General features: G+C 36.0%; 2 protein-coding genes and 1 pseudogene across 9 annotated transcripts; all 3 read right to left on the bottom strand.

Annotated features, from left to right (window-relative positions):
* Window positions 1-16,654: 16,654 nt before the first annotated feature.
* Window positions 16,655-25,643, bottom strand: KCNJ8 (potassium inwardly rectifying channel subfamily J member 8). Of its 2 annotated transcripts, none has more exons than XM_043964913.1 (5): window positions 25,537-25,643; window positions 25,079-25,187; window positions 24,591-24,721; window positions 23,323-23,770; window positions 16,655-17,741 (listed from the first exon to the last, which is right to left on the bottom strand). In XM_043964913.1, the coding sequence occupies exons 4-5, from the start codon at window positions 23,694-23,696 to the stop codon at window positions 16,841-16,843; spliced, it is 1,275 nt and encodes a 424-aa protein (XP_043820848.1). In that variant the 5' UTR covers window positions 23,697-23,770; window positions 24,591-24,721; window positions 25,079-25,187; window positions 25,537-25,643; the 3' UTR covers window positions 16,655-16,840. The 2 variants fall into 2 exon arrangements, with proteins under 2 accessions (XP_043820848.1, XP_043820847.1); XM_043964912.1 differs by having other exon boundaries at window positions 25,138-25,187.
* Window positions 25,644-55,995: 30,352 nt separating this feature from the next.
* ABCC9 (ATP binding cassette subfamily C member 9) lies at window positions 55,996-252,935 on the bottom strand. Of its 7 annotated transcripts, none has more exons than XM_043967998.1 (40): window positions 252,808-252,935; window positions 234,792-234,951; window positions 231,325-231,466; window positions 228,345-228,466; window positions 225,995-226,161; window positions 216,829-217,071; window positions 206,525-206,719; window positions 201,640-201,792; window positions 201,042-201,197; window positions 195,649-195,783; window positions 193,608-193,770; window positions 189,219-189,259; window positions 188,510-188,652; window positions 177,641-177,749; window positions 169,642-169,749; window positions 168,352-168,424; window positions 165,877-165,982; window positions 150,144-150,182; window positions 148,577-148,678; window positions 146,373-146,457; window positions 144,383-144,463; window positions 134,518-134,655; window positions 134,058-134,183; window positions 131,242-131,338; window positions 129,168-129,397; window positions 126,969-127,117; window positions 126,687-126,756; window positions 125,762-125,919; window positions 118,734-118,826; window positions 104,519-104,621; window positions 87,866-87,976; window positions 83,950-84,070; window positions 81,271-81,401; window positions 77,225-77,303; window positions 75,637-75,745; window positions 74,323-74,426; window positions 67,888-68,021; window positions 64,436-64,498; window positions 63,555-63,606; window positions 55,996-59,759 (listed from the first exon to the last, which is right to left on the bottom strand). In XM_043967998.1, exons 2-40 carry the CDS (start codon window positions 234,931-234,933, stop codon window positions 59,497-59,499), a joined length of 4,836 nt encoding a protein of 1,611 aa, XP_043823933.1. In that variant the 5' UTR covers window positions 234,934-234,951; window positions 252,808-252,935; the 3' UTR covers window positions 55,996-59,496. The 7 variants fall into 7 exon arrangements, with proteins under 7 accessions (XP_043823933.1, XP_043823936.1, XP_043823934.1 ...); XM_043968000.1 differs by having other exon boundaries at window positions 59,623-59,759; window positions 63,427-63,606; XM_043968002.1 differs by having other exon boundaries at window positions 59,663-59,759; window positions 63,442-63,606.
* LOC122727946 lies at window positions 222,522-223,957 on the bottom strand (annotated as a pseudogene).
* Window positions 252,936-288,358: the final 35,423 nt, after the last annotated feature.

Here is a 288,358-nt window from a genome sequence, read left to right as displayed (position 1 = left end):
GAACAAACATTTATTTCTTCCACACAAAAGAAATGTTCAACGTAAGGGAATCACAAGAACACATTAACAATGACAAACAAGCAGCAGTAACAACTCATCAATGCTTAACCTCTTCTAGGAACCTGATGCTTAAAACATCAAAACAACAAAACATTTTTTTGCAAGACTACTGAATTGGCATTTTACCTTCATCTTCTGTGTTCTTGAAATAAATTTCTCTAAGCTTATGCTTTCTGGCAAGCCTGGCCAAATCTCAGGCTCATTCTTCTTTCGAGTGATTACTCCTGGAATAATTTTTGGTAGCTCATCCCAAAGAGTAATCAGGACTAAGAACCAGGGGATCCCCATTTTTCCTACTCAAAAAAGACTGTCTTCAAGGTCACACACATTCTTTTCAGGATAGCTACTCAGTCACCTATTCTCTTAAAAAATAAGACACACACACACAAAATAAGACACAATTGGGGCTTTGAAATTCATTCTCAGACTCTTGGTTTAATTTTATCTGTTATGTATTTAAAGCTATCATACTGCTGAGAAAGAACAGTTTCTTCCTAATCTCACATGGGAGAGGTTGGAAGACTCCTAACACACTTGGGAAATGGGGGGGGGGGGGAGAGACAGAAGATGGGGTCACTTACTTTAAATTCTATGGGATAAATGCAAGAAGTGTCTCAGAGGCCAGTTCTTGACATATGAAGATAATTTTGATTCCCCCACCCAATTTAATTAGTATTTACTCATTTCATTGTGATTTAATGGGTATCAGTGATTGTTAGGTAGGATAGAATTTAGTTTGATTTAGTTAACTTTTAGAATGAGTTATATAGGTTAGAATTAATTAACCCACTATTAATTGATAGTTATTTTATTTATATTTGGGTTAAGGGGATAGATTTATATTTTATTAGTTAGACCTTTATTAAATTGTGCTAGAGACCTGTTCTAATAGTGTCACCTCACCCCTGCCCCACTCCTATGAGTGTACTGTGAGAGCTATGCTTGAAAAACCACAACTAATTTGTCATAAATGTGCATTTTACACTTTTACCTTAGAATATTGTTAGCAGGTGGAAAGCCCCTGCTGTGATGTATTGTGGAGGCCCAAGAATGCTGCTTACAAAGTAGTTATGATTTATAGACATCTTCCTTGGCCAAATGTAGGATGAAATTCCTCTGCTTCTCTCCCTTATCCAGTCATGTGATTTCTCCCTGCTTCTGCAACTGACCAGTTGTGCCACCTCATTCTATTTTTAGGGCTCTCTCAGTGTCTATAAAAAAAGGTCAGAGTCCAAGCAGAGGGATCTTTGACTGAGAGGAAGGTTTTGGATATAATTGTTTAGGGACCACCAGTTTCCCTAATAAATTGATTGATCATGCTTAGAGTTCTTCCTCAGTTGTCTTCTGTTACAGATTGGAATTTTGTGGCCCACAGTTGGTACCTTTGTAGCCATTAGAAGATGTCCCTTCAGAACAACAGTACAGTGAAGTGATGCTTAGAAACATGTGTGTTATAGAAGAACTAACTACATATGGTAGTTATGTGTTAAATTAGAAATATTTACTATGAATATTTTTCCCACTTAACAGTTTTCCTTTATCATAACTGCATTGATTTAGTTCATGGATAGAGCACTAGGCTTGGAGTCAGGAAGACCTGAATTCAAATCTGGTTTCAGACAATTACTGGCTATATGACTCTGAGCAAGTCAGTTAAGTCTGTTTGCCTCAGTTTCCTCATCTGTAAAATGAGCTGGAGAAATAAATAGCAAACCATTTCAGTATCATTGCTAAGAAAATTCCAAATGGGGTCATGAAGAGTTGGACACAACTGAAACAAATCAACAAGAACAACAAATTTAAATTCTGTATCAATATTTGACGTTTTAGTGGGTTTCTTATAAATAATAAGTCTTTGGGCTTTTCTTTCTGATATCCTTCTCCATTTTATGGGTTAGTTCATTCCATTCACATCCATTGCCATGATAATTAGGTTTGTTTCCCCCTGCACCAGTTCCAGTTATGTGTGTTCTTTAGTCTATGCCTGCATAGAATCATAAAGAAAGGGAAAGGAGAATAATATATCAACACTAATTCTCTGTTGTTGAAACACTCTAGCTTACTCTTTGCTACCCTAGACCAAAGCTACAATATTAGGATTTACCCCTTTTCTCTAAATTTTTCCCTTTCACAATCCTTCTGTAATTAAACTCTTGTTAATTGAACTTTGTTTTGCTTGTGACTCACCCCTTAAACCTGTCCTCTCTTTTAAACCACTTAATCCTTTCCTTTCCTGTTCTAGCCCAGTCCAATTCCCTGTTTACCTTATTATGTTTATACATTATCCTCTTCCCTAACAACATTTATTTGACAAGATCAGATAAGAGTGAGGTGGTCAGATATGTAGGAGGAAAACTAGGAGAAAGTGGTGTTTCCAAAACCTAAAGAGAATAGAATATCAAGGAGAAGGGGATAATCAACAGTGTCAAAGGCTCCAGAGAGGTCAAGAAGAATGAAGATTGAGGAAAGACCATTGGATTTGGCAATTATGAGATTATGAGTAACTTTAGGGAGAGCAGTTTTGATGGAAAGTTGAAGTCGTAAGGATCTAAGATGTGAGTTTTTAAAAAGTTTAAGAGTGGGGCAGCTAGGTGGCACAGTGGATAGAGCACCGACCCTGGAGTCAAGAGTACCTGAGTTCAAATCTGGCCTCAGACACTTAACACTTACTAGCTGTGTGACCCTGGGCAAGTCACTTAACCCCAGTTGCCTCACTAAAAAAAAAAAAAAGTTTAAGAGTGAGAGGAAAGCGGAAGCATCTATTGTAGATGGTTTTTACAAGGAGTTTTGCTATAAGGCACAGAAGAGATAAAGGGTAATAAAAAGGAAAGAAGGATCAAGTGAGTGGTTGTTTTTTTTTAAATGGGAAGACATGGGCATGTTTGTAGGCAGTAGGAAAGGAACCAGTAGACAGGGAGAGATTAAAAATAAGTGATAAAGTAGGGATGACAGAGGGGGTGATCTGTTGGAAGAGCTAGGATAACATGGGATCACCTAAACAAATAGAGGGGTTAGCCTTGTTAAGGAGTAAGGAGATCATGATGTAGATGAATTAGAGTAAAGTTTGGCAAGAGAAGGTAGAGAGAGAGAGGTAAATTCAATAGATTTTGGTCATATAAGTGGATTTCAGAATTCTTGAACATGAAGTTGGTTCATTCATGGGTGATATCAAGATCAAGGGTATGATCACTTTTGTGTGTGGTTGAGGTGAGGTGGAGGAATAGGTCATAGAAATGAATACATTGAAGAACTGAGTAGTTAAAATGTTTAAAAGAGAGTCACCATATATGTTGAAGTCCACAAGGATGAGAACAGAAGTTGGGGAGAAGAGATAAATTGTGAGTCTGTTACCTTAACTCATTGGAGAAGGAAGAGGCTTGACTGGGAGGGCTGTAGACAATAACTTCCAGGATTTTTACTACTTTGGTAAGGTTTTCTTTTTTCCTAAGTTGTTTATTATCTTTTGAAGTTTTTCCTTAAGAGCTTTAATTGGTTACTTATCTCTTCCTTCACCTTTCCTCTTCATTTCTATTAGTAAGCCTTTCATTTACTCTTAGAATAATTGTGCCCAATCCATTCTCTTTCATGGTATTCTACTTAGAATCCTCTGATTATATGTAATTCTGTTTTTCTGTTGTTTTATTCTGAGGTTCTCTTAGGCCATAGTATTCCTTCCCTGTATTCAGGATTCATTTCCTTCCTTCCTTCCTTCCTTTTTCATTTTTTAAGTTTCTCCAGTAAAAATGACTAGTAGTTTCCTCTTCCCAATCCTTGATGTTTCTTTAGAATTTTTCTTGCATATTTAGTTAGTGGGATTGCACTGGCTTAGAGAAGGCTCAATGTGATGCAGAAGCCCCTTCCTTTCCATTTCGGTCCCAGTATCACTCCTGATATTTCCACTTTGCCTTTGCATACTTACTGGTCATTCTTCCCTCCCTATCCTCCAGCTCCTCTATATGTATTTTTTCCCACATTGGAATGTGAGCTTCTTGAGGGAGAAGACTATTTTTTCCCTTTGTATGTTTTCCTAATGGTTAACACATTTCCTGGTACATCATAAGTGTTTAATAAATGTTTCTCTATCTATCTATCTATCTATCTATCTATCTATCTATCTATCTATCTATCTATCTATCTATCTATCTATCTATCTATCATCTATCTATCTATCTATCATATATCTATCTATCTATCATCTATCTATCTATCTATCTATCTATCTATCTATCTATCTATCTATCTATCTATCTATCTATCTATCTATTTCACCTCTCAACATGGGGTTAGGACCAGATTTGGATGAGAGAGAGGTGACCTATATTTTTTTCTTGATATTGATTCAATTGTTATTTTTCCAAAAGATTACTGTAGATTTCCCATTAATTTCTTTTGTTTATAGAGCTTATATTTTATTCAGAGCAGCCTTTTGTTCTTGATGTAGGCTTCAAGGTAGGTAGGTTTAGGTGGAACTTTTCATATCAGCATCTGTACCAGCAATCTCAATAAATACTTATTAAGTTGAATTGATTCTATTCTATATATTTGGGATATATTAGGATTTATTTGTACCTGGTGTTATTTGCAAGGACTTCATTTTTTAAAAATACTGGGAGAGAGTGGGTAGCTTCTGGAATATAGGACAAATCATCATTACTACCATGTTCCCCTCCAATATGGCTGAGTAAAGTTCCAGGGTAATTTTGATGACCTTGTTAGTGACTAGAGACATAATAAGAGTTGAAAGCAAATTATTCACCTCAAACTAAATATGAAATGGGCCTGGTGCTGAGAATGAAAGTAGCCCGAAAACCAGACTTTTTCTGAAGTTAATGTTGTGCTGATTAGATGTGTTTGTGAAATTGACTCCAAAAAGGAAAAAAAGGGGGGTGAGGGGAACATCTTGGGGCTATGGACTGTTTCACAAAAGAATAGTAGATATTCCCTGAGGGGAAGTAGCCTACCTGAAATTCTTCAGAGGAGCAACAGATGGCAGTAGCAGCTCAACAAAGAAGAAATTTGTTCAGTCACCTTCAGTAGCCTGACTCTTCATGACCCCATTTGTGGTTTTTGTGGTAAAGGTACTAGAGTGGTTTGCCATTTCCTTCTCCAGTTCATTTTACAGATGAGAAAACTGAGGGAAACAGGGTTAAGTGACTTGCCCAGGATCACACAGCTAGTAAATGTTTGAGGTCAGATTTGAACTTGGGAAGATGAGTCTTCCCGATTCCAGACCCAGCACTATATCAACTGTGCTACCCAGCTGCCCAGAGAAGAAGCTGAGCAGCATATTAAGAAAAGTAGCAAGTAGAAGTTTCAGAGCTTTTCCAATTTGGTCACAAATATAGGGATATGAGTTGTCCAGGATATGAATGTTTTCTTTACCATTGATGGCATGGAAATCTGTGAGAAAGTGTAGTTTTGTGGGCACTAATGAGGACTTTCCCCCATTATTTTGCCAGGAAGTTTAATTAGAGATCTTTGCTTTGAATTAACATGTCCTTTAGTTTGCTCTAGAATAAGGGAAGTGCTGGATGGGGGATCATCAACTGATGTTTTGAAAATATACTAAACCAAGGTGTCTCTTCCACCTGTGTCTAGCTCTCTAGGAGCTATATGGGAAAGTCTTGTACTATTATTATAGATATTTTGATGCTCAAATTATTGCTTTTAAAATTATTTTTATTTTTAGGGGCAGCTAGGTGGCGCAGTGGATAGAGCACGGGCCCTGGAGCCAGGAGGACTTGGGTTCAAATCTGGCCTCAGACACTTGACACTTACCAGCTGTGTGACCCTGGGCAAGTCACTTAACCCCCATTGCCTCATCAAAAAAAAAATTTAATTTTTAATGAGAAAATCATCAAACACAAATGTTTCCGTACACAAAGTACAGAAAATATGATTTTTACTTGAACAATTAAACTAATATATGTGATTTGTTCATTTTAATATAGATTAAATTTAGGTAATAATAATAGTTCATATTTCTATGGGCTAGACAATTGTTACAGAAGGAATTCCTGCTCATGTTTGAATTGGACTAAATGGCTATTGAGGACCCTTCCAACTCTGATTTTCTGTGAATCTACATTTATGAAGGTAAATCTGAAACCAATTAACACAATTCTTTTTTCTTCCATCCACATTTCCTTAAATAGAGAAGACTCTATTGTTTGAAACATTTAATAGATATTTTTCTTTGTGTGTTTTCTTATTGATTCAGGACTTTATATATACAAAGCTTTTTTTTTAGGCAGGGCAATGAGAGTTAAGTGACTTGCCCAGGGTCACACAGCTAGTGTCAAGTGTCTGAGGTCAGATTTGAACTCAGGTCCTCCTGAGTCCAGTGCTGGTGCTTTATCCATTGTGCCACCCAGCTGCCCCCAAAATCTATATATTTTTTAAAAGCTTTCAATTTCTCATTTAAATGTGATTGTTTTAAAAATTTACAGAGGTAAAGAGAGTAAACTACATTAAATCTGTGAATGATTGTTCTTGTTAAATGGGATTATGTGTTATACAACATTCTTTTAGTGTTAAAATTTTCTGAATATATTGATCTCAATATATTGACTATATTGAAAATTTCTTTTTAATAAGTCCACATTGGACAAAGTTACTGAAGTATTTCTATGGTTTGCTTCAAGTAATACCTCACTAATCCATGAGAAACACAAAGAAACCATTTGAAAAAGAAAACAGAAATGTAGACCTAATGGATTATCTGGACTTAGTAAACCTTCAAAAACAAATCCTGGTATAGGAAGTTATGATCCATCAGGAACTTCTCCAGTGTTGTTTTCTAACAAATGGCTTTTTCCTTAGGTTCCACTAGTAGCCACTGGACTCTAGGTTTCACCTGGCAAGTGGCCAGGAAATTAATGTTATCTTTTTAGGAGTTGGGGTGGTGATCACTATATGCATCCTATGAGATTTGCTTGTCTTTGTGCTTTCAATATGGAGAAATGCTTGATATTTCTCTTTGGAAAGCCTTCTAGTAGAGTGCTAGAACTAGGCAACTCTAATCTTAGTAAGTGCTCAATAAATACTTGTTAAATTTAATTGAACTGTTAAGTTATGGCTATTTTTGCTTTGAAAATGACTGATAAATGTTTTTACCAAAATTCTGTGTGAATGAGAAAAAGTTGCCTCCTTTCTAAATTGTCTATGGAATTAATTATTTTGGCTATTGATGATTTGCTATATGTCCATTTAGAATGTTTGGCAATATAAATTTATTCTTGTTTTTTTTTTTTTTAAGTGAGGCAATTGGGGTTAAGCCACTTGCCCAGGGTCACACAGCTAGTAAGTGTTAAGTGTCTGAGGCTGGATTTGAACTCAGGTATTCCTGAATCCAGGACCGGTGCTTTATCCACTGCGCCACCTAGCTGCCCCTAAATTTATTCTTAAAGACATAGGATGCAGTTCAAAGCCAAGAAAGACTTGGTACTCACCATATATGCATAATAAAGACAGCCATTTGAAGCAAAGGACTGAGATAAGAGTTCCATGACTTGAAAGAGCTCAATGTAGAAATTTTTTTATTCTCATTTTCCACTTTCCATTCATCTATTTATACAGGATGTTAAAAAAAAAAAACTACTGGGGCAGCTAGATGGCGCAGTGGTTAAAGCACCGGCCCTGGACTCAGGAGTACCTGAGTTCAAATCCGGCCTCAGACACTTGACACTTACTAGTGGTGTGACCGTGGGCAAGTCACTTAACCCCCATTGCCTAAAAAAAACAACAAAAAACCAAAAACAAACAAAAAAAAACCTACACTAGTGAAAATTAGGAAGAAGTATTGTTAGACAGTTCTTGGTTATTTATTGGAAGAGCCAGATCTGAAGATGATACTAACTAGGTAAAGTTTGGAAATGCTAGTTTGTGATCACATATTTGTAACTCTTCTGAAGATGGAGCTGGAGGACCTTGAAAGATGGGATCTATAGCCTGAATTGTGCAGGGTATGGAAAGATTCCTTTGAGAGATAAAGGAGCTGCCTTAGAAAATAGTCATGGACTGGAGATATGGGATATATGGGAATTGCCTTTTGGTTAGGTTGTATTTTTTTCCCCCTCAGGGGTAGGGACATTAAGCAACAGTTACTAGAATTTTCTAATCATAAGTTGGAGAAAGACTATATCAGACATGCCCTTGATGAATAGGCAATGTATGTTTTTAAAAAAGGCCTAGTGGCATTACTTAGCTTTATGGCTATTCTTTGTTCCAAAGAGTTTGGATGTCTGGGTTTTAGGATCTCCAATTTTCTAAACCCTAAAACTCTTTTTGTTCTTTTTTCAAATCAATGGGTAGGAGAAAAGGAAAGGAGCAAAAATTCCCCTAGGTGGAACCATTTGGAGGTATTACTCTTCACTCTATAAAATTCCTGTAGTTATCATGCATTGTTGGTGGGTGCAAACCTTTGTTGGCTTTAAGCTGTTCTTTCACCTATATTTGCAATCAATTCACATTTGTATCTGTGTGCTTTCTGATCAAAATGAACATATTGGTTTGAATTTGGTAAGTACTTCAATTTAGCATCATTAAAGAGTAGACCTAACTTCCACATTCTAGTTGTTATTACTGAAATAACTAATGGACAAATAAGTTATTTTCTAAATATTCATAGTATATATACCTCTTGTCTAAGAATGGGGGTTTACATAGTACAGCCAAGAGAATTTCCATGGGAACATTTTGATATTATACAACAAATTAGAGTATATTATTATAGGATGTAAATAATCTAAAATTAAATCAAGCTGTGGTTTGGCATTTTGGTCTTAAGTTTAAAAGTAAATTAAAGTTTTCATGAATTTAAACTTAAGTCAGCACAAAATGCATAACAAGAATCAGTTATCTAGGGGTATATCCACTAGCCTGTAGGGAAATTCCCATCATTATTGGTGAAAATTCTCCATCAAGATCATGGGAAGAGCCTGACCCTTAGTCTTTCTCTTTAACAGGCTTTAGAATTTGTTATGCTTAGTTTCATACACTAGTCCTTAGAGACACCAATCCTAGTTTTGTCCCCACCTTCCACATGCTAAAAATAACAAAAGTTGGGGGCAGAGGAGAGGGGGAGAAGGAGAAGCCAGAGGCAATGTGATTATCTTATCATCTTTGTTCTTCTATAGATTTATAGTAGACATTTTGTTTTACAGATGCCAAATCATACAAAGGTTATTCCAACTAATGTATGAGGGATTTGTCGCTTCTCTTGAGTATGTAAACTCTTCTCTGGGGATAAGCTAGGTTTACTTTTTAAAGCTGAGAGATTTCCTTCTTGTGCCACCAGGGTAGTGCTTTTTACCTTTTAAATTTCATGGCACAACTGTATATTTTTCAACATGCCTTGACCCCAGAACATAGTCTCTACTCATTTGGAGAGAATTATGGTAAGGCTGTGTTGCTAGGGGGAGCTGTGAAGTGAAAATTGATATGATGAAAGTTTTCGCCTTTATTTCTAGTATGCTGTCCCTAGTATAGTGGGAAGAGCAGAAATCAAACCAGAGTGGTACAACTGAGACTTTGCTTTAGAAGGCACCAAATTTAGAGAATTCAGCTCAAAAGTTAGCCTTACCATCAGGTATAGGGAGATTGTCCATGAACCATCACACAGGAGGGTGATGTTTGGAGGGGAAATAGCATTTGTTAAACATCTGTGTTCTAGGTTCTTTAAAAATACAATCTCATTTGATCCTTGTAACAATCATGTGAGTTGGGTGCTATTATTATGAAGTGACTTGCCTAGAATCACATATATAGTAAATGCCTGAGACTATATTCGATCTCAGGTATTCCTGATTTCAGGCCCAGTGCTCTCTATGCTATGCCACTGTACTGAATTCTTTGAGGGTAGAATTCCCAGTACCTCCCAAAACACATAGTAATAATCCTCCTTCTATACCCTGTGCCAACATTCCTGGCTGTTCAGACTACATTGTTCAACTGCCATGGGGCCTGCTCTGTTTTCTTCTACCACCCTCACTCTATTAGAACCTGGGGAAGTTGGAGCCAGACATTTCCTCTTCTATAATACTGTGTGCAGTACTAGAATCTGGGAGCATCTCACTAAACCAAGGCTTTTAGGGAGGTATAGGATAGGAATAATGGGAGGCCTCCAAAGTTTTAAGCTTCTGAGTGTGATGTTTAAAATCTATGTTGTGGTCACATTAAATTATAAGCTTCAGAACCAGTCTTTGGGCATTAAACATTTATTAAAGCATACAGGTATTCACAAGGAGTTCAGAAAGTTAAGAAAAAGCCTATGTAGCCTAGAGTTCCAGCCTGGTTGGGTTCTTCCTTAAGTCCTCCTCCAAGAGCCTGCTTTAATCAGGAACCTCTAGCAAACTGATTGTGGAAGCTTTTTATAGGTCTGGAATAGAGGTGGTCCTTACATACTGCTTCAAGCTGATTGGTTGGCATCTACCAAATCTATTAAGGGCTAGCCAGGTGTGATTACAATCTAGTTAACTTTGATGTAGGCTAATCAGCAGTCAATCACTCTCATTTGATTCAATCAGTTTAGATTAATCTCCAGGTGGGTCTTTGAGTATCTGCTAAATCCCATTATTTCATCACATTACCCCCTTTGTTTCTTCTAGGAACAGGTGTTCCTTGATGAAACAGTAAAAAATAAGTAAGTCTTTGGAAGTCTTTTCTCAGTTCTCTTGTCTTCTTGGAGTGGTAAGATGTCATCAGGAGGAAGCTGGATTCTGGTCTAGAAAACTGGGCTCTGTACTCTGGACTGGAAAGCTGGATTCTCTTCTTTAACTGTTTCAATTGCTGGATTTTTTACTAAAATTTAGCATAGCATTGTCAATGATCAAATTTAATACAATGAAAGTTCTTAAAAACATGAATTTAGAAGACAAGAATTATGGGGATTACCATAAAAGAATAGAGAATTGAAGGGATATGAGCATTCCCACACTTGAGCAATATATACAGCCCATGCAGTATGTCAGGCTTAAAATAGGTGTATGGGATATACATCCATGCCACCAAACATATTGGAGGAAACTGAGTCAGGCTTAATCAGATGCATGGGATTGAGAAGTCCATGGCATCAGGCATATTGTAGGGGAATAGAAGCCAGGTGTAGAATGAGATGGGTGGGATGAAAACTTCCAGCCATCTGTGTAGTACCTGGACTTCATACGTGTCTCCCCTTCTGTGAGAGTTCAATGCCTGCTCTTGTATGTATTCCTCTCATGGGTAAAGGCAATTAATGTCTTAAATGGTAAATTCCCATAATCCAAGTCTCATATGGATTTAAAATTTGAGGATAATAATGATCGCAAAAAAATGTGAAATGATCACAAAAACTGTGAATTTGCTTTGACTCAGAATATAAGTTACAATGTACAATGATTCCAAATAATATTTTTTGTAAAAATAATATCTCTAGAATTAACTTACACTTGTCATGGTAATCAATTTACCAAAGAAATACTTTATATAATTTGATCAAATAATCAGTTGGAAAAACAAAACACAATCTTAAAAGAATGAAAATCTCTATGAAAACAAACTTATACTATTACTTTCAAAATGTAGATACAATGGCCTAAAAAGAATCATTTATGTAACATTTGAACTGACATTATTTCTCTGAGTAAATTTAGAGCATTTCAATATATAAAATCTCCACATCTCATATTAATATCTTGCTGTCTACTTCTGCATTTCAGCAAAATATGTCCCAGTTTATGGCAATAGAAGCAAATTCTTGAAATATGATGATGATAAAGGTTCTCTTGTCTTTCTTCAAACCCTTTATTTTCTCTTTCATAATAACAATGCTTTATAAAGTTATTAGTTAAAGACAAAAACAGGTAAAGATAAGTCAAAATAGAAAATCCACAAAAATGAAGCATTAACATACTTACAAACATAAAATTTCTTACCCAGTGTGAAGATCAGAAGGCTGAGGGGTTCAGCAGTCCCTTCGTGGTCGCCAAACTGTGCTGTTTAAAATCTATGTTGTGGTCACATAACCTTCAGCAACAGTCTTTGGGCATTAAACATTTATTAAAGCATACAGGTATTCACAAGGAGTTCAGAAAGTTAAGAAAAAGCCTATGTAGCCTAGAGTTCCAGCCTAGTTGGGTTCTTCCTCAAGTCCTCCTCCAAGAGCCTGCTTTAATCAGGAACTCTCTAGCAAACTGATTGTGGAAGCTTTTTATAGGTCTGGAATAGAGGTGGTCCTTACATACTGCTTCAAGCTGATTGGTTGGCATCCACCAAATCTATTAAGGGCTAGCCAGGTGTGATTACAATCTAGTTAACTTTGATGTAGGCTAATCAGCAGTCAATCACTCTCACTTGATTCAATCAGTTTAGACTAATCTCCAGGTGGGTCTTTGAGTATCTGCTAAATCCCATTATTTCATCACATGAGCCAATAATCATTAGCTACCTGGGCTATGATGATAGTAAAACAAAATGGTGGATTTGAAAGCCCATCCTGGCTTCAGCATGCCCTGAAACTCTATACTACTACTTCCCCACTGGAAGGGGAGTTCAGACCCAAGGCAATAGTTGTGGAGAAAGTGGGAGCCGGGATTGAAGAATCTATAGAACTTGACTGCTTCTAGGATATCTAATTGGCATTGATTGCCATAAATGATCACATCCTCCTGCCTCTGTAAGGATGTCAGTACTTTCTCTTTGTGGCCAAACCTGTCTAAAGAATAGTAGTAGGAGGGGCAGCTAGGTGGCGCAGTGGATAAAGCACTGGCCTTGGATTCAGGAGGACCTGCGTTCAAATCCAGCCTCAGATACTTGACACTTACTAGCTGCGTGACCTTGGGCAAGTCACTTAACCCTCATTGCCCTACAAAAACAAACAAACAAAAAACCAAAAAAGAATAGTAGTAGGAGACAGGAGTTGGGACATAGGAAGTAGGTGGGAATATGTGACACCCCCTCCTTTGTTAGACTCTGTTTGTGTGTATGTGTGTGTGTGTGCGTGTGTGTGTGTGTGTGTGTGTGTACACATACACATACATATAAAAACAACAGGACCCCCTCTACTAACAGGATCACATGGTGGAAGGAGACTGAGTGGGCACACATTGTCTTGACCTACATTAGATTGTCATCACTTCCATTGCTGTCACCATAAGATCCCACTCCCATTACTTTCCTCCCATAGCAGAAGGTCCCTGTCCTTTGATAATTCCTTCCTATAGCTGGGTCTCACCTACTGTTTGCTCAAGGAGGGAAACAGATGTGTGCCAGAGTCATTCCTATGTGTAGACAACTGGATTGTGGTAATTGAAGAGAGAAACAGGTGGGGACAAGAGTGCCATAGATTCATAGATCTAGAGCAGGAAGAGACTTTGGAAACCTCTCATTTTTATAGATGGGGAAACAGAGGCCTAGAGAGGTTAAATGAATTGCCCAGCATCACCTAAGCAGTAAGACCCAGAGCCAGGATTTAAACTCATGTTCTCTGACTCTAAAAATAACACTTCCCCCTGTACAACCCTGCTTCCCTCTATGCTCCTGAGCCCTGCAAATCTCCCTAGCATGGCCATGCAGGGCCTGCCTAAATAGCACCTGGTTAACAAGAATAATTAGTTAAAATAGGAAAGTACCAGATAGTTCTTCTCCTTGCCACTCTCTGTCTGGCATTAGTGTACTAAAATATCTTTTCTCCCACTCCCCAGCTGAAGGTACCTTTCCTGCTTCTTGCCCCAGATGTAAAAATTCCTAGTTGTGGCTCTGGGAAGTACCAGATTTATAGTCATTGGACCTGGGTTCAGATCTTTGCTTTGTCACCACCTATGTGAGCTTGTGCAAGTCATTTACTTTTCTGGGCCTGGCTTTTCTCATCTGTAGAATTAAGAGGTAAGATTAATTGATATCTGAGGGACCCTCTTTCATCTCCAAATCTCACAAATTGAGTTCTGGCTCTTACTGTTCTTTTAAGGATGATCAGCAACAAGTTTCTGGCCTCCAGATGACAATTTCTCCTCTATATTAGGTCTGAATCACACACCAATTGAGGCTCAAACTATCTTTTTTTTTTTTTTTTGCTTCTATCTCTTCCCCCATGCCTGTTTTTCTTACCCCATGAAGCATCTTCTTTTGAATTTTTCATTCCTGCCACACAAAGGGGAAAGTGGAAGGGAGTAAGGAATTCAACTGTAGCATGAGTCAGTTGACTGACTGGGAGCTACTCCAAGAGCTGGCAACCTCTGTCCCAAAGCAATAAAACAGTACCCTCCTCCTTGCCCTAGGCAACTCTTTATTTGCTCACTCTTCTGTGCACCATGTTTGTTTGTTTTCTCATTTACAAAGGAAATGAGAACTACAGGCACATCAAAGAGGCTACCCTGTAATGGGCTGATGACTATCAGTCACTCCTTTAGAGGTCCACCTTTTAATGTGCCCATCATATTTGATGATAACATCAGATTTTTCTATTTAAGGCACAGGTGAAAGGGTAGTAAAGGAATTCTCAGCTTATACCAGACAATTGCTCTCACTAATTCTAGTGTCTACTTGTGTATAGCTTTCATACTTTTTTTCAGTCATGAAATAGAAAGGTACAACTTAATCTACATGGGACCTCAGAGACCATTTGGTGCAATTCAAGCCCATGGACATTAAGTGGATTGCTCAATATTACACTGGCAGTTTCAGTCATAGGATTTTATTCCAGAGCCTTCTGTGTTGTACTGTGTTGCCTTTTCTAAAAGATATGAATATAGCCCTACATTTTATTAACCTGTTTGACCACAAGAAAGTCACAATTTCTCTGGGTCTCAGTTTCCTTATAGTTAAAAGTGGGGTTGGGCCTAAATGACCTCTGATATCTTCTCCAGCTATAAATTGATGATACTAAAATTGAATAAATGCAAAACCCATATTGACCAAAAGATTTGAATCTTCTGTTTCACAATTGGTCAGCTGACAAATTTATCATGCAATTGTCCCAACTATAGCACAGACAGATATGACAGAATCACGGAATTTGACATTTGGCTATCTAGTCTAACTAGATGGATGATGAAAAGAATCTCCACTATAACATATCCAACAAGTAGTCACCCAGCCTTTCTTTGAAGTTCTCCAAGAAGGAAGAATACATTCCCTCTCCAGGCACCTGATTCTACTTTTGGTCAGCTCTAATTGGTAGGAAGTTTTTCCTGAAATCGAGCCTAAATTTCCCCCTTTCAACTTCAATCCATTGCTCCTAGTTCTATCCTCTCAGGTCAAGCACATGAAGTCTAACACCTCCTCCTCCACACAACAGTCCTTCAAATAAATGAAAGCATCTATTATCCATCCTATCCTCAAAGTTATTTTTTCCAGGCTAAACATGCCCAGTGACTTTAAGAAATATGGAGGGGGGGGCGGCTAGGTGGCACAGTGCATAAAGCACCAGCCCTGGATTCAGGAGTACCTGAGTTCAAATCTGGCCTCAGACGCTTGACACTTACTAGCTGTGTGACCCTGGGCAAGTCACTTAACCCTCAATGCCCCACAAAAAAAAAAAAAAAGAAATATGCATGGACACTGCCACGAGACTGGGGTAGGCTTCCTCTACTATACCTATTCTGTGACTAAGGAATTCTCTAGTGAAGGACCATCACATCACAGGTACTAAATTGATTTTTTTAAACTGCTTGAAAGATGGAGTCAGATTCTCCCAGGACACAAGCTACTTATAGGAGGAAAATTAGACACTTTTTATTCTTTGTACTTTTGTATTCAATCCATAATTGAAAAAAGGCACAAGAGTCCCCTTAGAAGAGTGCTGACCTGTTGCTCAATCTTCAGTAAGGAAGGGTTACTCTTTAGGTAACCAGAGATACCCTAAAATTCACTCCACACTCCCTTAGTCCCAAGACTCCATACCCAATCCTACATTATGGACTGTAGTAAAGAGGAAATGGAAATGACATGGAGCTATTTAGGGGTATCAAAAAACGGCAAGAGCTGACTGGGCTACTAAAGACAAAGAAGAAGATAATAATCTTCCTCAGGAAGCAGTGTGGTATACTAGATAGTGTCTTGGACTTGGAGGAAGGAAGAGGTAAGCTTGAATTAAACCTCAGACACTAGCTGTGTAATCTCAAATCAATCAATTAGGTTCTTTGGGCCTTAATTTCCTCAACTGTGAAATGAGGAGGTTGGACTTAATGACCTCTAAGGGCCCTTCCAACTCTGACTATCTAATTCTATGATCCTTCTGACTTATCAAAACTTATCCCTGGTGAAAGAAGGAAGTACCCTTCCTGGCTGGGAGAAAGAGGTTTCATTACAAAGATTCAGGGTTTATTTCCTATTTTAAAAGAATAGGTCATGATTCAGTGAGTCAGAGGATTTTCTGGCCTAGCTTTCTAAACCAAGTTATTAGTAGCCGATATAATTTTCAACAACCTTCTCTTAACATAACATTTTACGTGCATTAATTACTATATTTTTTAAAAAAACATTTAAGGGCAATTTAAATTCATTTTGAGAAAATGCTTTCTACCTTTAGGAATAAAAATATTGCATTTCTTTGACAATTCAAAAGTGTTGGCTACAAAAACCAAATTGATAAGACAAGTGTGAAGTGTGAATGGTGATATTTTTGCTCTGGGTGCTATTGTTTATTGATATATCATGTTGCCGTATTGAGAGGAGTACAATTTAGTGCACTGACAAAGCTATAGAACAAGTAATTGCCTTTTCAGTCCTGGATTATAGTCCACAATGAGGGCCTGATGTGGGGCTTAATGACTTGTCAAGAGATAAAATTGGTGCTGACCCACGGTCACGTTTCAGTTGCATTCTGATTTCCCTCTGGAGTGATAAACTGTACCTTTGGCACAATCAAGGAAGAGTTGTTTCTTCTAATGGAATTGTTCCTTCTCATGGAATTATTCCTTCTCATGGAATTGCGCTTCCTCAGAGAGTTCTGATGGGACAGCTCACTCTTCTGAAGTGTTTGAATAAGTATTGAGGGCTTCTCATCTAGCTCCCTGGCACTACACCTGGGAGCAGCCACTTTGACTGTATTGCCAAACTTGGAGTAGTCCACAGAGTATACACCTTCCTCTTCTGTCACGATAGATACAAAACGGTGACCCCACTGGATCTCCTCAGCAATGTAAGAGGTTCGAGCTTGAGTAGTGATGCCGGTAGTTTCAACCACTCCTTCTAAGATAACTATGACCTCTAAGTCTTGGGTGGCTAAGTCAGTGGCTGAAATCTCATACAAGGGGCTGCGCTTATCAATGACATGGCAGATGATCAAAGGGGCCACCAGGAAAATGTTGTTACTTTCTATGGGATTGTCAACAGGGATATCAAGTTGGTGAATAGGCACTACCTCTCCTTCAGGTGTGGTTGTTTTCTTCACAACCTGGATTCGTACAGAGGCGCTAATGATCATGCTTTTCCTTAAATCACCTACTCGGAACATGAAACACAGCCGGCCATTTCGTACTGCGATGACTGCATGCCGGCTGAAAATCAAGGTCTCCGCCCGTCTGTGAGCCTGAGCTGTCTTCATGAAGATACAACCCAGCATGACCGCATTAATGATTAACCCCACAATGTTCTGAAGAATCAAAACTGTGATAGCCAAAGGGCACTCCTCTGTCATCATTCTCCCACCAAATCCAATTGTCACTTGAACCTCAATGGAGAAGAGGAAAGCAGAGGTGAAAGACCTGTAAGAGATGGCATACCAGACCAATGTCATTAAGACAGATTTTGAAGTAATGTGAAATAATAGTGAAAGAAACACTCAAAGACCTTGAAACACATGAAATAAAATTAACTTGCCAAAAGCTCATTGTACCTGAAGGAAAGAATGAAATAAGTATCTCACTTTCCAGAGGCACATAATTTTCCAGACCTCTAGCTTACTGCAATTATTTCTAGTTCATTTAGGGGCCTCTTCTTGTTAGGAAATTGTGAATATTGTTAATATAGGCCTAACAAAAGCCATGCATAGTTTATGAGAAGCAAAAGCAGCCTGAGATAGCTATGCCCTCAAATTGAGAAGTCATTTAAAAAAATCCTAATAGACAGGATTAAGATTATGGCATAAATACTTTTTAAAAAAACCCAGATCTTTAATGCTTACACTATTTCAGTACATAAATTGAATATTGTGTTAATATATTGACTTTCTAAACCACTTGATAAATCATTAACTTTAAAATAATAGTCATCATCAAACATTTAGAGCATGTATATTATATACTGGAAACTTTAGAAGACCCATGGAATGCAAATATACACGACACATTATCTATGCAAATTTACATAATGATCAATAATGTTTTGTAACTACCTAGTACTTTGAAAAATAGAGTACATAAATTATTTCATTTTTATCCCCAAAGTGATCTAGTGAGCTAGACAACATTATAAATGAGGAAGGTAGGTAGAGGAAGGTGAAATGACTTCCCCAAAGTCATCATTTCTAGGCCAATGATCTTTCTACTTGGCTACACCAGATGTGTTTGTGATTTTGTTCATTACTACATCCATATTCAAGTTGTAGCTGCCTGTTCTCAATAACATAATGTTTCAAGTTTTTGATGTTGAGATCTAATTATTACTAATGATGATGCACATTTATAGAGCAACTAAGGGTTTTCAAAATGCTTTCCTCACAAATGTGAGTAGGAGTATTATTATCCCTGTTTTTTAGATGAGGAAAGTAAAGTTTGGCGAGCCCAGGTGACTTACCCACAATCACACAACCAGCAGGGATTACACAGCTATTGAATGTCTGGGAAGGAATCCAAGCCCAAGTGTACTGCCTTTACTTGCCACTATGCTCTGGTGCTTCAATGAAAGAGAAACCTCAATGAAGAAGTTATTGAAAACAGTGCCTCACAAAGGACCCAGCTGGTAATCCACATGTTCTAAAGATGATCAAGTGTCAACTAGCCCAATGATGAAGTAAAGCAGCATGGCTGAATTGTTTCTCTTTGGTAATGCTTGTAGGTATCACGAACTGTTTCTTGTACTATGTATACAAAACATCAAGATGTGGAATTCAGGCTCTGGGAGAGTAGAGACTGTTTCATTCCTATGTTTGTAGCCCAAGCATGTAGCACAGAGTGAGGCACATGAAAGGCACGTAATAAATGCTGGTTGAATTGATGTATCCCTTTGTCCAAAAAATGATAGGAGACTATCCTTCAAAAAGTGGTAGTAAAGAACCCATTTTTAATTTCAAATTACTGAATTGATTACAGCAGAAAGCTTAATAAAACCAATTTTTATTATAGGGCTGGGGAGAATGTATAATAATAAAGGGAAACATTTATATAGCACTTACTATGTGAAATTTGCTAAGTATTTTACAAATATTATTTTATTTGATCCTAACAACAACAACAACAATAGCTAGCATTTATATAGTATTTACATTTATCTCATTTGATCCTCATTAAGACTCTAGGACATATGTGCTCTTCTCATCCCCATTTCACAGATGAAGAAACTGAGGAAAACAGAGGTTAAGTGACTTGCCCAGAGTCACACAGCTGGTTAAGTGTCTAAGGCCATTACTGTGCTCTCAACCTGTAAACATGGACTTTAGTATATTGTGTTACTGTTGTGCATTGTAGATACCTGTGATACGTAATAACTCTAAATGCTAGCTGAATTCTGCTACTCTGTGATTTTTGGTGTTGAGCTCAGCTGTATAAACCCTGTAGTAGAAACCCTGGAACTTGTTTTATTTATTACACTCTAACCATACTATTTCCTGTATCCTGAGGTAGGAGAGAATACTATTAAGAAACAGGAAAAATTACATTAAAAGCATATTTTATAGGATTGTTTAAGGACTTTTGCTAAGGTTAGAAATAAAATGGTTATTTTGGCACTGCAAGTCCAACTCTTCAAACTGCATATTCCTACATGTTAGTCTTCATTCAGAACTTTGAAAGCAAAACGATAATGCGATGAAGACGGAAATTGCCTTTATTTATCCAGTGCATAATAAAGCAGTAGGATATATTTGCTATGTCAAAAATCCTTAACTACAAGATTCCAATGGCTTTTTCTCAATCCTAATTCTTGTTGACCTCTCTGCTGCATTTGACACTGCCAGCCACCCTCTCCTCCTGCTTCTCCTATTTGTTTGATAACTCCTCAGTCTACTTTGGATCATCATTCATATCACACTCTCTGTGAGTGTTCCCCAAGGGAATGGCCTGTTCTCTACATCAGACCTTTTGATGACTTCATCAGCTGTCATCAGTTTATCATCTCTGTGCAAATGTCTTGCATGTGTGTGTGTGTGTGTGTGTGTGTGTGTGCATGTGCATGTTTATCCCAGTTGAGCAATACCAACTACCTATCAGGCATTTCAAATTGTATGTCTTAGAGACATCTCACACTCCAAAAATGAACTTGTTAACTTTCCCTAAAACCTATTCCTCTTCCAAACTTCTCTATTCCAAAGGCACCACCACTCTTCCAGTCTCCCAGGTTCATAACCTCAGTGTTATCCGTGATTCTTCATTCTCCCTAAACCTTACATATCCAAATCACTTGCCAAATTTTGTTTTTACCTCCACGATATCTTTCATAGTTGACTCCTTTCTACTTACACAGCAGGTACCTCAGTTCAGGTCCCATCACCTAGTTTCCTAACCAGTATCTCTCCTTCAGATTTCTTCCCCCGACAGTCCATCTTCCACACTGTGACCAAAGTGATTTTCCTTTATTGCAGCTCTAGGTCATTCTCCTACTTAATTAATTTCAGTGACTTCCTATTTCCTCTAAGATCAAATATAAACTTCTCTGTTCAGCTTTTGAAGCTCTTCACAGTTTGGTCCCAACTTATCTTTACTGAGTTACTGTACATTATTCACCCTCTTACACTCTTCAATCCAGTCAAACTGGCCTTTTCTCTGTTCCTCCTACACTGTGTTTATCTCCAATATCTGACACTTTTCAACTGGCCATCCCCCAAGCCTGAAATGTACTCTCTACTCACCTCCCCTTCATAGACTCCTCTTCCTCAAGACACACTCAAGCGCCTTCTACACAAACTTTTCCCAGTTAGCCCACCAATTTTACACATAATAAATCTATTAAATTACTTTGAATTTATTTTAATTTATTCTCTCAATATTTGTTGTGTATATGCTTAGTATAGTACCTGGCACAGGATGGGCACTTACTAAATGTTTGCTGATGACCGATTTAGAAAAAATTTTAAATGCTTTAAAAGATTTCATCTTTAAGGAATCACTTATAGATTACTGAATTATATTTTTGTGGAAAAATCCCACATTGCTATGCTACTAATAAAATTAGTCATGTGTTTACTAGTTTGTTATTTCAGTTTATTTATCCAGTTATCATCAGTGATCTACTTTTATAGATTAATCAGAAAAAATATTTCCCACAAAATAAACATGAATCACCAATAGCAAAGTTCAATGGTAAGAAATTCTTTTGAATTAAGATTAGCTTTATAATAGTCAAGGATTTTATATCACCAGTCACCAATCACTTGTAAGATTTTAATCTTTGTTTTGATTTTTATTTTAGTATAACATCAACATTCAGTTTAACAATTTTTTCACAAACTTACTCAGTAATAAAGTTAGTGGATGAATTGCATAAAGTTTGCCTGAGTTAAATGTATAGCTTACTATCTCTAGAAACAAAGTTTATGGCACTGTACTTCCTAAGATTTCTAAGCAATGGTATTTTCATTGGGTTGTTAATTTCTAAAAAAAAAAAGTGAGTAATGATTTTATCCTTTATAATTTCCTGGAAATAAAGATTTTTTTGAACTAATGAAAGGTTTTAGCTTTGTGCAGTATGTGAATTTGGAATACTGTTTATAAAATGTTGTGCCATTTACACGCCCCCCATCTTTGTTGCTATCAGTTAACAATAACCTTGTGAAACTGTTGCAACTAGTATAAATAATCTTTACTCAATGCTACACTAAAACCAAATAAAAATAGGGGATTAAAAACCTGCACAACCAAATATTCCTATTACATCTTCAACCACGATATTTAAAATTCTCTTTACTTAAATATCTTGGAAATATTTAAGATATATAATTTTTTAAAACACCCTAAGATTTAGAAAAATGTAAGGACTGATTTTATCTTAATCTTTCATAACTGAATTTCTAGAATCCTATATCTGAAAGGGCCTTCAGAGGTCACTAAGTAAGCCATTCCTGAAGTATGAATCCTTTCTTCATCCATTTGGAAAATGAGAAAGTACCATTAAATACTTACCTTATAGACAGCTCCCTCAATGCTAATTATGACTGGACATCCTTAAAAATACATCTTTTAGTATTGATTCATACTAACATATCTAATTTCAAAAACATTTGTTCATAGCAAAATACATAAAATGAATTTTTCTAGAGAAGGTTTTTTACTTTTATGTAAGTTATATTATATCATGATATTTTAATTAGGGACCACACAACCTAGTTTTCTCACTTTTTTTTTTTAATATATGAAAATGTTAAAGGGAAAATCCCATGATGCAATCAATTTGTCATTTGTCTCTGCAGAATTATCTGTATGCATTGAAAATAGACTACAATATTTCTGTATTGAGAAGTGAATATTTTGCTTTGTATTTCTTCACTCAAATATATATAGCCAGACTAAAATCCCCTATTAATCTTTTTTAAAAAGCTATATTGGAAAATGCCCAATGAAAACTTATTTTAGATCAATCTAAAAATATATCAGATGGTATATTTCACAAGAAGGCAGGACTTTAAGGTAGACATGTAAAGTAGTTTTCACTTGTTGATTTTCTAGACATAAACTATTTAAAAAGTGGCAATTTTTGTTTTCAGATGTCCCAAACCTGTTGCAATTAAGGTGCTGTTTTGCGTTTGTTTTTAGAGACTGTATCAAGCCCTTCACATTTTTTTCCAGGCAATTTTATAGTAAAGAGGGGTTCTTAAGGGATCCATTGTCTGGCCACGAAATGGTCCATGGATAGATTTCAGGAATCCATGAACTTGGATGAGAAAAAAAAATCTTTGTTTTTACCCATCTTTAGTTTATTTTTGCAAAATTATTTCTTTTATTCCATTCATTTAAAGACATTATTCTAAGAAGGGATCTGTAGGCAGTACCAAACTGCCAAAGGGGTCTGTGAAACAAAAAATAAAAAAGGTTAACAACCCGTTATCTAGAGTGATAAACTGATAGTTGACAAGGCATTTTTGTTCTAATTATTACACCAATCTCACTTTCTTCCTCATCTGACTAACATTCTTACCTGACATTGGTCACACAAGCACTGGAATCCACACCACTTTTCTCCATACTGCTTTTCTCCATGTAAGCATGAATATCACCATGTGCAAAAGCCACCAACCACCACATGATAGCAAAGAGCAGCCAGCTGCAGAGGAAGGACATGGTGAAAATCACCAGTGTGTGGCGCCATTTCAGGTCCACCAAGGTAGTGAAGATGTCTTGGAGAAAGCGCCCCTGTTCCCGGATATTCTTATGGGCCAGGTTGCAGGCGCCGCTCTTGGCGATAAAGCGAGCTCTAGGAAGCCTGTCTCTGATGCGTGGCTTGCGTAGGTTCTCCGCAGCAATCCGGGCCAGCACATATTCTTCTGGAATGATGCTTTTTCTGGCCAACATCTTCCTGTTATCATAGCCAACCTATATCATAAGTGCTTCTCCACCTATCTCCTTCTCCTGTCTGATTTCTCTTCCTACACAGGGAGAAAGATGATTTTTAAAAATCTAATTTTTAAAAAATTTCTGTGGTACTTTTATTCAGAGAATCCATGTTTAATACATTGAACTGAGACCAATATCTGGATAATTTAAATAAAATTCAATTTCTTGCCTGGATATTGGCTATTATTCACATACCTGCAAAGTAATATAGAAAACTGGCCCCCTTTTTCTTATTATTCAAGCAAAAGTCTGACTTTTTCCTAAATATCTGATTCAGATGGAGATTTTTGGCCTGGCTTCAATTTCCCCCTTCATTCTTGATGCAAACATATACAAACATCATTTAAAACAAAACAAACTTAGGAGCTCCCCCTCCCTATAGAGTTCTCTGAATAAATTATATTTGTTAATAGGATTTCTAAAAAGGAGTAATCACACACAAAACTCCAGAGCTGCAGTTAGGCCAGTAAAGAATGATAATGCACATTAAATGGTCATAATGAAATTGCTGACAGAAAACTTCCTTGAACATTCTTAGAAAAAGGCAATGTCTAAAAGGCATTATTCTTGCATAAAATAAGTTATAATTTCATTATACTTGATAAAAATAACAGACACTAACTGTTCAAATTTGAACTGCAAGTTATGAGGTGCAAAGCAATCAGGTTGAAAAAGAACTTTATTCCAACTACAGGATTAATGCGGAAACCAAGAGGTATTTACAGAGACCAGGAAAACGAACTTCAGTGTAGACAAAGCAAATCCCAGAATTTAGGGGACACAAAGTACACACCAGAAAGGGTGAAAAGAGAAGACGGTGCCCCCTGCCCCAAAAGAAGAGCTGAAACTTACAGGAATCTGTTGCAGCTGGAACAGCTGGAGTCCTCACCCTCGCTGCCGGCTGACCACCAGTCAAGTTACTTGAGTTTCCATCCATCCCAGTGCACAGAAGCTGGCTCTTATTCCTCTCTAAGAGGACAGATCTCGGGAGGAATAATTCAAAGAATAAAAAGGTACAATTGAACTCTCAGTGCAAGGGAGGAAGTGGAGGTAACAGCATCCCCCTCCCCCAGCTTAATTATCTTCCTTTTGTGTATGCGGTTAGGGGGTAGTGGACATAGAAAGATAAAGTTGGGGGAGGGGTGGTGCTCAATAAATCACCCTCTGGGTTAGTGGTTTGACGTACTCCAGGACTACAATGCTGTGGAGCAAAGGAGCGACGTGCTGTTGGGGGTTGGGGGTTGGGGAGCGGCTGAAGCGAGTCCCGGGGAGTTACAGGGCAAGCCAGAGGAGAGCGATGATCCGGAGGGGGAAGGATGGGGAAAGATGAGGGCGGGAACCTCGGAAGAAAGTTCATTTCTCTGTAGCCACAGCCTCTTGCCGCCTCGCGTGGACTCACAAGTCTTTAAAAGGCTCCAGGCAGACAGGGGGAGGACATTTCAGAGTTTACTGACGTAAAGGAGAAATTTGGTTACTTTTCTTCTCTCTTCTCTCTCTCTCTCTCTCTCTCTCTCTCTCTCTCTCTCTCTCTCTCTCTCTCTCTCTCTCTCTCTCTCTCTCTCCCTCCCTCAGTCCCTCGGTCTGTCTCTGTCCCTCTGTCTCTGTCTGTCTCTCCCTAGAAACAGACATGATATTCCAAACAGCCAAAGAAAGACCAGAGAATTTATACAAGGAAGGCTTCCAAACTGTATCCTAAGATTTTAAATCTAGAACTAAAAGGAGCCTTAGAGGTCATCTGGTCCAACCCACTCATTTTACTGATTAGGAAACTGAGAATCAGAGAGGTTAAGTGTCTTACCCAAGACCACACAGATTGTAGATGGCAGAAATGAGATTTAAATCCAAATCCTTTGACCCCAATGCCAGCACTTTCCCCACAATTCCGTAATAAATGTTATACACTAAGTCACAAGACTTAGAAGTGAAAGGAACTTTATAAGTCATTTATAGGTCAAACCTTCCCCCCCCACCCCCCCCCCCCCCCCCCACCCCCCGCACAGAATTTGTTTGTTTTTTCAGATGAAGAAAGCAAGGGTTGATAGGTTAAAATAGAATTAGTTGGCTATATAACAAGTTACCAGAGATGAAAACAACTGCAGTACGAAATGTAATTCAAACCCAGGTCCTTTGACTACAGATGTCGCTCTTCCCACTTACTGGATTGAATTCATAAACGAAGCAGTTTTTTTCCTAATGAGGAAATTGTACCCTAAATAGAGACACCTGCCAACTCATGGCTAACTTTAGCTTGCAAAAGGCCAATTGACTTCTAACTGATAGGGACCTGTAAAGGCAAAGTTCTGTGGTTTTCTTAAGACCACATGGAAGATCAACCAGTGTAAGTAAGAACAAAAAAGGTATACATTTTGTGCATTGCTATGATTTTGTTGTTTGGTTTTAAAGGAACCAGGAAAAAAGAAAATTGTGTTTTATCTACTACAAGGTCAAGGCTTGAGATTTTGACATTTAACATTTAACAAAACATTTAATTATTGGAACTTTGATGTATCTTCCAAGTCTCAGTATCTGAATGACACAATAAACAGTGTGTTCATTAAATACAGACTGACCTAAAATTAGACTTTAATGAATCTAAATGTACTGTTTCTTATAGATGAATTCATTTAACTCCTTCAGAACTTGTTCTCAAAATATTACACAATATTCTAGTCCACTTTTCTTAAATGTATGCATTTGGCTCTGGTGATGGTGGGAAATTGCCAATTTCTACAAGGCTCTTCCAGCAAGGAGACCAGCATGACTGGATCAGAGTATATAAGGTGTAAGAAGGGAGCCAAGCAAAGGTAGTCAAAGAGCTAAGTTCTGAAGGGTTTTATATGCCAACTAGAGGATTTTATATTTGATCCTCGAGGTGATAGGGAGCCATTAGAGTAGAGCTAGGACATGAAATGCTCAGACCTGTACCTTAGGAAAATCACTTTGGCAGTTGAATGGAGGATAAGTTGAAGAAAGGAGAGATTTGTGACAGGCAAACCAACCAGCAGACTTTAACAGTATTGCAGGCATGAAGTGATGAGGTCCTCAACTAGGTCAGAAGGGAGCATATTCTGGAGATGTTTCAAAGGTGAAAATAAAGAGGTCTTGTCAACAGATTTGATATGAGGGTTGGAGAAGTTAAGAGATAGTAAGGAGTCAAGGACGATAACTTGGTGGTACTCTTGATAATAGGAAATTAGAGTTCAAGGGCTACCTTCTCTAAGAGACTTTTGTTGATTACCCCACTTGTGAAATTCCCCATCATCCATACTACCCAACCCTCTGGGAAATAATTTTGTATTTATTTTTTGTGTACTATATTTATACCTCTATCAATATGTACTATGTCACCACCACCCGTGGATAAAATGTGAGCTGCTTCTTCTTCTTCTTCTTCTTCTTCTTCTTCTTCTTCTTCTTCTTCTTCTTCTTCTTCTTCTTCTTCTTCTTCTTCTTCTGGTCAGGCAATGAAGGTTAAGTGACTTTCCTAGGGTCACCCAACTAGTAAGTGTCAAGTGTCTGAGGTTGGATTTGAACTCAGGTCCTCCTAAATCCAGGGAAGGTGCTTTATCCACTGTGCCACCTAGTTGCCCCAAATACTTCCTCAGTTCTGTCTACTGACTCCCCCTGGCTTCATTTAGGTTCCAATTAAAATCCCATCTTTTACAAGATGACTTTTTTGACCTCAGTTGATTCTAATGCCTTCCCTCTGTTAATTATTTCCTATTTATCCAGTATATAGCTTGCTTTATATATATTTGTTTGCATGTTGTCTCCCCCATTAGATTATAAGCTCCTTGAGGGCAGGGACTGTCTTTTGCCTCTCTGTCTCTCCCTCTCTCTCTGTCATCACCAATGCTTAGCACTGTACCTGACACATAGGTGCTTAATAAATGTTGATTGATTGATTTGTATTTCTTTCTCCAGTCCCTAGCACAATGCCTAGCTTATAGTAACCTCTTAAATAGTTGTTGATAATTATCACTTGATTGATCTATTCGTGCTTAAGTCATACTGGCTCTTTTTGAGAAAATCTTCATTTCTAAATGCTCTTTAATGAAATGTCCTAGATTTCTATCAAGATTTAAAGTCAAAGTCATTGGCTTATACTTTGTAGCTTCAATTTTCCTTCATTTTTAAATGGGAACAACATTTGCCCTTCTCTCATTTCTCTGTTTTCAAATATCTTTCAAATATCAGTGACAGTTCTTTTAGTAACCAAGGAGTTAGTTAATTTTTGGACAGGTGACATGAGCTCAACATGTGCAGTTACATCCTGTCTTGTTATCTTCTTATTTCATTTTGGGTATCAACTCCCTATTAGACATATTTATTCCAACCTTTCCAGTCCAAATATCATTCTTCTTGGCAGGAGAAAAGAGAAGCAAAAGAAGTCTTGAGCAGCTCCACCTTATCTCTGTTGTTAGTTATCATCTCATTCACCCGTAGCAGTGATCTTATAACTATGAATACTGTCATCCTTAAGGAAATATTTCCTTTTTTATCAAAAGCTCATTTTGTTAGTTTAGTTATTAAACACCTAAAACATAACACATGAGCCAAAGTTTAGGAAAATAATTGTTCTTTTCTTTCTTTTCTTTCTTTCTTTCTTTCTCTTTCTTTCTTTCTTTCTTTCTTTCTTTCTTTCTTTCTTTCTTTCTTTCTTTCTTTCTTCTTTCTTTCTTTCTTCTTTCTTTCTTTCTTTCTTTCTTTCTTTCTTTCTTCCTTCCTTCCTTCCTTCCTTCCTTCCTTCCTTCCTTCCTTCCTTCCTTCCTTCCTTTCTTCCTCCCTTCCTTCCTTCTTTTCTTTCTGGCATGAGGACTGATTTGACTAGAAGTGGCAACCATGCCCTAGAGACTACTTAGGTATCAGGTACATTGAAAGTACCTGAATAAGTTTGCCGAATTAAATATTTCCAATTTTAATTGTAATAGAGTGACATTCAGTTAGGAACTGTCCACTTTCCATGCCAGAGAAGTTTAGGCAATCAGATAATAATTGATAATTATAGATTTGAGTACCTTGTTTATTCATAGGCAGGTTATTTGTTATCTAGTTCCCCTTAAACCTGCTGATTGGGTGTAACTCGGTGTTGTAACTTTCACATTTTGTATTTTTACTTCCATCATTTTGCATATTCTCAGTTCTGGCAAGAACTGAATTCTACCATCCACCTGCAAATAAATGAAGCTACTATTGAGCAAATGCGTAGACCATTAGCTCTATTGCTTTCTTAGGCAAATAAAAGCAGTGAAGAAAAAATAGAAACTGAAACAGAATTTCCTATGATAATAAGGGATAAAGGTGCTAGCTGACCTTCCATTTGCTCCTATTTGTGGATTTTCAATTCTTCAGCTCCTGTCCTTATTAGAGAGGATTCAGAAAGTATCCAAAAAAGGCAATGAGAGAGTTTTATGTTAGCAGACCGAAGAAATGGTTGTTTGGTCTAGTTGCTTGGTATTCTGCTTTATTAGTGTCCTCATTTAAACCACTTTGGAACATGCTACTTTGGAATCAACTTAATAAAAGTGTTACATAAACTAGTAATCAAAACAGCATGTTAGAAATTCACTTTTGTGGAGTTTTCCTGAAATAGGAGAAGCAGCTTAACTTTTCTTGGTGGCAGAAGGTAGCATAGTTCTGTGGATGTAACAATGTACTGGAATTCACAAGATTTAGCTAGCTACATGAAAGATCAATCAGTTGATCAACAAATATTTATTAAGCACCACCTATATGCCAGCCACTGTGGCAGGTGCCGGGCTACTAAGACAAAAGCTCTCAAGGAGCTTATATTTTATTGGTGGGGAAAACACATGCACGTATAAGAATATAAAGAACTATATGCAGAATAAATCCTAAATAGTAGAAAGTAGTTAGGGAAGGAGGGCACTAGCAGTTGGGGGAATCAGGAAAGGCATTGTTTAGATGGTGGTGCTTGAGCATCTTTGAAAAATATTATTGGTTTTATGAGATGGAGATTAGAAAGGAGTAAATTCTAGGAATAGGGAATGGTCAATACAATCACAGAGATGGGAAGTGGAGTACCTTGTATAAAGCAGAGAGAGAAGATCATTTTGGTAGATCATAAAGATAAGGAGAATAATGTATAATGAGGTGTGAGGCCAAGTTCTGAAAGGCTAAACAGAAACATCAAAAGCTAAACAAATTTATATTTGATCCTAGAGACAATAGGGAACCACTAGAACTATTGCACAGGGCAGTGTTTGGGTCAGATCTGGGCTTAAGGCCAATAGATTTGTCAGTTGAGTGAAAGACGGATTGGAGTGCAGAGATACTTGAGACGTAGAGGCCAATGTAATGGGATAGGGGGGAGATGATGAAGCCCTGGATAAAGAAAGTGATTATATGAGTAGAGACAAGTAGAATTTGAGAGATGTTATCACACTTTACTCCTTTAGAAGTAGCTTCTACTTTTTTCTTTCTCAAAGGTCAACATTTAGTTATATCGCATGGAATTAAGGGTAAATTAAGAAAGCTAACAACAGAAGGAGTGAGCAGAAACAAAAGTTTTTGTTTTTGCATTTGCACCCAGCCCTCACAGCCAATGGATTGGCCAGTCTCAGAAATATTGCTAATGATAACAGTTTCTGCAAAAATGCAAAGATAAATAAAAGTGCATATTAATGTATACATCTCTCTTAGGAACCTGCCTCAAACCTCAGGGAGGTTTTTGAGTGATGGTAAAGGCTTGCAGTTTGCTTTCTTGATGGACTTACACCAAAAAAAGAAAGTCATTTTGTGCCTGAAATCCATCACAGCCTTCAACCCTTACAGAACATTTGCCAAAACTTTTGTAAGAAGGGCAGTTCCCAGGAATGGGATGTCCAGTACCTTTGCTATGTTTTCACGTCATGATGTTTTGCAGAGTGGCTGATTCATAAAAGCCTTGGAAGGGGAATCTTACATTTTCCAGGACTCTGTGCAGTATGACTGCCTATTGCCACTTTTCAAAAATGTCAGCAACAGAAGGCACAACTACGGCGCCTAGGAGTTGAGAGTGTTTAAGGAGACTGTTTTATACAGAAAAGACTACTGGACTTAGAGTAAGGAACCTGGATCTTTCTTGGATCTGCCACTAACTGCATGTCACTTAAGTTTTCTGGGCCTCAGTTTCCTTAGATGTAAAAAAGTGAAGGGATTCTTCTACGTGGTCACAAGGGTTTATTGCAGTTCCAATAATTTAGAATTTTTTGTCCTGATCATATATCTATTGAAAAATAGCTCTTAGGAATATATATTGCCTCACTAAATATATATATATTATATTAATATATTATATTAATATATTATTATATATATATTATATTAATATATATATATTAAGTGACTTGCCCAGGGTCACACAGCTAGTAAGTGTTAAGTGTCTGAGGCCAGATTTGAACTCAGGTCCTCCTGACTCCAGGGCTGGTGCTCTATCCACTGCGCCATCTAGCCGCCCCCAGAAATATTTTTAAAAGAAAAAATTAAAAGGAGACAAAATAGACAAAATGAATGTTTTGGGGAAAATATGATAATATATGTGATGTTCCACACCTGTGAATGATCCCCTTTCCCCTACCCCCACCTGTCCTGCAAGTGTTCTTGAAGATTTATGAATGCTAATTTGCCAGAGTACATGTGCTTATTTTGTGGATAGGCCCCACTCATGTTTGCTATTTGGGGCAACAAGCCTTAAGACAATCAAAACCTTCAGTAGCCCCATATATAGGAGCCTGTAATCTATGGAGAAGTCTCTGATGGGCTAGTTCCCATAATTAAAGTAAGGGACATCATGAGAGACTAACTCAAACATCTTCTTAACCCCCAAGAGACAATTTTAGGTTACTGGACTCATCAAAAAACTTTATACTATTTATTGAATATTGAGTACAGTGCCCTTTCTAGTACACTTTAGCCCAATGCTCTTTCCAGTGGCAAAAAGAAAGCTATGAAAAGACACTGTAGCTAAAACAAAAGTTCTCTTTTGTTCTCACTTCTTTGGAGGACAGGGTCATAATTGTATTAGGGTATTTGGGTACATCATTTTGGGGGTCTTTCAGTCACTATCTGGAAAGTTTTTTTTTAAACTCCCCACTGCTTTAATATTGTATATTGATCCTATAATATACATATTGCATATTGAAAGGGATACTGTCAAAATTGAGTGTTTAACCTTTTGCTATGCAATAATTAGTTTTAACAAAGTAAATGTGAAATGACCATTAATCAGGGTAATTGTTCAATTCATGGGAATTCAAAGAGTTCCAGACTTAGTCACTAGAAATCTTTGCCATGTATATTTATGTTCCTAGAACAAAGTAGAAAATAAATGTTCAGTCTAGGAAGGAGAGAGACAGGAGAGGAGAAGAGAGGAGAGGAGAAGAGAGCAGAGCAGAGGAGAGGAAAGGAGAGAGGGAGGGAGATGAGAGATTTTTGATCCTCCTCTCCTTAGCTGGAAAGTTCTTGACACTCCAATTATTTGAATTCTGCATATCTCATTACTGTCTGGAACACCAATAGAACAAGATTCCTTAATATAGCATTGTAAAAATACTAAACATTTAATACATACCATATTGAGGAAGAGAGGCAGCATGGCATAATGGATAGATGGTTGGCTTTGGAAGAAATGAGTTAAGGTCAAGTTCTACCTAGGACAAATATTGTCTTTGTAATTCTGGACAAGTCGCAACTTCTTGGGTCTGTTGCAGACAACTCTAATACTACGGAAAGGTGCTGATCTGAATTGGTAGAAAGTTTCTTCATCTGGGAATTCCTTATAGCAATAAAATCATGAATCTAGTGCCTATTCATATGTAGAGTAAAATATTATATGGGAGAAATAAGAAATATATATGTATATACTCTACATATACTCTCTCCTTCACTTTCTCACATGCATTCTCTTCTTAATTCCTTGCTATCTAATTACCATCTCTACCACTAACCTAAGAATGCTTTCTCCACTGTTACCAGTAATCTCTATTAATAAATCCAATGGTATCTTCTCAATGTTCATTCTACTTGATTTTTCTGGTGTATTTTACACTAGTGATTAATTCTTTATTTTATGTCGCCTTCCATGGATGTTGTGGGCATGGTTCAGGTTGAATGCTGGGATGAAATGAGGCACTCATAAGTCACAAAATATTTAACATTTAACAAAGTAGAGGGTTCATTCTGTCCTAATAAAGCAAAGCTATGCAACAAGGATACTACATCAGAACTTCAGTTTTCTGGATTCAGGCCCCCTCATCTCCATCTGGAAACTATTCTGATCAGCCAGTCATCAAGACACAGCAACTCGTGTGGTTTTGGGCACCCACCAATGACTACCTTTTATCCCCTCTGCCCAGAAAGCTACATTAGGGAAGATCCAGCCAATAAGGCTTTGTAGAAGAAGGGAAGTGTGTCAGGGTAAAAGAAACTATGTTAGAAAACTGGGTCTTTGTAAAAATCATAGGGATCTATTCTAGGTCTTTGCTTCCATTTTCTTTCTCTATGCTCTTTATTGTTGATTTCACCAACAATCATGGATTCAACTATCATCTCTATATAGAATAATTCCAGGTGTAGAAAGTCAGATCTCATCTTTATCCTGAGATCCAAACCTGTATCTCCAACTACCAGGGGACAGATATCCACCTGAATGTTTCAGAGGAATCTCAAACTCAACATGTTAGGAAAAAAAAAAAACCTCATTATTTTTTCCCCTAAACCCACTCCTCCCAAAATTCCTATTTTTGTTGAAGAGACCACCATTTTTCTAGTAACCCAGATTCATAATCTAGGAGCCATCTTTGTTCTTAACTCTTTCCATCCAGATCTAAATAATTACCTTAAAGTTGTTTATTCTATGTCCTCAATGTCTTTTGCACTCATCTCCTCACCACACCACAACCACCCTATTTCATGCCTTCATTTTCTCTTGACTAGATTGTTACAATAGCTTCATAATTCACCTCTATGATTCCATCCTCATCTCTATCCAATCAATCCTTCTAAAGTTCAGTTTTGACTATGTCCCCCGCTGTCCCTTTGCTCAAGATGCTTTAATGATTCTCCATTGCCATTAGAATAAATAAAATCTCTTCTCTTGAGAATTGAAGCCCTTCAGTTAGACTACAGTCTATCTTTCAAGGAAAATTGCACATTGCTTCCTCTCCCACACTCTATGCTGCAACCTAACTGGGTGACTTTCTGTTCCCTACTTAGGACATTTTATCTCTCACGTTGCTACCTTTTTGCACATATCATTCATATCTGGAAGCTAACTTTCATAATTTTTACCTCTGTGAACCTTTAGCTTCCTCCAAGACTCAGCTCAAATGTCACCTCCTTCAAGAGGTATATTCTAAGTTTCCCCAGTTTTTAGTGCCCTTTCCCAATTACTCAGCATTTATTTTGTTTGTGCTCCACCTATATGTGTCTGTAAAAATGTTGTGTCCCCCAAACATAATGTAAGTTCCTTGAGGGAAAAGACTATCTCACTTTTGTATTTATATCTCCAGCACCAAGCATAGTGTCCAGTACATAAGGGTACTTAGTAAATGTGTGTTGATTGGAACAGAAGGGCTTTCTAGACCTTGGGCCAAAAAAATACAAGAAAGATATAAAGTACTATATATGGGAAAATGTTCATTTTAATAAAGTAATGAATACTAATGAAAGGTAATATAACACTGGAAATAATTATTTTAATATTATAAGATTAAGATTTTTAAAAAAATGCATTTTCCCCTGTGCAGTGGCAAAGTATTAAAGAATTAGAATCATTGATGGAAAAAAAAGAGAGAAACAAGCATTGGCCAGAAATCAAGAGATCTAGGTTCTAGTCTTGGCTCTCTCACAATTCTTTGTATAACCTTTTCAAAGCATATTAATTCACTGGGGTTCATTTTCCTCATCACTAAAATGAGTGGTTGTAGCAAACCTGCTATAGACTCTTCTAAATTTTAATTCTGTAAGCAAATATAAACTCAATTCATCTGTCATGCCCCTCTATCTAATCTTCTCCATACCACCCACTCTCACCCCCTTCCCCACCTCACCCCACACATTCTTTTCTTTCAGTAGTAAACCTTTATCAGGAAAGCAAGAGAAGGATTGGACATAGGAAGTGATGTGACTCAGAAGTTTCCGAGAAGAGTACTACACTTAAGGTTAGAATGGGGCACTTTGCTGGGACCAGCCACTGACTTAACCCATTCTCTTCTATGAGTGATGAGCTAGCAGCAGCCAGAAGAAATTGAAGGCCCCTGTCAACATCAGGGCAGCCAAGACCAAGAAAAACACCGACTTTGGGAGTTTCTGGATTATGAGTCCCTCCTGTTTCACCACCTCCTCCACAGGGGCAACTGTCTTGTCCATTCCAACATAGATCCCTGCTGCACTCATTGATAACTGCCTCTCCCAGAACACCATTTCAGGAAATTTCCAGCTATCATGCTTTATTTCTCACCAACCACCTGATACCATGATCACACCCTGTTATCTCTCTAGAACAATCAGTGTGGGGGACAGCCAGGTGACACAGTGGATAGAACACTGGCCCAGAAGTTGGGAGGACCCGAGTTCTAATCACACCTCAGACACTATCTGTGAGATCCTGGGTAAGTCATTTGACCCCAGTTGCCTTAAACATCCAGAGCCAGTTCCCAAGATCATCCCGAGATATGTCTTGTCACTGGGCCCAGATGGCTCTGGAGCAGAGAGTGAGGTTGGTTGACCTTGCACAGCCCTTCCTCACTTAAATCCAATTCACTGCAAGTCCTGATATTACCTCAATATCATAATCCTCTTTGAGAATGAAGGACAAATGACAATAACAACAATCAGTGTGACCTATTGATTTAAATATGCTCAGAATCCATCCTCTTCATCAAATGCAATATATGAAAAATGGTCATTTGACTCAATGGGGCAGGTGGCTTTACCCATGTATGCTACTAATGATAATCATCCAGAATTTCTATGTCTTTTAATATGATTAATTTGTTATTAACATGTTAATGACTTATAGTGGCTACAGATATTCAATCCTCCTGGGTGACATGCCTTTGCATTTTGACCGTGGTCTAATGCCTTAACCAAAAAGGATTCATGGTGAGATTTTTAGGAACTATGGATGAAATATTTGGGGCAATAGGAGCTTTCAGCATTCTCTTAACTGACACCACATAGATGACTGTTCACTCTGCCTATGATTGACAAGTACTGCATATAAATCTTGTCCTACAGCCATCACTTATAGTAACTGATGCCATGTGCAATTACAGCATTAAAATTGCCCAGAAACACAGACTGCCTCATCTGGAAGTATGTTAATTTCTCTGGAAGAGTTTTGAGAGACAAGGGTTTTAGACCCAAGGGAGAATTAAATCTCATGGAAAGAATAAAAATTTACTTAACTGGAATGGAGACTGTCATCTTTTGGTGCTCTTTCACTGGTAGGCAAAGCAGAGGTTCAGCCATAATCAATACCTTCCACCATTCTTTTTTCAGTCCTATTCTTCCCGGTGGCCAAAGCAGAGACTTCATTCTTTCTGAGCCTATATCCTGAGAAAACACAGCTGCATCCACTTGCTCCATTGTCATGCTTGATTTGCAGCTGGGAAACTGCATAATATTCTGTTAAGTGAGCTGGATCAGTGGGACTCCAAGAGATGTACAGATTTGTAATCTATCTCTATCCTATGTAAGTTGAAAAGTATGCCATATTAGAAACGAGTGAACCTTGAATCAGAAGACTTTGATTTAAGTTCTAGCTCTGAAATTTGCTTGCTTTGCAGCTCTTGACCATTCATAACATGGTCATCTTAGCCAGCAAGAAAACCATGTTGCTGGGACCACTCCTTCTCTCAGAAGCTCATTCACCAACTGACCTTTTGCCTGCTGATTCAATCCAGGCACAAATCTTAGAGTTCTTATTTGTTGAGTCTTCTTTGAGTTCTCTTTCTGATGGGTTCCTTTGTCATGGACATTATGGGCAATAAAATAGGATGGGAATCAGCTATTTGGGACAATTACCAGCATCTCCCTGTTGTGCTTATTTTATGGATGTTATTGGTGAGAAAGTGAGAATCAACAAGCCTGGTGATCTATATGTCATTGGCTGAAATATCTCAAGATTTTTCTCGCTACTAAGGAACCCCCAAATAATTTCGAAATTAGTATATATAATTTGTAACAAAGAATGCAGGAATTATATTCAACACAAATGCTTCAAAGTCCAGCTCAAACACCAAGGCAAACACTCTATGCAACCTTCCTGGCAGTAAGTTGTTCACTCTTAGTAATCCCTCCCATTTTATTTTATTACATGTGTGTGCCTTTTTTCCCCTATTAGAACACTGCCCTTCCCATTCTGCCTGTTCACACCCCCTCCCCGATCCTGCACACAGAGCCAAGAAAATTACCAAAGGGGTGATATAGTCATAATTCAGGAAAATAACCTTGGTGGCCTTGTATATGACAGATGGGAGATGAGAGGGGTTTAAAGTAGGGAAGCCAATTAGTAGATTTGCAAAAATCCAGGTGAGAGGAAAACAACTGATCTATGATTTTGGCTATGAGAGTGATATATGTGTGTGTGTGTGTGTGTGTGTGTGTGTGTGTGTGTGTGTGTTATATACAGACCCAGCACAGCACTCTCTTGATTCAAGTTCAATTTTGGGATGAAATGAAACACTTGAAAGTCATTGAGCATTAAACGAAAAGAAGAGGATATACTTTGTCCCAACACATGGAAGATGTGCAAATAAAGCTATGTAGCATTTATATTCAGTTTTGGTAAATGAGGCCTCCTTTGCCTCTTTTGAGTTTTGTAAACTATGTGCTTATAGATAGAATTAATAGTAGCAAATTCAATGGTATCTTATAGTGAGTTTCCTAGATTTTCTAGGTGGGCTCAATGAACCCTCCAAGTGATAAATCCCTCCAAGTATATTGTAACAACTGGAATGACACCTCCTGCTGGAGACTGTAGAAAAGCTCCACCATGAGGAGAAGACCTCTGAGGGCAAGCCACGCAGTCAAGGTCCTTGGCGTCAGGAAGTGATGTTTGCTCGTGGGTACTATCAATCAAGGCTACCAGCCAATCAACTTGAGGAGCCTCCTATTTTTGGGAGGAGGACATGAAGTACGAAGCGGACGCTGGCTGAGGGGTTCTCTCTCTTTTGGTTCCTGACCTTGCCATGGTGGGTCGGATGATGGGGTCTCTTAGAAATAGTTAGATTTTTACCTTTCTCTCTGATCCTAATGCTATTTAATAAATACTTAAACACTTAAATACTCTTGTTATTATTGGCGACCACTCATTAGATTTTAGATGGTATAGCTAGAATTTTAGCCCCTTACAATATTTAGGCCCATTATTTTGTATGTGAGCCTCTGATACAAGGGTTGCACATATATTCTTTTGTTTTTTTCCTATGGCAATATGGCCTTAAAGTAAATCTGGAATCTATTTATCATTTCTTCTACATGTACTGATAGACCTAGCTCATCCTCTTTGTCTTATCACTGGTTGTTCTCACTCCTATACTTCCCCATCTTCTCCCAAGTACTTATATTTTGGGGGGGGCAGGGCAATGAGGGTTAAGTGACTTGCCCAGAGTCACACAGCTAGTAAGTGTCAAGTGTCTAAGGTCAGATTTGAACTCAGGTCCTCCTGAATCCACAGCTCGTGCTTTATCCACTATGCCACCTAGCTGCCCCCCATCCCAAGTACTTGATAAAAGCAGTTTCAATAACCACTCTATGTTACTGGGTACACAGCATAGTCTAAAAGTTCTCTCTAGTTACACAGCCACTACCCTAGTTCATGTCCTTATGACCTCTCAACTGAACTCTTGAAATGGTCTTTGGATTGGTCTCCTTGTCTCAAGTCTCTCATTTCCTCAATACATTCTCTATACCAGTGGTGTTAAACTCAAATAGAAACAGGACTGAGCCATATATAAAGGTCCCTGGGGGTTTCATTTTGACTTAGAAAATCATAAAATAACATCATTGTTGAATCATGTCCAACTCTTCATGACTCCATTTGGGGTTTTCTTGGCAAAGATACTAGAGTGGTTTGCCATTTCATTCTCTGGTGGGTTAAAGCAAACTGAGGTTAAGTGATTTGCCCAAGGTCACACAGCTAGTAAATTAGGCCAGATTTGAACACAGGTCATCCTGACTCCAGACCCAGCACTCTATCCAATGAGCCATTTAGTTGCCTCAAATAAAGTAACATTATCTATGTTCTATTGTATTTTTACTCCTTTTGCTAAATATTTCCTAATTACATTTTTAAGCTGGTTCCCAGGCCATCAAAGCAATTTACTTAAAGTTCAAGTCTGACCATGTCACCCCACTATTCAATAAATTCCTTACTACCTCTAATATAAATATTTTTTCATTTAAAGCTCTTCATGGCCAGAGCCCATCCCATCTTTCCAGTTTTATTACATATGACCTCCCTACATGCACTGCATCTTCTAGTCTTATTGTTCTACTTGCTGTTCTTCACACATGACACTCCACCTCCTATCTCTGTGCTATTATATAATGACTTTCCTCCATGCTTAGAATGCTCTCCCTCCTCATCTCAACTCCTAGAGTCTATCAAGTGCCACCTTCTACATAAAGGATTTCCTGTTTCTCTCAGTCATTATTGTCTCCACACCCCTCACTCTGAAGGATTAGCTTGCATGTGCTTTGTATTTCTGCATATATGCACACACACGCATGTATTTGTACATATGCACACATACATGCATGCATGCATGTGTATATGTATGCATGTGTATGTATATGACTTGATTAGCAGCCTGAGACTTGTAGCTCCAAGGAACAGGTATTCCTTCTTTTTTGTTGTTGTTTTTGTTTTTGTTTTTGTGGGGCAATGAGGGTTAAGTGACTTGCCCAGGGTCACACAGCTAGTAAGTGTCAAGTGTCTGAGGCCAGATTTGAACTCAGGTACTCCTGAATCCAGGGCCAGTGCTTTATCCACTGCGCCATCTAGCTGCCCCTAACAGGTATTCCTTCTAAACACTGAGAACAATTTAGGACTATTATGTCCTTTGAAGGAGAAGACACATTTGAGCCAAACTTGGGAGTTTGTAAAGATACATCCGATCTTAGCGACATGAAAGAGGAAAGAGTGGGAACTTCAAGAACTGGGCAACGACAATGGGAAGACAGCAGCCCCAGCCTTTCCAAAGATTCAGTGAGTTGAGCCAGAAATAATTAGCAGCATAGAATAAGGGCAATAGACAAAAGGAGAAACTGAAAAGAGAGACTGATAGGAGAAAGTAAAAAGAAGAATGAATTTTGACAAATGGAAGAAATCAAAAAGGGCCTTCATCCTCCTATAAATATCTCAGAGCTGAAGACTGAGGTTGAAACTGTAGATTTGTGCACTCCTCTTTAAGGACTGAGGGAAGTTCTAAAGCATCAATTCTTTCCCCAACTATTCCTCCTGTACCTCTCTTGTTACAGGCATGGTAATACACTCTAATCTCTTCTTTTCCTAAACATGTACTGTATTTCAATTTTTCATTCAGACATCAAGAGAAAAGGGATTAGCTAGAGATAAACTAAATTGAAATTGTGGCAGAGAGACACACCTCAGCCTTAGGGTTAGGAATTTTCCAAATGGGAGCTCTGAGACGTAATTACATTCCTAATTTTTCATCTGATATAAGCTCCATTTGAAAAAAGTCCATACTTTGATACAAATTCCATAACAGAGAAGAGGAGGTGAGCATATATTTTTTTTTAACACTTAGCTCACCTTTTAAAAGTATATGACTGGGGCAGCTAGGTGGCGCAGTGGATAGAGCACCGGCCCTGGAGTCAGGAGTACCTGAGTTCAAATCCAGCCTCAGACACTTAACACTTACTAGCTGTGTGACCCTGGGCAAGTCACTTAACCCCAATTGCCTCACAAAAAAAAAAAAAAAGAATGTAAGTTCCTTGAGAACACAGACTGTTCTTTGTTTTTGCATTTCTAGTTCTATGCCTGTAACAGTAGTCACTTAATAAATGGTAATTAATTGTTATATGATAATAGTAACCACAGAAACTAACACTCCTCTTTAGCTGTGAAATGCTTTCACATATATGACCCCATTAATTCTTACAACTATGTAGACAAATGGCACGGAACATGAAAAAAACCCTAGATTAAATGACAGGCTCATTGTCCACATTTGCCTTAAGCAGATACCCACTGAATATTGTTTTGCTTGGATTACTTTGGAGGAAAAGAAAGAACACTATATTTAAAAAGTCTTTGAATCTTTACAAATATTGTATATTCAGATTGATATTGCTTCAAAATACCTAAAGCTCAAATACATGTTAAGAGGGAAAAATATGACACAGTGTTCAAGCCACATTACCTTGCCCCTATGATTCTTTACAGTTTGTCATTATCCTTCTTAAATCTTGGTTCCCAGAACTGAACACAAAATTTGAGATGAAATCTGGTGAGGGCAAAATACAATGGGATTATCACCTCTCTTTTAAGGAGCCATCACCCCTACCCACACATACACATTTAATGTAATCCTTTAGGTTTGGGGATTGCTACATCACATTTCTGAGTCATACTGAGCTTTTAAACCATTACAACCCTCAAATGTTTTCTTCAGAACAACTTGTGAAGATGATTTTGGGGGCTTCTTAGGGGAAAGACTATACATATATCTCTATTGAATTTCATCTTATTAAATTCAGCCCAATACTCTGGTCTCTCACTTTCATTTTGGATCCTTATTGTGAGTCTTACATTATCTCCACATTTCATGAGAATATCATCTGCTCTTTTATCCAACTTACTGATAAAAATGTTAAAGAGCATAAGATCAGGTTCAGGTCTTTATGCTTTTGAAATTCCAAAGGGTCTGTTACCTCCCCTCTACTCCTCTTCTTTTTAAGTCTCAGTTCATTGCCTTCTATTTTTCTCTCTTTGAAAGTACACACATTCTCATGAATGCAATTATTACCTATACTAGGGTGATAGAGGGAAAAGCATGGATTTTGAGTCAGAGCACTGTGGGCAAGCTGCAACTACTTTGTGTTTCAGTTTCCTTATCTGTAAAATGGGGATAATAATTTCTATGTTGCCTACATTGCTGGGCTACTACAAGAATAAAATGGGATAGATAATACATATAATGTGCTCTGTAAACCATGATGTTCTAGACAAATGTTAGTAATTATTATTTAGGTTTGTTTTGGTTTTTTTTGCAAAGAACCCTCTCTGGAGTACTCTCTCAAACTTGCACCCTCACTAGCAGATTGGATCCCCATAGGAACTGCTACCTCAGATTCTAGGGTTAATCCAGTGAGTAACTAATCCCAACAGTATAGTTTATGAGCACCCACCAGTAGGCTTCCCATTAACAATCAGCCAGTAGACTAAATCAACTCTTAGTAAAATCATTTACTCAAACGACACAGCAAGAATAGTAATTACAGAATATCACTCCCCTTCTCCCACCCCACCCCAACAAAAACCTGGTTTGTTCTCTTCCACAAATGCACAAAGTCTTTGCTTACAGAGACTAGGTTCATACTTAAAGTACAATAGGTCTAAGTTTAGGGAACTTACAATTCTGGAACAGTAGGATTTCAATGTTTCTTTTACTATCAGAGAGTCCTCATAAACTTCACTGTGAGGTATAGCACACTTATGGACAGTACATTTTGCTGCTAGACTGCGCTAGCTCCTTATAGGGCATGGCATCCTGTTTAGCTGAATGATTGAGATTATTGCTAGGATGAACATGGTAGGTCATTCTACTGAGTACATTTCTAGTGGATAGATCAATACCTCTTATCTATATTTTCTCCAGCCTCAAACTCAGCTGGGGACTAGTGAACTCTTTCAGCAAAAGTACTACTGTGCTCTATAAGACAAGGAAGGGATCCTTAGTCTAGGATTGGAAGAAGATTCAGTTCTGTGCCCCATGGTTCTTGGTTTTGAGGTTTGTTACCTCCAGGCAGGAGATGGGAGAGGTATGGCTTCTACTTTCAACAACTCTTCATCATTCAGGAATGGGTTCTCAGTGAGAGATTTCACCTTAACTAATGGAGACCAGCCAGTACATTTCTCAAATCTTCAGCTCTGATGCTGATAACATAGAAGAATCCATCAATCAAATTTATAATCATAGAGAATATCACTTGTGAGCAACTGATAACATTTTAGTGATGCCCTATTCATTCATTCTTTTTTTTTTTTTTAGTGAGGCAATTGGGGTTAAGTGACTTGCCCAGGGTCACACAGCTAGTAAGTGTTAAGTGTCTGAGGCTGGATTTGAACTCAGGTACTCCTGACTCCAGGGCCGGTGCTCTATCTACTGTGCCACCTAGCTGCCCCCTCATTTGTTCTTTTGACAAACACTGACAAATATATTTACAGATAAACATCCTTTTGTTGAGCAAGGGGGAAATACCAACATAAGTGTCCATGTACCAATAGACTTGTAACCAGTTTTTGATTATTAGGGGGAAAAGCTGTGTCTGGATCTTAAGGATCCTATATTATGTTTTTATGTTCCATAGCAGGGGTTCTTCATAGACCCCTAAAGATTTATGGATACATTCCAGTGCATCTATGAGCTTAGATGACAAAAATTATATCTTTATTTTAACTAACCTCTAATTGAAATTTAGCATTTTTGGTGGGATCAATACCCTTGTTCCCATGCAAGTTGGGTCATTTTCCCTTTAAAAGTATTAAAACTATTCCTGAGACTTGATTGACTCAGAGTACTAAAGGCTCAATCTTGTTGACATTACTTCTTTCTTTGTCTTGTGATTATAAAACAATCATGAGAATCTCCAGAGACTCTCTTTGATGCTTGGTAGACAATGACAGGCAACTTAGATAAGGGAGCCTTGTTTACCTGAATCACCCCAGTGTCCTCATTGCCTAAACTTGTTCAATATTCTTTTCCTGCTATGACTAATTAAATTTCTCTTCATTAATTGTTGAATTACCAAGGTTGTCTCATTTTGTTCCAATATCAAACAGACTATCAGGATACTGGCCTGAATCAGGGTAAGCCCAGAACAGTTTCTTTAATTATGCAGGCAACAAACCACTATAGTGTTGGGCTTCAAGAGGCTACCAAAAGGGTCCATAACATGCAAAGAGATTAAGAATCTCACTCCAGAGGGAAAATTTCTCCTAACATTTTTCAGCCTAGGAGAGTTATCCATGGGGATATTGTAATTGAAAGATTTACTCTCCCTCTAGCATTCATACTAAGCATATAGGGGTATTTACCTTATTTTCATATTTTATTAAGTTGATCATGTGTTATTTATATTCATAAAATACTATGCAAATATCATTTAAGGAAGAAACAAAATGCAGTGAAAACCAACACTGTGTATGTGTGTTGGGGGGAGGAATTTGGTTAAGAGCCAAGGTTAGCAACCTAATTTAATAAATACAAATTTTCAGGATTTCTGTTTATATTCTATTTCAAAGAATAAATGGCTGAAGTAAAGAGATAAGAATACTTTTTAAAGACTCCTTTCTCTGTAGCAGATACAAGGCCTGGAAAAAAGCCCAAGCTACCATGAGTCAAGAGAGAGATCAAATACCTAGAAGCAGACGGGTTGGCTTTAATCCATCTGGCTCTGGTAATAGCAAAGGTCAATGGTCTTTTACTTAATAACAACTGATAATTTGTATAAATAATTACATTCTGTAGCTCACTTTCAGCATAGAGAAATGAGAATAATGAAGTAACATTTAACTGTGTTGTGCAGTTGCACTATAAGCTTGAGGCATTCATTTTAGATCTTACAGAGCAATGTCCTTAAGTCACCTATATATAGCATGCAATTTGTGATAAACTGGAGTAGTTGGTTAGAGAATAGTATCAATAAGACCAATGTTATGGACTCAAACTTCATATGGAAAAATAAGCTAGGCCTGGAGTCACCAAGACTCATCTTCATAAGTTCAAATCTGGCCTCAAATTTGAGGATATTTGACTCTGGGTACAAGTCACTTAACCCTGTTTGGCTCAGTTTCCTCATCTGTAAAATGAGCTGGAGAGGGGGGCAGCTAGGTGGCACAGTGGATAGAGTACCAGCCCTGGAGTCAGGAGTACCTGAGTTCAAATCCGGCCTCAGACACTTAACACTTACTAGCTGTGTGACCCTGGGTGAGTCACTTAACCCCAATTGCCTCACTAAAAAAAAAAAAAAGAGCTGGAGAAGGAAATGGCAAACCACTTCAGTATCTTTGCCAAGAAAACCCTAAATGGAGTCATGAAGAGTCAGATGGGACTGAAATTATCAATAAGGATTTATTAAGTACTAACTAAATGCCAGGCACTATGCTAAGTGCTGGAGATACAAAAAAAGTCAAATACATGGTCCTTCCCCTCAAGGAGCTCACACTGTAATGGATGGGACAAAAATAGATGACTGTATACTTACAAGATATATACAATGTAAAAGGGAAGTAATCTTACATAGAAGAAACTAGTTGTGGATGAGTAGGAGACCAAGAAAGGCCTCTTACAGAAAGTAGGAATTGAACTGGTTTTATTTTTTTGTTTATTTGTTTGGTTTTTGCCTACTGATTAGCTATTTTTTATTTATTGAAATGTTCAAAACACCATTCAGGATCCTGTCATCCTATCTCTCTTATCCCTTTCTCTGGTAAACTCTTTTTTTAAAAAAATAAACTTTTATTTATAAGAGGGAAAAGTGAAAGCAAGTGGAAAAGAGCATGCTTCAGTCTGTGTTCAATCAATATCAGTTCTTTCTTTGGAGGTAGATAGTATACTTCATCATTATTCCTTTGGGATGGTCTTGGATCATTATATTGCTGAGAATAGTTAGGTCATTCACAGTTCTTCGTCAAATAATATTGCTGTCACTGTGCACACAACATTCTCTTGGTTCTGCTCACTTCACTATATATCAGTTCATATAAGTCTTTCCAGGCCTTTCTGCAATCATCCTTATAGCACAATAATATTCCATCTTCATCATATACCACAGCTTGTTTAGCCATTTCTCAATTGATGGGCATTCCTTTGATTTCCAATTCTTAGCTACTACAAAAAGAGCTGTTTTAAATATTTTTTTGTACAAATAGGCCTTTTTCTCTTTTATTGGATGAAGTGAGCTAAGTCTTGAAGAAAATCAGGGAAGCCAGGAGTCATAGGTGAGAAGGGAGAACATCCAGGCATGGGAAATAGCCAGTGAAAAGGTACAAGATCAAGAGATGAAGTGTCACATACAAAGAAGAGCAATAAGACCAATTTTGCTGGATGACAGTGTATGCGAAAGAGAGTAAAGTTTAAGAAGATTGGAGGGGGCAGCTAGGTGGCGCAGTGGATAAAGCACCGACTCTGGATTCAGAAGTACCTGAGTTCAAATCCGGCCTCAGACACTTGACACTTACTAGCTGTGTGATCCTGGGCAAGTCACTTAACCCCCATTGCCCTGCCAAAAAAAAAAAGAAGATTGGGAAAAAAAAAAACAAACAGGTAGGGATCAGATTCTGAAGGGCTTTAAAAGCCAAACAGGAGAAAATGACATCACTGTGGTAGAGTCAAGTTAGAATGTATCCATTACAGTATGTCTGACTGTGTGATCAGACCAATATGAACTCAGAATGCTCTACCACCTACTGGTCGGGCACAAATAATCCAAGTGAACATTTGGGTTGGATTCTTTAAATTTGTGCATCTCACATTTCTTTTGAGCTACTTCAATTCTACTTTGCTCATAGAGCACAGCACCTTCTCTGATGAGGGGATACCATGCTGGGTGGTCCTATGTGAGTGTTTCCCATGTTATGCAAAAAATTTCAAAGTTCTTAAGAGAGACCTTGAGAGTATCTTTGTATTGCTTTTTCTGACCACCATGTGAACATTTGCCTTCTGCAAGTTCTCCATAAAACAATATTTTAGGCAAGCATACATTTGACATTCAAACAACATGGCCAGCCCATGTGCTCTCTGCAGTAGAGTTTGAATGCTTGGCAGTTTAGCTGGAGATAGGACCTCAGTGTCTGGTATTTTATGCTACCAGGTGATCTTTAGGATCTTCCTAAGGCAATTCAAATGGAAGCAATTCAGTTTCCTGGCATGACGCTGATATACTGTCCAGGTTTTATAGGCATACAACAATGAGGTCAATATGAAAGTGTACATATATGAGAGATCTTGTTAAAGAAAAAATGGCAAGACTTGGCAATGAATTGTATGTGTGGGGTGAATATACACAGGGAGTTGAAGATGACACTACTGTTTTGAGCCTGGGTGACCGAGTAGATTGTAGTACATTTAATAGTAATAGGGGTATTTAGAAAAAGGGGATGATTTGGAGGTAAACATGATTAGTTCTGTTGGGAAGATGTGAGCAGAATTGTGTGAGACAGATTGTAGAAAAGACAGACTGGAAGATATAAGATCGATTAGGATTACACTGGTCTATGTGAGAGGTGAAAAGTCCTAAAGAAGGATGATAAATAAATGGATAGAAAAAAAGGATTTGAGAGATACTAGGGAGGGGGGATCATCAAGTCTTGGCAATGAATTGTATAGTGAAGATCAGTGGGAATGTGTGAAACATCAAGTATTATTCTGAGGTTGCATGTCTGTTTGACTAGAAAAATAATAAGGCCCTCAATAGAAACAGAGAAATAAAAAAGAAGGGGGAAAGATAATGAAATCAATCTTGAATATGTTTAGTTTTGGCAGGCAGTTGTGGCATTGGGATGGGAACTCAAGGGAGAAGTGAGAGCTATATTTCTGAATTTGGGAGTTGCAAAGAGATGGTAATGAAACCCATGGAAATTGATAAGAGAAAGTATGTGTAGAGAAAGAAGGGAAAAAACTCTGGACAAAGTTTCAGTATGAGTCAACAGTATGATACCAACCTTTAAAACTGAGATACAGAAGATGATCTAGCAAAGAGATTGAGGAGTAGTTACAGAGATAGAAAATGAACCAGAAGGGAGAAGCAGCAAAGAAGCCTAGAGAGAGTATGCAATGGGAGAGGGTGATAACAGAATTTTTAAAAAATAGTAGGGAGATCAAGAAAGATTAGAAATAATTAAAGGTCATTGGATTTAATAATTAACAGATCATTAGTAATCTAAATCATTGGTTCTTTGAGTGGTGTAGTCAGAAGCAAGATAATAAGAGGTTAAGAACTCATTTGGAAGTGACTGAATAGAAGCACATACAATTTCTTTCTTTTTTTTTTAAGTTTTACTTTGACAAGAGACAAAAACTTGAGGAAATGCCAAAGCCATTAAAAATTTTTCAAGGATGGAAGAGACCTGGACATGTTTGTAGGTGTTGAAGAAGAAACCAATAAATAAGGAGGGATTAAAACCCTCTGTGTGTGTGTGTGTGTGTGAGTTTGTGTGAGTCAGGGAGTTGGAGATAATCCAATGATCAGGGACTTTGAGGGAATATACAAATGGAGTGATTGTTCTTCTCAAGAAGAGCCAATTATTCTGGCATCTGGATACAAGGGTTCAGATAGAGAGGGACTTGAAATGCATGAAGTGAAGGAAATTCTGAAGGTGATTTAGAAAGGTTTGGGAGAGTACAGGAGAACCCAGAGAGTGGTTCTGGGAAGAAATTTAAGATAATTCAAATAACAGTTTTGTGTAGAAGAGAAAATAAGATAAGTATTCAAACTGAAGGAGGATTAATAAGTAGGACCTATAGAAGAGGAAGACTCATGAAGGTAGTTGGTAAACAAGGTTAAAATAAAAGTGATAAAACAAAGTAAGCAGTTAGCAAGATAATACAGAAAATAATTGGGACTATCAAATGGTTAAGGCAGAAGAGATTGTCTTGGCAAGAGGCTAAAAAGTTGAGTTGTAAACACCCTCAAAATTTGAAAGACAAATGATTAAGGATCTCATTCACTAAGGAGAGTTGGTTCATAGTGACATATGGAGTGTGGTGCTAATTAAATTAGTTAACATAAGGAAAATGTTTTGTAAGTCTGAAAGCCCTATATAAATACTAGGGATGATAATGGTGGTGGTGGTGATGCTTGTATTCCTGCAATGGGCTAATTGGTCTCCATGCCTCAAGTCTCTTCCCACTTCCCACAGCCACCAAAGTGATTTTCCTAAGGTGCAGATCTGGTCATATCACTCCACAATAAACTCCACTGGGGTATCATAACAATTCTTTCTCTTCAACATAAGGCAGACAGGGAGGATCAATGGTAGCTTTTTGTATTTATGCTCAAGTCAGGCTCAGCAGTCAATTAAAAGCCTTTGCTCACCAGATGGTTTGCAGAGAGTAAACTCTAATAGAATACCTGCTTGTGCCATACCAATCAGACTACGGAGCTAGAAAAAATAACAAAATTCATCTGAAAGAACAAAAGGTCAAGAATATCAAGGGAACTAATGAAAAAAAAAATGCACAGGTAGGTGGGCTAGCTCTACCAAATCTGAAGCTTTACTATAAAGCAGCAATCATCAAAACTATTTGGTAATGGCTAAGGAATAGAGTGATGGGATCAATGGAATAGGTTCGGCACAGGAGACAGTAGTAAATGACTATAATAAGTGAACTGATGCTGAGTGAAGTGAGTAGAACCAGGAGAACATTGAACACAGTAACAGCAACATTGTGTGATGATCAACTGTGCTAGACTTAGCTCTTCTCAGTGTGATGTTTAAAATCTAATGTGTGGGTGGGGCAGCTAGATGGCACAGTGGATAGAGCACCGGCCCTGGATTCAGGAGTACCTGGGTTCAAATCCGGCCTCAGACACTTAACACTTACTAGCTGTGTGACCTTGGGCAAGTCACTTAACCCTAATTGCCTCAAAAAAAAAAAAAGAAAAAGAAAAAAAAAATCTAATGTGGGTCCTAACCCCGCCCCCCCCACCAGTTTTTTTGGGGAAACTGGCTAAGATTTACTGATAAATTCAGCAAAAGTTTAAGCTTTTAAGGGATGGAATCCCATGACGCCAGAAAAATCTATCTACTCTCTATCTGCTTTCTTGTCTTTTTTCTCCATCTGCTGCCACCAAGCCAATTCCAGACGGAAGAGAGATCCAGCCAGCCAGCCTCAACTTCCTACTTCCTGTCTTCCTCCCCAAAAGGGGAGGTCCTTCAAGCTGATTGGTTGAGAGTGGGCTCCTGTTGATGGTGTAGTCCACAGCCTCTGAGAACAACACCCTACTCAGGGTTGACCATGTGTGGTCTCCATTTAATCATTCTTAAGTAGGTTCTCAGTCAGTTTTTCAAGTCTCACCCAATTCAATCAATTCCATCCAAATCAGTCTTCAGGTGGGGCCCCTGGGCATCTACCAAATCCCATTATTTTATCACATTAGCAATACAATGATCCAAAACAATTCCAAAGGACTCCTGATGGAAAATACTCTCCACATACAGAAAAAGGAACTGTGGGTTTTGAAAGCAGATTGAACCATACTATTTCTCCTTTTTTTTTTTTTAAGGTTTTCCCCTTGTGTTCTGATTCTTCTTTCACAACATGACTAATGCAGAAATATGTTTAATGTGATTGTACATATATAACTTAAATCAGATTGTTTTCTGTCTTGGGGAGGGGAGAGGGAGGGAAGGGAGAGAGGGAGAAAAAATTGGAACTCAAAATCTTATAAACTAAATGTTGAAAACTATCTTTACACGTAAATGGAAAATTATTAAAAAAAACTTTTAAGATTATAAAATAAAATAAAAAATAATACCTGCTAAAGCTCTAAAGTCCATGTGAATGTTTGCTTTAGGTAGAGTACACTGTGCATGCTGGCCAGTTATGTAATGTCTCTCCCATTACATATCCAAGACAAAGGATTCCCAAGATTAGTTCAAATGAATGGATAATATTCACTTGTGATGATTTATATGAGTACAAATGATACTACCAGGCTATATGCACAGAAACAAGAAACAAGTGAGTTAGGGAAACAGATCATAAGTGGGAACAGTACCTCAGGTATCATCAAGGAGCTTACCAGATGATCAGAGAAGACAGTACACAAATGGAATTTTGTCCTTTGAGGAGGTGTACCAGAGGGTGTGATGATGAAGGTGGAATCAAAACCAAGCAGAGCAGCTGGTAGCAAATATCTTATCTGAAGATGATGAGGAATGATGCACAACCAGAAGATATACTATGCATACAGGAGGTAGATGGCTCCTGGTCAGGTCTGATGTGTGTCTTATATTAGATCCAGATACTCAAGACTGAGTACTCTGTAATTTTGGAAGACTATAGGACCATGGTATAGTGGAAAGAATACTATGTCAAACCAAAGCACCCAGATTCAAATCTCACCTCTAATGCTTACTACTTATTTGACTTTGGACTCATCACTGAACCTTCTTGGGCCCCAGTTTCCTCATGTGTATAATGAGGAAGTTAGAGTAGTTAGCCCTTGAAGCCTCATCCAAATGCAGATCTCTGATACTATGATCATATGACATGGCTGCTTATCTCTGAAGTGTAAATTCAATCTATAAAACCTTCTCAGAATAACTGCTCACCATTTTTGGTTACCTAAAGTTGAAAAGATATAATAAAAGTCATCAGAAAATTTACCAATGACCAGTCAGCTAATTCAGTTATGGAAGCAAAAATAGGTTGCCAGTCACGTTGCAAAATAAAATACAAACAAAATAAAACAATAAATAAAGAAAACATTTTTAAAAGTATGCTTCAATCTGCATTTAGAGTTCACCAGTTCTCTCTCTGGAGGTGGGTAGCATTTTCCATCATGGATCCCTTGGAATTGTATAGGATTATTGACTTGATCAAAGTGCTTTCTTTCCAAGTTGGTCATCCTTACAATATTGCTGTTACTGGGTAAAATCCTCTCCTGGTTCTGGTCGCTTCACTTTGTATGATTTCATGTAAGTTTTCCCATATTTTTCTGAAACCATCCTGCTTGTCAACAAGTTGATATTTAGGAGCTATACTGGAGGACTGATTCTAATGGAGTTGTTGTAGGGATGGGTTTAATTGATCAAATTGATCATGAGGCATCCCAAAGAATTACAAGACTCAGTGACTTACTTTCCTAAGTTTTATTAGAATACTGTGACACCACAGGGAGAATATCAAAGGAGAAGAGGAAAGGTATCTCAAATAGGGAGAGGAAAAATGGTTCTATTTATAGTGAGAATAGGTTAACCTCATTATCTTAATCTCCTCCTTAGGGAGGTTCATATCCTAATTTGGAATTCTTGGGGTCCTAGGACAAACTCTGTGGTAGATACCTGTTTCCTAAGGGGTATGTTTTTGGGGTTTAAATGTCATAAGGTGAACCTAAGGACACATTTTGTCTTTTCTATGCATGTTCGTAAAGGCATGTTTAAACTTGTTAGACCCTCAAGGGTCTCTTTATTTATGTGTAATTTAAGATTCTAAATGTGGATTCTAATTTGTTCCCCCAGTTTTGGGGGAAACTGACTAAATCACTGATAAAACGAGTTTAGGTTTTTAAGGGTTTATTGAAAAATAGAAAGAGAAAGATTGAGAACAGAATTCCAACAGCCTGGCATTCCTATCTTTCCTCAAATTTCCTGTGAAGTCCTCTGCCACCACCACCACCATCAAGTCAGGAACCCCAAAGAGACAGCCCTCTCCGCGCAGGCCCTCTTTCTTCTCTTCCTTTTCTATATTGTTATTTACATAGTGTTAGCTAGCATAGGATATTATTTTTGGTTGTTTCATTGAGCAAACAAATTCGTTTTTCAAATGAAACAAAAGGGGGGACTGTAATTATTGGAATGATGCCACCTACTGGAGACTTACTATAGGAAAGCTCCACCATGAGGAAAATGCCTCAGAGGGCAAGGCCATGTGGCTTTTCCTTGGCGTCAGGAAGTGACGTTTGCTCATGGATGCTGTCTATCAAGGCTACCAGCCAATCAACTTGAGGAGCCTCCTATTTTCTGGGAGGAGACAGGAAGGAGGAAAGAAGGCCTGTGTGGAGAGCTCTGTCTCTTTTGGGTTCCTGACTTGATGGTGGGGGTGGCGGCAGAGGACTTCACAGGAAATTTGAGGAAAGATAGGAATGCCAGGCTGTTGGAATTGTGTTCTCAATCTTTCTCTTTCTATTTTTCAATAAACCCTTAAAAACCTAAACTCGTTTTATCAGTGATTTTAGTCAGTTTCCCCCAAAACTGGGGGAACAGATTAGAATCCATATTTAGAATCTTAAATTACACATTTAGGATATCTCTTTACTTTAAGATCTGGTTTCTAGGGTGTCCTGTCATCTGGGATTATTAATGGCTATTAATGGTTAATGACCTGTGGTTACCTTCCCTAAGCTTTTGTTAATATTGTTGGTAGATAGGGACTCAGACCCTCTTGGTTACTGTACTGTTGATAAAATCTCAAACCCTAGTTTCTCTGTTAACCCTTTTAGCTACTGTTGATCAAGTCTTAGGTTATCTGTTAACACTTTTAGCCTTCTCCATCAAGATGACTGAGGCTGGCTTATTAGGCCCAGAGGCCTATGCAACATTTTGCTTCATCAGGTAGGCCAGGGTTTGAGAGCAGTAAATCTGAACTGAAAATGGGTAAAGGTGGGTCAGGAATATAGGAATTGAGTGTAATAGGTGATTATGTACTAGATAGTCTGGAAAATCTCAGATGTGGTTGGGTCTGGGAAAACTATGGCGATGGTCTTCCCAAGAATGGGGTCCACAAACAAGATTGTTCTAAAAGGGTAGAATTAACTGAGAATAGCGACTTTTTAATCTGCCCATGTCTTAGTTTTTCTGGGTTGGTAGGTGTTTGGAGAGATCTAGATTTGACAAGAGAATGGCCTTTTGGCCTAGATTTCTCTAAAATCAAGAGAGAAGGATGGGGAAAACAGAAAAAGTAGTTCTGTAAGTATGGGAGGAGTGGCGGGGGTGAGGGGGGGAGCAATATCCTAACCATTTTCCCCATACAAGTTAGGCCAGCTTTTCCTTAAAGGGTATCGAGACTATCCTTTATAATTGTTTGGTTGAGGATTCTAAAGGCTTAGGCTGTTGACATCACTTGTTGCCCAAGTACAAATCAGCTAGAACGATCTTCAGACACTCCAGATATTTAATTAGTGAACTTCTAGAGAGGTTAGAAAACTGGGAAGGACTTTTAAGAGGGTGTATGGAATAAGATTAGGAAGGTGGGGGAGAGAAGATAAGGGAGGGAATTTTAGAAGGGTGGGTAAAATAAGGAATAAGAGGGTAAGGGGAAAAGATAAAACAACAGGAATAAGGTATAGAGAGAGTGTGAGAAGAAAAATAGTAAAAAATAAATGGAGGTAAATTTATAAATAGTAATTAGGACTTTGTCAAATCTATAAGAATACAAGTCATCCCCTGAATGGTCAAAGGATATGAACAGGCAGTTTTCGAATGAAGAGATCTAAGCAATTTATAATTATATTAAAAATGTTCTGAATCATTATTGATAAGAGAAGTGCAGGTTAAAACAACCTTGAGATATCATTTCACACCTACCAGATTGGCTAAAATAATAGAAGGGAAAGTGACAAATGTTGGAGAGGATATGAAAAAATGGAGACACTAATTCACTTTGTGGAATTGTAAAATTATCCAACCATTTTGGAGAACAATCTGGAATTATGCTCAAAGAGTTATTAGACTGCCTATACCTTTTGACCTAGCAATGCCACTTCTTTCCCAAGGGAAAAAGGAAAAGAACCCATATGTTCTAAAATGTTTATAGCAACTCTCTTTGTGGTGGCAAAGAACTGGAAATTACAGGGATGTCCATCAATTAGGGAATGGCTGAGTAAGTTGTGGCAGGATCATGATGGAATACTACTGTGCTATAAGAAATGCTGAGCTGGTTGATTTTAGAAAAACGTGGAAAAACCAAGAGAACATTGTATACTGTTTACAGCAATATTGTCTTAAAAACAACTAAGCAAATAAATTATTTTATCTATTACAAATACCCAAATTAACTATAAAGAACATATGAAGAAAGATGAAATCTGCATCCAGAGAAATAACTGATAGATATATAGAATGTTACATTATACATATATACATAATTTGCCTATATATATGTGTGTGTATATATGGATATAGATATAGATATACTTATACATATACATATACACGCAGCTATTTGTGTCTAATGATAGGTATCTCTAGGGCGGGTGGGGGAAGGAAGAAAAAAATAAATTTTAGATGATAATTTTGTTGTATTTTTGAAGGGAGTAGCAACTTTTGCGTAGTAGATTTGTGGTTTTATGTACAATCATCTGTTTTATTGTAGTATATTATGAAAATGCTTGTTTTATTGAGTACATTTTTTTTTAGAAAGTCAAAAAAAAAAAGAAAAAGAATGGGTAGCTAAGCCAAGGGAGATTCATCCTGCTGAATCAACTCAAGGAAGCCTCGATGCCTATCCCTGTTAAATAATCTTCCTACTTTGGCTCAGTTAAGTCTCCTTTTGTTAACCATGGAATGATCTCCAAGTGTTCCATTTTATTCCAATATCCAACCTGACCTCATAGGGTACCAGCCTGAGTAAGACCCACCCCTAACAACCAGGATCTATAATAGCAAGGAATAAGTAAGAAAGACCTCAGGGTCACTGTCAACCAATTGGTTCTCAAAAGTCAGGACTATGGTTCCTGCTATTGAGAGTTTTTCCAATTCCAACAATAGTTATAAACAATGCCTACTGGAAAGACAACAGAACATGATAAAAAGATTCATCCACTTGACTGCTGTGTATTACACTAACAGGTGTAAAGATCTTGCTAAGATTAAACACCTGTAATTCACTTTAATCAAGGGCTATTAAGACAATGGAAATATCACTATGTATCACAATACTAAAAATATTAAGAATATATTAAAATAACTGATAAAAGACATATTAGTATAGAACCAGAATATCAAATTCAAAAATCCTGAAAAACAGAACACTCTACTATTTGATTTGAAAAAATAATGAAATGTATTTATGCCACCATTGTACTTAGTAGAATCTTTTTCCAAAATCTATTCTGAAATAATTAAGGGAGTGAGTAGTTCTGGAAAGGGATCTAAAGTAAATGTAAAAGCAGGACAATCCAAACAAAGCCATGTACCCTCTCAACAGCAAGAATAATGGCGTATCACCAATAATTTATAATCTTTTAAAAGCTAGCAATATTCCAAAAAAGAGAATAGTCACTCTTGTGAATAAAGAATAACTTGGTATGTAAAAGAAGGCTGGCAGATGGACACATCTTTTGAAAAGAAAATTTTTATTATATCACAGGTGAAGAAATTATATCACAGAGAATTCAACTGGGTTATCCATAGTCACAGAGCTAGTGGTAGAATCTAGTTTCCTCACTTATAATCCATAATCTTCCCATTATACCATGCTGCTTTCATATTAGGTGGATTCAAAGATTCAAATGATACCCAAACTGGAACTCTAACCTCTTCATAATTTTAGTAGGTGATTGCAAATGATTGTTGAGCTGAAAGAATAATTTAACTTGTAGAAGGAAATCTAGAGAAAATATACTTCTTTGAGAATTTCTTTTTGTAACAATATACCAATTATATTTAACAAAGGCACGTGGACTTGTGTTTTTTTTTGTTTTTACAAACATCAAAGAAAATTATAGATGTGGATAATTTTTTATTTAAATATATGTATATAGATATATATTTTTTAAAAGTTTTAATCTTTTCCTTAAAGAACTCATTTATTTGAGATAATATAACAAAATAAATTACTAACCCAATAAAAAAATCAATTTTATCAATTGAGGGTAGCTTTGTAAATATGTGGATATCCATTCAACTTCAATGATTAACAATATGAGTGACACTGACAAATATTAGAGTGGTAGACCAGTAAAAATGATGCTAAAGTCAAGTTAACTTCAAACTGATTTTGTGATAGTTGTATTAGCACTTTGTGGTATGATGTCCTATATTTTCAGAGGGAATTACATGTCATTACAGTTTGTATCACACACTACATTACAGATTTCTAGACTGAAAATTAAATGAGCACAGGGATTGTGTCTTATAACCTTTGTATCTCCCTAGTGCCCCTCATAGTACTCCTCACACATTGCATACAATAAATATTTTTTGAATAAATGTATGCCATTCTGTCCTTTCTTAAAAGGTACCTCCTAGGAGAAAGAGACATTGACAGGAAGCCAAAGAGTGAACCAGATCAGCTTTTATAAACATTAGTGGTTTAGTGAAACTTTGATGCAGCTAATAGATTTTTGGAAAATATTTACAAAGCCGGATTATAGATGGTTAATTTAATTCTATTCAGCCTTTAGGAATGTTAAAAATGGAAGTCACTTAACCCTGTTTGCCTCAGTTCCTCATTTGTAAAATGAGCAAGAAAAGAAAATGGCAAACCACTCCAGTATCTCTGCCAACCCCAAGAAAACCCCAATTAGGGTCATGAAAAGTCAGACAACTGAAATGACTGAACAAGTGCTTAAGAATGAATCATCGATATGAGAAAAAAAAATTATCTCTATGTTGCTTGTGTATGGAATTATATGAGAGAACTTTTGAATGACAAAGCCTATTTGAATTGGGATTTATTATATTTCATTTTATGCTTTTAGGTTTCAATAATAGAAAAACGTATCATGCAGATAGCTAAAGTATTAAAACATCTTTCTATACACTCTCTACATACTCATTAAAATGACATTTGGACAAGATAGGCCAAAAAGAAAGTTCTCTCAGAATCATTAGACAATTCTATCTAGAATAAACAAATTACATTTAGACATAGACTAAACACAAATAATATGTTTAGCAAGTGTTTTTGAATTTTGAATGCATCGACCCTCTAGAGAATTTCAGTGTTCTGAGTTCCAAATGGAAGACTAGGATGTAGTCTTTATATTTAGAATGCTTCTCTGCTGAGAAGTAAACAAAAGAGAATCAATGTGGTTTTGTTCCTGGAAGATATAAGTAATAAGGGCAGGGCCGAAAACTAGGGATAGAGAGTGATGGCTTTAGCTACTTAACTTTTGTTCCTACCCTAATTTCATTTGCATGCCAAAGTGGGAATGAAGCTCATCTCAGTACATAGTGTTTTGTTTGTTTGTTTGTTTTAGAAAAAACAATCCTTGAACTAGATTTTAGGGACATGAGCTCACAATTAGGGAAGTAATGGGAGTTACAAGTAATTTACTAACCCCAAGCCAGATAGTTGTTTGATAACAAAGACTTTGAATCAACCTCAAAAGTAAATAATAAAAATAACATAACATTTCAGCTTGAAATATTCTGTTAGCTTTTGTTGCCTGCTGCCTCATCTATCTGTTTTGGCTCACAGTCAGCCATAGACTGCATGAATAGAACTGTAACTTATTCTATCAGGGAGAGGCTTTCTAGCTATTAGAAGATGGCTGGCCTTGAAGAGGCTAGGTTGATGAAACCCAGAAGATGGTAGAAGAGAGTAACTTAGAAAATAAGAGGCCATAGAACATGCCCATCAGAGACAACTTGAAAATGAAGTTGTGCTATCCAGCACAGAGATGTGATACCTAGGAGAAAGCTGAGTAATAGCATCACCAGATAACATCTGTACTCATCAGTGTTGGAAGTGTGAGTTGTCCTAGCTATTCATGTATCCTTGACATATGGCTCCTTATGTGTTTGTATATGTACCACTCCCAAGACCTGCTTTTTGCAGAAGTGGCACACCTGTAGAAGAACATAACCCTAAGTGTACTTAATAGGACTTTTCCTTGTCTGACTTTGATGAAATGTCTTTTATTTTGAGTTAATGTGGTGTCTGCCTATCTGGAAAAATAAACACATCAATGGAGAGTCATGTATGTCTTTAAATAGGTACCCACAAAAATGCTTCAAATCTAAATTACTGCTCTGGGATTCACAGGTGAGAGGGTAGTACACAGAGAATGTGACTGGTCAATTGCTGAGTGAGTACGGATTTATTTTTACCCTAGTTATCATTTGAAACTATGGCTTATAGCTATACAAGGTAAAATTAATTTGTTCAACAAACATTTATTAAGTATTTACTAAGTGTGAAGAACTATTTCTAGGTGCATTGGGGAGGATATAAAGATAATTAAGATGAGATGCCTAACCTCAAGAAGCTTACAGTCTTGGAGAAGAGAGTATTCTTGGTCTAGTAAATTCTTCTTGCTAATTATATATGGATGAAAGATTATTATTTTCCTTCAAATTATCAGTCATTTGAACAAGAACTGCTAAATTTGAGTAATTTACTATTTACTAGAAGTTTGGATGACTTTTTTCTAACAGGATAAGAGATAGAGACTTAAGACTAGAACTATTCATATAGATTAAGGATTGAAGTAAAAGTACAACATATAGAGAGTGAATTCTTTTTTTCCCCTTAATCTTCTGAAGACCTCAATAACAAAGTATGACTGATTTGTGATCAGTGTTTATGAAAATATATAAATACAAATAAAATTGTTATGATGCTGAGCATCCTCTGCAAATAACTACAAAAACTTGAGGTTAGATAAAAGCATGACTTTGTAACCCTACCCTCATAAGTAGCCTGACTTGCCATTCTCAAAGGCAAGACCTACTGGTCATGAGTATATCAACAATGAAACAATATAAAGTAATTAATATTTGGAAGGAACATAAAAACGTTAAGAAAGCTAGTGTTGGGGACATGTGTATGCTCTTTGGTGAAGAGATATTTTTATTATTTTTTAAATGTTATTCATGTGGGAAGGACACTTTCTAAGCTACAAATTGAAAAAAGCTAAAATGAGACTTTTTCCCAAAGGCTAGAAAAGATAGCCCATTTAACAGACAACAGGTGTTACATTTTGCTTTCACGATGTCAATCATATTCAGGGACCCTTTCACATGTCTGCTCGAACAAAAGAAGCAAATACGCCATCTTCCTGAGCTAAGAGGCTTTCTGGAGTGTCGTATTCTAAAATATTGCCTCGCCTCATCACGATGACCAGGTCTGCTGTCAGAATAGTGTGAACCCGATGCTGTGTGGGAAGAAGACAAACCCAATATATCATCATTACAATCTTTCATGAGCATAAATGAACAGTTTTTACAATGAAATATTTTAGGCAGATTACCAAAAGCATTCATTATTTTGGGGGTATAAGTGAAGAAATTCAGGAGGTTTATTACCGTTTTCCTACAATGAGGTACCATTTACTTGAAGATTTCTAAATCCTGGCTACTATGGCTAGAGATATAAAGAAGCCTGAATTTGACTTAGATTATGACATAAAATCTTTATAGCTTGCTGCAGCTTGTCTTTATAATACTGTACTAGGAAAACAAATGAACTAGTTCAACAGCTATTTACTGAAACGAATGAATGACTATCAAGAGTAGCTGTGACAGATCAGTGTTCAAAGGTCTAAGTAGGAATCCCAGTGAAAGCATATGCTCTGCATACACTGGCACCCCAAGGTGCCACTCCAGAAATCACACTCTGATTACAGTCTATCAGTGTTATTCTATTGTCTAATTTTGTATCTCATCTACCTTCCTTATCTAGATCTAGCCTGTGCCTGTGGGCCATGTCACAAATTAAAGGATTATGGCAAGCTTAATGAATGCCAGGAAGAGATATTTGAAGATTCTATGTGGCATGTGGTTGGAGTGCCTTGTTTGAAACAAACTTTTAGACAATGGTATACTTGGAAAAACTCACTTTTCCAAATCAAATAAAAAATTTAAATTCAAAAGATGGGGATCTTTTGACTCCCTCACAAAGACTGATGTGTTGCTATCAGTGGTGAATGTTGGGAGAGCTATGGAGTAACCCTCTCCATCTTACAATTAACCAAACTCTGAAAGGGGCCTTACTCCATATGCATTTGTCATGTCAGCATGCTTAAACAGTTTCCATTCAGGTTCTATACCTTGAAGTACAATCAGTCCACCAGTATTTCTTTCTTTCTTTCTTTTTTTTGGGCAGGGCAATGAGGGTTAAGTGACTTGCCCAGGGTCACACAACTAGTACGTGTCAAGTGCCTGGGACCGGATTTGAACTCAGGTCCTCCTGAATCTAAGGCCAGTGCTTTATCCACTATGCCACCTAGCTGCCCCTCTACCAGTATTTCTTTTTTCTTTTTTAATCTTTTTTTTTTTTTTTTTTTTTTTGCAGACAATGGGGGTTAAGTGACTTGCCCAGGGTCACATAGCTAGTAAGTATCAAGTTTCTGAGGCCGGATTTGAACTCAGGTCCTCCTGAATCCAGGGCCAGTGCTTTAACCACTACACCATCTAGCTGCCCCCTACCAGTATTTCTTAATGTCTTCTCCTAGTGCCCTCACCTAAACCCTTAAACTTTGTTGGAGCCCCTCAGCAAGGAGAAGTTTGTTGGGAACATTTTCAATGTTGAAGCATGATACTATAGTTGCTCCATAGAGAATAGATGATACTCATATGGAATGTGACAGGAATTAGAATTTGCTCATTGACTTTAAAAAAATCTATGCATTGATGGTACTATCATAAACTGTATTAGTTTTGAATATACACAACCATACTATAATTATTTATTTGTTTATTTATTTATTTATTTATTTATTTATTTTATTTATTTATTTATTTATTTGTTTATTTGTTTATTTATTTATTTATTTATTTATTGATTGGGTGGGGCAATGAGGGTTAAGTGACTTGCCCAGGGTCACACAGCTAGTAAGTGTCAAGTGTCTGAGGCTGGATTTGAACTCAGGTCCTCCTGAATCCAGGGCTGAGGCTTTATCCACTGTGCCACCTAGCTGTCCCAACCATAGTATATTTAAAAAGTGGCACCCTTATGAAGAAGGGGGAGGAAGCAAGTCATTTTTCCTTTTATAAGGACCTTTCCTTGAATAAGGTCAGCCCCTCAATGTCTATGGAAAAAATAGACTTAATGGACTGTGCAAGATTTACTGTAAACTTTTGTATACTTTAATCAAAACCAAAACTAACTTAAATCCTAATTCTTCCATTTTCTTAGCAATTGATATTTTAAAAAAATAATTCAACCATTCACTGAGAGAAGCAAGTAAACTTCCAAATCCATAAATAGACTATCATAAACATTGGCTTGCTACACTAAAATTGTGTTTATATTAAAAATAAAGAATAAAAAAAGTTGGCCAAAGAAGCAAATGTGGCAGAGTTCCATCTGATGAAGCCAAATCTTTTTTTTCCCTTTTACAAAATGCTGTCAGTGGGAATAATGTAGATGAAATTAATTTTTTAAATGAAATTCTTATTCTTTCCAGGGAATTAATCTAATCACCAATAGAAATAATCCATATTTTAATATGGGATTTACATTTAATACTTCAGTACTTGGGACTTAATGGTTAAAACCAATTTCTTCTTAAGTCACATAATTTTCTAGGTAATTAAATGAAATCAACAGAAAGCTTCTCATTTAAGAAAAAAATAGATACCATTATCATAGAAATAAAAAAAGATTGGCAAATTCAAATTCTTCCCTATTTCATTCCCTACAAGGGCCTTTACTAGGCCTTCAAAGGGGAGAGGGTCTGACTTTTGGCTCCAATCATGATAATCTCTTGCAGGAAGATCCACGGTTAGTTGAAAAAAAATATTTCTGTTATGTAAATGGTACCTTATCCTCCAAATGTGTCTCAAAAAGAAGGTGGTTACCATGGATAGAGTAATGAGGAAATATTAACAAACATAAAGAGGAGTGGAAATAAGTCAAAAAATATAATGTTCCTGTCTATACCAATTCATGTCCAGCTAATCTTCCAAGAATGCACCATGTCAGGCTATGCAGTAGCCCCATGTTCTATGCATAATGGGAATCATGGCCAGCCTTGCAAGATGTAGAGTAGATAGTTGCTTATATGCTTTGATTTAAATGGTAACAGACAGGTTCCATGAATTTATTAGATAATCCTTCCATGGAATAAGGAACCACGGAGGCATCATAATTACCAACAACTACAACAATAGTGACACATGTAACTTTTTAAAGTTTGCAAAATCCTTTACAAATATATTATCTCATTTTTCAGCTGATGGGAAGCCTAGGTATCTAGGATAAATAAGATAGAAGGGGACACTGAAAGACTACGGAAAGTTAGGTAAAGCAGGCAGGGTGCCAAAGAAAAACTCTACTTCACAATTTTGTCTTAATCAACCTTGGTTGGGTGCAATATTCTCCTAATTTGTGTAAGATGTCCTTTTAAAGGATTTTGTCCTCTTCCTTGTCCATATTTCCTATTTGTCCTCTCTTGTTTTCACCCCTAATCACACACAGAGCCAAAGTGGGCTAGCAGAACAACTTCATGCACAGAAAACTAATTTCATTAAATCATGCACTCTTCAAAAGCAAGCAACAAAGAAGCATAATATAGTATGTATGAAAGCACATAAGGAACACCCTGAGAAACACTGAAACTGGCCCTTTAGATGAAAAATTAATCTGGTGGCAAGAAATTCACTTTTGACATGCAGATTTGATATCATTGTTTTATTCTATTGCACATGTATATGCATATGCAAAATTTTAATAATATAATTTTACCCCATGCAGGCCATTTTTTTTTTTATTTTGGGCAATATAGGCCAGTGGCAAGTCACCCTCCCCACTGTACTGCCACACCTTTGCATACAGCCATTATGGTAAATTTGTATTATAGAAGCTGGTAAAGTAACTACCAGAGAATGAGGTACTTTATATGCTGAGTAGATTTTGATGGTTTATTTGTGGGTCATCACCAAAGTGGAAAAGAGGCCATTCTTGTGAGCAAGCAAGTTTGGAACAGAATCACATTCCACTAAAATACCCTCAGAAAAGACTAAAACAAGGCCTGCATCCATAATAGAAGACACTCGATGCTGGAAAGAAAAGAACAGAAAGAACAAGAGGAAAAGTCAGCAGGTTGGAAAATGAGCAGTTGGCTGATTGGAAGATGACTTTTGTTGAGTGGTAAGGCTGAATACAAGCAAGAATTTTCCCAACAGCCGGTGAAGGGGAAAAGAGTCAGATGGAAAACAAAACAAAACAGAAGTTTATATTAAGGAGGAAGTAGGATAAATGACACAAAAGTTTTGAGTTGAAAGTCCAACGTAAAAAAAATGACTAGCCAGTAGTTTGTTTTATGTTATGGATGTAGCCCTTTCCAAAACTAACATCTCTAACTATACTGCAAGGTAGAATGGTCATTATTTTCCCCAAGATATATCAATGAGAGCACTTAAATTAGGTGCAGAAAACCAGTAGCAGAGTTGGCAATCAAATTTGGGAATCCTCATTCCTAAACTGCTGCTCAGACCACCAGATTATGCTCCTGGGAAAGCAATTGAGACATCTGTTGAAGGACAGAATTATTCCATATGAACAAACATCTGTGTTAGGGAAGAATAGCCGTACACTGAAAAAAGAGTAAGATTAAATGCATAAACGGTAAATGAGTTACTCTGGATTCTATGGCCCTAGGTCCATACTTATAGCTTATTTTCCAACTAAGGTACCCAAATGTAGTTTGGATATGTTGATGAAAAGATTTTTAAACTGTAGGTGATTTACTCTCTTTTGGGGAGGAGGCAGATAGGCAATAACTGTTAGAAGAATAACTGATTCAATATATAAACGTATTTTAATCATTCAAAGGTGAAGGAAGATGGCCAGATGTAGGAACAAAGGATGAAAGAAGATCATACTTACAGCAATTGTTACAACTGTGCGGTCTGCAAAGGCAGTCATTACCACTTTTTGCAAAATATTTTCCTGTAAAACAAAAGTGTCAGAAGGCGCTCATTTTTTCTCTCTTCTCATGCCAATATAACTAAGAAGAAAAAAAATTACTTTTTGTTGTCCTTGGTTTTCCCTTAATATACCTTTCAAAAATACCAATTTTTGTGGTCCTTCATTACCCTCATAGCATTCTGGGTTTTGTAACTCAACAGTTTTCATTAGGACTGCTCCACATTTTGCCCACTTTTTGCTACCTGCTCTGGATTCATCTTCCATATGCATTTTTTTTTACTCATTAAAAATATCAAATTAAATTGATATTTTATTTTTATATCATTGTTTATTCCAAATATATCCATCTCCCCTCTCCTTCCCAGCATCCTTCCTTCTAACTAAAATTTTAAAAACAAAAGAATGAAGGCTGTTTAGGAAAACTAATATATGCATCAATTGTATCTGAGAGTAGTAGATGTAACATTTCACACCCTTGGCCTTCCCCCCCAACACACACCTCTACAAGAAGGAGACCAAGATGTATTATTTCAAATCTTCTTTAGGGCTAATATTGGTTATTATAATCTGCTGTTGACTCTTATTAAGCTCTTTTTTATGGGTAAGGGTATACACATCTTTAAAAAAGCTAATTTAATTGGTGATTTCTGTATGCATATACACCAGTCTATATAGACAACCCCCATTTTTTCTCTTCATTTGAATGGTTTCTCTTTGTGTCTTTAGAATCTCACTCTTGAGATTTTGCCATTTCTCCTGGGCTGACTTCCCCTGTAGGATTTTAGTCCATTGATTCTTCTCCTAAATCTTTGAAATTTGCTTTTCCCAAATCTAGGAGGCATCCTTTATCATGGTTGGCATCCCTCTCTTTTTCAATCACTAACTCTTATAAAGATTGGTTACTTCTCTCTCCCTTAAACCCCAAAAGTACACACGATCTTTTCCTCAGTGGCTAGGTCTTGTTGGTGAGAATCAAATTGATAATAAAATACCTTCTTGTTAGTTTTTCTACCTTTTGAAGGTTGGAATTATCATTAAAGACAAGACAAGGAGTTTAGTTGTTTTTGAAAGACTCCAGCAGATGCCTAGATTATTGAAGTCCCTATCACCCCTATAATGTGCCTGTGTACTAGGCTTATTAACTTGTTTTATGATAATTTTGTTTATTTCATATTATTTTCCAAATGATATATAGTATATGCTAAAGTGAAAAATCACTTCTACTTTCCCGCTTTACTGCTTTTCACTCAAATAGTCCACATTCTATTTCCCTACTCTAATTCCTGGAATTCTAATTCCTAAATAGTTAATCCAAAAATTATTCAAAATAGTAATCCACAAAATAGTTTATCCAAAATTCCCCTTTACTTTCTTTTTCCTCCTTTATTCTTTTACTAATACCCCCCACCCACCCTTCTCTCCTGTTTTCTTTCTCTGTAGGTAGGCCTATGGGTGGCCTATGGTCAACTTTGGTGCAAGGGAATTATTTTGATTCTTTATTTTCTTTAGTTTGAGGGCTGGCTGACTTTCCTACATAACCTTTAAGATTGCCATGGATCGAGATTCTGTGTCATCCTTAGCATTCTTCTTAAATAATTAAGAACTCTTCCTGTAAAGACATTCTATTTCTCTTATCTAAACCTCTCTTACTGCCACTTAATCTCATTTCTTCTTGCTTTATCATTTAAATCCTCAGGATTGTCTTTAATAAAGTAAAATTCTTCAATTTGAAATAGTCTGGCTATATCCAATCTAAGAATTTTAAGTAGTTCCATCACAAAATATTTTAAAGAAATTGTGTGTGTTTGTGTGTTTGTGTGTGTGTGTGTGTGTGTGTGTTTTCCCCAAATACCTAGGGTAGTGAGTCAAACTTTGTTGGCTAGTCCTTAGTGGACATTATTTAATTAACAGCTAAAAATTATACAAAATGAGCATATCAATATGAAATAATACTTCTTCAACTGCTTGAGGATTCCTGGAAATGTGGTGGGTTTTGTTTCTCTTAAATTGTTTTTCAAGTTCAGAGATGAAGAAGGTATTTACAAGCAAATATATTATTTCATGAAGTTCTAAAGGTGTCTGTCCTTAAGGTCTGTAGGAGGAGAATCTGGATCTGGGGGTAACTGAGATATAGTTATTGGATATTATTGTCAAAGTTACTATCACATGCGCTCAGTTATTTTTTTCCTATAGTTATCTTTTGAATGAATGTGATTAGGAAGGGCTGTCCTTTAGTGATCCTATGCTGCTTTTAGAAGGGGTGTGTGTGGCAGGGGGCACTGATTATAAAACACCACACTGGTATGTAAAGCAGAACTATTAATCTAAATAAGTGCTGTTGCCATGTAATGAATGACATTACACAGTTTATTATTTTCAAGTTAATTTAAAAAATTTACTAATAGGCCAGAGTTCATTTGGAATCCCTCAGCCTAGTCTTAGATTGTTAAAGGTTCTTTATTCTTGGATTCTTGTCCAAGGAAATAAAAATTTCTTTTTAGAATGATATAATATGCATAGATTGACAAAAATTACATATATATGTACATACAATATATACATACACAAACACACACATATATAGTCCTACCCTATCATATTGTAAGCATTCTGAAAGGGGCTCCACATCAAATCTGTTTGTCATTTCAAAGGGCCTATGGCACATAATGGATATCCCCAATAAGTCTTATTAGTTGGGGGGTGTTTTTTGTGTGTATGTATATGTGTGTGTGTGTGTGTGTGTGTAGCAACATGGTAAAGTAGATAGAAAGTTGGCCTCAGCATCTGAAAAATCTAGGTTCAATCCTCACCTCTGATACATGTTGTCACTTAAACATCTTAGTGACTCAGGCAACTGTCCATTACTACTATATGTTGCAGAATCATTTCAAATCTACATTGTTAAATGGAATGCTTACATACACAGAATATGTGTATAGAGAGATATATACACACATATACACATACACACATATACATACTCTGTATATGTGTATATATGTATATAGAAATATACAAACTTTATGTATATAGAAACATAGATGTGTATATGTATGTACACATATGCCCAAATATGCTTGTATAAAAATACATATATGTATAAAGTTTTCTTTTTTAATTAAGAAGTTCCACAGACTAATAATCTAGGCCAACCACTTGGACTTTTCAGAAGGTCAGGTCCTCATATATAGTAGATTTCCTTAATCCATAGTTAATCAGTGAACTCTAAAAATGGAAGCTATGGGGCAGCTAGGTGGTGCAGTGGATAAAGCACCAACCCTGGATTCAGGAGGACCTGAGTTCAAATCTGGCCTCAGACACTGGACACTTTCTAGCTGTGTGACCCTGAGCAAGTCACAACCCCAATTGCCTCACAAAACAAACAAACAAACAAAAAAACCCCAACTCACTGTTGCCATGTCAATGGAAGCTGTGGCTTCATCCATGATGAGAATGCTGCTCTTGCGAACAAAGGCTCTGGCAAGGCAAAACAGCTGCCTTTGTCCCACACTAAAATTCTCTCCCCCTTCAGTGACAACTGCATCTAGATTAAGAACAAACAAGGATTATATCAGAGAAGTGCAACTGAAAATTTCCATGAACCAATACAATAGTATGATATGTTGGGAAGCAGCCACTGTGTCCCAAGATAACACACAGGCCACTGACAATATTGTTTTCCAGAGGCAAAGTACCATTTGGACTGCTTCCAGTAACAGATGATTTAATTTTTTTTGGAGACAGTAAGGAGGGAGCTTGGACAAGGCAGAAAAACTGGGATTATCACAATTTTCGCAAAGGTGGGTTGTCTCTTTCCCAGTAGAATGCAAACTCCTTGAAGGCAGTGATTGTTTCAACTTTGTGTCGTTATCCCCAGAACCTAGGACAGTACTTAATAAATGCTTATTACTGGTGTACTAAGTAAATTTGTTGAGGACAGAAGTGTATCATCATTCAATAATAAATTTCTAGGTCTGGAAGTTACTGTAGTTGAACCAACATTTTAGAGATGGGGAAATGAAGTCTCAGAAAATGGCCTGCCTAAAGTCATCCTCCTAATTAATGGCAGAGTTGGAATTAAAATCCAAGGTATTAGCTCTTTCCATTCTAGTATCCTATTGTTCTTTCAATATATTCATTTCCTATATTATTGTACTGGCATTTCACAAAGTAAATATTATTAAATACATCTTTGTTAACACAGAAAATTTGTTAACCTATCTACGCCATATTTACCACTTATATGTAAATGAAGGACAGGGTCATAAAGGTGTAACTAACTGTGTATACTGCTGTTAATATATATCTCGGTACTGAAGGGAAAAAAAGAAATGGGCATGCAATGGGTTTAATGTATATCAATCCCTAGGTTTGGCTGGCTGGAACCTAAGAGGAAAGATCAAAAGAAGTCTTGAGAAACTTTAGGATAACCTCTTTGGGATTATCCCTAAAATTCATCATAAGACTTCTCAAAGTTCCCAATCTTTGATTCCATGACATTTCTTAAGTTTTTCCAGTTTTTGAACAGAATGGAGAACACCTCATTAGCACTCAGAGGTAAGATAACATTTCCTTGCAACTAAATAAGGATTGCAGAAATATCCATCTGCCTTGGATAAGGTCTGCTTGACACAAATACATGGACTTGATTTTTACTACCAAATAAGACACATGGGCAGGGCAGCTAGGTCGTGTAGTAAATAGAGTGCTGGACCTGGAGTCACAAGACTCATCTTCCTGAGTTTAAAATCTGTTCTCAGACACTGACTAGCTGTATGACCCTGGACAAGTCACTTAACCCTGTTTGCCTCAGTTTCCTCACCTATAAAATGAACTGGAGAAGGAAATGACAAACCACTTCCGTATTTTTCTAAGAAAGCCCCAAAAAGGAGGTCATGAAGAGTCAGACACAACTGAAAAAAACTAAATAACAACAAGGCACATGTAACTCAACAACTGTGGACTTTATTACTTTAGCTCTGATTGGCAATAATCTCAGTTACCATCAGTTACTAGTTGTGGCATCTAGTCCCGGTCCAATTCGCAGTTACCTTCACTAACTAAACACTATCAGGTTGCTGATTATGCATTTGTATTAGACATTCAGATTTAAGTTAGATGTTCTTCCTGGAAAGTCAGGGTTTGGAATCCAGAATCCAGAGAACCTGAGAATCTATATTCCATTTCCCGGAAGGCACCCAGAACATAAGAAATGCAAGCAGGTAGATCACAATCCAAGCAGTGGCCATCCTGATGAACAGTTTCTAACTATAACTGAAGATGAGGGCGGGGGGTGGGGCAGACGGAATAATCACCTTGGAGAATAAAATAAATTTATTGTGAAATAACCAATCAGGTCATTAAATTAAAGAAGATATATAAGTTAATACACATGTATTATCTCTAAATGTTTCTTCCAAGACTGAATGAGAAAAGGAAGAAGATTCCTTTTTTCTTCACCCCTTCTCCCATACTCTGTCTGATTCTCTGAATGGCAATGAAATTGGGAATATGCTGTGCTCTCTGTTTTAGTAAGGAGCCCATTCCAATGGCAGTTAGGAACCAAAAGAAGACAGTTAAGCACATAGGAAGAACAAGCCTTACCAAATTAGGGCAATGCTCTCAATCAAGACTAGCATATCATAGCCCAAATGGATACCCACAAACTCATCTGTAAGTAGGAAGGTCTTAAATTCTCCAGAGCCACGCCATTCCCATTTCCCTTTAGGACTGTGCACTGGCAAACCCATGCCGCATGTAACCTGACCAAGGATATCATATTTGGATCCAAACTGGACACTATAACAGAATGCTCATGTGTTTAATTCATCAAGTACCATATTTCTATATCATTTATGTGTGCCCTTTGGTTCAGAGTTATTCCCTTGAGGAGCTCAATTTCTTTATCCCCACCTCCATTGTCAACCTTAGAGTCTGAGATAACTAAAAGGAAAAGATTACACAATACAGAACTAATAAGATGAAGGTTAAAAACATTTCCATTGTATAACACAGTACAGGGACTTTCTAATATCAAAAATAGAAAATTAAACCATAGTCACATATTATAATTAGAAAGAAACTAATCCAACCCTCCCATTTGATAGATGAGGAAACTGAGGCACAAGAAAGAGACAGGTAGGACAGCTCAAATTACAATATAGTTTTGTCAACAACATTTGCATGTGGAAAGCAGGGAATAAACAATATGTTTCCTCTACAACAAGTGTTCCAGAGAAATATAGAAGCTTTTTTATTCTTGTCCTCATTTATCCATTCATTTGCATGGAAGGTCCAGAGAATTTTGGAAACTTAGGGAAACATAATGTGGGGAAATGAAAGTTAACAACCAGGAATTTTCTCAAGTTAAAGAGGACTAAGTCAGAAAGAGGATTGGAAACAGGGACTTTTATTCTGATAACAGAAGGAAGTTTAGTTCAAAAGACAGACTAAACACTTTTCAGCTCAATTAGCTATCAGACTGATGTAAATACATGCACGTGCTCTGGCTACTTATGTTCCCTGTATGTGTGTTTTTGCCAAGTGTGATCCCTCAGTGTGTGCATTCTCCACACTAAAAGTATGTGCATTGTAGGAAAGTGTTTTATAGGAGAAATGTTCAATTGCTACTTTCTTTTTTACTATGCTATTTCATTAAAAGCCTTTGCTATACGCTAATCTCATCTTCTGGATCACTACTATAAGTAAACATATTTGTGGTACTTTTATGTGGTTTTGTGTTAACATGGACCTATGTAGTAACTCAGGAAGATTTTCTGGAAGCCATTAATAACCATCAATAATAATCCATTTAAATGTTCTATTGGTTAGTCCACATTTCCCTGTCTGTTCTATAAGAATAGCATAAAATATCCTATAAAATACTGAGGAAAAAATTTAAACTATGTCTACAATGTAGTATATTGTCTAACAACATGTTTACAATATCTTCTTCTACTAGTTTAATAATGCTGATACAAAAAGAAATGAGTGTCAATCAATTAGAATTTATTAGTATATACCAGGCACTGTACTAAGTTCTAGAGATACTAAGAAAGGCAAAATATGTTTCCTGCCTTCTAGGAGCTCATATGCTAATGGAAATATGCAAACAATGTACATAAAAGATATATACAGTATAGGAAAGGCATTAGAAGAACAAGAAGGTCACTTTTTTTTTTTTTTGGCGGGGTAGTGGGGGTTAAGTGACTTGCCCAGGGTCACACAGCTAGTAAGTGTCAAGTGTCTGAGGCCGGATTTGAACTCAGGTACCCCTGAATCCAGGGCCGGTGCTTTATCCACTGTGCTATCTAGCCTCCCAAGAAGGTCACTTTTAATGGATTACAGAGTAAATGGAGAAGAGCAAAGTATAAAAAGACAGGAAATATAAGAAGGGGCCATGTCATGAGAACTTTAAAATGCCTAATCAATGACTTTATATTTGATCTTGTAGTCAATAAGGAACCAGTGGAGTTTCTTAAATAGGGGGAGGATTGACGTAGTCATACTTGTGCTTTGGGAATATCATTTTGTCAGATAAGAGGAGAATGGATTGGAGCAGAAAGAGATTTGAGGCAGGTTGACCAATCAGTAGACTATTACAATATTACAGGAGTGAAATGACCAGGGCCTGAACCAGGGTGATGGTTATGTGAGTAGTGAAATGTTATTAAAGTAAAAATGACAAATCTTAATGAGACATTGGATATATACAGTTAATATAAGTGAGGAGTTGAGGGTCACACTAAGGTTGTGAGGCTGTGTGAATGGGAAGATGGCTGTACCTTCAGCACATAGGAATTTCAAAAGAGGAAAGGGTTTGGGAGGAAGGCTGAGGAGTTTTGTTTTGGACATATTGAGTCTGAGATTTCCATGGGAAATCCAGGTGGAGATGTTAAAAAAGCAGTTAGTGATATGAGACTGGAGCTTAGCATGCATGTGAGGGTTGGATGGATAGACATGGCAATCATCTACATAGAGATAATTATCATATCCATGAGAATTGATAAGATCTCCAACAGAGCTAGTATATAGAGAACAAAAAGAGAGCCCAGAGCAGGGCCTCTGAATATATTCCTAGTTAGTAGGCTTTACCTGGGTGAAGACCTAACAAAAGAAGCCCAGAAAAGTCTGGCATAACTCATTCTTTTTTTTTTTTTTTTTGGTGAGGCAATTGAGGTTAAGTGACTTGCCCAGGGTCACACAGCTAGTAAGTGTTAAGTGTCTGAGGCCGGATTTGAACTCAGGTCCTACTGAACCCAGGGCAGGTGCTCTATCCACTGTGCCACCTAGCTGCCTCACAACTCATTTTTTTTTTTAAGTGAGGCAATTGGGGTTAAGTGACTTGCCCAGAGTCACACAGCCAGTATCTGAGGCTGGATTTGAACTCAGGTACTCCTGACTCCAGGGCCGGTGCTCTATCCACTGCACCACCTAGCTGCCCCCTCATAACTCATTCTTAATGTAGCTATGCTAGCTCCTTTTTTTTTTTTTTTTGGGTGAGACAATTGGGGTTAAGTGACTTGCCCAGGGTCACACAGCTAGTAAGTGTCAAATGTCTGAGGCCAGATTTGAACTCAGGTCTTTCTGAATCCAGGGCCAGTGCTCTATCCACTGCGCCACCTAGCTGCCCCTTATGCTAGCTCTTAATGGTCACTACTTCCTTTTCTAGATGTTTGTTAGCCATCTGTTTAATAGTCTGTTCAGCAATTTTGGTAGCAGTTATTTTGGGAACATAATTAAAAGACTTATCCCACAGACATCTCAAAAGACATAACTCTGCTTACTCAGCCCTTAGCATAGTGCTCTTCACACATTAGGTGCGCCTAATGTTTTTAATTGACTTGAATCTAGGGAGTCATACAATTCAGCCTTCAGCATGGTAAAGTAAGAAAAAGTATTCTGACATAATAATAAAAAATAATAACAATAATAACACTGACATAGTACCTACTATGTGTCAGGTCCTGCACTAAACATTTTACAAATATTATCTATCATATTTGATCCTCACAACAACTCTGGGAGATAGGTGCTATTATTATTCTCATTTTACAAATGAATATACTGAAACAGAGGTTAAAAATTATCTAAGGGGGTAGCTAGGTGGTGCAGTGGATAGAGCATTGGCCCTGGATTCAGAAGGACCTGAGTTCAAATCCGGCCTCAGACACTTAACACTTACTAGCTGTGTGACCCTGGGCAAGTCACTTAACCCCAATTGCCTCACCGAAAAAAAAATTATCTAAGGCCACACAGGCTACTGTGATATAATATAAATTATATATTTTTTTATATTGGAGTAAAAATTTGTTGAAAACTAGTGTATTTCTAGTAGCAAAATAAAATCCTGTCTAGATGGAAGGTTGCCTTCCTCTACACAATTCTAGACTCTCTATGAACACTGGAATACCTAAAGGACCATTCATTAAAAGTAATTAATAGTGTGTTTTGTATGCCCAGGAAAGGCTAATTTAAAGTACTATGTGCCTATATTGCTAAGCTTTGGTGAGATTAGGGGAAATGTGTGGGTTAACATATTTAGGTATTTTTTTTTCCAAAATGTGCTTAGAGTACATATAGAAGAACCTTCTTATAATTCTCTGGAGCAAGATCTATTAGCATAAAAAGTGGTCTTCTTCGACATCATTCCAAGTGATTTAGCTTCTGAAGAAATAACAAAAGCCTTGTATAAAGAAATAGTGTAATAAGCTAATTCCATGGTATTCTAATGAGCCTTGTAGAAACATACAGATGAACTCACTAAAGATAAACAGACTACAAATGTAACAACTATCAGTTTTTTAAAAAATACAGACATAAAATTGGAGTGTTCAAAGACATACCCAGACCTCCTGGAAGTGACTTGACCATATTCTTGAGCTGAGCAATTTCTAGAGCTTCCCAAAGTCTATCATCAGTACATTTACATTCAGGATCTAAATTAAATCTGTAGGGGAAATGAAGTGGAATTTGTTAAGCTATTAAAAAGTGAATATTTATTTGATCATGGTATAACACATAATAAAATATATTCTACTGGATAAAGATAGTGGTACTGTTGGTGATATTATTAAAAGTTCATTAATGATACAATGTGTTTGTTTTACTTAACTATACTTTATTATAAGGGAAGAAGATTCTAAGATGCAATCACAGGGAAGTGACAGAGGTATTTGTTAAAAAGGTAATGCAGATGGGACAGCACAGACGTTGTAAAAGAGAAATATGAACTATCATGCCTGGCATTGCCTTATGTTTTGATTCTTCAGGAACATTCTGTTTTATATCTTTCAGATAAAGCTAACCATAATAAAAATTGGTGAATCTAAGCACTACATTTCTGATGGGAAAACTTTGAATGTAATCACTTGGATAATTTTGTCTTGTATCAACATCCCTAGTCTTAAATTGTAGATATCTTTTATACATATACTTGAAATTTAGCACATATGCGGAGGGTTCAAATTAACATTCATACTGTTTTTTGATTTTTCCTCTCTACCTTAATTCACATGTGGAATACAATACATGTCCATCTTTAAATCCAAATTAAAAGCCATGTCTATGAAATTTCTCTGATCCTGCAAACCTGCAAATCTTGAAGTTCACAAGGTACTTTTTTCTAAAAGGCTTTCCAAATCAATCAGTCAACAATTATATGTTAAACATGTATTTTTGAGGACTTTGTTAAGGATGGGTGAGAGAAGAGCATGTTTGTAAGGAGGAAAGAAGGAAATGGTGGATATGAAGAGACTGAAGGTCAGAGGGAGAGTGTGGGGATAATAGTAGGGATAATCTGAGGGAGAATATAGGAGGGGATGGGATCAAGGTTAACTGTGAAAGGGATAGCTTCAGCAAAAAGACGGGCTCCCTCTTCATCAGAGACTAGAGTGAAAGATCAAATAGTAGGGGAAGGCATCAGAGGGGTGTGATATGGGGAAAAGTTCAGATATAAGAGCTCTTGGCAAATGGTTTCATGTAATTTTGTATATATTTGTGTCTATCTCCCTACTAGATGTAATGTATTTCAGGATAGGGGCTATGTCTAATCTAAATTTTATATCTCCTCCAGCACCTGAGCCCATATTATGTGCTTAATACATTTTTCTTGAATGAAGGGCTATCTTAGCACTTCTCACATCATGTCAGGGACCTACCGAATAGAACCACTGAATAGTATTGGATCTTGTAGAATGATTGAAAGTCTGGAACGCAGAGTATGCAGTGGGAGTTTAGAAATGTCTATCCCATCAATGACAATCTTTCCTGTTTAAAATAAACACATATAATAAACATGGTAAAGTTAACAATAGAATTATGTTTGTTTATTAAAGATAAATTCTTTTCCTCACAGATGGAATATTTAAGTTTAATATTACATTTTAATGATCAAAATTACCATGTAGAGATTATATCATATTTATGACTAAAATGATAATCTCCATTTTTTCTTTTAAAGGAATTCTTTTTTTATTCCTTTGAAGTTATATGGTTCATGGCAATGAAAAATATATTTTCCTAGAGATTCTTTGTATGGTCTAAAAATAATAGGAAAGAAAATCAAATGGTAGAGATATAAAATTTTGTGTTCTATCAATATATTGAAAGAATTATTGTATTGTATTTTTAAAACAGGAAGCTTTGTCAGCAATTCCTGGCAGAGGTCATCTACTCTACCCTTGACTTTGCAGTGTTTCCTCTGAGGTTTGTTAGTTTTAGGGATGCTTGTTTGTATTGAAGAGGTATTCAAGTATTAATATCACACTTTGGAGATGCTCAACAGAAGGTCATGATCTGTTCTGGGGGCATCTACTCCCTGCCCCACAAACACACACAGTACAGGGAAAAGGATTTCAGATGCTAAAACTCAGCAAGAAAAAAGGGCTGTGTGACCTTCCTGATTTGTTCTTCGCATGGAATTTTACAACCCTTACTCTTAGTTGAGCAACAGATCCTAGAACATGGGTGTTACAAATGCAACACACTACCCTCTTTGGGGGAGGCAATAAGGTAGCACAGTAGAAAGATCTCTTGACTTTGGAGTCAGGAAGACCTAAGTTCAAATACAGCCTCAGACAAGTACTAGCTATATGACTCCAGGCAAGTCGCTTAATCTCTATTTGCCTTAGTTTCTTCAATGGTAAAAAGGAGAGAAAAGAACAGCACCTAACTTACAGGGTTGTTTTGAGGATCAAAAGAGATTTGTAAAGTGCTTAAATATCTGGCCCAAAATGAGTGCTATGGAATTGTTTATTCCCTTATCAAACCCTCAATGTTATTCTGCCTTTAAACTTCCCTTTTTCTGTTGGTTACAATCTCTCAGATTTGAAACCTCAGAGTCCTCTTTGATTGCATCTCTCTTTTTTCCTAGATTAGATCAATTGCCAAGTCCTGTCAATTCGACTTCCACAACATCTTCTCATCCATTTGCCTTACTACCATATCTTAATAAAATTTAACATGAATTCGAACACAGAATCTATGGAGAGGAGAACGAAGGTTAAATACTTTACTTTATCAAATGTGATAAGCTATGGACTTTTCTTTCCTATATTCAAAACTGGATTTTTGACCCTGACTGGCTTGATGTGGGAAGCCAGACTCAAAACCATTGGGATTTCAACACACTTCACTGCACTTGGTTCTAGAAATATTTTATTTTCACCACTATATAAATAACAAGTTATTAAGCAAGTATTTTTTTCCAGGAGAAAAAGGTCTAGCAGAAAATTTCTAGTAACTCACCATCAAAGATATCCACCATTCTGAAGAAAGCCAGTGATAATGATGATTTTCCACTACCAGTTCGACCACATATACCAACCTAAGACAATTACAACAAACATGTAGGTGAATGCTATATAACAGCCAAGGTACTTGGCTCTAGGAACAGAGCTACAAAAGAAAATCTCTCCCCACTAGGACTTAGATTCTAATGGAAAGTAGAAAGGTAGGAATGGATCATGTATATAGGAGAGAATAAATATAAAATGTTTTTTTGTGGGGTGGGACTAATATTTAGAAGAATTAGGAAAGGTCTTTTATAGGAGACAGAACATGAGCTGAGCCCTGAGGGGAACTAGTGATTCTAAGTGTAGATGTGGATGTAAAACATTCCAGGCATTGGGGACAACTTGTCCAAAGGTAGACAAGCAGAAGATGGGTTGTTATGTATGGATAGCATCAAGTACACTACTTTGGGTGATGTACAGTGTGTGTGAGCAAGTAAAGAGAAACCAGTCTAGAAAGATATACTAGAGTCAGTTTCTGAAGGAATTTAAATGTCAAACAGAGAAATCTATATTTTAGCCTAGATGTAATAGAAAGCAACTGAAGCTTCTTGAGCAGAAGATGTGCATGTGTGATGGGGGATAGGGTGCAGGGAGATTAGAGAACATGATCAGAGAAGCAACCATTTCTCCTTAAGATAGCAAACAAACACCAAGTTAATGAAAAAGAACAGAAATCAGACAAAATTATTTTTAACTCAAAAACATCATGATAGAAAAATGCCAAAACCCTATTTACATACTCATAGTATAATAATTTATTTGTAGATGGTCTTTCTTTCCTGATCTTCCTCTTCACTGATGTCATGAATTGTTAATAAGATAAAAACTTGGTTTCCTAGTTAAATATCTCTACTAGCAATTCCAATCTACATCAGCTTTCTTTGTATCCACTCATAATCTTGTCTTTTCTTTATCATTGATCCCTGTATTTGGTTGGCTTTCTGAACATTAAACTGCCTTATTCTATCTCAAAGATGGTTATTTCAGGAACAATGACTAGTAGATTAAGACTGATAGTTTTTGCTTTTTAAATACCAAAACTAGGGGCCAGCTGGGTAGTGCAGTGGATAAAGCACTGGCCCTGGATTCAGGAGGACCTGAGTTCAAATCCGGCCTCAGACACTTGATACTTAGTAGCCATGTGAACCTGGGAAAGTCACTTAACCTTCACTGCCCCACAAAATCAAAACAAAACAAAAAACAAACAAACAAAAACACCACAACTAAAATAACTATGGGACCGAAACCAATCTAAGTGCAAAAATTTTCAAGGGCCTGCTTTGTGTGACTTCAAATCAAAAAAGTTGCCTTTCTTCCTTTCTTCCTTCCTTCTTTTGTTCTTACTTCCCATTCTTCTTTCCTTCTCTGTCTCTCCTTCTCTGTGTCTGTCTGTGTCTATTTTTGTTTCTGTCTCTTTCTGTGTCCCTATTTCTCTGTCTGGCCCTGGTTCTCTCTTTCTCTTGATAAAGAGGAAGTTTTGGCAGCAGAACCCACAAAAGGACAAGGTGAGCATATTTTCCAGCCAAAGATGACTTAGAAGGTCAGCAGAAGGGGTCTGCTGTGCTGGGGTTGGAGTGGAACCCAACCTCAGGGATGAGCCAACACAGATCCAGCTCCAGGCAGGCTGTGCCAGAGAAAGAGACATCAGGAGCCTCTGAATCAGCTGCAGCACTGGCTTCTTCTGGAACTAAGCTCACTGTCTGGTGAGAGGGGTGAGTGGGTGGCTGGGGGGAGATAACAGGGGTCTCTGCTGGCACTGAGGTGGAACTTGGTTGTTTTACCCCTGCTGGGAACCAGGAAGCAGCCTTGAGTGGTGGAGGCCCAGGAGAGGGGCTCACACTCGCTGGAACTATCAACCCAGCAAAACAAAAATTTTATTTTCTGGTTGAGGAGCAAGTAGGCATGGTGTTATGTTCCGACCAGAGCACAGGCCAGGTGAGTGCAGAATGTGCCTCTCCTTAAACTGTACCACCTGGGACCCCCTAAAGCTTGGGACAGTGCAGCCTGGAAGCAGTGCCCCACTTTAAGAAGGAATTAAGGGCAGCTAGGTGGCACAGTGGATAAAGCACCGGCCCTGGATTCAGGAGTACCTGAGTTCAAATCCGGCCTCAGACACTTGACACTTACTAGCTGTGTGACCCTGGGCAAGTCACTTAACCCCCATTGCCCCACAAAAAAAGAAGGAATTAAAAGTCAAGTAAAAGATAGGCAAGATGAGCAGACAGAGAAAGATGCAGACCATAGAAAGTTTCTTTACTGACATGGAAGATCGAGGTACACCCTCAGAAGAGGATAGCAATGTCAGGGTTCCTATATCCAAAGCTTCCAAGAAAAATGTCAATTGGTCTCAGGCCATAGAGGTGCTCAAAAAGACTTTGAAGATAGAGTACGAGAGATAAAGGAAAACATGAGAGTGATGCAGGAAAGTCATGAGAAAAAAGTCAACAGCTTGAAAAGCCAAATGGAAAAGCTCTCTGAAGAAAATAATTGCTTAAGAATTAGGATTGAACAAATGGAAGCTAGTGACTTTATGAGAAATCAAGACACAATAAAGCAAATCCAAATGAAAAAAAAAATAGAAGGCAATGTGAAATATCTTCTTGGAAAAACATTTGACCTGAAAAATAGATATAGGAGAGAGAATTTGAAATTTATTGCACTACCTGAAAACCATGATCAAGACAAAGAGGAAGTTTTGGCACCTTAATAGCTAGGGATGTGTTGGAAGGGAAGGGAACAGGGCTTGGAAAAAGAGGGGTGTTTTTGAAAAAGAATGTCCTAGAGGAAAAGAAGATGCCAAATTTTGAAATATCAAGGACAGCCTGCATCAGCAGGCTATTTGCTATTGTTTAATTCTTCCTTTCTTCAGCCCAGTCCCCTGAAAGCTTTCTCTTGGGCATCTAGGGATCTTCCCTTTTTACTCTTCTTGGGGCATAACCCTTTATCCATAAAGATCTGAAGCAGTATTCCTCTCATAGTATATTTAAAGCTTAACTAATTTCAGTAGATTCCAGGCCTCCAGAAATTTTGGACTTCTCTAGACACAACCTGTCTTTGGCAAAGTTTCTTATTACACAAATACCCTGTTAAAATTTAAATATTCTTCCTTTGCATCTATGTCACTACCAAAGAAAAGTCATGATAAAAATCAGTTCTTAAATATGAGAAAAACACAGCTGTAAAATATAGGGGGAGGAATTTAATGAGACACGAAGGAAAGACTGGAATGGGGGAGGCAGATAGATATTTCATAAAGTCAGTCAATCATTGCTTACTTTCTACTCTACTTGTTTTAAAAATATACTTATGAGGGGCAGCTAGATGGCGCAGTGGATAGAGCACCGGCCCTGGAGTCAGGAATACCTGAGTTCAAATTTGGTCTCAGACACTTAATACTTAACTAGCTGTGTGACCCTGGGCAAGTCACTTAACCCCAATTGCCTCACTATATATATATATATATATATATATATATATATATATATATATATATATACACACACACACACATATATATATGTGTATATACACACACACATATATATGTGTATATATGTATATATGTATATATATGTATATATACTTATGAGACCAATAAGAAAATATTATCTTTATCCTTCTCATTCCCAATATACTTTTTTACCTTTTCTTTTATTCCATAGCCCAGACAATTTAAATGCCACAGTGTAATATGTTGGAAAAAGCCCACCAAAAAATAAAGTTGGATAAGATGGTTAATCAGTTTGGGCAAATAACATTTAAAATGTCCTATGGTGGTATATCAAACCCAATACATTCAGAACAAAACTCATTAACTTTTCCCCCAAACCCACCTTTCTTCTAAACTTCCCTTTTTATGTTGAAGATACCACCAAATTTCCAACCTCACATGATAGTGACTTTGGTGGCATCCTTGCTCTTCACTTTCACCCATCCTATATAACCAATCAATTACCAAACCTCTTATTAATCAAGTGATGACAATGAGCGCTCTCATACCTTTTGTCCTGGTTTGATGTAAGCCTTGACATGTTTAAGAACTGGTTTAAGATTATTTTCATATCTCACACACAGATCATGAATTTTGATCTCTCCTTCCTGTGGCCAGTGTTCTGGTACTTGAGATGGATCTAGGAAAAGATATACAAAATTTCAAACAATAAGCTATATACTTCCCTTGCTAAGACTAAACTCTTTCTAAATTTAAAGTAACACTGATATGGATTTTTAAATATTTATTTATGTAAAATTACATTCTGGGTTAGAAGTTCAGAACTAAAACTTCATCCTTCTTTCTCTATTTTGGGATAATTAACCTGGATCTTGCCTTCCCAACCATCAAATACTCCTTCCAGACACCAGATTTTAAATTCTTGCCAGTCATTTTTGTCCAGCAAAGCCCAGAATTATAACTAAAAAAGATACATACATACATATATATATGTGTGTATATATATATATATATATATATATATATATATATATATATTTATGGGGCAATGAGGGTTAAGTGACTTGCCCAGGGCCACACAACTAGTAAATGTCAAGTGCCTGAGGTCGGAGTTGATCTCAGATCCTCCTGAATCCAAGGCCATTGCTTTATCCACTGCACCACCTAGCTACCCCAAAAGATACCAATATTAAGGTGCTTATCTTCATCACATAGCTTAATAAGATCTAGCACTTTGAGGAACTGGGACCCTTTTGTACCTGAGCACTAGTCTGAATTATGCCATTAAAATAACCTCTTTGAGAGTCAGTTTTCTCATTTGAAAACTGAGGGGTTTGGATTGATTGCTTTTAAGGTTCACATCTATGTCCACAATTAAATGATTCTTTGGTATTATAATTTTAGAGCAAGGAATAAGGAATCTATTGTTAGATATTACTTTTAAACCAAAAAACCAAATATTTTAGAAGCAATCATCTATTATTTTTCTTAGTAAAGGTAGGAATGATGTATTTTCTAATTTTATTTTAATAGTATTTTATTTTTCCTAATTACACATAAGGACAAATTTTAACATTCATTTAAAAATTCTGAGTTTCAAATTTTCTCCCTCTCTCCCTTCTGCCTTCCCTAAGACAATAAGCAATTCGATATAGGTTATACATGTGTAATAATATGAAACATGTTTTCATATTAGTCATGATGTGAAAGTTTTTTCTCTGGATAGGAATGGCAATTTTATTCATGAGAACTTTAGAACAGTCTTGGATCATTGTATGGGAATTGCTGAATCATTCATAGCTGATCATCATATAATGTTCCTGTTACTGTGTACAATGCTCTCCTGGTTCTGCTCACTTAACACTACATCAGTTCATGTAAATTTTTCCAGTTTTTTTTTTTGAAATCTGCCTGCTCATCATTTCTTATAGCACAATAGTATTCCATTACAGTCATGTGCAATGGCTTGTTCACCCATTCCCCAATTGATGGACAGCCCCTCAGTTTCCAATTCTTTGCCATACAAAAAGAACTGCTATAAATATTTTTGTACAAGTAGGTCTCTCCCCCCTTTTAAAATCTCTTTGGGATAAAGACTTAGTAGTGGTATTGCTAAATCAAAAGGTATGCACAGTTTGATTGCTCTTTCGGGATAGTTCCAAATTGTTCTCCAGAATGGCTGGAGCAGTTCACAACTCCATTCACAGTGTATTAGAGTCCCAATTCTTCTATATCCTTTTCAACATTTATCATTTTCCTTTTCTGTCATATTAGCCAATCTGATAGGTGTGAATTGGTACCTGAGAGTTGTTTTAGTTAGCATTTTTCTATTCAATAGTGATTTAGAGCTTTTTTTCACCTGACCAAAGATAGCTTTGCTTTCTTTATCTGAAAACTGCTTGTTCAGGTCCTTTGACCATTTACCAATTGGGGAATGACTTGTTACAAATTTCACTTCGTTCTCTCTATATTTGATGTATCAGGTCTTTATCAGAGACATTTCTTGTAAAAATTATTTCATAGCTTTCTGCTTTCCTCCTAATCTTGGTTGCATTGGTTTTGTTTGTGCAAAACCTTTTTAATTTGATATAATCAAAATGATCCATTTTACATTTCATAATGCTCACTATCTTGTGTTTAATCATAAATCCTTCCCTTCTTTATAGATCTAACAGGTAAACTATTCTTGCTCTTCTAATTTACTTATGGTATCACTGATCACATCTAAATCATGTACCCATTTTGACCTTATCTTGGAATATAGTGTAAACATTGGTCTGTACCTAGTTTCTGCCATACCATTTTCCAGTTTTCCCAGCAGTTTTTTCAAATAGTGAGTTCTTGTTCCAAAAGCTGGGGCCTTTGGGTTTATAAAACACTAAGAAATATTGATATTCCTTAAATAGTCATAGAAGGATCTTCAGTAATAGTTGCATGGTTAATTCTTTAGACTTTAAATTATTTGTATCTGTTTATACATTGTACATCTTGGAAGGTCTCCATAGCTAAATAAAGCTACAATTTAAAGGAATTTTTTGGTTAGTTCAAACATTGATTTTGAATTATCCAGTTAATTTCCTTCACCCCATTTCTCTTTTGCTGAAGACACTGGCCTTCCAATATAACTTTGCCTAGTTATTAAAATGAAGAAGTACCACTGAAATTTTTAGCTAAAAGCAAAGAAAATGAAAAGATGAAGATTACAAAAATAACACTTAAAACAATACCCATTGCTCCTTCATAGTTTTCAGACTCCATTGTCAAGAAACTGTTCACTTTTTTTACAGCTCCCATTTGGACCTCCAAATCTGCCAAGTTTCTCACAACCCAATTCAAATAGTTGGTTATCTATTTCAGGAGACAAAGTAAATAATTTAAAATGAATTATTTTAAGTAACTATTTGGTATCTGACAACAGGTTTTTTGTTTTGTTTTGTTTTGCGGGGCAATGGGGGGTAAGTGACTTGCCCAGGGTCACACAGCTGGTAAGTGTCAAGTGTCTGAGGCCAGATTTGAACTCAGGTACTCCTGAATCCAGGGCCGGTGCTTTATCCACTGTGCCACCTAGCCGCCCCCCCGACAACAGTTTTTAAATTTTCAAGTATAAGTCTCATGTTCTTAGCTCTGTTCCATGAAGATGAAAAATGAATGATTTGCCCTCAAAAAACATTCAATCTGGACATAAAATCAATATCCAAGAAACAATTAGAAATTACTATGAGAGTACAAATCATAAACACTAACTTGTGTATTACACAATCTAGCATTTTAGAAGTCTATCAGACTATAGAAGAAGAGCAAAGTAGAAGATATGGGAGATCATTAAGTGCTAGAATTATAGGAAGGACTTCATAGATGTCACAATCTTAATAGTTTTCTATAACATCAAAGAGAACGGGATTTTTTTGTTTTGTTTTACATTTCACTGTAAATACATGAATAAAGAAAAAATCTAATAGGAACTTAGAAAACAAATTACAAAATTTAAAGCCAATTACTTAATAGTTTTCTATAACATCAAAGAGAATGGGATTTTATTTTTTTGGATGCCATAATCTTAAGATAGGCCTTGAAGAATGGACAGGATTTACAAAGGTAGAGGAGAAAGGACTTAAGCCAGAGAAACTATGTGCATAAAGGAACATATCAGAGAACAAGTACAGGGAATAGGTGTACATTCCACATCAAAGCATAACGGGCAAAAAAGACTCAAAAAGGTAGAAGCAGCAGCATGGTAAAGTGCATAAGGAACATACTTTGTAGAGAGATTAATGCCCAAATTGATACATCCTTCTTTTTATGACCTTGGGCAACACTTAACCTTTCAGTATACCGACTTCTTTTTAGGACTATAAATTACAGGCAAATTATTGATCTGCACTAGCGGAGGAAGTTTGCATAAGTGTACCCTACAATGATGAATCAGGAATTAAATCCTAGGTTAAGGACCGCCACTCACTCCCATCATCCATACCCCCCAAAAGGTATCAGGGTACCATTGTGTGTGTGTGTGTGTGTGTGTGTATGATTTTTACAAAAAGAGGTATATGACAAAGGGAAAATTCTACAAAGATTAATAATTGCCTTGTGCACAATGGATTAGGGATGGGAAGAGCCTCTAAAGGAAACAAGAGAGTCTGGAACAGGGTGATAGCTGAGAAAATAGAGAGGAAGATATAAATATCAGGACCATTTCAGAAGCTGGATAATAAGATTTCATGTCTGACTGGATAGGTGGAATGGAGGAAGCAAGAGAGTTAAAAAAGGAGATAATGTAGTACAGTTGAAAGAGCCCAGAATTTGGAGACAGAGGATTTGGGTCCAAATTATGGCTTCGCCACTTACTAACCTGGTGACTTTAGACTTACAGTTACCTAACTCTTCTGGGTCTTGGTTTCCTCAACTGTAAAATGAGGGTGTTGAACTAGATAACCTTAAAAGTCTCTTCCATCTCTAAATATATGATCCTATCATGCCAATATTTAAGTCCTAGGTGACTAAAAGGATGCTCATGCCATTGACAAAGTGAAACTCATAAGAAAGCTTATTTAGAGAGAAAGATATGAATTCTGTTTAGGTCTTTCTGGATTTCACATACTTTTTGGCAAACAAATAGATATTTCAGAATCATTACTTCTCAATACAAGTGAAATGATCAGAAAGTGCTTCATCATTTTCTACAAGGTATGCTTTCCCTTAAAGCTTACCCTAAATAGTCTAAGTCGCTTCTCCAATTTTCCTACATGTAATAACATCAAAAGGAGAAAGAAAACCTAAACTAACAAATGCTCATTTTAAAATTATTTTCTAAAAGAACTCTGAAGTTCAATTTAAAAACTACAATTTTCAGAAAAATTATTTATATTTTTACTTTAACATGATACAGGAAATCATATCATAATCATGCTTGAACAAAACCAAACAAATGTGAGATTCAGTATTTATCCAAATTTAAATATAAAGAATTGGAAGATACCTGAGGGACTGTTTGGTCCACTTCCCTCATTTTATACATGAAGAAATTGAATTTCAATCTGTGACTTGCCCATGATCATACAGAATTTAGGTTAGTGAGGCATGGATTCAAGTCCAGGTAGCCAGTTGATGACAGATTTAGTGCTCCTCCCAATGGACTACACTAATGACTAGATTTAGGCTTTAAAGTGTAATTTGAATTTTAGGAATTACAGTGTAATTTTAACAAGAATTATTTATTTCTTAATATTTAACCTATAAAACATACTGAAATGAAATCCATTTAGCTTTGTTATTATTGCAGAACAGCTTCATTTATACAAGTGGTGGTCCTGAAAAGTCATTTGTAAAGAGACTCTAAAAATCTAATTATTTCTCACCATTTTTCCATTATAAAATTGGAGCTACAATGCTATACCAAATATTTCCAGCTCCAAGATATAAAACACACTGAAAACAAGAAACTTTGACATTCAATCAAAACATGAAAATTCTCAGGTAAATATATTTCTATTATAATACTTAAAGAAGTCATGAATTTATAATTGTGAGATCAAATAAAGATTGCATTCCTGGACTATGGTTCAAAAATAAAAATAACAGGTATCTAGGGATGGAAAACAAATAACAAGGTCTGGCAAGAATGTATTTGCTTGGTGTTGTCAAAATAAAAATTAAACTAAATAGGAAGTGGAGGGATGAGAAAAGATAGGAAGTGGTCTGTATTTATATAGCAAGCAAGTTGGGGATTCTTTGGACTAGGTCTTCACCTTTTTTGTGGCACAGTACAATGGAACCCATGGACCCCTTCTATTACTGTTGTAAATGCATGAAATAAATATGGTTACAAAGGAAACCGATGACATTGCAATTCATTATTAAAATATAAAACATACATACAAGTTCATGGACCTTTGGTTAAGAACCCTTGATATAGATGGTTTCTGATTTTACTTCCAAATCTGATAGTATCTAATGTACTTCATAAGTTCTATTTATTATTAAATGATGTTACACATAACAATATATTTTCTTTAACCAAATGAAAATCTCTGTAAATGAAATCTATATACCTAGGACAATCTAGGAAGTTCTGCATATCTATGACTTTAATAGTGGCTTGATCTGAAAAGAGGAAAAAAACTTTTGGTTTTTCATGGTCTGCATTATTATAATAATTTATTCATTTCTCCATGGTTCATGTATAAATACAGTCTATACAAAGTATTATGTGGCAACACATAGAATGGAGTATGGTTAAACAAATAGTGTATGTTTTTTTTTCTTATAGTCTTGGGACCACTGGGTATGAGAATATGTGTGTGTTTGTGTGTGTGTGTGTGCATGTGTGCACATGCATGTGCATGCACTGGGGTGGAGGGGGAGGGGAGAGGTCTTACAATTAAAAAAAATTGGCTCACAGAGCTGAAACTAGTCCAAGTTGTCCTGAACTTGTTTGGCTTTGGTCTGGATCCAATACTTACAAGACATTCATTTGTTATTTGTTTCAAGTTCTTCCCCTACCACATATTAACAAGAATTGGCCTAGGAAGATATCCATATGTTGGTTTTTAAAATATATGTGTGTATGTATATGTGTATATATATTTATATATAAATCTTATACCCAAATTCATATTCCTCTACATTGTTTTCCTTTATACATACCGTAAGGGCATACAGGAGGCCTAGTCCTACCAGACCAGAATAAGAAGTTTCAGTAATTGATGCAATAGATGCAACAGCTGCAGTGAGAACAATGCATGCTCCCAGATAATCCTAAAAAGTAACAAACAATTGGTTATTTCCAAGTTTTCAAATCAATGAGATTGGACCACATTCCCTACCAGGGAGTGATCACCAGGGAATTCTACAGGAGAGAAAATACGATTCCGCATTTCCTATATGTCCTATAAGCCTAAATATCTAGAGTTTCAGAGGAATGTCAGTAAAGATGTTAAGTGGAAAATGTCTTTGCTCATCCTGGCAATTCTATGTGTCTCTAATTTTAGCACTTTGCCTTTTTTTGTGTCTGTGTTTTAGTTCATGGCTTTTCACCAATGTGCTGTGACTGCTGGAGCTAGGGCTTTTCAGTATGCAAGCCATTGCCTTGGCAGGACTCTATCCCTGGTTGCCTATTAAAATTTAGACCATCTATCTCTCAGAAACTCAGTAAAGAATGAAGTTGCTGAAATGCCCGTCAGATTTTTGTCTGGGGTATCACATAACATCCCATCCTATCATACAACAGCCTATCTCATCAATCCAATGAACATTTATTAGCTATCTCCAGTATATACAACACTGTAAGATATGAAATGTCTCTCTCCCTTATGGGCAGAGGCAACACTTGCAAAAATAACTATAATATAAAATCATACAGAATAATCACATAAGAGTGGTGCATACACAAGGCTAAGGGAAGGCTGAGGAAAAACATAATTGCTAACTATTAGGAATAAGGGAAGGCTTGAGAATCAATTGGAGTTTTTACTTAGAAAGGAACTCACAGGTCTTCAAATCTCATTTTACTGATGAAGCAACTTAGGCCCAGGCTTCTCTACATCTGTATAGGTAGCAAACAAATTGGGATTCAAACATGTCCCAAATCCAGCTCACTCCACCACAAAACCTGCTTCCTGGAGGTACGGCATTGGAATTGGGATTCACAGCACAGATGAGAATTAAAGAGGCATTATGGCAAAGGCACTCTCAAGTACTCAAATGGATCTGGGATTTCATCAATTTAGGAGTTCCCTCCAATGATACAGATCTTGACTCATCCATGTTTCCTCATCCTGTGTGACTATTTTTTCATGCTTTCCTAAAAGTTTACTATAAGGCATTTACCTAATATGCTAGAAACCTTTCTCAATTTCTTATGTCATTGTGAGGGGACCAATGGAGTACTCTGCTATTCCCTACTCTTGTCACATCTTGCTGTTATACAATTCATTGATGACCTCCTTTACTCCTGTTTCTCTGCAGACTTATTCATTGGTTACATGTTGCAAACTATTCATACCAAAAAATACGCATCTTCTAGGTTAGTTCTTTAGAATCAGTGGCGTTCAGCATCTCCATGCCACACAGCAATATGGATAGAATACTGTTATTACAAAGAATGGGCCTTTCCTTTCATGGAAACCCTGGAGTCAGTAAAGGAGCTTTGTAATTTTCAAAAAGTGATGTGGTCCCATCTCCTTCACTATTTCAACTCAGGGCTCAGCTCACTGACCTTCTGTACCAATTGAACAAATGCTACAGGATGTACACCCAAATGCTAATTAAAATATGGGCAATAGACATTCCTCATCCACTTGATTTTTCCTGTGTGGACAGGTAGGCCAAACTTCTTTGAATTATTATAGACCTCTTCCAGGAAGTTCTGCAGTATCCTACGGCTTGATGCAACAAATACAATGTTATCTGCAAACAGTAGCATTTGGAGACACTTACTATCCACAAAGAATTTCTTCTGAACTTGGACTCTGTGCTGGATCTCCATCATGATGCTAAATACTTTTTCCATGAATATACTATGTCTCAATTGATTTACTATCAAAGGGTCATTTAATATGGTTATTTGTATTGCTGTATATCTTAGGGAATTCTGAATGATTTTGATGTATGGAAGGGAGAGGTTATGCTTTAAGAGTTAATAGTCAACATTTTGTCCTACCACAAAAAACTCTTTTTGATATTCAGCAGATGATAAACATAATGGGACATTATATTCTCTCCTAAAAAGTCTTACTTCAATGGTTCATTGTGGTATGGAGATTGGTTCTGAATTTTGGAAGGATATATAAGCACAGTACAAACTCTGATATATTGTACCATGCTAGAAAAATATCACATTTAGCCAGAGTAACAGGGTAATGACTTTTTTCCTTAGGACCAACCTTGATAAATAAAAAATAATTCAAACATTAACAGTAAGTTGACACCTTGTGATGAATTTTTTTCCTTATGGTAATCCATAAATATATTAAAAGAACAGAAAAAAGGAATGAGCAAAGGTCACAGAAGCATGAAAGTTTTGGGTATTAAACAGAGGATAGTACAAAGTTCAACTTAACTGGGGTATAGGAAAAGATGTACTATGCTACATATAAAAGAAGCCAAAAGCCAAAACCACAAAATCTTAGAACTTGAAGGGACTTTAGAAATCACTTAGTCTAACCAAGATAAGGAAACTGAAGCCTGAAAGGTACAAATGACTTGCCCAAGGCAGATATAGCTGTCTTTTTGTCTATCTAAATATCTGATCAGACCCCTCAGAATAAGTACCCAACTTCTTTCAAAATTTCTGAATACAGAAAGTAATCCAGTTCGTTCCAGAAGTTAGTTGAAGCCATATGTCTGGCACAATATAGAGGTTGTATAAATGATTATTTTCTTGAAAATGTAATCTTTTTATAATACATGGGTGATGAGGCTGGGCAAGGCCATTTCTTTTGATATACATGTTTTGGGCCCTTGCTATAGTATATGTATGGGGGAAGCGAGGTAGTGTAGTAGATAAAGCACCGGCCCTGGATTCAGGAGTACCTGAGTTCAAATTCGGCCTCAGACACTTGACACTTACCAGCTGTGTGACCCTGGGCAAGTCACTTAACAATCATTGTCCCCTACACACAAAAAGCCAAAAAATATAAATAAAGTATATGTATGACCAGAGACTACTGGTTGGTCCCTATGATAAGGGTAGGAGTAGGAACTATGCCAAAGAAAAATGGTCACTGACTCAAGAAGAACTGTCCACTAAGTGGACTTAAAAGGAGAGGATAAAACATCTGCATTTCTCTTTCTTCTAATCTTTTTGAGTGCCTAGCTTAGGAATCAAACAGCTTTCCCTCTTCTCTCCCCTTAGACGCAGTTACATGCATATGGCAGTGAGTACATGTGGATGAGCCTGAGACTTTATCACATGTCCTGTGCTTTCTCTTTTGCTTTGTTTCTTCCACTAAGCAAAGGTGACCAAATGGTGATCATGAGATGGATGTTCATGAACTTAAACTAACTCATGACTTTGAGAATTCTAAAGTCCATGTGCTGACTCAAAGCAGGAGATGCTTTGCAGCAAAGGATATATTACAACAGTGCCACTTCTTAGACAAGGGAGATGATTACTGACAGGATGATCCTGGTACCTGAAAGCCCCAAAATATGACCTGGCTATCCAGAAGACCTGGACCTTGAAATGCTGCTCAGCCAGTACAGACTGAGGTAAAAAGGAAATCTGTTCAGGAGTCCCATGAGTCAATCTCCCAGGAATCTTTACCCCCTGGGAGAGAATAAAAGAATGATGAGTAATATGTTTTAGTATCTGTTTATGAATGCCCTCAGTATGAGTCCTTTGAGGGGTTCATGTGTTTTATGTCTCTATTTATGGGCTCCTGTAAGTTCTTTATGATAGGTTACTGTTTTATATTTTGTTTCTTTCATGGTTGAGGAAACATATATTGTACTATTTTGGATATCTACTACTTTGTACATTAAAGAAAACTTTTCTAGAAGAGACTATTCATTCTTTTTGGGAAGACCCTGGACATAAGCCAAATCCAAAATTTGATATAAGCCAAATCTAAAATTTATTTAAGGGAATTTTCCTGGAATATCTCTAGGTGGAGATATGATAAGCCAGAGGATAAGAGAAAAATGATGGATCTTTCTATTTAAGTTTAAGATTCCCCAGAACTGAATCCTATCTATAAGAGTCTATAAAAGTAGGAACCTTGAGGGAGAGAGGTGTGCCCTTGGTTTCAAGTGACATCTATTTCAAATAAAATAGAATTATGGTAATAAAAATTCAGATTTGTTGATTTTTGTGTACTCTTATAAGCAAAATGAATGTAGCATATTTTATTACCATTGTCTAAATGGTGTATTGTTGGTCACAAAGGGGATTAGAGAAGAACATGGATACATGTGGAAAATCCATCATCACAATTGGAAATAACTCATTTCAAAGGACATAGCCTGCTGATGGTGAATTATTAGAATCACCATTCTATATGAAGAGTGACCGATTATGAATTACATTTTATACATTTTAGTTATGTTTTAGTTACATGGGTAATCTGGAGTGCCCAGAGGAGAAGAATGAAGATGATGAGCACATGCTACCCGAGGATGAGTTGAAAGAATTAGGCATGTATACCTTGGAGAAAAGGAGTCACAATGCATAGACAGAATAACTGTCTTCAAGTATTTGAATTGCTGTCCGTTGGAAGACTAGACTTGTTCCATTTGACCTTAGTGGGGAGTCAACTTGGGATGGTTATTAAGAATATCTTCCTAAATATTAGAGCAAGACAAAGGTGTGATGCGTTGTCACTAGAGGTGATGGGTTTTCCCTCTTTAAAGGTCTTAAAGTAGAAGCTGAATGACTATTTCTTAAGTATGGGATTCCTTTTGGTTACAGATTGTAATAGACAGCCACTGAAGTGCCATCAGCTCTCAAATTCTGTAACTTTTGGAGCAAGGATGCTTGAGCAGACTGAGCATGTGGAAGGCTGGAATAGAAGCTGTGCTGTTGAAATCCCTGTGGACTACAGACTGCAAGGTAGGAATCCTATATATTCTCTTTCTCCCTTTGGGCTTCGTTATGGAAGTCTGACGCCTTTCCTTCTAGGCACTGGAAAGTATGTTTACTTTTCTTTTTAAAAATGCTTGCTTTGTCTTTAAACACATTGTTAATCATAGACCTTTGCTAGTCTGGGTGTATTTATTAGAAACAAGAAGGAGATGAAGGGGGGAGTATTTCCAAAGAGAGAAGAAGAGATCTATCACTGAGATGTTTTGAAAGGACACTGTCTCTGGCTAGAGACATGGAGCTACAAAAGATAGAAAGAATTACAGATCATTTGATATAATTTCCCAGAGCAAAGGAGTGTTTGTACTGGGAGATCCATCTGCATGTTGAGTCAGTAGTAGACAAAATAAAATGACTGGACAACACCACTCATCACCCTCTCCGTGGAACTTCTACATATATATTTGATATTGACTAATCTGTGGATATATCATATTCCCCTAGGAGGATGTAAGCACCTTGGCAGCAAGTACTGTCTCATTTTTGTATTTGTATTCCTGACATAGAGTAGACCCTCTCTTACAGGAATTTATCCCCAGAGTTGAATCATAGATTTGCCTCACTCTTATGACCATGAAATGCAGATTATTTATTTCATGGGTGGACCAGATTACGAAATTGAACTGGATGCAAAGTTCATTGTGTACTTATGTATCTTGAATAGGTAATATTGAGAGAATGGATGAGGTTCAGAATTGACTAGAAGAGATAATGGGATAAATAGCATTTTGAAGATTATATAGAAATTTCAACAATGCCAAGTTTCTTCTTGGGTATGAAGATCTATTTGTTTAATACCAACATTCTGCTGCTGGTATCATATGACTTTGAGTAAAACACTGGGATCTCAGAACAATTAAAATTGAAGGTATACTCAAGTGCAATAAACACATGTTGAGCATAAGTAGCATCATATACCACAATGACTTGTATGCAAGAAGCAGTGTAAAATATATCACTGAGGAATATATGACTGGAAAAGAAGGTAAATAAATTATATAGCAAGAATGAGGAGCTTAACATAGTGTCTGACACATAGTGAACACTTAATAAAAGCTTGTTGACTAGGCTTTATTGGACATATAGAAAGGCTTCCAGTTCTTCCAATGTGGAAAATTTTTAGCAGACACACAGAAAGAATCACACAAGATAAAAGACAGCAGATGGATCATGATCTGATGCAACAGAGTTCACAGACCATCTAGTCTAATACTCTCATTTTATAGACAAGGAAACTGAGACCCAGAAAGGTGAAGTGATTTATTAGTTTACACAGAAAGTGGATAAAAGAACAGGCATTTGAATCCATTAACTCCGATTCCAAATCCAGTACTCTTTTTGGTATTTTGTAGTGGAAATGATATCTTATGGAAGCAAAATGAAGAGAATTGTAGTGATACTAGTTACAGTTTTAAAAATCTATGAAACTTTGCATGAAAGGTGCTGCAAGAATAGCAAAAACTAGAGCATTTATTTCCAAAATATGTGCCTTCTTTCTGTACAAAGAGTGTGTTTTGGTTACGTCTGGCTCAGTATTAAAGAAGAAAATCCAAATATTAATTTCTGCTCTAAATATTTTAAAGAAAGAGAAGAGAATTATTTGGCAACATGTTGACATTTATAAACTGTAGATAACCTAGATAAATAGGTTGGGTGCTGCCCTCATACAATTCATACAACTAGCATCATAATCTGAAATAAAAATAAACCAAATCAAGATCTACTTAATTGAAATATACCATGTGTTAACAAAGGGACTGTGAATGCAGATTCAAGGCTTCGATTTATTCTGTTCCATCACAAAATGCAAGCAAAGCAATATTTACAACATCCGTGGAATTTGTTGTCAAAAACAATTTGTTTAACAATTGCTTTTAAATGACCACCGGCAGTTCTGTGGAGCTAAAATGTTAGTTTCAGCCTTTTGCATTTTGTGGTACATCTGAATTTGTATAGTAATGCAGCAATGCAGGTAATGGTGATGATGATCTAGCCCTTAATATTGATACTTTATCCTTCTATATTGCCTTTATATAGTGCTTCTTTAAAATGCTTTCATAAACATTTTTGTGAGTTAGGCAAAGCAATTTTAAGATAAGAGGAATTATAAATTATCCTAATATGCTAAGGTCAAGAAGGGTCACAACCTAACTACCAGAAGAGCCAGGACTAGAATCCAGACTTCCTGATTCATCGTCCAGTATATAATTTCAGTGTGCTGAATTTTGGTCATGGCAGGTGAACTGTTGATGTGGACATTTTTTAGAAGTTAAAGATACTGAGCCTAGCTTGGGGCTAGAATGAATATGGGTGGTATGGTGGTGGGGTATATAGTTTGAGGGGAAGGGAAGAAAAATCACAGCTACTTATTATTTTCAAAGGGTAATATTAGGACTATCTTGACCTTCCCCTGAAATAAATAGCAAGTCATCATTTAGATGCTATCAACCATAGGAGAAATAACATTGTGCCTTAAAAATACAGTGACAAAATACACAAACTGGTTCTGCCATTAACTTCATGTGAATATGGGCAAGTCATTTCATCTCTATAAGCTTGTTTCTTCATATGGAAAATGAGGGGAATGAACTCACTGGACTTTAAGTTTTCTTCCAGCTTAAAATCTACTATCCTTTGTGTTTTATGTTTGTTTTTGCTTTTCCTCTTTGGAGCCTTCTTTAAAAAGGCAGGGTCATGTAATTGTTTATTTGCTTGGACAAATTCCATTCCCTGAAAACAATCTGTCAAGCACTGGAGTGCAAGTAGTCACAGAATTCAGGAGTTGGAAAGGACCTCAGTAGCCATTTAGTCTAACTGAAAGGGATCTCCACTTTAACATATCTGATAATTTAGCTTCTGATGAAGAACTACAAGGGGAGGGGGACACATCACCTCTCAAGGCAGGCTATTCCATTTATTCCATTTTGGGACAGCTCTAGTCATTAGGAAGCTTATTTGACACTATCATTAAAACCCTTTGTTCTTATCTCATTCCTACTCACTGCTGAAATAGGTCTTGTGTAGCTAGAATAGGCCTACTTGACACGATATGAGCTATGCTGATACTCCCAATTCTACCATCAGTTATTTGTGCTTTTGGATTAAGCATTGTCTCTTTTAATAGTCTATTAAACATATGACTATTTTTGGATAGGGTAGCAACTAAAATCCATAAAACCTTGGTGTGAATAAGTTAATTAGATCACTTCCCTTTTTGAAAGGAGGGGCTGGTGTCATCAAACTATTGGATACCTGGAGTAGAAAAGAATGCTAAGGGAGACTGAAAAGGCACTGAAATGGGGAGAAGGAGCCTAGAGATGCATATCTGGGGCTTCTCAATTTCATGTAAAAATAGTGCTGACATGGGAGATTGTGAAATGGTTTAAAAGAGAATTCTGATCTAGTCAGTTACTCATATATATATATATATATGTATATATGTATATATATACACACACATATACATGTACACACACACACACATATATACACATCCATATATATCCATTTTGTGAGTTTTTCTATATAGCATTCTTATTTCCACAAAATCCTTCTTGACCTTAGCATAATCCTTCATTTTATGTACTCTCTCTTCTCTCGACTTTCAAACCTCATATATGATTGGTCCTCCCTTCAAATAGCCTCATTTCTGACTCCACTGAAGATTCCTAATTGTCTTTCTAACCTATCTCTTCTTTGCTTCAGTAACTCATTCTCTCCTGGAAACTTTATTCAATCCTATGGTTTCATTTAAGCCACAGCTCAAATTCCACCTTCTGTGAGGCCTTTCCTGGTTCTCCCCAGCTGCTAGTGTTTTCCCCTTCCCCAACCCCAAGGTTACCTTATATGTGTTTTGTAGGTGTGTATTGTCTCTTCTGATAGGAAAAAAGCTCCTTGAAGGCCAGCATTATTTTACTTTTGTCTTTGTAGCTTTAGCAAACAACAGAGTAACTAGTGAAAGTTAAGCTCTTTAAAAAATGCATGTTGTTTGACTGATTTCCACTATTAACTCTATACAGATTATTTACAAATCTGTATTTCAAGCCACAGATTTCTTTTGGGAGTTCCTTATTCATGCTTCCACCAGCCTACAGGACATCTATACTTGAGTATATTACTGGCTTTTCAAACTAAAGATGTTCGAATTGGAATTATTGTCTAAAACATGATCTATTTAGTCTAAAATTATTTTTAAGCAATGTCAAGGGTACCATGATACCAGTTTATTATCTTAGAAATGCACAATTTTGGACTTCCTCACATTTTATATGCAAGCCAGTTAATTAAGGAGTCCTTTCAATTCTACCTGTATGATAAATCTCATGCTCCTCTCCTCTCTGTTGCCACTTCCATTATTCTACATAGAATCTTATTACCACATGCTTTATATTACCATATTGTTGTAATATCCTCCTATAATAAGTCTTCCCATCTCTCTTCTCTCCTTCCTCTAAATACCTCTTCCCTATGCATAAATCTAGACATGCCACACTCCTTTGTTAAAAAGTTCACTGGTAGTGTGCTGCCTAAGAAATAAAGTCCCTTTGCAATGGGATCCAAGGCTCATCACAATCTGATGATGCCTTACCTTTTATTCATATCTTATCTTACTTTTCCTCTTTTACATATAGCATAGGATCATAGAAGTCACCACTTACTGAGTAACTTCCTAGTAAAAATCAAAACTCTTCCATTTCCTTCTTTTCTGTAATAACAACAAGTACAAGACTTAGGCTCTTAGATTAGCTATGGGTTTCATTTAAGCCTATGGATCCCATTTAAGTTTCTAATTTCTACTTCCTTTATCATAAAAACTTTAGTAAGAGCTACTGAACAGCAAAGTTGCCTGTAGAATTTCCTATGTCAATAAATAGGCATTCAAAAAGTCAAAGAGCAATTACATGAATACAGAAACGAGTCAGAAATTCTGGATAACTTCAAATGGGATATTTAGTCTGGATACTTGGTTTAATGGCATTGGCTAGTACTTTGGTTATACAATGCCGAAATCATCAATCAGCTCAATGAATTCAGTAAAAAACAAAAACAAAAAACAAAACCAAAAAAATACTGGCTCAATTGTTGCTGATTAACAGTTTCAAATCAAGAAAGGAGTTTCCATACTTTTAGAATAATTGACCAGAGGAATCTCTATGGTTTGGATTTTCAAATCTGATGCACCATCAAGGCAAAGGAAGACTTTGCTTCCTAGGTATAGAGACACTAGTAAGTAGATTTCTAGTGAAAGTAACAATTATCTACAAATCTGGGAAATATGCAAAAATCACTGAAGACAACTGAAGAGTGGTGGATAGATCTTTCCTTGGGCAAATTAGTGCCCAAGTGGTGGATAGATCTTGGGCACATTATCCTACAACAGGGGATCTGATTGGATATAAAAATAACACAAAATTTCTAAATGAGTATCCCCAGCATATAACATGTCTATTTTAGACTCCTGAAATCACCTAGAATTGCCTACAACACAACTTTCCTTTTGTTTCACAATCTCTCATATAGACTCACTCATGGGAGTATTTTAATTTTAAGTCTGTTGACTCTAAAGACATTCTTTCATTTTTTTGGCTTCATTATATGTGAATATTCTTTTATCCTTTCACCACACAGCAAGACAAAGCCTTGGAAAGACAGCTTTTAGATAGAGTTACACAATTTTTGCAAATGGAAATGCAGATGCCAGAGAAGCTGGAATTGTTTAGTGCAAAGGAATGAAGAGAAAACATTGTGTTTTTTTAAACATAAGCAGCTTTCAAAGGTTATGTTGTAGTGATACATTTCACACAAGTAAAGTCCTCATTACTTGGCATCCAAAGAAAAAAATACTTAATCTGCTGCCAGATCAACTAGGGTGGTCACACTCTAACTCATTTTTCTACCAGCCAAATGATTTTGTTCTTTTAGACTTTTATCATTCTTTGATTTGTTGATATTTTAACCTTAATTTTTTTTTAACATTTCAAATTAAATTTGATGGATGACAAGAGGTTTAAGAGACAAAAGTCTCAATGTCAGAGAGAAACTACAAGCCAGCATGGCTTCTCCTTATGGTGGCCTACCATTGAGTCTACTCCTATTCTTCAAATGATAACCTATATGTGGCAAAAAAAAAGGAGTGCCTTCTAGCCATAGGATACTGATTGGAAATGTTCTAGAGATCAGGAAGTTCCTAATCACACCAGAGCTAAGACATCCAGAGTTTCTAAGTCTTTACCCAATGACCAACCTTCCTGGATATGCAAGTGAATCATCAGTTGTGAACTATGCTGTATTGCCTACATACCTTTACTCGCTTGTGGGACAAGTAGCTGCAGGCACTAAGAAAATGAAACAGCATTTCCTAAAGCTCTTGGTTTTAGAACCATCTGTCTACTGTCTGGGTGCTACCTGGATATGTAAGAGTCTGCAGATTGAAGCACTGCTATGGTTCAAAGGATATTTTATTTGTATTGTATTACCTTGATTGATTCTATGTCAAGCATCAAATGCTGTAAATACTAATTAAACAAATTTTATCTGTTCATGTGGGTAGGTGATTCCACTATGCTAATATCACAATTTAAAGTTCAGTGGAACATAGTAAGTTAATAAAAGTAAGTGGGGTTTTACAGAAGTATGGGGCTTGAGAACTAATTTTCATTGTGCAAGTCTGCAATAATTTAAACCTCTTGAATCTGAAAGAAGAAGCACTAGAGATAGAAAGTCATTTATGATCTGAAAAAAATAAGCAGCTTTGTACTCTTATAGCAAATATGCTGAGTGGACTAGAACACCATTGAAATGATTAGAGTATGAGGTAGCCCATCTTATTAAATAGGATCAGTTGAGTGACGAAAAGTGCCACCTTGTGGTCAAACATAATTGTTATCATGTTAATTTAATGAATAAGAAATCATGAGCTTCTGAACAGTTAAATGACTTGCTCAAGATCACATAAATAGTAAGTAATATTTCAAAACTTGAATGTAAGACTTCTGAATTCAAGTCTAATGTACTTTCTATTATAACCATACTGCTATTCAATCTATTAAGATGAAAGGGAAGAAAGCAATGGTGAAGTCAACATATATTAAATAATAGGGATATGTATATATGTATATATGCAGTGTGTATACATTAAAATGGCCTTTTAGACATGAATAAAAATTAAGACAGATCATGTTAAAATATTTATATCAAACTATGCCCCATTATTCTCCCAATATATAAACACTGAAATCATTTTAAAAAGTCAGAATTACAAACTATTAGCAATCATATAAAAGAATGCACTGAATCACTAATCAAAACATCTCTGAGATTTTCCCTAACATCCAGTAAATCGTCAAAGATGACAAAAATATGGATTGTCAATATTGATGGGGTTGTGGAAAGAAAGGTATTCTAGCGCACTATTGATGGAAGTCTGAACTATTATAACCATTCTGGAAAACAATTTGGAATTATGCTTAAAAATTAGCAAAAAGTTTCAGCAACCATTAATTCAGAAATTCCACTAGTCATGTCTCCTTAGATCAGTGCCCCCCCAAAACCTCATGTAGCAAAAATATCTATAGCAGTACTTTTTGCATAGAATTTTACTGTGCTTTAAGAAATGATTAGTAAGATGAATCAAGAGAAGCATAGGACGACTGATACAAATCTGATGCAAGGTGGAAGAAGCAAAACTTGTAAAATAATATACATAACTACAATATTGTGAATGGAAAAAACAATGGTAGGCAATCAAAACTGAATTTCCTGAAACTGTAATAGCCCAGCTTGGTCCTATAGGAGATGTATGGCAAGTCACCCTACCTCCTATTTCTTAGGAAAGATGGGAATGACCATGAGTGAGAAACACTGTATATAATGTCAGAAGGCTCTCTGGGAGGGGGAAAAGAGAAGGATACATTGGGAAAAATAAGTTGATGTAACAACAAAATATATCAATAAAATGTTTTTTAAGTTAAGATGTTAGATTAATAATCTATTTACCAGAAAGCTGAAGAAAGTAAAAGGATCCTTGTTAAAATTAAAATTTATAAAACAAAGCAAATAAAGACTATTTACATTACTTTTTAAAGATATGTTTTGTGAATAGGTTTAGATAGCCTATCTATTGTTTGTTCTTTCTCAAGGAAGACCAGTGACATTAGGAAGGTGATGTCTTGACTTGCAAGTGAATTGTATTTAAGTGAGGCAGGGCTGTGCAAGATCACCAGCCTCACTTTCTCCTCCAGAGCCATAAGGGTCCAGTGGCAAGACATAGATCAGGATGACTGGAAATGACTTCAGAGAGAGGGGGAGACCTTAACCTTTTTAAACTAAGGTCTTTTCCAGGCCTCAGTTTGTCTGAGGCAATACCCATTTAGTGATTAACGCTAGATAAGAAATGAAGCCTCTTTAGCATATCTAGAGAAGGTTACAATATACAGCAAATGAACAGAAGAGATGATCTGACTTTAAGTATATTTTCACCTGGGATAAAAACAGCTGACAGAGAGTAAATTGCTCAAAATTACATAACTAATGAGTGAAGTTTCTGGAATTTGACTCCTTTGAATCCAAATCCTACAATATTATATGATCTTATTTTCAAGATTCAAAAACTGAGTCAGAAAGCTGTGGTGACTTGCCAAGGACCTTATAGCTAGTAAGTGGCATAACCAAGTATTTGGAAATGTATTTCAGTATTTGAAGAAGTCTTATCTGGAAGAGGAATTATACATGCTTCCTCACAGGATAACAAAATAGGTGCAAAAGGGAAAATCAGAGGTGGTTATTTAATTTGAATAAAATAAGGAAAAATTTCCTAACCATTAATTATCTCAAAGAAAAATGGTCTATAATTGAAGGTCTTGTCTTAAACCACTTGTCAGTAGTTTGTAGTGGGAATTATTTTTCATATTTGGGTTAGATTATTTGGACTCTGAAATCCTTTCCACCTGAAGATTCTGTGGAAAGGCATGTGTTTGCCCTGATACCAGGGTGTAGCATGAGAGAAGAATTTTAATGGGGGACAAAATGAAGACTTTTATAAAGGGGGCAGTAAAAGAAATGAGTATAATAGCAATATGCTCAAACTGAGATTGGTGGTAGGATTAAGAGGCTATGCATCAAGGAGAGTGGGACTGCTTAGGTGAGTTGGCGACCCAACTAATTAGCACAGCCATTGGGAAAGGATGTAGCCAGCTGTGTGAGATGGTCTTCACAGAGACTAAAATCTATGCAAAGCATGCTTATAGAACAACAAAAGGACTTTGAAACAAGGCCTAGAGATTGCAGTCATTACAAGAAAGTCTTTTCTCAGTGAGGAAACAATTTCTCACATGCAGCTACCCTGGTAGAAAGTCACCTAGCTCTCTATATCCATGTTAGATATGTCTCTGAGGACAGCTAGGTGGCACAGTAGATAGAGTACTGGCCCTGAAGTTGGGGGGGGGGACCTGAGTTCAAATCTCACCTCAGACACTTACTAGCTGTGTGACCCTTTGTAATCCCAATATCTATCTATATCTATATCTATATCTATACCTATACCTACATCTACATCTATCTATCTATCTATCTATCTATCTATCTATCTATCTATCTATCTATCTATCTATCTATCTATCTCTCGCCACTGGATCCAGATGGCTCTGGAGGAAAGAGTGACATTCCTGACCCTTATTTAAATCCAATTCATTCCTCTTTGAGAACAAAAGACAAAAAACAACAAGATATGCCTCTGAGTATGATACCAAATAGCTATTCATTACTCAATTAAATTTAGCAAATATGTATTAAGAACTATGAGTGAGACAAAAGGAGCAATATATACATAGTTTTTCATACACACATATTAATATATGAATGTATATTTATACATGTGTGTGTGAGAGAGAGGTAAAGAGAGAGAGGTGGAGACACACACACACACACACACACACACACACACATACAGATGTATGGTTTTTGACACGAAAAGTACCTTCAACCACTGTCTGGGGAATCTACTTAGCAAAGAGCTACCTTAAACAAACATTCATTTCCAGCTAATGGTACCCTATTTTTCTATATAGGTTCTGAGTATGAATGAGAATTTAGCTATTTTTCTTTGACTTCTTTCCCTTTCTATTTTTTCTTACTTTCATTTTCTTGGAAGACTTCAGTCACTAGCATGTTTCCTTTGGGTCATGAGGACAGAACACATGCTTTACTTGCAGACTCACATAAAACTCTTATCCATTAACCTGACAGTAGGAAGTGCTAAAGGGCAGAAACCCAAGACATTAGTCAATACCCACTCACCTCACATTCAAAGTAAATATATTTATTCCCTAAAAATACATTTCCTTTCCAAAGAATTGGAGAAAAACAGATGTAAGGCTGTTTTTATTCTCCCTTTGCCTGTTGGTAGCATACTTTTACTTAACTATTTTAAAGAGTTTAATTCAATTTTGAAGAAGAGAGATTATTTTCTTCTGAGAGGGATAAAAATGTTAGCACCCAAATGAAAATCCAGGTTCTGCATGGGAAATGAGAAAAATATTTTTAATATCCAAAGGTCATTCAGGAGGGAGCCTTTTTCTCTCCATTCCTTCTGGAAGGAGTTGAATGTTGATAGCCCGACATTAATTTAAATGTTGTGAAACTTAGTAATATTAGTACAGCTGAATCATTTTTTGCTCAACAAGGAATCTCTGTCAACAAAGTGAGAGAATATGGAACAACAAGAGGAACTTTTGTTACCAAGTTTAGCACCAGTCAATGTATCTCTGGAACAACCAGGTGGCTTTGTCTGTGCTCTAACAGATTTCTTTACTCCTTCTAAATTCCTTAGAGAAGGGACTGCTTTGTATAAAGCTAGCCACAGCTAAGTTTCAATGGGGAAAGTACTGATAAAAATACTTCAAGTGAAACATACCACACACTGAAAAGGTGAGATTCTTTTTTTTTTAAACTAGTAAACATTTTAAAGGTATAGAATCAACTTGTCACTATCTATGATAACCTTGTTCATATTTCATAACTAGAAATCATTACTGTGTGCCTAGTGCTCTTTCATCATTTACCCACCATGCCCACCTGCATTCCAATGCCTTTCCCTGTCCCAGCAAGGTTTTCAATCTGTACCAAATGCCAGTCAGATTTAGTGCCCCGAAAGACAGGTTAGGAAAGAGGATACTTCTTGAACAGGAATAATGGCAGAAGTAGAGAAAGAAGAAATAAGAGAAAAGACTATAGGGGAAGCAAAGGACATGAATATATGAAGAGGAACCCTGAATGAGTGGCAACACTAGGAACAGAGAAAGAGGGAACAATGGATTTACTTGTGCTAACATCCTTCCATTAGAATGGATAATGGAAAATCAAATGTATCTGTCTGGCAAGTACAATGCAGTAAGGAAAATTAGTATATCTGTTCACTCATCAAATTTATTCAGGTGAATAGTTCTTTCTTTCTGAAGGTATACAAATATTTGGTTTTCCATTAAATTATGGAATTGAAAGACAAATATGGTACAGTGAACTGTTTGGGGGGCTGTCTTACCATTATCTGGAATAATATAAAAAATTTCAGGTAAACCATAAACAAACCCGGCCTGTTTTAAAGGACAGTTAAACACAAAATTGGTGCTGAATTTCAGCATGAGATGGGTTCTTACAATTGTCTCTCTCTTTGTATTAGACCACTTCTGTTTGATTTCCATTTCAAAATCAAGAAATGAACGTACCGTCCTGACCTCCAGCCATCTGTTGGCAGCTGAGAGGAATAAATAGGCTATGTTGTTTGTGTCTGTCAACTCCAGCATGCGTTGCTTAAATCTGGTTTCATGCCTGCAGAAAACAAACAAAAAAAATGGTATGATGTTAGCCACACAATAGGAAAAATAATAAAAACCAGCCACTTACTACTACTTCACTGCTTGCTCAACATAGTGACAAATTAATGGAGAGAGAAAGAATAGTAAACGGACTCCTACTTAAAATAAAAGTCAACTGCTACTGCCCTACTGTATTGTTAATACAGATGGTGCAAACAGAAATTTTCCTTTCTTGCTCTACAGCTGAGGAAAGAGAACTTCCAGAAAACCATTTTTTTAATTGGCAAATTTTATTTTTAACAAAATTGTAAAATCCAATATTTGAAAACAGCCAAGCAAAACCAGAATGACTTCAAATGACTGTACATGAAATCATATAATTGTTATGTGATATTTGTTAAGAGAAAAGGAAGCTATTTGTTTTCATTTTAATGAGATAGTAACAATATCCTCCATTGTATTTAACCAGAGGTTTGGGGTTTTGTATTTGCTTTTTAAGGTGATCTTTATTTACATAGTTAAAATGAGTTATTCTTTTGGATTTGCTTTCTTCACTCTATCACTTACCGTAAGTATTTCTTTTTTTTGTTTTTCATATCCTTCATTCCTTGAAGTACTATTGTATATTCCATTAATATACAATTAATTATTAATAGTATATTGAATATACTATTGCATATTCTAATACATTCATATGCCACAATTTTTAAAGAATTCTCCAATTGTTAGATATAATTTATTTCCAGCTTTGTGCTTTTATAAAGATTGCTGTTATTAATAGTTTTATAATATAGGTCTTTTATTCCTGTCAGTGACCAACTATGGTATAAAGCTGATATTGATGGGATAACTGGGTCAAGAAGTGTAGAAAATTTCATATTACTTTTCAAAGTAGTCAGACCACTTTGTAGCTCCAACAGTTGTAGTAGAAAATTAATGTGTTGCTTTTCTAATAGCCCTCCAATATTGATTTGTTTGATCTTTTACAATTTTTGCTAACTTGATACTTGTAAGTTTTTAAAATGAACATTTATTTGAATATTAGAGATTTTGTACACTCTCAGAGTTACTGATGGTTTTTCCTTCTTATTTTTTCAATTTTTTGTGGGGCAGTGAGGGTTAAGTGACTTTCCCAGGGTCACACAGTTAGTAAGTGTCAAATGTCTGAGGCCAGATTTGAACTGAAGCCCCTCTAAACCCAGGGCCAGTGCTTTATCCACTGTGCCGCCTAGCTGCCCCCTTTTTCCTTCTTATTTTGAAGGCTGCCTATTTAAATCTTTTAATTGCTTCTCTAAATGACATAAGGGCTCTTCATCTTATAAATTTATTGTCTGTTGGTTTGTTTGGTTTTTTTTTACTGAAGCAATTGGGGTTAAGTGACTTGCCCAGGGTCACACAGCCAGTAAGTATTAAGTGTCTGAGGCTGGACCTGAACTCAGGTCCTCCTGACTCCAGGGCCGGTGCTCCATCCACTGTACCACCTAGCTGCCCCCATCTTATAAATTTATGTAGCTATTCAATAGCTTTTGTTTGGCAGTTTAATGCAAAGATTTTCCTCCCAATTTGGAATGGGAGGGTGTGAATCATTGCTTTTTACACCAGGTGTAAAGCTTTTATTTGTGTGAATACTTTTTCATTTGATAAAACTGAAATTGTCTAATTGTCTTTTAGGATTTCCTTGATATCATGTCTGATTAAGAATATTCCCCCTCTCCCACATCTGAAGGTATGAAAGAACTTTACTGTTTTCCTCTTATTTTTATGATGTAACTTTCTATATTTAGGCTATTTATCCATTTGGAATTTATCATGCTATAAAGTATAAGATTATGATTGAAACTGATCTTCTACCAAACTGTATCCAGTTTCCCTAGGTGTTGAATGAGTTCCATACCAAATAATTTGCGGTCTTATGTAAACTGCATATATATATATATATATATATATATATATATATATATATATATATACACACACACATACTGCTGTATGATTTTCTTCTAAATCTTACCTAGTGCACTGATCTACTTGTCTATCTTTTATTTAGGATCAAAAAGTTTTGACAATTATAGCTTTACTTTTTTACTCAAGATGACAATACCATTATCCCTTCATACTTTCTTCTTGTTGCCCTTCATATTCTTGAAGTTTTCTTCTTCCAAATGAATTGTTATTACTTTGTCTAATTATATGAAATATCCCATTTCTATTTTGATTAATAAAATATAAAATACGCAATTTAATTCTAGTAGCACTGCAATCCTGATTAGCACAGAACAGCTTTAAATCTTCCTTTATTTAAAAATTTAGCAATATATAAATCCATATTCTGGGTAAGTAGGTTAATCGCTAAATATTCAACATATTTTGTGGTTATTTTAAATGGCATTTTTCTTTATATCCATCTTCCAAGTAAGTAAAATAGAACAATCTTGATTATTTTGTGGTTTTATTTTGTTGAAACTCTCTATAATAGGTTGATCTACATTTGTGGACAGAGCGCTCAGCCTAGCAGACATTATACCAATAAAACAACAGCATTTTTACATCAGTTCTAATTGATGTATTGATTAATGATAATGATCTATAGTTCTAATTTCTCTCTTATCCTCTGAGTTGTGCCTAGGAAGCACTTTTCTCACATAATTCCTTCTCTGTACTGCATTGTGACACACAGATTAGTAGGTCTTTAAATGTGTGACAGAATTTACCTTTTACTTCATCTGCTTCTAAAATTTATTTCTCATGGCATTACATCTATAGCTTGTTCAATTTTTCCCCTGAGGTTGTCTTTTTATTTAATTTACTTCCTGTTTTGTTAATTTGGTCATTTTATAATTGTAGATATTAATTTCATTTATATTTTCAATTTTGTTTGTTTATAACTTAAGCCTAACATTTTTGATATTTTAAAATTTATTCTCACCATTTGCTATGACTGTCTTCATTTTTTGCTTTAGTGATTTTTTCAAATTAAATTAATAGTTTCTTTTAAATGTTTCAATATCTTTTTCTCCTTTAATATTAAAAATGTCATTTTTCTCTTTGTTTTGGATTTATTTTGCCAATTTTCTAAAATTTTAGGTATATTCTCAATTCACAGGGTTTTTTTTCCTCTTGCAAGTGGTTAGGGAAAAAATTATCTCTGAAAATAGATTTAATTGCATTCCATATGTTTATACATACACATAATATTGTTATGTTTACTGTTTCCTTTATTGATTTTTATTTATATGTTCAGCACTAAGGTGGTAAGCATACAAACAGAAAAAATAAAACAGTCCCGGAATTTAAGGAGCCTAGATTCCACTGAAAAGGGCACTAATTAAATACAAAAATACAAAAAAACAAAAACAAAAAACCCCTCCAAATACTTAAAGAATTATCTAACTGATTTTGGAATTTTCAGTGATACAGACTGCAGTTCATTTATGCCTGCCTAGACTGTCTTTATCCTCCCAATAAGTTTGTTGGAAGTTTTCCTTGCTGTCTTCTGACACTGAGAATAACAATGGTATATTCTGGCTGTCACCTATCATTCCTCACCCTTGAAAGATAACTGGTTAAAACATCTTTGCTTTCTACCATATATTTCCTTGACATTTTTCATTCCATTTCTTGAAGTTCCTTATATCCTCCATGCAACTCTCCAGTGCCCTTCTGTGTAATCATTCTTATTTCTTTGGGGACACTCTATATCTAGCTGCCCTACAGCAACACAAGAATTCCGATATTAAAAAGCTGGGTCTTTGTTTTTACATTAAGGTTAGTGTAATTAAGAGAGCTCTGCAACTTCTTAAAGGCTAATCTTGAAGCATCCCATTTTGATTGTTTTGTTGTTACTGTTCTTTCCATTTACATTATAGTGCTTGTGTATATTGTTTTCCAGGTCTGCTTGCTTTACTTTATTTCAAGTTCATATGTCTTTGAAGGTTTCTTTCTATTCATCATGATCATCATTTTTCACAGCACAGTAATGTTCCCTTATATTAATTTCTCAAATTTTTTTTAGTCATCCTGTAATCAGTGGGCATGGACTTTTCCCCCAGTACTTTGCTATTACAAAAAGTGCTTTTATAGATAGTTTGGAGTGTACACATGGCCTTATTTTCATCAGTGATGTCCTTTTATACATACCTACTAGTGGATTTTCTGGCTCAATAGGCATGAATATTTTAGTAATTTTCTTTGGTAAATATTTGACAAGAACCCATCTCCCAGTTTTATGCTTTGTTTATGTTTGTGATGAGGCGGTTGAAGAGGGTTTTTAATTTTGTTTTATTCATGTTTATAATGAGGTCATTGAATAAGGTTATTTATATGATCTTGTGAAAGAATACTGAATGATTTGGATTATGAATTGGGGGAAACTGCTGAAAAAGAAGCCTTTAAGGTAGACATTTTCTTCTACACATGCACATGCACATGCACACATATTACATATTACTTATGTTGTATTGTATGATATGGTAGGGCATAGAATTATATCATATAACATATAGCAATCCAAGATCTGGAGAGGTCTAATGTAAAAAATGGCACTTGAATTGACCTTTGAAGTGAGTTCAGTATTTTAAAAGACAGAAATGAGGAAGGAGTGCCTTCTAGGAATGGAGGACAGCCTGTACTAAGGGCTGTGGACAAAAAATGAAAAATGTGAGAAACAGAAATGAGGTAAATTTAGATGAAACATAGTGAGTGTAAAGGGGGCCAGTGTGAAATGTAATTATTCTTTAAAAAGTAAGATTATGAAGGACTTTAAATAGAGTAAGATGGGAGTTTATATTTTATGCTATAGGTAATTGAAAGCTTCTTGAACAGGAGAATGATATGGTGCAAACTGTCCCTCAGGAACATCAATTTTGCAGCTATGTCAAGGATAGATTGGAAAGGGAAGAGAATGGATACAAGAAAAATAATTAAGAGGCTGTAGTAATAATGATTTAGGTGAGAGGTGATAAGGGCCTAAACTTGGATGGTGGTTATGTAAATGGACTGATATAAGAGGTATTATGGAGGGAGAATTGACCAATATTGGATATTTGGGGTTAGGTAGAATGAAGAGTCAAGAATTACTCCAAAGCTGGGAATATAAGTGATTTGCAGAATAGTGTGGCCCTGAATTGTAAGCTGGGTTCGAGTGGAATGTGATGGTTTCTTCTTCAGATGTTAAATTTCAGTATAGTTCTTAATGCCTCAGACCAGACTTGTATCCTACAGTATTCTTCAGTGTAGCCTGAACCAGATTAAAGATGCAATTGGAAAATACTTCATAAAATAAAGAAAAATACAATAGGAGATAATGTTACTTTTTGGTTTTCTAAATCAACATGCAGTCCATATTGATCCTGATCCTTTAGTGGCTCCTGTTTCTGAGTTTAACACTATTGCCCTAGACCATAATCAAATTTTATAAAAGCATAATGTATTGAGGAAAAAATTTCTTCATAAATCCTGTTCAATTCTCTCTCTCTCTCTCTCTCTCTCTATATATATATATATATATATATATACATATATATATATATCTGTAATTAATATCAATAAAATTTCTCAGTATTTTGTTCAGCTTGTTAATTCCATCTTATCTTTCAGTTTGACTTGTTAAGATCTGACAGAAGACCACTTATGTCCCCTTTAATAATTCCCTAAAATCCAATTATTTTAGCATTTCAATTCATCAGACATTTAAATGCTAGGCACGGGGAATAAAAAAACCCCAAAATTGAAACAATCTTTGCCCACAAAGAGTTTACACTATTCTGGAAGAGAATGACATGCACGCAGATAAACAAATACAAAATAAAAGCAATTTTTAGGCAAGAGAACACTAATAGCTTGGAATATCAGGACAGGTTTCAGTAAGGAAGTGAAATTCAAGCTTAAGCCTTAAAAGAAGCAATAGGCTTTAAAACGCAAAAGTAAGGATCAAGAACTTTCTGGGCACAGGGAACAGTCCATGCCAAGGCAAAACAATGAAAGGTGGGATGTCAAGTGAAAGAAAAGCAAATAAAGCAATATGATGGAAATGTAGAGTTGGTGAGGGAAAAGTAATTGAAATTATTCTAAATGTGGCCAAATTATGATGGGATTAAAATGAAAAACAAAGGTATTTGTGTTTTATTTTATAGGCAAAAGCTCCCTGAATAGGGGAATGGCATATCCATACTTACAATTTGGCAGTTATGCATAAAATAGATCTGAGGAGGGAGATATCTAAGGCACAGAGGTTAGTTAGGAGGCTATCATATCATGAATTTAGAGATAGAAGGAACACTACAAATCATCTTATCTAACCCCCTAAAGTTGTTAGATTAAGAAACTAAGGTCTAGAGATGGGAATTGACTGGCCTATATCATGTGGTTGGTAAGTGGTTGGACAATTGATACGTGAGTTATTTGTGCCTAAAGATTTTTAAGATCCTTTTCTCACTGGAGAACTAGAGTTTAATAATTACATTTCAGGGTGAATTAGATTTGGGATTTCTCTCTGTCAAAATTCCATGGATTTCACAGACTTAGCCTTTGTCTTCCATTTTTAATACTTTCAGGAAAAGTACACGTATACTTTTTTTAAAAGTATGGAATTCAGATGGTTAGTTCTTTACATTTTCCTTAGTAACTAATAATTCTCAATTTCTTAATAAGCTATGTTCTCTAGCTCTGTTACTCGAATTTTTAGCAATCAGAATTCTTCTAGTTTAATTTTTTAATGATCTTTTCATTTTGTTTTCCATTTGGATAATTACATTTCTTAGAGAATCCACTCCTTTATAAAGATTGTCCACCTACTGTTTCAAGCTACCAAGACTCATGTGATTCTTTTCAATATTTTTTTCTTTCACTGGCATTTTTAAATATGCCAGAAATTCTCTATTTCTCTAATTCACCACTTTGATGTTTCCTGCAGGGTCAGTTTTACTTCTAAGGATCTTGTTGTTGTCACATTATTCTTTCTTTTTGTAGAAATCTTTTTTTTTTCATTTACTCCTAAAGTATTTATTCATTGCATTTGACTTCATCTTAGATGATCTCTAAGGTCATTTTCATCACTAAATCTTATGATTTTACAAAACTGGGTCACTGAATTAAAAGTAATCTTGGATCTAACAATGACCTACATTGTGCCTGTAGCAGATGAAAAACATATCGTGCAGACAACTTAAACATTTATCTGTGATCAACTAAGTTCATTCTGGGTTCAAAGTTTTCAAGATAATTTTTCCATAACCTGATTTACAAATAAAACTGTTAATGAAAACCTTATTCATTTGAACATGTGTTCTATTCTCTCACAAAAAGTCATGCTATGTGGTAATAAATCTTTCCTAAATTACAAAAATAGTTTCTTTTCATTTTTCCATTATTTTCCCCTGATGATAGCAACAATAGAAAGGCTGCATAATACAATCACAAAAGCTGGTTCAGATCTTGATGAAATGCCAAATCAAAGTAGTGAAGTTTGTTCAACCTCAGCAGTCATGAATCATCTTGCATGGCCTTTGTGTTTAAAAATTATGTTGACATAAATAATCCAGATAACAGTCCAAAGCCAGAGAGGTGTTTCTATTTGACCATTCCAGAAATACAAATTATTTTTTAAATATAAAACTTTGAGACAAACCATCACTTATACCTAATGTTCAAAAAGCAAATTTTGAGGTGGGCAGCAAATACAGTTTCCTTGATCATCCAGTATAATGAATTCATTTTTACAGGAAACACTCTAATGAATTGATCAATGTAGGTGACCAGATCACAGAAACCAGGATAATTCAATAAGTCATCAATATCCGATTTCTATTAATCAAATTACTACACTACACATTTGATTGGCACCAAATTATTATTTCACTGTATAGTATAGATATAACTTGAATGTTATGCAAAATACACTGGTGGATAAGGTAAAGGAAAATGAAAAAAAAATCACATTGCCATAAGATCTCAGAGCTGAAAGATTAAGAGAGTCTTTTTGAATGGCCCAATTTGTGTTTCTACTCTTCAATTTTTTAATGAGAATTCAGAGAGTATCTCATCCATCCCATATCTGAACCAGAATTACTTTTACTATATGCCAAGAAGTGATTACTCAAATATTAATGTGTAGGTCTTCAGTGATATAGGACCTACTAGTTCCCAAGGAAAAGCCCATTCCATTTCTGTACCATACTAATTGGTTTAAAAAAATTTTTTTTGTATTAAGAAATATCCATTTTCTCTCTCTACTACCTCTTCTCCCTCATAAAAAAGCAAATCCCCCTAACAAATATGCATAGCCAAACAAAACAAATTCATCATTATACAGTAGACCACTGCTAATTGTTGTACAGTATTTCCATATATCAAGATGAAATATGTCTTTGTGTAATTTTTCCCTATTACTTCTAGTTCTGGCCTCTGGTCTAAATAGAATAAATCTAATCTTTTATCCATATGAAAGTCTTATAAAGACATGAAAACAACTATCTTGTCTTCCTATTTATGTAGAAAATGGACTGGAGCAGAAAGAGACTTAAGATACAGGTTAGTTAGGAGGCTATAATACCATGAATTTAGAAATGGAAAGGACCTTAAGAGATGATTTCATATAATCCATTTGCTTCTCTTTTCCAAGCTAGACATTTTTTTTTTTGGCAGGGCAATGGGGGTTAAGTGACTTGCCCAGGGTCACACAACTAGTAAGTGTCAACTGTCTGAGACTAGATTTGAACTCAGGTACTCCTGAATCCAGGACCAGTGCCTTATCCACTGCACCACCTAGCTGCCCCCAAGGCTAGACATCTTTAGTTCCTTTAACTGACCCTCTGACAAAATTTCCAGTAGCCTCATTAAGAGAAGTGATTTAAATGTCACTTTCTAAATGTTTCTTTCTAAAATGTGGCTCCCAGAACATAATTATCTTCATATGGTTTGAGAAGGAAGCCCTTCTACCCAATTGGTGACCAAATTTGCAACTTTTCCCATCTCATGACTATTAGAAAATAACAAAATTTTAAAAGTTGAGTCTATGTGCCACCTGACTCCTCTCCCCAATGGCAGTTAGCATTATAATTTAGTTGAGGCAAAGCCAATAACATCACAATGAACAACTTTAAAAATTGCCCTTTCTGACAGCATTCCCTTTCCTTACTATTTCTTAAGTTTTGTGGTATTATCTTGGTTGCACTTTTAAACCATTTGTAAATGGATTTGGCAACAATTGACGCAGCAGTGAGTGGGGAGGGATGAAAATGCAGTGAACATTCTTTCTGTGTGTTTCTATTTGGCAAGAAACCCTTTGTTTTCCTAATGGAAAGTTTGACACACTCAATCTGCATCTTTTCATCCATATCCAGCTCATCTTTTTGAACATTCCTAGACCTTTATTCTATCAGACAGCAAATAGGAAAGGATACCAAAATCTTAGTCTAATTGAACTGTGATACTTTGCTGAGCTACTTGAGGGAGTTCATTGTTTCATTCTAGTTTATGAAGAACTTGGAATACAGGGGAGGGCTAAAAGTATGATCAGTAAATATTAGTTTCCCAACAGAACCCTAAGAAACTAGAAAATCTGAGTAGCTTTCATGAAATACCAAAAATTGATAATACCAAAATTGAGAGAGTTTTGTCCTGACAGTGGGACTATGACCATATTTCAGGCCCTCCATCTTCTGGCTCACTCTGGGTCGTTCTTTTGCTGGTAAAAGTATGACAGTTTGTTATATTCACCTTGCAAAATTCAGTCTAAAGGATCCATACTTGTATAAATTAAGGGCAACACTCCCCTGATGGAAAGCTAGTTACTAGTTAGTTTTACTATTAGATTATTCTTACAGTCATGGGATTAGGAACACCAGAATTAAAGGGAAATAGTCTTTTCTTTTTCCTATGGCTTACAAGAATTTTGGATCCAAAAAGAAAACTTTAATTTGGAAGAGTAATAGCAAAACTCTGCTTAGGTGACTAGTACCTATGGAAAAGGTACCTTTCAGAAAACCTGAATCTTGACTTATCTATCATCAACATAGTGACATAGTGGAAAGATAACTCGTTCTGGAGCCAGAAGCCTGTGTTCAAAACCAGGCTCTTGCCAGATGTTTTACCCTTGACAAACCACTTAATCTTGCTCAGCCTCAGTTTCTTCATTTGTAAGATAAATGTAATATTTGTGCTACTTCATGCAGAGAGGGTCCTTGTGAGGAAATTAAACCTTAGAACTCCATATAAATGTCAGTAATCATTATTATCTGTTCCTTTCTTTCAAGCTACTCAGAGTCTCTAGAGCTTTGAGGTTTTCTTGGAAAGCTAATACCCCCTGATTAGTAACTATTTGGAAGGATAGCTCTCTTTCTGGTAAATATATTTCTTTCTGTTCAACAAAGGAGTTTTGAATGTAGTGTTGCTCTGTCATTAACATGGTTATCATATATCAGTGGTAAGTGATTAGAGTGAAAAAACAATACCTAGAACTTGTTTCAAATATAAAACTTAACAATCTGCACACTTTCAAAGGGAAAAGTTTCCTGCTACAGAAAGTATTACATGAAGGAAACCTATTACATCTTTTAGGTATATGCAAAAATTCTATGATACGTAAAGTTGAGTGTGAAAGTGTCTTAAATTTATGTTTTGGTCCAATTTTGTCTTCAACATTTAGCTCCTTTAAGCAAAGTGGAGTTACAGAAATCAGTGTTATAACAGAGATGAGGATGAATTTAAAACCTTTTCTGATTTTACATAAACAAACATCAGTTTCCAGCACATGATAAAGGCTTAAGATCCTCTGTCTCTGAAAGGAAAGGAATATGGCTAGATAGGTAAGAGAGACAATAACCTAGTCCCATGGTCTTATTTTTGTCTCTATGTCTTTACTCTGTCTATTCATCTATATGGAAAACAGAAGGGGTTTTTAAGCTAAAAACTATTGGAAATCGAGACACCCCCCCCCGCCCAAGCTACTTAGCAATCACAAGAGAAGTAACCCCCACATGAGGAATGACTAGCCTTCAGAAAATAAAATCAGGAAAAATAGAAAATGTGGGATAAGCTAGAATGAGGACCCTGCTACTTTTCCTATACAAGTTCTACTAGCCAGTAACAGACCACTCCATAAAGGGAAAAGGCTGAGAAGGATCTTTGTTTATTTGTTTTGGAATGGCTTTTGTCTTATGACTAACAAGGAGAGCTGCTTTTCTTTAAAAAAAAAAGGCTGGGAAAAAACCCTTTGGATTTATGAACTAAAAGAACATGGCAGAGCCTACTCTTCTCATGAGGAAGAAATAGCACTATTGCTGAAGACTTAAGCTGAAGCCAGAAACTGGAAGCAGAGAGAACTTGTATTGGTGCATATCTAGTGAGGGTTATAACTGGATGCACTCAGTGAGGCAGCAGCTTACAGAGAAGTAGCTATCTAGCTAAGCAGCATTAAAAGGAGCAGGGTCTAGGGAAGTAGCTTCCAGAGACTCTGGAAAAGACCAGTAGGTAGCAGGCATAATGGGAGTAGTATAATGATATCACTAGAAGACATCAGAAGCCCTGGACCATTGTGACAATTGTTCCCAACATGTTCATCTCTCCATGAATCCTTGTGTGCTTTTCCTCCATGGTGTGTCTAGATAATAGAATGTGGTGGATAAGGGGACTTAGAAGATATTCAAAGGCCCACCTGGAGATGAATGTAAACTGATTGTTAACTAGATTGTAAGCACATCTGGCTAGCCCTTAAGAAGGCATTGTTCTCAGAAGCTAAAAACTTTGAACTTAACTCAAGACCACCTTCAAGTCCAGTGAACCAATGGATTTGAATGACACTAGCCAATCAGTTTGAAGAACCTCCCATTTCTGGGAGGAGGACATGAAGGAGGAAGTGGACACTGGTGGGGAACTTCTTCCTCTTTGGGTTTGAGACATTGGTTTGGTGGCAGGACTTCACGTGGGAGATTAGGGAGGCTAGGATTTCCATGCTATAAGAAATCTGTTCTCAATCTTTCTCTTTCTTTACTATCTTTATCTTTTAATAAACCCTTAAAAGCCTAAACTCTTGGTGAATTTATCAGTGATTTTATCCAGTTTCCCCCCCAAAACTGGGGGGGAAAGATTAGAACCCACATTTGGATTTTTAAACAACACAATGTATTTGTGGAACAACAGGACTGGTATTGTATGGTTACTTTTTTTGCTGTTCCATTTCACTAAATGACTTAGATTGGAACTATCTTTTGACTGTTTGACTGGTAAAGATAAACCCATTAGTGGGAGCTTTGGACTTAGTGAATATGGACTTATAGAGTACATTCAGACTGGAATCATCTCTGAGGAGCTCACCTTGTCAGTCAGGGGGGTTTCCCTAGGTGCTATAAAAATAACATATCAAAATATGAATATCTTATGCCATAGCTTAGATTATTTGAAAGATTTTAAATGTCTTCTCCATTTCTGTTCTTGGTCTTACTGACATTCAAAACAGACAGAAAATTCAAACAGGGATATTTCTAATACAGATTAAGACCTTAAAACTTTCCATTTTTGAGCAGCTATGGCATAGGATTTGAACTGATCACTAATATTTAAGGAAAGGTCTAAATGCCCCAAATAAATTATTTTTTATGTTCGCACTTTTTCTAATGTAATGAAGCCATTTTTATATACATCTGATTTGAAACATTTTAGAACTTGGTGCAGTGGAAAGAGTGGCAGACATAAAATTAGAGAACCTCAACTATTTAGGATAATTCTATTTTAATACATCATGACATGATCTCCAGCTCTCTCACTATCTTGGTTGCAACTCCTCCCTCCATTTGGGTTTAAGTTTGTCAGTTTCCCTTTTAAATTGTGGATCCCAGAGATGAAAATAATATTCCAGAGCTAGTGTGACTGGAGCACAGAACCACAAGGTTTTCACCTCCCTTCTCCCTAAAGGCAGCTCCCAAATTCAATTAGCATGTTTTATTGCTGTTACCATGTAAAATTGTTCAATTATATTGAGGTCAGAGTTCACTAAATCCCCGTTTGTTTTTCAGTAACATGGAATAGTGGATAATAATAACAATAACAATAATAATAAATGACAACAATGATAATAATAACTGACATTTATGTAGTACTTTAACATTTTCAATGCACTTAACCTATAAGATTTTTAGCTAAAACAAGCAGCCATGGGGCAGCTAGGTGGCACACTGGATAAAGCACCGACCCTGGATTCAGGAGAACCTGAATTCAAATCTGGCCTCAGACACTTGATACTTAACTAGCTGTGTGACCTTGGGCAAGTCACTTAACCCCAATTGCCTCACCAAATAAAATAAAATAAAATAAGCAGCCATATTTAATAAGGTAATAAGATAAATGTTAAAGTTTTACAGTTGGCCTTGGGGTCAGACCTGGAGTCAAATGCTATCTCAGATACAGACTAGCAGTATGATTCTGAGTCAGTCATGTAACCTCTCAATGTCCCAGGAAATGCTGCATTGTGGTGGAGCAGAATTTCCAAAGTGGAAGTTACTTACACCAGTAAAATCATAGATCTGTACTACCCCCCACCCCAAATACAAATAGGAACTTTTGTCTTGCCACATACTGTGCTTGTTCCATTCATTTTCTGAACCCAAATATAGCTTTTACTTTTATCTCTATTAAATTAGGCTCGTGATTTTAGATTTCATGATCATTTTAGATCCTGACACTGCCATCCAACATGCTAGCTATCCTGTCCAACTTTGAGTCAACTACGCATTTAATAATTATGTCATAAATGCCTTCATCTAAGTAACTGATAAAAATATTAAATAGCACACAGCCATCTTTTCTTGGCCCGTTCTGTCCTCTCTATTTTCTACTCCTTCAAAATTGCATGGAGTCAATAACTATTGCCATTCTGAAAGTTTGGTGCTACTTCAGTCTACCTTTGGTTTGGCTAAGGCTATAGCTATCGCACCTCTGCTTCTTCCAGGGATGTCAACTGAGAATCAGCAAATCACCATTTGTCATGGCATCTATATATGGAAGGATTGTGTTTTATATGCCTTTGTATCCTCTATGCTACCTGTAGCATATACAGTCTACTCCATAACTATCTCTTTATTACTTGAATTAGATAAAATTCTCTATTTTGAATTTCAAGAAGAGGTTTACAAACCGAAAAGCTCGAATGGTGGTGAGGCCCTCAGCAGTTTCTGAAAAGTGGCAAAGCAGAGGCAGCTGAGTGCTGTCATCAAGCTCCTGGAGATCCCTAAGGAGGAGGGAAGATACAAAAATAAGCTAAAGACAAGAAACAATTAGAATATGTCCATTCTATAATAAAACCATCAATATACTCATCTACATCAGATATAAGACCAGGCATGAAGTAGGATCAAAGCTTGAGAGCTGGAAGGGAACTGAGACACGATTTACTCCAATTACCTACTTTTAGAAACGAAATTAAGACTGAGAGAAAGAGGTGAAATGACAAAGGCCAGCCAGGTGAAATAACAAATAACAAAGGCAAAAACCAAAACAAAATAAAAAAAACATTAACTAACTAAATAGATGGATAGATAAATAAACAAATAAATAGCAAAGGCAAAATTCAAATCCAAGTCTTGTGACTCAACATCCAAATTCCTTTACATGATGTACTTTCAGTCAATGTCAAAGAATGGAATCTTCTTAGAGTTCCATAAAAACACACATTCACATGATTCCCTTTCTTTTTATAATGAAAAGACAGTAGCTGTAGAACAGATAATGAAATAAATAATATGTTTCAAAAACCATGTTCTGACTTTTCCCATTTTCTTATTCTCTTCTGAATAGCTTGTGTAGCAGAATTTTTAGGTATATATTGTTGGTATATTAGACAGCAACAAAGTGATGAATTCAATAAAATCATCTTTGGTGACAAACTTGGGACCTGCTCTTGACAACCAGTCCAACATGCCAAATAAATAGAAACCCCTGACTTTCCTAATTTTGAAAAAAAATAAGCTCATATTCCCTAGAGATGGGACATAAAGGTAAAGATCAGGCATTAAAAGAAATGATAACCTTTCCTACTTGCACAACATACATTTGTAAACCACATAGATGTCAGGAGGAAGCAGCACCACTGTTAGCCATGAGGCAAACTGTGAATTTAGAATAAACAGAGCCATGCTTGTAAAATTAGTTTTTGTGAAACCAAAAGGGTAAAAGACCAGTTAGATCTTATATTTAGAACATGCATATTTGTAAAGCTATAGTCATTTCATGGTTCATATCACACGATCTTTGATTTTAGGTATTAAAAAAATCTGTGGGATTTCCTGTAGCAATTTCACTCAGCAAGATGCTTATGAATAGAGTGCCTTAGGTATTCTGAGCTCTTCTAGCAAAGTTTAGGCATTCCAGCCTCATAACATGCAGGGGTTCGTTATGTTTGGCTTTTCTTTGAGATAAATATGTTGACTTTATAAGGTTCCTTTGTTCTAATTTCCACCTGATTTAGTCCTATAATAATGGTTTACTGATTGATTGTAGTCTTCGGGGAAGGGAACTATGTGCCAAGGACTTTGTAAGATGCTTTACAAATATTATCTCATTTAATATTCACAACAATCCTGTGAGGTAGCTGCTTTTATTATTTACACTGTAAAGCTGAAGCATCTAGGGCAGTCAGAGGCTAGGGGACTTGCCCTGGGTCATAGAACAAGTAAATAACTGAGGCTAAATTTGAACTCAAGTCTTTCTGACTCCAAGGTCAACTCTCCATCCAATGTATAACTTAGCTGCCTCCTAGGCCAGGGGATTATTTTTGTTGTTATTGTTGTTCTGGGGGGCAATGGGGGTTAAGTGACTTGCCCAGGGTCACATAGTCAGTAAGTGTCAAGTATCTGAGGTCGGATTTAAACTCAGGTCCTCCTGAATCCAGGGCCGGTGCTTTATCCACTGCGCCACCTAGCTGTCCCCCCCCCAAGGGATTGTTAAAATTATGAGTGCCAACCTTGTAGGTAAGACAAGCTTGACAGTATCAGTGGGCACCGATAGCAAGTTTAATGCCAGAAACAGGGAAAACAGAAAGAACAAATGAGTAAGGGAAAAAAATAAGAGAAGAGAAAAAAATGGAAAATGAGGTATTGTAGGTAAGGAGTAAAGAGTAAGGAAGTAAGACGCACAACTGCCTCATATACTGTGGTTGTGTGTCCTTGAAAATCTACTACTACTTTTTAAAATTTTCTTAATCTTGCTGCTCTGATTCATGAACATTCCTTTTTTCTGACTTTGAGCCCACTAAGAAAACCATGGTTACTGCCAAGTAATATGCTTTTCAAACCTTTCTGAGCCTGGGAATAGACTATGGAATAGAGCTAAAGTAAAAAGACATTCATCTGACATTCACTATCCTCGCCTGGTCCCAGGATGCTCCCAAGGAACAACTTCTAACAATTGGTTATGTTCCTGGAGTCCAATCTAGTAAGAAAAAATCCTTTAAGGCTTGATGTGGCCCCTTGTCAATGCCATATGAGAGACACTAAAGAGCCTTAGCACACATACATACACTTGCTTTATTAAAGCCTCTTCAATTACGTACTGTTTGTATGGGTCCAACTGTCATTTCTAAGTAGATGACTTCCAGACCTATATTTCTAGTCTTAGTTTCTCTCCTGAGCTCTGGTCATACATCATCAGTTGATGACTTGGCATTTGCAACTGGATGTCCCCAAAGTATCACAAACTTAATATATTTAAAACAGAATTCACTATCTTTTCCCCAAAATCGTACCCTCTTCCTAATTTCCCTGTTTCACCCAGGTTTGCAACCTCAGATTTTCCCTCAACTCTTCACTCATTCACCACCTCCCACCATATATTTTCAGTTCCCTAGTTTTATTGATTTTGCCTTTTCAAAAGCACTATCATCTGGCCCTGGCCAGCACTGTAAAAACCCTCATTAGTTTGAACCTGGACTATTGCAATAGTTCCATATCTGTAGTCTTTCTTTTCAACCAGACATCTTCTAGATAGCTTCCAAATTAATATTCCTAAATCTCAGATCTGATGATGTCACTTCTCTGATCAAGAAGCTTCAATGGTCTTCTATCACTTCTAGTATAAAATAACAAGTCTTTCTGACATTTAAAGCCCTTTAAAATCTGGCTCCATCCTACCTTCCAGCCCTCGTTCATTATTCTCTCTCATGAACTCCAGCTATTAGCTAAACTGGAAAACTTTCTTTTCCCTGCAACATTGCATCTCCTGTTCCCTTGCACAGGCTGTTCCCCACCATGTCTAGAAGGCATTCTTTCTTCACCACAGCCTCTCTGAATCTTTAGCTTCCTTCAAAGCTCAGCTCCAGGGCCACTTCATGCACATGGCCTATTCAGATTCTACTACTTGCTATCACTTCCTTCCTCTTCTGCCCAGAAATTACATTGTATTTACATTATCTGGATTTTGTATATCCTTGTCTATGTTCGTGTTGTTTTCCCCTAATAAAATATAAGCTTCTGGAGGGCAGGGCATATTTCATTTTAGGTACCTAGTAGGTGGTTCCTGGCATATACATAGTAGGTGCTTATTAAAACCAGAAGAACCAGGTGCATCGATTTTTAATATATGTTTAGAATTGTATTATAATTTATCTTATCTGTGCAAATGTACTTTAAATACAAATAATTACAAACTGATATTACCATTTTATCTTGAAATAAAAATTTTCATCCCACTAGCCCTAGTATGTATAAATGCACCGTGTCAAATGGCAGCTTGGTCATTTGAGGTATTCTTAAATGCAGGTCTAAATTAATCCCTTCTGTCCTGTTTGCTCACTTTCAAAATTAATAGTTTCATTCTCTGTAAGTATAAATATAATCACAATTGAAACCAACCATTTTCTATCAACTTATTACCTGTTTCTATCTACAAATGACAGAGCTTTACCCAAATATTGCTAAAGAACCAGGCTGGTGAAATAAATTATGTGATACACGTATGATGGGACTGAGAGTTGAATATTAGTAGTGTCTCTAACACATCGAGGAAGCAAAAAAAGGATCGTAGAAAATTTTCAATTGTCTCAATGATGATGAAAATGATGATGACTGACATTTATATGTGACACAGAACACTTTACCTAAGCTATCTCATTTATCTTTTCTCCCCCAGCAAGCAGAAATAGCAACAACATCAGAAGAAGAAAAAGTGAGATTAGCAATTTTGTTCTTTTCTGCATGAACATTCAGAGAGAACAATAATCTGGGTTCAGGAATAGATTAACCTGAGTGAACTTGATCTGAGTTAGAGATGCAGTTGAAGCACTCCTAATTACAAAAATTATAGGGCTTCATTGTTAGGTCATGTTTTTCCTAACTGAAGATTTTCAAGTATAGAATACTAAATGACTTCATTGGTTTAGGGTTTGAACTAGATGACATCTGATATACTTCCTAGGTCTAAAAGTCCATGGTACTCTCTGAGGCAGAAAGAACCGCAATTTTCTTTCTGCTTGTTTTCAAATAATGTTAAATATGAGATAAATTGAGAGTTGTCTCTTCTGTTAAGCAGATGGTGGACTTTCTCACTTTATTAGGGATTTTGTTACAATTCTGAGCATGTTTGACAGGGTTACTGGATTGGCAAATTGAATAAAATCAAAGCTTAATAATTAATATATTAATATAATTAATAACTGAATACAGTCAATAGCTTGTCCAGGTTACATCAAAGCACTTGACAAAGCCTAATTGGGAGTAGTCAGGTAGAATCAAAATTGCTTTAGGTGACCGGATCTCAGGCTGATATCAACCTGAAGGGAGGGATCTAGTAGAATGCTTCAGGGATGTCTTGGTCTTGGTCTTGTGCTATTAAACACTTTCAATTAATCAACTAGAAACTGTGAATTTTGCAGATGCACAAATTTGGGGAGAATAGAAAACATACTGGATAACAGTCAGAATTCCCAAAATCTTAATCATTCAGAATGATGAACCAAATTTAATTCTATGACAATTAGGAACCAGTGTTGTGAAGTGAAATACAAGAGCTGAATCTGGAGTCAGAGGATGTGGGTTGAATTCCAGAATTGCCACTTCCTGTATCTTGAGTAAGTCACAGATTCTATGGGACTTGATTCTCATATCTAATATGAAGAGGTTGGACAATATACAAAACTTCTATGATTCTATTCCAATACCAGAGTTTACCCTTCCAAGGATAAAATTAAAGTCCTCTGGTGAGAATGAAGGCTGCATACTATATAGGAGAAAGTTTACAAACAAAACTTGACTTTGACTATTGACCAATTTTAATATGGATTATTAAAATAATAATGAAACTACAGAAAAAGGAAGCAGCAATTACAAAGAGCCAGAATGGCTTCTTCAAGAGACGGTCATGCCAGAATAATTTTATTTCCATTTTTTGTTAAAAGGGCTACTAAATTTATAACCATCAAATGCTATATAGTTCACCTGTATTTTAGCAAAACATTTCATAACATCTATCATTCTGTTCTTATATAGAGAAATGGAGAGATGAGGGCTGAACAACAATACAATTAGGTGGATTTTGTTGTTGTTTAGTTATTTTCAGTTGTGTTCAACTCTTCATGATCTCATTTGGGACTTTCTGTCAAAGACACTGGAGCAGCTTGTCATTTCCTTCTCTAGCTCAATTTACAAATAAGGAAGCTGAGGCAAAAAGGGTTAAATTACTTGCCCAAGGTCACACAGCTAATAAGAGTCTGAGGCCAGATTTGAACTCAGGAAGATGGGTCTTCCTGACACCAGACCTGGAAAAATCTAAACACTATACAGCTAACAGCTGCCCCATCTCTTCATTGGAGGTCTTCAAATAAAGGTTGTGTGGCCATTTTTTTTTCCAAGAGTGACATAAATGTTAGACTAGATGATCTCTGAAGCTTCTTCTAACTCTGAAGATTCTTTGATTCGAATATAGAGTAGAATTCCAATAGTAAAATGACTATTCACCTGACATTCTAAAAGTTTATCTCATTCTATAATATGACAGTTTACAGAGTTATGAACAATTAACACAAGATTTTATTTTTGTATGATCCAAATAAAAAGATTCTAATTATTTAGAAATATGGGCCTCTGATAATTCTTTTTTTTTTTTTTTTTAGTGAGGCAATTGGGGTTAAGTGACTTGCCCAGGGTCACACAGCTAGTAAGTGTTAAGTGTCTGAGGCCAGATTTGAACTCAGGTACTCCTGACTCCAGGGCCGGTGCTCTATCCACTGCTCCACCTAGCTGCCCAAAAACATTTAATTTAATTTATTTATTTTGTGGGGCAATGAGGGTTAAGTGACTTGCCCAGGGTCACACAGCTAGTTAAGTGTCAAGTGTCTGAGGCTGGATTTGAACTCAGGTCCTCCTGAAACCAGGACCAGTGCTTTACCCACTGCACCACCTAGCTGCCCAGGCCTCTGATAATTCTAACGATCTTTTATTTATTTGATATTTATAACTGTAGTCCAATAAATTTTCCACAGGGAGTCTACCCAATATGCATGGAGTCTTCCTTGCTTTCTTTTGATTTCATGGCAATAATATGAGTAACATTTACTAAATATTAATATATATGTTTTATTGCACTACCTCAAATTTTACCAGGAAATATAGTACATTTTATCGTTCCTGAATTCCAGACATGGCCACATTCAGAAAAGAAACTAGGCAGTTAAAATTGGTGGATGAACAAAAGAAATTGATGAGAATTATAAAATTCAGTGATCCTTTACCTATAAGCAAGTATTTATTTCATAGCCATTGTGTGCCCAGCACTGATAATCTCTACAACCAAATAAACATTTGACAATGGTTGTAAAGTGAAAAATATTGGGGTTATGGCAGTTTAACAAGTTATTTTAAACATTTATTACATGTTAAAGGCTATATACATTTCTAGAAAAAATGCCTCTCATCATCTTTTTGGGGAAAAATTGACTTTGACAGATGCAAAAAATAGCTTTTTTTTAAAGCAACACTCAAACCTTGTTCTATCTTGCCAGTGGACCCAGATGGCTCTGGAGGAGAGAGTGAGGTTGGTGACCTTGCAGAGCCCTGCCTCTCTTAAATCCAATTCACTGCAAGCCATAACATTATCATGATGTCATGGTTCTCTTTGAGAACAATGGACAAATAACAACAACAACAACAACAACAATATATTGGCTATTGTACTTACTTAGAGGCCACACGGAAGTATTTCTGAATGAAGTAAAAGGCAATTCCAAGAGGTACAAGAGCAACCAGGAATACAGGTGTAGCATATGAGATCATCCCAATGGCAGATAGACAGAGTAAAGTTGAGCGGGTTAAAGACTCCAGAGTAGGAGGAATGTGCTATCCAGAAGGTAATTTGAGAAAAAAATGTTTTAGGTCAAAGTAAACACATTATTTTGCAAAAGTAAGCCTCTGTAGTTTTAGAGATAGTAGACTGCTTATGTTCAGTATCATTGGGACCATAATTAGATAGTGGCTATACAAACATCTGAGCATGTCTAATCAACTGGGTACCAGCCCTTTGCAGCTTGAACCCAGTGTATTTTAGAATCTCCCCTTATCCCCTCCCTGAACTACCATGAGAGTACTGGCAATACTAGGGAGCCAACCTGTTTTATGCTAGGATTTTCCTCTTGGTCTGGTCATTGTGGTTCTAGACTAAACAGAATATTTCTGATATACTGGAATGTCAGTATCATCTTTGAATTCCCTTGGTCAAAGAGCTAACCTAGACTTAAAGAGAAGTTCAAGAGAAATCAATGGCCACTTTTGCTCATGATTGACATTCTTAGGACAAATTTACATCTTTCTAATGTATATAGCCTTTAAGAATTCATTAATTCACTTGTTCTAATTAACATTTATTAAGTATTTACTATACACAAGATTTTGTACTTGGTGTGGGCCTACAGTGATCTAGTCTCTGACCACAAGGAGCTTTTATTATATTGTTTTTGTAGGGTAGGGATAAAACATGTGCACAAATAAGGAAACCTAAGGAGGGAAAATAACACCGTCACCTTCCTTCCAAGATGAACTATGAGAGTATAACTTTAGTGAAGGATTAAATATCAACATCATACTTAAAAGAAGATTTATGTGCTCACCTGATCAATGATATTTGTATCAGCTGAAAAACGATTTAGGATTAGCCCCAAAGGTGTTGTATCAAAGAACCTATGGAAAAAGCACATTAAACATTGCATACTTAAATTTAAGGACCTAGGGTTTTCTTGCTTTCTTTGAATGGTCAGCAGACTTCTGGAATGTTCTCTAGTATTAATCCCAAGGAACTACAGAAATTCTTTTCCATTATGCTACAAAAATGCATATAGTGAAGAGTTTTTTGTTTCTTTGTTTTGGTTTTGGTTAAATGACCACTTTTGTACCTGATTGGTCCAAGAATAATCTTGTTGAGGAGGTTGTGATGAAGATTTTTGGCAGCTGTGAGGCCCATCCATTCTACAGTGAGAGATGTAACAAGGCAAAGGAAAATTCCTGTTCCACAAAGGATAGTAAATCCAGCCACATAATAAGACTAGAGGAAATAAAAGAGACAATAAACAAAAAGCAGACATTTTTTATCAGAAACAAAATTAATTTCCTATTTGTAAAAAACTGCAAGTCAAAGACACATAAGATAGGCCTAAATTTTAGTGACTTGGTGATCTGTCAAAAACACTTCCAAAGTATGCACAATGTTTTCTTCCTCATCATTTATTCAATCACATCTTTGGTTTCTACCTTGCCCTTCCTGGGTTTTTCTAAGTGAGAAGAGGGCTGGATTGAGGGGCCTGAAAATTATCCTCAAGCACCAAAACAGTTCTTCCCATACGTTATTCCATACTAAATATCTGCTCTATGAAATCATCTCACTGTATTTTTCGGTTTATTCTAGCACCTAGCACAGTGCATAACAAAGGGTACACTACACAGAGTAGATGTCTAATGAATGCCTATTGAATAATCTATTCAACCTAATGACTGACTTAATAAATCAAAGTAGGAAAGTTCAAATATCACAGCTCTAGAGTATGGAACCAGAGAATTGGAGTTCAGAAACTGGCACTACTATTAATTACCTTGGACAAGTAATTTAACCTTACTAAGCCTCTGTTCCCTTGTCTAAAACAGGAGATTAGATTAGATGATCTCTTTCTATTCTTAAAATGATGACTTTCTGTTTAAAAAAAATCTCATATTAAAAAAAGTGCTAGGTTCCCCTTGAAGGGTGATTGAAGCATTATTCTGCATAGTAAAATAAAAGTATTTTGCTATTTCCCACGCACTTTTTGGAGAAAGTCTGATTTAGCTTTTTCCAGCTGCTCTGAAGCAATAAAATAGCTAATAATTATAGCTCTCTGTCTAACTGAGCCTATAATGCTGTAATCCATAATAAATTCACTTTTGAATACTACTATGACCTTCTTTTAGCCACTTGGTCCTAGAAAATGAAAAACAATCCCACAGTCCCCATTCATTTCTTTTTATCTTAACTCTGCAGTCTATAAATCAAAACCTAAACTGTTTTTCTCTCTAGCAGGATTTTCTTTTGAATAATCATAATTTTCTGTTATTCTTGTTGGTCATATTTAGTACCATCAGAGTTAGAGCTGAATGGGATTTTAGGGATCAAGGATATTTACAAATTTCCCATAAGCATCATTGTTGAATAAGCTGAGGTCTCAGTGCTTTGTATATTTGCTCAGAGTAAGCAAACTATTTTTGTTTACAAAAGACCTGTGATTTTCTCAGCAGAGAGATCTTCCAACACCAAGGCAAATTAAATTCTGCTAATGACCTAGTGGATCGAGTCCTAGTGAGCTGTGGTGTCACATAGAAGTTATGTTCTTTGGGGCAGCTAGGTGGCACAGTGGATAGAGTACCGGCCCTGGAGTCAGGAGTACCTGAGTTCAAATCCGGCCTCAGACACTTAACACTTACTAGCTGTGTGACCCTGGGCAAGTCACTTAACCCCAATTGCCTCACTAAAAAAAAAAATAAAGAAGTTATGTTCTTTGTCCAAGATCCTGCAGCTATTGTGTCAGAGGCAGAATATGATGCCAGGTTTTACTTACTCTATAACCACTAAACCTTGCTGACTCCATAAAAAAAATAATTGACTAGAACATCAAGACATGGGTTTAAATTTAAGGAGATCCTAATGTTCCATAATTTCAACTGGTATTGGCTTTCATCAAGGTATTAGCTACTGAAACTTTAATTTTTGCTATGTAAGTACATTTAAGCCTATTTCCAAAGAATACATATAAAAGAGACAATAGAAACCCTCTTATAGAGTATGTCAAATTTAATACTTAATATAGGACAGTTAGTAGAGCAAGATAATGGGTGAATTCAGAAATTCACCTCCTACACCATCAATCAATATTATTAAATGCTTATTTATGTGCAAGGCACTGTGCTAAGTGCTACCTCATTATTATAATATGTGCTCTATCATGTGAAACTTTAGATTGTACTAAAGGAAGTCTTGGCGTGAAGACTGAACTCAAAATGTGATAGTAGGATACTGATGATTTTTCCCCCACATTTTGTTTAGTGATTTAAGCAAAAATCCTTTCTACCTGATAATCATTTATACGATCCTTCCCATTAAGGTCCGATGTCCATGTAGCTAGCCAGTAGTCTATAGCTACAATAACCGAATGCTTCAGGAGCTTGGAAAAAATCATCAAAAAAAGGAAGAAGAATCCTCCGGAAGTGAGGTATCTCCAGCAAGTCTTCCATGGCATTTTAGTCCTGAGCCTCAACACTGTGGACATGTTATCATCTTCATCTTCCTCCTCTTCTTCCTCTGCATAACAAAAATTTTTAAAAGCTTCATTTTGGTAAGAAGTATAAACAAGTTTCATTTCCCCTTAATTTATTTCAAACTCACAAGAGATCTAGAAGCAGCACCTTAAATGACCTTAAAGCAGCCATTCTGGGAAGGGAACCATGTCTTAAATTGAGGAGAGTCCTCCAAAGCACTTGCCTTTGGATTTTTTTTTTTTGGGTGAGGCAATTGGGGTTAAGTGACTTGCCCAGGGTCACACAGCTAGTAAGTGTCAAATGTCTGAGGCCGGATTTGAACTCAGATACTCCTGACTCCAAGGCCGGTGCTCTATCCACTGTGCCACCTAGCTGCCCCTTGCCTTTGGTTTTTCAAAAAGGCTACCAACCTCTCTGGTTTGTTTTTTTTTTAATCACCCTTTCCCACATTTATTAATAGCACAGACATGTTGCATTTGACAGTAGTAACTATCAGAAGCCTGGGGAAGTCATGTACCAGTACTCTGGTTTCTTTTTATCCTGGTCTAATTCTTTAATTTGCTGTATAATTTTATATAAATTAAATACTTAAGTTTAGCATATGTATAAAATTTATATATAAAGTAAGTTGTATAGGTTGTATTTTATTTCTCTTTCTTGAGAAATTGAGGTTCTTTATATTTCTGTGTACATATTTGTACTAGATGAATAGCACTTGCTAATAACCTACAAGTCCACAGGTAGATAATATTGAATATGGAGTAGATATAACTACTTGAAATTCAAAATTAATGATTTGGTTTTGAAACCAATCCACAGCTTTCTAAAATATATAAAGACCAAGTGTCTATAGAGAAACTCAAGTAGATATTTCTGAATAGTTATCATCTGTTATTTAACTATTACCTATTATTTAAATGGTCAAAGAAAATGTTTTAGGGTTGGCTTTTTTCCTTGAATTTATAATTGTCATAATCTTGTCTTTCATTTGGCTTTTTAAAATTTAAGCAAATATGAAAAAAAGCCTAGAAAAGGATGAAATATAGTAGCATATTTCCCCTATGGACTTCTTAAGTGGTTTATCTTACAAACTTCTTGTCAACAAATGTCAAAGCAATATAAATATTTCATCTTGTTTCTCAAAATTTACAATAAATCTTTTTCCAATTCTACCATTATCAGGTCCAGAAAATTACAACAAAATAGATAGCTTTCTAATTCTCATACCCATTATTTCTGATTTTGCCATGAGAACTATCTTGCTCTGGTCAAAATATGACTCTTTTAATCTACATCTTTACTTCTGTTCATTTCAAAAGGATTAACTATCACTAGCATCTTTCAACCATATTGGCATAATAACCAACAACTTATTAGTGACATGATTAGGCCATTATGGAAGAAATTTCAAATTTCTCTATTCTACTGTTGTTCCATTTCCATACTATTGCCTCTTTACAACTGTCATACTCATAAGTTTAGTGGAATGAAAGGCATCATATGAGTGACCAATAAATGTTTATTGTTTCACATTCCATTCTTCAGATTTTATTATTTTCTACAATAATTTCCACAAGACCCAATATTTTTTTCTCTAAAGTTTCCCCAACACTTCTTCCTTGTCCATTATACCTCCGGTATACACATATCTCAATGGTTACAAAAATCTGAAATCCACAATGTCTATTCATGTCATATTTATAAAGGATATTCTTTTTTTCTGGTGAGGCAATTGGGGTTAAGTGACTTGCCCAGGGTCACACAACTAGTAAGTGTTAAGTGTCTGAGGCTGGATTTGAACTCAGGTCCTCCTGAATCCAGGGCTGGTGCTCTATCCACTGCGCCACCTAGCTGCCCCCATAAAGGATATTCTAAGAAATTATCTACCTTCATCTTCATCTTCCATTTGTGCTTTGGCTTCTCTTGAGTACATAGCTCTTCTGAGAGTTTTTCTTTCCAAGGTTGTTTGGTCAGCCTCCATATCCTATGATTAACATTGTACAATGATTTGAGGATATTAAGACTTAGAGCTAAAAGTCACCTTCATTTTAGAAAGAAACAAACTGAGTCCAGAGAGGTTAAGTGATTGGATCACAGTCAACAGAGATAGTAAATAGTAGAACCAAGATTCAAACTCAAATCTTCCGATTCAACCATCCATCAATTAGCATTTATTATGTGCCTATGTGCCAGGTACTGTGCTAAGTTCTGTAGATACAAAGAAAGACAAAAAAAAAAAAAAAAAACCAAAAAAAAAAAAAAAAAAAAAAACCAGGACCTTTTTCCCAGGAGCTCATAATCTAATGGGGAGACAACATGCAAATAACTATGTACACACAAAATAGATAGATAATAAATTAGAGGAAGTCTCAGAAAGAAGGCACTAAGATTAAGGAGGCCTGGAAAAGGCTTCTTTCGGATCATGTGACTTTATCTGAGATTTCCAGGAAGCTAGGAAAACCAGGAGATGAAGGGGGACAGAGTTCTAAACAGGGGGGGAAAGCCAGTGAAAACACTCAGTGTGAGAAACACTAAGGAGGACAGTGTCACTGGATCACAGAGTATGTGAAAGGGAACAAGGTGTAAGGAAATTGGAAAGGATGAAAGGGACCAAGACTCTTACTGAACTGGAGTAATGTTCTCCAAGGCAATCATTGACTGATGACCATCCTGATTTATGAATCTCTGATTTACTTTTAAGTCTTTCTTGGCCCCCTAGTTGCTAGTGTCTTCTTGTTCTCCTAATCATCTTGTATTTTTCCATGGATTTAAATATCATATCATTATGTTGTAGTCCCTGAGAGAGAGCAGGGGCTATTTTACTTTTGCCTTTGAATCCCCCTTGATAAGCACAGTGCTTAACACATAATAGGTACTTAATAAATGTATTGATTGACTGACCAACCACCTCCCATCCATTAAAAAAAAATTCTGTCATAAGCACATGATAAAGTTAAAGAAAATTGTGTTTAGTGTTTTAAATTGCTGAGCCAAACAAATACAAAGATATGAAAATGTGAACAACTATTGTTGGAATACATCATCCATGTTATTATTCCTACTAATTTTATAAAGATATAGGTTCATAGCATTCAAATTTGAACTATTCTTGAGTAATGTTTTATAAATCAGACTCAAAAATCTCCAATCCTTTCTGTCCCTTTTTACTCCCTCCCTTCTAACTCTTCCAGTTCCCTTCTTACTCACATTCCCAAACTTTTTAATAAACTCTTTTCTCCTTATACATCTGTGAGCCCTTAACCTATAAGGCCTTGCAATAGATCAATTTCATTTCTCTCCTGCCTTGTGTTCTTTCTCATTTTGCTCTGATACTGTGTAATTGTTGCTTCTTGCCATAAAGCAAGTAATACAAGAATTATTTGTTTGAAAAAGGTTCATTGTTCTATACCTAATACACACTCATGACCATGGTTTTCATTTCTGAAGAATTTAAGTATATATCAGTCCATAATTCATTCTCTTCCCATATGTACGTAGGTAAATGTCTTTCCATCATATCTAAATACATTTAAATTGACATTACTCCTGGCCTGTGTAATGCTATTGCTATAAAATCTGGCCAGCACTTCTCATTTTTTTCCAGACATTTCTTCCAAAGTAAACCATAAATTGCCCCACTCCTAAAGCTTACATCATACTCTTTTTGTCCCTGGCATCTAAATCCCATAAAAATGTCTCTTGGAGTCATCCCCAGTAAATATATAATCAAGGTTCCCACAGCATAATCCCTAAGTGGGCACTTGATGACTGTTCCTTTGAATGTTATTTTGATAAGAAATAATCATTTGAACAGTTCTAATTTATTCTAGTCTCTTCATATAGCTGAAAAAAATCTTTTCTCCCCTTTGAGGACTCTCTCTATGAGGACCTTGGGGTTCTTGGAGGAATCAACAGAAACTCTCAGAGCTTTAAAAATAGATATTTTGCCTTTCACACTTCTTGCTGTGGTATGTATATTTCTTCTCTTTTTTAGTTATCATATTTTAATTCTTCAGCAAATTATTTTAGGAACTTGGGAAACTTATCAGGGATAGGTATCACCAGAAGAACAATTTTAGTTCACAAATTCTCTACTTTGGGCTATGCTTTTTTCCCTCATTTATTTACTCTGGTATCCAGCTTCTCTATTCCTTTAGTCAACTTATAATTAAACGTTCTATAATCATTTCCTTGCTTCACCTTCATTCCTTTCTTTCAGTGTGATTTTGGCTCTTGTCTGAAATTCTTTGCCTAAGAAATGCCATGGGGTCTAAATAAGTTCTTATTGTGCATTTGAGAAAGAAGGAGGGAAATGAAAAAGTTTAAGTCAAGTGGCTTATCTGAATTGATAAGCCAGGTGACACAAATAACATTTGAGGCCTAAATTTAACTTACATATATGTGTATACCCTATATACATGTAACTATATATATATAGTATATACATATACACATACATACACACACACATATATATTTCATTTCACAAAATATATAAAACATATATATTTGGATATGATATCTATAATAAAATCATTAGAATTTTGTATGTTAAATCATACTATTATCTTGATTATTGAAATAAGCATGTAGCAAATTTTGGGTTGAACTTATGAATTGGTGATATTCTTCTAAGAGAGTTTCAAGGATTAGGTAACATTTCATCCAGTACATCTTGATGTTTCAGGCCAATTTACAATTACCTTTTCTAATTCTTGGTCTTGGCGATTCATAAGTGTTTTCCAGTGTTCGTAAAGCTCAACATCTTTGTTTTGAATATCCTTCAAAGTTCCTTCCCTCAGTACATTACCATCTTTCATAGCTATGATCTGAGGAAAATGAATTATACAAATTATATTCACATCTTAACTAGCAAAATTTAATTATCTTTATCTTTAAAATCACTGAAAATGTTTTCAAGCAATTAATTGTGTAAGGATGTGGAAATGTTTTGCATGACTACAAATGTATAACATTGAATGGCTTGAATTCTTAAGGGGGAGTGGGGAGGGAGGAAGGAAAAGAATTTGGAACACCAAGTTTTAAAAATCGATGTTAAAATTTGTTTTTACATGTAATTTGGGAAAAACAAAATTCTAAATAAATTATGTAAGGTGCCATACAGAGAAAATTAATCACCAAAGATCTCTTCCCAGCTCTTACCCAGTCAGCATGTGTCAGGTACTGTAATTTGTGGGTCACAAGAACAAGTGTCCTTTTGTCCTCTTGGAGAAATTTCAAAATCCCTTCCTGCATCAAATGATCGCTCAAATGAATATCCAGTGCAGAGAATGGGTCATCCTGAATCAATCAAACAGGGTTGGGAGTGGGGGGAGGAGGAAAAGTTGTAATTTAGAAATCTGTTTCTTCTAGAAAACTTCAGATGAAATTATTGGTATAATGTTCTTCTCCCAAATTATAAATTATACATTGTCTCATAAATATTCATAAATGAGTACTTATTAACTTAAAGCCTTAAAACATTTCATTGTTGCTCTATTCTCTTCTTTGCTCTGCTCTGATGAAGAAATTTGTCCTTTCTCCTTCCTCATCAAGGGCAAGGCCTCCAATCCTGCTCTTAATCCCAATGGCTTTCTTCCTTGATCATTCCCTCTCTTTCTCTCATTTTCACTTTCTCCTTATTCACTTCATCCTTCCTACCACCTTCAAGCATGCAAAGGTCTCCCTCTTGCTTAAATTTCACTTGATCCTGACCCTGACATTGTCCTAAACCTCTTCAACCTTTCCTACTCAAATACTCAGAAAGGGTCTTCTATACATGTCACCTCCATTCTCTCTCATTTCTCATTCGGCTGCATTATTCATTCTGATCCCACCACTCAAGTGAAACTTCAGTTTTCAAGGTTAAAAATGTTTACTTAGGGGCAGCTAGGTGGCGCAGTGGATAAAGCACCAGCTCTGGGTTCAGGAGGACCTGAGTTCAAATCCGGCCTCAGACACTTGACAACTTACTAGCTGGGTGACTCTAGGCAAGTCACTTCCTCAACTGTAAAATGGTGATAACCTACCTCACAGTGTTGTCAGAATCAAATGAGATAATATTTGTAAAGTGCATAGCTCAGAGTTTAACAAATGTTTATTCCCTCCCCGCCCCCTTCCCTCTTACAAGGCTTCTAATTGGTCTCCATACCTCTATTGTTATTCAGATGTTACAGTTGTGTCCAACCCTTTGTGACCCTATTTGGGGTTTTCTTGGCAAAGATAGTAGAGAGGTTTTCCATTTCCTTCTCCAGATCATTTATAGATGAGAAAACTGAGGTAAACAGGATTAAGTGATTTGCCTAGCGTCACACTGCTAGTAAGTGTCTGTGGCCACATTTGAACTCAGGTCTTCCTAACTTTAGGTCTGGTATTTCATTCACTGTACCACCTAGCTGCCCCCATTAGACTGCCTCTAATTTCTTTTATGACCCATATTCTACAAGCTGACAATTTAATATTCCAAAAACATGGTTCAGATCTATTCAAGATCTCTTCTACTTCTCTGCTTAAATATCTTCAGTGACTTCCCATTGCCTCTAGAATAAAGTACAACATCCTTAATCTGGTAGTTAAAGGAGATAGAGACTTTATCTAAAATTTAATCAGTATGCATAATTTCCAGGTTAAAAAAGAAAAAATGCTGATTTACATGGATAGAATTCCCTCTATTCCCCCAAGTCAGTATTTTTTCCTGTAAAGTCTTAGAGACTTCCTTTCAGTGCTCACAGAAAGGGCAAGTGATTTGCTCAGGATCCCATAACCAGTACGTGTTAGAGGGGGAACTTGAACCCAGGTCTTCTGGTTTTGAGACAAGCTCTTTATTCACTATACCTGAATGCCTCTAAGTACAGCCCCACACCATGGAGAGTTGGCATGGAAAACCCTCCACAACAACCCTCCACTGCTGTATAACTTTCCAGTCTAATTTCATACAACTTCTCTTCTTCTTCTTTTTTTTTTGGGGGGTGAGGCAATTGGGGTTAAGTGACTTGCCCAGGGTCACACAGCTAGTAAATGTTAAGTGTCTGAGGCCGGAATTTGAACTCAGGTTCTCCTGACTCCAGGGCCAGTGATCTATCTACTACACCACCTAGCTGCCCCCATACTACTTCTCTTCATGTACTATCAAACTATTCTCAAAAATATGCTCCATACATAGCCTGATATCTGCCACATCCATGCTTTTGCAAAGGTGACCTCCTAGTTCTTGACTGACTCTTTCTTCAATCCACTCCACAGAATTTCTTCTTTTTCTTTTTCTTCTTCTTTTTTTTTTGGTGAGGCAATTGGGGTTAAGTGACTTGCCCAGGGTCACACAGCTAGTAAGTGTCAAGTGTCTAAGGTCACATTTGAACTCAGGTCCTCCTGAATCCAGGGCCAGTGCTCTATCCACTGTACCACCTAGCTGCCCCATAGAATTTCTAAATTTCTTCAAACACAGCTTGAGTGTTGTCTGCTCCACAGGAGGCCTTAGCTAATCCATCCTCCAGTCTCCTCCACATACATACATATGTTATTGTTCTTTCTCTTCAGAAATTATTTTTCATTTGCTTATTTGTGTATGTGTTTGTATTCCTCCAATGTAAAAATGTAGGGGTTTGGACTATTTCCTTTTTATCTTTTTAATGAAGAAAAATTTAAAAGTATTCAATGAATGAACAAACACTTATTGAGTACAGATATAAAATAATTTGGCTTAGGAGGCACTACCAGGAAATGACTCCTGAAGACAGTAGCACTTGAGATTAGTTCTGAAGGAAACCAGAGATTCCAAGAGGTGGAAGAGCATTCTTGGAATGAGGGATTTAGCCAGTCCTAAAGGCATACAGATGGAATATAGAGAACTGTGCTTAAAGAAAGTATGTAGAGGGAAATAACTTGTAGTGAGAGAAATAAGGAAGTACAATAAGATAAAAATTCATGATTTTGAAAAGTAGAATTTTATGCCTTCAAATGATTGAGATTTTTAGAATAGACTTTAGAAAAATATGTATTAATTGAGAAATAATATTGAATTTCTGTAAAAGATATTATAGTTGATTGCATAAATATCTATCACATTCAGGTATTTAGATAATACTCATGTATTTAAGATAATACAAAAAACTAGTAATGCCTTTTTTTTTTTTTTTAGTGAGGCAATTGGGGTTAAGTGACTTGCCCAGGGTCACACAGCTAGTAAATGTTAAGTGTCTGAGGCCAGATTTGAACTCAGGTACTCCTGACTCCAGGGCCGGTGCTCTATCCACTGCGCCACCTAGCTGCCCGTAATGCCATTTAAAAAAAATGATCATAGCAACATAGCATTTTAAAAGGTAAAAATCAGGAAGTTTTAGAGAGAGATCTTCAGCTATATAGTATATAGTTTAGTTTTGTTGTTCAATAGGTGCTGCCACTATTGTGTGAGAGAATAGAAAGATATTTCAGAGAGTCTTCTTTATTTTTTTGGCCAGTGCCTTATGTAACTACCTAATGAATAGATGTGTCACTGATATATTAATTTTTACCAAAAGAGGTAAAATGAAGTGATAGACATGCCCCTATATATGATTGCATCCATTTATTACTTGTTACTAAAAACCATAAGTGTGACCCATTTAGCATGATTCCTAAGTAGAAGAAAATTATACTAAATATAAAATATTATAACACTTTCTGTTTTGTGTTAATAATTTTCTTTAAGATATAGCAGCCATTTGTAACTGCTTAATTATATCATTGAAAAAATTCAACAGGTCAGTTTCGGGTTTGCTATTATTTATTAAATCCTTTGTAACATTAGTCAATACCCTTATGACTGGTCTCTCCCTACTCCAGACCACCCTCCGTTTGGCTGCCAAAATGATTTTCTTATAACATGTCATATTCCTACTAACCTAGGATCAAAGATAAAAATCCTCTGGCTTTCAAAGCCCCATCACAATCTTAACCTTTCTTACCTTTCTTCCCTATTCTTTTTTTTTTTTTTTTTTAGTGAGGCAACTGGGGTTAAGTGACTTGCCCAGGGTCACACAGCTAGTAAGTGTTAAGTGTCTGAGGCCGGATTTGAACTCAGGTACTCCTGACTCCAGGGCCGGTGCTCTATCCACTGCACCACCTAGCTGCCCCCCTTTCTTCCCTATTCTATGATCTAGACATGTGTATTGAGAATGCCCCTTTATCAGCCTTATTTTTCTTCTCACATGACACTATTTTCACATTCAAAATCTTTCCACTGGCTTTCTCCAAGGCTCTCTCTCTACTCACCTCTACTAATCTCATCCCTTAATAACTCACCTTGTACAAGAAGTTATTCTGGGTTCCCTTCACACCCTAGTGCCTTCCCTTTAAGATTACTCTCCAATTGTTTGGTATATATCATGTCTGTATGTATATAGTTGCATGTTAAATGGAAAAACGTGGGCTCCTTAAGGCGAGGAATTATGTTTTTTTGCCTTTCTTTGTATCCCCAATACTTAGCACAAGGAACGACACATAGAAAGCACTTAATAAATGCTATCTGACTCACTCACTAGGTCTTTATCCCACCCATTCTAAGATAATAATAGTTTATTCAAGGTCATGCTTGCACATTTGAGAGAAATTGCAAGTTCAGGGCTCCCATACAGGTAACATTCTATGTCTAAAGCTGCTCGGTGCATTGCTTGTTAACTCTACATTGACCTTGGGACATATCCCAGCTGATTTTTATATATAAATATGCCATGAAAGCAAGCTGTTTTCTAGAAAAAGTAGAAAGCATGCTATGCAAAACAGAAAAAAATCTGGTTATTTGTAATGTCATGAACAGAAATATCATCAACACATAAAATCTGAAGTACCGCCGAAGTTACTATGAGATATTAGAATTATTTGATGATAAAAATGTAGAACACTGATTATTATGAAAGCCTAAAATATCTAAAAATACATATTTTAAGGTTTAGATGACAATTCAGACACTGAAGAATACTCTCACTATCGAGGACACATCTCAGTGGTCCATTTAGTCAGAGAGGCTGCTGGGTTATCTAAGCAGCTGCAGTTATTCAGACTGAGTCTCTAGGAAAATGTTGGCTTTGGGTAATTCAGGAAGCCACCATGGTTATAATCCAGATGTCTTTAGGACTCATTTCTGGCTCCAATAGAGCAGAAGAAAATATTTCCTTTTGTAACAGAGGCTAAAGAATTCCCAGAGTACTCCCCATTTTCTGGTAAATTCTGAGCGTGTAAATAAGCAATGTAAAATGGATTTGAGCTGAGTTTTCATGAGCTAGTTTTCTTTGGATTGATGAAAAGGCATAATGGTAATAGTTTGGTGGAATAGAGTCAGGACCTTGGCTCAAATATTGCCTCTGTGACCTTGGGCAAGTAACTTCACCTCCATGGGCATTAGTTTCCTCATTTATAAAATGAGGATGGACTTGTTTTATGTACTAGATGACCTTTAAGATCCCTTCCAGTGTGCTGGAGCTGATTTGTCTTGGCTCATGACAGCCAATTGCTAAATTTTTAGTGGGAGCACTTATGCCTTGAAAATTGGCAAATGCTATGAATCGGGGCTAGATTTATTGTTTTGTTGATTGTCTAGACTTAAGAAAGTGATGGAGAATATGTTAATAATTCAGATTAAAATTTAAAAACCTATAGTGTGTGCATTTTTTTTGGAGAGTGAGTTGCTAAACATTTACTAGCACACCCCTGATTCTAGCTCTAGCTCTGTGATCTCATGAACTTCTCTGTTATCTAGTTTCCTTCTTCTCTTTTTCTTTTCTTCCTTTCTCTTTCTTGTTCTCTCTTGACAAGTCAAGGTAGTAGTAATTTAAACAGCAACAAGCAAAGATTTTATGGCAAAACAAAAGAGTGTAATGATATTTCAACAGTATTACTGGAACAAGTATATTTCATTGGGCCTTTTGATTTGGTTAATGTTTACATTTTAATATGTATGACATATTATAGTATTATACATGTTACTTTAATGATGTAATTAATGTAATTTGGCAGTTAAAGTTTATGATTTTTTTAAAGCTCTAATAGAAACGTGAGGAGTATCACCATCTGAGATGCACAGTGTATTGACTGACGGACAGTATGGCAGGACTGTTGCTTAGGAGGAAGAATTCTGAAACCTCAGGGAATGAAACATGTTGAAAAAGACAAATTATATTATTTAACTGAATAATTCCTGTTATTAATAAATCTGACTATTTGATATATTTGTTGACCACGTGACCATGCCTAAGAATTCTTAGTATATTGATTTAAATAGATTCCCGGGTTTTCTTATTGATTGTGTTACCACATGGGCCACAACAGTGCAATGATAAAAAATAATAACTCATTTATATGATATTGACATTTTAAAACGATGAATTTAAATCACTGACATCGAAATGGCATGGTAATCAAATATTCTAATGATAGCTGGAAATATAATTAATATAATTGATGACACCCCAAGGTTTAAAATTTTTATGGGGCAGACTAGGCCAAAACAAACCAGATTTGATTTAACAATAAGTCTAAAATCCTGCATTTGGGTTCAAAAACTAAACTGCTGGAATACAGGATGGGAGAAGGCTATCTTGGAAATAATGGGAAAACTATGTAAAATCTTAGATGTTCACAAAACTAATGTAACTACTAAAGAGAAAGTGCAAATTCAGACTGAATTAATATAAATATAATTTGCAGACCACATAAAATACAGAAATCTATACTGGCCAGAATATATGTGCAATAATTTGCTCAGGTCTGAGAGGAGGATTTTAAGAGAGGCACTGATGAACTGGAGTTGGTTAAGCAGTAGGCAGGGTGGAGGGGGGCAGTATCTGATTCACCCCAATTCCCCATACTGTTGACAACACTATTATTCTTCCACTCAGCCTAGAAACAGTAGTTCTCTAGTCTTCACTATTCTTTAATATTCAAGTCCAATCAGTTACCAAATTCTGTCAATTCTATCCGCACAATATCTATCATATCTATCCCCTCTTTTCATTTACACTGCCTCGACCCCAATACAGGCCCTTATCACTTCCTGCACAGACTACTGTAATGGCCTTCTAATCTCACCATCATCTAGAGCATTCTTCATACTGTCGCTGGGATAACTAATATTCAGGTCATTAAACCCTTTTACTCTCCTAGTCAAAAACCTTCAGGAGTTCCTTAATTCCTTAGAGGATATAATGTAAACTTTTAAGCTTGACACTTAGGACAACAAGGAAACCAGCCTATTTTCATAGCTTTATTGCATATTATTCTCTTACATATACTTTAAATTCTAGACACTCTGTGTTACTGGCTGTTAACCTAACTTGGTCCTATCATTGTCTGCCTCTGTGTGTAGTTGTTGTTCATCCTTCATTTTTGAAGAGGACTAATGATATTTTGAGGTGAGGACTTGCTTGTGCATTGGATTTAAGTAAGTTAGAATTGCACAGAGTCATCAGCCTCACTGTTCCAGAGTCACTGAAGTGCAGTGGCAAGACAAAAGTCACGGTGATTAGAGATGGTACATGATAGAAGGGATGATGTTGGCATCTTTGATGCCTAAGTGCTCCATAGCACTTGCTTCAGTCACTTTTATGGCCACTGGAACAAACTGTTCCCTGCCCATTCTGCCCCATGGGAAATCCTAGTAGGTCATGGTCCATGCTTGGAAAACACTTTTCCCTCATCTCCAACTACTAAAATTTTTCCCTTTCCTCAAGCTACAGCTCAGGTACTGACTCCTCATGCTGGTTCTGGAGTCAGAGGACTTGGGTTCAAATCCTGCCTCTCTCACTTAACACTTACTATCTGTGTTACCTTAGGTAAATCATTTGACTTCCCTGGTACATAATTTCCTTATATGTAAAGGGAGGAATCTAGACTAGATGGTCTTTGAAGTTTCTTCCAGCTCTGTATTTGTGATCCTGTCATCCTCCTTGAAGTCTTCCCTGAGTCCTCAAGTTGAAAGTGAGCTCTTCTTCCAAAAATTTGCCTAGAACATTTTCTGAACTTTTTCTTTGCCCTGATTACATTTGATTATGTATTATACTTATTCGTGTATATACCATATGGTTCCAATAGTCTACCTAATGAAATGCCTTGCATAAAATAAAGCATTTAATAAGTGTTTGCTGATCAGTCTCAGAAAGTGATATTGAACAAGCCATCAAGAAACTACCTTCCAAAAGGCCATTTGTGTACATCCAGGCAGACTTACAAATTAATTCCATCAAACATTTAAGGAGAATCAATATCTGTTATAAAACCTATTCTTAATAATTGAGGAAAATAAATATGTTACCAAATTCCTTCTATGAGGCAATTATACTTCTAATAATGGTAGAAATTTTAAAATAAAATTCTAGTAAAAAAGACTATGGTAATATTTCCAAAAATTATTTATTATGACAAAGCTGGAGTGATATCAGGAATACAAATATGGCTGAACATTAGGAAAACAATTAGACTAAGCAATCTCATTATAAGCAAAGCAACCCGAAGCACATAATACAAAAGCAGTGTCTGACAAAATAGCAACAATTTTAAAAAGTGTTATTTTCTTAGTGAGATTAAAATATTCTCATGGATAACATAAGAACTTTCAGTTTTTCTAAGATGTGTCATTTTTAATAGGAAAAAAGAACCTATCTAAAATCAAAAGTTATTACTATTTGCAAAGGAAAAATTTTAGATACGCACGCACGCATACATACACACCAGAAAGGAAAAATAGGCATAGGAGGCCCATTTTAAAATGTTTGAACTGTGGTGGGACAAAAATTTTAATTGCTTTATTCTGTAAACTTACTTTAAACATTCATAACCAATGTAATCTGATTTAGTACCCTTCTAGAATGAATTAGTTAAGTATATCTACTTTTTCTTGCCCTTAAAACTTGTTTAGCTCCAAACCTTAAAGAAAACAAGGAAAACACTTCCCTTGCTACAAACAGTTGCATTATCTCTTTAAAAATTTGCAAAATACTGCTGTTTGGAATATATTTTTAAATTGTAGGTTAGTTTAACTGTGTTTTAAATTTAAATGGCTTAAATAAAAGGTGCTTCTCTGACTATTTACCTCTCTGTAGCATAAATCATCCAAAAGGCTACTGGTTCTAAGACACTCATTTAAAAAAAACAAATAAATAACCAAGCAAAAAAGAAAATATTAGTAACAAAATAGCAACAAATTTTAAAAGTGCTGTGTTTTCTTATTATATTATAATTATATTAAAGTATTCTCATGGGTAACATAAGAACTTTCAGTTTTCTAAGATGTGCCATTTTTAATATGAAAAAAGAACCTATCTAAAATCAAAAGTTATTACTATTTTCAATGGAAAAATTTTAGAAACTTTCCCAATAAATTCAGGGCCAAGACAAGGAGATCTCCTTGCCTTACTTATATGATATAGTTCTATAAGTAACAACAATAACAAATATACCAAGTAAAATACCATTAGCAAAGACGAGACAGTATACCTATTTACAAATGATAAATGGTTTACATAAAACCCCCAGCTAGTCAGCAAAGAAACAACTGAGATCATTAATACCATTAGTAAGGTAGGAAGAAATTACATTAAATCCTGAAAATTGTCAGCATTTCTATAAAGCACAGGGGCAACTGGGTTGTCCAGTGAGTAAAATGCTGGGCCTGGCATCAGGAAGACCTGCATGAGTCAATGTTTTTGAAATATATGATGAATTGAAATTGAAGCATGTGAAAGTGAATTGTAGCATTTAAATCCTTCCATATATATATTACTACAATCCATCAAACCAGTTGTGATTTATTAGACTAGTCAGTTGTCTGGGAGGAAAACTTAGCCACTTAGCACTCATCCCATAATGTTGTATAGCTAGTGTTCAGCACTATAATCATCTTATCCTTTTGTGTCCTCTCTGCCTGACCTAATCATGTGTTCTATAAATCAATCATTTTAATCCATGTTTTCTTTGGTAAATAAGACTCCTCTTAGTCTCTAAATGTTTACTTCTTTAAGATGAAAAAAATTAAATATGAAAGCAAAAGAAATGTTCTTACCAAGAAGACAATGTTGGTGTTTTGATAGAGAGCTCTGGCTACACAGATTCTTTGTCTTTGGCCTCCACTTAAGTTAATCCCCTAATAAATATAATAGATGATAAATATCAGTCATTTGAGCAAACAAAATGAGTTGTATACAGCAAGCTGTAGAAGTCAAAGCTATTTTTAAACAAAACCATTCTTCTTACTATTAGAAATTTAATCACTTCTGATATTATGAGTTTAAATCACTTCTAAGGGGAAGAGAAGGAGGAAGGAATAAGCATTTATATAGCACCTACTATTTGCCAGGCAGGCACAGTTTGAAGCACTTTACAAATATTATTTCATTTACTCCTCACAACAACCTTGCAAATGAGGTGCTGTTATTTTCCTCATTTTATAGTTGAGGAAACCAAGGCAAACAGAAGTTACATAACTTCTACAGGGTCACACAGCTTGAAAGTATCTAAAGTCAAATTTGAATTCAGGTCTTCCTTACTCCAGGCCCAGGGTTCTATCCACTGTATCACTCAACTCCCTCTGATGTTGATGGTATATTCATAAGACAATAACTCTACTGACCAAAATTTTAATTAACTTAAGACAAATTTTATATTTACTAATGAACAGAACTTTTGTTCTGTAGATATGTGGCTATTTAATAATAATAAATGAATCATCAGTATTATTTATAAAAAGGAAATATAATAATAAATATAATAATTACACATTTATTATTATTACATTTCTTTCCCCTAAAACTAGTAATCAATTCTTTACTTTAGATTTATGTTACAAGTTACTGTCTCAGGAAAGATCCTTTGCTTGGCCACATGCTCTCTTGGTGGTCAAGTAATCAAAGGCTAGAGAGATGATATTTCAGGTTCTGCTTGAATATCAGACAGAGATAGGTCTAAGGCAATTTTTACATAATGATAAAAGGGCATTTTGTCAGGGAACAAACACTATAGGACCACAGAATAAAAAGTTATAGTCAACAATCTTGATGTGCAAACAAACTGTGCACATTTAACAAAACACTGAATAAAAAGCATTTTGGTGAACAGGAATATGTCACATTTCATACTTCTTTTGTAACTCTCAGAGTGCCTAGCACAGTATTAAGAAAACAATAATCTCTTAATAAATGTTTTTTTAATTGAGTCAAGTATTGAACATCAGTTTCCGGCCAAATTTTGTTTTTGAGGGGTTATTATAAGCATTCTACATTTAACCCAATGACTAGATGGGACAGGTACTATTATTCTGGAGATATTCCAGGAATACTTAATCTTACCCTGAAAACTCCTAGCTGTTGTCCCTACCAAGGATGCTCCTTAATCCCTCTATCCCACTATATCTGCAGCACGTAATCAGAATTCTACAGCAATGGAAGACCAATTGTTCCTCTAAGTTAATTTCTCCCTACTTGACTTCATTCATCTTTTTTTTTTTTGGCAGGGCAATGAGGGTTAAGTGACTTGCCCAGGGTCACACAGCTAGTAAATGTCAAGTGTCTGAGACTACATTTGAACTCAGGTCCCCCTGAATCCAGGGCCGGTGCTTTATCCACTGCACCATCTAGATGCCCCCTGTCTTGATTCATCTTGAGCACCCTCATTCAGACTCTCAAAATCATTTCAGTGGACCCATAAAAGACAGCCTTTCTGAAACAGAATTATAATTTTTGGGGTGGGAGGTGGTATGTAAAAGAGGAGGACTCAGGAAAATTCCTTAAGTATTTATTATGGTGATCAAGGGATTGGAGGTTTTCTCAGTGTAGTTACTATGGGGAGCCATTATTTCCAAAGCCAAGGGTTGTACAACATGAGAGACCATTTCTAGTTCTGTTTCTGAGACTAGTGAAATACCCACTGCTTAGGTTCTCACCTCTGATCATACTTTATGAGAAATTAATGTGAAAAGTCAGAAGGCTTTTCTCCATATTGTCTTTTATTTGAATAAACTATATATATCAACATGGATTATGTAACTTTTAACTTACCCTTTCTCCAATTTCAGTTTGGTCTCCAAATGGTAACAAATCAATATCTGGCTGAAGAGAACAGGCATCAGTGACAGCTTTGTACCTTTGGAGAAAAGATACATTTTAGTCCTGGGCTTTAAAGCTCAGTAACTAAGCTCTGGGATTTTGGTAGCTCTAAGGTAGTCGTATTAATCTTGGGCAAGACAAAATTAGATGATATCATGTTGTTGTAGGTTGTTTACAAATGTTAGTGCAAGTTTCATTCTTTTTGTTATTATTATTATTATTTTTTTTGGTGAGGCAATTGGGGTTGAGTGACTTGCCCAGGGTCACACAGCTAGTAAATGTCAAGTGTCTGAGGCCAGATTTGAACTCAGGTCCTCCTGAATCCAGGGCTGGTGCTCTATCCACTGTGCCACCTAGCTGCCCCAAGTTTCATTCTTTTTAAGGTCTGTATATACCTTAAGTGAAACACAAAAAATTGCTTATATTTGTGGCCAGGTGATACAGCAAATCATTAGGCTCTTTTTTCTCTACACTCTTTCCCTTGAAGAGTTCATCAGCTCTCATGACCCCATCAGAGGCAGCTAGAAAATGCAGTGGATAGTGTTGAGTTTGGAGTCAGGAAGATCTGATTTCAAATCTAGCCTCAGACACTTAATAGCTCTGTGACTTTAGACAAGTCACTTAACTTTCTTCTGCCTCAGTTTCCTCAACTGTAAAATGGCAATAATGATTGTTATGAAGCTCAAATAATATAATAATTGTAAAGCACTTAGCACTATGCCTAGCACACTCTAAGCTTTTAATAAATGTTTATTTCCTCCCCCTTGACTATCATTTCCATGTGGAGGACTCAAAATTCAGAATGTTTAACTCCTATGTACTCTCCTGACTTACAGTCTCAAAGTCAATTGACTGTTTCATTTATAGATGTCTCTAAATTTGTCACATTCAAAACCCATCTCCATTAAACTAGTTCTTCCTGAGTTTCCCTTTTCTCTTAAATTCCATCAGTTTTGAAATTCTGAAGTCATCCTTGACTTCATAATATCTTATCAAGCCTTCCTTTAAAACATTTCTTGTACCTATGTTTATTTTCGGTTCCAACTGTCATCATACTAGCCTAGAACTCATAATTGCCTCACATAAAGACACATAACTTGTTTTCATGTCCCTAGTATTCTCCTCCCAGTTCTACTGTATTCTACATCTTCCCATCAGACTGATTTTCCTTCAAAAGATTGCCATGATCAAAACCTGAAGAAATATAGCATTGTTTATAGTTTAAAGTACAAAGTCATTAGTCTTATATGCAAGGCCATCCATAATTTGGCCTCCAACTACCTTTACAACATTATATTCCCTTTATACAAAATAACTCTCTACTTCAGTCAGATGTGAATGTGAGGTATAAAAGGAACGGAGGAATCATGGATGACTACAAAGTTTTTAGCTTAGATAACTAAGAGAATGATGGAATATGACAGGAATAGAAAAGTCAAGAACACACTATGCCCTAAACATATCTTGAATCTTGGGTAGTCCTCACTTTGTTAGATTGTTCCAACTTCCTAGAATGCTCCTCCTGCATATTCTACATAATTATTCAGATCTCTCTTTTACATTCTACTTGTACTAATGAAGATAACTGTTTGGGGACATAAGAATAATAGGATCTCAGAACAACAAAAAAGATACAAAATGATAGCTAAACCACTGTGGGCTTACCTTCTCACTGTTGGATAGATGGTGCCTAATAAACTGCTAAACTGCTGCTAGACAGTGCTCTTTGGCTACTATCACTGCCTAGAATCCTTTCTCTGAGTCCCATCATGGTACTTCCTCTCCATCGAGTTACCCCCTCCCCTTCAAATACCTTCTTACTTTTCTATTTTCCTAACTCCCACCACAAGTGCATATGTATGTATTTATTAATTCCATATTCATACATACACATGTGTTGATTTGTACATACATATATACATGTGAAGACGAGAGTCCGAATAGTGAAAGATAGATTTAGACTTTCAACTCAATATTATTTTTCTTGTGGAGATCCCCTTTATCTTGGTGGTTTGTCATGAAAACAGGCATAGGAGGGGGAAATCAGGGAAATGGGAAGATCTATTTGATGAACATGTGAAAAACAGTAGTCACACAAATTAAAAAGAATTAGTCCTTTGTATTTTGACTAGTATTGATGATGAATTCATAATCACCTTTGCTTATTGAAAGGACTTCCAAAGGTAATATTTTCCTCTACTGTAGCATTCAATAGCCAGGGCTTCTGAGCTGCATAGGCCACGGAGTATCTGTTCCTACTGCAAAAACAAAACAAAATGAAATAAAATGACAAAACAGTGATACAAAGAGGGTGCATTTTTTTCACTTCTAGCTGAAAGTGAGAAGGTCTAAAAACAAATAAAAAAGGGTATAAAGAGGACATTTAAAAAAACCCACCAATCTTGTTAATTAGTTGTGTTGTTAATACCTAACTTAAAGGGGGTAGCATTTGATTAAACTGGAACTTAAGGTGCATTTTTTATGTAGAAAGTTTACATATTTAAAAATTACATTTAAATGTAAACTTTTAAACTTTAAATGTCCATGTTATAGGAAAGTAAAATTTAAAATACAAAATTATAAACTAATTTTCATGGTTAATGTAAATATACATGTTGTTTAAAAGTCATTAAATATAATAGCCATGAATGATCCTCAATAGCCACACATCTTTAAAATTCTATTTGAGTCACTACTTCTATGCACTGATTTTTTTTTTCTGCAGATGACCCTTCAAAAAAAAGGGTAGACTTTCATCAGCACCATAATAAATTAATATGTTTTGTGCCTTAGTCATATTTTAGAAGTATGTATTTTGAATGTTTACATATTACACTAACCTAAGACATTGTTCTCATAAAAATATTTTGAGAAAAATATATTTAAGTAAAATGCATTTTATTTACACATTGAGTTTACACAACAAAATGATTACAAAGTTATCTTTTTTGTCATCTTGGAAATCATACCAGATGTCTGTGCATCAGATAGTCAGTAATTAAGAAACTACCCCTAGATTTAGACTAAAGAAGAAAATGGAATTTGAGGGCCACTTCAATTTTCAGTCAAACTTTTAAAGTTAGTTTGAAATCAGTAAGTGCAACTTAAGGTTAAGAAAGAAATAGCATTTGTAGTATATGGAATATTAGTTAGAAATACTATTGTCCTATAATTTCAATTTTAAGAGTTTAAAAGATGTGAGAATGTAATATATGCAGATATGCTTCTTGGATGTATTTATACTCATACAGTGGTGATCAACCTTGGGCACAAGAACCCATTCTGATTCTTTAGGGTTTTTAGCATTGCTTCTTCTGGGTCTCCTTTCTTTTCTGAATGGAAGATTACAATGTTCCATTATTATTTAGTTCCCATTCCCACCTGTCATTTTATGCGGACAGAACCCAATCCCAATTTGGTAATAAATAAATAAAAAGTAAAAAGTATAAAAAAATTATCCCAATATGAGCTTTAGCTGAAATCAAGATGTATGCAAGTTACTATAAGGGAACTCTCTGACCCAGTGAGATTATTTCTATTAAACTGATAGCTGTGCCTAACCAGGTTGAGAACCACTGCCTTTAAAACTTGGCTAACACATTCTCATGAATGATTTGTTACACGAAAAGAAACAACAAAATGACTAGGGAGTCAAAGATTAAGTTTCAAGGAAAGTTTGAGAAAGTTATTTTTTATTAAGCACAGTGAAAACAGAAATAATACCTTCTGGTTGCTTCAAAAGAAGGCTCTGATTCATTTACACTGCAAGTATGGTAAACAATGTTCATTATTCAAGAAATGGGTATAATGAATGTTCACACATTTTATGTAAGGGGCAAAGTAAAAATTAGGTATAGTAAATACTTAAATTCCTAATATGATTTTTAAATTTTGTTTTCAAAGAGCAATGAAAGTTAGAATTTCAAGACAATAAACTAGACATAAAATACTATTCTTCTATTTCACAAGCTAAACAACAGATACTTACTAAGCTCATATTTAGTAAACAATATTATTCCCCTCCGTAACACATACTGGTTGTGACTAGGCTCATGTGCTTATGAATGTGTTTAGCTCTTACACTGTTACAAGTCAACCTGGGCAAGTCATTTTATCTTTCTTGCTAATATTTTCCTGATTGGTGTTGAAGTCTCTTTCATTTCTAACATTCTAGGTAGATCTAGCTAAATTCTTCTAATGAAGATGAATAATAATACAATATTCCAATAACACAATAACAGGATGTTTCAAAACTAATTTCCACTTGAATGGTAAGTATATAACATGGTTTGGGGGAAATTATTTTCATTTGAATTGTGTTCATATTTATTTTTTCTGAATATATACCAACTAATAGGTAGGTACCGGAAGTATGCTCTGCAGGGGATTTAGCTAGCTATTAGTATGCTAGCAAGGGTTTAAAATCATACCATAGGTGATGAAGGGCCATCTGTGTAGAAATAAATCCATTTAGGACTAACTCATTCAAAATAGATTTTAAAAAATTGACCAGATTTGGTCCCACAATGTAGATGAACAGAGATGTATCTAGTGCAGTAATCACACCTTCTCTTCCTTGCCAGTCTGCTGATGGTTGAAATTCACTGAACCACAATCGGGTAGGTTGGAAGGAAGTTTTTCATTATTCTACATATAAAGTTCTTTCTTTCTTTTTTGGTGAGGCAATTGGGGTTAAGTGACTTGCCCAGGGTCACACAGCTAGTAAGTGTCAAGGGTCTGAGATCGGATTTGAACTCAGGTCCTCCTGAATCCAGGGCCGGTGCTCTATCCACTGTACCACCTAGCTGCCCCCATGTAAAGTTAAATATAACTACCCTTGGAAGTTAATGCATTAACTTCATAATAATTTTTATATATCTAACATCAGAGATTTTCTTGAGAACAGGCTTTGAAAGAGCAAAAATATTATAAAAACCTAGAACTGAACTGAGAATACACAGAGAAGGCTGCATCAAAGAACAGGAAAGGCAATTGATGATTTCTTCATAACTTTATCTTGAGTTTACTTACAACTGGTTATGTTTTGGAGTCTTCAAAGTCATATGTGTTCAAAGCCTTGTGTACTGGGATTTTATTAATGCTACCAAGAAATCCTTATGCTTTATTGTTTATATTGTAATTATACATTGTAGGCCATCAGCCACTGACATATGATAGTCTAGTCTGAAAGGTTTTGCAATAGTCCCTCAGAATTATCTAACAGACACAAAGAAAAAAAAAGAATGGTTCGTTTCCTTGGTTAACCATTGACGTTCCATCACTTCAGTTGAAGTAACTGGTTCAAAGTAAATATTTTAGGACAATCTAGTTTTGTTCTTATGAAACTGTATCTATGCCACTGCTTCCATTTATTCCTCCCCCCCCCGCCTTTTTAAACTTCCTAGTAGGTATGGCCTGGATATAAAGTAATGTTTCTCTTTATTGCAGGGGGGGGAGGGAGGTGTGGATTTCCCAAAGCAACAAGTCAGAGAATTACTGACATGTTCTCCTCTATTAAAAATTCAAAAAAAGATTCATAAAGCCAGGAAAAAGAGGTTTCCCTTGGAGAATGGTGGGAAGGTAATTTTTGGTCAAGTATAGTTTTTGTTTTGTTTTTATCATTGTTTTCCAAGTAAGCATATCGATCATCATGTTTGACATAATGGCTAGGCTTGGAATCAGGGAAATTCAAATCCTATCTCTGATGCTTATGACCTTGGGCAAGGCATTTAACTTTATCAGCTAAGTCACTTATTGGTGAAGACCAATATAGGTGGAGGGGGCCATCTATTCTGCAGAGGCAAAAGAGCTGGTTCCCTATATTGTCAGCTTTCATTGTCAATAAAAATATGTCTCCATCACTTTTATCCCAATTTATCTTTATAATAAACTAACTTAGATCAACCATTTGACCATAAATGTCACTATTTTAATGATTTTTTTCCTGTATAGAAATCTAATTAATTGTTCCAAACTTAAAAAAAAAACTAAATACATTTCAAGAGCCTTTAAGCATATAAAAATAAATAATTTTCTCAGAGAAGGAGGAATATAATTTTTTGCTTTTAAAAATGGTAAGAGGGGGCGGCTAGGTGGCGCAGTGGATAAAGCACCGGCCCTGGATTCAGGAGTACCTGAGTTCAAATCCGGCCTCAGACACTTGACACTTACTAGCTGTGTGACCCTGGGCAAGTCACTTAACCCCCATTGCCCCACCCCCAAAAAAATGGTAAGAGAGGGAGTTTATGATAACTAGTCACCTTAGGTGTTCTTCTATATTCACTTTACACTAAGGCAGTCTGAAATTGTCAGCAAAAAATTGGTCACCTACAGTATTCATTTCACCCATTCTGTATGAGTAGTTAATGAGGCACATGGTGCTCTGAAGAAAAGAAGGTAAAAAATTTGAAAAAATTGAAGAATATATTATGTTCAAAGGAGTAGGCTAAATTGTACAAGGAATTCAACCATTATGCTCTTTATAATGATATTAAATGAACAAGTAAAGCAGAGTATAATAGAAAACATAAAAACAACTTGGTATCCAAGGACCTGGGTACAAAATCAAGCTTCCAAGTTTGGTTATTTTCTTACCATGTGATACAATGGACTACTAGTTACTTGAATTATGACACCTCCCATCTTTATACATTCTCACAATCCATTCATGCAATAAGTATTTATTAAGTATCTGTGTGTAAATCAAGAAATATGGAAAGTTCAGAGAGGTATGAATTTAATGGGAAAGCTAATGGTCGATGATTATGAAACATCCAGGTAGAGATGTCCAAAAGGCAGTATGGTCCTAGCTATCAAGAAAGAGATGAAGGGTGGATATGTAGATTTGAGTCATCTGTATAGACAGAACTGAATTTAATAAATAGCTTGTAAAATCACTACAGGATGAAGAGAAAGAAAGAAAAGAGAAGAGAGCAAAAGAGAGACAGACATAGTCAAATGGACAGAGAGAAAGAGAGACTGGAATTAAGAGTCAAAGTCAGGGAGGGAGAGGGAGGAGGAGAAGGTCGAGGAGGGAGGGAAGGAGAGACAGAGAGAGAGAGAAATAGAGACACACACACACAGAGAGACAGACAGAGACAGACAGACAGAAATAGATAGAGAGGGCATGTGCACAGGACATAGCCCTAGAGCATAGCCACACACAAAAGGAAGGTGAAAGAGACACAGTATCCAGCAACGGATATCGAGGAGTAGCAAGACAGGAAGAGAATAAGGAGAGGACATTGTCACAAAACTCCAGTAACAAGAAAGCATCTAAATCTGTACTCCCATGATTCTATAGAAAGTGGGGAAAAAGTAAAAGTGAAGATGGAATAGCTCATTTAGATCCTAAAATATGTTATGAAGAAGTATTCATCAAAAGTATTTGTTACTATTTGAAATCAGAAAAGTAGATGAGTAGAACAGACTATTTAAGTAAAAATAAAAACCAAATAAACTTAAGAACAAAATCACCTGGAGAAACTGGAAAGCAGTTTGACAAGTAATATGTTTAGACCAGCATCTTAGACAATAAACTACAAGTTTCAAATGGATACACAGCCAAAATATTAATTAGGACAGATCTTTTTTTGAAAGTTGAATAATAATATCAATTTACTTAGAGTACAACAATCCAAGAAATATGATTAAGTGTTGGTGAATGACCTAAATAAAAGATGACTGTTGCTTGAAGTAGGGCAGCTAAGTGACTCAGTGGACAGAGTGCTGGTCCTGGAATCAGGAAGACTCATCTTCCTGAGTTTAAATCAGATCTTTTTTTAATGGAGGACAATGAATGGAGAGATACTTTTCACAACTGTAGCTATGAGGATAATCTTTCATCAAACAAGGGATAAAGTTTTATGAAAACAAATTGAAAAGTTTTTACATGAACAAAATCAATACATTCAGTATTGGAAAGGAAATTTGGCTGAAAAAAATCTTTGTTTCAGATGTTTATGAAAAGGGTATGGTATCTATGTATAGGGTATAAAATCACATATAGAATTAAAACAAATACATGACTGTAACGTGCTCTTAACAGTCATTCTCCCAGTAGATAAGGGATCAAATCACATGAATAAATAGAAGAATTTCTATTAACTTTGAGGATGTCTTATTGTAGTTATCAATAAACAGAAGTATAAACTATAAACAGCCACAGGAAAAATTGCTCCAAGACACCAATAATGAGAAATATTAAAATTTAAGCAACTTGGAGGTTTTACCTTCTAACTTGTAATGGGCAAAGATGACAAATGAAAGCAATACTCAGTGTCTAAAGGGTCTCAGGAAGACAGACATACTAATACACTATTGGATGAGCTATGAATTAGTCCACAATTTTGGAAATACCATTTAGAAATAAGTGAAAAAATATCCTAAAATAACAATACTGTTAATAATATGCTAAAAACAGGAAGATCCTATATATACCCAAATATTCAGAGCAATACTTTCTTATGATGGCAAAGAACCAGAAACAAAGTGGTATCCATTGACTGGAGAATAGTTAAGCTAACTGTGAAACATTAATAAAATGGAATATTATTGTGCCACATAAAGGGATGATTATGAGAATTCAGAGAAATATGACAAGACTTACATAAATTGATTCAGAGGGCACTAAGTAAAATCAGGGAAACAATATACAGAACAATAAAAACTATGTATATACAAAGAACAATAAAGAAAACTATATTGTGAAATTATTATAAATAAGCTTGTCTCAAAGGGAAAGCTGGAGGGGGGGAACTCTGGGTCTGAAATGTTGCATTTGCTTTCAGATGCAATTGAAAAAAACCTAAATATTATATAGGTACATGTATATAAACATACAGGTGTAGACATACACATGTGTATATACACACACACACACACACATATATATATATATATCTTTGTTACAAAGGAAGATTCACTACAATTAAGGAGAGAGGTAAATATGAAAATGAAGGTGATTAAAAACTCAAGGATCAACTAAACTTTTAAAAATTAAGAAAAAAAGGAGGCAAAAAGCTGTTACAGGAATGCAATAGCCTCTCCAGAAGATATTGCCACTTCAAGAAAATATAGTACTTATAAAAGTTGCTCTAGAATCAAACCAGAATGCTAATAAGTAATTTTAAGAGAGAAATATGGGTATGTTAGGACAATGCTATAGATAGTTGACTTAGATTTGAGCATAGTATTTGATCATATCGCATAGATGTGGGCTAGATGACAAAACATTTAGATAACTTCATAAATGGTTGAATGGTTGGATTCAAACAGTAGTTAACAGTAGTAGTCAATGTTGGTTTGGAAGGAGGTCTCCAGTATAGTGCCCTGGGAATCTCTGCTTGGTTCTGTACTTTTTACAGTTTTTATAATATACTTAGATAAAATCATAGGTGGCTTATCAGATTTATAGAAAATAAAAAAGGCTAGGAAAGATAGCTGAGACACTAAATGACAGAGTCAGGCTCTAAAATTATCTAGGCCGGTTAATCAGTAGGCCAAAGATGAAAATTAATGGCGATAAATGTGTTACACTTGGGCTCCAAAGATCTACTTCATAGGTAGAAGACATGAAAGATATGGTTAGATAGCATTCTGTATAAAAGGAATCTGGGGATTTTAGTGAAATATTAGTTCAATGTGGATTAACAATGGACTGAAGAAGCCAAAAAAGTTAATGTGATCTTGTATCAAAAACACAGTTTCTAGGAATAAGGAATGATAGCCTCACTGTACACTACCCAAGCCATACCTCACCTGGAGTACTGTTTGATAATACATGCCAGTGTTTAGTAAGGACATTGATAATCCAAAAAAATATCCAGAGACAATTACTCAGAATGGTAAAGGGTCTCTAGTTCACATCATATGAGTTTTGATTAAAGGATTTGGAGTTATATACCAGGAAGGAAAGAAGACTTGGGGAGAACATGAACTCTGACTTGAAATCTGTTATGAAGAAAAGGCATTTGATTTGTGCTGTTTGACTCCATAAGGCAGGTCTAGAAGCAATTTATGGAAGTGGCATAGAGGTAAATTTAATCTTTTTTTTGTGTGTGTGTGTGTGGGGGGGAAATGAGGGTTAAGTGACTTGCCCAGGGTAACGCAGCTAGTACATGCCAAGTGTCTGAGGCTGGGTTTGAACTCAGGTTGTCCTGAATCCAGGACTGGTACTTTATCCACTGTGCCACCTAGCTGCTCCCAAATTTAATCTTAATGTCAGGTAAAACTTGCTTTAAAATGCAGCCATCCAAAACTGGACTGGCAACCTCAGGAGGTAGGGGCCTCTCGAAGTCTTCAAGCACAGGCTGGCTGACAACTCACTGTAGTGGGGATTCTTTTTGGCTATGGATGGACAAGGTTGTTACTGAAGTTCCTTCCAACTTTGAAATATGGTAATTCTGACATGGTGGATGAGCTGCCCATCCACTGTATTGTATATAGTACAAAACAGACATTCTTCATCAACCTGGTTTTTTTCTTCTTGGATAATTAAGCTAAACTCTTTTGAATGATTATGGATCTCATTTAGAAGAATCTCAAATATTCCAGGGCTTGATATAATCAACAGCCAGAGGCCTTCATCAAGCATAGGTAATTCCTTTTCTATTTAGAATCTCTACTAGGTATCCTCTATGATAACAGAAAATACCTTTTCCTATCTTTTATTATACCTCACTTGAAATAAAGAAATCAAATGGCACTGAGATTTTCTCTGTTGCTATTTTTTTCAAGTAATCTTATATGAGATTTGTATATGTGTGGAAGATACTTTGTTGGAGAAGAGCCTGTAGGTGATATTATATTCTAACAAAAGAAATACTCTCTATAGTCAATAATAAATACAGTAGGATCTTTTATTCCCTATGACTTTCAGTCATTTTTGTAAGTTTAAAAATGTAATCTTCAGAATATAATTTATGAATTTATAGCTGCTCTTTACGTGGTAGCAAGGAATTGGAAGTTGAGGGGGTGCCTATCAATTGGGGAATGGCTGGACAAGTTGTGGTATATGAATACAATGGAATACTATTGTGCTGTAAGAAATGATGAGCAGGAAGAGTTCAGAGAAACCTGGAGGGTCTTACGTGAGCTGATGATGAGTGAGATGAGCAGAACCAGAAGAACATTGTACACAGTATCATCAACATTGAGTGTTGACCTACTGTGATGGACTATATTCTTCTCACCAATGCAATGGTACAGAAGAGTTCCAGGGAACTCATGATAGAAGAGGGTCTCCAAATCCAAGAAAAAAAAAAGAAAGAAAGAACTGTGGAGTATAGATGCTGATTGAACCATATTATTTCTTTTGTTTTGGGTGCTGTTTTTTTTTTCTATTTTGAGGTTTTGCATCACTGCTCTGATTCTTTCTCTTGTAACAGGATTAATGCAGAAATAGGATTAATGTTATTATGTGTATATATATGTGTGTGTGTATATATATATATGTATATGTATAGAGATATATAGATATAACCTACATCAGATTACCTGCTGTCTAGGGGAGGGGGGAGGGAGAAAAATCTGAAATTGTAAAGCATGTATAAACAAAAGTTGAGAACTATCTTTACATGTAACGGAAAAAATAAAAAACCTCATACATTTTAAAAAAAAGAATATAATTTATGAAAGTTTGGCTTTTTTCCCTTCACATACCTTCAACATGGAAACCCATCACCATCTTCATCATGCCCCACCAAGGAATCTGGTCATCCTCAGATAATCTCAACACCAGAAAACTCATCATTATGGAGACTGCTATAGGTTTGCTACTCAATCCTCATCAGTTTCTACTCCTCTGGAGGGCAAAGCTAAAAACTCCTCCCATTGCCTCTTTTTATAGAGAGCTCAAAATGGCAGCCATCTCTTTATTTGCCACCAGCTTCTTTGCTTGGTTTTATGCCTTGGTGCTTTTATGTACTGTCTTCCTTATTAGATTTTATAAACTCCTCAAGGGCAGGGATTGACTTTTTTCTTCTTTGTATTCCTAGCACTTAGCACAGTATCTGACACATAATAGAGGCTCATTTAATATAATTTTTATAAAGATTTTCTAGAGATTTGAGGCTTTATTAGCTACAGATATCTTCTCATGTGCCTTTATCTATAATAAAAGACCTGATTTTTTTTTTAAAGCATTTGATATGCTCTCTTCTTCCAAGTATCTTGACAATTCATTCTTCATTGCCTTCAAAATCATGGCACCTCCAACACAGACTTCCTCTATGTATGCTTGATGTGGCCCAGAGGCACTATGCATTTTCCTTCTCTATAGTTCCATTTCTATTTTCTTTGTTGGGACATTGAGGACTGTGATCTTCGAGTTTAAATGTGGTAGGTACACTGTCATTGATTAAAACAATGTTATAAAGTACTTAGGGATCTTTTCCTTTTTTTCCTTCATTTTGTTTCATCCTTAAATGCCCTTGGAATCGTCTGGATAAATTGAACATCCTGTAAAGCTTTGTGTAAACTGGTTTTTTTTTCTGTCCACTGCTTCTCTCCATTTTATGAGGTGATGCTAGTAATAATCTTCCACCATCCTCCTTCATAAGACTTTAAAATCAAGTTTATATTCTAAAGTGGTATTGCTCTTGGCAACACTTGTCAAAGAGAAAAGTGTTCGCCGACTAAGATGTTTCTCTAGATTCTTTTAGTCTTCTAATTGTGGCAACAGATTTATATTACTTAAACTCCCTTAGGAAATGGCAATAGTTTGTGTTGATGTCTGCATTTTACCAATTTTCCATTTCTGACTAGGTCAAACTGGAACTTTCTCAACTCTTGGTCATAATTTCATCTTATTTTTATTTTAGTATGTTATAAATTTAGATCTTTACACTAACAAGTCAATGCTCTAAGTGTGCAGAGGCAGCTGATTTGGAAACTATATCAGTAACAAGTCATTTTCTGCCTATTATGATAGTATCAATTTTATTTTTTTCAAAGTTACTTGATCTTCATAATGTTAAATCCTTCCCACCTTTCTTCTTGAAGAAAAGAAATATAGGCACTTGCCTCTGGCTTGTCACTTTTCTTATTTCTAAGATATGCTTTCTTTTAAAAAAATGTTTAAAAATAAAGTTATATTGAAATCTTTTAGTTTTACATTTCCTAAACTTCTCCATATATCTTTTCTTTTTTTTTTTTCTTTTGGTGAGGCAATTGGAGTTAAGTGATTTGCCCAGGGTCACACAGCTAGTACGTGTCAAGTGTCTGAGGCCGAATTTGAACTCAGGTCCTCCTGATTCCAGGGCTAGTCCACTGCGACACCTAGCTGCCCCCCGCCCCACATATATCTTTTCCCCTTTCTTCTTTCTGAGAGTTATCTGTCATAAATATCTTAAAAAGAAAGAGGAAAAAAATAAAAATAAGCAAAATGAAATAATTTTTCAAAAATATGACTCTTTATGTGTGTATATATATATAAATCTATCCATATAGCCATACATGCATATATATTATATATATAAATATATGTGTGTGTGAATTGTGTATATAGACTTAATGTTCCACTATCTTATGTCCCACACATATGCAAAGGAATAGTGGGAGGTATTTTTGATAACTCTTCTTTGGGTCATGCTTGTTCTTTTTTTTTTTTTTGGACAATGAGGGTAAAGTGACTTGCCCAGGGTCACACAGCTAGTAAGTATTGAGTGTCTGAGGCCAGATTTGAACTCAGGTCCTCCTGAATCCAGGGCTGGTGCTTTATCCACTGTGCCACCTAGCTGCCCCCTGGTGATGCTTGTTCTTTATCATTTTTGAAATACCCATTTTTGACTGTTGTGGTCATTGTTATAGTCATCTAGTATATTATTTTCATGGTTCGGCTCACTTCCTTCTGCATTAATTCATGAAAGTCCTTCTATGCTTCCCTTTATGCATCATATTTGTTGTATATTATAACACAGTACTACTCTATTACATTTACATATCACAATTTGTTTGCCATATCCCATAAATGGACATCTATTTTGTTTCTAGTTCTTTTCTCCCCCCCCCCCAAATGATGCTATAAAGGACCTCTTTGGAGTATATAGCTAGTAGCAAAATTTCTGGGTCAAGAGATATGGAAATTTTAGTTCCTTTCTTTGCATAATCTTAAACTGCTTTTGATAATGGTTAAACTAATTCATAGTTCTGCCCATAATGCATTAGTGTGTTGCTCATTTCATTACCCTACCAATATGGACTATTCCTTTCTTTAGTCATCTTTGCCAATTTTCTTGGTGTGAGATGAAACCTCAGGGATGTTTTGATTTGCATTTCTTTATTGTTAGTGATTGTAGGTATTCCTTCATATACTTTTAATAGCAATCTTTTGAGATCTGTTCGTTCACATCTCTTTGACCGTTTATCTACTGAGGTCAGGGAGCACAACCAAATAGCTGGAAGCAGAAAAGTATAACTAAGAAGAATGATAACAATATAAGAAACCTACTAGAGCAGACTCTGGGAAGAAAGGTCCATGACCCATTATAGGAACAGAAGACAGCAGCAATAGAGAGGAATTTCTAGTGAAAGAGCAAGTAGGTACAGAATTCCTTGTGAAAAGGCAAAGTTGACATTCTCTCTGCCTGAGACCCTACCCAGGGCAATATGGTATAAGACCTGGGACCTTTAGTATGGTACAGCAGGAACAAAATGGATGTGGAATCAAAAGACTTAGATTCACATCCCGACTTGACCATTTACTAACTAAGGCTTTGGGCAACTCACTTAACTTCTTTGCAACTCAATTTTAATCAATCAATCAAAAAGTATTTGTCAAAGTACTTACTACATACCATACACTGTGCTAGGCAATGGGAATAAAAGTATCAAAAATGAAACAAGAGCTACTCACATGAGTTTACATTCTAATGGGGGGGCATCAAGGTAAGAAACAAGTACATACAAAAATATATGAAGCATAAATATAAAATCAATAAATGCAAATATATAATGTAGTTAATCAATTAATCAATAAACGAATATTTATTAAATGCCTACTATATGCCACACACTGTACTAAGTGCTGGGGATACAAAAAGAGGCAAAAGACAGTTCCTACTCTCAAGGAGCTTACAAGCTAATGGGAGAGACAACATGCAAACAACTATTTACAAAGCAAGCTCTATATACAAGATAAATAGAAAATAATCAATAGAAGAAAATGCCATCAGTCTACTTCTGCTATTGGATATAACATTATAGTAGAAAGGACACTGAAATTGGTCATCTGGAAGAGAAGACATTAGCAATTGGGGAGGGGTTAAGAAAGACTTCATGCATTAGGTGGTACTTGATCTGTATCTAAAAAGGAGAGGAGGGGCAGCTAGGTGGCATAGTGGATAAAGCACCAGCCCTGGATTCAGGAGTACCTGAGTTCAAATCTGGCCTCAGACACTTGACACTTAACTAGCTGTGTGACCCTGGGCAAGTCACTTAACCTTCATTGCCCTGTAAAGATAAATAAATAAATAAATAAACTGTATAAAAAGAGAGGGGACCTGTGAGGCAGAAGTAAAGAAGGGATGTATCCGAGGTATGAGAGGCCAGCAGTGTAATGACAAAAAGACAGGAGGTGGATTGTCATGTGTGGAAAAAAAGAGTGAAAGACAGTTTGGCTGGACTGTGAAGTGCAAGATGTGGAGAAATGTTCAAGGGGAATAGAAAAATAAGTTGGGGTGAACCTGTGTAAAACTAAACTAAATAGAAAAGCTTATATTCTATCTTGGAAGCAAGCAGGAAGCCACCTGAATTATTTGAGTGACGGAGTAAAGTGGTCAGACCAATGCATAAAGAAAATTAATTTGGCAGCAATGTGTAGGATGAACTGGAGTGTTGAGAGACTTGAGAAAGGGAGACCAATTAGGAGGTCAATGCAATAATACAGGAAGACCTGATGAAGGACTGAGCTGAGGTGATAGCTGTGTGAGTAAAGTAAAGAGGACAGATGAGAGAGATGTTGTGAAGGTAGAAAAAGGAAGATTAGAAATCAATTCAATATGTGTCATGAAGAGCAAGGAATCTAAGAGATGCTAGAAATTATAAACCTGAAAGACTTGAAGGAAGTTTGGAAGAGGGAGTTTGGGGGAAAGACCATGAATTCCGTTTTAGACATAATATGTCTCTCAAAATCCAGTCTGAAATGCCCAATAAGCAATTGGTGATGTGTGACTGGTTGGAAAAATAGATATGGGAGTCATCAGCATAGATATAACCATTAAATTCATGAGATCTGATGAGGTTTTAGGAGAAGGGAATAGGGATAATCAACTAGCAAAGAAAACTCAGAAGGGGTATACAAATAGAAGGCAAACAAAGACAGAGTAGTATAAGCAAGGAGGGTGACCAACAGAAATATATGTATATATGTGTGTGTGTGTGTGTGTGTGTGTGTGTGTGTATGATATTTACATATAAATATCAAGCATATAAGTCAAGAAGGCTTAAGACTTAAAAAAGAGGGGCAGCTAGGTGGCTCAGTGGATAAAGCACCGGCCCTGGATTCAGGAGGACCTGAATTCAAATCCAGCCTCAGACACTTGACACTTACTAGCTATGTGACCCTGGGCAAATCACTTAACCCTCAATGTCCTGCCCAAACAAACAAAGAAACAAACAAGACTTTAAAAAGAACATCAGATTTAGCAATTAAGAGATCACTGGCAACTTTAGAAAGGGCAACTTCAGTCAAGTCATTCTAAAGTTTCTTCACTTGTAAAATAAGGGTTTGAATTAGATGCTTTGTAAGAAATCTTCTAGCTCTAAACCTATGATCCCACGATCCCACTAGAAGAGGCCTTAGATCAGAGTCTATTCTTTGCCCTGTGTAAATAAAGTTGTTCTGTTTTGAAGCCTTGTAAGCACGAATGTATGCAAAGGATGCTGGTGGTCACTATTAGGGACTGTTAGATACTAATATTCACTCTCTTTGGATCAAAATAATGGGCACGAATAGTGAGCAATTCGGAAATTGGATCTGGATCTTTTGTGTCAAGATTGAACCTCTGACCCAAGGATTAAATTTGTATTCATGTAATAAACTGTTAAGAAAAGAGGACTTCCAGTAAAATCAAGAGGTCCTAACTATGATACATGCCCCAGTGTGTAATGAATGATTTAACAAGTAGTGATTTTTCTTTCACTAGAATTCTTTAGGTGGAGGCTTACTTATCAAGGATGTCCTAGTATATGTTGGACTAGATGAATTTTGACATCCCTTAGAACTTTGAGATGCTGTGATACCAAAGAATTGTTGTTAATAAAAACAATAATATTAAATGCTTAAAATGCTATATTATAATTTTATAATTATTATATTACCTCACCATCCTGTAAGCAACTCTCTAAGACTCTAGAGAAAGTGTAGACCTGCATTGGTAAAAGGGAATTTTCTCATCTAGAGTTTTCTACACCAAAGAAATCACAGGTCCAGTTCCTTTCACTATAGTCAAAATTAACCAGGAGAGCTCCTTAAGGACTATACTCCAGTTTTTTGAGAAGAAATTGGATACATCATGGAACAGCAGGACAACATACACCTGGGTTGAAAAGTTCCCTGCCTCAGCCTTCAGTAAGACAGAACAGCAGTAGTTTGATTATTTTGCATTTCAAATAGAATACCTTTCCATGGTAGGAACAGAGATAAGGCACCAGGAAAGGTCTCTTAAGTTACTGATATTATTTTTTTAATTCTATCAGTCAACAAGCATGTATTATGTACTTTGTGCCAGGCGCTGTATTAAGTGCCAGGAATACAAAGAAAGACAAAAATAATCTTTACCTTCAAGAACCTTATATTTAGTGGGGGAGCCAAGTAAATAAATAGATGTAAACAAGATAACATACAGAGTATATGAAAGGTAATCTTATAGGGAAATGTGCTCGTGGGCAGAAGGGAGGTTCTAGAAAGGCTTCCTACAGCAGGTGGCATTTAAGTTGAGTATCAAGGGAAAGCAGATGTTCTATGAGGCAGAAGTGGAGTATTTATTAAACACTATTTGCCAAACACTATGCTAAGCAATGGGGAAACAAATATGAGAAAGCACAATAGTCCTTGCCGTCAGTTTGCATTCTAATGGAAGACACACCCCTCCCCAATAAAGGTAAACTAGGAAAGAATAAAGGTTCAGAAATCAGCCCCAATGGGACAACATGGCATGGAGAAGTCAGAGAAGTGATTTATAGATCTGAGCGCCAGCAACATAGGGCAGAAGTACAGGGTTTCAGTTACCAATGAGGAGGAAAGAGAAGTGCTTGTCATGGACTGGATTGGAAAGAAGGAAAGAGTTACAGGCATGGGGAATAGACAGTGCAAAGTCATGGATGAACCACAACTAAGTCCAATATGGCTGAATCACAGTATATATAGAGGTGAGTAAGATGTAAGAAGACTTGAAAGATAGAAAGGGGCTAGGTTTAGAAGAGCTTTCCATGGGAAACAAAAGATTTTATATTTGATTCTGGAGGTAACAGAGTACCACTGTAGTTTATTGAGTGCGTGGTAAAAGAGTGACTTGTGTTTTAGGAAAATCACTTTGGCAGTTGAGTGGACAATGGATTGGAGTGAGGAGAGACTTGAGAAAGGGAGACCAATTAGAAGGTCAGCTTCATATTATAGCTAAGAGGTGATAACTAGGATAGTGGCTATGTAAGTAAAAAGAAAACATGTCTGACAGATTTTGCAAAGGTAGAAACTAGAAAATTTGCCAACTGATTGACTATGTGAGGTGAGGTGGAGGGATCAAGGATGGTGCCAAGATTATAAATATAGGTAAATGTGAGAACAGTGGCAACCTAGAAAATAAAGAGGAAAAGATAATGGATTCTCTTTTGAACATACTGGGTTTGAGATTCCTACAGGATGTCCAATTTGAAATATTCAATAAGCACTTGGTGATATAGAAATGGAGTTCAGAAGAAAAACTAGGGATGAGCATATAGATCTGGGGATCATTTGCATAAAGATGACAATTAATGCCATAAAAAACTGATGAGATCACCAAGTAATATAAGGAAAAGAGACGAAGATAGGACCTTAATAGGGCACCCACAATACGTGGACATGGTAATGAAGTTTAACAAAGGAGACTGAAACAGTGATCCAACAGGTAGAAAGAAACTAAAAGAAAGCATTGTCATGAAAACCCATTCTATACCATTCAACTCTATTTTCAGAAATGATGCAAGTTTTCTGCATTGCTTTTTTTTGTTTGTTTGTTTTGGCAGGGCAATGGGGGTTAAGTGACTTGCCCAGGGTCACACAGCTAGTAAGTGTCAAGTGTCTGAGGCCAGATTTGAACTCAGGTACTCCTGAATCCAGGGCCAGTGTTTTATCCACTGCGCCACTTAGCCGCCCCTTTCTGCATTGCTTTTTAACTAGAGAATGAAATGTTAATCTAATTCTTTGGATGCTACTCAGTTTAGTTTGAAAGCAATATTAAAAAACAAACCAACTTACTTGCTCCAGTGAACTTTTCCTTCTAGTGTCTGCATTTCACCAAGTATTGCAAGGAGAAGAGAAGATTTTCCACAGCCTACTTGACCCACAATCATTGTCAACTGACCTATATCAATGAAACAAAATTCAATAATTGGATAAGATGGAAAATTCTGTATTGAATATAATCTGAAAACATTTCAAATAGCTCACATTTCACTTTATGAATCTTATAGCACTCCAATATTAGTAATGTGGGTATTCCATGATGGAGGTTGTAACTCGTCTATGCCTATCATCCCGTATAAATACTGTTTATATCTTACTATAAGTTAACCACAAAGGGGTCTGCCTGATGTACTGGGTGCATTCTTTACTTTCTCCAGACTTCATGGGAAAATGAATGGAGCATATCATCTTTCCATCAATTATCAGTGGCTCTTACCATAATTCTTTTCTAATTTAATTTTTTTTTTAAGTGAGGCAATTGGGGTTAAGTGACTTGCCCAGGGTCACACAGCTAGTGTTAAGTGTCTGAGGCCGGATTTGAACTCAGGTACTCCTGACTCCAGGGCCGGTGCTTTATCCACTGCGCCACCTAGCTGCCCCTTCTAATTTAATTTTCAATCATATATTCTTTTTATGACATCCCTTAAAACACTTTTCTGCAGTCATTTTATTTTGGTGATGTTTCACACCCTATCCACATGCTTCTCCACTGCCCTTTGTGTGATCCTTAACTTCACTTCTTTAGAGACTATAGGATTCTATGGCTAGTAGCCATATATCATCTCTGAAAGAAGATTGTTGTGAAAAAAGATGGGCCTTTTTTCAAGAATAAACTTGAATTCATTAAAAGAACTTTACGGTCATCCAAAAGCAATCCAGCCTAGTCTTCTATTCGATTCTGGGCTCAACTCACTGTCCACTTGATATATCTAAGATATAAATATATGTATATGTATATGTATACTGATTGATGAACTATAGAGATTTTTTCATCTAACTCCATATCATAACTTATACTGTAGATATTCATCAAATGAGATCATATTAAATGTAAAAAGGCTTTGCAAACATTAAAGCACTGTCTATCTATTAGTTATCATTATTATTATTGTAGTAGCTGGGTTTGAATTCTAGCTCTGTTACTACTACCAGTGTGACCTTAGAGAAGTTATTTCTCCTTTCAGGGTCTCAGTTTCCTCACCAGTAAAATAAATGTCTTGGCTAGATGATTGAAAATTCCCTTCCAGGGGCAGCTAGGTGGCACAGTAGATAGAGCACTGGCTCTGGAGTCAGGAGGATCTGAGTTCAAATCCGACCTCAGACACTTAACACTTACTAGCTGTGTGACCCTGGGCAAGTCACTTAACCCCAATTGCCTCACCAAAAAGAAAAAAGAAAAGAAAATTCCCTTCCAGTCAACAGTCAGTTAATAGGGAGCCAACAAGTATTTAGTATGTGTTTACTCCAAGCTAGTTCCTGTGCTAAGCACTAGAAGTACAAAGAAAGGCAAATCAATACCTGATCTCATGGTGTTCCAAAAATTAAAGATCTCTAAGTCAAGATATTCCCAGTGTGAAATACAGTAAAGAACACTGCATTCAACCTCCAAGAGAAAAAAATTAAATCCTTACTTAGCTCTCTTAGGGATGTCTCTTGACCTCTCTTTCCTCATATGCAAAATAAAAGCTTTGGACTAGATTTCTATGGTATATTCTTTTTTTTTTTTTTTTTTTGTGAGGCAATCAGGGTTAAGTGACTTGCCCAGGGTCACACAGCTAGTAAGTGTCAAGTGTCCGAGGCCAGATTTGAACTCAGGTCCTCCCAAATCCAGGGCCAGTGCTCCATCCACTGCGCCACCTAGCTGCCCCTCTAAGGTATATCCTACCTCAAAATAATATGATTCTGATAAAATACATTTTGAATTAAGTACTTAGATAATTATGGCAAAAGTATCACTGGCCCTTTGGCTTGCATTTTCAAGATAAATGTCACTGTTATTTATTTACCTTTATATGAGTAGATATAATCTTAGCTCCTAAATTTTAAGTGACCTCTAAAATATTTCAAATATCTTGAAATATCACATTTAAAGAGTTAATTAGTTTTTGCTCGAATTATCCTGAGTATCAACTCCATTTTCTACTTCTATTTGTGTCATATAACTTCCTCATCAGCCAAAAACTGAGTGACAAAATTTCAAATATAATGAAAACAATAGACATCACTTATTTGAATGGAGAAATCAAGGAACAGAGTAAATATTTTCCAAAGTCCACTCTAACTTACTGTCAAATTTTATAATTTCCAATGAAGTGTTCTGCTCACTATACCATGATGGCAAAATGGTCCATGATTCATAGTATATAAATAATTACTCTTTACATCAGCACCATTTTTGCCTCATCAAACTATAATTCCTTGTGTTTGGATGCTGAATAAACAATTCAGTTGTTGAACATCACACAACACAATCCCTGAGTGACTTACCTGTTGGGATTCTAATATCTATGTTGGATAATGTGGCTAAACCACTCCCCCATGAAAAATATCCATTTGTCACCTAGAAAACAAGGCCATGGGGAAAAAATTTGTTAGGTTAAGACAGAAAGGTAAATATTTTCGTGTAGAATGGTCCAAACCAAAATCAATTTTGTTTTAAAATAATTAAAGAACCATTAAAAAAGCGATAAAACATTATGCATCCCACTTTTTATGTGGATAAATTTTAAAAGGCAAGATAGTAAGGGAAAAGGCCTGAAATTTAGTGATGTTCTAACAATTAATTGAACAATAATATATAAAATAGCTTGACAGAGTGAAACAGGGAAGCTAGGTGGCTCAGTGGATAAAACACTGGCCCTGGATTCAGGAGGACCTGAGTTCAAATGTGACCTAAGACAATTGACCGCACTTATTAGCTGTGTGACTGTGGGCAAGTCACTTAACCCTCATTGCCCTGCAAAAAAAAGAAAAGAAAGAGTGAAACAAGGGGGAAAAGGATATCAAACTATGCATTTCATTTTACAGACAATGTGAGTACTTGTCTCAAATTACCCCAAACTGACAGAATGTTTCAGATCTCATTCTTATTGTCCAGGAAGGTCTTCCTCCTACTTCTTTTTCAAATACAGTTGTTTTCTGTTTTTAAGTGAAAACAGCTCCATTTGTCATTAATTTTTTTTTTGGTGGGGAAGGGGGAATAAGGGTTAAGTGACTTGCCCAGGGTCACACAGTTAGTAGGTGTCAAGTGTCTGAGGCCGGATTTGAACTCAGGTCCTCCTGATTCCAAGACTGGTGCTTTATCCACTATGCCAGCTACTTGCCCCCAAGATTATTAAAAAACAAAACACCACCACCAACAAAAAAACCCCAACCTGCTTCTGACCAAGGACAACAATAATATTATTACAATTAGAATTCGTGATAACAATATAACTGTCTACTATAAATTATTTTAATCTAGCCCTGGAATGAATGAGGAAATATGCTGGATACTTACTGCTAACAACGAAGCTGAAATTAAAAAGTGATTGGGGGTGGGGGTGGTATTTTTTAAAACTATCTCAAAAATACTGTCTTCATTGAGGCAGGAAGCAGATAAAAGGGAGGAGAGAAAGGGATGCAGGAGAACTAAAAATCATATAGTGTTTTCATCTCACTGGTTAATTCCAAAGAGGTAATTTGTGGCAAGGACTTTTAGAGGACAGTTTGGCAGAATTGTACTATGAAAACAGTAGGAGTGTATGAATCAAGAGTGAATTCAAGAAATTAAATAACCTTAATTGCAATATCTTCAGTCTCTGCTGGTCGAATCCGTCTTGTTGATTGTTCATAGCTGTCCAGGTTATATCTTCCAGGCTGCTTCCTGTTTATAGTTTTGGTTTGCTGTATTCCAAAGTATAAAAAATAAGGTAAGCTGCCTTTATGAAACAATACAAACATTTCTTTTATTAAAAAGAAATTCACATTTGCCACTTTTGCCATCAGAGAAAAATTCCAAAAAGAATATATTTCAACTATTTCTGCTTAAGATATACATTTATTTTGGTAACTAAATGGCATTTTATTTATTTATTTTTGTTACATCTACCACTGAAGAGACAAAATAAAAAAGAAATGACTTAGCATTATGTCATAATACAAATCAAATGTAAGAAATCAAAGATATTTCTTTTATCATACCTCAATCTATACAGCCTGACTTTGATTCATATGTATTATATATGCACTGTTTAAGTCAACCTGAATGTAGTCATTTCACCCCAAAGTATCTCAGGTTGCTCACTAAAATCATAACTTGCAGAACAGTAGCTGATCTGCACTGACAGAGGGAAATTCCTTACCACAAATTCCCTATACCATTGAAATCACTGGTCCAGACCAAAAGGAAAATAAAACCAAAACTAAGAAAAGAACCACAATGTAAGCCACTATTGTGGCTACAAGACACTGTTCCTAGTGAATTTGTGTGTATGTATGTGTCTATGTGTGCATATGCCTTCGTGTGTTTTTTAAATGTAGCTAAAATCCATTTTTCATATTTCATCTTTTCCTAGAGTAGATGAGATCATCATTAAAATTAAAAATTAACTAATTACAGTAGTTTTAAAGAGATATTTTAAAATAAGATTATAATGCTATAAGTCTAAAGTTGCAATTGTATTCTCATTAATAAAATTTGAAAGCAATAAAAAATTAAGATATGGTGGTATAGTTTTGCACATACCATGATGATGAGTATGCTAAGCCAAAAGCAAGGATTTAGATTATTCTCATGCAAGCAGCACAGTGGAGTGTGCCTAGGTTAATGCAGGCTAAGCAAAACTAACTTTTACACAAGTATTTGGTGAATACACAAAGTGCAACCAATTAATCAGACTCATTCAAGTCAAAAATGAATTTCAGAGTCTGACTGTAAAACCATCTTGAGTTGCTAGGCATATGCCCCAAGGGGGGGTTACTGACAAAAAGAAAAGCTCCGAAATGTTTATAGCAGCAATTTTGAGACAAAAGAGATTAGGGGATAGCTAAACAAATCATAATACATGAATGCAATGGAATATTATTGTGTTATGAAAAATGGCAAACATGATGAATACAGATAATCATAGAAAGGTTTGCAAGAACTAATGTAAAGTGAAGGAAGAGAGCCTAGAAAATATACCCAATGACAACAACAATTTAAGCATAAAGAACAACTACCATTAAACAATCAAAACTGAAAGTAAAATTATAAAGAACAAATTTCAAAGAAGAGATATAAGCACTTCACATTCCCTACTCTTTTGCAGAAATCAATGTCCCTGGGTGTGAAAAGTTGTATATAATATTGGTTCTTTTCAATGTAGTGATTGGTTTTGCTGATTTTTAAAAATTCATCTTTTTCTTTCTAAAGTAATTTTTTGAAAGACATGATTCTGGGGTGGGAGGCACAAAGATACAGAGGTAAATTTGGAAGATATAAAAATTAAATATATAAATAAAAACCTTTGAAAAAAGAAACTATACTTGGCCTTGCATCATTATATCCTTGACTATTCAATAAAGAGTGGGGTAAGGAAGAGAATTGTCCCCACTAGAAAAATATGATTCAGCCATATAGCTCCAGTGTAGCAGGAAGCAAGAAAGGGACTTAAAAGGATACAGGTACTGTGATTTCACCAATTCAGAGCTCACAACGCTGCTGAGCTACATTTCTTGTCTTACAACTCAGTATACTGAATAACCTGGTCTAAGTCTGAGAGCCATAATTATGACTTCTATGAAGATAGCTAGACATCCTGGTGAGCCTGAGAGGCAAAGTTTTTTTCTCTCTACCCTTATGACATTCTTATTCTGAAGAGACTAATCATGATTAACTATTAAAATAATAAGTACCAAGATTATTTTTAGGAGTAGCACTATTAATAGGAAATTTGACATACTGGAGAGAATTGGCTTCTGAGTCAGGAAGACCTGAGTTCAAATCTTGAATCTGATACACAATGGTTAAGTAACCATGAACAAATCATTTAATTTCTGTTTCCTAAGCAACTCTCTTTGACTAAGTTCGAGAACTGCTGGTCTACATTGGTAGATGGAGTTCCTCACTGGTATTTGTGCACATCAGTGAAATCATAGGCCTGGATGCAAATAAATCAGAATAATAAAACTAATAACAATAAGTAACCAGGATTTTGTTGACTTGATACCTCAAGTCAAAGGGTTTATATAAAATACATTGTGTTTATTAAGAAATATTTTCAAGAATGAATACAAATTTTACTTTCCCCCTTTCCTAAATCTAATTTTTCAAAAAGATAGAAGACAAATTGGGGGAAAAAATTTATAATTTAATTTTTATATTTAACATATCCCAAATTATCTGATTCTGTTATTGTTCTCTGAACTAATTTAGTAACTATAGCCAGCCTAATGTTACTCATAAGATTATTTAAATGTCAAAAGGAGAAAATAAAACACCTTTTAAAAATTATTTATTTATTTAGTGGGGCAATGAGGGTTAAGTGATTTCCCCACGGTCACACTGCTAGTAAGTGTTAAGTGTCTGTGGTCAAATTCGAACTCAGGTCCTCCTGAATCCAGGACTGGTGTTTTATCCACTGCACCATCTAGCTGCTCAACACTTTTCAATAATACTGAGATAAGCAGTGATCCAGAACAAGTTTCCATGACCAAAAAAATTCCTGTTGCAATTATTTAAGAAATCTATATTAAATATAATATCATATGTTGACCTCAGCAGAAAGCAAAGCAATATAGCACAGGAAAAAGAGTTGTCCCCTGAGCCAGGAAGACCTGAGTTCAAGTTCCCCTTCTGATATATACTGGCTACTTCACCCTTGGGACAAGTTACCAAACCTTTGAATGCTCTGTTGTTCAGTTGTTTGGGTCATGTGTAATTCTTCATGACACCATTTTGGATTTTCTTGGCAAAGATACAAGAGTTGTTTGCTATTTCCTTCTCCAACTCATTTTACAGATGAGGAAACTGAGGCAAACAGGATTAAGTGATTTGCCCAGAGTCACACAGCTAGTTAAGCATCTCAAGAAGATGATTCTTCATGACTTCAGGCATGGCACTCTATCCACCATGTCACCTAGCTGCTTTCTTGAAAGCTCTAGGCAACTCTGTAAGTCAATTAGTTGTAGAGAATGTACTGACCAGCACTGGTAGAGGGAGTTTCCTCCACAGGGAATTCTATCTACTAGCTAAATTACAATTCTAGTCCCTTATTGTTGTTTCTTCTTCATTCTCAAAGAAGACCATGATATCAGGGTGATGTCATGACCTTCACTGAATTGGGATTTAAGTGAGGGAGAGCTGTGCAAGGTTATCAACCTCACTCTCTCCTCCAGAGCCATTTTGGTCCAGTGGCAAGATAGACATCAGGATGACTGGAGATGGCCCCAGATGTTTAAGGCAATTGGGGTTAAGTGACTTGCCTAGGGTCACACAGCTAGTGGCTGAGGTGAGATTTCAACTCAGATCCTCTTGACTCCAGGGCCAGTGCTCTATCTACTGCACCACCTAGCTTCCAGTCTAGTCCCTAGACCTCAGTAGAAAGCCCAATATATTTAAATCTGCCTGAGATTAAAAACAGAGGATTCAAAAAAACTATCATTCTCCAAATATGAGTTTTCTTTGTAACAATATGTTCCTTTCTTTTTCTTTGAGTCAATGTTTTTAAAACAATCCCTAGTACAGGAATGTCAATTCAATGAAGATGGCTGCTGAAAATTTGATTTGAAAGACCTAATAAACTTAAGGTAGACTAAAGTATTTGGAGCTAGGTTGTGACTGGAAATGATTTACTGCCTTTCTCCAGCATCCCCAGGGCTTAGTTTTGGCTCCATTTTCGACAAAAATAGGCAAAGGTCCTTATATCTCAGAGAAAACTTACTTTATAAATTTGTGACAGAGAAACTCAGAAACCTTGAGATCTGATTCAGGAATTTTCTGGGTGTAGTTTTCAACATAAAGTAATTATCCAACTCAGTTATTTTTAAAAGCCATTCCATGGAATTATAGAGGGCAAATAATATTGGATTTAAAACAAGGCAAGTCGACTAACAAATAAAATGTCATACGTGTTACAATGACTAGGCCATAACAAAAATTTCAAATATGGTTCCTGACTAAAGTTCCAGAGCTGTAGGGTTCTGAATCCTGGGATTCAGGATTTAGCCTGAATGGATCAGAAGGGTTCAAAGAAAAGTACCTACTTAAAGGGTAAACAAGACAGAATTCATATATTTATGAACTGTGCTTTTTATGAAGAAATCATAAAAGCACCTGGTAAACTTTATATATGATAAGAATATTGAGAAAGAAGCCATTCAGTAAAGTAGCCTACACCTAAATAGAAAATCTTTTATTTTTCCTGAACCTAGAGGATTTGTCTATTATACATTCACATAAGCCTAATAATGCCCTGGATGAGATAAATTAGAAAAATGTCCTGTACTTTAAAATTAAGTCTGCTTTCCAACAATATTTTTTCCCAATATTCACAACAACAACATATGCATGAAAATCACTGTCTTCTACACATATTCAGTTCTGTAGTAGTATTGTCCCCCAAAGAGGGTCAGCAAGAATGACTTCATGCTCTTCTCTAAACTATGGAAAGGGTGGGAGGAAGGAAAGTGTTGACAGAGAAGCGAGTTGGAGTTCCACAGATGTAATTTGAAGAAACTTTGGCACCAAAATGTCACTAATGTTCCATGGAATTTCTACAGCCAAAACCACTTAACTCTAAGCTTTGACAGAATACATAGTATCTTTAGTGAACTCAGGGAAGAGTTTCCATTAGTGTTATTTTAAAACACACAGCTTTTTTTCACTCCATTTTTAAAGGTTTATAATTTTGTGGTTTGGATCTAGAACAATGACAAATGACCCTGAAAGAAATTAGCCCTGTGTTTCAACACTTTGATGGATCTGTGATCTTGTCAATGCTAATCCTCCCTCCAAATGCAAATCTCACTCCATCCCTGCCTGCCGAACCTGTTTAATTCTAGCAAGAAATCTTTGACGACAACTCTACCTATATGCTGAAGACTTTCCTCTCAATGCCTTGACATGTGTAGATATTAATAAAATATGCAGGCTGTCCATTGGTTACTCCAAGCTTCTGCTGTGTAACCAACCAGTCTTTTTTTCCAGTCATACATCTCTGATGACACAGTTTACACCATTCTTCAATTGTAATGTGTTGCAGCCTGTCGACTCCCACTATGTACCTTTCCATTACCCTTTGGGTAACCCTGAATTTAATTCATTAGAGACTGTATAGCATCACTGGAAGAATCTTGTTAAAAAATGTCCCTTTGTTTCAAAGAGAATGTTGGGATCATTAAAAGTACTTTAGCCCATGGCTCCTTCTCCTGTGCAACTCTGGACCTATCTTATTGTCCATTTGCATCGTCTGTGCAAGATATAAATATAACTGAGGTATGAGCTCTATGGGAGATCCATCTACCTGTACATTTTAATTTGAACAAAAATATTCTTCATCCACTTAGTTTTCACGGTATAGATAATGAGGTCAGACTCCTTTAATGTTTACAATAATTCTGAAGAATCTATAAGATTTTAGATGTGTTTCTTTTTTACTACCAGCCTCTCCTCAATTCCATTTTATGCTATTCTCCCTCCATTTTGGCAGGTTTCTTCTGAGATCTTCACTTCCATGTGTATAACCTTTTCATCTTGGTCCTCAAAGTCTTTCCCACTGTTTAAATTAAACATCACTGTAAGATTGTTCTTCATGCTACAGTGGAGATGTGATCATGTGACATGAGGAGTAAATTCTACTGGTGCAAATCATAACTCATCCTTATCTTCTTATTCAGTACTTAACTCATCACCACCATTCCTGGAAAGGACAGGTCAATCAATTGCTTTCTGGCTCTAGTCATGTCCATGTGACTTTATGGAACCCCTCGTTAATCACCACTCCCATATATGTGTTGTCTCCCCTTATATCATATGTAATAATGTAATCCATGTAATAACTATCTTTTACACAATTTTAAAGGATTTTTTTGTAATATTTCAAAATGTGTATATTTGATAAGAGCTGATTTTGACTAAGAAGCTTATTTTGCAGTTAGGTTTGAATAAAGCTTAAATGAATTGGGGATTTTCCCATTTCTTTTGAACTGAACATGTTTTGATCATTCAATGAAAGAACATACATGAATCTATATTGAAAACTCTGAAGCTCCTTCAGAACTGGAACCATCTTGCTTAGTTCAGGGCCTAGTATATAATAAGCAGTTAATAAGTGCTTTATCATTCATTTATTCAAGTAATTTAAAGAAGAAAGAATCATTACATCTTGAAGCATCAGAAAAGGCTTTGTGTAGTGGGAAATTGCAGCAAAGATGTTTAAGGGACTTCCCAAGACACCTCAGATATGGGAGATCACCTATACAAAGGTATAGACTACATTCCTTCATGGCTCTTTTGGATCATGTGAAAATTTAGTTCCTCAGGACTTGTGGAGTTTTAAGCCTCAAAACCATACAGGGTCACTGGGATAACTTTTTGTGTCTTTGTGAAAACATACATAGGTCTTTGGACCCAGAGACCAGCTTTCAATCAAGAGAAGTACAATTATCCTAATGTAATCCATTATGATCTCTTCTTCCTCTTCAATATAGGGCAACTCATTGCCCTCCTATAGTGTCTATCACAGATATAGATACCAATAGGAATTTTACATTCATTTAGTTTTTCCTTCTAAGGATTGTAAGGTGAACTTTCGAATAATCATGTATATCATTAAAGAGACCAAATAATATACTGGGGCTTGCATTCAGTATAATTTCCACAAAAAGAGCACCTCTTCCATCAGGATCTTATGGAAGGCCTTCAGGATATTACATAGATCCTCTTAGAGAATTTATGGAAGGACATGAACAAGAATGGCAAAGAATGAAAAGGTCTGGTGGTTTGTGATTTACACTAGTACAGGAAAGTATACCATCTATGAGATCCATTGAAATAGCTATAATGTGAATAATTTTAAGGGCTTCTTCATAATATTTTGTAATCTTGAGCTCTGTATTTGATAAGAGGTAATGTTATCTTGCAAACTTGTTTTGTCCTTAGGTGTGGCTAAAGCTTGAATGAATTTGAAGCTTTTCAATTTCATTCTGAATTGGACATATTTTACCTGTTGGGGTAATCCTTAGAAACGGATAAACACCACATAATAAGATAATACTCATGAGTGTACTTTGAAAATTATAAAGTTCTAGAGAAGTATAAAATATAATTATTGAAGTAGTTTTACATGGTAGAAAAAGTAATAGGCTGGAAGTTTAAAAAAACCTCAGTTTAAGTTTGCTATTCCTTTGCTTCCTAGCAATTTGAATGACCTCTGTCAAGTTACAACCTCTCACTTTCAGTTTGCTCATCCATTAAATGAGAATAATAATATTGCCTGTCTCATGTGGTATTGATTAAAATTAGATAAGATAATGCATCTTATAAACAGAAAAGTATATCCCAAATGTAAAAGTACTGTTATTATAAAGAAGGATATAGTTGTTATTTTTTGTTTTGGGATTTACTTTTATTTAGTTGTATGTAATCAATGAGTTTCTAAATGCTATGGCAACTGTCCTTACTTCTGGGTAAAATAATTACCCCAAACTAAGAACATAATGATTTCATACCACATTAATGATGCTCTTTTTTAATTCTCTCCCCTTTAAAACATAACACAACACAACAAAAACCCATTTAGTGAACAGAACTTACTACTCCTGTGTGTTTCTTACAAGACTCAAAAGCTACGGAACCTTCACCGCTCCTCCAGCTGTCATCACCAATCTCATCACTTAAGAGAAACTCATTCAGCTTCTGAACACTGCCAAAAGAAAAAAAAAATAAAATGGGAAAACATGCATTGATACACTTATGCTTCAAATTATATAGTAGTCCCACCTCTGCTCTTTATTAGCTTGGTGACTATGAACAAGTCATTTCCCTTCTCTGATCTACACTCAGTTTCCTTATTTGGAATATCAGGCAGTTGAACAAGATAATCCCTAAATGCCTTTCCAGATCAAAACCTATGATCATTTGGTTAAAACTGAATCCTCTAAGTATCAAACCCCCTTCAATCTTGCTTGTTTATCTCTCTAAATTCATTTTTCTCTGAGAGTTATTTTAAATTTCACTGATTCTGCCACTCACTATAACCAGCCTATAATTATATTCTGGATTTGAGGAGGTAGAGTTAGGGATGGATTTAACACAGGGTGAAGTACAACAAATTTTCTGAGCCTAGTATACTGAAATTCTTCCAAAGCTGCTTCCAACTTGACCCTGGCTGGCTTTGCCTGGCTTTGGTCACCCTACTTGCAACTGACATAGAAGTGCATAGAATGGAGGCAAAGAAGAACTCTGAGATGTCTCCTAACTACTCATCACACCATGAATTGACTGAGCTTAGAGAGAGGACGATCTTCTCAAGGCCTGCCACTAGTAATATGACTAATGGCTGGGCTCATAAGGAAGAGGATTAATGACAAGAGCCAACCTTCCACATGAATCCCAGTGCTCCCCTCTGACTGAGTCCATCTCCTCTAGGAGATCTTTTCCTTTTTGCTGTCCTTCAAAAGTCACTTCCTCAAGACTGGAGGTGCCAGAAAAAAACTGGCCCACCTCATTAAGGTATCATCATCATCATCATCATGATCCTGTAATATGTAAATATTCCACACATTATACATGTCATCTTTTTACATCTCTACTCTTAAGAGCTATAAAGCGAGGAGTTGCATCTTAGCTAAATATTCTGTATTCCACAGTTCTAAGCACAGCACTTTGCACACAGTATGCAATGAATAAATGTTGGCTGAATTAGACTAAATTGAATGCAGATGACTCTCAGATCTATTTACTTGGGCCTAGCCTCTCATCATCAACTTCCTACTGGACATTTCCAATTTAATATCCTAGAGACATCTCAAAATCAGTGTGTCCAAATCAGAATTAATTATATTTCCCCCCAAACCCTCTCCTCTTCCAACTTTCCCTGTTTCCTCAGAACTACCACCACCACATTTCCAGCCACCCCAGGTCCCAACCCTAGCATCAGTTTAGTTTCCTCACTCGCACTTACCCCACATATCCAATCAGTTGCCAAATATTTCACATTCCCCTCATATGTCCCCTCCTATCCACATAAATAGTAGCCACCCTGTTTCAACTTCTCCTCACCTTTCATCTGGACTATCTCAATAACCTCCTAAATGGTCTCCTTGCCTCTAGTCTTTCCCCACTGCAAGCCATCCCTCCAAACAGTAACTAAAATGATTCTCCTAAAGCACAATTCTGGCCATCTGTCCCACCCACACACACTCATTAAATTGTAGTGGTTCCCTATTACTTTCTGTATCAAATACAAATTCCTCTGGCATTTAAACCTCTTAACAATCTTGCCTTATCATCCTACCTCTCTTGGCTTAATTACTGCTTCCTTCCACACCCAGTATAATTTAACCAGCCTAACCATCTTGCTGTTTCTCCTTCCTCTGTGGCTTTCTTCTTTCATGCCTGTAATATGATTCTTCCTCCCCTCTATCTCTTGGAAACCCTAGTTTCCTTCCCGGTTCAGCTCACGTTACCTTCTGCATGAGGTCTTTCCAACAGTTACTACATCACTCTGCCCAGGTGCCCCTGAATTTGCCCTGGATGCATTTTACATACGCCCTTGTCAATGCATGTTGTCTCTTCCATTAGAATGGGAGCTCCTTGAGGGCAAGGACTCTCACTGTGACCTTTGTATCCCCAGCTCTTGCACAATGCCTATTCCATGGTAAGTGCTTAATAAGTGCTAGCTGATTGATTTTTATAGAATAAATGGAGTTGAATTAAAGAGTTAGCACAAATAAATGCAAGCAAACCATAGACATAGTAGGCATTATCCTATTATTTCTGAAAATCTTATATAAAATTTTATTTCTTCAAATCAAAAACTAATCATTTGATAATCTCCCTGAGGACATGTTGGTTTAATTAGCTATCAAACCAAGAAAATAGAATCTGATGGGGAGGGAGGAAGAAGAATAAGAACAATATAGTTTTGTAATTGTCTTCTTGCTAGAGTTTGGTAAGGTAAAAAAGGTGAATCCAGAATATTAAGACAAAGATATGAAAGTGAATACAAGCATGCTTTATATGTAAAGACAATAAAACTATAGCTTTTATTAGATAGGTAAACATATTTAGATTTATTTATGTATTTATGGATGGGGCTAAATCATCTCAGATAAGCCTTTGTGGTTTGTTTTCCTGAAAAGCCTTATAAAATGAGTAAAAGTCAGTTCAATTCAAGATGTTAACTATGGGGGCAGCTAGGTGGCACAGTGGATAGAGCACTGGCCCTGTAGTCAGGAGTACCGGAGTTCAAATTCGGCCTCAGACACTTAACACTTACTGTGTGACCCTGGGCAAGTCACTTAACCCCAATTGCCTCACTTAAAAAAAAAAAAAGATGTTAACTATGATTCATAAAGTGTGGTCCTATTTATATTAGAAATTGTATCTCTCCACAGCAACACTAAAATACATAAAATCTATTGTGTCAGGTCGCCTTTTAAAAAATCCACATTTTGTCTCTAGGAAAATGGAGACTAGGTGTTATTTATGAAGGACATTTGTTTGATCATCAAAGGTCTATTTTCAAGCTTTCAAGGCACAGTATTCTATAAGTACAGGTTTCCTCCCTCAATAGAATATATGAACTTTGGAGATCAGTGAGTGTTTCATTTTTATTTCCACAACCCTAGTGGCTAGGAGAGTCCCAACATACAGTAAGTGCTTACTAAGTGCTTGTTGATTGATGGATCCTAATCAAAATAACATTTTGTTATTTTATTCTCAACATATGCTGCTCATTGCTTCTCCAGTTTTATCAACTTTATATATAATTGTGTTCTTGTACTGTGTTGATTAGAGTTGATTATAAAAAGCAGTTTATACATGCAGTCCTTTAAAATAAAAATGAAACGCTACCTGCCCTCACATCTTTCAGTCTCAGTCTATGTCATTACATATAGACAGACAGTTGAGGCCATACTCTGATATTTTAAGCAAAGTTAGTTCATTTCAATTCTCAGCTCCACTTTGCAAATGTCTAGCAAATCTCACTGAAATCTCTGGAAGGTTACTGAAACACCAAGATGTGTTTTTTTCCCCTCTGCATCCCTGCACATAAAAGAGTGTTTAGCTTCCTCTACCCTTTTTAATGTTCTCTTCTGTAACTCATTTACACTTGGCATGGATAAGGAGATGGCTGACATTTGAGAACTGTCAAGAGTAGTAAAGAGAAGCATCCTTAGGGATTCACTCCCGCAGAATTCCTAGGGTCATGTGTGACCACCTACTTAGAAGCAGACAAACTTGCCTTTCTTCATCTTAAGATTTTTCCTTTCACCTCCCTCCATCTTCTGGCTCTCATTAAAGCCTCAATCCCTCCTGATAACACAACATCTCTGGCCACTCTTTCCAGTATTGGTTGCACCTTTACTCATATTCATTCTCTCTAACTTACTGGCCAAGGTCGGGGGTGGGGTGGGGGGTCAATTTAGTCACCTTTCACAGCTAGGTAGTATAGGAAACAGAGTTCTCTACTTGTAGCCAGGAAAGTCTGAGTTTGAGTCCTGCCTCAGACTTTTACTAGCTGTATGATACTGGGAAAGCCACTTAATACTTCTCAGTTCCATCTTCCTCATCTACAAAATAAGGGAAAAAATAGCACCTACTTCACAGGGTTGTTGTAAGGACTGAATGAGACAACATATATAATGCTTTTTACAAAACACCATATAAAATGCTGGCCCTAATTATTTCATTTTGCTGTTCCCCCCATTACCATCACTCAGTAATCTCTCATCCTTTTAAGTTCATTCAAACCAAATTAACTGGATTCCAGTGGTTGTTATTTACTGATTTCCAGGTCACTTTCTTTCCTTCTTTCTTTCTTTCCTTCCTTCCTTCCTTCCTTCCTTCCTTCCTTCCTTCCTTCCTTCCTTCCTTCCTTCCTTCCTTCCTTCCTTCCTTCCTTCCTTCCTTCCTTCCTTCCTTCCTTCCTTCTTTAGTGAGTTCCGTGCCCAGCTCACAGCCTTTCTTTCAACCCCAACTCCCTCTGTCATATTAGGGGACTTCACCATACAATATTTATACTCCTTCAAATAGCTTAACTTCCTAGTTCTTCTGTGTACTTAATTCTCAACAATTATTTTAACCAAATCATGAATTCTTATCCCCGAAATTTAAGTCTTTACATTTGCCTAATACAAGGTTACTATATTCATATACTGTTGTAAACTGTATGTCTAACTCTGCTCCACTGATCTATCCTTCTATGTCTTAGACAGTATCAGATAGTTTTGATAATTACTGCCCTCTAATACAGTTTAAGATCTGGTACTGCTAAATCTACTTCCTTTTTCATTTCCTTTGATATTCTTGACTTTTTGTTCCTCCAAATGAATTTTGTTATTATTTTTTTCTAATTCAGTAAAATAAATTTTTGGTAATTTAGTTGGGATGGCATTGAATAAATAAATTGATTTAAGTAAAATAGTCATTTTTATTGTTAGCCCTGTCTACTCATGAACAATTGATATTTCTCCAATTATTTAAGCCTGATTTTAGTTGTATAAAAAGTGTTTTTTAATAATTTTGTTTATATAGTTCCTGGGTTTATTTTGGCAGGAGCACTCCCAGGTATTTTATCCTATCTAGAGTTATTTTAAATGGGGTATCTCTTACTTATCTTTTCCAATTGGGAAAACTGGAAAACATTATGCTAGAAATTGGGCATAGACCAATATTTTACACCATTTACCAAGATAAAGTAAAAATAGACACATGACCTAAATATAAAGAGAAACAGTACAAGAAAATCTGAAGAGCATGGAACATATTACTGATTAGACTTATGGATAGGCAAAAATTTATGAATAAACAAGAGATAGAGAGTATAGTGAGATGTAAAATGTATAAATTTCAATTACATTAAAGTAAAAGGGTTTTGTACAAATAAAGCAAATGTAACCAACATCAGAAGGAAAGCAGAAAATTTGGGGAAAATTTATAGACAGTTTTTCAGAAAAAGGTCTGAGATCCCAAATATATAAAGAACTTTATAAAATCTGTAAGAATTCAAGGCATTCCTCAATTGATAAATGATCAAAGGATATGGAGAGTCTACTTAATTCTCATGAACTGTTACTTCATACCAATTCAGCTCCACACAGAGGTCATACTTTCAACTCTGCCATTACTTACAAGTGTTCTACTTCCATGTTTGTGAATCCCCAAAATTCTTTATCTGATCACAATCTTTCAATCATTTTTTGCTAAACCTTGACCTTGAATTACTCCTACCATCCAATCCTTTAAGTCTCAGCTATAATGCTGAAAAAAGTCACCAAAATATGCTGACTGGATAACACTATAAATTTATGTTACATATTCTCAACTCAGTACTCACTTCATCAAGGCAATTGTTTTACACTTTCCTAATTGATTCACTCTCCTATATTGCAATTATTTCAAATATTTTAGTTCTTCAAGACTACCAATGGCACCTTACCTGATACTTCACTGAAAAAATTAAGGCCATTTGCCAAGAGCTCCAACTTCTCTCCTCCTCCTCATCTCATTTCATTCAGGTGCCTTCCTTCACAATCAACTCTTTCACCTTTGTCTCATATAGTACTTCTCCTTTCCAAGGCAAATATCAAAGCTTGCACCTTCTAAATTTCCTGTTCTCTCACTAACCTTCAATCTTCTCTATATCTTCTGGCTCTTTATTACATACAAACCCACCAATGTCTTCCCCATCCTAGAAACAAAATTACTCATTTGATAATAACATTTCTGCTATCATTCTATATCTCTCTTCCTTTTGTGGCTAAATTCCTTGAAATAGTCCTCTACAATCAGGGTCTCCACTTCTCTTCTTGCCGTCTTCTTACCCCTTCTAATGTCATTCAACTGACAATGCTCCTTTCAAAGTTATCAGTGATCTTTTTATTGCCAAATCTAATGGTCTCTCAGTCCTAAAACTTTTTGATCTCTCTGTAACTTTAACAATGTTAGTCATGACCTTTTGAAAACTCTATCTTCTCTGGGTTTTCATGATGCTGCTCTCTCCTGGTTCTCTTCCTACACGAATCCATTTTAGTCCCCTTTGCTGGATCTTCCTCCAAGTAACAATCAATAAAAATAGGTGTCCCCAAAAGCTCAGTTCTAAACCGTCTTCTCTTTTCCCTCTATACTATCCCACTTGGCAATACTATCAACTCCCATGGGTTCAATTATCATCTCTATACAGGTGACTCTGTGATCTACTTATCCAATCATAACCTCTCCTCTGAGTTCAAATCTCATATCCCCAATGGCCTCTTGGACATCTCAAATTGCAGGTCTCTTTAGACATCTCAAACTCAACAAGTCATAAAAAAAACTCAGTACTTTCCCCCCCAAGCCAACCCTTCTTCCCAACTTCCCTAGCACTATCAAAGGCACAGTCATCTTCCTAGTCTCCCAAGCTTGCAACCTAATTGTCATGTTCAACTCACTTGCACACACCCTACATATGCAATCTATTGTTATATCTGCTTGTTTCTGTCTTCATAATATCTCTCATATGTGTCCCTTTCTCTCCACTCATGCTGTTACCACTTAGTGCAGCCCTCATCACTTCAAGCCTACACCATTGCAGTAGGCTTCTGGCTAGTCTTTGTTCCTTAAATGTCTCCTGCCCATCCTCCCTCCACTCAGCTGCCCGAGTTCTTCCTTAAGTGAAGCTTTGACCATGTCACTTCCCTACTCAATAAACTCCTATGTCTTCAACTCACTGGTTCAAATATCTAGTCAATGGGAAGAGAATAAAAATTATATAGCACCTACTATGTGCCAGACACTATGCTAAGTGTTTTATAAATATTATCTCATTTGATCCTCACAACAACCCTGGGAGGTAGATCTCAGTAAACCAAGACAAACAAGTGTTAAGTGACTTGCCCAGGGTCACAAAGCTAGTAAGTATCTACAGCTAGATTTGAACTAGAATTGATCTTTCTGACTCCAGGCCTAGGACGCTATCCACTAGGCCACTCACTGCCTCATCAAATAACTAAAATGTCTATTGCAAAAATTTTGTTCTTCATTGTTCCTTCTTTATGATCTACTATCTGCTTATCAATTCTATGCTAAATAAATGCTATGTACTACAATAAGTATGCTTGTCCGTTTCTGTGTAATCATAACTTGCTCTCACAGAAATAGAGTAATATCAAAAAGAAAGTGAGGTTCACCAGTATAAAGAAGGCCTGAGCTCATTTCTGTGTAGATTCTCAAAACCTCAAACCCCTTGACTGTAAATGGGTATCATCTCATGAAAAGAAACAGAATTGAGGAAAAGAAAGTCACTGACTCTCTAGGAACTGCAGAGAACTACCTATTTACTCAGCATGTCTGCCTAGAGGAATAGGTGCCTCCCCCAGAAACCAAATGCCTTTGCTTGAACATGGCACTGGTGAATCTGCTTAAGGGTTTATATAATAGAGGGTGTTTTGCCTTGTCTCAACTTTTATGGACAAGTCTATTTTGCACTAAAATACTCCAAAAGTTCAAAGTGCATGGGGTGCATAAAGTTGGGGGTATAGTTTGAACTACTGGTTAATTATCTCAGTTAATTACTGGATTTTATATGTGTAGTCACAGTCATAGAGTACAATGATGAGAAATTTCACTGTTAGGATGATCCTTTTATGGAGAACTTCCCCCAACCCCCACCACTATGTAAAATTTCCTTGTATTAATGGATTTAACCAAAGTTTCAAGAATACCCTCCAAACCTTGAATAGGGGCCATCAGTATAAACTACGTCACTAAGTTTTAAAGTCAAGTATTGCTATTTCTCCAATCCTATAAGGGACACTCTGAAATCAGCTGAGTAGTTTCTCTGATTATAATGATACTGTCCAACTTGTGATAGGCCAACTGGCATCAAAGACTGATCATGGGTCCCCTAAGCAGAGCTTAAAATACAGGCTGATTCTGGCCAAATTGGCAAAATGCAACAATGATTAGGGAGTCTCTAGTTTGGGTTCCCAGAATGAAAACATAATGAAAAGTTGGGTTGGCTTGCCATCTCTATCAAACCTATGAACCAGCATAAGCAGAAATCTTCTGCGGAAGATTTGAGGTATCTGGAGCAGAGCCCTTTAAACAGACTCATCTTTTATCAAGTTGGCAAGTGCTTTTTCACTCGGCTATGGGAATGGGAGAATGAAGTATAGTATATCATTCCTGAAGGAATATTATCATTTCTCAATACCTGCTAAATTAGAATTGTTTGCAGAGGGTTTAGAAATTTCTGAATACAAAAAGGGCTTTAAAATTCTCTAAGTGCTACTCTATCCTCTCAATATTTGTTGTCCTATTGATTTCAGTCTTTATACCTTTTGTTATCATTTTTCTCCCTTTGTCGTTTAACATAATATTTTGAATTTAAAATATAACCATGAAAGGAGCCAATGTTAAATTAAGAAAATGAAAAAAGAGACCAAAATAATAGATGCTCTATGATTACTTAATTTTATTGTTTGAAATAGCTTCCCTTCTTGAGTAAGGCCTAATTGGAAGTATTGTTGCAAAAAAAATAAGTGAGTGATCTATATGGTTTTTCAGAAGATAGAATGAAAGGGCAGCTATGTGGGACAGTGGGTATAGCACTGGGCCTGGAATCAGGAAGACCTGAGTTCAAATCAAGTCACTTGACCCTATTTACCTCAGTATTCTCCTCTGTAAAATGAGCTGGAGAGGGAAATGGCAAACCACTCTAATATCTTTGCTAAGAAAACCCCAAAAATGAGGTCATGAAGAGTTGGACAGGACTGAAATGACTGAACAAGAGTGAAAGGAGACGGGGCAGCTAGGTGGCGCAGTGGATAGAGCACCGGCCCTGGAGTCAGGAGTACCTGAGTTCAAATCCGGCCTCAGACACTTAACACTTACTAGCTGTGTGACCCTGGGCAAGTCACTTAACCCCAATTGCCTCACACAAAAAAAAAAAGAGTGAAAGGAGACAACAACGAATAGGGGAAATTAGTGCATGATGGGTCTGAATGACCCTAGTTCTAAATCTAATCTATCTTGTAATGAGTCAGATAAACACAGCTAGACCTAGAGTCAGAGGACCTAAATTCAAACCTCTTCAGTTACTTATTGCCTATTTACCTTCAATTAAATCACTTCCAATTTGTAGGCTTCAGTTTCTTCATCTAGAAAATGAACTATATTATCTCTAAGATCCCTTCTAGGTCTGAATCCTCATGGCACATTACAGATAAATTAATCGTGTTGATATTATAACTTTCATCATTTACTGTTTCAGTCTAAAACAACTTCCACTAGAGTAGGGGAATAAGCCCCCATCTAGGAAGTCAGGAAATCTGTCTCATAGTCCTAGTTCTGCCATAATGTAGGAGACCTAGCTGGGTCTCAGTTTCTTTAAAGGAGAAGGTTCAACTTGATGATCTCTGAGGTCCCTTTTAAATTAAAAAAAATACAAAAATAACTTTAGATTAGTTTGGCTGGAAATTATTACTCCTTTGCCTAAAGACATGCTACAAAACAGATTCCCAAAAATTATAGATTCAGAACCTTCCAGTATTAAGATTAGTGTAATCTGACTCTCATCAAATCAGGGTTGAGGAGAGAGGGCCCTTTGCTGTGAGCTGTGTATGGAAGGAGACTCAAGTCCTGACTGACAAAGAAAATGATGAGCACAATGTTGAGAACTTGCAAAAGGGATTTAGTTGGTTCCAGAAAATATGTGTAGAGGCACATGATATGGGCAGCAGACACTACAGAGAAGTGGTAGAAAGAGAAGAAAAACTGCTGATTGTTGTTCATCCTTCATTTTCAAAGAGTAACAATGAAATCACAGGGTGGTGTCTTGACTCGAAACAAATTGGATTTAAGTGAGGCAGAATTGCAAAAATTCATCACCCTCACTTTCTCAGAGTTATCAAAGTCTAGTGGCAAGACAAAAGTCAAGATGACGGGTGATGACCCTGGAATGCAGCGGATGACCTTGGCATCTTTGATTTCTGACCAAGTTGTAAGCTCTCCAAAGTGTCTATTTCATCTGCCTTCATGGACATTGGGACAAATTGTTCTTATCTGACTATTCTGCTGGGGGAAGTCTTCAAATGCTCCTTAGAAATCCCTGATGTATCCTGGAAATACCCTTCCAAATATACAACTTGTCACATGAAACTCATAAAAAAAGATTCATAATACTATTTTTATATTACTTTAGCAATGATAATTCATAAATGCTAATTGATTAATTACATTGTGTGAGAGTAGGTAAAAGTAGAAAAAAAAGACAAGGAGGAATTATAAATCTTTGAGACATGTGAGACTACAAAACTGCAAAAAACCTAAGAATTAAATACTACCCTATGTTCAAAGAATCCTATTTCAGAGAACATAATTTCAGTGAATAGTTTTCAAACAGTATGGCACATAGAATGATTCTATAGGACCAAATAAAAACATAATCAAGAACTAACTCTTCAAGAGAAGGCATACCTTATAATGGCTTTGACTGCAAATCTGACCACTGTGGAGAGCAGGAAGAGAGGTGTGACCAGGATATGAAACAGTGATAAGGAAGCAAAGGCCTCTGCTGGTTTTAAATGTTTTCTATTTGCATAAGCATGAGTCACAAAGGTCTATGGAATAAAAACATATTCCATTAGGAACTGTCCCCCAAAAGTCTCACCAAAAAAATTACACTGATCATCACATAAGTCTAAACTTTCCTATTTACTACCCACTAATGCTAAAAATAGAAAAAAGACAAATTCACCCAAGTTCATCTCACTTGAACAAAATAGGTACTTTAAAAATGTTTATTGAATTGAATTGAATTTCTTATCTATAGTGTAATAAATATTAAATTTTACAGAAAAAAGCAAATTTTTTTAAGGTTTCTCTTAAGTATGTTTTCATCATTGAGACTGCCAATATGCATCTTCAATATAATAAAACCATTACCATTTCTATAAATAAGTTGTTCACTTTTACTTTTCATTTGAAATATAATGTAACAATCAAAATTATATTAACAATCAAATGTTTCCAGAGCTGATATAATATAGCTTTTGAATCAAGAAGAGAAAGACACAAGTGGATGGGTAAGGCACATCATAACCTATATACTTCTTGGTAAGTCATTTCTACAAACATTAGCGTTTGTTTTTAATTTATTTTCTAAAAGAAAAAAAGGTTTGCTTACTGCTAGAACAGCTGCTATGGGGATTGCTGCATTCATAAAAACTGTGGAAGGAAATAAAATATGTATATATTAGAATCTTTGAACTGTGAAAGTATTTTCTTAAGTTTAATTAACCACCTGTTACTACTTTATATATCAAAAACAACACAAGGGCCAAAGTTAAATAACATTTCACAAACTTTCCCCAACTAGTACTTCTTATTCACAGTCACCCAAGCTCCCACATGGTACCCCAATAAGAAAATATTCTCCTCTGATTACAAATCTATATCTTAACAAAATAACATTTGAAGCATTGTAAATAATAGAGTTCATGAAAGAAATAATTGTTTGTTAGTAAAATGTAGAAGGATGGTAAACTAACCAATTATGAATCTTTAAGAAGGATATGACACAGCATATGTAACATTACATAGCCTATATTCTTTTCTATTTATTCCCAGAGAAAGGGATTAGTTGAAATAACTAAAATGAAGAGCTTAACAGGAAGATAATCTGTTGTACAAATTAAGGACAAGACTTTCACATCACTTCCAGTAACTCCTCCACAATATCGTGATTGTTTTTTTGTTTGCTTGTTTGTTTGTATGTTTTGTCCTTTTTATTGAGAGGCTTTTCACATAATGAAAGCAATTATACACACAACGTTTCCAGTAGATTGGAAAATTGTTCAAGTGCTTATTCTGTTTGCCTATGATAAATACTTTTTCAGAAGTTAAATGTAGGAAAGGATGGATTTTTGGTTTTCTTTAGTTTATACTATTTGGAAATCACATTTTTAAAAACACTTAAGGTAACAATGTAACATGACTGTTTCTCATAAATGAAAATGCTACCACCCACATATTTCTTGGTAAGCTATTTCTACAAACATTAGCATTTGTTTTTTATTGATTTTATAAAGGTATCAGACAGAGAGACCCTGAGATGATGAGTTACACCAACAGCCAAAGATCTGGAGCTGGCATTTAAGCTTCTAAACAGCTTTCTCTGTCACCATGCTACTGTCTTCATCATACATCATTTGTAACTGTTAATTTCTAACATTTATAACTGTTAATAAATAATCCTTTCTGGCCTCCTAAACAGCAGAGTCAAAGAAATAAATGCTCAGTTCCAAAAGTGAATGAGTATTCACTTAGTCGAGACTAAGACCAGTAGAAATTGAAAATCTGGTAGCAATGTCAAATTAACGCAAAGAGGCATGGTTTAGGCAGGGGCCAAGTCAACTTCAGCTCTTTTATTCTTTGAGCATTATCATGGCTGCTACTACCCTATTCTTCACGGTCTTTCTGGTTTGTTTTGTTTGTTTGTTTGTTTTGCGGAGCAGTGAGGGTTAAGTGACTTGCCCAGGGTCACACAGCTAGTAAGTGTTAAGTGTCTGAGGCCAGATTTGAACTCAGGTCTTCCTGAATCCACTGCGCCACCTAGCTGCCCCCATACCCTATTCTTAATATTTCCTTTTTCTTTAATTAACTCCTATAATTTACTTTCTATTCTTTCAAGCTCAAATTTCTCCCATTAGAACAAAGTGAAATTATCTAAAACTTAACAAAAGGTATGGATTTGCCTTTCTTTTAGATAACTGAAATCAACCCTTAGGTAATGAAGTACTGTATACATAAATTCTGTACAAGGCTGCTTGGCAATGGAGAGTTGGAAATTCTTTTATGGAATAATGCAAGGGAACTTTGACCTTTATCCCAGATATCATCTCAGCCACCAGGAATGTAGGCTAGCTCCTCCAGCTAAGAAAAGAGAAAAATCTAATAGGAATCTCTATCAGTAAAGAACTCAGACATAGAGTAGTGATTGGTTGTTCATTTTCAGGGATACTGGTGTAGACAGATCATTCAAAATGTAATTGTAGAAGAAAAAGAATTTGAAAAAAATTATCTGGTATCTTCCATATTTGACTCTTCTTTGTGCATTGGATGGGCATTCCCTGAGCATGGAAGGGAGAGAAGCTTTTTAGGTCCCCTACAACACACTCTCCTACATCTAACCTTAAAGCCTGAGGTTCCATTACTTTACTATGCTTTCCTTGAGAGTAAAGTGGAACCACCATCACTTCCCATCTAAGGCAATACTTACTTCCTAAAACCTAAATCTACATATATGCATGCATGCATACATGTGTATATATACATCACGTGTATATGTGTGTATGTATGTGTGTGTGTTCTAGATATAGATTGGCATATGCTGGCACCAAAGTCAGGTTGGAGCTCCCAGGGATAGCTCTATTCAAAACAGTCAAGTAGATAACGTTCATCTGGATACCTCACTCTGTCCATTTGGTGCCCTTCTTTTCCTCTGCTGCTCATAAGCCAATCCTGAGACACTCCTTGCAACTGATCTTTTCTTTCCCTTCAATATGTACTAATTTCCTGCCACAAAAACATACTTCTCCCAGTATTCTGTTCTGCTTTCAAAGGTAAGAGGCTGTTTGTTGTAGTGGAAAGAATGCTGGACTTAAAGCTTAAAAAAACCCTATGTTTCTATCTTTCTTTTCTAGTTATGTAATCATAGGCAAGTCATTTGTCCTCTCAAAGCTTCAATTTCTTCATCTGTAAAGTGGAAATAATAATACCTATAGTATTTACTTCCTAGAGCCTTTCTGAGGATCAAATACATGTAAAGTCTTACACAAACTTCAAAACACTATATAAATGTAAATTATTATTTACTACTCTGATAATAATAGCTTCTAATTAAATTAGACTTAACATCTTAAGGATAATTTATTTATATTTATATCTATCTATCTAGCTAGCTAGCTAGCTAGCTAGCTAGCTATCATCTATTCATTCTTTGGGAGCAGCTAGATGGCTCAGTGAACAGAGCTCTGGGCCTGAAGTCAGGAATACCTGAATTCAAATCTGGCCTCAGATACTTACTAGCTGGTGATCCTGGGCAAATCACTTAACCTCTATTTGCCTTAATCTACAAGAAAAAGTTAAAAGCCAACTACTCCAGTATCTTTATCAAGAAAACCCCATACATGGTCACAAAAAGTCAGACACAATTGAATGACTAAACAACAATCTATGTTCATTAAAGTAGTGCCATGAGAAAAGAAGTTAAATTATTATTATTATTTTACAGAGGAGAAAACTGAAGCACAGGGAAGTACCTCAGGGAACTTGCCCAAGGTCACACACTAAGAAATGGTAGAATTAAGATTTAAACCAAGATTTTTTTGCCACTTTTTTTTGCTCTTTCCATGAGGACATGGTTCTAATTTTTCTAAGCTGATCTAAAAATGGACTAACACGTCCAGAGGTAGCTATGCTAGCCTTTTTCTCCTCCAATTTACATATTTCTGTGTGACCCAAAGGCGTGAAACACTCAAGTGAAAGGCATTTCTAGTTAGGTAGGAAGCAGAAGTTCATGTCCTGGGACTGCAAAATGGGAAGATATTTTAGAAAAGTGCCCTTTGGCAATACTCAAATGATGACCCATAAGGGCAGTGCCCTACAGAATCAGTTTACTTTTAGATGACTAAGTACATATGAGATGTATTTGTGAGGAACTGAAAATTCCACCTACCTAAAAATATCTGCCTAATCATCGTTCAGTGCCTAGAGTTCTTACCTCTTGAATAATTTCTTCTAGTTAAGGTACTGTGTCTTCTTAAAAGTCTCTATTAAAAGGAGATTATTATTATTTATCTCCTTATTACCCAATGCAACAAATCTAAACTCTTCACAAGTGTGCATAATTTGTTCCACCTTAACCAATTTTCTTTCCCACTGCTCCCTAATATCCTCAAGTCAGGTCAATCTCCTCCAGTTTGTGAGTTTTTCCCATAAACAATGTCCTAACTTTTGTGATTTTCCTAAATTTGAATAGCTTCTCCTTCCCTCTCATTGTGAACAGTCTTCCCTTTTCTTTCTGCTTTTCCACATGCTATTCTTTAAAGTACTAGTGCAAGTCTTCTCTCATCCATGAATACTTCACCACCACCACCCCCATCCAACCTTTCCTGTGAACTCTTAGAATGTGTTACTTGGATTGGTCATTCTGGTTTCCTTTTTATTAATCTTATTCAAAAAGACTATCAACATTTTGAGGGAAGGGATTATGCCATAGCTTCTTCTATATTCCCTTCTCTATGGCACCTAGCATAGTTCTAAACATGTAGTACCTGCACAATAAATACTTGTTTGGGAACTTGGAAAGCTCCTGAATATGTACCGCAAAGTTCCACTTATGATAAGCCCTGGTTGATTCAAGTCAAATCAAGATAAGTTAATAATCATTTATTAAGGGCTAACTATGTGTCAGGCACTGTGCTAAGTATTGGGAATATAATGAAAGGCAAAACCAGTTTCTATCCTCAAGGAGTTCACATTCTAATGAGATCGAGACCATTCTTGAACTTACTGGAAAGTGATGTGTAAAGGGCAAAGGTTTTGAGACTGGTGAGTTCTTTCATTCTTGTTTCTTCTACACTTTTGCAAAATATGTGCTCCCAGGCATACAGCTTTAAAAGCTTGATGCCTTTTAGTATTTCATTTGTTTTCTTCAGCCTTTCAGTAGAATAATCCTGCAAAATAATGAAACAAGAAAATCTGAGAAGGGTTTAAATGAAAGAACAAGATAGTGATGTATATTAGGGAGAATGCTGGACTATATAGTAGAAGTCTTAGAGTCTATTCTAGTCCTGCCCATCAATCAGCTCTGTGACATGGAGATAGACACTTCTCTTTTCTGTGTGTCAATTTCCTTATCTGTATCCAATTGGTGGATGACATGATGTCTAAAAAACTCTATACCTCAAAAAACAACCGTGTCTTGATTCTTGATGGAACACTGACACCAATATAAGAAATCTACTGGAAGATAGGGAGTCACAAGGAGAAAACTCATTTGTCCTATTCTATTGAGGCACATGATTTCCTTTTTTTTTTTCCAGAGACATAACTAGCAAGATTTAGACTAAGGGCAAATAGTACAAAACATGGCATGGCCAAGAAGTAAGAAAAAAGACCTCAAATCAACTTTATAATGTATTCTTTGGGACATGAGGAGAGGAGTGGAAGACTCCAAGAAAACACTATGCCATGTAGGGAAGGGAGTGAGAAGGTTAGACAGAGACCCCAGGATGCCATATAGGCAGAGACAATGGTGGCTCACCTAGAGGATGGAAGACAGAAAGCAGCATGATGATATCATCTAAAGGTATTAGTAGCCCTGAGCCATCAGAAGCATGAGTTGCCTCTCCATACTAGTGCCATGGCCAAACAAATTCCTTACACATGTGTTCCCCTATGTGATCCCTCTTTGTATCCACATCTCCCACAAATAGAGTGTATACTATTGGCAAAGTATGCTTTAGGTTTATAAGACCTATGTGTATTGCTATTTTTATTACTGTGGCATATTATGAGATGGCTTTGCTTTGAAATAATTTTGTCCCCTGACTGATTAATAAAAGAAAAATAAACATATTGGAAAGGGGTTGTGACCTATGTTTTGAGTGGATCTGGCTTCACAAAGTACTTTGAATATGATATAGCTATTCTAGGGTCCCCCTCACATGTAAGAAGTAGTACATGTGAGGTTGAAAGCATAATTTAATCAGATGAAACTTTCATCAGTAGTCACAGAGATGCAAGGTATAGAGTACAGGAAGTACAAGAGATACATGCAGTGACAGACTAGATGGAAAATTGATCATGAGAAACAATTCTTTCAGCAGCAAAAGCCATGCTAAATGTTACAGATTTACAAAGATCTCTTGATCATATTAAATCAAACTTTATTTCTAAATGTGCTGTCAACAATTTCATAATTCTCAAATATTCCTTCAAAATGGGCCAATTCATACTCAAATAAGAAATGTTTCCATGGCACAGTAGAGTCAAAGAAGGTCAAAGATTTTCTTCTTCCCTTGCTAAAACTGACCAGGAGCATTTTTAACCACAACAGCTGTTACTGAAATCTTTCACTTAAGTTCTATATCTCATGACATGTTGTGATTCTACTCTAGGGAAATTTCATTTTGAGAAGCATCTAAACTGACTCTTTCCTTGTCCTTTGATATTTTTTTGCATTCCATGCATCAAGGGGCTCTGTACAGGTTCTATGCTCATTTTAATTCCTTAGGCACAGTATTTTAGAGTGGGGTTCAAAGTCTTATAACTTCAGGGTGATTAATATTATCAAAATTTGTTCATGTGAGGTTTGGGAACCTAAGATCTTCAAGTCTTGGATTTCTAATTCCTTTTTTTTCAAATGATGTTTGCAACATGAGAAATTCATGTTTTCTGCCTATGATAACATAAAAATTCAAGAATCAAGATTAAATACATGGGGAATATCCTTCCAAGATATCCCAAGTGATATGTATCAATTTCCTATATTTGAAAATAAATAGCAGCACGAGATTTTCCTAAAAGAGGAGCCAAAAGATGGAACTTACCAGAGTGCTCTTCTGAGCTTCTGCCAACTTTGTAGCTATGAAGTACTGAATTGGCGCGAGCAACACTATGACAGCTGCACCGACCAACGCACTTAATCCAAGTAAGTTATAGAGCAGAATCACTCCCATTATGATCTAAGGAGAAAAACACATGTAAAGAGGAAGAAACAGGAGGAAAACTCATAAGGGAATCCTTTTTAATAGAAAACCTTTAACTATATACTAAATAAACAAAAAGAACCAAGTAAACAATTGTCTATTAGGAAATCAACTCCCTTTTTAACAGTTGAGATTATTATGATTTATTTGGGAAAATGTACCAAAGAATTCATTCTTGGTTTGACAAACTACCATTTTGCTATTCCATATAGTTTTACCTCACAAGGCTTCTGAGGATGCCCAGTTTTCTGATTTGAGCTACATCAATCTGCAAAGGTGTGTGTGTGTGGTGGGATGGATATTAAAGTTGCAGGTTTTTTCTTGAAGGAGCTGTCACCCACTAAAAGACTGGAAATTCTCACCTATCTGTATCATAGTAGATATTAAAAATTAGTAGTACAAGAAGCCAGTTCAGCCAATGTTTGGCAGCATCTATCACTGACAAACAACTGCTCGGGGTTCTAAAATAATGGTCTCAGTAACTCAACATTTATTTCCCTGGGAAACACAATCTATAGTTTGAGAAAGTTTGTTTTACATTAACAACAATAATTACAATCCCTAGTTAAAATTGTAAAGTAGGAGATATTGGTCTTCAGTCCTCCCCTGAAATGTTTTTGGGATACTTCCTAGATGCTGACCTTATTACCCTACACTTAACTGAGAATATACATACATGTGCATATATATGTATGTGTGTGCATATATATACACACATACATACTACTACATATATACTGTATATAGTACATGGAATATAGTGGTGGTGTGGGTATATAGTGGCTAACAGTAGGGATGAAAAGTCTTGAAAGATAAAAATTAAAGGTAGTTCCAGCAGTTTATTCCAATGCCTCTATAGGATGGGAGTTGCTCTGGGTTCTTGAAAGTTATGCTAGTAGGGGGCAGCTAGGTGGCACAGTGGATAAAGCACTGGCCCTGGATTCAGGAGGTCCTGAGCGCAAATGTGGCCTCAGACACTTGACATTTACTAGCTGTGTGACCCCGGGCAAGTCACTTAACCCTCATTGTCCTGTTTAAAAACAAACAAACAAACAAACAAACAAAAAACAAAGTTATGCTAGTTAACAACAAACTTTGACATGTAATAACATGTTAAGTAGGCTTTACATATCAATGTCAACTTGTCTACTGTTTAAGGACAAAACTAACCAGAAGAGGCTCATCACTAAGTGATAAGTTATTTAGCTATGATGATAGTGAAACAAAAAAAAATACAAAAATAGACTTAAGTCTTATGGGGTCCCTTTATGCTTCAGTAACCATGGTAAGAATTATGGGAAAAGGACTAACTAGAGGGCTCTATGAATAAACTTTAGTTTTTAGACCACTTATAAATACTACTCTGACTATAAGATATTGAACTCTAGTAAAATCTTTGTCCAAAGCCCAACAAATTGGTATACTATTAGAAGAAATGAAAAAATTTAATATTGATATTGTCAGGATAAATGCGACCAAAAGAATAAAGAAGTTACATTTAGTCTGCTCACAAGTTCTCTTGGAAAGAAAAACAAGGGAAATGGTGAAGCTGTTTTTCTCAGGCATTCAAAAGAAACACTTAATTTATTCATGTGATAACTGATCATGGACTCTCAAAGTGCTCATAATGAGCATAAGCAAAAAGATTATGAAGATAATTACAGTTTATGACTCAATATCTGTTGCAGAAGATAAAGAGGTAAAGAAATTATATGATCCTCAAAACCCTGTCAATCTACATTTTGAGACTCAGTTACTTGAGTGTGAAAGTAGACACAGGAAATAACTGAGGAGAATATGTTGGAATATAGAGTAAGATTTAATAGACAAAAAGCAGCTACAAGTTTTTAAGAAAACTTATAAGTCTTCTTCCTAAAATGAATACTTTCTTTCATAGGAGAGTCTGAAGGCTCTAGATATAGAAAATACTAAATATTCTTCTAATTGATTTTGTCTTTAAAGTAAATCATTTTTTAAATAGTATTTAAAATTTTTTCCAATTACATATAAAGATAATTTTCAACATTCATTTTTGTAAGATCTTGAGTTTCAAATTTTTCTCCCTCCTTCCTTTCCCTCCCCCCTCCCCAAGACAGCAAGCAATCTGATACAAGTTATACAGTACAATCCACATTAATCATGTGAAAGAAGAATCAGAACAAAAGGGAAAAACCACAAAGAAAGAAAAACAAAAAGAAAAAAAACAACAAAAAGTAAAAACAGTATGTTTCAATCTGCACTGAGATTCCATAGTTCTTTTTCTGGGTGCAGAGAGAATTTTCCATTATGAGTCTTTTGGAATTGTCTTGGATCATTGTATTACTGAGAAGAGCTAAGACTATCACAGCTGATCATAACACAATAATGATACTACTGTATACAATGTTGTTCTGGCTCTGCTCACTTCACTCAATATCAGTTTATGTAAGTATTTCCAGGACTTTTCTGAAATCTGCCTGCTCATCATTTCTTACAGCACAATTATATTCTACTACATTCATATACTACAACTTGTTCAGGAATTCACCAATTGATGGGCATCCCCTCAATTTCGAATTCTTTGCTGCCACAAAAAGAGCACCTAAAATATTTCTGTATATGTGGGTCCTTTTCCCTTTTTTATGATCTCTTTGAGATACAGACCCAGTAGTAGTATTTCTGGGTTAAAGGGCATGCTTATAGCCCTTTGGGCATAGTTTCAAATTGTCCTCCAGAATAGCTGGGTCAATTCACAACTTCACCATCAATGCATTAGTGTTCCAATTTTTCCACATCTTCTGCATGGCAGGTATGAGGGGTACCTCAGAGTAGTTTTAATTTGCATTTCTCTAAACAATAGTGATTGAGAGTCATTTTTTCATATGACTATAGACAGCTTTAATTTCTTCATCTGAAAACTACATATTCATGTCCTTTGACAACTTTTCAATTGGGAAATAACTTTTATTCTTATATATTTTATTTAGTTCTCTATATATTTGAGAAATTAGGCCTTTATCAGAAACATTGGTTATAAAAATTATTTCCCAGATTTCTGCTTTCCTTCTTATCTTGGTCCCACTGGTCTTGTTTTTGCAAAAACTTTTTAATTTAATGTAATCAAAATTATCCATTTTGCATTTCATAATGTTCTCTATCTCATCTTTGGTCATAAATTCTTCCCCTCTACATAAATATCACAGGTAAACTATTCATTCCTCTTCTAAACTGCCTATGGTATCACCTTTTATGTCTAAATCATGTTGACTTTATTTTGGTATGTGGTGTAAGATGTTGGTCTATGGCTAGTTTCTGCCAAAATTCTATTTGTTCCGAGCAATTTTTGTCAAATAGTGAGTTCTTATCCCAGAAGCCGGAGTCTTTGGGTTTATCAAATAGTAGATTACTATAGTCATTTACTACTGTGTCTTGTCTGTTATCATACTATCAGCTTAACAATTATCTGATTGTCAAGGTTTTGGGAAACCCACAGACAGGGTTGAAAGTGACATTACAGACCAATTAGTCCAGTCTCCTCATTTTACAGATAAGAAAAAATGAGGATCAAACATATTGAATGATTTACCAGAGTTTACATAGCTAGTTGACAGAGGTAAGACAAAAATCCTGGTACTCTCAACTCAATGTTATTTTTGCAACTCCAAATTTCTAGATCAAATTGTTTTAAACAAGTTAGGTTTTGGGGGACAGTGTGGATAAAGCCCTGGCCCTGGATTCAGGAGGACCTGAGTTCAAATCTGGCCTCAGACATTTTACACTTAAAAGCTGTGTGCTCTGGGCAGATAACTTAACCCTCATTGCCCCACAAAAGGAAAAAAATTGTTGGGTTTCCTTAAATGTTTACTACTTCAATATTTCAGGCATGCATTACATTGTAGCCACTGATCCATACTGAAATTCCTTCGATTTGAAAGATGATCTTTGAGAATTGAGTTTGCCAAAAAAAAATCACTACCCTGAGGATGGCCTCAGGCTAACATTTTTAAAACTTAACTGAGTGATTCTTTAGAAGGCAGACACATAGTTACCAAGATTATCCTTTTAAGCATTACTTCTAAGTAGGACCTATCAAAAATTTTCTCCATTGTCACAGTATTCAAAAGCACTGTGTCATGTCCAAGCCAAAATGAGGCACTGGATTAAGACACGGGAAGGCTTACATGAATAAGATTATATCTGTGGGGCAGCTAGGTGGCGCAGTGGATAGAGCACCAGCCTTGGATTCAGGAGGACCTGAGTTCAAATCTGACCTCAGACATTTGACACTTACTAGCTGTGTGACCCTGGGCAAGTCACTTAACCCCCATGGCCCCGCCCAAAAAACAAAAAGATTATATTTGTGTTCTGAGGGAATTGAGGGGATTAAGACAGCAAGTCATTTATTATGAGAATAAGTGAACCACACTGACTCCATCTTTTGACTCAATTCTGGAGCTAGCTCAGTTCCCTTTCTATTCAGCTATGGGTCTAATCCAATTTCTTTCTTAGAAAAAAAACTTTCAATTGTGGGAATTGGGAAACAATCTTATTGCATTGTTTGAACCTAGCCATGAGTGGCTGGGAAGCTGGACCACCTCTACCTGCTGCTTAGAGACCCCTAACTAAAGACCTAGATTATGCTGACTGGAAACCCAAGTGAGATCCTAAGATTGATGAAAGGAATTTTCCCACAATTAAACATCTCAAGAAACTAATATATTTTACTTGAAAACTGGCCCCATACTGATCAATCATGGTTTACATACTTCTTTGATCATTTATGGACTATTGGGGGCCATAGGACACCTTCTTTCTGATTTCAGGGAATTGCATCACTTTGTTCCCCCTCTCCCAACTTGGAAAGTCCCTAATCTTTCTTCCAATTGGAAATGAGATTACCTAATGTTGTATTGCTTCCTTTTAATTAATTTATCCTGTTTGATTAATTGTTTTTAAATAAAAGTCTGAATTTTTCCTGTATTTGGGGTCCAGGCTTCAGGTAAAGCAGTCTGGTGCCAGTTTGCTGGGTAACTGCCATGCATTGCTTAATAAATCAATATGCTTAGAAGATCAAACCTTTGTTTCCTCAGTCATTTCATCTTTCACCTTCACAGTACCCCTTCTCAGTATGGAAAACTAATACTAAACCAATGGGTTTCTTTTGACAACTTCCAGAATAGCTCTTATTAAGCTAACTGACTTTCCACTTCTTTTTTTTTTTTTTAATAAATTAAAACCTTACTTTGATGCTCTACCTGAACAGGCATGGCCCATAGATTAGGACACAGGAACAAGAACCACATGAGCTGATTAGTTTCTATGGCGACCAAGTTATTGATTTGTCCCAGAGTCATCTCACCCATGGACAAATTAGACGTAGAAAGTCTCAGGATCTTATTGTATATCATAGCCTATAAAAAGAAATGAAACACATAAAATTATGGTCATAATAATAACAGTTCATCAATAAATTGGGGAGGCTAAGATTAAGAGATGAACAAGATTCAAAAATCTCTTTTTAAACTTGTTATTTAAACTGGAAATCCATGTTTTATTCATTTTTCTATATGACCTTTATCAAATAAAATTGTTATAATAATTCTCTTGATATATATTATGAGATGAAATATGAAGTATGTTCCTAAATTCTCAGTCATAATTTCTTGCTATAAAATGAATTGTGATGATGAGTAGAAAACAACAAATATTTCTATTATTTATCTTCATTGCATTTCACTGGAACTATTGTCGATATAACCTAGTCAATTTAAAGAAAAGGGATCATTCAAAATTGAGGATATTGTTATAAATGGACATATTTAAAAACATGAATATGTTAAAGAATATATTTACCAGCAAAGCTCCACGAAGATTAATGCCAGTTTCTATGGTGACATAGTAGGAGGCCTGTAAAAATGTTCTTTGTAGAATCAGGGCCAGGAATAGAAGAACAGCTAACACATAAGCATTTTCAAGGAATTCCTTTGAGGTAAGTGAACCTGAAGGCTTGGCATAAAAAAAGAAGAAATTAGAAAAGCTCATACAACTGGTATAGTATGCAGCATGACCACTACAAAATTATTTAAAGGATGAGCTACCTACCTTCAATGTAAAAAAAAAAGATGCAAGATGTACCATCAAAAAAGTAGAACATAAACTATGCTTGACTTCCAAAGGCCACTAGGGTACTTTCTGCTCTAAATCTAAGATCCTTTGAATTTATTTTGATCATTTCTTCTTGAAGATTGCATAATGATCTCATAAATATAAGTATTATATGATTCTCCACACAACTGCCAAATTAATTTTTCCAAAACCGAGGTCTGATCATGTCAGTCAGTTGTCTACTTAAGAGCCTTCTTGTACTCATTATCTCTAGGAAAAAACAAAACTTTTCAACATGGTAAACTCCTTTATTAAGAACCTTCATAGTGTGGATCCAGTTTACCTTTCAGACTTATTTCATTATCCTCCATTTTACACACTCTATAATTCACTTAAGTTGGCCTTCTTGCTATTTTCTGAGTTTGGCATTGTCTCTTGCATCTATGCTTTTACATATACCTGGAATGTTGTCCCCCTAATCACCTCTGCCTCTTAGCCTCTTTTCAGCTTCCTTCAAGACTTAACTCAAGTGCCAGAAGAAACCTTCCCTTATCATCCTAGTCATAGTGTTTTCTCTTTCATCAAGTTATAGTAAAATAAATTATTTACATAATGTTTAATATAAATAAAATAAACATAATTTAATATACACAATTCTACATAAAATATAAATACTAAGATAAATAAAATTATTTTTACGTTGTATCTCCTAGTAGAATGTGAGGTATGTGAGAGTAGAGACTATTTGTCATTTTGTTTTTGTTATCAATAGTGCCTTGAACATAGTAGGTATGTAATAAATGTTGTAATAAAAAATTCAGGCCTATACTTTCATCTGTGTAAGGAGTTCCTAATGAGATTCACTCTGCCAATACCAAGAAGCCCTAGAATGTAAAGTTTTAGAGAGATGCCTGGGGCATTAAGAATTTCAGTAACTTGTAAGTCTAGGCACGCAAAACAAATAGATCTCTCTGACTCTAAGGCTTTCTAACCATGACAACAGGCAGCTTCCCAGTTAATACTTATTGAACTGAATTGCATTAAATTAAAAGATTATCAATTTAATTGATCTTTCCACTTTTGAAATGGGCTTGTCTGTAGCACTGATCTGAGCATTCTGTTGTATACTATCTCATTTGATGCACATATTAAATAATCAACTATACTTTAAATATTTTGGGGGAAAGGTCAAAGACTTACATTTCTTTTGTAATCCCCATGGTCTTAAAGCACAGTACTCTGCACATAATATTTGATCAACTGATTGACTGAAATTATAAAAATTTGCTACAAAAATAATGATAGTAGCTGTGGAAAAAATATGAGGTCAGCTAAATCAAAATCAAAATAAGTTTAATGAATATAAGCAAATGGGTTTCAGTTGCTTGGGAATCTTTGTCCTCTCATGTCTTCAAAGCACTATATAATTAACTATACAGCATAGTTATTTTGAATTTTGCACCAATAGAGATAAGTAAGTCACACGATGATTTAAACTGACCATTAAGAAAGATGTGGAAGAGGGATGGTTTGGTCCTGAGGTCTCTTAAAGCTCTTAGATTACATGATTCTATAAATAAAAAATAACTCCAAGCTTTCAGATTTTAGTGGTTAGGGGTGCAATGGTACAATTAAGATGACTAACAATCCTTAATCAAGTATGCCAGCAGAGGACTGGATTTCTCTCACCAGTGATCAGCACAAGAGCTTTAAGTTGCTCCATTTCCTATTTGTTTCTCCCCACTCCCAGAGGTTCACTATATTGATAGCAAATTTCTTGCATTCACCAAGACAGTACAGCTCACTGGAGTTCAGAGCTCCAGAGCTCAAAATATTAACTTCTACTTAGTCTTCCCAATAACAAAAATTACAGACAGGTGACACCATGCCTGCAATTATGGTGATATATGATGAAATATATTCTCATAGGTTGTATTTGGAGCAATGAAATGAATCAGTTTGAGGATAGAAAGGAGTAAACTAGCAAATGTGCTCAAGGCCAGGGGAAATTATGATTTTTTAAAAATACAATATATAAAAACCAATTTTACAGACCTGATTTAGACTAATAATCACAAATTAATATTTGTTTAAAAATCAAGTACGGTTGATCACTAAAAGAGTTGACTTAATTATTACATTATAAAAAAATTCCTAGTGCTAAAATACAACATCATAATCCATTTCTATTGATAACACCACCACATTCCCAACCATCAAAATTTGCAATCCTGCAGTTAATTTTGATTGATAAAATCATGTAATTTCAAAGTTTAAAGGGATCTCAAAAATCATACAGTCAAACAGATACCCAACCCATATCTATTATTTGCTTGCAGTCCTACATGGGACAGGGATAGGAAAGATAGAATCCATTGCCTCCCAAGGGATCCTTGTCCTATTGATATCTTTTTTGGATCCTTTTTCTCATTTAATGTTTTGGCTCTCCCTCCTGATTTTAAGTGGTGCAGTGGATAGAGTACTGAGCTTTGAGTCAGGAAAATTTGAATTCAAACACGGCTTCAGACATTTACTAGTTTGTGGCCTTGGGCAAGTCACTTAACCCTGTTTGCCTCAGTTTCCTTATCTGTAAAATGAGCTCGAGAAGGAAATGGCAAACGATTCCGGTATCTTTGCCAAGAAAACCCCAAAATGGGGTCACAAAGAGTTAGATATGACTGAAACAACTAAACAGATACATCTTAATTCTCTGTTAGTATTTTTTTAAAGTGGGGCAATGATGGTTAAGTGACTTGCCCAGGGTCACACAGCTAGTCAAGTGTCTGAGGCTGGATTTGAACTCAGGTCCTCCTGAATCCAGGGCCAGTGCTTTATCCACTGTGCCACCTAACTGCCCCTTAATTCTGTTAATAATAAATTTGATGATCATGCAATCAGTGCCTTTATCCCAGTCATTTAAGAAATATTAAACACATGTGGTATATGAATGTAATGGAATTCTATTGTGCTGTAAGAAACAATGAGCAGGAGGAGTTCAGAGAAACCTGGAAGGACTTGCATGAACTGATGATGAGCGAGATGAGCAGAACCAGAAGAACACTGTACACAGCATCATCAACATTGTGTGTTGATCTACTGTGATGGACTAGATTCTTCTCGCCAATACAATGGTACAGAAGAGTTCCAGGGGACTCATCATGGAAGGGGATCTCCAAATCCAGAAAAAATAAAGAGCTGTGGAGTACAGATGCTGATTGAACCATACTTGTTTTTGGTGATGTTGTTTTTCTATTTTGAGGTTTTGCCTCATTGCTCTGATTCTTCTCTTATAACATGCAGAAATGCAGAAATATGTTTAATGTTATTATATATATATATATATAACCTATATCACATTACCTGCTGTCTAGGGGAGGGGGGAGGGAGGGGAGGAAGGGAGAAAAACCTGAAATTGGAAAGTTTGTATAAACAAATGTTGAGAACTATTTTTATATGTAACTGGAAAAAATAAAATACTTTTATCAGAAATTTTTTTTTAAAAAAGAAAAATATTAAACACAGGGCCAAGCATAGATCCCTATCACAGTCTATTAAAGACCTTCTTCAAAAGTGACTAGTCTTAGGGTTCAGCCATTCAACCAAGTACTAGTTCTAAATTTTATTCTCATTACATCCCATATCTTTTCGATAAAAAATAACATGAGAAACACTGTCAAATATTTTGCTAAAATCTATGGAACTACTTCCACAGCTGTCTAGTAACCCTATCATAAGATGAAACAATGTTATTATCTGACTTGACAAATTTTTGACAAAGAAATGTTAGCTCTAAATGATCCCTGAATCTAGAATTTGCAAGGAACTGAAGTCACACCAACCAGCCTATAGTTTGCAGACTCCATTGTCTTCTTTAAAAAAAATAGAATCAGGGAAACATTTACCCTTTTCCAATCCTGGTGAACTTTCACCAATATCCATGATATTTTGAAGGTTACTGACAGGACTCAGTTATCACATGTATTGCTTTGTCAGTTCTCTAGGACAACTAACACAAATTTATCACAACTAGCTAGATGCTTTCTTCCTATGTACAATGGTTAACCAACTTCCTATTAGCTATTTTAATTTGTCCTTTCCAAGCCAAATATCATTGCCTCTGTGAGGGAAAACAGAAGTAAAATAGGAGCTGAACAGTTTTGCATTCTCTCCATAATCTATTACCATCACACACACACATACACACACACACACACACTACCCTGAGCATGAGTCCTCTTCCTTTCTGTTGATCCTCCTATTCTATAAATAGAACAAAAATCCATTTTTATTGTCCTTAGCAGTCTTCCTCAGCCTGTTCTTTCTGAAATTTAGCCCATTCTTTATGGCTGGGCCATGGCAAGTGCCTACTGTATAATTTTAAATACTATACTATTTTTTTTAACCAATTCAAATTTTTAAGCTAAAATAAAGGGTGCAAATAATAATGTTTATGACTTTCCTCTAATTCTAAATCAAGAAAAATTACTGCCTGACTCATTCAGAGGTACTTCAAAGGATATTTCTTCCTTACAAAGGTTAATGCATCTTCTTTCACATGCATTAAATTCTCTGAAAATAAAAATTTCAGAAAGTGCAAAAGAGAAAATGTGACAATAATGTACCATGAACTTACTCTATCTGTTGTATTTGTTGCTTCCATGGTGTCATTTACACGCTGAACTATTCCGGAAATACAGAGAGGCCCAGCAAAACCCAACAGGTCAGCCAGATAGCGGAATGTGCTGCTCAGCAGGATTGGTCGCCCAAAGGCCTTGTACATTGCTAACCATATAGAAGGTGTTCTCTTGGGATGGTCTGCTGCTTTTTTCTGAAAGAAAACAAGAAATTTTAAATGTTATCTATTAGTTTGGTTCTTGATTCTAGCAACTAAAATGTTGTCCTGGTTCATATATAGCATTGCATATTGAAATACAGTGGACTAGCATCCTAGTTTTCCCACATCCCCTCCTAATATCCAATATTTTTACTTTTTGTTATATTTGCCACTCTGATATGTGTGAGGTGATACCTTAGAGTTATTTTCATTTGCATTTCTCTGATCAATAGTGATCTAGAGCATGTTTTCATATGATTATAGATAGCTTTGATTTCTTTGTCTGAAAACTGCCTGTTCAGATCCTTTGACCATTTATCAATTGGGGCATGACATATTTTTATAAATTTGACTCAGTTCTCTATATATTTGAGAAATGAGGCCTTTATCAGAGACAATTATTTCAAAAATTATTTCCAAGTTTTATGCTTCCCTTATAATCTTGGTTATATTAGTTTTGTTTGTGCAAAAGCTTTTTAATTTTATATAATTGAAATTATCTATTTTACATTTTATATTGCTCTCTATATCTTCTCTATTCTCCTAAATTCATCCTCTGTCCATAATCTAAAATATAAACTATTCCATTCTCTCTTAATTAGGATTTTTTTCTCTTAACACAATAGCATACATACAATGGAAACTAAATAAGATTAATTGGAAAATTAATAGATGAAGAAGAGTGAATTTGTGATTCCCATTGGTAAAGCAGTGAGTGACCCCCTACCTAAGGATTTGCTACTTAATTGAATTGAGAGAATTTAGGCTGACATACCCTTCTTTAATTTAAATGAGGTCTTCAAAAATTGGTAAGACTATAAAAATATATTATCCTGTGACTCGTTATTATTGGCTATTGAGAGCCTTCCCAAATTTAGCAAGGCTAGTCCTTCGACAACAGTCATACAAAATACCATCAAGTGACTATCCAAAGACATTCTAGTTTGGTATAGCCTGTCAAAGCTTTTGATGCACTGGCATAGCCTATAAGAACGCAGGAAAGTGAAGAGAAAACATCACATAATATATATAAAATCATAAAATATAATTTCTTATTAGCAATAACAATTATTATTGTGATTAATTATTAATTATAGAGTATTTACTTTTGGTAATCCAACTGATTGTAAGGATCTGTTGTAAACTTACTAGAGAAACATGAATCATTTTTCTAATAGTAGTCTGCTACATTTAAAACTACAAGAAAGATTGTAGGAAATGGGAGATAAACTAAAAAAACATAAATTAAGAAATAGACATTCAAACTAATTCCTTTAATTCTGTAACTATGATATTTTGGAGCAAGTTTTCCAAGTTGACTCTCAGCTTTAAAGGGGAAAAATAAGCACAAGTGTCATTTGTTTATTGTAGCAGATTTGCCGAGTTTGATGCAAAATAAATATATTGTGGGGAATGATTATTAATAACCAATATCTTGGGGACATTCAGAGCTTCCCCATTCTTCCAAAGCCCTGACTTTTAGTGGTCTAGTTTCTCCTGGCTAATAAGATTGCATTGAATCTCTTCATCTTAGTCAAACCCATCCCAAGTGTGCAAGATCCTAGGGTAGGGAAGTGGATTGTGTTCTACTCAAGCTTAGGAAAAGATAGATCTATTTATCTAGATAGAAAGGCCTCTCTGTCCAGGGAAGGGTCATTCACCAGCCCCCACCCCACCCCAATGAAGAGGAGGTCATTCTTTGAATTAATATCTGGATATAATCTTTCTGTGCAGGGGTCACTTGTTGGTCCCATTGAGCACCTAGTGTTTCAAAGGTATATAAGCTCTGTGTTCCACCACCATGATTGTCTTTGGTCTGAGAGAGATGGCTAAATGACCATCCTTTTATTAATAAATTGATGGCCTTAGTAATAAAATGATTAATTACCCAGAAACTGTGTCTCTAAAATTTTTAATCATCATAATATGTATAAATACATATATGTATGTATATATTTCAGTTATGTTAAACATTTCTTTCCTGATTATAATAAATAACAATTTTTTAAAGAATCTTTTATCATAAATCAAAGACATTACACAGAGTGTTTAAATTTTTCTGCTATGTAGATTAAACTTAACCATGTTATTATTCATTTTCTTTTCAGAGAATAGTGGTTTTTTTTAAGTGAGGCAATTGGGGTTAAGTGACTTGCCCAGGGTCACACAGCTAGTAAGTGTTAAGTGTCTGAGGCTGGATTTGAACTCAGGTACTCCTGACTCCAGGGCCGGTGCTCTATCCACTGCGCCACCTAGCTGCCCCCACAGAATAGTTTTAAAAGATAGTTGTGGTAATGGAATATTACTATACTACAAGAAATAATAAGGAGGCTGATTTCAGAAAAACCTGGAGAGATTTCTATGAAATGATACAGAGTAAAGTGAGCAGAACCAGAACATTGTACACAGCAACAACAATATTATATGATGATCGAATATGAATGATTTAGCTATGTTCAACAATACAATGATATAAGACAAATCAAAAAGGACTAATGATAAAAATGCTACTCCCCTCCAGAGAAAAAACTGATGGAGTCTTAATACAGATTAAAGCATATTATTTTTCACTTTCTGTATTTTTTCATGGCATTTTTTACTTTTTGTCTGTGTCTTCTTTCATAGTATGACTAATATAGTAATGTGTTTTGCATGACTAAATATGTATAATCTCTATCAAATTGCTTACCATCTCAGGGAGGTGGTAGGTGAAAGAGAAAGAGATAAAATTTATTAATTCAAATTTCTTAAATATAAATTTTAAAAATTGTCTTTATATGTAATTGGGGGAAAGTAAAATATATTTTGAAAAGATAGTTGTGAAATAGTCTTCCCAGAGGTATAACTAGAGAGATGACTCAGGTTAGACTGTAGTAATCATTTCCTGAAACATTAATTTCATAATACACTTCCAAAACAAAGTAATTTGTTTTGGGGCAATTTTCATCATTTCCCATAAATGCCTAATTGATTCTCATTTGCAAAAGCCATAAATTTTTTTTCTCTTTTTAAAATATACTTTTATTGGTCTTTTTTTACATGATTATAATTCCCCCCCATTATCCTCTCAGGTTAGACTATAGGAATCATTTCCTGAAAGATTAATTTCATAATACACTTCTGAAACAAAGCAATTTGTTTTGGGGCAAGAACTCACTATTTAACAAAAACTGCTAGGAAAACTGGAAAGCAGTCTTGGCAGAAACTAGGCATAGAAGATTAGGTCAAAATGGGCACATGACTTAAGACATAAAGGATGATATCATAAGGAAATTAGTGAAACATGGAAAAAATTACCTATCAGATCTATGGATAAAAAAGAGTTTATAACCATACAAGTGTTAGGAAGGATCACAGAATATAAAATGAATAATTTTTGTTACCTATTAATTAAAAAAAAACCTTTTGTACAAACAAAACCAATGCAACCAAAATTAGAAAGCAAATAGGAAACTGGAGGGGAGAGAGAGAAGAAATTTAGAGCAAATTTCTCTGATAAAGACTTTGTTTCTCAAATATACAGGGAACTGAAACAAAGTTATAAAAATGAGGCATTTCTCAATTGATAAATTGTCAAAGGATATGAACAGGAAGTTTTTAAAAGAAAAAATCAAAGCTATATCTAGTCCTATAAAATGCTCTAAATCACTACTGATTAGAGAAATGAAAATTAAAGCAACTTTGAGGTACCACCTCACTGCTACCATATTGACATGACAGAAAAGGAAAATGACAAATGCTGGAGGGGATATAAAAAATAGATTCATTAATGCACTATTGATGTAATTATGAACTGCTTTAGCTATTCTGGAGAACAATTTAGAACTACACACAAAGGGCTACAAAATTGTACAAACTCTTTGACCCAGCAATACTACTACTACTAAGTCTGTAACTCAAAGAAATCAAAGTAGAAGTAAATAGATCTATATGCACAAAATACTTATAAAAGCTCTTTTTGAGGTGGCAAAGCATTGGAAATTGAGTGAATGCCCATCAACTGGGGAATGGCTAAATCAATTGTAGTATATGATTGTGATGGACTACTATTGTGCCATTAGAAATGACAACAGAGGGGCAGCTAGGTGGTGCACTGGCCTTGGATTCAGGAGGGTCTGAGTTCAAATCCAGTCTCAGACACTTGACACTTAACTAGCTGTGTGACTCTGGGCAAGTCACTTAACCCTCAGTGCCCTGCAAAAACAAAAACAAAACAAAACAAAAACAAAAACAAAAAGAGAAATGACAACAGGAATAGTTTCAGAAAACCAAGGAAGACATAAACTAATGCAAAGTGAACTAATAAGAACCAGGAAAACACTGAACATTGTAACAATATTGTAATGATGATGTACTTTGAAAAAAAAAATAAGCTACTCTGATCAGCACAATGTATCTGAAAACAGATGGAAACACATTTAATTTTTTTTCTTTTCCTCTTTGACAATTCCTTAACTGAAGTTTGGGGTTTTTTGACTGTTTTCTCTCACAACTAGCTAATATGGGAATTCAAAGGACTCATGATGAAAAAACGCTATCCACCTCCAAATTGAGAACTGATGAACTCAATGAAGACTGAAGCATATTTTTTCATTTTTTCACTTCATTTCTTTATTTTTCTTGCTTTTTTGCAACATGGAAAATATGGAAATAAGTTTACATGGCTTCATATGTATAATGAGTATCACACTGCTTACTTTCTCAAGGGGTAGGGTAGGAGCTAAAGGGAGGCAGGGAATTTGGAACTCAATAAAAAATAATGTTAAGAATATAATTTTTCAATATTTAAATAGAATTGCTATTGATTTTTGAGAGTTTATATTGTAGCCTACAAATTTGATGAAGCTATTAATTGTCTTAATTGGTATATTTGTTAATTCCTTAGGATTTTCTAAGCCAAACATGTCAACAAATTAGGATCATTTCATCTTCTCTTTACATATCTTTATGCCTTTAATTACCTTCTTTTTTCTTACTGATACTACTTGAATTTGCAGACCTGTATCAAATAATATTTGGGAAAGAGGACATCCTTACTTTATTCTTACATTTATTGGAAAAATTTCTACATGATGTTTACTTTGCGTTTTGATACTTTATGATATATTTTAATAACTATGCCTAAATTTTGCAAGGGTTTTAGCATAAATGAATGTTGTGCTTTGACAAAGGCTTTTTCTGTATCTATTGAGATGCAAAAATCATGTGGTTTAGGATGTTTTGTTTTTATTCCAATTAATACTGTCATTTACCTAATTATGAACTACCCTTCCATCCCTGGTATAAATCCAACTTGATCATGCTGAATGATCTCTTGTATGAATTGTTATTATCCACTTGGAATGATTTTATTTGAATTTTTGAATTGATATTCATTAATAATATTGTCCTATAGTTCTCCTTCAGTGCTTTACCCTTCCCTGTTTTAGATGTTAGGACTACATTGGTCTAATAAAAGAAATCTAGAATAGTGCATTTTTCTCAATTTTTTGAATAATTTGTGTTGTATTGATACTAATTGTACTTTCAGTTTGAACTGTCTTGTGAATACATCAGGATTTGGGGGGTTGTTGATAGTTCTTTTATAGATAGTTTCATTTATTTATAGAGAACAATTTAAGATCCTTATTTGGTCCTCTTGTCAGTTTTAGCATTTCATATGTTTGAAGATATTCTACTATTTTTTTGTGTTCTCAATTTTGGTAACATGTAGCCATTCATATTGGGTGCTGTTTATTTCTTCTGGATTTGGGCTTTTATCCTGTTCACTTATTATTTTGTTCATTTCATTTTTTCCCCTCTTCTTTAATTAAATTAGCTTTCTCAATATTTATCAATGCTCTTTGTCTTTTCAAAGTATTGGCTTTCAGTCTTATTCATCAGACCTATAATATTTTTGGTTTCCAGTGTATCTATTACTTATCTAACTTTAATAACTCCTGGGTTAGAGATACCTTGGTTTTAAGAAATAGAACAAGCAACTCTGGTAGCTTGCAAAATCTGTTGTTTGTCATTAGAACTGTTCATTTTAACAACTATGTTTTGGATTTTGCAGCATAAGGTTTCTGTTTTTTCCCCTGGGGTGATCTATAGTTTATTTTAATTGGGATTTTCTTCTGTATTCACAAGTTCTGGGTAGTATTCTTGCACTTCTTTAATCCTGGTGATCAAATTTTGGGACTTGTGTTCTTCTGGAAGTTTATGATCCTTAAATTGTCTACACATCCTGTCTTGAAGATTAATACATTTTGCTGGTATATCCCTTTAACATAATTGATTTTTTGCTTCTTCCCTTCCAGATTCTTCTCTTCTATTTATTTGCATTCCCAAGTTGTTTTCTATCTTTTATTTCTTTAGTGAGGTTTGCTACTGTTTTTTCAAGTTTTTCTATCCTATTGTATCATAATAGCTAAAAATAATATTTATATAGAGCCTATTATGGGCCAGGCATTGTGCTAAGCACTTAACAGATATCTTCTCATTTAATACATATTTACACATATTATCTCATTTAAACCTCACAACAACCTTTGGAGGTGGGTGCTATTATTATCTCCAATTTGCAGAAGCTTAGGCAAAAAGAGGTTAAGTGATCTGTCCAAAGTTATACAGCTAGTAAGTTTCTGAGGCCACATTTGAATTCAGATCTTCCTAGCTCCAGACCCAGAACTCTGTCTACACTGCTCCACCTTGTTGCCCCAATAATTCTGCCAATTTTTCTGCCTTCAGGCCATACATTTTGCTTTTATAATTCGTCCTATTTTAAACCATTCAGGAATAACCTACTGTGGTTCCATGCTCTCTTGAGAATGCAAAGGTTCTTCTACCTCATCAGATATTTTCCATTGTCTTGCAATATCTATTCACAGATATCTGGATTTGATTAAAGGATTTAGAGACTACGTTCTCTTCTATTATGACTATCTTCCCTACTGTTTTGTCTGCTTAGGTTCAAGGTTTCTAATTAACTCTTTTCTGAGATCTTTGGCAATTACATTCTTTTTTTCCCTTATATATCGATGTTGCTTACTTTCTGACTCCTATCCCCTTGATAACAATTTCCAGGGGGCCAGACCTGAAAAACATCAAAGCCTCCTCTCCTACTAGGCAATTCACTTTTCAGGGGTCTCAATCTTTGCCACAAGCGACTTCTAGGGTGACAAAACTGACGCCATTTTGGTAGCAGTCCCTTTTCCTCCAGACTTAGTGCATCACCACATATGTCACATACCCTGCCTCAATTCCCTCTGTTCTTCATTTCTCTAGCTGAATACTTTTGAAACACAAAGTACTGCCATGCCACAGCTCTATCCAGAGCAATCTTCCACATTTTTTTTTCCTGCACTAAGAGGAGAGGAAGAGAAGAGCTGAGTTCTGTTGCAAGCCCATGAGTTGGCTTGTAACAGCCCTGCTGCAGGAATCTGATAATTAATGGAGGTGATGGTGCTGACTTATTAGGAAATAGATATTTGACTTCTTTGCTATTAGTTCATCAAATTTTTACCTTTTAGGGTCTTTTGTATATTTGAGCATGAAGACAGTTGAAGTTGTTTTATCTCTTCCTATTTTGGAGAGGTTTGAAAGGTCATGAGGATTATAGCAAGTGTCTAGTCTGTTGGTTACATGACACAGAAGTCCCAGAAGCCATGAATTCATGAATCAATTCACCATCCCTTCCTCCTTCTACCAGTGGTATTATGAGAATCAGCATACATATTTTGGTTTATGATTTAAGGCTGACTGAAATCACAGAATCACAAATTTCAGAGTTGGAATAGGAACAACCCATATTCCAAATGAGCAAATTTTATTTTGTGGTTGTGGCTTGAATATATGCACCTTTCCAGGCAAGTAAATGCATAGCACATAGTAGATGTTAAATACAGTAAATATTCATATAAATAATTTTTACATAAGTTTTCATGCTTACATAAATAAACACTATTTAAATGTTAGTTTAAATAGAAACTACAAGACAAAATGAGAGGCATATTAGAGAAATCTTTTTCAGGTATAGCTTTTTTTTTTTTTTTTTTAGTGAGGATATTGGGGTTAAGTGACTTGCCCAGGGTCACACAGCTAGTAAGTGTTAAGTGTCTGAGGCCGGATTTGAACTCAGGTACTCCTGACTCCATGGCAGGTGCTCTATCCACTACACCACCTAGCTGCCCCTCAGTTATAGCTTTTACTAGATGGCTTCTAAGTTCCCTTCCAACTCTAAAATTTTGAGAAGTATAGCTTTCTGTGAAGATGCCAATATCTGATTTTTTTAAAAGTCCTCTCTGGCTGTAAGAACTGACAGGAACCCCCTGGGGAAACATTTTGTTTGATCTACAAAGAAATACAAAGCAGGTATCTAGATGATACAACTTGAGAGTTGTGAGATAATAGGATTCCAAAATTTGAAGGAACTTCTCATAAGTGACTTGGTCCAAGTCCTAACCATAACATGAATCCTATCTACAACAGCCCTGACACAGTCATCTAGCCTTCTTTTTCTTTTTTAAAGACAATTGTAGTTAAGCAACTTGCCAAGGGTCACACAGCTAGTAAATGTTTGAGGCCTGATTTAAACTCAGGTCCTCTTGAATCTAGGGTCAGTGTTCTACCCACTGTACCACCCAACTGCCCTGATCTAACCTTTTCTTGAAAATCTTGAAGCATGGGACCTTTCTCTTCCCCAATGCAATATACTGTAGGCAAAGAACCCTGGACCTGCATTTAGATTGAAGTTCTACTTAGAGACTACCTACATAACCTTGGGCATGTCAGTGGACTCCCCTGGACTTCAATTACTTCACCTTTAAAATGAAAAAAAGATAAATGTGATGATCTCCAAGAGGCCCCCTTCCATCTCTAAAACCTATGATATTGCAACTGATTCTACTTTTGAATAAATCTGATTATAAGGATATTTTGTTGCCTTTTCACCCTTATATTGAGTTGAAATTGCTTCCTTGCTTTCCATACATTAGCCTTAGTACTTTATCTTAAAAGAATAAAGATCACAGATACATTAAAGTAAGGTCTAGTTCTACTCTCCAAGGGCAAAAAGAGAAAGCTCAATTCATCTTCATGTGATGGAGTTAATAGCTCATACTTGAAAACCTATCACTTCATAATGAATCCCCATTTATTAACTTTTAAAATCTTTATCACATAGATACGTATAATCTATTTTCACATAAGATTTTGGCAATGTAAGGCACATTTGAATGGAAATACAAACGTGTGTATATCCCACAAACATCAAGCTTAATTAATAATTTTTCACATAGAAGGTTGATGGTACCATCTCCTCTTGTTCACAGAGAAAAGAAAATACATCTTTACATCTTTCATGAACTAACAGCTGGACAACTGAATCTCTTTTCCCCTTTTCTTTTGAGGTGTTATAGAATCCATGATTCAAGGGGGACATTAGAGATAACACAGCCCTCCTATAATACCTGAAGCTTAAATGTCCTCGACAACAATGGTATCAAACTCAAATAGAAATAGGAGTCACTAATCTGTACAAAAGTAAGCTGCATCCTGACTTGGTTTTAAAATGTAATATTATCTGTGTTTTATTATATTTTCATCTATTTTGTCAAATATTTCCCAATTACTTTTTTTTTTTTTTTGCGGGGCAATGGGGGTTAAGTGACTTGCCCAGGGTCACACAGCTAGTAAGTGTCAAGTGTCGGAGGCCGGATTTGAACTCAGGAACTCCTGAATCCAGGGCCGGTGCTCTATCCACTGCGCCACCTAGCCGCCCCCTCCCAATTACTTTTTAATCTTGTTCATGCACAGTTGACAGTGTCACTCACAGTTTGATCCCTTTTTTCTTCTTTTTTTTTTTTGGATCCCTCTTTTCTGCAACATCTCCAGTATCTTCCACTTGAAGACTTACATCAACCAAAACACTCACTTTCCCTGTGCTACATTGCTCTGTTTGGCATGAAGTGCAAGTGGCACAAACCTAATATGTGTGGTAAGACTTAACTTACTGAGGAAAGAAGAGGAAGGTAATCTCCACATCCCCACTGATAAGATTGTGTAAGGAGGATGTATCTGATAGCTCATTGAATTAAAGCAGAACAAGACTGATCATTCTTTACCTTTTGCTCTTCATATGCATCCTTCAGGCAAACATAATTGGTCATTGCCCTCATTGCTATAGGTAGCTTTCCAATCGCTTTCAAATCGATAGGCTTTTTATGAGCTGATATAATGAGTGTGTTCATCCACCAGTAGGTAGCCTTTGAAAGCAAATTCACAAATGGTTGAAGAAATCTCACACCAAGATCTTGAAGGTCTTCAGGAGGCTTTACTTTTTGAGGCTTCATAAAAAAAACATATCTCTGAAAAAAAAATCACCATAGAATGTCAAGCGATCCAAATTTTTTACCCACGTATCACTTAGATTAAATATATTTTAACTTAGCTATGTTTTTTGGAACAAATTGTTTGTTTGTTTTTGGTTGTTGTGGCAGCATTGGATTTTTTGGGGGGGAAGTGGAAGAACTCCTGGTATATAAACATCCCCATCAGTGAAGATCAGAAACAAATCTATAAATTAGAATATTAAGAAAGTTGCTTTTAGCACTAAGAGGTTAAATGATTTGCCCATGGTCACCAAGTTAGTATGTTTAAGAGGCAGTATTTGAAACCTACATCTTCCTGACACTAAGAAAAACTCTCTATCCACTAGACTTGTCCTCTCAGTCACTTTGAACACCTCACTTGATTTAAAAAATACAGTAATAGCAGTTTCTATTTCTGTATTTATTATTTTTTTAATCAAAGGTCATACATTCACATGCAAATGGAAATGGCTATCTGTAGTACTTTATAATTTATAAAACATTTTTATTAAAACAATATTCAGAGGCCATTACCATGTCGATGAGGAAACTAAGACTGAGGAAGGTCAGTTGATTTGTCCACCCACACAGCTAACACATGGCAAATAAAGAACTCAAGTCCTCGTTTACTGCTTTCAACCTAGGACTCTTTCTACTTGATGAAGTTAGGTGGCACAGTAGATTAGCGTGCTGGGCCTGGAGTTAGGAAGATGAGTTCAACTGTAAATGAGGATCATAACAGCATCTACCTCCCAGGGTTATTATGTGAATCAGTAACATAACATCTGCATACTGCTTAGCACAGAGCTTGGCATGCATAGAGTAGGCACTTAATAAATGTTTCTTTCCCTCCCTCTGTTATTTTGTTGTTCAGTTGTTTTTCAGTCATATCCAACTCTTCAGGACTCCATTTGGGGTTTTCTTGGCAGTGATATTGTAGTGGTTTTCCTTTTCCTTCTCCAGCTTATTTTATAGAAGGGGACACTGAGGTAAATATGTTTAAGTGACTTGCTCAGGGTCACACAGCTACTAAGTGTCTGAGGCCAGATTTGAACTCCAGAAGATGTGAGTCTTCCTTTCACCAGGCTCAGCACGCTATCCACTGTACCACTTAGCTGCCCCCTCCTCACTATTATACCACCACAATTTTACCTCCCAAAATTAACATAGGTGTATATGATGCTTTGTGTGATGGATGCTTTTCTGAAAATCTTTGTATAACTTGAGTATCATAAAACCAAAATTTCCAACAATGGAGTAAATAGTTGAGTAAATTGTAACATGTTAATGGAATGGAACAGCATACCATAATGCAATTAATAACAGCTGACATACAGCACTTTAAGGTACACAGAGCACAATTACATGTTAGCTCATCAAAGTGTAAAGAAAAGAAAATTAACTATATCTAATCTAAAAATTAATAACTGTACTTTTATGAAAAATTATGATTATATGAAAAACTATAAGTTTAGAAAAATTATAATTTGGCCGTAAGTCCTGCCGCAGTCGCCATTCAAATGTGAAAATATTTTATTAACTTGCTTGCCTAATTTGGAGGGACTAATCTAATTGCAGGGCCTAATCTATCTGGGGGCCTAATCTGGGGATTTTTGACTCACTGGCTATCTGACTGCTATTAATTTCCTATGGGCCATTTATAAAGTTCCACCACACTTGCTCCACTCCAAAATTAATAAGCAAAAGATTAAGAAACCTCTTAATTAAATAATCAAAGCAGAATTTATTTATAAAAATCAATGTATTATATTCTTAATAATTTCTATAACCTATATGAGATTACCTGCTGTCTAGGGGAGGGGGGAGGGAGGGAGAAAAATCTGAAATTATAAAGCTTGTATAAACAAAGGTTGAGAACTATCTTTACATGTAACGGAAAAAAATAAAATACTTTATTAATAAAAAAAAATCAATGTAAACCACAAGGGTTAAGAAATGCAAATTATACGACCTGTCTGCTTTTAATACAATGTCGCTGCTGCCTCTTGCCTTAGGATATGCTCCAGCTTTCTCCAACTTTCACTCTTTTTCTCCTTCACTCTGGCTCCCCTGCTTCACTTTTACTGCTCTCTCATTACACAGGTATGAACCCCTGAAAAGCCCCTTAGCATCCTCACCTCTGTTGCCAACCCCCAGCGTCTCTAGTGTCTCTGTATTGTAGCACTTTCTCCAACCACCCTACTGTCTCCTGTTCTCTTAATCTTCAGGCCTCCTTGCCTCCTCCTAGTCTTCCAGTGTCCCCCCTCCCACTGTCTCCCTAGCTCTGTATATATGTTCCTTCTCTCCCCTCAAACCTCGGGCTCTCTGAGCCCTTGGGAATGCCAAGCTAATCCACAGCTGTATTAGGGCTGTGCCCAGCGGGGCTCTAGGGGCCCATGCCCCCTGCTGCATGCCTGGGACTTCCGCAGGGCTATGTTAGGGCCTGGCAGGACAAGCCTGGGATTGCCAGGGCAACACCCCTCATGGTGTAGGGAGCTGGGTTCCCCCCCACCCCCCCACCCCAGCCGTCTGACCTGGCGTCCTGAAAAGCCCACTGGGCTTTTTTTTTTTTTTTTTGGCTCAGCTGAAGTGGAGGGGGAGGGGCACCAGCCCCTCACACACCCTCAGGGCCTAAGGCTTTTTAATCTCAGCCCAAAGGCAGGGTCCCCAAATCAAAATAAATTCCCACAAAAGCTTCACAACAAAACTGTGAAATAGAGACTATATGTATTCTATCTTTTTTTTTTAGAAGAAGAACCTGAGGCTCATAAAAGTTAAATAACTTTCATCCACAGACCTAGCACCAGCCAGCTAAGTGTCAGAGGCAGTTTCCCCACCCATAAAATGAGGATAATAGCACCCGCCTCACAAGTTTCTTATGAGAATTTATATATGTATATGTATTTATATGTGTGTATGTATATATATACATACACACATATATGTATGGATGTGTATATACATATGCACCTACTATATACACATGTATGTATATATTTACATATTTTATACTTTGAAAAACTGAAAGTATTATTTTTTACGATTTAACCTTGTCCAGGGAATTCCCCATTTTAAAGAGATATTAGTAATGTCAGAACAAAGACCTTATCAATAGGACAAAAAGGACTCAGGACATTATCCAGACAAATCCCCTCTATTTCTTATTTACTCCCATTTGGCAGTGGTTCATACTATAATTGATTTTTTTTAAAAGGTTCAAATGATTGTTTTACCTTTCATACTTCAAATTGTGCAACCATTCGAATGTTAAATCTAATTGGACATTAATTATGCTTAAGCTTTTATAAAATCACTTGACTTCTGCAAGTTACTTCATCTATAGCCATTTCAACTCTAAGCTTTTCCTTATAATTGATGATACATAAACAAATACTTAAATCAATGATGATGGTTTTTTAATTGAAAGGGATACTGAAATGAATCAGAAGATCACAGATCTGAAGTCGGCAAAAACCTGAGAGAACCTCTAGTTCATTCTCCTCATTTTGCAAATAAAGAAATTGAGACAGAAAGAGGTAATGATTAACCTAATATCAAATGGGCAGTAATACAAAGAGCCAAGATTTGGACCCCAGGTCCCATGACTCCTAATTCAGGACCCTGTCCCTTATACTATAATCATATATGCACATGCCCACACACACAAACACACATACACATACTCACAAATTATCCGCTTAATAAATGTTTTCTTTTAGTGATTGAGTTTTCTTAAATTCACACATATTTATAAATACATAATGATATAAAGCTTAAACAAGGCAAAATTCTAAGAGCAATTTTCATTAATAATACCTTAAAAACTTAGATTTAGATATTTTTTTTAGATTTTTAAGATTTTACAGATGGATCCCTTTACTACCCTTTTGGTAGTTAGGTGGTACAGTGGATAGAGGGCCAGGCCTGGAGTAAGAAAGACCTGAGTTCAAATTTGACCTCAGATACTTAGCAGCAGCACATTATTTAACCTCTGTTTGCCTCAGTTTCTTCAACTGTAAAACTGGGGATAATAATATTACCAACTTGTAGAAATATTGTGTTGATCAAATGAGACAATATTTTTTATGCACTTAGCAGAATGCCTAGCACATAGTTGCTGCTTAATAAATATTTATTCTCTCTCTTTCCCCTTTCCCTATCCAATTCAATTCCTGGGCACACTTAAAAAATCTGGGTTGGAGGTTAAGAGGAAAGAAGAAAGGAAATTCTAACCAAAGAGAATAACGAAAAAGAGAAGTCTCTAAATATGTGTTTCCTAGTGAAGAAAGTAATTTAATGTCCCCAAAGAGATTACTTTAGCCAGAAGTTGAAAAAGAGAATTAAATAGCTAGAAAAGATTGATGATGAATATGCTAGCAGGCATACTTGGGGTACTAAAAGTGAAACTCTGAATCAGTTCAATCATTCTGGGAAATAGTTTGGAATTATACTAGACCCATTGATACTTCCAGTAGACAAATGTCCCAAAGAAGTCAAATACATAATGGTTAGGTATCTACAAAAATATTTATAGCGTTACTTTTTTGGAATAGCAGAGGAAGGAAAGTATCCATAAACTGAGTAATGGCTGAACAAGGTTTGGTACAGGAATGTGATATAACATGATTACGACCTAATAACAGGTGTAGAGTATTCAGATAAACTTGGAAAGACTTCTACAAATTGATGCAGAACCAGGAGAAAAATGTACATAATTACTCTAATCATGTAAAAGAAAACAGCATTGAAAGACTTCAGGACTCAGATCAATGTAGTGATCAGTTGTAACTTCACAGGACTAATGGTTTAGCTTGCCTGTCAAGTGATTGTATATGTGTGGAATGAGGTATACATTTGATGGCCAATGTGATTTATTTTGCCTGACTGTTCTTAATTTATTACAAAGTAGGGCTCTGCTGTATAACTATAATGACCAATCTTGGCCCACAAAAGAATTAAGAAAGTATATCTTCCTCCTTTCACTTATGGGGTGAGGGCTTATTAATATAAAACACTTAATGTATTCACATTTGGGCAAGTTAATGTATTCATTACTTTTGTTTCATCTTTAAAAAATATTTAAGACTCTTACAAAGGATGGCCCACTGGGTAGAGAAAAAGGAGGGAGATATTAAAAAATTTAATGGGATTTTAAAACAAAAATATAAATACAAACAACAAATTAAAATAAATAGAAATAGTTTATGCACAGTGACAGCAGGAAATGTTGGTGATGCTTCTTTTTTTGGTGATGCTTCTTTAAAGGGAAAAAAAAGAGGACTAACAAGAGCAACATCACAGTTTCACTCAGTATTGATCTTTTTTTTTTTCTGAAGGTACAAATAGCAGTACTCAATCTTTTAATCTGTACAACAGCAGGTTACTACACATTGTGTTCCACCATTCACAGGACACTTTATTTTCCCATACACCTTACAGGCCTTTTAGTCCCAGAAGAAACCATTGCTGGAGATGGCCAGAAAAGCTTGAGGACTATTTTTTCACGTCCTAAACTTGAGCTTCTTGATTCAGGCTAGTGAGGTACCGATTCTGGTAAGGTCAGAATTGAGCTCAGTTCCACTTAATTTCCTTGTCCTCTTCAGTCAGAGCTGATATATTAGTGACCGGGCCAGTACCAATGGTTTTACCACCACCCCTCAGGGTAAAATGCTGACCTTTCTCCAAGATCATGGGTTGTCTTAATCTTAAGATTAAGTTTAGTTTCACATCTTCACCAGGCAAGACCATTTCCTTCCCTGGAGGCAGAAGGACCTGACAGGCCATGTCCCATGTGAGAGAGAACATGACAGGCATGAAGTGTGACACAAAGGGCTTGTGACGGCCACCTTCCTCCTTGCTGAGAATGTATACCTGAGCCTCAACTTTCTGATGGGGCAGAATGGAGCCTGGTTTAACCATCACCATGCCCCATCGAACATCCTCCCTCTTCAGCCCCCAAATTAATGCACCAAGGTTATTTCAAGCCTCACCTTGTTCCAGACTCTGGTGAAACATTTCAGTTCCTGTGACCACAGAGCAACTATTCTTGCTGTGGCCCAGGAATTCACATTCATCTCCCTTCTTCATGGTTCCTCTCTCCAGAGTCCCTGTCACCACTTTACCACGACCAGGGATGGAGTAAACAGATTCCACAGGCAGCAGGAAAGGCTTCTCTAGACCTCGAGTGGGCACAGAAATATGTGTCCACAGCATTCAGCAGTTTCATTACAGCATTCACCCCTAACTCTGGCTGCTGCTGCTCAAGGACACAAAGAACAGAACCAACAATGACAGGAGTCTTCTCCCCATCATAGCCAAACTCAGTGAACAGCTCCCTTATTTCTAGCTCTACTAGCTCCACCATCTCATTGTCCTGGACAGCATCTGCTTTGTTCACAAACACTACTGTGTGTTCCACACCAATCTGTTTGGCAAACAGCAGATGCTCCCTCGTTTGGGGCATGGGGCCATCATTGGCTGCCACCACCAGGATGCAGCCAGCCAGTGGGGCTGTGCCAGTGATCATGTTCTTGATGTAGTCAGCATGGCCAGGACAGTCAGGATGAACACAGTGTTGAGCAGCTGTACTGTATTCCCCATGGGCTGCATTGATGGTGATACCCCAGGCTCCTTCCGATGGTGCATTGTCAATCTCCTCATACTTCAACTTGGCCCATCCACCCTCTGCCAGAATCTTGGTGACTGCTGCTGTCAGAGTAGTCTGGCCATGATCTCCACGTCCAACAGTGCCAATATTAACATGGGGTTTGTCTCTCACATAAGTCTTCTAGGCCTCAACAGCAAGGTCCTGTAAAATGAGGGGCAGGGAGGGCTTCTGCCCTCCGTTAGAAAGTTGGGTCCTTTTCAAAAACTTGTGTAGCATCTGGCAGCTCTGAAAAAACGCTGGCTCCAGGCCATGTTCAGTACTTAATGGTTGCAGTCATCACAACAGGAACAGGGTCTGGTGGAGAGGGGAGGGGATAATGGGGCCCTAGAGGAAAGGCGCCAGAGGGGAAAGGGACCTGGAATGGTATGGTCCGTGTGGTGCTAAGGGCACAGGGAACTGGAAGGTACTTCCTCAGGACTGATCTTGTAGTCACATGGGTTCAAGTCTTGGCTCTGATATTTATCACTGGCGAGTCACTGCCCATCTTTCCTCTTCTGTAAATGGTAATAATTATCCTATTCGCTCCCTTATTTAAATGTGAAAAATACTTGATGTTCAATAAGACTATATTAACACGAATATTGCCTGATCCATCATGGGTCAGTAGTACAATGGCCCGGTGATGCCTCGTGTATCTGACCTTTCTGAGATAGTATAAAGCAAAGTCACTATTCACCCATCACTGACCACTTTCACACAGCTCCATGAAGAAGCTGGGGTAATTATTTGACTTAATTTAATCAATATAGGCTACTAACATTTATAAATTAGGACTTCAAAAAAAAACAACCCTAAAGACTTGAAGGATCTGCTTAAAATGTGTTCAAATCAACTGTGCAGTTGCCAAAAGAAACCCATAACTTTTGCAGGTTAGTCATTGTCAAAAACCTCATAGCATTCAATAGTCAGTGATTTTTGTACATCTAGCTTATAAACAGGGCTGAGTATTGGACTAAGCAAAGTAGTTAGTCATGCAGCGTGCAGGACACACTAAGTCTCAATGGGGGATTCTTTTTAAATAATTTTTATAAATACACACATTTTAATGCCAGAAAATTCTGCTCTTCATAACAGGTAATTATTTTGTAATAAGTTTAGTTGTGGGGCAGCTAGGTAGCACAGTGGATAGCACCGGTCCTGGATTCAGTAGCACCTGAGTTCAAATCTGGTCTCAGACACTTGATACTTACTAGCTATGTGACCTTGGGCAAGTCACTTAACCCTCATTGCCCCTTGCACCCCCCAAAAAAGTTGAGTTGTGTGTATAAGAGTGAAGGTTCAAAGCTCTTAGTGGATACTAACACAAATACAAAGCATTTTCATTTTTTTCCCTCAGGCACAGAAATGCCTTGTCTCATCTCTGATAGAAATCTTTCTATTAATTTTTTTTCAAAAGGCAATTGATTGGGGGTGCAGCTAGGTGGCGCAGTGGGTAAAGCACCAACCCTGGATTCAGGAGTACCTGAGTTCAAATCCGACCTTAGACACTTGATACTTACTAGCTGTGTGACCTTGGGCAAGTCACTTAACCTCCATTGCCCCGCAAAAAAAAAAAAGGCAATTGATTGTCCAGATTCACCATGCTTTAGTTAATCAGGTTGCTGTCTGATCTTAGTTCATTGTTCATAACCACCCATAATATGTCTTTCCTACAGCTAGTTCAGAAGTGCTCTGTTGGGAATTTAGTATTTTCAAAGTATACATACTGGTAACTTACTGTAAAATAGTTTAACTCCTGTTAAACTATTCCTGTTGGAATTGTATTTACCTAGATATGATTTATATAATGTCCAAGGTACTATATAACAGAATTATCAGGTGCACATTATATAATGTACACCACAGCATGGGCCCTGAGGACATGTTATGGTGATGCAATAGCTCAATAATACATACCACAAGAAAAGCTTGATTGGTGCTGAACTTTGTAAATAATTAAATAAACATTTTTCCCATGAACATTCATTTCTCTCTCTCCCCTCTCTCTTGCTCTTTTTTCTCTCTCTCCCTTTCTCTCTGTCTCTGTCTGTCCCTGTCTCTCTGTCTCCGTCTGTTTCTCTCTTTGTCTCTGTCTGTCTTTGTTCCTGACTCTGTCTGTCTCTGTCTCTCTGAATCTTTCTTTCTCTCCCTCCCTCCCCCCATCTCTCTCTCTCTCTCTTCCCCCCCCCCCAACCCCAGTCTCAGAATAACTAGGTTACTGCGATTGGAATCAAGGATACCTGTGAAATGAAACAGAAATCATAAAACACTTACCCTAACTCTAATGACATTGATTTCCACAGCCATCAATAATCCATTGAGGATAACCATCATTCCCGTGATGCAGAAGCGAAGTTCAGATACTCCCAAACCAAGCTGACAGTATTTAACTAATTTTATTGTTTTTGTGATAAAGGCCATGACCCAATAAAGAAAGAGGGCTGAAAAAATACAGTAACAGCATTAGAACCCTAATTTTAACTTCATGAAGGATTAAATGCACAGATGATAATTTTCTACAAAATGTACTCGAATGTTCAACTGGATCTGTAATCTATTCCTCACTCTTGCCATGCAAATAGTATAACTCACTTTTCGATCACACATTATTTTCGTGACCTCTATTATTATTCCATTTCACCTTCTTATGTTTCAGTGTCAACTCACTGCAGCCTATTTCTGTCAAATGTATGCCCTTCCTTTTACCAACAAGGTGATTCCGAACTTCAATTTTTAAAAATTTTAATATTCCACAAATATTCTGTTTCTGTAGAATTTTATTTTATATAAAAATAACATTTTGATAACAATTTGATAACAATAACATTATTATGATCATCAATCACTGTACACTATAAATGCCTCGAATTTTTAAATGGTGATATATTAAATGATGACTTAAAAAATCTTTACTCTAGAATTATCTCTATCCATACTGATGAATATGAAGACCAGGAACACATGTGAGCAGAGACAGATGAGACATTTAAGGATAGGCAAGTATGATTTGGTATTCCTTTAAAATTATTTCACATTCTAGCATCCTTGCATATTTTAAGGAACTCTTGATTCCTTAAAGTACTCAAAACCTGATTCCTGGAAATTGGTTTTCTGTAATAAAACAGATATGATGGTGCCTTTGCATTGGGAAGACTTTCTTTAAAGATAAATGGGAAGAGAGTTCTGTTTAGATCCTTGTTTCCCACTTATTGATAAATCATCTTCTTGCTATATAAAAAACTTCCACCTAATATCAGATAAATCACTAAAATTAATAAATCAACAAACTTTATAAAGAACCAACTTAATGCCAGGCACTGTGCTAGGCACTGGGGACATGTGTGTGTATGTGTATATGTTTATATACACAAACACAGAACATGAGATGCATTTGAAAGGAAATCTTCATAGAGAAAGAGAAGTAGAGAGGGGTTAGTGGATAGACAGCTGGCCTCAGAATCAGTAAGACCTGGCTTCAATTCTTACTTCTGATACCCTGGCTATGTGGCCCTGGGGAAGTCACTTGACCTCTCAGTGTGCTAGGCAACTCTCTAAAGCTGCAAGTTGCAGAGAAGGTGCTCAGCTGCATTGGTAGAGAAAGTTCCTATACATCAATGAAACCACAGGTCCAGACAAAAGAAAAAAAAGGACGTGTGTGTGTGTGATCTTCCTATCTTCTCATAGTGTTACTTTCACTAGCACCCATTGCATTTGGAAGGAAGCATTACAGATAATAGATTCAAGAGATAGTTTTCCTACCAATTAAAACTGTATTGATAGGATACTGAAGTTCTATGTCATCTTAGAGGTCTCCTCACAGATCATGGTTTCTCTACCTGTAGTACTAAAAATATGATTTTCCTTATACTTAGACTTTTTTAAAGCTTGAATTAAAGGTAAGGCATGGGTTAAAGTTAAACCAATATGGTACATTTTTCTCCATAGATAATACCAGTTTTATCTTTCAGGCCCCATAAAAAGATGAGATTAAGCATTAAGAGACCTAAATTCAAGCTCTCACTATTCATTTCAATGCTACTAAGTATAAAAGGTAGGATTCAAATCCAGTTCTCTCCTGACTTCAGGTCCAGGGCCCTTTCTATTATATCACACCATTTTCAGTTGGTATTATCTATGCTTAATGCTACTGTCCTAGGAGCTTAGAGCCAAAAGTTGCAAGAAGACACAAAGCAGGTGTAAAATGAAGATTAAACAATAGGAGTCTCATCTTTTTAGTATGTGCAGTGTTCTGCCTGCTGTATACCTATGAACATAACTAATTCTTCTGCAAAAGCAGAGAATCTTGGAGGAAAATAATGGAAGGCTTGTCTTATTTCCAAAGCATCAAAGGACATCCTATCAGGAACAATCCTCCAAATCTTGAAAGGAAAAATTGAGTTGAACAAGTGAGAAAAATTTTCAAAAATACTTTATTGAAAACTTACCAGATACCGGTGTGACTGCATTAAATTTGTTTTGTAAATATTTATAATTAACTAATTTCAATAAATAAGATGTAACTTTTTTCTTTTTTCTTATTTATTTTGTAGCATTGGGGGAGGGAGAAAATTAATTTTAAAAAAACACTTCACTTACCTATATTTTTATAAACCACCTCACTTACCTAAAAGCAACTTGGGAAAGTTTGATGTTTCAATATTGTGATAATAAACTATTGATGTAGTAGTGGCCACAAATCCCATGACAGCAGGCATGAAGAGATGAAGGTGACGAGATTCCATTTGTCTAAAAGGAATAGTGAAATATCAGTGCCTGAGGCTTGTATTGCTTATCCTTTCATTTGGCTTCATTAGTGTTCATTTTGGTCTCTCTTTCAATTATATTTCTTGAGTGGAAAATATTGTATTACACATGGCAAGATAAACCTATGTATCTCTTGATGTGTAGCTGGATAATTAGCAACTCTTTGAATAAAAATAGGCAAATATAAATACAACTTAAAAGTTTCCTCAGTTATAGTGTCTTAGGAATGTGTTTTGTATTTTGAAATCTTTTCTGTTATCCTTGTTTGTACTAATTTATCCCTTTTCTAGCTTCCTTGGTTAGCCATACTATTTCAATCTTCATTTTATCTCCCCAAGGACCTGTGTTGTAATAACATGTTACTCTATCTTTTAGTTTAGTTTTATTTTTTTAATCCAGTCCCAACACACAATATAGTACTGGGCAAATAGTATAAGCTTAATGAAATTCATTGGGTGATTGACTTCAAAGGACTGCACATTTCCTTTAACTCTTTGGGCTTATTAAATCCATCCTACAATTCTAAGGGTGTGAGTCAACTGAGTCAACAAAATTGATCACCCCACAAATCAAAAGGTATTGCAACTAGGTGCTGCAATAGGAAGTCTGTTGTGATTGACTGAGGAGATTCGATCATACCCTGTGAAGTTTATATGAAACCAGCACTAGTTTGGAAATGGGAATTTGAGCATCTTTCTATATAATGGTGATGCATTTTAGCCAGCTCCTTGAAAAGGAATTGTCTGCATAGAGGAGGAAAACTACAGCCTTGACGTTGGTCTCTTTTTCTGACACCTCTCAGCCATAGAAGGACCTTGTAAACTTCAAAGAGTCATAGGATTCTAGACTTCCCATAAGCAACTTAGTCCCAGAAGTTTCCTGGAATAGTTGATACAGTAAAGAAAGGCTGCATCACAGCTAGAAAAAGCACTGCAGAGAAGTCATAATCATGCCTAAAGAGGACTTCAGGAACACCCTACAATGGAGAGAAAGAGTCTTCTAGCAACCAGATGTGAATTACTCCTTGACCACATACGATCTCTAAGCCTGAGCCCACTTTCCCCAGGATTCTGTATATATTTATGTAAAAGTGCCATAGACTTTTCTGCAGAAGTTTTGTAGCAACTGTTCTTACCACAACTTTCATAAATAACCCTTTCAAAAAGTTAATTAAGTCTGGCTGACAAATTGTTATCAACGGATGATCATGGTTGGAGTAGGGGAAAACACATAGATGAGAGCTTGTGAGCTATAGCTTTAGAAAACCTCCCCAACTCCTCAAGGCTACTTCTAGAACCCTGAAGGGATATGTAGCATTCTTGCCCTAGGGTAAGACTTACCCCAGACTGACAATATATCAGTAGGTCTGGAACATGTACTACACAATGTTAACTCAGTTAACAAATATTCTGGAAGCAAAGCTTCCTTTAAAAAAGTCAGTATTTTTAGTATCTGTGTGACCCTGGGCAAGTCACTTTACCCCAATTGCCTCACCAAAAAAACAAAAAACAAAAAACAGTCACTGTTAGCAAAGATATAGTTATTTATTCATTTCTGAATAAATAACTGAGGTGACAAAGGTGGTGGTCCTGTCTCGAGAACAAATGTCTGCAGGAAAAGTGAGGACATAGTTAAAGTAAGGTGCATACTCCTGGTCATTTTTCAATGTGTAGGAAAAACACAACCTAGAATGCAGCCAAGGACAACCTCAGAGTTAATGGGTGAATAGACTGATAAAAGAAAGCCTATGGGGTCTATGGGCCCGGTTCATTGATGTGAATTGTGGCATCCTAAACATTCTAAAATTGATTAAGGGGAGACTAATCCTTCTGTCTCTAACTATGGTCATATAACTTCTGAAAGTGGCTTAATTTGACAGAATCTCTTTGTCCATTCCCTTATCAGAAATTTAAGCTTTGTCCCTCGGCTAAAGTTTTAGAAATCTCCCTTTTCCCCCTTAATTTCAAAGTAAAAAGACCAAGGGATAAAGTTCAATGGGTGATAATACATTTTCAGGATGTACATTTAGTACATTTCTTTTTAATAACTTTAAATTTATGTTCACATTAGGCAAATACATGAAAGTTATACTACATGTACATAATTTTGTAGACAATAGGTAAAAACTTAGGATTTCTACAGTCCCTGAATTTAACTGCTATAACATTTATTAAGAATATAACTATGTTATTTTCAGGACTGTAAAACAGCATTCACTCCATGCATGATGAGAATAATTTCATAAAATGTAGGTTTAATGGTCGAAATCTAATTCTAGAAAGCTTTTATGGCTGGTGTAAATGTGTAAATTCTATCATTCTCCTGGGCTATGAGAGTGCATCCATTTTTTTCACTTGAGAACCAAGGATGGAGGAAACAGAACAGTGTATGAGGCGAATAGGGAATATATATAAAAAGGCAAAAAGGTCCAAAAATTTTGAGTGAGTGGGGATAAATACATGATATAGAGGGAAGAAATGAAGAAATACATAGGTAGCAAAGACCACTACATGAATGAATGTATGTTTGCATATAAGCATGGAAACTAAAGAGAGAAGGAAGCAAGTTGTATATTATAGTGAGTAGGAGAGGAAAGGGACAAATAAGTGACAAGTATTCAAATGAAAGTTGTACTAACATATATTACTAAATAAATCATATCCCAGGAAATGGATAAAGGCATATGTAATGCCATCACATGATAGGATATTAGTGTTGCATCTGTTACTCCTTATGAATTGTGACTAGAAGATTCTACCTTTTTTGTATGCACTAAGCTACATTCCACATTTATATATCTACTAGAACATCATGATACTGTTAGCTAAATATTGACTTACGCATCAGAAACAATGCCCTCAGCTATTTCACAAACATGCACAAATAGGAGAGCAAATGTAAGAATCCATCTCAGGTTATGTCCAGGAAAATGAAGCCATGTGTTGTGATGAATTTGTACTTTTGAACTCTGACTTCCCCACCCTGAAAAAAAGAGAAAAAGGAAAGGTTTTAAAAATAAGGTTACAATACAATATGAAAATATTAAGCCAATTATTTATAAATCATTTCACAAATAATAGAAAAACTATCACTGAATCAATATTCCATTAATAACAATGATATCTCTCAAAAATAATTCCTACTTATTTCTGTGTGTGAATTTCACATTTATCTCTATTAAATTCCTTTTTCTTACACTTTGGTGAAAGGACAGAAAAGTATCTCACCAATAAAATAAATAACTTTTCTTTCACCATTATAAAAATGATTAATTTCTCAATGTATATGAAGAAAGACATCCCCAATTTCTGATAATAGAAATTTTCTAGCAAGGAAATCTGAGAATATTGTATTCTATCTGTTCTCATTTAGCAGTCAATTTGTACAGTATTAGGAGGAGGGATTAAGGCTTCCTATTAATAATTTATAATAATAATAATTTAATTAATTTATGGCATATATTATATACTTATTGAAAGGGGAGTTGTGGAGAGTAGTGTGCACCTCATTTCTCCAGCTGCAGTTGTGTACAGCATTCATTTATAAGAAACAACAAAGAAAGATGATCAGTTCATTACGAAGCTCAGGATAGTAATAACTATCATAATCATAGCTTTTTATAGTACCTACTATGTGCCAGACACTGTGCTTAGTGCTTAGCACATATTTTTTTCATCTGATCCTCACAACAACCCTGAGAGGTAGGTGCTATAAGTATCCCCATTTTACAGATGACGAAAATGAGGCAAGCAAACTAAGGTGTCTTGGGTATCACAAAGCTAGTGTCTGAGGCTACATTTGAACTCAGGTTTTCCTCACACCAGGCTCTATTCAGTATGCCAACTAGTGCCAGAGACTACCTTACTGAATGTGTGCTTGCCTTTTTCTTAATACTTTGTTTAAATGAATGTCAAATGTTATATTAAAATGTTCATTTCCTAGAGAAGAAAGACAGATCCCACTGGAGGACTCCACTGGAGTTCTACAAGTTGGCACTCCACATACTTTCCTGCTGCTTTCTAGATGGAGATATAGTACCACATTCCTCAAGTGGAAAGTTAGCATGTATTTAAACTATCCTTGTGACAAAATAATTTTTAAAGTCCAGAAACACTTCATGAAGGAATTACTATATAATCACAAAGCATGACTACAAAATTTATTAAAATATTTCATTTCAGGTAGCTAGGTGGTGCAGCAGATAAAGCACCAGGCCTGGATTCAGGAGGACCTGAGTTCAAATGTGACTTCAGACACTTGACATTTACTAGCTGTGTGACCCTTGGCAAGTCACTTAATGCTCATTGCCCCACAAATAAAACAAACAAAAAATATTTCATTTCTTGGTTTTCTCAAAAGATTTTTTCATTTTTATATACTAATTACAATTTTTATTTCTTATCTGCCCCTTGGATTTTAAATTCCTGAGGGTAGAGAAAATATATGACAAGTTTCTCTGCAAATTTCTGAGTACAAAGCATAAGAAATGCACTCAATAGTTTCCAAATTTGAATATTAATGGTAATTTTAGTAACCCATGCAATAAATTTTGCAGCTATCTCTAACTGAAGAAAGTTACCTAATTCTTCTTGACAAAACTATCTATTTCAGTAGCCCAACAATTACATTTCATTTAATTACATCATTGATACTTTTTTTTAAAATTTGGGTAATTTGCTCTCTAAATGAAAGCATTTCTGCATCTGTCACAGGGCCAGTGCAACATTCTTAAATTTCCCTAATTATAGAGCTCTCTTAAACATTAACCCTGAATTGGGAAGGCTTTTTCTGTTGTTTGTTGTTGTTTTTATATTGTCTTTTCAGATTCTTTCTGATCAGATTTGGGGTCTTCCTGGCAAACATACTAGAATGGTTGCCATTTCCTTCTCTAGTTCATTTTACAGATGAGGAAACCAAGATAAATAGGGTTAAGTGGCCTGCCAAGGGTCAAATAGCTAGTAAGTATCTGAGGCCAAATTTGAAATTAGGAAGAGTGGTCTTCCTAACTTCAGGCACAGTGCTCTATCTACTGAGACACCTAGCTGAAGGAAACTTTATGTATTCCACTGATAAAATCTTTCCTATGCCATTATCTGAAGGTAATAGATGCAGTGGCATTGGATTTGTACTAAGAGTCTTACACTTGGATTTAAAACCTCCACTTCACAAATACAAGCTGAAAAATTTGTGCCCAGAAAAAGATATAGTTTTGGGGGGTTTTGTGGACTTCCACATCCAAATGGGCCAATATGGCAGCCAAGAAAACTAAGAAAATCTTAGAATTCATTAGGAGAAAGCATAATGTCTAGGCCAAAGGAGGCAACAATCCCACTGTATTCTGACCTATTCAGGTTACATCTAGTTCTGGTTCAAATGACATCATTTCTGGGAATATTTGGGGAAGGATACTGCTAACCTGGAGAAGGATATGTTTGTGTTATTGAAGATGAGTTTAAGGAATTAGAACTGTTTAGTCCAAGGAATATTAGACATGGTTTGGGTGCCCTACCTGGGGGGGGGGGCGGGGAGAAAGAGGAAGAGTTGTCTTCATGTATTTGAATGACTGCCATACAAAGAATGACTGTCCTCATTATTCATGTTCCCAAGGGCCAAGTAAAACAAAGAGCAAAGGATGGAAGTTGCAAAAGAGGCAAATTTAGGTTTGAAATAAGGAAAAACCTGAGCAATTTATCCAAGAACAGAGAAGAAACTACAATAGCATTAGATTCTAAAATTAACTTAGCTGTTTTCCCCTCCACTTACTAATGTACGCAGCAGAACATAGAACCTCTTTTACATGTCTGTTTTGTTATTTTGTATTTATTTCATATATGTGTATGTCTAATTATGTGGCTTCCCTATAGTCTGCAGGCTCATTGAGACCTCAAGGGACTGTTTCATTTTTATCGGTGTATTGCCAGTGCCTAGCACAATACTTAACATTTGACCGATTCTTTATAAAAGTTTGTTGAATTAAAGTCATAATTATCTTTAATGTAAAGCATTTTCTTCAGTAGGTTAAAGGATCACAATGCCTTTAACCTTTCATGTATCACTAAACCTACTCTCCTTCCTTCTCATAATTTTGGTTACTTTTGTTTGACTTTTCCTTAATTTCTCCATCATAATTCAACATCTTACTAAAATTATTTTACCTATACTAGATCATATACCGTAAAATGGGGGAAATTATATCCAAATACTAACCAGTTTTTAAACAGTTCTTCTATTATTCCATATTTTAAGGAATAAAACTAATGTTTTATAAAAGCTTATCTACTGACAATATGAACATGAGATTACTTACCAATGAACAATATTGGAAAAGTAATAAATAACAGGAAAACATGAGGGACCAGGTTAAGGGCATCCACAAAACAGGCATTTTGTAATACACCCTCCTTGATGTCATAAGAAGAAATGTTGTCACCACAAAATGAAAGGCTCATTTTTTCCTGTTGATTTTCCTGGAAAAGAAGAGAAAAACAAATTTTAAAGAGTAATACAGCATACATTATTATTAAAGAGTTCTTGTGAAGAACTCAATTTTTAGAGTTTGAAAGTATCTTGGAAATTTATAGATAAGGAAAAAGAAAAATATCAATAATAGTTTCCTTGATAATTCTATTTCAAAGAAAATAGCACTACCAATATTAATCTATAGCGTTCATTGATTTTTTTTAGTTCATTGATTTTAAGGAAAAGAAAGGATAGGGCTGCAAGGGAAAGAGAAAAATATTGATTATAGAAGAGGCATACAAGGATGAAGATTTCAGCAAGTATGAAGCAAATTTGGCTAAAAATATAACTGAAACATTTTAAGTGCTTAAAGCAGTTGAGCAGAGGTCCAATGGACACAAGTCTGTGGACATGAGTTTTCCTTTCAGAAGGATACTAAGCAGCATTTCTTGGGGGGAAGGAGGAGTAGATGCCCATCAATTGGGAAATGGCTTTTTAAAATTGTGGTAAATAAATGTAAACTGCATATTGTTGTACTTTAACAAATGTCAAATATAATCAATACAGATAAGCATGGAAAGAATTCCATGAATTGATAGAGAGTGAAGAGCCAAGAAAACTATGTACACTGACTACAACCGCATAAATGCCAACAACAAACTAACCATCTGAAAATCATAATGAACAAGGCTGGTCCCAAATGGAGATGTGGGAAAACATCTTGCCCTAGTCTACAGCAAAGGTGGGAGGGTCAGAGAAATGGCAATTTCAAATATTTTCACATTTTTCATGTATTCTTCACTTTTGCTTATTGTTTTTTCTTATCTTTTTTTTCTTTGCAATATATTCTATTATATAGGATGACTTTCTGGGAGAAGAGGAGGGACAGAAGGGAAAATTTAGGGGATGTAAAAATAAAATATATCAAAATTTCTTTTTAAAATAAGAAATCAAAAAACTAAGAGATGTTATTTTAAAAGATTATCAAACTTGACAAACTTTTAGCTAAGCTAATTAAAGAAAGGCAAATCAGGTTATCAAAATAAACTGAACAAAGTAAATTCACAATAAAAAATAGAGCAAATCAAAAAATTTAGTAGAATCTACTATGCACAGTTACATGGTAGCAAAACCATGAATATAAAAGGATATGGATAATAAACTACGAATATACAAAAAATTTAAAAACCCTTAAATGATGAGTCAAGTCAGACACCATGTTAAGCACTGGAGATGCAAGAAACCCAAAAACAAAATGATCCCTTCTCTCATGGAATTAACAGTCTAATGAGAGGCAATTTGCAAACACCTATGCACAAAAAGAAGATACACAGGATAAACTAGATAATCTCATAGAAAAGGCATTGAGATTAAGGAAGACTGCAAAATGCTTCTTGCCTAAGGAAGGTACTTAGCTAAGAAAGGAAGGAAGCCAGGGAAGCCAATACAGAATGGAAGATTACAACTACCAGCTAAGTGGTGCAATGGCTAAAGCACTGGCCCTGGATTCGGGAGGACCCAAGTTCAAATCCAGCCTCAGACACTTGATACTTACTAGCTGTGTGGCCCTGGGAAAGTCACTTAACCCTCATTGCCCTGCAAAAAAAACCCAAAAATAACAACAACAAAAGCCAAAACAAAACAAAATGATATCTACCCTAACCAAATTGGCCAATAAACTCAATGACTCCCTAAAAGGAAAACAGTCTCAAAAGTAGACTGGTCCAAAAAAGTTCTTCACAACAGAGGAAAAGAAAACTAAAAACTTTTCTGGAGTAAATCTTTACAGATCCTAGGGCTTTGGTAGCACTCTGGGACAGGCTGTGGATATGACAAAGGAAATAACAAAAGCATGTTGAAGTGTATTTTTTTTTTCGGTGCAATGAAGGTTAAGTGACTTGCCCAGGGTCACACAACTAGTAAGTGTCAAGCGTCTGAGACTGGATTTGAATTCAGGTGCTCCTGAATCCAGGGCCAGTGCTTTATCCACTGCACCACCTAGCTGCTCCTGAAGTGTACCATTTTCAACCAATTAGAGGTTTGTTTCAAGGCAAGACAAATAAGAACAGGGCATCATCAACTAAATTTAGTTTCTTTTTAAATTATTATTCATTCACATATAATTCTCTGAATTTTTAGTTTCAAACTGGTCATAGTTGAACTTTAAATTTAATATTTTAAGTCTCAAATCCTTAATGAGCATATTAATGGCTTTACCAATAAAATAATTTGGCAAATAGGTAGCATAGAAAATTGTTATTTGTAGTTAAATAAAGTAATTGTTTCCAATTAATTAATTATTTTCCATTTAATGGGGGGGGGAGAAATGTCAAGATCAATAGATTTTAATTGGAACACTAATGCATTGTTGGTGGAGTTTTAAACTGATCCAAACATTCTGGAGAGCAATTTGCACCCATGCTCAAAGGGCTATAAAACTGTGACCCTTTGATTCAGCAATACCACTACTAGTCTGTAACCCAAAGAGATAATAAAAAAGGGAAAAGGATCTACATGTATAAAAATACCTATAGCAACTCTTTTTGTAGTGGCAAAGAATTGGAAATTGAGGGAATGCTCATTAATTAGGGAATGGCTGAACAAGTTTTGGTATATGAATGTAATGGAATACTAATGTGCTATAAGAAATGATGAGCAGGAGCAGCTAGGTGGTACAGTGGATAGAGCACTGGCCCTGGAGTCAGAAGGACCTGAGTTCAAATCTAGCCTCAGACACTTACTAGCTGTGTGACCCTGGGCATGCCACTTAACCCCAACTGCCTCATCAAAAAAAGAAAAGAAAAGAAAGGAAAAAAAAGAAAAAAATGATGAGCAGGCAGATTTCAGAGAAACCTGGAAAGACTTAAGTGGACCGATGCTGAGTGAAATGAGCAAAACCAGGAGAGAACACTGTACACAGTAAGAGCAACATTGTGTAATGATCAACTGTGATAAACTTGGCTCTTCTCAGCAATACAATGATCCAAGACAATTCTAAAGGACTCATGATGGAAAATACTCTCATCCAGAAAAAGAACTGTGGTCTGAATGCAAATTGAACCATACTATTTTCACTTTTTTTTTGTTTTTTTTCCTTTCTTGAAGCTTTTCCCTTTTGTTCTGATTCTTCTTTCACAACATAACTAATGTGGAAATATGTTTAACATGATTGTACATATATAACCTTTATCAAACTGGTTGCTGTCTTATGGAGGGGGGAGGGAAGGAAAGGAGGGAGAAACATTTAGAACTCAAAATCTTATAAAAACAAATGTTAAAATCTTATGAAAAACAAAAACAACTATCTTTACATGTAACTGGAAAAAATAAAATACTATTAAGATTGAAAAAAAAAGAAAAGGAACACAAATGCATGTATGCCTGCTATTTGATCATTCAGGCAACATTCATTGAACACCCACTGTTATAAAGGCACTGTGAACCAATGTAGAAAGCCTAGCACCATATTTATTATGCCCCCTCCTTTCCCTAGGCAAAACTAAATTTAAAATGAATTTCTAATATAAATTAAAAACAAATACAAACACCTTACTACATGATCAAGTCCCCATAATTTGTTCATTCTTCTGGGATTACAGGTACTTGTTCTACAGTTTTCCGAAAGACTAAAGTAAACATGAACAAAACAAACAGAAAAATAAATTCTTAACAAATTTGTTATATAAACAATGGACTTATATAATATGTTTATGCAAGCAAGACAATGCCTAAAATATATTAGCCACTTAAAAATACTTGTTGAGTGTTGAAGGGAATGTGAGCAAATTTTTTTTAAAAGGCAACAACAACAAGAAAAAGACACATAAATTTCAGACCTCTGAAAAAGTTATGTTTTGGCATGGAATTATATCTACCATCTATCTCAGACTAGTCTATATTTCAAGATAATAATCCTTGATGACATATCTCCCAATTTATCTAGAATGAATCATTTTTCTCCCCTTTTCCTCCTTTCTCTTGTTTCTATTTATTTTTATTGTGGCTATTAAAAGGAATCCGAGATAAGACAAAAGCTCAGACACTCTATTCCCCATGATTTATAGGACAATGTTTCTAAATCAAAATAAAAAATCTTTATATGTTCATAGTTTTAGAGAAGGCAGGTTTAACCATTTTAGACAATAATTTCCCACTATCTGAATTTAAAGAGGATACTAAGTACCAGAGAGACTTGACACCAGTTTAGTTGCCACCAGCACTAATTTGAGTGGTTTACCAACAATCAAATTTTGAGTGACCTATTCCCTACTAAAGTCTGTCCCAGAGAAAATAGTTTCAAAGCCATTCCTAGCACCAGCTTGGCCATGGTTACTACTGATATGAATGCAGCATCTTACTGTAACTTTTCAGATGGAAAAGCCAAAACTTGAAATGAATAATATGATATGGGCCAAGATTATTCATAAGTATATCTGAGGGAATTTTACAGAATTATTTGCATGGATCTTGTTTTGTTTACAAAAGACTAAAAATATGAAGTTATTCTGTAACAAAACAAGATATAGACATCTAAACAACCTAATCTCACAAAGTGATATTGAACAGACAGAACCATAAATAGGAAAAATCCTATTCTGGATGGATTTACAAGAAACTCCTATCAAATTTTAGAGAAATTAATATTTATGCCACCAAAAATTTTAAAATACATACAGAAGGTATTCTATCAAATTCCTTTTGTGAAGAAAATGTGGTCCCAATACTTAAACCAGAGAGAAAAAGAGTAGAGAGAAATCTTTACAGCAGTATTACTAAAATTGATGCAAAATTTTTCAATAAAGACATAGCAAAAAAGATTATAGTAATACATGCAAAAATTATTCACTGTTAGATTCATGCCAGGGTTATAAGGATGGCTCAAGACTAGAAAACAATTAATTGCATAAACCAGGGCCAAACTGCAGTCAAGTCTGTCCCACTGCCTGTTTTTATAAAGTCCAAGAGCAAATTTTTTTTTTGTATTTAATAATGTAAAAACCACTTTTAGCTCAGTGGCATACAAAAACAGTCAGCTGACCAGACTTGATCCCTGAGCCGTAGTTTACTGATCCCTTGACATATACAATAAAAATAACTAAAATAGCAATGAGCATATCAATAGATGGAGAAAAAGCTTCTGATACATTCATTACACTACATCCCTAGAAAGTATAGGCATGAAGGTTTATGTTTAAATATAAAAATATATCTAGAACCAAATGCCAGTATCATCTGTAATGGCTAAGTATTTAAAAAAAAAAAACTTTCCCAATAGTTACATGAGTAGAGCAGGGGTGACCTTCCCACTGTTATTTGACAGGTTTTGAAATGCTTGTGATAATAATTAGATAAGAGAGAGAAATAGAAGGTATAAACATTGAAAAAGAGGAGACAAAATTATCCTTAGTTGTAGCTGACACAATGGTTTATTTTGAAAACCCCAGAGAATCATCAAAGAAACTGCTTGAGATAATATTGCTTTAATAATGCATTACAGCTGGGGCAGCTAGATGGCACAGTGGATAGAGCACCAGACCTGGAGTCAGCAGGACCTGAGTTCAAATCCAGCCTCAGACACTTAACATTTATTGGCTGTGTGACCCTGGGCAAGTCACTTAACCCCAATGGCCTCACCAAAAAAAAAAAAAAAAAGAGAGATACTCCAACCTCTTATGGATAGATGCAGCTGACCTGGCTCAGGGATAGTCAACCAGAGAATACACTCACTACACAAGCAAATCCCAAATGGATATTCAATAAAAAGTATTTTTAAAACTTTTAACAAGCATTTGTTAAGTGGCTACCATGTGCCAGGCACTGTGCTAAGTGCTTTATACATATTATTTTATCCTCACAACCTTGGGAGATAGGTGCTATATTACATTACAGATGAGGAAACCAAGGCAGACAGAAGTTAAAAGTGATTTGCCTAGGTTCACACAGCTACTAAGTGTCTAAGATTGGAATTGCCATGTAGGTAGAATGGCCTCTTAACTGACTGCATAGCCTGAACTACATTTTTAAAACTCTGAGTCTTGCATCGTCTTGCTCTTTTGCCAGAAGTGTGGGGGTGTAGTGATGAAGGTCCTGTTAACCCCCAGAGAAGGTGTTATGAACTAGAATGGATTCATTTCCTACCCCATCTTTTAAGCCCTGTGGCTCTGAGAACTGAGTTTCGGGTTTTGCTCTATTTCTTTTGTCCTTTTAAGTTCTAGGTTCAGTTGATGGAGTCTCTGGATCTCAAGCCACAGTGACATTGGAGGTAGGATTCTATGCTGAATGCTACTGCTAGCCTGGCAAGAAAGTCTTGGGAAGCCAGAGTGCTGGGGTTCAAGCCAGGGGGGAGGAGAGTTAACTTGGAAAGTGGCAGAACCCATGCTCAGTAGGAACTGATCTTATGAACCAACCCCATTCTCTTTCTCTAAATCTGAGATGGTATAAAGTGATTATGTTTCCCCAGATGTCGAATGCTTGTATGTTTGTTTTTACTGTAACATTAAAGCAAATATTCTATGTAAAAATAATCTAATAAGTGATTAAATGGAATTAAGCTTCAGGGAAACCCCCAAATTGGAGAAGCCAATTGATAGGGACCTGAGTCAATGGCAGGGACTATACACCCCAAACTGCCTTAAGGGTACCAAAAAAACTTTGAGAGAGGGGTAAAATGTAATATAACTGGCCTTCAGAGAGTGAAGGCCAGAGTAATAACTATGGAGATATATAATCAAAGACAAAAGAAAGATCTCATATTTAGTCAAATGTTAATAGCAGCATCTTGTGGTAGCAAAAATAAAAACTAAAAACAAAGTAGATACTCAGCAGTAGGGGTAGGGAATATCTAAACAAATTGTGATATATGAATGTAATGGAATATTATTGCATCATAAGAATCTGTACATATAAAGAACTCAGGGAAACAGGGAAAGATGTTTGAACTGATATTGACTAAAATAAGCAGAACCAGAAAAAAATAATACAAAATTATTATAATAATGTAAATGAAAAGAACATTAAAATAAAACTGAGAAGTATATAATAGTAATAGTCAAACTTGTCCCAGCATATGAGATGAAAAAATGCAATTCTCTCCTTTTTTAAGCAAAGTGGGCAAATGTAGATATGGAAGGTTGCATATGTTGTCAGTCATGGTCACTTCCAGGTCATTTATCTTTGCTATGAGGGAAAGATTATGTGGGTAAAGGGTGAGTGAGGATAGCTAAAAATGACTGATTTTAAAACAAAATGCATTACGGGCAGCTAGGTGGCACAGTGGATAAAGCACCTGCCCTGGATTCAGGAGTACCTGAGTTCAAATATGACCTCAGGCACTTGACACTTACTAGCTGTGTGACCTTGGGCAAGTCACTTAACACTCATTGCCCAGCCCCCCCCCAATGCATCAATAAAACAAAAAATAAAAATATATTTTAAATTTGTGGGAATGAACGCATAACCAATATATTATGGAAAATTAAAAATAAATCTCTATAACATTATTTAGAATAATATACTAAAAGTTCACATTTAAAATTCATCTCATGCAACAAAGCCAATCTGCCAAATTGTATTTATTTAGAAATCTGTCATTTAATAAAAAAAAGTTTGCTAGGAACCGAAGCAGAAATTCAAGACCTTAGAGAAAAACTGAAGATTAATAAGAAAATTAGCAGTAATATAAAAATAAATATTATTTGCAAGAAGATTAAGAAATAGAAATCTTCAAAGAAAAAAAGGCTGATGTCACAATGAATAACCACTGGTTAAAAAAATAACTTCATTGATGCTCCCCTTTGGACTCAAGAAAGAAACAGAGTCTCTGAGTATCATAGGTAAACTTTGAGAAATGGTTATAAAATAAGGACTCTCTGTCTCTCCCCATCTCTCTCTCTCCTTCCCTTTCTTCTCTCTCCCTCCCACCCCTCCCTTTCTTCCTCTACTCCTCTTTCTGAAATGTGTTTGTCAAATTCATAGTTACTTTATTTGGTTATTTACTTGTTCTGATGTTATTATTATTGCTCCAAAGATTTATTTGACTTATCTACCTTCAGAAACAGTGCGCAAATACCACAAGAAAAAGTCTTATTATTAATTAATATTTGTGTCTTTTTTATTTATGATAAAGATATCATTCCACTAATCACCCATCTTGTTCAACAGGCTTTATGTTGACTCTTTTTTATTGTATCTAAGTTAAATCCTCCCATAAAGGTCAAGGATTTGCCATCACTGAAAGTATGATCGTTCCCTTGTCCACTTGTCCCTGACATCCTATTCGTACTTCTCTTATTTCTGTTATTTGCATTCTAATCCTCCCTATTGGATTATAACTTCCATATGGGTAAAAAATTGTTTTATTAATCTTTCTATTAATGGTAGTACATACTTCAAGTACTTAATTAATTTTTAGTGAATTGAATTGAACATCATTTAGGCCCAAAGTCCATTCCAAAAGAAAAGTACAGTTCAAAAAATGTTTGGAGCCTGGCTGCTTCAAATGCCTAGAGCCTCACAACATTACTGCTTTGATGAGGAGCTACATTTGTTTAAATGAGCAGACAAAGATGAGCTTCATCGTTTCCCTTCAAGTTTTTCCTACCCACACCTGCTATGTGTAGTTATACAGGAAACACAAGGAGATTGTTCCTCTGTAGAGCTTTGTCTAAACACCCCACCTCTCCGTGTATATGTAAAAACAGAAAAGGATCAGGGTTTGAAAACAAGGGAAGCCACAAAGGTGTTTTGTCATCATCAGCAAATAGGACTTACATGGTCAAGGCTACAGAAATTGAAATTGAGTGGTACATGGAATGCCCACCGTGAGCAAGAATCAAATAACTCACAGAGACCCCGATCCCACTCCCAATCCCAGTGACTAGTAAACTAAATCAAAAAGATTATAGGCTTGAGCCTAAGGAAACTAATCACTAGGAGTAACTCTATCCTGTGTTCAAGAAGAGTCCAATGTCTGAGGTTAACAATATCCTTTTGAGGAGATGAGAGAAAAAACATGGCTAATATTATTAGCGGAACAAAGCAGTTCATTCCACAAGTAAAAAAGAAGGCTGAGAAGCTTGTTTCCCAGAGAAAAGTCTTTTCTGCTGGCTAAAATAATGGTTTCTGCCTCTTCTAAAGGAACTGTGAGAAAAATCCTATGGATTTTAAGCTAAATGATTAATTAGCACCTGTTCTTTCCTTAAGGATGGAGAAGGAAATGGCAAACCACTACATTATGTTTAACAAGGAAACCCCAAACGGGGTCACAAAGAATCAGACATGACTGAATGACTGAACCACAACAATTTTCCTTGAGACAGAGAAAGCCAAGGATTTTGGCTGAGCCAGAAGCTACAGACCATGAAGCAGGATCCAGAAAGCTAGGCCCAGTGAAGGTTATGTGTCCAGCTGAACAGTATCCGATCAACCAGCATTTGATAGAAACTACACACGGGGCTAAGCAGCATTCAGAAGCTTTGCATATGTCAGACACTATGAAACCAATCAGAAGGTAGCAAGCCCAAAGGGAGGAGGAAAAAAATAGACATACACACTGCCAAGTGCAGAAATATATTTCACACAATAGGGAAACAGGAGGAAAAGGAGAAAGCAGAAAGCAGGTAACAAGGAAGTAATTAAAATGAAGGTGAATTCAGGGAGGGATTAGTCTTAAGCAAAGCAAACTCCTACAAACAGTGGATCCTGAAGAATATTTTAAAAGGTAAGAAAGGAAAGATAAGAGCCTGTGACTTGGCTCTGAGAATGGAAAAAAGTAGAGGGATGAGGGAGCTGAAAAATTGCATCAAATCTAGACTACTGATGCTAAGCACAATCTATCTTGCTCACCATCCTCTTCTTTGTAAAGAGTTTGTAAATCCAAGAGCAAACATTATGTGAAGAAAAGTTAGAGTACTTCCCAATAAGATCAGAGATAAAGCAACGATGCCCATTTTCACCAATACTAATTAATTTAGTACTAGAAATGTTAGCTATAGCAATGACAAGAAAAAGAAATCAATGGAATAAGAATTGGTGAAGGGAAACAAAATTATTATGTTTTGCAGACAATATGGTCTGCTTATAGAACCCAAGATAGTCGATTAAAATTAATTGAAAATTAATAACTTTAGGAAAGTTTCAGGGACTAAAATAAACCTATATAAACCATCAGCATTTCTGTATATTGCCAATAGGAAAAGATAGAGAAATTCCATTAAAAATAATTACAAGGGGCAGCTAGGTGGCACAGGGGATAAAGCACCGACCCTGGATTCAGGAGTACCTGAGTTCAAATCTGCTCTCAGACACTTGACACTTACTATCTGTGTGACCCTGGGCAAGTCACTTAACCCCATTGCCCCGCAAAAAATAAAAAATAAAAAAATAATTACAAAACATTTAAATGCTTGTGAATCCACCTTACTAAGACCACACAGGAATCATTGAATTCAATTACATAACATTCTTGACAAAAATAACAACAAATCTAGTAAGTAAAGAAATATTAATTGCTATGACAATGATATCTAAATATTATCTAAATTAGTCTACTTATCCAATGCTATGCCAATCAAATTACAAAAGGATTGTTTATGGAACTAAAAAAAAAATCAAGTTACAAAAGGTCAAGGAAAATAGCAATGAAAAGAACTTTGAGGTACCATATCTGAAATTACACTACAAAGAAATACTCACCAAAGTGACTTAGTACTGGTTAACAAGTAGAGAAGTCAATCAGGTACACAATACAGGGAAATAAACAAATACAATGTTGTGTTGGATAAACCCAAAGACTTCATTGCAGGGCTAAAACTCATCATTTGATGAAAACTGGAAAGTAGACTGGAAGACCAATACTTCACATCACATATTATGATAAGTGCTAAATGGATTCAGGATTCACACATAAAATATGACATCAAAACCAAATTAGATAAACAAGGAAGACATTACCTTATAGATCTTTGAAGAGGGGAAAAGTTCATGACCAAAGGAAAATAAAATGGACATTTTTTACAAAGTTAGGAAGCTTCTGCAAAACTAAACCTATGTAGCTAAAATTAGAAGGGAAGCAGTTAATTGGGTGGGGTGGATCTTTAAGGTAATACTTACTGATAAGGATCTAATTTCCAAGATGTGGAGGGAAGCCATGTAAATTTATGAGAATAAGAGCCATTCCCGATTTTTAAATGGTCAAGAGATATGAATAGGGACTTTCCTAAGGAAGAAATCAAAGCTACCAATAACCGAATGAAAAAAATGCACTGAATCATTAATAATTAATTATAGAAATGCAAATTGAAGCATCTATCAAGTTCCATTTCATGCCTAACAAATTAACAAAACAAAAAAAGGAAAATGATAAATGTTAGAGGGTCTTTGTAGAAACAAGTACATTAGATCATTGTTGGAAGTGTACAATTTTTCCAGCCATTCTATAAAGCAGTTTAGAGCTATGCCCCCAAATTACTAAACTTTGTATATCCATTCCTACTAATGAGATCAAAGGAAAAGAAAGAGGAACTATATATGCAAAAACATTTATAGTAGCTTCTTTTATGTTGGCAAAAAGTAGAACATATGGGGTGTCCATCAACTGAAGAATGGCTGAACAAATTATGATATTTGAATTGTAATACTATTTTATTGGGCTATTTGAAATAATGAAGGGGGTGGTTTCTGAGAAATCTGGGAAGACTTGTATGAACTGATGCAGACCGAAATGAACAGGACACAGAGAACGATTTATACAATAATAGCAAAATTGTAAAATAAACACATTAGAAAGATTTAAGAACTCTGATAATATAATAACCAACCATGATTTCAGAGGACGCATGAGGAAACAGGCTATCCACCTCTTCACAGAGAGGGCTTTGGATATAGATTGAGACTTTTTTTTTAAACAGGACAATGTAGGAATTTATTTTGCTTGCCTATGCATACTTTTTAGAGGGTTTTGTTTTTCTTTTCTTTTAATGGGTAGAGAAGGTAGAAGGGATTGAAAATGTTTCTTAATCTAAAAAATTAATTTAAAAGAGGCCATGTGATACATGAGAACTTGACTCAAACCCTACATCTGCCACTAAATGCATGGCCATGCCCCCCCCATTTCTTCATCATAAAAGCAGGATGTTGGTCTAGATCAAAGGTTCTTAAATTGTGGGTCACAACCCCATATTGGGTAGCATAACTTTGGGGGTTGCAAAAATTTGGCAACAGTAAAAATTACATATGCCTATTTTATATCCCTATATGCCTGGAGCTGCTTAACAATTTATTTGGTGAAAAGGGGTCATGAGTGGAAAAAATTTAAGAAGTCCTGGCCTAGATGGCTTCCAAAGTCCTTTCCAGCTAAAAAAAAAACAAACAAAAAACCAAAAACCTGTGGATTATACATGCTATGAGATTGAAAAAATCAGATTACCTCAGAATCATCCTTTGGTATTCTGCAAGAAATCAAATGCAAAATTCACGGCTATTAAAGGTAAGAAAGCTATGAGGGAAAGGATTTAGACTAATATCAGATTACCCTCACATAAAGCAGTTGCTAGAAAGAGCAATCACTTTATCAATGCTACTGGCAGCTCTATAAGACTTGCCCCTTCTCTACCAACTCTGAGGGCCTTCTGATGAAAATATTAATTATGTTATAATTCATTATACTTATAATTAAATATGTCCTTAGTAATTATATTTATAATTAATTATAAATATAAATATATTCATGATTCTTTTGCAAAGAAAGCAAACAACCGCAAAGGAGCATGCACCATATCAACTGGCTCTCAAATGTGTAGAAAAAATAAGTTGGAAAAGACTATGACATGGAAATTGGTGAAGGAACAATGAGTAGAGCAAATAGCCTGCAAATTCCACAGCCATTCAAACAATAAAATGATAGGTATTATAGGCTGTAGAGGAGAAGTTTGCTTCAAATTCATGGTTTAGAGGAAATGTCACCTGGTTTAGGGACAAAAGATCTGAAGATAGTTCACATTCACCATCCCTTCCCCCTGAAATCCTTTCTAGATAGCTAGGTGGTGCCATAGTGCATAGAGTGATGAGCCAAGGGTCAGGAAGCCCTGAATTCAAATTCTATCCCTGACACTCAGCTAGCTCTGTAACCCTGGGCAAGTCACTTAACCTCTGTCTGCCTGTTTCCTCCCAATATAATAACAGCAACAACCTCTGGGGTTATTGTAAATATCAAATGAGATTACAAAAATGTAAAGTACTTCACACAGTATCTGGCAAATAGTTGACACGATATAAATGTGACCTATTTTCATTATGATGATAATATTGTGACCTTGAGATTACTCCCTTAGGCCTCAGTTTCATCATCTCTAAAAATGAAGTGGTTGGACCTAATGATCTTTGATGTCCCTTGAAGTTCTAAATTTATGTTGGGTTTTGTTTTTTGTTTTTATGTTTTTGTTTTTTTTTATGATCAGACAATTTTGAGTTTTTACCACATGGAAGTGTGTGTGTGTGTGTGTGTGTGTGTGTGTGTGTGTGTGTGTATAAAATCTCCTAGTGGTCTTAAAAATTCTTTAATTTAAATCTGGTATCCCAAAGATTTTTTTTTAATGTTCTATAAGGAAGATGTCTGAACTTCCTTTCTGAAGCCACCAGCAGTATATAAGATTATAAAATTATCTGTTTTTCTATTATTTGTACAACACTTCATTAACTTTGGAGTTCAATCTTTTTAAAATTACAAACTGGAACATCAACTAGTCTCTCTTCTTCCACATTTAGAGAGCAACACAGAGAAGATTGCGTATAGTGGATCAACTTGAGTCAGTAAGGGCAACTTAAAAAATAACCCCTTCTAAGTCATCTAAGTATTAACAGCTTCTCTTTACGAATTTAGTAAATGAGTCATTCCCCCCCCATACTGATATAATATCACTATCATCTCTAATTCTAGATGTATCTGCCTTTTAAAAAGATACTTCTCAAATGTAAAAAATTAAGATGAGGCAACATATTTGACAAATGGTAACAAAACAAATTATCTGGGCAAAAAGAGAATTAAAAAATGAGTTAAAGCATAAATTTAAAATGGGAACTATTCCTCATTCTTAATTTGTTCTTCTGTTAAATGTATTTCTGATTAAAAAAGGTTCAATTTCTTTCACTGTGAAATTTTTCTTAGTTATCTTAATTTACTAGAAAAAATATTGGGATAATTCAAGTATACTCACAACAAATGTTTAAATGATTCAATATAAGGAACAGGAATATCAGTTGTATAGCAATCCAATAAAATAGATAAAAATATTTAAAACTTGAACCTTAATCATTATTATTGCTTTAAGAAAAATACCTGGAATATACATAAAACATATCTTCTCATGATTTCTGGGTACTTCATACACAGTATCTTAATCCTAAAATATTCTCATAGAGTAAAATGGGAATGGATTTTAGGGATGAGTTAAGAAAATAACCAAGAAAAATGATGACTTGCCAAGATGAAAAACTTAACAAGAGGGACACAACTAGGGCAAATATTCAAGACTCTGAGTTTCAAAAACCAAGCAACACTATCTATAAATATTATGTTCACCTTAAATTGTCCCTGATTTGTTATCTAAAAGATCAAAAGCACACTCAAACATGCACTTCACATTATTAACATAAAGATCTTTAAATCATTCCTCATTCCAATTTCAGCCTTTTCATCTCATATACCACTCTTAGCTCTCAATTTGTTCCTTCAACCCAAATCTCTCATTCAAATCTTCCCTCCCACTTCCTGAAATCCCCTTTTCTCTCAGTTGTTTCTTTCACTACCTCACCTACATTAATACAAACTGGAGAATCATTAGAGATCATCTGATCCAACCTTTCCCACCCCCTAAATTAAGAAGAGAACCTTTCCAACCTCCTTTATATATTCTTTTTTTTATACACTAAGATGATAGTTGTTATCTCTCATCCTCTTCCTTTACAAAATCATTCATTACAGGCATTTAAATACTTCCCCCAAGGCCCTGTTTTCCAAACTGGGGAGTTTCACTATACTTTGTATCTCCTTTCATTTGGAGGGTTTCAAACTGACAATAAAACTCCCATCAAGCACTGACCAGTGATAGAAATAATGGGAAGATCACCAAACAGCTCTTTGCGGTTTTCTCTACTGAAGAGTCCTAATGAACTCGAACCAGTTTTAATAAATATTTGATAAATTTCCACAGTACAATGAGTAATATCAGAAGATGTTAGACCTGGAAGGGACTACAGAGATCACATAATCTAAACTATTCCATCCCTAAGGAAGAAACTTTAACGGAAGAAGGGATCTACCCAAGATAACCCAAATGGTTTGCTAATACAGAATCTAGGTCCTCTAAGTCATCCTTTCCACTACACCATCACTTACATCTATGACTGTGTCCATGTTGTGTGAGGGATACATGTTAATAACATTGTGTGTATATTTAGCAAGATCCTCAGAGAGTATCATTCAGTGTTCACATTCAATATTAACTGATGGCAAAGATTTTCATAATACAAGCTGTCTCAGAGGATTGCATCCTGACTAGCCATCTCTGACTCCTCAAATGGGTAGATTCTAGGAAATGATTCACCATTCCTTCAAATAGGTATGTGATAGATACCCTTCTAGGTATAGAAGGTGATAGAATCCCTTCTATCTGAAGGGATTCTTTCTATTTCTTTTGGTATGCTGTCTACTCTGAACACATAGCTAATAGGTATTCAGTAAAACTTTTAATGTGATGATAGTGACTACCTGGACTACACCAATAGCTTACTTATGACAAAGAAATTTGTTATGAAGTGCATCCGTGGTTGCTATTGAGGGAGCACAATTTCTATTCATGAGTAAAACTTTTTTTAATATTTTTCAAACACACACACACACTCCTTGGCAAAGCTGTGATGTTAGGGATTGTCATTGACCAAATGGTCCTTGCTGGAATTTTTTTCCTGTGGGCTGCTAGTGTAATAGAAAAGCATTAATTCAGTCTTCCTAGTGAAATGTCAAATCACAAAATGCAAGTTAATTTCATACCTCTGCAGGATTTTTGTAGCCAGCAAGGAAAAATATTTAGATTTCCTGAAGACAATGGATGTCAGATATTTGATGGCGATGATGATATTTCTTTCAGGAGAACAGGTGGTATTTATTTTTCATTTACAGGTTCCCAAAATATATTTTGAAAGAGATATTAATGAATAAATTCTGGTGACAAAAATATTTCAATCAAACTTATTAAAAATAAAGAAATGCCAAATATTGCAAAATTGATGTTTTTAAGCAATATTTTTAAATCAACTATGTACAAGGTGTCCCAGAATTCTTAGTGCCATTTTAAGCATTAGTGCCACTAAGACTTCTGGAACAGTCTCAATAAAAAAATGTTAAGGCATATATTTGAGCTCATTTCCAGCAATATTCCTAACCTGAAATGGGGTGGAGGGGCCTAGACCACTAAAATTCAGTAAAGATTATTAATGTCATAACATAATTACTATTATAAATATTCCTATTTTTTAAAAAATGGATAAATATTCAAAGTCAAGGGACATGAACTCAGTTATTGCTATCAAAATACCATGTAGCATTACCAGGTCATTTGGTTCTTTGATTTCTCCATTGATTCATATGCAAAATGGGAACAATGCAATCTGAACTATAAAGTATTGCTGTTCAAAATATGTAAATAAGTATTGTTTGATACTATCATGTCATTTATTTTGCCAACAATCCCTCCACTTAGAAGTGCAACACTAAAAAAAAAATCCCATGAGTGTTGTAAGGATCAAAAGGAAATGTTATTGTGAACTGGCTTGTTAAATTCTAAGTGTAAAATTATTATTACTGATATAATAATCCATCCTTCTCTACTACTTCGTATAAATAATTTCTTCTGAGCAAGTCTATTTTCTAGGCTTTTAAAGTACTCTCACAACCCAGAACAGGTATCATAAGCAATATTAAAAACCCTCATGTACAAAGTAAATCTGTATGTTAGCTATGCAGTTCAATGCAGCAAAGATTTATGGCTTCCTACAAGCCATTGTGGTTACTCAATCTCTGTAGATGTGCAAACCTTTCTTATCCATGGCTAGAGCTTCTTCAGCAAGAAGCTGTAGAAACTACCTCACTGTCCTCTATTTTGTATAAATTATAAACAAAACAACCGACAAATATAGTCTTTTTAAAGAAAAGATTATCGAAGAAATGTCTGAGGATTCAACTGTGACAACCACTAGTCAAAATAAACACTAGTTAGCCACTTGGCAGCCTGAACTAAGTTTACTCTTCTGTTTTTAAGTGATTGTGAAGAGTTACTCCAACACTCTCAACACCCAATTTTTAGGATACTCCCCCCCCCCAAAAAATGCAAGAACTGGCTACATTAAATAACTAAGGAAAAAAAGCAAATGACAAGGCCACGTGCTTGGTACTACTTGAAACCACTACAGGGACACCTGTGCTGCTACCTTCTCCACGGACACTAGTGTGCTAAATTTTCTCAAGATCTTGTTTCCAGCCAAGACAACGGAACTCCTTAAAAAACCCAAACATTGAAAAACAAACCGAAAAATCATTCCACGAAGTCACAGATGTCAAGTGGGGGGTGGGGGGGGGCGAAAAGAAGCACCCTGAGACTTTTGAAGGTTTTCCATTGGTTCAGGAGAGGCAGCTTCTAAGTTTCGCATCTCCCTCACTCTTCCCCTCCCCCAAAGCTCCGCACCAGCCAGTACAGGGTCCTGAAGACTAAGTCACAGGGGTTAGGGAAAGGGGATGGGGGGTGGGGAGGAAAGAAAAGATTAGACTCACGGCCAGTGATTGCTGAAAAGTTAGACCAAAATGTGTCGCTTACCTTTAGTCTTAAAAGAATTTTTAAGAGCCCGTGTTGCCCTCTTACTATAGAAGTATTAACTCGGGTGGTAGAGTTTGCCTTCGCGAGTGAAGCACGTAGAGCCCTGCCGCGAATTATTTTTAGGGTGGTCTGAGATCAGCTGCTGCCTCCTATCGAGTTTCTAAATTGCACGAAGTGCTCTCTCGTCCAGACAGACACTGTTGCTTCAGAGGCAGGAAACGGAACGAGAGACATTGAGCTAAAGGCATCCGATTTAAGACCCCCCTCCCTCCATCCTCCACCCCCAAATCCTGGTCGCCTCCATTCCAGCGACCCCACTTGAGATACAAACCCTCTAGGGTTAAACTTTCTTCTCGGTATAATATTTTTTAATGTAGAATAGCTTTCCTTTCCTAAACTGATTTAGGCTGTGAAAGTCATTCAATATGAAGATTCTCACGAATTTTATTTTCAGTATCAAAGACACATACAGCACTGATTTGTAATGTGATTTTTAAAAGGGAATCTCTACGTGCAAGTAGACGCATCGTCTTATTAGCCACATAAGGAAACAGATTTGGGACAAGGGCCATTTATTTCACTGTGTTTTCCTAAAAGAATACTCGTGAGTGTGTAGGACAGCTATGCAGCTGTAAGATATGTGACAGAAATATTTCTTTGGGTCTTGGGTTCCAACAGAGATGCTTCGTTACTTTTGAGGCTCTCCCGCACCAAGGTTGTAGCGAAAGGGATCACTCAACCACGACACTCAGCTCCTAAAAAGGGGGAGGTTGGTTCCCATGAGCGGAGTGGGTGACTCTCCACCTCTTCGTCTCTTAAAAATCCTCTATAAAAACTCCAAAAGTAAACCTCCTTTTCTGACCCTCCTAAACAATTCACCCACCGCCGCCTTAATTGAAGTTACTGAAAGAAAGACGGTATAGGTCCTAATCTCTCCCTCTCCCTGACATTCAGCATGTTTCACTGAATATATTTTTAGTTACTGTATTAATTTTTAAAAGCCGGGTTCTCAGGGCCATAGGAAAGCTGTAGCAGGCGGTGGCACGGCTACCACGTGACGTCAACATTAGCCTCAAACACCCGGTGTGGACACTGGGCTCGGAGTTAACTCCAAGAGACAGGTGAATGATGGCTGCCTTCCCTCCTGTGGGATTAAAAAAAGAAAAGAAAGAAAAAGAAATGATTGAAGGAAACAAACTTAATCACATCAGCGGAGTTGTACCCCAGCTCTTCTAGGGTAGGTTTCAGAGTCTCTAGAAATTCCAGGAAAGGAATTAAACTCTCTGCAGAAGGTAATTGTACTTTTAGAGAGAGGACAGTTCACTTTTGGCCAGAGAAACTGTGGAACAAACTGACTGACTGCAGTGACAGGCAGAGCCTGGGGAAAAGTAGGGACAAGGCTATTGGCATCTCTGCTGACCCAAAACAGCAATTCACTGTGAAAAGAAGTCAAGATTGCATTTGCCTTCTTGGCAATATATGGAATAAAGGGGCCCACCCCTAACTTCAAGTGTCCCTAGCTGAGTTTCCCTGGGGTCTACAGACCTTGCAACAGTTAGTTTGTCTATCCACCAAAAAAGTATGTGAATTGGGAGTCTTTTTTAGGAAAATCTGATCTATAAAAACTGATAATCTAGATGGGCGAGGGCCAGCAGATATAGTCAATCATATAATTAACCTCAGTTGTCCCTTTATTTTTGCCAGTGTTAATGTGGCCTTACACTATCATCTGACCTGTCAAGTCAACCTATCAACAAGCATTTATTAAGCACTTATAATATGTGCCGGACTGTGTAAGAACCTAAGGGATACAAAGACAGAAATAAAACAAGGACCTTCCATTCCAATGAGGAAAAAACTTGCTTGGTTTCTAACCTGGAAGCTGAGATTCTTTACAATTAGTAATGATGGGAAGACCCAACTTGGTAAAAGGTAATTGTGAAAGAGGTTGTTTCAGAGTCAAGAAGACAGATTTAAGTCTCATGGCTCTGTAACCCTGAGAAGTAGTAGCCCCTCAGTGATATAGGCAACCCTCTAAGACTTACCTCCATGTGCTGAATAGAGCTGACATGTCCTTGACATAGGGAATTTCCTCTCAAGGTGAGTTTCCTGCCAATAAAACCTCAGATCCAGTTAAAAAAAAAAACAACACACCTTATGGTAGCAACTTTCTTTTAGTCTAATTTGTAGTGGTATGCTTAACAGTGCTGGTGAGAAACAGACATCTACCCACCCACCACCAAACGATTCCTTCCTACCCTTTTGGTGTGACATTCTCTCCTGTCACTCCCTCTGATTTATCCCTCTGGGGAGTGTTTTTCTTTCAAACCAGGTCTAGGAAAGATTTATGACCACCTCAACAACCGTCTGCATGGTGAGCTAGCCACAGCCATTTCTTCTGACTCATTAGCACCTCTGCCCCCTCCCACCCCCCCAAAATAGCAAAGTATTCTCTCTGACTTGGGAATTAAAAAAAAAAAAGAATTCATGATTGTCTTATCTAGCTTAAGTCCTTGATGTTGGGAAAGATTGAAGACAAAAGGAAAAGAGGGCAGCAGAGGATGAGATGGAGAGATGATGTCATGAAAGTAATGAATGTGGACTTAGACAGACTTTGAGAGACAATGGAGGATATAAGGGCCTGAGATCCTATGGTCCATTTGATTTTGAAGAGTCAGATACGACTAAATGAAAGAACGGCAGAAGCTCAAGGCCCTAACCAGAGAGTGTGCTCTAGCAAATATCAGGGTTGTTTTTTGTTTTTGTTCTTTTTTGGTTTGTTTTTTGTGGGGGGTTTTTGTGTTTTTGTGGGGCAGTGAGGGTTAAGTGACTTGCCCAGTGTCACACAGCTAGTAAGTGTCAAGTGTCTGAGGTCACATTTGAACTCAGGTCCTCCTAAATCCAGGGCCAGTGTTTTATCCACTAGGCCACCTAGCTGCCCTGCAAATATCAATTTTAAATTCATCTCTTTCTTCTCCCAGGACCCCCAATTATCTCTCCAACTGCATTCTAACACATAGTTTAACAATGAAGATAGTTGACAGCTTGATCACAAGGACAAGGTAAACATTTAAGTACAGAAAGAGAAACAAAGGAAGAAATAATCTTGGGAGAGGAAGAAAAGGGAGAAGGAGAAATGAAATGAAACAAAAACTCACCAGGTATTCTTTAAAGCTAAAGTGGGTTTCAGCAATGAATTTCAGACGCATCAGATCCTATCACTCCTCTTACCTACTGCTGATGTCCCCAGGTCATTAATGACAGAGAACATCTATCTCCCCTGCAGCTTCCCTTCAGTGTCTTCTACCAGGCTCTCACGTCCTTCTGCACCTTCTCTCTCCCTAAAACTACAAAGTGGAAGGGACCAGCTCATTCCTTAAAGTTAAAATCCTCTGCCAGTCCCAAGGTCAGGGCAAAACTTCCCTGAAATAAAAGAATGGAGAGTTCTCTGCCTGAAATCAGGAGACATTTGTCTCTAGTGTCTTTACCTCCTAAGTTATGCCTAGAGTAGGCAGGACCAAAACAGCATAAAATTGATGGCACATGACCTTCAGAAGTAAGTAACTTGTTTAAAATAACGCTTGGGCTTAGCAAGTTATTCATGTCCTAACTTAATGACAAAATACATTTCTGAGGGACTGCTAGGTAGCGCAGTAGATAAAGCACAGGTCCTGGATTCAGGAGGACCTGAGTTCAAATATGACCTCAGACACTTGACACTTACTAGCTGTGTGACCCTAGGCAAGTCACTTAACCCTCATTGCCCCGCCAAAAACAAACAAAAACAAAAACAAAAACAAAAATACATTTCTGACAAATATGACATAACAGTCCATTTTAAAATCTAAAATATGTAAACAAAATGCCTTTGTAGATGTAGTATCAGTAATTAAAATCTACCTGCTGCTATTAAAGGTCCTTTAATTTTCCCACCTTGGAAACCTCTGTTCCAGACAAACTGCACTTTTGGGGCTTTCTTGTCATGGTGTCTTTGGTCCTACTGATCCCAGCAAGTGAAATTGACTAACATACATGCATACACACTGATTGACTCACTCTTCAATGACATCCTTTTCTTCCTTCAAAGACCCAAATGATATGTCACTTTCTCTGTGAACCTTCCCTAACCCCATCTCTAATATCTAGCTAACAAGGATACCTTCCTCAAATTTCTCAGAGCACATTGTTTGGACTCTGATTTTGCCTTAGTCACACTCTCTCTTGTATTCTAGTTATTTGTCCATATGTAGTCACTATCTACTTCTTATGCCTAAGAAAGAATAAGTCTCATATGTGCATTTTTATCCCAAAGACCTAGTAAGTGCCTTACAAATGTATGAACATGTTGTCTCCCCTCTAAGAATGAAATCTCTTTGAAGGCAAAGTCTGTTTCAATTTTGTCTTTGTATCCCCAGCACCTAGCACAATGCCTAGTACATACTAGATCCTGAAAATGCTTTCTTGCTTGATTGAAATAATAGACAATTAATAACTATGCGTTGGGCTGGTTTGCCCTTCTGGATTTGTGCAAAATTTTCCAAGAATTCTACATTATAAAAATTGGAAACTTTAAAGAATTTAAGACTGAAATATACCAGGGCTCACTTCCAAGGATTTAAAATATCTAAACAATTAGAACATTAAAAACTTATAGAAATAGTGATGATGATTATGATAACATAATCATGATGATAATAATAATGTATCTAGAGAGCTATAACAGGTAGCTAGAAGAAAATTGCTAACCACTCCAGTGTATTTGCCAAGAAAACCCCAAATGGTGCCGCAGAGAGTGTGACATGACTGAAATAACTGAACAGCGACAGAATTATGTACCACAAGTTCACTATCTTTTTATAAACTAATAGACAAATCCCCACACTCTAAATTACAAACTACCAAATATCCTTGAATAAGAATACTGAGATATAAGCTTATCGCCTTTAGACCCACTAAAAACATCTTCAGGACAATTCCAGTAGCAGACAGTACAAAAGAGATGACATAAACCTCATCCAGTTTCCAAACTTTTAATTCTGTAGCCAAATATACTTTACTAGAACTGAAGCATCAGCACAGACAGAACGGTTGACCACAGCCACAAAGACATAAAAGTTTTGATCCATAAACCATAAGAACAATAGTTTTTCAAAAAAATTAAATACCACCTTGCTCATGATCTCAAAACTATTTGGAATGAAAAACTTTCAAATATAGAGACCTAATGGAAGAAATTAAAACAATGTGGAAATTGAATGAGGTTTATTTCATCTCTTTTGTACTGTCTGCTACTGGAGTCGTACTGAAGATGTTTTCAGTGAGTCTAAAAAAGATGAGTTTATGTCTCAGCATTCTTATTCACTTATTCACTTCTTTTTTTCACCTGCGCAATAGAACACAAAGCATTAAATTTAAAAGAATAATACTTGGACCATTATGTGTCCTCAAATTTTATTGAACTCCATAAAAAAGATAAGTATGAAATAATAATGATAATTTAAAATCTAGTATGTTATAATATGGTACAATTCTTATATGTTATAATGATATGATATAAATAATTTTTTAGAGTTTTATTAAGGTTTTTGGTTTTAATATGACCAAAATTTTCAGTTCTACCCCTCCAATCACACACATGGACACTCCCACATCAATCCATAATTAGCCTTTCCTTGTATGAAAAAACAGCTAAACATAGCAAAGAAGCACTGTATATGAAACATTCCACACTTATTATCCCCTCCCTCTCTAGCAAAAAGAGATGAAGCTTCTCATCTCTTCCTTGAGGCCAAGTTTGGTCATAAGACAATAGATTTTGTGTTCCTTCCTTTCACGTTACTGTAGCCATTCTGTATGTTTCACTAATTATGTTTACTTCCCTCTATATTAGTTCACACTAACTTTCCTATGTGTCTCTGAATCCCTTATTTACACAATTTGTTTATTACACTATAATATCCCATATGACAAATCTGGATAGCATGCTAAAAAGCAGAGATATCACTTTGCTGACAAAGGTCCATATGGTCAAAGCTATGGTTTCTCCAGTAGCAATGTATGGCTTCGAGACTTGTACCATATAAGTACAGCTTAGCATTGCAGAATCAGTACTTTCAAATTGTGGTGCTTCAGAAAACATTTGAGAGTCCCTTGGACAGCAAAGAGATCAAATCAGTCAATATTTAAAGAAATGAATTCAGGCTATTCAAAGGAAGGTCAAATACTGAAGCAGAAGCTTAAATATTTTGGCCATGTAATGAAAAGACAGGACTCATTGGAAAAGACTCTGATGTTGGGAAAGTTTGAAAGCAAAAAGAAAAGGGAATAGCAGAGGATGAGATAATGAGATGGTTAAGTAGCATCATGGAAAATAACAAACATGAACTTGGACAGACTTTGAGAGATACTAGAGGATAGAAGAGCCTGGCTTGCTATGGTTCATGGGGTTACAAAGAGTCAGACAAAACTGAACAACAATATTCCATTTTTTTTTCCTCTACCACAATTTGTTTAATAATTCCCTGGTTGATGGGTACTCACTGTTTCCAGTTCTTTAGACTCACTAAAAACATCTTCAGGACAATTCCAGTAGCAGACAGTACAAAAGAGATGACATAAACCTCATCCAGTTTCCAAACTATTACCAATATTCTGTTACCAAAAAAAGTGACATGAAGATTTTGGCAAATATGAGAACTTGATATCTCTTAGGTTCTTGGGGGTATGTAAATAGCAATGGGACCTATGCATCAAAAGTTATAGATAGATATTTTATCACATATTTGCATAATTCTAAATTATTTAACAGCATGGACTAATTCACAGCTCTTCCAACAGTATAGTAGTATGTCTGAGCTCCCCAAACCCTTCCAACATTAAATATTTCCATTTTTTGTCTTTATTGAAAATTTACAGGTGTAAGGTAAAACCTCAAAGGTGTTTTAGTTTACAATTGTTTTATTATTTAGTGATTTTCTTCTGGTCATCATTATCATGATAAGAAAATTTATTTTAGTGCTTTAAAAATATCAAAACATTTTACACATAAGGTCCTTGAAGGAAGAAACTGTTCGATTTTTGTCTTATTATCTCCATCAGTGAACCCAGTGCTTGGTACATGTAGGCTCCTAATAAATGCTTGTTGATTGATTGATTGATTTTGAACAACATTTGACATTTTGCTAATAGTTTACAATTATGCCAAGAATTGTTCATGTTCTTTGATCACTTGCCTATTAGGAAATGGCAAGAAGCAGCCTGGTAGGTGCAGCTAGGTAGCACAGTGGATAGAGCACCATCCCTGGAGTCAGGAGGACCTGAGTTCAAATCCAGCCGGAGACATTTAACACTTGCTAGCTGTGTGACCCTGGGCAAATCACTTAACCCCAATTGCCTCACAAAAAAAAAAAAAGAAAGAAAAGAAAAAGAAGCAGCCTGGTAAAAGACCTTATGTATTTGATGAAGTTATATGGCATAGTGGATAGTGCACTGGGCCCAGAGTCAAGAAGATGTGATTTCAAATCCAATCTCAGATACTAGCTAAGTGTCCCTGAACAAGTCACTTCACTTCACTTCCCTTTGCCTCAGTTTCCTCATCTGTAAAAATGGGATAATAATAGCACCTACCTCCCAAGGTTGTTGTGAGAATCAAAGGAGGTAATAATTGTAAAGCATTTAGTAAAGATACTGGTGCATAGTAAGTACTACATAAATATCTGCTATTGTAATATTTGTGTTAATTCCTTATCTTTCTTAAATATCAAATTTTTAATGATGATATTTGATGAAAATATTTTAATTGCCAGTTTTCTTCTCATTCTATCTGGATTTATTTTGTTCATTGAAAAGATTTTCAATTTCATGTCATTAAAATTGTCTATTTTATTTTTATGCTCACCTGCATTTCATGTTTGGTTAAGAATTCTTATAACCATAATTATGAAAGTTGCCTCTATCATTTTTCTCCAATTAGAAAAATATAATATTTTGATTCATGTGTCCACTTGGAACCTGGTATGGTCAAATTGTATAAAATACTGATCTAATCTACTTTTTAAAAAATCGAACTGGGGGCAGCTAGGTGGCACAGTGGATAGAGCACTGGCCCTGGAGTCAGGAGGACCTGAGTTCAAATCTGGCCTCAGACATTTGACACTTACAAGCTGTGTGACCCTTGGCAAGTCACTTAACGCCAATTGCCTCACCAAAAAACAAAACGAAACAAAATTCAAACTGATTTCTAGTTTCCCTAGCAATCCTTATGAAATAAATACCCTTTCCCCAAGTACTTTTTGTTCCTGGATTTATTAAACATTGGCTTATTGAGTTTTATTATTTCTGATTCTAGCCTCCATAATCTGTTTCACTGATCTACTTTACTATTTTTAAATCAATTCCAAACAGTTTAGGTTAGTCTTTTATGACCTACTATTTTATAACATCTGGAAGTACTGCTCTTCTTTATTCTCTTAGGTTCAAAGGGCTTTGTTCTTCTTAATTAATTTTGTTATTATTTTTGTCTACCTTGATCAAATAACTCCTTGATAATTGAATTAGTAGCACTAAATATAACAATAAATATAACAATTTTTATTATATTTGGAATTTCTGTCATTCCAAAATAATTCTTTTCACTTTACCAATATGTTTATCAGAGTTCATCATTCTCTCAATGAAGTCAAGGCATCCAGGAATACTGAAAGTAAAATTCCCACCAAATTTTTCACATTGGTATTTTACATATTACTGAAGATGCCCAGTCCTCACACTCACCTAGAATTCTTTTTAAAATGGTTTTGGTATAGCATTATGGAATAATCATAATCATAATAAATAGCTGACATTCATGTAGAATATTAACATTTGCAAAGCACTTTACTATTTAAAGTTATAAGTTATTATTTAACTTTATTCTCATAACAACTTTGAGAGGTAGGTATTATTGTTTTCTCCATTTTACACATAAGGAAACTGAGCTAGACGGAGGTTAAATGATTTACCCGGACTGCCACAGTTAGGAATGTCGGATGCTGGATTTGAACTTAGGTTTTCCTGACTATAGAGGCATCCCTCTATCCAATGCCCCACCTAGATGCATTGTGGAGAGATAATTGGCTTCAAACCCAGGAAGACCTAGATTCAATTTCTGCCTCTAATGTATATTGACTATGTGACCCTGGACAAGTCACTTTTCAGCACTCTAGGTAATTCTATAAGTCTTTAATTGCAGTAGCAGTAGCAGTAGCAGTAGCAGTGGTGGTGGTGGTGGTAGTTGCTGCTATTCTCCTCCTCCTCCTCCTCCTCCTTTGTCTTCTTGCTGAGTCATATCCAGCTCCTCATGACTCCATGGACCATAACATACCAATGCTGTTAATGGGATTTTCATGGCAAAGATACTGGAATGGAAAACCATTTCCTTCTCCAGCTCATTTTACAGATGAGAAAACTGAGGCAAACAGGGATAAGTAACTTGCTTAAGGTCATAGAGCTAGTAAATGTCTGAGGCCAAATTTGAACTCAGGAAGACAGGTCTTCCTGACTCCAGTCCTGGTACTCTACCCACTGTACCACCTAATAGTAGTTCACTTATCATAAATATGAATTATGGAGAAGGAATAGTAAAGGAAAAGGGGGATGAGAAAGATAATAAGTTCCAAAAATATGGAATGCTTTAAGAATTTATGTGAATTGAAACCAGAACATCTTTGATTCATTTCTCTTTACATCAAAGGACTTTTTTCACTTTGATGTAGCCGTGATTTCATGGATTGGGGTGGGGGGGTGTTACATATCTCCAGCACTAGTGCAATGCTTGATATTTAGTAGGGACTTCTTGGTATTTTTTTAAAGAAAGAAAAGCTAAACAAAGTTTAAATCAATATTGGTAGTAGCACAACAACAGCATGTAACTTCAGTGGTCCCTTCACAAGGCTAAATGAAACTAACAGAAGAATAAACAAGAAAAATAGAGAAGTGAATGAATTGTTACATAAACTTTAGTAAGCATAAATATTAAAGAACCAGAAAAAATGAACAAATTAAGAATAGAGATAGAACATGTAATTTCATTGACATAGAGAACTCCCAGGCAAGGAAACTTGTCTGTTAATTCACATTAACACCTTCTCTGCAACTCACAGCTGCCAACAGTACTGAGAGGTTAAATGACTTTCAAGTATCCCACAGTCAATGCATATGAGAAGAAATATTTGAACCTATGTCTTTCTGGTTTTGAGACTGGCTCTATATCTATGCTGCCTTTTTAAAAATAAACAAATTGGTAACTAAGACAATGACAAAATCTTGAAAATGAATAGATATACAGAGAATTGAAAATTTTAAATAAAACTATAGCAGTGATGGGGCCTCTGGGTGACACAGTGGACAAAGTGGCAAGACTGGAGTCAGGAAGACTCACGTTCCTCAACTCAAATCAGGCCTCAGACACTTATTAGCTGTGTGACCCTGGACAAGTTGCTTGACCTTGTTTGCCTCAGTTTCCTCATCTGTAAAATGAGCTAGAGAAGGAAATGGCAAACCACTTCAGTAACTTTGCCAAAAAAAACCCAAATGAGGTCACAGAGTCAGACATGACTGAAATGACTGAACAACAACAAAATAGCAGTGATAAATAAAACTCAGCTAGTTTTTTTGAAAAGAGTAAAAAAATTTATAATCCTAATTAATTACCTGCTCTAATATCCAGAAGAAAATGAGAGGCAGAAATCAAAGTAAATTCACAAAATAGAGGAAACAAAAAGAATTGTCAGAAACTCTATACACAATTATGTGCCATTACTGAGAATTCAGAAAAAGTTGAGCATCTAAAAAAATTATAAAATATCCAAACTAATAAAACAAGTAGAACCTCTAAACATACCAATCTCACGAAAACAAATCAAGTTGTCATAAAATAATTCACAAGAGGAAAATATACAAGTAAAACAAATTTACAAATTACTTATGTCACACATTTACGTATAATTAATACCTATGCTACAGAAGGTATTCTCAAGAATAAAAACAGAAGGCATCCTTCCAAACTCTTTATTATATAAATATTGTCCTGATACACACACCAGAGAGAGACTAAGTAGAGAAATATACCAATCTCAATAATACATGTTTATGTCAAAAATTTGAATAAAATATAGGAATAAAAGTAGAAATAAAATTTCAAATAAAGATCTCACAGGGATATTACATCAATAAATCCAAATAACTCACTGTTAATAAATTGGTGTCATATAAAGAAAGGTTCATCATTAGGAAAAGTTATGATAATTAACCAATGTAACAAAAAAAGTTTATTTTAATAGATGCTGAAAAAGCATTCATTACAATGCAATTCACTTATTTTAAAATTCCTAAAAAACATAGATATGAAAAGATTCTTCTCTAATGTAATTTTGTGTGTGTGCACATGTGTATACATAAAACAGAGCTGTTTGTAATTAAAAAACAGTATAAGCTTTTAAAAATAACTAGTAATAAAGCAAGGATCCTGCCTCCCCCTCATCTCTACTATTATTTGACAGTTTTAAGGATGCTAGATATTTAATCATTTGGTAAATGTTTATCAAGCATCTACTACATGCTAGTCTCTGTACTAAGTGCTAGAGATACACAGAAAGGACATTTCCTATCCTTAAGAAGCTCACAGTCTAATATGAGAGTCAATGTGCAAATGAGTATGCACAAACAAGCTATTTACAGGATATATTTGTTATAATCACCAGAGGGAAAACACAAGAATTAAGGGAGATCTGGAAAAAATTCCTGTAGAAGGTAAGATTTTATCTGGTAGTTGAAGGAAGCCAGGAAATCCAGGATGCAGAGAGAAAAGAGAGTACTCCAAGCATAGGGAATAACAAATGCCTGGAGGTGAAAGATGGAATATCACATTCTAAGAGCAGCAAGTATGCCTGTGTCACTGGGTCACAGATTATGTGAAGGAACTAAGAAGTAAGAAGACAAGAATGTTGGGGAGGGGACCAACTTATAAAGGACTTTGAATGTCAAATAGAGGCGTTTATTTTTGATCCTGGAGATGATAGAGCCACTGTAGTCTATTGAGGGAGTTTGGAGGATGGCTTTTAGCAAGATCATTTTGACATCTGATTGGAGGGAAGATTGTAGAGGGAAGAGACATGGCAATGAACCATCAGGCTATTGGAATAATCCAGAGGTGACGTTATGAGGGCCAGCACCAGAGTGGTGGCACTGTCAGACAAGAGAACAAGGTATATAGAAGAGGTGTTATGAAGGTAAAATCAATAGGCCCTGACAATAGATTGGATATAGACTGGGGAGCAGGGTGAGAGTGAGGAATTAAGGACGCTAAGATTGTGAACCTAAATGGCTGGGAGGGTGGTAGTGCTCTCAACAATAATAGGGAAGTTCAAAAATGGGGAAATTTTTTTGAGGGCAAAATTAAAGGTATAAACATAAGCTAAGAGGAGACAAAATTAATACTATTCATTAAAACACACACACACAAACCCACCACATAATTAATGAAGAAACTAATTGAAATGATTGCTTTAGTAAGGTATCAGGAAAGAAATTAAATCCCCAAAGTAATCAGTATTTCTGCACATTACTAATAAAATAGAAATAAATAAGAAAAATTCTGCTCCAAATAACTACAGAATGCTTAAATTATTTGGCAGTCAATCTACCAAGATATAGATGAGACATTTATAAATACAACCACAAAGCATTTTTCACAGAAATAGAGAGCTAAATAATTTGAGAAACATTAACTGTTCATGGTTCACAAGTGCTAATAGTAAAAACAATAGTACTATCTAAGAAAGTTTATAGGTTTATTGATATACCAATCAAATTACCTAGAGGATACTTTACAGAATTTTTAAAAATAGTATGAAAATTCATCTGGAAGAACATAAGTTTGAATGAAGGGATCATAATATTTTCACTCTTTAAAATACATTTTTAATCAGTAAACGAAACTATTTAATACTGTTTTAACAAATATAAAAATAGATCAGTGTAATGGACTAGATAAATAAGAATTAGAAACAATAGTAAATATTAATCCAGTGTTTTAGAAATTGTCATTGTTCAGTCATTTCTGACTCTGTGACCCTATGGACCATAGCATGCCACTATTGTCCACAGGGTTATCTTAGCAAAGATAATGAAGTGGTTTGGCATATCCTTTTCCAGTGTATTTAGGCAGACAGGAGTTAAGTGACTTGTCCAAGATAACACAGCTACTAAGTATCTGAGGCTAGATTTGAACTCAGATCTTCCTGACTCCAGGCCCTGTGGTCTATCCACAAAGCCACCTATCTGTCTCTGTTTTAAAAGTACAAGAATATAAATTAATTGTGGAGCAGCTAGGTGGCACAGTGGATAGAGTACTGGCCCTGGAGTCATGAGGTCCTGAGTTCAATTCCAGCCTTAGACACTTAACACTTACTAGCTGTGTGACCCTAGGCAAGTCATTTAACCCCAACTGCCTCACCAAAACTAACTAAATTAATAAATAGTAGCAAAAAAAAAATCCTTACTGACAAGAACTGTTTAGGAACCTTGAAAATCAGTTTGGTGGAAATTATGTTTAGACCATCATCTTACACCATATGTCCCAATAAACTAAAAATAAACCTGAATATGATAAAAATATTTCTTTATTTTGGATAAAGAGAAAGACAGGGCGAGATAGAGACAAAAAGAGAGGATACCTTTCACAATTATGGAAAGGGAAATAATTCTAAACTAAAGGGCAGAAGAGATCATGGAAAATAAAATCAGTTTTTCTGCAAAAAAGAATTAAAAGACAGAAAGCTTTTGCCTAAATAAAGTCAATGACATCAATTAGAAAATAAACAATAAAGTGAGAATGTTTGCATCAAAATAAAACTAATAAAGTTAAATATCAAAAAATATAAGAAATTAACAAAAAATTAATACCATAAACTATTGAAGAACTTTCCAAAAGTTTCCTCTAAATGACTACAGTGTAAAGAATTAAGAAAACATGCTAAAGATTAATACTTTTTAAAAAACAACGTTTCATCTCACAGTGTGCAAATTGAAATGAAAAAAGGTAGGAGTGATCAGTTTTGGAATGGCTATGGGAAGACAAGCATATTAATGCACTGTTGAGAAAATTCTGAAGTGATCTAAAAAAATCTGCATTTTATTTTGGGATTATTCAAAGGAGTGTTTAAGTTTTTCATACTTTATGACCCAGTAATCTGATTTTATATGCCCCCAAGGAAGTCAAAGACAGAAAAAGGAAGGTTGAATATGGACTAAAATATTAATAGAAGCCCTGTCTTATCAAAGAATGAGAAACCAAAGGAAGGATTATTATTTAGGAAGTTACTAGGGAAAAATCTATGGTATGTGAATGCAATGAAATATTGTTCAGTAAGAAATGATGACCATTAGGAATTTAGAGACCTATGAAAAAATTTATATACACTGATGCAGAGCGAAATAAGTAGATCCAAGAGTACAATAAATAATGATGACAAAAATATAAATGTACAAATCACTAAAATGAATTTAAACTCTGAGCCCAGGAGAAAAGATATAACCATTTATCTCCTCCCTTCTGTACAAGTCATAAGGGAAGATTCAGGATATCATCCTGATTTAAAGACAAAAGGTATCAATGAAATATGTTTTTTGTTTTGTTTTGTTTTGTTTTTAAAGAAAGTACTTTGGTGAATGGATTGTAAGGGAGTTAGCTATGAGGAGGCACAGAGGTTATCATGGACTGACATCTTGGATAGAACCAGGGATTGGGGAAGGGAGGAAAGTGTGTACAAGTTAGAGAGTGAAACTTGGTAGCAACTTTACAGTCACGGCCCAGTATAACCCATAAGCCAGGTAAACTTTGTTATTTAAGCAGTGAATTTTGTTCAAAATTATGCAATAGTGTCATGAGGAAGCAAAAGAACATCAGTTTAAAAGGTCATTTTCCATAAAGACCAGTTTTCCTAATGAATTTAAAGAACCCTTATAATTTTTTTCAAAGGGAAAAAAAATAAATGCACCCAACCATGCACATATATGCATCTGTCCATATATACACATATATTCTGCACATGGCTTTTAACAAGAAGTGAGATTCAGGATGACATATGTATAAACTTTCTTAGAAAATAATGGAGTATATAGTTAAAAAAACAAGAAATTGATGTTATTCTTGGAATAGTGGAAAACAAAGTCTAATCTAGGAAATAGATCCTAAGGGTATTTAACTAGTTTAGACAAACACTAAGGATTACATTGGCTCAGTCATGTGGTAAAAGGGTTAGTTTCTTTTCAAATATGGTCCATCTAAAATATTTATTTTATTCTGTTTTCTTTATTCTGTTAGAACAACAGATTTTTCCTCTAAATCTCAACAAGTTAGCAAAATACTGAAAATACATCTCAAAAATTTACTAGTTAAGTATGATAAAAAATTTGCTCTCAGAGAGTAAATATTACTGGAAGTATTAGTGTAGTGCATGTAAGGGCAAGGAAAGATTCTCTCCCCCAAAATACAATTGATGAAATTATGAAAGGGGGCAAGTAACAGAGATGTTGATATATTATATAAAATGCAAAAATACATTTAATCCTCTACTATCCCTTTATGAAGTACAAAGAAGATTCCCTGACAGAATTCCCTGTACTGGGGCAGCTTGTCATTAGTTGCTAAGATTGACCATGACTCTGGTATCCATTAAAAAGTAAGCTTGATAACCCTAAGAAATAGTCAAGAGACTCAAGGTAATAATATATACCTATACGTAGGTTGTAACAGGTTGAGGAAAACACAAGAGGGAGGACAAAGAACATTGCAGTAGTTGGTCAATTAGTCAATAAGCATTTATTAAGCATATCCTATATCTGCCTAGAATGCTATTACTTCCTACCCAGGCCTCTTAGTTTGTCTAAGACTAAGCTCAAATCCTACCTTCTGGAGAGGTCTTTGTCCTTCTAGTTGCTAGTACATTCCCCTCTAATATTACCTTCCTTCCATTTTGAGTATATCTTGCATGTAACTAGTTTAGTTACACATTGTCTCCTTCACTAGGATGTGAGGTCATTGAAACCTTGGTAGGGTTAGCCTTCTTTATATCTCCATTACTAAGCCCAATGCCTGACATATAGTAAGCACTTAATAAACATCTATAAATAGATTTTTGATGGATTGACTAACCCTTACTAGCCATATAACCATAAGCAAATAATTTATTCTCTCTGAACCTATGCTTCCTTAACTATAAGAATGACATTATAATATTTGTACTATTTCATAGAATTGTTATAAGAAAAATACTTTGTAAATCACAAAGTACTATATAAATGTTAATTCTTCTGTTTCCCAGTGGCTAAATGGCCAAATGATAGGAAGAGGAAGAAATCCAAGCAATTAATAACCCTATTAAAATTGCTCTAAATCAATAATAATTAATTAAATGAATGTTAAAACAAACAGCTCTGAGATATTACTTCATACCCAACAGATTGACAAACTTCACAAAAATGGAGAATGACAAATGCTATAGGAGTTGTACATTAATGTACTTTTAATGGAACTATACAGTAGTCCAGACATTCTGGAAAGCAATTTGGAACTATGTCCAAAAAGCAATTAAACTGTACATACCCTTTGACTCAGTGATATTCTACTAGGTCAGTACACCACAGAGATTTTGAAGGACCCATTCATAAAAAAAAATTTACAATAGCATTTTTTGTGGTGACAAAGAATTGGAATTTGAGGGACATGTGCATCAGTTGAAGAATGATTGAACAGGTTATGATAAATGTATGTGGCAGACTGCTATTATGCTGCAAGAAATGAAGAAAGAGATGGTTTTAGGGAAGAAAACTGGGAAAATCCATATGAACTGAAGCAAAGTAAGAAGAACCAGGAGAACAATTTATGCAATAACAACAAAAGTTGTAAAGACAATCAAGTTGCAAATACTTAGGAACTCTGATCAACAAAGTGACCTCCCACAATTCCACAGGACTCATAATGAAACATACTACCCACCTCCAGATAGAGAGGTGATGGACCTAGGGTATAGATTGGTACATGGATACGGGTATATTGGACATGGCTAATGTATGAATTTGTTTTTATTGTTAAATGCTTTTGTAATGGGATTTGTTTCTGTTTCAGTCTAGGAGGTTAGGTAGGAAATGATGTAGATCTAAAATTAAAACAAAATTGAAATAAAAGATTAAATGTGGGTTATTATTATCATTATCAAGATTCTTACCTTATCTGTGCTGAATGCTTAGGTGAAGGAATTGTTCTTTAGGTTTTCTTAAGAAGAAAATATGGTTGTATGCATAATATATGTGAGCGACATTTGTGAAGATAATCTGTGATAGTTTCCTTGATACCATTAAAATTTGTGAACTTGAAATTCCAGCCATGGGAATTCCCATTCCCCAAAACAACACACATGTGCTGGCCTGTTGACATATGACGTCATGAAGATCCTTATTAATTTAGGCTCATTTTCCCCTTTATTTCATCTAAAAGGAGCTAAGCCTAATTCATAGTGCAAAGTAGGTTTATCATAAGAAATAGAGAATGTTCCTATTGTTTAGTAACCTGTCTTTTTCTGAAATTTTGTAGTTCTCAATATAATATTTTTATCAGTTATAAAGTTTGTATTTTAGAATGTTGAGTTTTCATGTCTAGAAGTGTTGCTCCCTCTAGTGCCAAGTTAAACAAAACATGTGGGATTAAATTTAGATCTTTCTGATGAAGTGTAAGCCTTTTCTTTTGACCCCCAAATCACTGAAGTTTTAGCTAGAAGAGATCTTATAGCCAATCTAAATCAACCCCTTACCCTCCCAGTACAGATAAAGAAACTGAAGCCCATAGAAGCTAACCAACTTTAAGTAATTTATGACCCTCTTTTTATGAACCTCACATAATCATTTGTTTTGTTCCTTGCTAATGAACTGTCAAAGTCATCAGTGTATGTTTCATGCTAGTAATTTTTATTAAAGTCTACTGTCTGGGAAACTCCTCCACTCAGAATTCCTGATACAGAGATGTAGACTACAGAGGTGAAAACTCCTCTGCCCTGATACCACTTTTCACTTCCTCGTTCCCATTTATGTCAGCCTTACTCCTCCTATGTCCCAATCCTGCTGTGCCTCATGAAGCCTCTCTTATATTGTTGAGTAACTGTCTTTCACATTTGATTTCTTTCTCTCATTCTTCCATCTTTTCAAAACTATAGAAACTTGGCCACATGCCCACTCTCCCATTACATCCTTGACCACCCTCTCCATTACAGGATATTCCTTCCTTCATCCTTACCCACACTGTCTCTCTCTCTCTCTCTCTCTCTCTCTCTCTCTCTCTCTCTCTCTCTCTCTCTCTCTCTCACACACACACACACACACACACACACACACGAAGTAAACTTCTTCATCCTCACTGTTACTTCTAGACCTTCCACCTACCTACTATCACTCAGAAGCTTCTCCTTTGAGATTCATTCCAGAGATGGAGATAGATGGATGGATGGATGGATAGATAGATACATAGATACATAGATAGTCAGACAGACATGTGTGTATGTATGTAGATATAGATATAGCACTAGGATAGATCCTGTTGCTTAATCTTTTTTTTTTTTAGTGAGGCAATTGGGGTTAAGTGACTTGCCCAGGGTCACACAGTTAGTAAGTGTTAAGTGTATGAGGCCGGATTTGAACTCAGGTACTCCTGACTCCGGGGCCGGTGCTCTATCCACTGTGCCACCTAGCTGCCCCCCTGTTGCTTAATCTTAATTTCATTTTCCTTCCTTTCCCAAGAAGTTCAGTTCAGGAATTCCTACTATAACATGCCAAACAAGTAGTTTTCTATACAATAGTTCTTCAGATACTTGAATACAGTTATCATGTACCCTCAAGTCTTCTCTAATCAAGACTAACACCTCTAGTTCCTTCAACCAATCTTCACTTGACATTAACCCAGGGCCTTCCACTATCTTCTCCTTTGCAGATTCTTCAACTTATCAATATTCTTCTTTTTTTTGCAGGGCAATGGGAGTTAAGTGACTTGCCCAAGGTCACATAGCTAGTAAGTGTCAAGTGTCTGAAGCCGGATTTGAACTCAGATACTCCTGAATCCAGGGCTGGTGCTTTATCCACTGTGCCACCTAGATGCCCCCTATCAATATCCTTCTTAAACAGTGGTTCCCAGAACTAACCACAATATTCTACTCCAGATGAGGTCTATTGAGAGTAGAATGCAATGAAACTATCACTTTCCTTTTGCCAAAAGTGGTAGCCTCTCTTGATTCAATCCAAGATCATACAGGCAAGCTAGGTGATATGGTACATACAGAGTGCTGGGACTGGAGTCAGAAAGACCTAAGTTCAAATCTGGCCTGAGATACTTACTAGTTGTATTGGTCTGGGCAAGTCACTTAACTTCTTTTTGCCTCAGTTTCCTCAACTGTAAAATGGCTGTAATAATAGCATCTACCTCCCAGGGTTATTTTAAAAATGAAATAAGATAGTAAAAAGCATTTAGCATAGAATACAGAAATAAAATAACTGCCTGGAACATAATATAGCTGTTTAATAAACATTTGTTTCCTTCTATTGGATTTGTTTGCTACTACATCCATACTGCTTACTAATATTAAGTTGGCAATCTGCAAAAAAACCATAAATCCTTTTCATAACTACTTTCTGGCCATGCCTCCCCCATATTATATTTAGAAAGTTGAAATTTTGTACTCAGGTTTAAGACTACAGCTATCCCTATTGGATTTCATTTTTAAAAAATGGAACCTAATGTTCTGGTCAGTCAAGATCCTATTAGATCCTGACTCCCTCATCTAATGTGTTAGATACCATACCCAGCTTTCCATCATCCACATATTTGATGAGCATACCATCTTAGTCTTTATCCAAGTCACTAGTAAGCATTTTAACTATCACAGAGCCAAGAACAGATCCCTGGAGTTCTTTACTGGAAACTTCCTGCCACAATGACATTGAACCATTAACTACACTTTGAATCTGTCTAGCCAACCAATTCTGAAAAACCATAGTATCATCTGAGCTATATTTCTCTATCAGAATAGCATATTATGTTTTATCAAAAGCTTTGCTAAAATCTAGTTAAACAATACATACAGCTTTCCCTACATCTACTAGATCAGTAATCCTGTGTCCTCTCCCCCTCTAAAAAAAAACCAAAACCAAAACCAAATAAAGATAATATGGAATAACCTATTCTCTTTGGGAGGTGGAAGGGAGGCAATAGGGGTTAAAGGACTTGCCCAGATTCTCACAGCTAGTAAGTTTCTGAATTCAGATTTGAACTCAGGTCTTCACTGATTCCAGTACTCTATCCACTGTACCACCTACCTCCCCATGGAATAACATATTATTGACGTAACCAGGTTTGCTCTTTGTAATCACCACTTCCCTTCTAGATGTTCAGCAATCCCCTCTTTAATGATCCATTCTCGAATTTTCCCAGGAAATGAAGTCAAGCTTTCTGGCATGTGGTTTATAAATTCTGCTCCTTTCCCTTTTTTAAAAATCAGGACAGCATTTTCCATTCTCTAATTTGGTGATGCCTCTTTTTTTCTCTCATGATTTTTTATACATCACTGACAATGGCTCAGTGATCACATCTTGTGTTTCAGGCCCTATGAATACATTTATCTAGGCCAGGTGACTTGAATTTATTAGAAGCATCAATTTGATGCCTTCTACTACTATCTTTTTTTATTTGGATATCACCTCCCTGTTTGTTATTTTTGTTCTGTCATGTTCAGGGTAAAAATTAGACAGAGAGTCGGGGCGGGGAGGGAGGGAGGAAGGGAGGAAGGAAGGAAGGAAGGGAGAAAGGAAGGAAGGAAGGAAGGAAGGAAGGAAGGAAGGAAGGAAGGAAGGAAGGAAGGAAGGAAGGAAGGAAGGAAGGAAGGAAGGAAGAAGGAAGGGAAAGAAAAAAAAGAAAGAAGGAGTAGTACTCTATGTCACATCCAGTCCCAAGGAAAAGTCATAGCTCTTCTTTGATCTTCCTTTTTAATCTCAATATAATTTTTTAAAAACAAACAACCCTTTTTTGTTGTTATTCTTAACTTCTTTCACCAGCCTTTGTTTCTTCTGAGTTTTACCTTTCCTAACTGTGTTTACAGGACTTTGCCACATTTTGTTACCTAGCCTTGCTTTTGTCATCTTTATATATTTTTAAACTACATTAATTAGTGAGTTCCCTGGTCTCTTCAGAAAAATGCCACTTTTCCTCCTCACTGGAATGACTTCATTTTGTGTCTTCAGAATTTCACTCTTAAGTGTCTTCCATGCCTTCTGAGACAAGTTAGCCTAAAGCATTTTATTCCATAAGATCCTACCTATCTTTTCTCTAAACCCAGTAAAATCTGCCTTCCCCAAATACAGAGTACATATTAGACTATACCTAGATTTCCTTTCCTTCTGTATCACAAACTTCAAGATAGAATGGTCTTTTCCCCATTGAATTCCCATAATTTGCACCCCAGAAGCTAATTAATGACAATAAGATCCCAAATAGAATTTGCCCTTGTTGCTTCCTCCACCTTTTGAAGGATAAAATTTTCACTAATAAATCAAAAAGTTATTAACTGTTCTGGTTCAACAGAAAGAAAGCTCCAGCATATATGTAGATAATTGAAATCCCCTATCACTTTACTGTTAGGCTTGTGATCTGTTTTACAAAAACCTTGTCCTTTCTTCTTTTGGTCCAGGTGGTCTATGGGATACTCCAATAACAAAATCCCTTGTTTCTCACTCCTTTGACCTTCATCTGGATACACTCAATCATGCTTTCTTCCTCTGGTTCCTGGATTTCCTCACATTAATTTTTCTTATTATCATCTAATGCTTCTCCCATATTTTACCTATTTATTTTGAATAAGGCATTCTTATCCAGTGCCATAATCTAGGCATGAGTTTTATCTTAGTAATAACTATAATGTCAAATTTACTTCCTTTAATGAGGTGTTCTTCTATGAAAAGGCATTAAAAGGATATTCAGTGTACATTATAGAACAGAATGATATTGGAAATTTATTTCTGCCACACAAAAGAAATGCATAAAACCAAAAACCTCGTAAGTACATGTTGACAAAGATTTAAAACATGAAGTAGTAACCTATGACCTCTGTTATACTCTCCCAGAAGGTTGATACTTAAAATATTAATATATGATACATTTAGTAGACCTCCTAAATATTTCACATTCCCCTCATCTCTGCTTGGTCTAAACAATTTGACCAAGGTCCATAACTCTCAGCAAGCCAGAATGGCTTGGAATCCTCCTGGACTTCTTGAAAGAAAGGCATAGTTTAAAAAACACCTGCTTTTGCTTCCATTCAGCTCTAACTGAAGGACCAAGGGACACCCAGGCTCTCAAATACATGAAGCTGTCTCCAGGGTGGAAACATCCATTTCTGGATCACTATTTGATCAGGGAAATAGCATAAAGCAGAAGAAACAGCCAAAGGCCCACAGTCCTGGCTCAAATTCACTTAGACAACACATGCTCATTGCCACGTTTGAGTATCTGCAGTAAAAGTCAATGTAGGGGCAACTAGGTGGCGCAGTGGATAGAGTGCCGGCCCTGGAGTCAGGAGTACCTGAGTTCAAATCCGGCCTCGGACACTTAACACTTACTGGCTGTGTGACCCTGGGCAAGTCACTTAACCCCAATTGCCTCACTTAAAAAAAAAAAAAGTCAATGGAAAGGGTGGGGTCAGGGTAAGGGAAGCCCTTCACTCCTCATCCATAGGAAATGCAAGAAAGAAGCTCACAGATGGAAAGAGACAGAGGACCACAGTGCAGTCACTCCTTTTAAAATCTAATGAAAGGGCTAGTCTGCTTCAGTGCACAATCTTCTTTGATAAAGTACCAGTCACAGTGTTGTGTATATCTTTTGGCAAGTGAGAAAAGTCTCTTTTTCCTGCTACCATCATGAGGACCAACAGAATGCAGCATAATCCCAAACTCCTTAGCCCTGCTTATAATATATCCTCAAAAGTGGGCCAAGAGAAATTCTGCTCAGTTCTATACACAATTTCCCAAGTGTGTTCTGCCTCACCATACTAATATGTTTTGCTTCTGCTTTCTCATCCACTGCTCACTTCTCCCCCTTGCAATTTGGCATTTGACCTTATTGGGGGAAGGGATGGAATAAATACCTATTATGTGCCAAGGACTGTACTAGGATCTTCACAAATATTATCTTGTTTTAGCCTCACAACAATCCTGGAGGTAGGTGCTATTATTATTCCCATTTTAGTTGACTAAGTTAGACAGACTTTAGTTAGACAGAGACTAAGTGACTTCACAGGGTCACATAGTAGTGTCTGAAGCCAAATTTGAACTCAGGGCTTCCAGCATTCTAGCCATTGTGCCACCTAGCTGTATTCAATTAAAACTACTTTCCTGGGTCATCAAAAATCTCTTGTTAAATCCAATTATTTTTTTTCTCAGTCCTCATTCTTCCTGATCTTGCTGCTCATTTTGATATCAACTCCTGGATTCTCTGTCCTCCATGATTCTTTATGATGATGTTCTCTCCTGGCTCTCTTCTTCCCTATATAATTATTCTATCTCCTTCTGCTTTGCAGGATCATCATCTATATCCCATCCCTAATGAGTGGAAACACACCAGGGTTTGGTCTAGGCTCTCTTCTCTTCGCTCTTTACAGTCTTTTCCTTGATGACCTCTTCAACTCCCTTGGGTTCAGCTTTCAACTCTATGCAGATCATTTCCAAGTTTACATATTCAGACCTTATCTTGTGTCTGGTCTTCAGTCCTGTGTCAACAACTGCCTCCTGGGCAAGTCTTTCTGAATGTTCCAGAGGCATCTTAAAGTCAACATGTTCAAAAAAGAACTCATAAGACCAAAGATCTGAAGCCATAAGGGACTTCAGAGGTGATCTCATCCAACTATTCCTAAAGCACAGCTGTCACCCTACTTCAGAGTCTCCAGTGTCTTTCTTTTTTTTTTTAAGTGTGGCAATTAGGGTTAAGTGACTTGCCCAGGGTCACACAGCTAGTAAGTATTAAGTGTCTGAGGTTGGATTTGAACTCAGGTACTCCTGACTCCAGGGCTGGTGCTCTATCTACTATGCCACCTCCAGTGTCTTTCTATTGTCTCTTGGATAAAATATAAGTTCCTTTCTTTGACATTTTAAGCCCTTCCCAGTCTGACTCCAACTTAGATTTTCAAACTAATTTCATATCACTCCCCTTCATGCCCTTTGTATGGTAGACAAACTGGTCAACTTGATGTTTCCTATACATGACATTAGGGGCAGCTGGGTGGTGCAGTGTATAGAGTGCCAGGCCTGGAGTCAGGAAAACCTGAGTTCAAATCAAACCTAGCTGTGTGACCCTGGGCAAGTCACTTAATTCTGTTTGCCTCAGTTTCCTCATCTATAAAATGAGCTGGATGGTATACATAGTGATATCATCCCATGATCCTGTTTCTGACCTAATGCTCATTGAAAAGGCAAAAGATTCTTATGAAAAAATGCTATTATCTAGCCATGTGTATTTTCTTTTTTCTTGTTTATTTAATCATAAAAGCATTTTATTATTTTCCAGTTACATGTAAAAATAGTTTTTAATATTTAGTTTCATAAGATTTTTAGTTCCAAATTTTTCTCCCACTCTCCCTTCCCTCTCCCCACCCCACGACATAAAGCAATCTGATATAGGCTATATATGTACAATCCATGTGTATTTTCTGAAGGATGTTTTTGGTATTGTAAAGTTATATATGACATTAGAAAGCTAGATTTGATTGATTTTAATTATGACTAAGGTACAGCAAGATTCTTAGCTATCACAATGTGGTTAGCTTAGCAAAGGCATTAAAACTAAGACAAAAAGTAAACTATTATATTTTTGAAAGGTTTTTACCTAGAAGAATTAAACATTAGCCATTAATTACACAGACACATACCCTAAGCAGTCCAATTAGTTATGGTCATACTTTAATACTGTTTATAGGCCAAAATATTCTTGCATTTATGTGCTACAAAAAATAAAATGGTACAATGAAATAATTTATATTATTAGGTTTTAATCTGTATCAACTTCTCATTAAAGATAAATTACATTGGGGGCATCTAGGTGGCACAGTGGATAAAGTACCGACCCTGGATTCAGGAAGACCTGAGTTCAAATTTGGCCTCAAATACTTGAAACTTAGTAGCTGTGTGACCCTAGGCAAGTCACTTAATCCTCATTGCCTGAAGAAAAAAAAAGATAAATTACATCAAAAATTTAAATAAGCTGGAGAAGGAAATGGTAAGCCATTCCAGTATCTTTGCCAAGAAAACCCCAAATGGAGTCACCAAGAATCAGACATGACTGAAACTATTGAACATATATAACATTCAATCTTCTGCCTCCATTGCTTTTATGCCTCGTGGCTAGAATACTCTCCCTCCTCATTATCATTTCTCAGAATAATTACTACATGCAAGACTCAACTTAAAGACCTTTACCTACATGAAATCCTTCTTCATTCCTACCATTTTTGAGTGCTTACTTGCCCCTACACACACACACACACACACACACACACACACACACACACACACACACACACACTTGAAAATGTTCTGGATTTTTCATTAAAGGACTTGGGATGCTGCTTCTACCACTTAGTACTTCTGTGACCCTCGACCAAGTCAATTACTGTAAGCCTCAGGTAACTCATCTGTAAAGTAAGGGTTGGATTAGTTTACCTATAAGCTCCTTTCTAGTCCAGCTTTGTTCTATAAAAATTACCTTGTATAATCACCTCTGTATGTATTGTTTCCTCCCAATAGAATATAAGCTCTATTAGGACACTGACTGCTTTTAACTTCGTTTTTGTATCTATCCCGAGCACATTGTACAGTTCCTAGAACATAGTAAGTGTCTAATAAAACTTTACTGAATTGAAAAACCCTAATGATCAAAATGAGGTCGAGGATTTAGTGACTTGCTCATCATGATGACATGACTGGTAAATTTCAGCCTCTGGATTTTATGCTAGGTCTTTCCTGAATCCAGTTCACTCTTTCTGCTGAACAATGCTTCCTCAATCATATTCTTCTCCCTATCGTTCTCTTCCTCCCATTCCTACCTTCCCCAAGCAAATCTTTCCTTGTCTTGCATATATAAAAAGCTGTAAAATCATCAGGTTACAGCAAGGGTATAAAACTGATTTTCTTTTCTGCCAAATATCTCTCCTGTGTTTCAGGGGACACAACTTCCCCAAATACTTAATAGAAGAGAAATCTCTTTCAGCCTGCCCTATTAGAAACTTCCCAAAGGCTCCAACTATCCTTAAAATTGCTTATTCACTGCTTCAGGGTTCGATACTTTTCTGTGCATCCCTGAGAGATGCCAAAAGAAGACAAAAGCTAGATTAGGAAGGAACCATGAAAGAATGCCAAGTACTCAAAGGTCCCTACACAAATGGTAGAAAGCAAGAGGGAAACAAGTTTATGTCAACTACCTTACTGAAGAGGTTCCCTTTCTATTCCTTCAACAAACTCATGTAACATTTTTCCCTACAGGATTATGACAATGGGCAAGTTGGAACATCAGTCACATATTTAGTTTCTCCTTCTGTGAAAAGCAAGTAGTCAAAATTTAGTGGGTGAGAAGATGTTTTAGATGTCTTTCTGTGGCATTATAGATAATCATCTATCTTAGAACCATATATCTAAAGCCATTTGCTCTTTTCACTCAATTCTCTTCCTATGTAGACTTCCCAGCTTTAAAACAAATTGGCAGAAAGAATGTCAAACTAGGAGTAATTTTCTCAATTCCCAATTAATGTTTCCTGATATCCAACCGATGAATAAATCTATCATTTTTAACAGGTCTTGGTGTTTAAATGACCAGTTTTCATAGGCATAGATAAACACTCAAGCATTTGTAGGCAGCAAGGTGGCACACTGGATAGAGTGCTGAGCCTGAAATGAGGAAGACCTGAATTCAAATCCAGCCTTAGGCAGTGACTAGCTATAAAACTCTATGACTTGAAATCTGCTTACCTCAGTATCCTCAAGTATAAAATGGAGATAACAATAGCGCTTATCTTCTGAGGTTCTTGTGAGAATTGAATGAGAAAATATTTATATAGTGCTTAGCATAGTGCCTTATACATAGTAGGATAGATGTTTGTTTCTTTCCTTCTTTTCCTAGTTTTTCCCTTCCATTCCAGTGCTGGGGATTTAAAAGGCCAAAAGATGAAAATCAAGTCCAACAAGTAGTAGAATATCTACCTAAGAGGTCTTCTGGCTCAATAAAGGATATATGCAGACAGACACACACACACACGTGTGTGTATGTATATTGTATTTATACTTATATATGCATATATGTATACTTGTTAGAGATGGAAAGCTTAAGAAAATGTTGAATTTATATCCAATACCTATTTTGGCTAAACTTTTTCCTGAGTAAAACTTTGTAAATGTAGCACCCCTTGTTGACAACTTTTCTGGAGAGCATCTATTACTTCCAGGTTCTAAGGTAACCTATGGGCCTACACTCCTAATATCCCTTAAAAGTCAGCCAGTAGACACAATTAATTCAAAGAAAGGCATTTACTAAGATGATGTAGTAGGAACGGAACAACCATCCCTGTCCTCTGCATAATTCTAATTCTTACTTGGGTTCAGTACCATGACCATTCCCAGCATAGCCTTCTAACAAAGGGTGAAGTGTTATATGGCTTTTGATGGGCCTAAGGATGACTCTATATTGGCTTACTTGAAAGTAATCATAGATTTGATTTTACAAGAGTATTGGGTAGGCCTTGTTAACTGATCATGCATAATTCTTGGCAGAGGATGGGTTAAAATCCTTCAGAGTAGATAAGGGAAAATCCTCAATAGTTCCATAGCCTCAGTATTTGTGCTATAGCAATGATGAGGGGTTGGTAGACTGAAAAATTTTAACTTCCCCACACCTCTTTTGGATTAAAACACTGGTACATCTTAAAAGAACTACACATAGTGGTATGAATGCTGGAGGAAAATATTTCTCTTAGTGAGAAAAATAATGTGTGAGAAATTAATTATTTCTCATTTATATTTAATAATGAAATATTGAATCAGGACCAAGGTCTTTCCCCTTTTCTACTTCCTCATCCAGAAATCAACTAGTGTGGGAAATCTCTTTTAAAGATTTATCCAGGGCAAGATCTAATCAGACAGTAAAAGAAGTTCTAAGATTGGGGTAATGGGTGCATTCCTGCTCGTTGTGTTTGCTCAGACAGGTCTGGGAAGTGTTGATTCTCCCTTTTGTAAGACAGGTGGTATGGAAATTGCTAAGTCTCTTTGACCAAGACTTAGTTGATATGAGTCTGTACCCCAAGACTCTCATTTTAATATATCCCACCTTCCACTGTGTTGACCAATCAGAATTTATTGCCATCCCTCAGGAATGCCTACTCTTCAAAGAACATATAAACGGTGAGCCCACCACCAGGTCTTTGGCCTAAGAGAGATGGCCAAATGATGAACCTTTTATTAATAAATGTGCTGGCCTTATTAATACAATGATTAATACTATGTCTCGGAATACTTTTAATCATCACAGATGTGAGTGGGTGGCTCAGGGCTTCTGAATAACTACAGTGACTTAACAGGAATCTAGGTTCAGATATGGGACTTGCTACAAATTTTGTGTTTGATTGATTTTTAGTTTCTTCTCAATACTCACATTCATGAGAATTCCATTCCAAAAGCTCAGTATCTCAGGTCTATCCCTCTACAAGAATCCCTGAAAGAGAACTACTTTTCTTACCCCATTTTGCTGAGGGTCACTTATTAATTCAAAATAAACCCATTTCATGGAATAAAATGATCATAGTATCATAGATTGAAAACTAGAAGGAATTTTAGAAGTCATTTTGTCCAACCTGCTCATTTTACACACAAGGAAACTGAGGCCCAAAGGCATGTAGGCAGCAGAGCCATGGATACTTCCACCTCACAAAAATCCTCAAGGTGACCCTAAGGCATAACAGATGGTTGGTTTGGGTTTGAAATGTTATTTCTAGGGATCATTCTCTGAGGATGCCAGAATAGTTATAGGTAGTGTTATACCAAATCCATTGACCAAAGGTCATTTCTTTGTCAATTCATTGTTTATCACCAAGGTGGTTTATTTTCTATCATTTGTATATTTCCACTACATTCTCCAGATGAAAAGCTCATCAGAGTTTGCTATCATGGGAATGATCATGTTGCTTAAAACAGATGCTAATGAATGACAATCTGTTTGGAAGGAAGAATGAGCAAAGGCAAAACAACTGTGGGAAAGAGTTTTAATCCTCTTTGGGGTTAGAAAAATCCCACCGTACTGAACTGACATACTTGTGGCTCTATTTATGAAATTTTTCCTCTGGTTATTTCTTCATTCTCTGAATGAATTAGATCTCTAAATGATCACTCAATACGGTAAAAAATTAGCTCTGAAATTATGCTGTAATAAGTTGGCTGCTAAATATTTCGATATTCAAATGGATCTGTCTCAGCAATGTGAGTACTGCCTCCAGTGATGTGGATTCAATCCATCATGCCAATCTGATCACCAAAGGATTACTTTATAGAGTGATAAAGAAAATAATAATGATGAAATTTATCTGTTGGAATAATATGTCAAGAAATTCAAGGAAAATAATGAAAAAATGTAAAATAAAGAGGCCTAGTAATACCAGATCTCAAACTAAATAAAGCATTAATTATCAAAATGATTTGGTACTGGTTTAAAAAATAGATGAGCGGATCTTAAAAGCTTGATTAGTGGAACAGATTAGATATCCAACATACAGAAGTAAACACAGTAATTTAGTGTTCAGGAAGTCCAAAGACCACAATTACTGGGGTAAGAATTTATTTTTTGACAAAAAACTGCTGGAAACAGTCTGTGGCCGAAAATAGGTTTAGACCAACACCTCACACCATATGTCATAACAAGCACAAAATAGATATATGACTTAGATATAAAAGTTCATATCATAAAAAAATTAGAGCAGTAAAGAAGAAATTACCTTTGAGATAAATGGATAGGGGAATAGTTCATGATAGAAATAGATGGAATAAATAGATAAAATAGATAGAAATTACCTTTGAGATTATATGGATAAGAGAATCAATAGTTCATGACCAAATAAGGAACCGAGAAAATCATAGAAGTTTAAATAGACATTTTTTTTTCCTTTAAGGCTTTGCACAAGCAACATGCTGGTAGAAAAATGACACATAAAATGAAACTTAAAAGGGAGAGTTGGAGAGAAGAGGAAGGGGATGTTGGAGAAGTCCAGAGGAATACAGCCTCATAGTAAATGAAGAAATGACTGCCACTTTGGGCAACTTCTATTAAATGGAGGTTCTGGGAGGAGCCCTCTAATGGAAGGGAGGGGTCCCAGAAGCAAAGGACACTTGCAAGGTGTAGGCTCCAGGGCTAAAGTAATCTTTGAGGATGAAAAGGTTTCTAAGGCATGGTGGAAAATTCCAGAGCAGTACAACCTGATGTAAATGAGAAAGGGCTTCTATGAATTGACTCAGAGTGAGGTGAGCAGGAGCATGAGAACAATTTATATAACATTTATAAAAACAAGCGGGGCAGCTAGGTGGCACAGTGGATAGAGAACTGACCCTGGAGTCAGGAGTACCTGAGTTCAAATCCAGCCTCAGACACTTAACACTTACTAGCTGTGTGACCCTAGGCAAGTCACTTAACCCCAATTGCCTCACCAAAAAAACAAAAACCAAAAACAAAACACACACACACACACACACACACACACACACACACACACAAAACCAAGCAACCTTGAAAGTCTTAAAAACTTGAATCATAGAAATTATCAGCCATATTCCAAAATACCAGAAATACTAGCCACCCCTTGAATGAGAATAATGTGTTGTATCCTGCAAACATCTGCCAATACCCATTGGATGATCCTCAACTTCAATTTTGTATTGTTCCATGATTTACAGCCACATATCACATATTCCCCCCAAAAAAGTTATTAAACATATAGATCTTTGTAAGCCAGTGGTTTGAATGGTATGGCCCCCAGTCCCTAGCATGTATATATGCTAAAATTCAACTAACCCATTACTTCTACCCCAACCATTTGCTTGTTGTGGCACAGTTAGGGTTAAATTCCCTAGGCTCCTGCCCTTCATTCCTCAATCATTATTAGTTAACTCAGGAAATACTCTATTTTTAGTGGTCAAAATTAGCCCATTGCTTTCCCCAACAAATGTCATGGCTATCTCCTATAGTGCCATGTCTAATGGTAGAATCTTTTTATCTAAAATTCTATATGCTGTATAACTCTGAGTGGCTATGGAGACTTTAATCAGAATGTACAACTTGTTGTATATCCATGCCACTAGTCTGCCAATGAAACTAGGGAAAGCTGTGGGGAGGGAAAGGGAGAAGACAATAGAGGAAGAATGCTGTTTCCCACTGGCATCTGTCTCTCTCCCATTGCACTGTCATTCTTCAGGTACAATTCCCTCCCCTCTTGTCCTGTAGTCTTAATTTCAGGAAGAAGCTTAATGTCATTAAAAGAACTTTGCAATTTGACTCTAGCAATACAATTCATTCTCCTGTTTGTTTTTCCTTTTTTTTTTTTTTTTGGCAGGGCGCAATGAGGGTTAAGTGACTTGCCCAGGGTCACACAGCTAGTAAGTGTCAAGTGTCTGAGGTCAGATTTGAACTCAGGCCCTCCTGAATCCAGGACTGGTGCCTTATCCACTGCGCCACCTAGCTGCCCCTCCTGCTTCTTTTTAACTCTAGGACTAAGTTTCCATTTTCAGGCTTTGGCGAAGATACATACACTGATGAACATATTTTAGATGTTTTCCATCCAACTGTATATTATGGATTGAACAATGAGTATTCTTCATCCATTGAGTTTTTGTTTTGTTTTGTTTTTCCTGTTTGGATAGTTTGACTAAACTCTTTAGGGCAACTATGTATTGAATTCAGGAAGCTCTTCAGTGTTCCAAGAATGGGTGCAATCAGCACAGTATCATGTGTAAACAGAGTATTTGGAGGACTTCACCGCCTATGGGGAATCCCTTTTCACTTTGGAATCTTCACGGGATTTCCCCTATCAGACTTGTGAGCCCTTCTGGTGACCATACATTTTTCTGTCTTATGGTTTCACCTGAGGTTCATATTCAGGGGTGGCAGAACAAAATTATCTCTATTGTTACATCTTTAGAGGAAATGCATGTTTCTTACAAGATTTATGCATTTCTTTTGCCCCTAGTAGTGTGGTGGCGGGGTGGGAGAAAGAATAGACTTCTATTAACTCAAAAAGTTTAATTAAAAAAAAAAAACAGACCACAGAAGGACAGAAAAGACATTGTCAGATTAAGCAAATAGACCTATATTACTTTAATATGTATATTTGTTATAGGACTTGATTTTTTTGTTTTTATAGGGGGATGAGAAACTTAATAATTAAATAATAAGACTGAGAATATAAAATCAATAATGAAAAAATAAAATGCTTGTTAATTGTAAAAATATTTTAATTTTTAAAAATTCTTAGGAGTTATACTGTTAGGGGAGAACTTTTGAGGTGATATTTTGTTTTACCATGTCACATGCTTTTTCATAACTAATAAGCACAGTGGAATTTTGTACAATCTTCATGTCTTCCTCTGTCATGGGTATCTAAAAGCACTTATTGCACAGGTCCCACTAGTTGCCTAGCAAACATTCTAGAATATCTTGATCTTGTAGAATGGTAAATGATCCTTTCTAAAGTTATCTTAGTGGATTGCCTTAGTTCAAGGTCTAATAGTCACACATCTAGATCTTTCCACAAACCAAATGGTCTCTAAAATGCTGAGGTATAGCTTCACTATCATTAACAAAGAGGCAAGAGGAATCATATAAACTCCCTTCTCCCTGGCAATAACCAGCTTAAACTATCTTCCTAGTCTCATGGAGCTGACAGAATATGGGAAAGGAGCCTCACTGTTCGATAGCTAAAGCTAATGGAGCAATGGCTAGTAGGCATGTTCTTACTCTGCAGCCAATATCTCCCACCCCTACTATCCCAACTTCCACCTCTTACTTTGAGAATAGTAATCATATCAATTGCACTATTGTTGCTAGAAAGTTTGTGACAATAAACTGCCTTATGCCTCAATTCACAATTCTTGTGACTCCACAGAACTTCTTTGCCTGGACCTAACTTTCCCATATGTTTATGTTCCCCTATTGAAATATAAACAGGCAGGGATCATCTTTGTTTTGAATTTGCATCCCTATCACCTCTCATGGTACGTGGCAAATAGTAGGCACTTAATAAATACCTTTTGATTCATTTGTTCATTTATAACCCCCTCCCACCCTATCTCTATTTTCCCTATTCACCTTTACTTCCCATCTTAACCTTGACACCATGTATTATATCTCCCCTGGCTATGCTTGGCTCAGTCTGGGAAGCATTCTGTTGGAGCAGTCTGTTTGAAAACATCAGAGTTACCAGGAACATATTCAAATAGATGTACCTCTATTTAGTTATAACAATGGTGGTCCTTCTGAAAATAATAAATAATTATTATTTGGTCTTTTGTTTTATATTATATTTTTTTAAGTAATAAACATTTTATTTATAGTTTTGAGTTCCAATTTTTATCCCTCCTTCCCTCCCTCTACTCACCCCTCCCTGAAGTGGCAAGCAGTCAGATATGGGTTATACATGTACGATTATATAAAATATTACCATATTAGTAATTTTGTACAAGGAAACTTGAATAAAAGAAAAAAATGAAAGAAAGTGAAAAAGAGCATGCTTCAGTCTGTGTTCCATCAATATTACTTCTCTCTTTAGAGGTGGATAGTATGTTTCATCAATAGTCCTTTGGGATTGTCTTGGATCATTGTATTGTTGAGAAGGGTCAAGTCATTCACAGTTCTTCATCAAACAATATTGCTGTCTCTGTGTGCAAGGTTCTCTTGGTTCTGCTCACTTCACTACACATCAGTTCATACAAGTCTTTAAAGGCCTTTCTGAAATCATCCTGCTTGTCATTTCTTATAGCACAATAATATTCCATCACCATTATATACCACAGCTTGCTTAGCCATTCCCCAGTTGATGGGCATTCCTTTGATTTCCAATTCTTAGCCACCACAAAGCTGCTGGAAATATTTTTGTACAAATAGGTCTTTTTCTCTTTTGGGGGATGTCTTTGGGATATATACCTAGCAGTGTATTGCTAGATCAAAGGGTATGCACAGTTCTATAGCTCTTTGGGCATAGTTCCAAATTATTCTCCAGAAGGGTTGGATCTTTTCATAACTCCACCAACAGTGGATTAGTGTCCCAGCTTTCCCACATCCCTTCCAACATCCAGTTTTTTTCTGTTTTTGTTACATTTGCCTCTCCGATAGGTGTGAGGTGATACTTCAGAGTTGTTTTAATTTGCATTTCCCTGATCAATAGTGATCCAGAGCATTTTTATATGATTATAGATAGCTTTGATCTCTTTGTCTGAAAACTGTTCATATCCTTGAATGTCTTTCAAGGATCTCTAATTTCATCCTTGTGGTTATCTGCTGCATTAACACAAGTTACAACCCTTCCATGTTTTAATAGGCAGGTTTCATAATTTAAAAATCTATTGCCAGGATAGCTAGGTACTGCAATGGATAGAGCACCAGCACTGGATTCAGGAAGACCTGAGTTCAAATACAGGCTCAGACACTTACCATTTACTAACTGTGTGACCCTGGGCAAGTCACTTAACCCCAATTGCCTCATCAAAAAAAAAAAAAAGCTATTGCCTTGTAACCAATTTTCTGGTGATTAGACTCTCCAGATTTAAGTAGGTGAATACTTAATTGACAAATACAGAGCATTGCATCGAGTTTGATAGGACCTGCTAAATCTTAAATTCCACAGGCATTGCTTTTAAGAACCATGGGTCAGGTGGCTAGGTGGCGCAGTGGATAAAGCACCGGCCCTGGATTCAGGAGCACCTGAGTTCAAATCCGGCCTCAGACACTTGACACTTACTAGCTGTGTGACCCTGGGCAAGTCACTTAACCCCCATTGCCCTGAAAAAAAAAATAATAATAAGAAGAAGAACCATGGGTCACTCCTATTGCCTGAGAAAGAATCATAATAAAAAGTGGGACCTTAATGCCATCAATAAAATAAAATGCACAAATCATCACTGAGTCAAAATATTTATAAACATATGTATATGTGTGTATGTGTTATATAAAAATATATAACACATATATGACATATACAATAAGATATAAATATGTTTATAGAAATGTAAATTATATAATATATAAATACATGAATACATGCAAATGCGTAGATATGTCTATACATATATCTATGTGTGTATAGTTATATACGTATATATACATGTGTATGCACGTATACATGCATGCATCCATAAGATCTCAATTTGGGGCCAAAGGCCTGGAAATGTCCTCTCCCACATGATTCATCTTCTA

This window comes from Dromiciops gliroides, chromosome 5 (assembly GCF_019393635.1).
Source record: "Dromiciops gliroides isolate mDroGli1 chromosome 5, mDroGli1.pri, whole genome shotgun sequence".
In the NCBI taxonomy this organism is placed as follows: Eukaryota; Metazoa; Chordata; class Mammalia; order Microbiotheria; family Microbiotheriidae; genus Dromiciops; species Dromiciops gliroides.
The sequence above is the reverse complement of the archived record's forward strand: the minus strand, read 5'-3'. Positions and strand labels throughout refer to the sequence as shown.

What these genes read in the sequence shown, in the direction of transcription:
- KCNJ8 (XM_043964913.1), bottom strand. Translation starts at nt 23,696, where the DNA reads ATGTTGGCCAGAAAAAGCATCATTCCAGAAGAATATGTGCTGGCCCGG. An exon ending in GCTTGTGTGACCAATGTCAG is followed by an intron (nt 17,742 to 23,322) that starts GTAAGAATGTTA and finishes CATCTCTTACAG; the next exon opens with GTCTTTCACCTCTGCTTTCC.
- ABCC9 (XM_043967998.1), bottom strand. Translation starts at nt 234,933, where the DNA reads ATGAGCCTTTCATTTTGTGGTGACAACATTTCTTCTTATGACATCAAG. An exon ending in CTTTCCCAAGTTGCTTTTAG is followed by an intron (nt 226,162 to 228,344) that starts GTAAGTGAGGTG and finishes GTATTTTTTCAG; the next exon opens with CCCTCTTTCTTTATTGGGTC. An exon ending in ACACCAACATTGTCTTCTTG is followed by an intron (nt 134,656 to 144,382) that starts GTAAGAACATTT and finishes TGATTGATTCAG; the next exon opens with GATGACCCATTCTCTGCACT.